At 45.1% G+C, this 231,569-nt stretch overlaps 8 protein-coding genes across 18 annotated transcripts in view; 2 read left to right on the forward strand and 6 right to left on the reverse strand.

The window, feature by feature from the left end:
• Window positions 1-20,811: 20,811 nt before the first annotated feature.
• PARVG (parvin gamma) lies at window positions 20,812-84,685 on the reverse strand. 2 transcript variants are annotated; one of them, XM_073567687.1, is made up of 13 exons: window positions 84,542-84,685; window positions 74,003-74,068; window positions 73,751-73,815; window positions 61,166-61,268; window positions 58,761-58,901; window positions 46,362-46,477; window positions 44,156-44,211; window positions 42,489-42,508; window positions 41,137-41,198; window positions 40,107-40,175; window positions 34,419-34,520; window positions 22,461-22,533; window positions 20,812-21,195 (listed from the first exon to the last, which is right to left on the reverse strand). In XM_073567687.1, the coding sequence occupies exons 2-13, from the start codon at window positions 74,061-74,063 to the stop codon at window positions 21,110-21,112; spliced, it is 954 nt and encodes a 317-aa protein (XP_073423788.1). In that variant the 5' UTR covers window positions 74,064-74,068; window positions 84,542-84,685; the 3' UTR covers window positions 20,812-21,109. The 2 variants fall into 2 exon arrangements, with proteins under 2 accessions (XP_073423788.1, XP_073423789.1); XM_073567688.1 differs by lacking the exon at window positions 74,003-74,068 and having other exon boundaries at window positions 84,542-84,684.
• A 2,007-nt stretch (window positions 84,686-86,692) lies between these two features.
• Window positions 86,693-109,293, reverse strand: PARVB (parvin beta). Of its 2 annotated transcripts, none has more exons than XM_073567689.1 (13): window positions 109,107-109,293; window positions 102,282-102,371; window positions 101,745-101,815; window positions 100,599-100,701; window positions 97,358-97,498; window positions 96,563-96,678; window positions 95,937-95,995; window positions 94,848-94,867; window positions 94,079-94,140; window positions 93,933-94,001; window positions 92,226-92,327; window positions 90,349-90,421; window positions 86,693-88,600 (listed from the first exon to the last, which is right to left on the reverse strand). In XM_073567689.1, the coding sequence occupies exons 1-13, from the start codon at window positions 109,216-109,218 to the stop codon at window positions 88,524-88,526; spliced, it is 1,095 nt and encodes a 364-aa protein (XP_073423790.1). In that variant the 5' UTR covers window positions 109,219-109,293; the 3' UTR covers window positions 86,693-88,523. The 2 variants fall into 2 exon arrangements, with proteins under 2 accessions (XP_073423790.1, XP_073423791.1); XM_073567690.1 differs by lacking the exon at window positions 109,107-109,293 and adding an exon at window positions 102,638-103,131.
• Window positions 109,294-113,432: 4,139 nt separating this feature from the next.
• Window positions 113,433-119,000, forward strand: YARS2 (tyrosyl-tRNA synthetase 2). Of its 2 annotated transcripts, XM_073567692.1 has the most exons (6): window positions 113,433-114,231; window positions 116,151-116,318; window positions 116,764-116,919; window positions 117,102-117,272; window positions 117,440-117,640; window positions 118,434-119,000. In XM_073567692.1, exons 1-5 carry the CDS (start codon window positions 113,501-113,503, stop codon window positions 117,597-117,599), a joined length of 1,386 nt encoding a protein of 461 aa, XP_073423793.1. In that variant the 5' UTR covers window positions 113,433-113,500; the 3' UTR covers window positions 117,600-117,640; window positions 118,434-119,000. The 2 variants fall into 2 exon arrangements, with proteins under 2 accessions (XP_073423793.1, XP_073423792.1); XM_073567691.1 differs by lacking the exon at window positions 118,434-119,000 and having other exon boundaries at window positions 113,434-114,231; window positions 117,440-117,712.
• Window positions 117,041-124,658, reverse strand: CDPF1 (cysteine rich DPF motif domain containing 1). Of its 3 annotated transcripts, none has more exons than XM_073567695.1 (4): window positions 124,535-124,658; window positions 122,805-122,917; window positions 122,260-122,371; window positions 117,041-118,520 (listed from the first exon to the last, which is right to left on the reverse strand). In XM_073567695.1, exons 1-4 carry the CDS (start codon window positions 124,553-124,555, stop codon window positions 118,404-118,406), a joined length of 363 nt encoding a protein of 120 aa, XP_073423796.1. In that variant the 5' UTR covers window positions 124,556-124,658; the 3' UTR covers window positions 117,041-118,403. The 3 variants fall into 3 exon arrangements, with proteins under 3 accessions (XP_073423796.1, XP_073423797.1, XP_073423798.1); XM_073567696.1 differs by lacking the exon at window positions 124,535-124,658 and adding an exon at window positions 124,349-124,486; XM_073567697.1 differs by lacking the exon at window positions 124,535-124,658 and adding an exon at window positions 124,239-124,376.
• On the forward strand, window positions 124,386-135,394 carry TTC38 (tetratricopeptide repeat domain 38). 2 transcript variants are annotated; one of them, XM_073567694.1, is made up of 15 exons: window positions 124,466-124,522; window positions 126,384-126,461; window positions 127,306-127,324; window positions 128,317-128,398; window positions 129,159-129,330; window positions 130,578-130,751; window positions 131,043-131,118; window positions 131,638-131,757; window positions 131,956-132,015; window positions 132,135-132,173; window positions 132,297-132,378; window positions 133,437-133,602; window positions 133,961-134,120; window positions 134,542-134,615; window positions 134,991-135,394. In XM_073567694.1, the coding sequence occupies exons 4-15, from the start codon at window positions 128,344-128,346 to the stop codon at window positions 135,082-135,084; spliced, it is 1,272 nt and encodes a 423-aa protein (XP_073423795.1). In that variant the 5' UTR covers window positions 124,466-124,522; window positions 126,384-126,461; window positions 127,306-127,324; window positions 128,317-128,343; the 3' UTR covers window positions 135,085-135,394. The 2 variants fall into 2 exon arrangements, with proteins under 2 accessions (XP_073423794.1, XP_073423795.1); XM_073567693.1 differs by lacking the exon at window positions 127,306-127,324 and having other exon boundaries at window positions 124,386-124,522.
• A 2,402-nt stretch (window positions 135,395-137,796) lies between these two features.
• Window positions 137,797-146,981, reverse strand: SAMM50 (SAMM50 sorting and assembly machinery component). Its single transcript, XM_073567698.1, has 15 exons — window positions 146,831-146,981; window positions 145,525-145,635; window positions 144,839-144,940; window positions 144,680-144,767; window positions 144,428-144,534; window positions 144,208-144,338; window positions 142,826-142,913; window positions 142,551-142,679; window positions 142,318-142,389; window positions 142,064-142,150; window positions 141,748-141,818; window positions 141,596-141,663; window positions 141,361-141,507; window positions 138,988-139,129; window positions 137,797-138,013 (listed from the first exon to the last, which is right to left on the reverse strand). The coding sequence occupies exons 1-15, from the start codon at window positions 146,849-146,851 to the stop codon at window positions 137,968-137,970; spliced, it is 1,410 nt and encodes a 469-aa protein (XP_073423799.1). The 5' UTR covers window positions 146,852-146,981; the 3' UTR covers window positions 137,797-137,967.
• A 6,769-nt stretch (window positions 146,982-153,750) lies between these two features.
• PACSIN2 (protein kinase C and casein kinase substrate in neurons 2) lies at window positions 153,751-214,014 on the reverse strand. Of its 4 annotated transcripts, none has more exons than XM_073567699.1 (11): window positions 213,861-214,014; window positions 175,046-175,183; window positions 164,660-164,816; window positions 164,129-164,364; window positions 163,833-163,988; window positions 161,952-162,127; window positions 161,576-161,696; window positions 160,353-160,474; window positions 158,692-158,799; window positions 156,738-156,928; window positions 153,751-156,639 (listed from the first exon to the last, which is right to left on the reverse strand). In XM_073567699.1, the coding sequence occupies exons 2-11, from the start codon at window positions 175,103-175,105 to the stop codon at window positions 156,527-156,529; spliced, it is 1,440 nt and encodes a 479-aa protein (XP_073423800.1). In that variant the 5' UTR covers window positions 175,106-175,183; window positions 213,861-214,014; the 3' UTR covers window positions 153,751-156,526. The 4 variants fall into 4 exon arrangements, with proteins under 4 accessions (XP_073423800.1, XP_073423802.1, XP_073423801.1 ...); XM_073567701.1 differs by having other exon boundaries at window positions 213,850-213,980; XM_073567700.1 differs by lacking the exon at window positions 213,861-214,014 and adding an exon at window positions 189,693-189,915.
• Window positions 214,015-224,204: 10,190 nt separating this feature from the next.
• TTLL1 (TTL family tubulin polyglutamylase complex subunit L1) overlaps window positions 224,205-231,569 on the reverse strand; it is a 23,078-nt gene continuing 15,713 nt past the window's right edge. For both annotated transcript variants that reach the window (XM_073567703.1, XM_073567704.1), the window contains exons 8-10: window positions 230,868-230,954; window positions 225,875-226,038; window positions 224,205-225,307 (exon numbers count right to left, since the gene is read on the reverse strand). In XM_073567703.1, coding sequence (XP_073423804.1) covers window positions 225,178-225,307; window positions 225,875-226,038; window positions 230,868-230,954 — 381 coding nt within the window. In that variant the 3' untranslated portion in view covers window positions 224,205-225,177. The remainder of the gene's footprint in view (window positions 225,308-225,874; window positions 226,039-230,867; window positions 230,955-231,569) is intronic.

Here is a 231,569-nt window from a genome sequence, read left to right on the forward strand (position 1 = left end):
TGGCTGTAGCCTGCTTCAGGGACTCCATACACTCGTGTCCCGGCTCACACACGTTGCTGCTGTGTCTTTGGTGGGAATAAAGCGGACACAACTTCTATTCCACCGGTTTCTACTGCAGGATCATTAGTATCACAAACAGCCTCGGATACCGGCGCCCGGCCTTGGGGCAATCAACTTAAGGAAGACGCTCTGCTCTAGTCTCCAGTCTCTCTCCTCCTCGCGTTCCGTCCTTATCTATCTTCCTTCAGAACAACTGATCTTTCTTTCTTCCTCTTTCCCTGCTAGCAGCTCCAGCTCACAGGAGGCTGCTGCATCTGCCTCCTCTCTCTCCCTCCCCTTAGGGGAACTGCCTCAACTTCCTGTCAGCTTTCCCCTCTAGTGTTATCTAAGCTCCACCCACCACCCAGCACCCTTCATGAACCAAAGCAGCTGCCATAAAGGGTTCTCTGCTGTTCTAAGGTGTCTGTGCTGGATGTAGGTGTTGGAGTCTGATCAGGTGTCCCCATCTTACCTGGGAAGTGGGATACTACACCTCAGGAGGAGGTGAAGTACCTCTGTGGTGACTGAACCCTCAGGGGCACCACATCTATGTCTGCCTCTAGCTCCTCACTAGAATGTCTGTGTCTGTCTCTAGCTTCTCCCCCTCTCCATAGAATCTCATAAGGACCAACTGTTATCTCCTATCTTAGTAATGGGAAAATCTGTCTTCACTAAATACAGATTTTACAAATTTTAAACATGAATTGAGAGTAAAAGATCAGTCCAGGAGGAGGAAAAAGCAGATTTCACTGATAAGATATATTAAAAAGTTGTTTATTTTCATGTGTACTATTGAGTTATGAAATAAAAATTAAAACAACGGTTACTCTTTAAGGATCTCCTGTCCATCTCTCATGGACTGAGTAAATATAAGTATCCTTCACAAAAAGGAACTTCACGTTCCAAGATGCCAGCTAATCCGATGATAATCCTTTGATCACCTACTTAGTATCACGTTCACCCTAGTGGTAAGCCATTTCCAGTGCACTCGAATAAAACTGAATGACACAGCAGGAGAAGTCAACAGATTTAGTGTCTGCCCGGTTCATCCTCTCAGTCCCAGCATCCCAACTTCTTCCTAAGTAGCTTCACATTCACAGCTAACAATGCATTGGCTTAACTCTCAGAACCTTTAAGTGATAACAAAGCAGCATAGTGGGCTTATTATTGAGATGGAAAGATTATTGGTGCTTTGGTTGGAAGACCAAAATCAACGCCGTATCCCTGTGAGCCTTATGGTTATTCAGGAGAAGGCTAGGCGACTGTTTGAGGCGTTGAAAAGAGAAAAGGGGGAAGGAAGTGAAAGTGAAGAATTTGTGGCGAGTATGGGTTTGTTTATGAGGTTTAAGGATCGTGCCAATTTCCATAATATTAAAGTGCAAGGTGAAGCTGCTAGTGCTGATGAGAAAGCAGCAACTGAGTTTCCTAAAGCATTGGCTGAGATAATTGAGGAGGGTGGTAACTGTGCTCAACAAGTGTTCAACGTGGATGAGACAGGCTTGTTTTGGAAACGTTTGCCTAACTGTTGTGAGTTCATTTTCCCCTTCACCATTGAGGTCTGATGTACTCCCTCTTCTGGTGAAGGAAGGTAGTGAGGCTGATTACCAAGCACCTGAGCAGGATGATGATGACTGGGTGACTGGAATTGCTAACTGGATGTAAGGCAGCCGACGCCCTTCTGCCTTGCTGGTGATTTCTCAGAGGGATTCTAGGAGAGCAGTCTGATTCCTGCTTCTCAAAAGCTAAGTTTTCTGCTCTGCTTTTTGCATTTGTGTTTGGGTTTTGTTTTGCCTTGTTTTTCTGGATTTCTGCCATCCCCTGCTGGGGTGAGCTGAATTCCTTTTTGCTCTGTCTTCAGAAAATACCTGAGTACTGATATAGCCTTTTTGAAGCCTAGCGTCTTCAGGGCTTTTTTCCCTATCAGTCTGTTGGCTCTTGTTTTGATAGGGTTTTGGCGGATTGCAGACAGCAGCTTTTCTTTCCTGTCCTATTTAGTTAGCTTGAGCCCCATCATTTGCTCAGCCTATCTTTCTATCTGTGTGTGTTTTTTCATCTTGCTTCACCGTCATTATATGTTGGGGGCTGCCTATTGCTTTGGGGTCTGCTCTGGGGCAGTTTAGATTTTCCTTTCTGTCTTTAGGCTATTTAGTTCTCCGGCTGTGATCGAGGGGTCTAGGGCACCGTAGGAACCCCCCACGGCTACTGCTAGTTGTTGTTGATAGGTTCAGGGGTCTGCAATCCGATAGCTGCCAACTTCTCTGGTTCTCTGGACTTAGCTAGTTTTTCTGTTTTTGCCTCCAATGGTTACTCATTCATAACAGAATCAAAAAGCTGCTGTCTGCAGTCACCCAGTCATCATCATCCTGCTCAGGTGCTTGGTAATCAGCCTCACTACCTTCCTTCACCAGACGAGGGAGTTCATCAGACCTCAATGGTGAAGGGGAAAATGAACTCACAACACCTAACCGTACGTACATCGCCAAGGAGGAGAAGTCAGCACCAGGTCATAAAGTCGGCAAGGAGAGACTGACTTTGCTTCTTGGGGGCAATGCTGTTGGCGACTACAAACTGAAGCCCATGCTAGTGTATCAGGCTGAGAATCCAAGGGCACTCAAGGCACTTCAAAGGGTCAACTACCAGTCATCTGGAAGTCTAATAGGAAGGCATGGGTGACACTTGCAGTGTTTGATGACTGGTTCACCAAGGTGTTGCTAATTCAATGCCCCTGGACACCCTGCCCATCTGGATGACTTTAACCCTAATGTCAAGGTGGTTTACCTTCCACCTAATACCACTGCCCTAATACAGCCTATGGACGAAGGAGTCAATGCTACATTCAAGGCCTACTACCTCCGAAGGCTCATTGGTAATGCTTTAGCAGCAACTGAAAAGAATAAGGACTTGACTCTAAAGGACTTTTGGAAAACATACAACATCCTTGATGCTGTGAATAACATTGCTGATTCCTGGGATGAGGTTAAGCAGACCAGTATGAATGGTGTGTGGAAAAAACTGTGTCCCCAGTTTGTGAATGATGTCACAGAGGTCCAAGAGTCAGTGACTAGTGTCATAAAGAACGTTGTTGATATGAGTAAGACAATGAATCTGGAGGTGGAGGAGGATGATGTCACAGAGCTAGTGGCATCTTATGGAGAGGAGTTATCTGCTGAGGACCTTATTCAACTGGAGAAGCAGATGATAGAGGAAGACATACCAACCCCAGAACCTAAGAGATTTACAAGGCAGGGCTTGGCAGGAGGTTTTGCCCTGATACAGGAAGAGTTGTCAAGGTTTGAGGCTGAGGATCCCAACATGGAAACGTACACTAGGGTTGCCAGGAGTCATGGATTTCCTTAGGTGTTACAAGGAGATCTTGGAGGAGAAGATGGTCTCCTTCAAAACTAACCTGCAGCAGTACTTCAAGAAGGTAGAGAGGCCTGCAACAGATCCTGCACCCTCTACCTCACCTGCCCCTCTTGACTCATCTGCCCCTCTTGACTCACCTGCCCCAGTATCTCCAGCACCTTCTGCAGCTTCCTCCCAATAAGCCTGTTCTCTCTTTGGAATTGTTATCTTTGTTTATTACAGTACACTGCTTATTACTGTTACAGCACTTACAGTACAGCATTTCATTATTAAACGTACTGTACTGCACAATATTTTACTGTACCTATGTTTATTGATAATTATGTAGGGTACTGTGTTAGGATAGGTGTTTGGATAGGCTAAGTGTTTGCAGCACTGTACTGTTATTATGGTACAGTACTGTATGAATGTATGGTCCGACTTACGTCGAAATTCGGTTTACGACGCCGCGTAAGAACGGATCAACGTCGTAAGTCGAGGACTACCTGTATTCACAAATAGGGACAGGCCTAACAATGTGAATGAGTAGAGGCGGGGAAAAGCCATCAAGGAACCACCACGTGGACACTTCTTCCTTAGCCCAGCTGATACCATAAGTCATGCCACCCCATAGTTGATTGGTTGTGTGCGCTGTAGACCAGAAGTATTGGCCATCAAAGTGTCTATGTAGTAACTATGGAGTCCATGTTCCATTTTTATCATTTTTCTTATAACATACTATATAACGCTCACATTTGTTTTGATTGTGAAGTCTTCTCTATCTTCCAGCTTTGAATATACTACTATAGAAAACGACGTTATTTACTTTTGTAGCTCTCTGTAATCCCAGAAATCCTCTTCAATTTCCCTCCAGGAAAAATGCAATTATTTTTAAAAGTTGATGTAACAACGGTACAAAGATTTGATTCTGTGTGGAATTATGACCTTGTCTCAGACTGAGTACTGTAAGTTGTTCTGAAATCGATCATGAAAACCAGATTAGCGCGTTTCTGAGCCTACAAAGAGATTCTAGTATGTGGGGTTGTAAACTGCTGGTTTATTGGAGGTTTCTTGCCCTCTGCCATATTCTAGGAGGTGAGAAGCTGCTAAACTAGAAAAAATACAGATTTTTCTTGCAGTCAAGAGAGGAAGAAGAATGTCAAGGTAAGTAACTTCAAGTTCTAGAACTTTCATAAGATAGGACCTTTTTACCTTTGGTCCAAATGTTTCACGGTCTAGATGTTGGGCCAATGGAAAGAAACATTGGACAAACAATTAGAATAACTTTAAGGTAATTGCAATACCAGACCAAATCCTTTCTAGCTCCAACCCATACTTTTTGACAAGTTGATGGAGCACTGGGAAGGTTCACCTACCACTAGTACTCCTGAAGGTGATCATTCATAATAATGTCCTGTATTTGACCATGGATAAATAAATTCATCTGTCACAATTGTGTTCCTAGGTCTAGCATACTTGTCAGTAGTCCCGATTTTGTTGGACAGTTCTGAAAACTTGACCACCAAAGGTGCCTTGTTTAACAAAACCATGTCCCAATGTGGCAATTCTGAGAGCATTTCAATGAGCAAGGGTAAAACGTCCGAAGTTTTGGCCTGGTAAATATTGGTTAGTAAGGCCTGGGCCTACTTTAGATTTGCTAATTCGGCACCAGATATGGTCACCATAGTTTTATGGTTTAGGAGTTGCTATAAGTAAAACTTTGGACAAAGGCTTCCCTGACTATATCAGAAAGTGCTGTCTAGCTGGAACCTCCAGTGATCAGCCGTAATCTTTAAGGAAGTCTTGCAGTAATTGTTCCCTTTCCATGCAGCGCCACCACAGTAGAGATGAAGAATTACTTGTCCATTCAAGTCTGTGGGTCTTCTGTGTAATTTAGGACAGAACAGTCCAGAGACATAGACTCTATGTAACTCTATGAAGCCCTTCTCCAGTTTGGCCAAGAGATGAAAATCCCGAAAACAGTATCCCCCTCTGTTAACTCCCTAATAAAGTATCTGAAAATGGTTTTTCTAAAATGGCCAACCCCAAATATATGAAATATTTGGCCTCTACATACTTGGCAAGATATGCTCCTATCTAGAAGACAAGACCCCCAAATAGTATTTCGAATGGATGATCTTCATGCAGGAGCTGCTACAGATAGTTTTTTTTTTTTGGTTCTGCAGAAGACATGATTACTTAAGACTTTTTCGAAGGCATAGACTACAGTTCTGGGAAGACGTTCATAGCCGAGTTTCATGACATGGGTTGACCCCCTCGTGAACACAGGGTGGTCTATTGACAAGAGGAAAAAATAATGCATTTTTATGGTAACCAAAGAGTATGAGAAAATGAAGAACAGGAGAACATTCTCCAGATCTTCTTAAAATTGAGGCTACAAAAATCTGTAAGCTATTAGTATAAAAAAAATAAGGGGAGAGCTCTGCAAAAAATACAACCATAAAAACGGAAAATCCCCCTTGTAAAATAACATATTTCTTGTATTTTGTGTACATTGGCTCATTGATATGTATCACATCCTTCCCACAATGCAGACACCATCCAGGGTGCGGTGTAGACTCCGGAGCAAGTGCCTCTTTGGCCTTCAATTGGATCCATTTAAAAGATACGTACCTGGGATTAGAGCATTAATTGCATTTGTGTTGGAGAAGCTGCACGGAGCTGGTTAGCCACAGGATCCTCTGAAGATTTCTGAGGAACATTTCTGGAGGTCCAAGCCAAAGGAAACATTCCCTCTTCTGACATATGAAACAACTTGTGTTATTATAAATTTTTCTACTTGTTGATCTGCTTCATATCTATGATCCTTTTTTTTTATTATCGTTCAGGTTTTATTCATCGTTGGACGGGAGTTCTGTCTGGAACAGTATCATGACATTATAAATAGGGCTTTGAAAAACTCATTCTAGAATTTCTGAAGTAGAATGAAGATGGAAAAACAATACATTACCGAGCCAAATAGTCTGCTCTAAGGGGAGACGACGTGTAAAAAAAAAAATAAATATCTGAGCCTGTAATTTGTGCTCCAGCTCTATGATAGTAGGATCTGTCAGTAATTGTCCTCTTCAGGCCGATCTTTTTGAAAGTTGTGATGGAACATATCAATACGTACCACCAGCCCTTGACAAGTACAAGTGTCCCTAATGGCTCACTAAAAGAACATAGAGATAAGACACATTTGTGTCTAAAGAGTGGTCAGGGTCAAACTGGACCATCGAAGAACCCACCATCAGGTCTAGGTTTTGACTTAATAATTCTACAGGTCCATCAAAGCTCACTTTGGAAGATTACTTTGCACCTGAAGGACTCCTGATGAAAGTAGGAAACCTGCAAAATGGTTATTCTAATAGAGTCTTCTCTAAATCCTAAAGCAAGTCTTCCAACACATCGGAAGTGATTTGCCCTATGTTGAATATTCTGAAATGCCAAAAATGTTATCAACAAGTGACCGGTCTGCAAATTGTTTTTTTTATAAATATATAGTTAATGGCAGCTCTAAAATTAACACGGGACAGCAAATGTTTTCGGTTGTGACTGTGGATGAGCGAACGTGTTCGGATAAGTTCTTTTCCAAGCATGCTCGGGTGCTAACCGAATGTCTTCGAGTCCCCACAGCTGCATGTCTCCCGGCTGTTAGGACGTGCGTCCCTTTGATACCCGATGTGTACATTAGTTACCAGCTCCCTGCATCAGCGCGCTGGTAACTAATGAACACAGCGACGCCGCGCGCTCGGCGTCACTGGTGCTGATCGCTGGTGAAGCTGTCTGTGTGACAGCTCACCAGCGATCACATAGCAACTCACCAGCGATCCTGACATGTTGATATCGTTGTCGGGATCGCTGGTGAGTCGCTATGTGTGACTCCAGCTTAACTCTTATCTGTTTTTTTTTTTGGTCTTATCAAGGGCTCATTCAGTCGACCAGTGCATATCAGTCTGATGGACTGGCCAAGGGTCTCCCAACCGGAGCGTGACAGCTTCACATATTTCTATGAGGCTGTGATGTTCAGATCTGTGGCCAGTCCTCGCCTTGCGGTCCGAGATCAGACCGATTTGCACCGACGTTTCCATGAGCCCTTATGATTACAGACCACATGAAAGTTGAGTTGAGTTTTGATGTGGTCATAAATAACATAGTAACATAGTTTTGAAGGCTGAAGGAAGACCTTATGTCCATCTAGTTCAGCCTATTTTTAGTGCAGCTGTTCTGCATTGTTTATCCTGGGGAAGGCAAAAAACCCACAGAGTAGCAGCCAATTTTCTCCATAGGGAAAAAAGTTCCTTCCCCCAAAGCTGGGTCAACCATCTACCTATAATATTATGTTATTCGTAACCTTCTATACTGTTACAAGAAAAGCCTCCATTCCTTTCTTACATTCATTCAGTGAGTTGGCCATCACCACTTCCTCAGGAAGAGAATTCCAGAGCCTCACTGCTCTTACCGTGAAGAACCCTCTTCTATGCCGGGGCAGAAATTGTCTTTCCTCCAAACGAAGAGAATGCCCCCTTGTTCTTGTCACAGTCCTTGGTACAAACAGTTCATTGGAGAGATCTCTGTATTGCCCTCTGATATACTTGTACATATATATTAGGTCTCCCCTAAGTCTTCTCTTTTCTAGAGTAAATAGACCTAATTTTGATAACCTTTCTGGGTATTGTAGTGAACCAACTCCATTTATCAGCCCGCCTTTGAACCCTTTCAAGTTCAGTAATGTCTTTGTTGAGCATCGGCGTCCAAAATTGCACACAATACTCCAAGTGTGGTCTGACGAGTGATTTGTACAGAGGGAGAATTATGGTTTCATCTCGTGTCCCCAGACCTCTTCTAATGCATCCCATGACCCTATTTGCTTTGGTGGCAGCTGCCTGACACTGGGCACTCCAATTTAGCTTCTTATTGACTAAGATGCCTAAGTCTTTTTCCATGCCTGATTTCCCCAGCAGTTTCCCATTTAGTAAGTAATTGTAGCCTCTGTTTCTCCTTCCCATGTGCATAACCTTACATTTATCTGTGTTAAACCTCATTTGCCATTTTTCAGCCCAATTCTCCAATTTACTCAAATCTGTCTGTAGTTGCAAACTGTCCTCCTTTGTGTTAACTACCTTACATAGTTTTGTATCATCTGCAAATACTGATATTTTACTGTGTAAGCCATCCACTAGATCATTAATAAATATATTAAATAGTAGGGGGCCCAATACAGGACCCTGTGGTCCCCCACTAGTAACCCTGGCCCAGTCTGAGTATGCACCATTAATAACCACTCTTTGTTTTCTATCACTAAGCCCGCTACCTACCCATCTACACACATTTTCCCCTAGCCCAAGCTTTCTCCTCTTACTTACCAATCTTTTATGTGGGACAGTGTCAAATGCTTTAGAGAAGTCGAGATAAATGACATCCAATGATTCTCCTTGGTCCATTTGAGATCTTACATCCTCATAGAAGCTGATCAGGTTAGTCTGACAGGAGCGCTCCTTCATGAATCCATGTTGATATGGAGTTAAACATTTATTAACATTGAGATATTCCATAATGGTATCCCTTAGAAACCCTTCAAAAATGTTACCCACAACAGATGTTAAGCTTACCGGCCTATAGTTTCCAGGTTCCCTTTTACACCCCTTTTTGAATATTGGTACCACATTTACTTGCCGCCAATCAAAAGGAACAGACCCTGTTTCTATAGAGTCTTTAAATATAAGGAATAGAGGCCTGTCTATCACATTACTTAACTCCCTTAATACCCGAGGGTGAATGCCATCAGGGCCTGGTGATTTGTCAATTTTAATCTTACTAAGGCGGTTCTGCACTTCTTTCTGGGTTAGGCAGGTAATACTTAATGGGGAGTTTACATTATCACTCTGCATTTCCCCTGGCAAATCCTTTTCCTGTGTGAACACTGTTGAGAAAAAAGTATTTAAAACATTTGCTTTTCCCACATCGCTCTCTATGATTTCACCCTCATTGTTCATTAAAGGGCCGACACCATCAATTTTAATCTTTTTACTGTTTATATAATAATAGTTTGGGGTTTGTTTTACTTTCCTTAGCAATGAGTCTCTCAGTTTCCACTTTTGCTAAATGTATTTGTTTTTTTACACATTTTATTTTTTTTCTCTATAGCTTTTTAATGCTTCTTCATTGCCTTCTTGTTTTAGCTTCCTAAATGCCTTGTTCTTGTTATTTATTGCCCTTTTTACATCCTTATTATGCCACATTGGTGTTCTCCTGTTCCTAGCCCTTTTATTTCTGTGCGGTATGGATAGCTCACAGTGGGAAACTGATTTAAATATTTCCCATTTATGTTCTGTGCTCCTATTTTTGAGGACATTGTCCCAATCTATTCGGCGAAGGTCCTCTCTAAGCTGATCAAACTTTGCTTTCCTGAAATTCAGCATTTTTGTAACCCCCTTCCAGGGCACCTTACTGAAGGACAAGTGGAATTGTATTATATTGTGGTCACTGTTCCCTAGGTGCCCATCGACTCGCACTTCTGTTATTCTATCTGGCCTGTTGCTTAAACTTAAGTCCAGAAGGGCTGTCCCTCTAGTTGGGCCCTGCACAAGTTGTGACAGATAATTATCCTTGGTCACTGTCAGGTTCCCACTCTATGTCGGGGTAGTTGAAGTCCCCCATAATAATCACCTCATTGGGATTTGCTGCTTTGTCTATTTGTTTCAATAATACATTTTCAGTGGTTTCTGTTATATTTGGTGGCTTATAACAAACCCCTATGAGGATTTTATTACTTTTCCCTCCTTGTATCTCCACCCATAGAGACTCCACCTCTTCATTTCCCTCTTGTATGTCTTCTCTTAGTGTGGGCTTTAAAGTGGACTTTATATATAGACAGACTCCACCCCCTTTCCTTTTTTTACGATCCCTCCTAAACAAATCATATCCTTGCAAGTTAGCCGCCCAGTCATAGCTGTAGTCTAACCATGTCTGTTATTCCTACTAGGTCGTATTTTTCCTCATACATTACCAACTCCAGATCTTCAGTCTTATTGGTCGGGCTCCTTGCGTTGGTCAGCATGCAGGAAAGAAGTTTTGCTTTGTTTTTCTTAGCTTCCTTCTGAGTACCCTGTCTTGGGTCCTCTGTAGCACATCTAGTATCCTTGATTAGTTTGTCCTTCTGCTGCATGTTCTTGTCTGCTGTTTTTCCTCCCATCCCCTCTTCTTCTAGTTTAAAGCCCTCCAGATCAGTGTGGCAAGTCTTCTGGCGAATGTGTGTTTCCCAGGTTTTGTGAGGTGTAAATCAGCTCAGAAAAGACAGATCAAAGAGTTGCAAGAACAAACTCAGTTGCAGCCAATGTGCAAGATAACAATGTGCCCGTAAAAGCCAAACTTTTAATGAAAACTCATTTTTAGCCCAAAAACCTTGCATTTATGTTAAAAAAGGTGTCCATATTCTTAAGAATTTGGAAGAAAGTAGCCATGTTTTTCTAATCCTTTATTGAGGCAAGAGTAGTTTCCAAGCACTTAATTAGAGACTTCTTGAATCCAAAGTGGCCATCAGGTAGGAGGAGCTCAAGGTGGCCATAAGCCTCTTTCTTATGGGCAGTGAAACCACAACTCCACATCATTTGTAGAAGCGTCCTACCCAGAGGAACGTTGTAGTGGACTCTACAATGTCTGGATGAAGAAGTATTAACATGGATCAAGGGCACATTTTTCAACTTTCTCCATTTGGTGTCCTTAGGGGACCATTCCAAACAATTACACAACTTTTATGTCAGAGGCTGCAAGAGTTACTAGGGTTAATGGTCTTCTACTGGACAGACTTTGTAGGATCCTTGGAGGATTTCCTCCAAAAACCAGACCTAACACTTGAGAAACCCTAATGGCACGAAGCACGAAAACATAATCACATTCAGAAACTCCCTTCACTTTTAATACATTCGGAGTAGAGAATTCCATCTGTTTTCCAGGAGACGTAACGTGATCGTTTTTAACAGGGCTGTAAAAGTCTCAAGTTTTCGACCTGATTTTTTTTTTTTTTTTCAAGTTCTGAAGTAATATTAGATTGATGTGCCAGAAGCTCTGGTGTCCATTACTGGTCTTGCCAAAGAAAAGACCTCGAAGCTCCTTTTTTTTTTCTTCTAAACTCTTCAGCCAAAACCCATCCATCGCATCCAAGTGGTAATACTGAATACACACTGTGCAGGAAAAAACTTGGAAACTGGATCTTTTAATGTACTTTGCAGACAGGAAGGAGATTGTATGGTATAGCTTCTGCTATAGAACCCGATACGACACATGGTCAATAAAAACAGGACCATCTGGCCGAGTGACATCTTGGAAGCATGCAAATACTTGGAAATTATTAAAAGATGTGTTTGTCTTTCAAATTAAGAAATATCACTACAATCTACGGGGAAATAAAAGCTACTGCCTACACAACTCCTACACCATAAAGTAATACATATGGTGGATATTGAGAAAAGTCAATTATTGGTGACCTATTGGACTCCTTTTGGGGCACTATATAGCATCCAGGGTACAGGTGAACAAAAAAAATGTACCATGCGTTGCTCGAAAAATACAGTCATAGGGGTCCAAATAGTACTTTCGACAGGCCCTCAGGACCATTGGTGCCTTATTCAGTAGTGTCAAGTCATAGACTTATAACCAGCTGGAGACATCTACTGCACATTTACAATGTACAGTACATGGCATAGTTGATTCCAGGGAATTAATCCTTTGGATGCTGCAGGTCCTGATGGGTGTCTATGGCAGTTGGAGGCTCAGTGAGGGTCCTCAGGTTCGCCATCTTTGCAACCTTAATAAAAAAAAGTTACCATGCAATCCACACATATGGGGCCCAAATAATACTTATAGACAGGCCATCAGGACCAGTGGTGCCTTCAGAAGTGGCAAATCGTAGACCTTTATGGTACAGGTGGACAGAAAAAAACTTACCATGTATTACACAAATAATATAGCCATAAGGGGCCCAAATAGTACTGTCGACAGGCCATCGGGACCAGTGGTGCCTTCAGAAGTGACAAGTCATAGACCTTTATGGTACAGGTGGACAGAAAAAACTTAGCATGCATTACACAAATAATATAGCCATCAGGGGACCAAATAGTACTGTCGACATGCCATCGAGACCAGTGGTGCCTTCTTCAGTTGTATCAAGTCATAGACCTTTATGGTACAGATGGACGAAAAAACTTACCATGTATTACGCAAATAGTACAGCCATAAGGGGCCCAAATAGTACTGTTGACAGGCCATCGGGACCAGTGGTGTCTTCTTCAGTAATGTTGTCATAGACCTTTAACCAGCTGGCAACATCCACCGTACATTTGTACATTGCGTAGATGATTCCAGAGAATTAATCCTTTGTATGCTACAGTCAACTTGAACTCAGCATCTACGCGGTTAGACTGGAGAAACTTACTTCTGTCTTCAACCTATCAGTGCCCAGCTGGTCCTGATGGGTGTCTATTACAGCCAAGGGATTAATGAGGATTCTCAGATCTGCCATCTTTGCAATCCCATGTGACCGAGCCTAATAGGATGACTGTCAGTTGTACATTGACGGGCATAATAAACTTTGATGTGTAGGCAATGTAATGTATTACATCAGTGATCGAGAACAAAAAAAAAAGTAAAAAAGTGAAATAAAATATCTAAAAAATGTAAAAACAAATGTAAATTACGAAATGTCAAAAACCGTAAAAGAATAAAAACGTACGTATAATTGATTTCTCTGCAACCCTATAACGTAGGTCAAGATATTGCCAGTGAAAACTATAAACGTTGTCCTGAAAAACACAACCTCAACATGACTCCATTGAGGTAATAATGAAAAAAAACTCTTCAGACTGGGGCTTTAAAGTGACTATACATGTGAATTCATCCTGTCTGGTGCTCTCCGCTCGTCTACCGATGGCTCCTCTGCTCACATCAGCAATCCTTTCATTATGTTTCTAAAAATGGCCAATGTAGTGGCACGGGGAGTGCACTGGTAAGCCTAAAACACACCTTCCTTGCCCTTCCCATGCAGGGAAGGTGTGGTTTACACTTACCGTTGTGCTTCCCATGCCACTGTTGCAAATATTTTGGAAGAAGGAGGAACTAGAGGAACAGATGTGAGGAGACATTGGGAGACAAACGAAGGGCACAAGGTAGGGTGATCATACATGAGAAATATATAATGGCTTTTTAGGCCTAGTTTAGAAAGCCACTTTAACATTCGGAAGTTAGGAGTTACCTCCAGAATCTGCCGAGACTGTGATGGAGCTACCTCCAGAATCTGCTGCGATTCTGATGGTCTCTGCAGAATCAGAAGAGAAGTGACCCCCACCACTCCTTTAATCAATGGCCTCTGCGATAGTTGATGGTCGTAACATCTCCTCCAGTCCAGCTTGAGTGAAGAGCAGATTCTGGTAATAAACATGACTTATTCTTTCTTTTTTAAGCTTAACCTCCCCTTCAAGGTCAACCACCTTGTGAAGACACCAAAGTATATCTTAATTACCCAGACAACTATGTTTTTGCAAACCAAGAAGAATTGACTTTTTATCTGTATATTGGCTTGTGGATTTAAGTGTTTATCTCTGGTGGGTCAAGAAGACAGACTTGCATACCATTTTACATACTGTGCAAGTCTGCAATAGTGACTTGTACATAGTCTGTGTTTATCTTTGTTTATTGTGTGCTCATATGCTAATTGTGTATTGTATTCTATAACCAGTTTGTTGACTTCGAAGGTAGATAGGGAAAGGCTGTGAGGGTGGACTGAAGGACATTTGGGTAAATCTAAAAATAGATCACATGCCTCGGGTATAAAAAAACCCTCAAGAGACAGAGAGAGCAGGTCTCATCACACAGAGCTACCAGTCCGATATTCTGCAAAATACTCAACAGACGAGAGGAGTGCAGCTAATTCATCATAGCACCGTCACGAGGGACACAGATCTATGATTCTATAGCAATCAACCTAGAGGTTGTCGGCTCCGGTTGGAAGGACACAGATCCTATCCAGTGACCATCTCTTAACCATGGATATGTTTGGAGAAAGTCAGGTTTTGGGACTCGCCGTTCGCCTGGTTCCATGGAGATGGTCGGATAAGCCAGGTGTTAACTCTTGTATCAATTGGCTTTGGACCTTGTACGAACTCTATGGACTCTTCTCTGTCATTTCTCTACCTCTTCTCTGTGTGTGTATCACAGGTGGAATAGGTGGAATAGCCTTGGGAGCTCTGACCTTTGTTTCAACCGGCTTTGGACCTTGTACGGAATCTATGGACTGTTCTCGATCATCTCCCTACGTTTGTCGATATCTCTTCTCTGTGTGTATATCCCAGGTGGAATAGCAACCCTGGGAGCTCTGACATCTACCATTATCTACCATTACCCCTGCGAGACATCGGAAGGGTGAGACCCTGTAATGTGCACTAACTTGGAGTAATTGCTGGGATTGTTCTGTTTGCTATTGAGTGTTGTGGTTCAATAAAGTATTTCCACACTGTTTTACCCTAACCCTGTGTTGTCTGTGGATCGCCCTCACCCAGGGCGGCAGGGTACTCGGAGCCGGGCCCGTTGGTTTCAATGAGAGTTGTCACAGTGGCAGTGACCCGGTCCGTGGCCCTGGGCGTCCATTGTAAAAGCGGGATGTCGAGCTTGTGGGTGATGATTAAAGTTTGTGGATAAATGAGTCGTGACGCCACCTGTGGTGTTCGGCAAGGGAGATGTTAAGCCGACGCTGCAAGCAGATCCTCTGGGACAGATGGTATAGTGCAGCAATGATGGTGTAGCCCTCCACAGGCAGGGCTGTAGTCCCAGGGCAGAGTAGGTGAAGAGTCAGTGAGGGGAGACGTGGATGGTGCAGTGTTAGGCACAAAGATATAGCAGTGCTGAGTGTGTTGGCGCCGGAATAAGCGGAGGACCCCAGGGCATGTAGTTCCAAAGCTTTACTCACAGTCTGTTGTGCGTACAGGTGCCCGCATCCGTGCCGTGTCCTCCAGGTCAGGAGCTCAGCCAACTTCCAGGCAAGATGAAGTACTCCTTTCCAACACTCCGCCAACATATGCCTTTTCTGAACGTCTCCCTTCTTGCGCCTATAGTGAAGTACTCACAGTACTGAATTACACTGGAGTTCCTCCTGTCAGATGTTCCTATGAACTCTACTTGTACGGCAGACAGCTGTAGCCTGCTTCGAGGATTCCTTACTACCTAGTCCCGGCTCACTCACGTTGCTGTTGTGCCCCCAAGTCTTGTTTGGGAATAAAGTGGTGACAACTTCTATTCCTCCGGTGTCTGCTGCAGGACCATTAGTATCCATACAACCTCGGGGACCGGACCCCGGCCTTGCGCTGTGAACTTGGGAAGGGTTCTGCTCTAACCCTAATCCTTAGTCCTCCTCTCCTTACGTTCCGTACTAATCCTTCTTTCTTATGGAGAGAGTCAGGCTTTCCATCAATGTCCCTTTCCTGTGCCAGCGGACCCAGGTCACTGAGGTCGGCTGCAGCACTTCCTTCATCTATCCCACTCAGGGGATCTTCTCTCTTCCACTGACTCTGTCAGACTCTCTTGTCAGACTGACTAAATCCTAAACTCTTCCCGCTCTTTTGGTGCCAACTAAGCTCCACCTGCCTCCCAGCACACCTTGTGTTCCAAGCAGGGAGCCACCAAAGGGTGCTTTGCTACACTACTGTTGTGTGGGATGTAGGTGTTGGAGTGTGGTCAGGTGTCTCCACCTTACCTGGATGGTGGGGTACCACACCTCAGGAGGAGGTGCAGTACCTCTGTTGCGACTGAACCCTCAGGGGCGCCACATCTGTGTAGTGTATTGCACACCGGGAGATAGAGCGGGCGTTCAGTGGTATGAGCCCTGGTCCATGCAGTCTTGCTAAAGGCAGCCGGGCCAGCGGACGAGAGCATCCACTGACCCCGTTTCTCCACACATCTTTATGCCAACAGCGATTTAACTCTAAGCTACTAAAGTAAGTCCAAACATAAATATGTACCAGGGCCTCCTAAAACTTACATGGCAGAGGAGCCCTTGAGGCCCCTAAGGCACTGAAGACCAGTTATCGAGTTTCACATCTTGGTTTAGGATTCCAATATTCCAAATCTTCTACAACTACCATAAAATCCTCGGAGAGGAGGGTCAGCCAAGAGGAAGTCTAACCTAGGGGTAGTTTGTACCTTGGTACAGAAGGATCTCCTGCTCTTCCATCCTAAAAAAAAGTTTGAAGGCCACTTCAAGCCAAAGTAGTCGTGCAATACAAAGGTGACCACGTAGAGCCCAGATGGCTTTACAACAACAGGAAACTTGATGCTTTTCATCGTCTTTACCTCCCAAATAAATAAAGACTTCTGTTTTGTCAGAGCGAATTTTAATATAATGGAGAACAGATGGGGATGTCTTCCTCTCTGGCATGTGTAGCGTTCCACATGTAAATGTCACTGGTCTATTTTTATTCCCTCAACACGTAAAAATACCCCGGAGCAGCGAGAGTCGCAGGACTGTCTTTTGTCTGCGTTTCATGAACCATGAATGTGAAGCTGATTGTTGTTAGCGGCCGCAGACCTCCTCTGGATTTTATGCTGCATTACCCAACAGAATTAAACATGATCCGTGCTGTCAAGAGCTGGCACACTCCTAATGTTTTCCGTTAGGGAAACTTAACCTTACTGGTCGGGTTATCAGAAGAACTTTCTGTCTTGTATGTAAAGTAGCGAAGGATTTGTGGCTCTTTGGGTTATATGGGTGATTTTGACTGGTAGGGATCTTTTACGGGAGCTTCCTTCCTCTTGGATGAGGTCATATGCAGGGGTTGTCCTATCCCGCTCTTTACTGCAAGCTGGAAAGAGACCCCATAACACTTCACATCTCCTACCACATTGTTTATTGAAAGGAATGTGTTATCAAAAGATTACCTATTTTTTTTAAATATCAGATCTTAGGGTAAATTAATTTTTTATATTTTTCACAGCTAGTCTTTCTGCCCTGCAGCAATCACTGGTCTCTGATGGTCCCTGCTAAGTTCGCGAAGCAATCACTTGTTCCCCCTTCATCTCTGCTTACCACTGGTCCCTGATTATTTCCTGCAGCAACCACTGCTTGCATAGTTAGTAAGGCAGCAAAGTGGCTCAGTGGTTAACACTGCTCTTTTGCAACTTTGGGGTCCTGGGTTCAAATCTCACCAAAAACAACATCTGCAATGAGTTTGTACGTTCTCCGGGTGTTTGCATGACTTTCCTCCCGCACTCCCACTTTCAGACATACTGAAAAGGATGACGATGTCTGTACAACACAGTGGAAATTAATGGCACCATATAAGTGAGTAAAATAAATAAACATTGATGTGTTGCTTGCACTTTAGGGACACTTTGGTCCTACACCAGTCCCAATCATGGAAACTGACCAAAACAACCACTCTTTTTTTCAGCCAGCAAATTTGCCATGACTGTTTCCAAAAAAATCAGGACAATCCAGGAAAATTCAGGACAGTAAACATACTGCTTTCTTGTGCATGTGAAGTACGTGTGCCGACTGGGGGTTGGTCCCTTTCGACTGTGCAACAGACTGAAGACAGACGCAGAAACACGGTCAATCAGGTCCACTTTATTGGGTGTCTTCTCTGACATCCACAGCAATACGACAGCTTCTGCACCTTGGCCAGGGTACCTATCACCTCCTCCTACTCCTGTTGGCGACGACCCTCTGGATTCTTTCACCATGGCTGCCGTTAGGCCCACGGCCACAGCGCTTCCCCCGGTCGAGTCCGCCCGCAGCGACTCTTACTACCCCTTCGGTGTCCAGCCGTCCGGTACCCCAGGCGCCCTTTAGTCTGCATCCTTTGGTCTGCAGCTGTCCTGTCAGGGCCACCCCCGACTATCCGTCTCTCCTCTGTCTTTTCCTGAGATCTTCCTTCCTCTGTCTTCTCCTGAGCTCTTCTCTCCTCTGTCTTCTCCCTAACCCTGGGACTCTCTTTCCTTTTATCCCCTTTCCTGGGAATTCCCCTCCTCAGTCCCGTAACTCTGCCCACCATGACTCTGCGTTTCCTAGCTTCAGCTGCTGTTATGTCCTTTACTGACTATCCTATGTCTCCATCTAGTGGCCAAAACCCAGTACTACACCGTCTCTAACTAATTCCTGGTGTTTTCCCCACATCTTCATATAAATTACAATAAAGCATTGTACACAGCACATTTTACATTTTCCTTCTTCATCAGACAGGTCCACATATCAGTCCACCCTCCTACACATGTATATTATTCTAGTGACCACCACAGCCAATCACTGGCCTTATTGATGAAATATTGGCTGCAGCCAGTAATTGGCTCCAGAGGTCACATGTATGACGTACATGGTCACCGCAGAAACCAGCAGGGACCACCAGAGCAGAGACCCTGCAGCAACGGGGAATTATTTGGTATATATCCATACTAGATTGTAAAGCAGAAACTTAATACCTTGAGAAGTGGAAGGAGCCACAGAAACGCAGTCACAAAGTGGAGCTGGGCCCGAGTGCTGAGAAGCATAGGACTGAAAAGTCACCAATGCACTGCTGACTCCATAACTGCAGAGTCCAGACCTCCTCTGGTATCAACACAAACACTGCGCCACCGCCGGGAACTTTGTGGAGCCATACATCACCAAGCACAATGCCGAGCGTCGGATGGAGTGGTGTAAAGCTGCCACCACTTGTCTCTGGAGGAGACATGTTCTTTGCAGTGACAGATAACACTTCTCTATCTGGCATTTGATGTACGTGTATGGGTTTGGTGAATACTAGGAGAGCGTTACCCCAGACTGCATTGTGCCCACTGTGTACAGTTTGGTGGAGGAGGATAATGCTATGGGATGTTATCAGGAATTGGCATCGGGTGCTTAGTTCCAGAGATGGGAAATCTTAATGCTTCAGCACAAGACATTGTGGACAACTGTAGCTTCTGGCTTTGTGGGAACAGTTTGGGGAAGACCCTTTCCTGTTCCCCATGACCAGTGCACAAGGTCCATGCAGACACGGTTGAGGAGAGTTTGGTGGGACGTATATGACCGGCTGCATAGACCCTGGACCTCAGACCCATCCAACACCTATAATGGATATTGTGATCCCGGCCTCTCCCTAACATCAGGGTCTGACCCCACAAATGCTGTTCTGGATGAAGGGGCAAAAATTCCCATGGACACCTCCAAAACCTTATAGAAACCTTTCCCAGAAGAGTGGGAGCCGTTATATCTCCAGAGGGGCTGACTTCATATTAATGTCTATGGATGTAGACTCAGAAGTCAAAAAAGCTCCTATAGGTTGGATGTGGAGGGAGGGCCAGCTCAAGGTTTTCACGGGCACCGGGGCGAAAAAGTCTCAGTTGGCACATTTAACACATACCACGATTCATGATGCACAGATACGGCAGAGAAATATAGATATATTATAGTGCAATGCCAAAGATTTCACTTCTTACATTCCATGAGTGATATCTATTGTAAATTCTATAATAGCTCAGAAACTGGACAGTTTAGTCCTCCATACAGTATAATGAGCCCCATATAGTGCTCCATACAGAATAATGAGCCCCATATATTGCTCTATACAGAATGCTGAGCCCCATATATTGCTCCATACAGAATAATGAGCCCCATATATTGCTCCATACAGAATAATGAGCCCCATATATTGCTCCATACAGTATAATGAGCCCCATATATTGCTCCATACAGTATAATGAGCCCCATATATTGCTCAATATAGTATAATGAGCCCCATATATTGCTCCACACAGTATAATGAGCCCCATATATTGCGCCACACAGTATAATGAGCCCCATATATTGCTCCATACAGTATAATGAGCCCCATATATTGCTCCACACAGTATAATGAGCACCATATATTGCTCCATACAGTATAATGGGTCTCATATTTTGCTCCACACAGTATAAAGTGCCCCATATATTGCTCCACACAGTATAAAGAGCCCCGTATATTGCTCCACACAGTATAATGAGCCCCATATATTTCTCCATACATAATGGGCCCCATATAATGCTCCATTTTTAAAAAAATAAAATACTCACCTCTCCTCTCTTGATGCTGCTTCTCGCCGGACTCCTCAGGTTCGCCGTCTTCCGGTTCTCTGCACTGACTGTTCAGGCAGAGGGCACACAGATGTGACGTCATCGTGCCCTCTGACCCAAAATGCCAGAGTCAGGAGACATGAAAGACGCCGCAGCAGTGGAGCGGGGAGAGGAAAGAATTGCAAGTACCAGGGCCCTGTGCAGGCAGGAGGGCCCCTGTAGCACAACGTGTCCCCGATGGCGCATAGGCCGCCGACACCTACCCGGGTGCTGACACCGGCCCTGTGTGGAGGGAGGCACAATATTTGTATATAAAGTCTATACATAGACAGCTAGTTATATTGAGGACACGGGGGTAGTAAAAATGGATTTATTTCTTGGTAATGGGGCATATTGAGATGTCTCGTGCCGCGCAGCTACTGTCCTACTTGGTTTAACAAGAAAATATATTCTGTTTAGGCCCCTGAGCTATAAACCAGCAGCTCATTTATCACCCAGATTACAACGTCTTTCCATTTCTTGAAGGAAATCATCACAATCTTCCACGTGTTTTATATAAAAAATAAAAAAATAAAAAAATTGAAATCAAAATGTAAAAAAACAGGACGATCTCATCCCCGGCATCAGTTGACGAGACTTTATCCAAATCCATCTTCAAGACGGTTTTGAGGCTTTTTTATGCTTGAGGAACAAGCTGTACAAGACTCGGAGGGTGGGTTTTAAATCTCCGTTTACAATCTCTGTGGAACGGGAAGAAAAGGAAAAAAGAATAGATTAAAAAAAGAGTTTTATAATTCAGGGTAAAATGTCAGCAGACGCCAGGATAATAATTTATCTTCTTAGGCCGGATTTTCATAACTTGGAGGATTGTGTACGCTGTTATAGGAGATCTTCAGAAAATTGTATTGCTCTTATCAACTTTTTGTGTATTTTTTTGTGATGGCTCTATTAATCCTTTACATAAAAATGATTTACGGTAATAAAAATGACTTCTCATCTGGAAACCATCAACAAGTTGCTGTTGACAGATGTTATTATGGTAGGAGAATTACAGTCAATCTGAATGTCCTCATTAAAAAAAGTGTTTTCTAATTGTCTTCTCATTGCAAGGGCCACCTCAGGACCCTCAACTCTGATGTGAACGCGGCTCACTGACCCCATCCTACATTTCACAGACGCCGTAGGATTCAAAAGAGAGATGGCTTCCTTCTCCTGGAGTCTACGGGAGTGAAGAAAAGAGTAGAGCGTTGAGAAGACCACAGGGGTATTAAAGTGTTTATAGCAAAGTTGACCTACAGAGTACTCACATCGGAGCATCCATGGGTCCTCAAAGTACTAAGAAGATAATAATAGAAATAACAGGTCCGTCAACAGCAGCTTTTGACAGTTTCCAGAAAGCCTTTTTTTATAGCAATATTAAAAATAATTATATGTATCTGCCATTATTAGAGATGAGTGTTCACATTCTTGTCAAAATTTTAGGAATTCACAAAACCCGGAAAATTTGAATAATTTCGATTCGTTTTGTGCAAATCATCTAAAAAGGGCCACCACGGAAGATCACATCAGCCAGAGAAGACTTACATGACCTCGGGCAGGCTTACAGCTATCACATCACATACAGTAATATTGCAGAGCCAAGTAAGGGGAGAATCTCACAGCCAGTATAAAACCAGAAGCAGAGAATGCAGCAGCCGTTTTGTGGTGAATCTGGATAGTGAAAGGACGTCACAGCTCAGCCAAAGAGATAGCGAGAGAAAGCCATAAAACACAGAAAAAACTGTACAGGTAGTGCTTGACAGCCCTGTCATGAAAAAGTTTAGTGCGTGACACAGCAGTGAAGAATGACCACCGTCTGTTTATCCATGGCCATATTTGTTGAGCTCATTTTGACAGTACGAATTGCCATGAATCGAATCTTTAAGAAATATTTATTGAAGCTGGTGAATTCGAATTCCAAAAAATGTTCTCACCTATTACATTTATTAGTAATGGAAATGCTAACCTGTTGGATCAACAGGGATTTGTAAGGTTCCTTCATCGACGAGGAGGTCCAGGGCAAGTGAAACATTGTGAAGCTGTGGAAACAAATGCATAAATATATTGTATTAACAAAAAAATTCCTCCGTAGACTGAAATCTAAAATTAATTTTTGAGCAAATCTGCAGTAGGTGTGTAAATCTGTAGACAGGGTGTACGTCCTCAAAGGGCCAGACGTACAGGTCTGTAAACTGGCCAGAAGATTCATCACTTGCTTAACGCTTATAGGGGCACCTCCAATCGTCAAAGACTAAATCCATAATGAGTTGACCCCTATGATCAGTGCAGTAAAGTAAGGAGAATCTGAACCTCTTCAGTCTAGTGCGTATCCCACTTGACACCTAGACATCCTAGACAGTTATAGCTAAAAGATCACAGGAACATGCCGACCACTTCCCTTTGGCCATCAAGTCGGCATCAAGACACCTGTCACCAAAAAGCCATTGTCCCTATAGCCCTTTACTACTTTAGGCCACCAGGGATAATATAATTTACACTTAGACAACTTCAGTCCTCCAGCACCCCCGGAAGGCCATACTTTCATGGATTGTACAGAAACCACTCCTCATTTTACAGGTTTCAACCCCCTCCATTGCCCATATACTGCACCATGAATGTCCTTCTGGATGCCAGGGCTCTGTCTGAAGATGAAGCACTCCACCATCGTGTGCAGAAAACTTGCATACCCTGCTTCTCATGATGTGTCAGGAGGACTTCCTAATTCTTTCAAGACTAGAAGTTCTCCCCTTTTTTGGGGGCGCCTCCTGGACATGGTAGTTGTAAATACCTTTGCCCAGTGTTGAAACTTGAGCTTCGTGGGCCCCAGTGAAAAGATTCCAACAGAGCCCCACCAGGTCTTTAATAGTAATGGTCTTCTCATATAGGCCAAAGTTACCTTATGGACCTCCTAAACTCCAGGGCCCCAAATATCACAGGTCTTTAATGCTAATGGTCTTCTTATATGGGCCAAAGTTCCCCTATGGACCTCCTAAACTCAAGGGCCCCAAATATCACAGGTCTTTAATGCTAATGGATTTCTTATATGGGCCAAAGTTACCTTATGGACCTCCTAAACTCTAGGGCCCAGGTGCGACTGCAACCCCTGCACCCATTATAGTTACATCCATGCCTTTGCCCCAAGTTATATAAGGGACTAGCTGAAGAGCCCGGCGCTGCCCGGGCATAGTAACTAACTGTGGTTAGTTATAGAAAATTATAATTATCCTCCATCCCATAGTCCCGTGCCCATATACCCATCATACATATCCACGATCCCATAGGTCCGTGCCCATATACCCATCATACATATCCTCCATCCCAAAGTCGAGTGCCCATATACCCATCACACATCCTCCATCCCATAGTCCCATGCCCATATAACATCATACATATTCTCCATCCCATAGTCCCATGCCCATATACCCATCATACATATTCTCCATCCCATAGTCCCATGCCCACATACCCATCATGCATATCCACCATCCCATAGTCCCGTGCCCATATACCCATCATACATATTCGCCATCCCAAAGTCGAGTGCCCATATACCCATCACACATCCTTCATCTCATAGTCCCGTGCCCATATACCCATCATACATATCCTCCATCCCATAGTCGAGTGCCCATATACCCATCATACATATCCTCCATCCCATAGTTCCGTGCCCATATACCCGTCAAACATATCCTCTATTCCATAGTCCAGTGCCCATATACCCATCACACATCTTCCATCCCAAAGTCCCGTACCCATATACATATATCCGCCATCCCATAGTCCCGTGCCCATATACCCGTCATACATATCCTCTATTCCATAGTCCAGTGCCCATATACCCATCACACATCTTCCATCCCATAGTCCCGTACCTATATACATATCCGCCATCCCATAGTCCCGTGCCCATATACCCGTCATACATATCCTCCATCCCATAGTCCCGTGCCCATATACCCATCACACGTCCTCCATCCCATAGTCCCGTGCCCATATACCCATCACACATCCTCCATCCCATAGTCCCGTTCCCATATACCCATCATACATATCCTCCATCCCATAGTCCCGTGCCGATATACATATCCTCCATCCCATAGTCCCGTGCCCATATACCCATCATACATATCCTCCACCCATAGTCCGGTGCCCATATACTCATCACACATCCTCCATCTCATAGTCAACCATTATGACATCATAATGAGCGGCGGCGGGGCTTGCAACCTTTGATGACATCAGCGTCGCCATGGCAACCATTGTGACATCATAATGAGGGGCGGGGCATGGCGCGCACACACTGCTTCCCCAGTATGCAAATAGGGGCATTGTGACATCACAATGAGGGGCGGGGCTTGACGCGCACACACTTTTTCCCCCAGTATGTAGATAGGGGCAAAATTGTTTGGTGAATTGGAACGCGCGGGGTTAAAATTTCGCCTCACAACATAGCTTAGGACGCTCTCGGGGTCCAGACGTGCGACTGTGCCAAATTTTGTGGCTGTAGCTGCGACAGTGCGGATGCCTATCCCGGACATACAAACAAACATACACACACACACACATACACACTTTGAGCTTTATATATTAGATTGACATTGAAGGTATCACACAGGGCCGTACCCAACCTAAATCTGGATGGGCAGGCACTCAAATGGCGGACCAAAGGCTCAATGATCTAGCGGTTCTATGTAATGGGAAACTGTGAAAGGTGGGAGATCCAGGACAGAGGCCATCTAAAAAATCTGGAACATCTCCGTCCAACCGATTGCCAGAAATTCAATTTCTGGTGCAAATTTTGTTCAATTTTTAAGGCCCTTAATCTAAACCCCATTGATTTTTTTGAGAAAATTCCAAGAGCGGTGGAAAAAGTTCACAAAAACATTGCAAATTTTTGTGCATTGAAGATAGCAACTTTTTTACACCACAGTCCTGGTGCACTACCCTTTTTAAAGCGTCCCTGATGTTTCCTATGTGGGGTAGCAAAGGGAGGTGCAGGGGTGACTATTAAAATGAGACCTTTGATGCCCAATGGTTTTGGAGGACAGCAGTGCTAGATGGTCCCGATGTCAATATATATGGCCAATGGCTGGGTGATCGGTACATGCGATACAGTAGTTCAAGAGGAAGCATATTTTGGCATTGGGTCCGAAAGAACGTGAAGGTCTGTGCATGATGTTTTTGCAAAATAGTTAAAAGGGTTATCCAGGACTTTATCATTTTTTCACTGTGGGCCTAATAAATAACAGGCAAATAGTTGCTAATTAGGCTAGTTTCACATTAGCGTTTTTTTGCGCAGCGCATCGTGCGCATAAAAAACGCAAAGAAAAACGCAAAACAAATGTGCGTTTTTTTTTCTTCATGCGCACGCTGATGCGTCAAAATAACGCAGTGTTACTTGCGTTTTACATGCGTTTTTGCATGCGGTTGCGTTTTTTATGCGCATGCATTTTTAGGTGTGACATTTCACAATAGAAAAATCCTTGACCACCAATGGGTCACCAGTGGGCGTGTGTCATTGGAATGTTTTATAGACCCTGTACTGCTGAATTCATCAGATTTTGCTGCTGTTTCCGGTGTCAAGATGGACCTGCGTCTGGATAATTTCTGCTTCAAGCTGGATCTTGACATTGCGCTGTCTCAGGCGTATGTCTTTTGTTGCCAGCAAGAAAGGGAGAGGGAGAGACAGCAGAGACGGCAGCGGCGTCGGTTTTGGAGGCATCCAATCATCGAACTCCGGCCAAGCCGTGGAGCATATCACACGCTGTACAGCGAGCTACAGGAAAACCCGGAGAAATTTGCTGACTATACACGGATGTCCCAGGAAAGCTTCCTTGACTTGCTGGGTATGGTTGAAGGAAACATCCGGAGAAGGGACACTCAGCTCCGGCGTGCCATTCCTCCCGAAGAAAGGCTCCTTGTCACCTTACGGTATGTATGTTGTTATGTTTGCATAATTTTTTTGGCTTTTTTCTTTTTTTTTTTTTTTTTTTTTTTGTCCAAAAAATTTGGTTTTTTTTGGCTATTGAATTTGAACATTATTTTTGGGAAATTGCTTTTTTGCATAATGGTTTTTCTTCTGTCATGTACTAATCCCAAGCCTTTATAAAATGTTTTTTTGCTATGTTGTATTAAAAAAACATGCAAAATAGTTAGGCCATGTACTTTTTTATTTTCAGTGTTTTTAGTAATACCCAAGACAGAAATACAATTATTTTTTCTTTTTATGTTTGGCAGGTTCCTGGCAACTGGAGAGAGTCTTTCATCCCTGCATTTCCAGTACCGGCTGGGAATCTCTACTTTATCCGGGATTGTTGCCGACACCTGCAGGGCTCTGTGGGATGTTCTGTGTCCGGAGTTTCTGCCATTGCCCACTGCCGAAAAGTGGCTTCAAATATCGGAGAAATTCTGGGCAGTCTGCAATTTCCCGAACTGTCTAGGAGCGGTGGACGGGAAGCACATCCGCATCACAAAACCCGCAAGAAGTGGCTCCGAGTACTACAACTACAAGAAGTACTTTTCCACAGTCCTAATGGCCATTGCGGATGCAGACTGCCGGTTTGTGGCGGTGGACATAGGGGCATTCGGACGGGGCAACGATTCCCAGACTTTTAAGAACTCTGATATGGGCTGGAGGTTGTACGGCAACCATTTCAATTTTCCACTGGCACGGCCTCTTCCCCAAACCCAAACTCCACCACTGCCATTTGTAGTGGTTGGGGATGAGGCATTTCAGATGTGCCCAAACCTGCTGAAGCCGTACTCCAGCCGTGACTTGGACCACCGCAAGAAAATTTTCAACTACAGGCTTACGAGGGCTCGCAGGACTGTAGAGTGCGCCTTTGGCATTCTAGTGTCCAGATGGCGAATTCTCAGCACCGCCATCAATCTCAAAATGGAAACAGTAGATGAGGTGGTGAAGGCATGCGTGGTTCTCCACAATTTTGTTATGGCAAAGGAGCGGCCGAACTTTGACATGGATGAGCCTGCTGCCAACCCTTTGCCAGATTTTACTCAGCACCCTCTTCGGTCCTCAGTCGAAGTTGCCCAAATGAGGGACCAATTTGCGGACTACTTTTTATCCGATGTTGGTCGTGTAGCATGGCAGGATCAAATGGCTTAATAGTTTTGTTGTTTGTTAAAAATAAAATACATGGTTTTTTCTACCTGTACCCAGTGTACTGTGTCTTAATAAACTCCACTACTCATCTGCCCAGGTTAAATTGAAGAAAGGGAAACCACCATAAAAAAAATAAATATATATATATATATATATATATATATATAAATATATATATATAAATATATATATATATATATATATAAATATATAAATATATATATATATAAATATATATATATATAAATATATATAAATATATATATATATAAATATATATATATAAATATATATAAATATATATATATATATATATATAAATATATATATATAAATATATAAATATATATATATATATATAAATATATATTATATATTTATATATATATATTTATATATTTATATATATATATATATATTTATATATTTATATATATATATATATATATTTATATATATATATATTTATATATATATAAATAAATATATATATATATATATATTTATATATATATATATATATATTTATATATATATATATATATATATATATATATATATTTATTTATATATATAATTTTTTTTTTTTTTTTGGTGGTTTCCCTTTCTTTACTTTATACCGGATGGTCAGCCATCCAACTCTGAAAGGGATACTATATTTCATTTTTTTTTTATTTATATATATATATATATATATATATATAAAAAAAAAAATGAAATATAGTATCCCTTTCAGAGTTGGATGGCTGACCATCCGGTATAAAGTAAAGATAAACAAACCATAGTGTAGGGCGCAGTGTGTGCAGGCGGCGAAAGACACAATAACAAAACATTATTTTGGAAAAAAAATATAACATTTATTTAACTTATTTTTTAGTTGCTGGAAACTGGGGGGTGTGGAGGGATGAGGAACGGCTTTGGGTGGAGTAAGGGGTTCTAGGGGAAGGAGGAACCAAAGAAGTGGGGGAAGGGAGCCGAGGCAAGGAAAGTTGTGAAGTGGGAGGTGAGGGAGGAGGGAGGGTAAGAGTCCTCCTCTTTGTTTTTTTAGGACGGTGGCCCGTCGTCTTCCTGCTGTCCTCGCTTGAGCCTGAGGACTGGCTAGACCCCGGGGACCGCCTTGAGCCTCTGGACCGCCTTGAGCCTCTGGACCGCCTTGAGCCTCTGGAACGCCTGGAGGCTGTGGACTGGCTGGAGCTGGGGGACCGCCTGGCGCTTGTGGACCGCCTGCCAGGATCTTGTTCCAGCTGTGGCATGCTGGTGGTGGTGGATGTCCTGGCAGGGGCCGTAAATATTGAATGCGGGTCCCCCAGCTGATGCTGCTCCGAGGTGGTGGTGGTGGTGGTGGCGGGCCATGCAGGCGTGGTGGCTGTGGCGGTCCATACCGGGGTGGTCCTCCCGCTGGTGGTGGTGGTGGCGGCGCTACAGGCAGGGGTGGTGACGACGGGCCATCCAGTGGTGGTGGCGGCAGCAGTGGTGGGCCAGGCAGGAGCAGCGCTTGGCATGGTGTTGGCGGGTAAGTGTCCAGCTGCACTCGGACTTGTGGCGGTATATTGGTGTCCGGCGAGGCTTGGAAGTGTGGTGGCTGTGCAGTGATATGCAGCAGAAGTAGGTAATGCTGTAAAACGAGTCAGTGGTGGCACCGGTGGAAATGCCACCACTGACTGCTGCATAATCCTACTCTGCTGCATAGCCTGCATAAAAGCATTGTTGCAGGCCTGCATGACAGTCAACTGGAGGTCAGGGGTAAGGTGTTCCGCCGTGTCCCGAGCTATTTGGGTATAAAAATGATGCGCTGGTCTGGCGAGGTCGACTTCCAGGCGCTCAAGGCGACCCTCGATAGACTTGTAGCGTTGGTCCAAAAGGAGGAAACCACTCTCAAGTCTATCGGAGAGTGCCTTGAGGCTACTCTGAAAGACCGAGCTCAATTCAACGAACTCGGGCATGAGAGGCCTGTCCAAGGTCCTCTGCCGCTGCTGGCGGGAAGTGCCCGCAAAACCAGTGGCAGAGACCTGGGACAGGGGAACACCTGAGCGACCAGCTTCCTGGTCTCCAGATGACTGTGGTGCAGACCTGCAAGGTGCTTCCTCGCTGATGGATGGCTGGGAGGGGTCCGGGGCAGCTTGATGAAGGACCGCTTCGGGACCAGGTTGCAGGGTGCTGCTCCAGGTGCTGTGAAAAGAAAAGAAAGAAATTACTACCATAAATTAACAATCGCCAACTCCTGTGGAATAGAAAAGCACAGAATAAAACACAATACAACTAGAAAATACTTACGTTCGGGAGGCAAGGACCGGTCTTAAAAATGCCAAGGCACGATGGTATCGGTACTTCGTGCCGGTCCTTGCCGCAGCACCACTGCGAACCTTATTCTCCTGACGGATATCCCTGTTGAAGCGGTCCTTCATCGAGCGCCAACGGGTTCTGACTTTGTTCACTGTGATGGAAAAAAAAAAAAAGAAAAAAAGTAAGACTATGCACTGGAGGCTGTGATCATCCAACTGTGTGTGATGATAGAAACTCCATGGAGTTAATAGCATCACACACAGTTGGGTGATCCCGGCCAAGATCACTGCTGCATCACACTGCATTTAAATACTTACGAAAATCCTTGCGGACCCGGGGAGAGGCGTTGTCCCAGCCATCCATCAGCGATGCGGCCACCTCGTTCCAGAGCCGCCGGATCACCACGTTGTCCGAGTGCAGTTGGTGACGGGTGTCCCACAACGGGACTCGCTCCTGGACTAGACGGATGAGCTCGTCGTTGTCCAGGGCGAGGTCCTCCTCCCGCTGTGGAGCCTAGAAAAGAAAGACAAACATTAATCTTTGAAAGATTTTAAAATAAAAAATATCGAAAACTAGCTGAAGAGCCCGGCGCTGCCCGGGCATAGTAACTACTGTGGTTAGTTATAGAAATTTAAAATTATCCTCCATCCCATAGTCCCGTGCCCATATTCCATCATACATATCCTCCATCCCATAGTCCTGTGCCCATATACCCATCATACATATTCGCCATCCCATATGCCTGTGCCCATATACCCATCATACATATCCTCCATCCCATAGTCCTGTGCCCATATACCCATCATACATATTCGCCATCCCATAGTCCCGTGCCCATATACCATCATACATATCCTCTATCCCATGCCCATATACCCATCATATATATCCTCCATCCCATAGTCCCGTGCCCATATACCCAAACAAACAAACATACACACACACACACACACAAACACACTTTGAGCTTTAGATATTGATAAACAAGCCATGAAAAAATTATTTGTTTTAAATGAAAATAAATGCAAAAAAAGCAACAAACATCGAAAAAAACAACCATGAAAATTTAAAAAAAAAAAAAAAAAAAATACCAAAAAAAAAATAAAATAAATAAACCAGACTAGAAAATAAGTAAAAAAAAAAAAAAAACAGTCCGTCTGTACTTACATCACGTCTACCCGCCCGCACTTGGCCTTGCTGCTCCTGCCGTTCCTCCGGTGGTGGTGGCGTGATGGAGGATGAGGTCTGAAAATTAAACAGAAAAAATTAATCACATGTGTTTATTTTTTCAAATCCATACGGAAGCATAGTACTCACTTCTTCTGCCTCTTGCCCTGTCCCGGGGACATATTCTTCACCAGATGAAGACATGCTGCAATAAAAAAAAAGACATAAGTACATAGAAATGTATTGAAATTTCAGCCAGACATTAGGTTTTTCATACTTACATTGGTGCAGCTTGTGCTGTGTGTCCACTAGTGAGCAATCCTTAAAGTATTGTGGAATCCCAGTGCCCACACCATTTTATCACCTTGGTTTTTTTTTTTTTTTTTACTGTCTAGACCAAATTTCAGTCATGTTTATTTAAAAAACGCATGCGCATAAAAACGCAAGCGTGCGCAAGACCATGCGCAAGTATTGCGCTCCCATAGGCTCCAATGTGGTGTTTTTGCGCATTCCGTGCGCATTCCGTGCGCATGCGTTGTTTTAACGAGACAGGGCGGAACCAAAAATGCAACATGTTGCGTCTGACGCGCCTGGCGCGAAAGACAAAAAAACGCATGCGCACGAAAGCGCAAATATGCGCAAGACCATGCGCACATCATGTAAAATATAGGTGCGCAGTGCGCATGCGCACTGGTGCGCCCGATGCGCTGCGCACAAAAGCGCTAATGTGAAACCAGCCTTACCTGTCTGTTGTGCCCGGTGCCAATCTCAGCCGGCACAGTGATCACTCCTACCAGTGATTCAGCAGTTTCAACAGAGCAACGGCTTCGCTTCTGCTTTGTTTTGTTGACTGGGCATGCGTGACTGCTGATGTGGTGCTGATTGTCAGCTGGCTCCCCGCGTCCTAACTGCAGGGAGTCAACTGTCAATCAGCATGACGTCGAAAGTCACGTCTCGTCAACAGAGCAGCCCGCAAAAAGAATAGCTGCTCTGTTGATGTGAAGCAGTTGAATCGCCGGCAGGAGTGGACCACCTCTGCCTAGGTTTTGAGCCAATAGCAAAAATAAAAAAAGTTCTGGACAACCCCTGAGAGCCCTCACCAGAAGAGATGTACATGAAAATAAAATTCAAAATGGGTCTCCAGGTTTTTCCACCCAGCATGGGCCTCCAGGTTTTTGCCAACCAGCATGGACCTCCAGGTTTTTGCCACCCAACGTGGGCCTCCAGGTTTTAACACCCAGCGCAGGCCTCCAGGTTTTTGACACCTAGGGCTTGTCACTCAGTCTTTGGCTCTTGGTTTTTGCCACCCAGCGCGGTACTCCAGGTTTTTTCTGCCCAGCGCGGGACTCCAGGTTTTTGCCACCCAGCACGGGCTTCCAGGTTTTTGACGCCCAGTGCGAGCCTCCAGGTTTTTGATTCCCAGCGCGGGCCTCCAGGTTTTTGATGCCCAGCGCGGGCCTCCAGCTTTTTGCCAACCAGGGCTGGGCCCCTCAGTCTTTGGCTCTGGGGAATCTATTAGTAAGGTCTAAGTTTTCTTTGTGTCTAGAAGATGAGAAGTTGCAATCAGCTATCACTTGAGTCGTCCTAATCATTGTAATTACTGGCAAGCATCAGTCACGTCGCTCAATCAGTACCAATCCTCACGACTTCTCCAGACAAAGAGCTTTCCCTCTACCTCCCGCCTGATTATATGATCTGCAGTCAGGCAATGAGCGGCTGACAGCTTGATTTGAGGTTTTGAGCTCTTCCATCGGTGCTGACAGACGGGAGGAAGCTGAAGAATATTTAGATCTGCACAAATGTTTTGATTTGAGCGACAGAATAAATAAAATGTTTGTTCGGGGAAGGCATCGAGTCAGGAGCATCACAGTTCCCCGCCAGAGGCTCATGAATAATTCATCAATCAGGTGGAAATATGTAATTTATGTAAATTCCCCTGAAGAAGTCATCGGTGGCGCATGGAGAGTTTGTCTCAGTCTGAAGTTGAAGTGCCGTTCCCATATGACAACCTATTGAGGGATTATTTGCACAGCGGTACATAGACATATGTTCATCAGTGAGATGGTCAGAAAAAAAAAAAAGACTATAATTGTCCCTTAAAGGGACCCATCTTTTATTTCCTTCACATTTTAATTTCATAAATTAATAGTAGATATGGAAATATGCAACTTTGTAATATATCTTATCAGAGAGATCTCCTTATTTCTCCTCCTGGACTAAAGTTTCACTATCAATTCACGGGAAAAATCTGCATTAAGTGAATATAATTTGCCCCTTACTGAGATAGGAGATGAGAGTTGGCGCTCATAAGATTACAGTGCCTTGAAAAAGTATTCACACCCTGTGAAATTTTCCACATTTTTTTTACATTGCACCTACAAACATAAATGTATTTTATTGAGATTTTATGTGATACTAACACATAGTAACATGTATTGGTGAAGTGTAAAGGAAAGGATACATACTGGTAGTTTACTAAATATTTGAAAAATATAAATCTGAAAATTGTGAAGTGCATTTGTATTCAGACCCCCCCTTTGTCTATACTTCATAGGAGCACTACACTTTCCCTAACCAAGGCTAGCTTCAGACTAGCGTTTTTGCCTGCAGCGCACGGCCGCCGCTAGCCCCGCCCCCTGCCATGCCCCCTCTGGTCATCTCCTCCTAGTGTCGCACATCGCTGCATGTGATCTGCACACCCTATCTTTAACATGGGGTGCGCAGACCATGCGCTAGAAGGATTTTGCGTGCGCTGCGCCCTTTTGACGGTGCTCTGAGCGCACCAAAATGCAACATGGTGCGTTCGGCGCACATCGGCGCACCGTCAAAAGGGCGCAGCGCACGCAAAATCCTACTAGCGCACCCTATGCTAAAGATAGGGTGTGCAGATCGCATGCAGCGATGTGCGACACTAGGAGGAGATGACCGGAGGGGGCGCTGCCGGCAAAAACGCTAGTGTGAAGCTAGCCTAAAACATAGCATATTACAATGAAACACAGCATATTTACAGCACATGGTAACACATATAACAGTGTGGCAATACCATTAATTCTGGGTGGTAATACATGACGATATGTAGCAGTACCACCAGATCATTATAAAAACATTAAGAACATTAAAAGAGAGTAAGCAAGGGAATAGTATTATTCCACCCCCTTACACGACCGTGCCATATTGCCTAAAATTATTCCTAACGGTTATATGGAAAAGGGACAATATTTATGGTGTAATGTAAACTCAAAAAAATGCAGAAATGCGAAACCTACTATTCAAACGTTACTCAACGTGACAGATATATTTACCTACATAAATATTCACAGACAGAGAAAAAGGAGACTATGTTCACGGTACCTTGTCTTCTTGTGTGGTGGGTGTCAGGAAAAATGTAGAGAGATTGATAAAATAGCCTTCAAGTTGTCCAATCAACAGGAGAAGAATGACCCCGTCAGCAAGCTACAGAAAAGACGAAGCAGAGTCTGCAGTGACTTAGGAGCTCCGGTCAGATATACTCAACCATTCCCCGACATTCATACTCTAATCCATAAGGAGCACTATTATAGTAGTTATATTCTTGTATATAGGAGCAGTATTATAGTAGTTATATTCTTGTACATAGGGGGCAGTATTATAGTAGTTATATTCTTGTACATAGGGGGCAGTATTATAGTAGTTATATTCTTGTACATAGGGAGCAGTATTATAGTAGTTATATTCTTGTACATAGGGAGCAGTATTATAGTAGTTATATTCTTGTACATAGGAGCAGTATTATAGTAGTTATATTCTTGTACATAGGGGCAGTATTATAGTAGTTATATTCTTGTACATAGGGGGCAGTATTATAGTAGTTATATTCTTGTACATAGGGGCAGTATTATAGTAGTTATATTCTTGTACATAGGGGGCAGTATTATAGTAGTTATATTCTTGTATATAGGGGCAGTATTATAGTAGTTATATTCTTGTACATAGGGGCAGTATTATAGTAGTTATATTCTTGTACATAGGGGCAGTATTATAGTAGTTATATTCTTGTACATAGGGGGCAGTATTATAGTAGTTATATTCTTGTACATAGGGGCAGTATTATAGTAGTTATATTCTTATACATAGGGGCAGTATTATAGTAGTTATATTCTTGTACATGGGGGCAGTATTATAGTAGTTATATTCTTGTACAGAGGGGCAGTATTATAGCAGTTATATTCTTGTACATAGGAGCAGTATTACAGTAGTTATATTCTTGTACATAGGGGGCAGTATTATAGTAGTTATATTCTTGTACAGAGGGGCAGTATTATAGTAGATATATTCTTGTACATAGGAGGCAGTATTATAGTAGTTATATTCTTGTACATAGGGGCAGTATTATAGTAGTTATATTCTTGTATATAGGAGCAGTATTATAGTAGTTATATTCTTGTACATGGGGGCAGTATTATAGTAGTTATATTCTTGTACATAGGGGCAGTATTATAGTAGTTATATTCTTGTATATAGGGGCAGTATTATAGTAGTTATATTCTTGTACATAGGGGCAGTACTATAGTAGTTATATTCTTGTACATAGGGGCAGTATTATAGTAGTTATATTCTTGTACATAGGGGCAGTATTATAGTAGTTATATTCTTGTACATAGGGAGCAGTATTGTAGTAGTTATATTCTTGTACATAGGGGGCAGTATTATAGTAGTTATATTCTTGTACATAGGGGCAGTATTATAGTAGTTATATTCTTGTACATGGGGGCAGTATTATAGTAGTTATATTCTTGTACATAGGAGCAGTATTATAGTAGATATATTCTTGTACATAGGAGGCAGTATTATAGTAGTTATATTCTTGTACATAGGGGGCAGTATTATAGTAGTTATATTCTTGTATATAGGAGCAGTATTATAGTAGTTATATTCTTGTACATGGGGGCAGTATTATAGTAGTTATATTCTTGTACATAGGGGCAGTATTATAGTAGTTATATTCTTGTACATAGGGGCAGTATTATAGTAGTTATATTCTTGTACATAGGGGCAGTACTATAGTAGTTATATTCTTGTACATAGGGGCAGTATTATAGTAGTTATATTCTTGTACATAGGAGCAGTATTATAGTAGTTATATTCTTGTACATAGGAGCAGTATTATAGTAGTTATATTCTTGTACATAGGGGGCAGTATTATAGTGGTTATATTCTTGTACATAGGGGGCAGTATTATAGTAGTTATATTCTTGTACATAGGAGCAGTATTATAGTAGTTATATTCTTGTACATAGGAGGCAGTATTATAGTAGTTATATTCTTGTACATAGGGGGCAGTATTATAGTAGTTATATTCTTGTACATAGGGGGCAGTATTATAGTAGTTATATTCTTGTACATTGGAGCAGTATTATAGTAGTTATATTCTTGTACATAGGAGCAGTATTATAGTAGTTATATTCTTGTACATAGGAGCAGTATTATATAAGTTATATTCTTGTACATAGGAGCAGTATTATAGTAGTTATATTCTTGTACATAGGGGGCAGTATTATAGTAGTTATATTCTTGTACATTGGAGCAGTATTATAGTAGTTATATTCTTGTACATAGGAGCAGTATTATAGTAGTTATATTCTTGTACATAGGAGCAGTATTATATAAGTTATATTCTTGTACATAGGAGCAGTATTATAGTAGTTATATTCTTGTACATAGAAGCAGTATTATAGTAGTTATATTCTTGTACATTGGAGCAGTATTATAGTAGTTATATTCTTGTACATAGGAGCAGTATTATAGTAGTTATATTCTTGTTCATAGGAACAGTATTGTAGTAGTTATATTCTTGTACATAGGGGCAGTATTATAGTAGTTATATTCTTGTACATAGGGGCAGTATTATAGTAGTTATATTCTTGTACATAGGGGGCAGTATTATAGTAGTTATATTCTTGTACATTGGAGCAGTATTATAGTAGTTATATTCTTGTACATAGGAGCAGTATTATAGTAGTTATATTCTTGTACATTGGAGCAGTATTATAGTAGTTATATTCCTGTACATAGGGGCAGTATTATAGTAGTTATATTCTTGTACATAGAAGCAGTATTATAGTAGTTATATTCTTGTACATTTGAGCAGTATTATAGTAGTTATATTCTTGTACATAGGGGGCAGTATTATAGTAGTTATATTCTTGTACATTGGAGCAGTATTATAGTAGTTATATTCTTGTACATAGGGGGCAGTATTATAGAAGTTATATTCTTGTACATTGGAGCAGTATTATAGTAGTTATATTCTTGTACATAGGAGCAGTATTATAGTAGTTACATTCCTGTACATAGGGGCAGTATTATAGTAGTTATATTCCTGTACATAGGAGCAGTATTATAGTAGTTATATTCTTGTACATAGGGGGCAGTATTATAGTAGTCATATTCCTGTACATGGGGGAAATATTATAGTAGTTATATTCCTGTACATAGGGGCAGTATTATAGTAGTTATATTCTTGTACATAGGGGGCAGTATTATAGTAGTTATATTCTTGTACATAGGGGCAGTATTATAGTAGTTATATTCTTGTACATAGGAGCAGTAATATAGTAGTTATATTCTTGTACATAGAAGCAGTATTATAGTAGTTATATTCTTGTACATAGGGGGCAGTATTATAGTAGTTATATTCTTGTACATAGGAGGCAGTATTATAGTAGTTATATTCTTGTACATAGGGGCAGTATTATAGTAGTTATATTCTTGTCCATAGAAGCAGTATTATAGTAGTTATATTCTTGTACATTTGAGCAGTATTATAGTAGTTATATTCTTGTACATAGGAGCAGTATTATAGTAGTTATATTCTTGTACATAGGAGCAGTATTATAGTAGTTATATTCTTGTACATAGGGAGCAGTATTATAGTAGTCATATTCCTGTACATGGGGGAAATATTATAGTAGTTATATTCCTGTACATAGGGAGCAGTATTATAGTAGTTATATTCTTGTACATAGGAGCAGTATTATAGTAGTTATATTCTTGTACATAGGGGCAGTATTATAGTAGTTATATTCTTGTACATAGGAGCAGTATTATAGTAGTTATATTCTTGTACATGCGAGCAGTATTATAGTAGTTATATTCTTGTACATAGGGGGCAGTATTATAGTAGTTATATTCTTGTACATAGGGGGCAGTATTATAGTAGTTATATTCTTGTACATAGGAGGCAGTATTATAGTAGTTATATTCTTGTACATAGGGGCAGTATTATAGTAGTTATATTCTTGTACATAGGGGGCAGTATTATAGTAGTTATATTCTTGTACATAGGGGGCAGTATTATAGTAGTTATATTCTTGTACATTGGAGCAGTATTATAGTAGTTATATTCTTGTACATAGGGGCAGTATTATAGTAGTTATATTCTTGTACATAGGAGCAGTATTATAGTAGTTATATTCTTGTACATAGGGGTAGTATTATAGTAGTTATATTCTTGTACATAGGGGCAGTATTATAGTAGTTATATTCTTGTACATAGGGGCAGTATAGTAGTTATATTCTTGTACATAGGAGCAGTATTATAGTAGTTATATTCTTGTACATAGGGGGCAGTATTATAGTAGTTATATTCTTGTACATAGGGGACAGTATTATAGTAGTTATATTTTTGGACATAGGAGCAGTATTATAGTAGTTATAGTCTTGTACATAGGGGCAGTATTATAGTTGTTATATTCTTGTACATAGGAGCAGTATTATAGTAGTTATATTCTTGTACATAGGGGCAGTATTATAGTAGTTATATTCTTGTACATAGTGGGCAGTATTATAGTTGTTATATTCTTGTACATAGGGAGCAGTATTATAGTAGTTCTATTCTTGTACATAGGGAGCAGTTTTATAGTAGTTATATTCTTGTACATAGGGGCCGTATTATAGCAGTTATATTCTTGTACATACAGGGCAGTATTATAGTAGTTATATTCTTGTACATAGGGGGCAGTATTATAGTAGTTATATTCTTGTACATACAGGGCAGTATTATAGTAGTTATATTCTTGTACATACAGGGCAGTATTATAGTACTTTTATGGTAGTTACAATTTATTCTATTTCTCAGGCATTATGATGTAACTTTACTATATTACATATGTTTGTCAGCACAATTATGAAATACATAAATTCTCCACATTATAAAACATGATAAACCGCACTCACTTTCCCCATGTGCTGTTTTTTTTTTTATATACAGTATATGTTGATCAATGAATTTCAAACATTTCCTGAAAGGTCCTTCAGGAAATCTTGCATAATTGATGATTTCTCACTTCTCTGAATTAATTAGTAATTTACTGAGATCTCGTCTGCCAGGGATTTGGACTCACTTTGAGTTGAAATTGTTGTCAATTTTAATGCAATACATATAATAAATAAATATTTATGGAGCCATAAAACGCTTTGATGTCAGCACAAATTTCCCTATAGATGCCTATGTATACTTAATGTAAAATGTGTCCTGGACTAGAAAGATTGAATAGAACAAAACAATATTGGGTATATACAAGGTTCTTTAAAGGACCTGCTTTTTTTCAACTTGGAACAGCGCCACTCTGGTTTTAGGTTGTATCTGGTATTGCAGCCTACTCAAATAAGTAATGGTGAGCTGCAATACCACACTCATCCTGTAGATAATAGGGTGGTGCTGTTTCTTGAAAACAAGAAGATCCCTTTTCCTAAAGCTAGACAACCCATCTAAAAAATGGACTTTCCCCATACAAGATGTATAAATAGCAATTAGTGAATACTTACTGCTGAAAGCAGGTAGATTTTAATAAATGAGCGTTAACCCCATGATTTTATTAGCTTATTCTGAACTTAAGCATATTTTGACTTAAAAACTGCTCTGCGTGGGCGGAACTAGGGCGGAGCTTAAACTATCCATTAGTCCAAATTTTGGTTTGATGGTTGTGTTATGGTCATGGGGTACCAGTTACACTGCTGTGAGTTTTATAAAAACTGATGTACCTGCAGGTGCATATTTACCTGGTTTTCAAGATCTGTCACTGTAAGACTTAAGTTAGTCAACTGCTTATTCACGAAATTCAGCATTGCCTGAAAGCGCAGGAAGTCACATTCATGTAATGATTACAATATAGAGTGCCTACATAATCTGCAAATGAAATGCCCCAACATGGAGTCTTATAGGACTTTCCTCTAAATTTGCCATTTTGAGGAGAACCCTTTCACTTGATATAAATATAACATATATATTTTTTGCTCTTTTTTTGTACGTGGTGTAAATGCCGCTGTTCTCCTGAATCCGGCAATGTCTTTCTTTTTTTCCTGGGCATCTCCATTCCTGAGATATAGCCTCCTCTTCCCTATATATAAATCTTCTTTGTTTTCCAAGTGGGTGTTGCCCTCCAAAACACACCCAAAGAAGAGCTAATGATCACACCCACTTGGCTAAAGAGACTTGATCTATATATAGATCATATACAAGGAAGAAGGGTCCATATCTCAGGAATGGAGAGGAGCAGGTATAAAAGAAAAACAACACCGGATTCAAGAGAACAGCGTCATTTATTACCTGGTGTTCTATATGGGGGTATCAAACACACTCCGACAAATAAAAGTGACGTTTCAGGACCTGATTAGAAATACATATGTTTATTGCAGTCAGAGCGCCGCTATTCTGAAACAGAGCACCAAAATCTATTTCATATCCATAAATCTAAATTATAAAATTCTGGATGCATGCTGCCACCACTAGAGGGAACTAAGGAGCTTGATGTATACGTATTCCGCAAGTTCCTAAGTTCCTCCTAGTGGTGATTGAAAAGATAAGTTTATCTCTATGGTTATGCATTGGATTTGCAGCTTTGTATGAGAAAAATGGATCTAGAACCCTGTAAGGATGTAGTAAGAAATTAATCCGGACTTATTTTGATTTACAAAAACAAAAATGTATATTCATGTTAAAAGCTGAAATGGTCACTATTGATGATTGCTATAATTTTAACTTGCAGTTCCATTTCCCCCAGTGAAGCGGAGTAGTATAAAACAATTCTACCTGCTTGACATCATTTATTTTTTCGGGATTAAGTTCAAAAAGTTGATCAAATCCGTCCTTCTCTAGAAAAGATGGGAAAAAAAGTCTATAAATTCAGTATAACAATGAGAAAAAGTATTGCCATGGATTGAAATTACAGACCCAGTGCCTAGACAATTCAACAAATTCAGATTGTCCCAGAACATAAAAGGGTGAGGTTCATCCACACTCCACCCACAAATGGGTGGTACCTATGAGATTATGGTAGCGCTGAGGCAGGACTAAGTTTATGGATATATTTCATGGATTCCCTGTACCCATGTCGGTTTACCATGATTAGAGGTGAAGTCTATTGCCTAATAATAATTTTTTGTTGACAGCTTCACTTTAAAGGTGACCTGTCATCAGATCTAAAGTGTCCAGTTTTTTGTTCTTATTTTATTCCCACTGTTCCCGTGAGTATCCCATTTTTTATTTTTTATAAATCCGCCATACGGTTCCAGAGATATGGGCCTTTTTATTTAATGCTGGTTTTTATGGCTGTGGCTCACAGGATCCTCTGGGGCGTGTGTCTGCATAATTACCCTGTGAGCCACTCCCCTTTTCCATAAAAGTCTATAAAAAAATGATAACTAAATAAAAAGGGCCATATCTCCGGAACCGTAAGGCGGATTTATAAAAAACAAAAAAGGGAATACTCAGGGGAGCTTCAAGAATAACATAAAAACACAAACTGTTTACTTTTGACTTGGTGACATGTGTTCTTTAAGCTTAAAATGGTTGTCTCACAAACATAAACTCTATTTAAAGTGAAGCCAGTTGATTTTCATGGCCTCACTTTTTTCTTATCAACATGCATCACTTATGATTGCCAGAGGAAGCCTCTTCTAAGTACTAGTTTTCCCTACAGTGGCCTCTACAGGATAAATGTTGCATTACATGACTGTCATTCACATAGGGGTCTCTCTCAGATTTTTTTTTAAAAATAGAGTTCCCCTTTAAATGTCACAATCAGCCAATAATACAAGTTCTATTTTTTTTTTTTCGAAATGACTCTCCTTATCTGTACCTGTTCTCTAAGTCCTTGTCATTGCTCAAAAAAGCACAGAGACATGGCAGTCTGACAGCTTAAATATGTTCTCCGCCACTTCTCACATCTGTGTCAATTATTGTCTATTTCACTCCGTCCCCAAACTGCATTTTTTTCTTTTTTAGCATTCTAAAATCGTTGTCAAGGCAACCAGGGTCCGGTCAGACGTCTCACAACGAGACGCCGCTCTTTCCTGCAGGGGCAACGCATTATAGTTCTACCCAATCCGACGGCTTGTAAGGAGAAGAAGCGGGGGCCATGAATTAAACATAATATCACTTACTGGGAGTCGCGTCTTCGTCGCTGAAATGAGCCGTGCGAAAGCGGTCAAATGCGAAATGCGATTTAATGAGAAGAAGAACAAACAAGTGGAAAAAGATCAATCAACAGGTGAAAAGCAGAAAACATCCCGCACATACAGGTATCATAAAAACAACGGCGGAAGACACCACTGATACAGGGAGACTGAATATTCTACAAGGGCAAATTCACTATCGAAAAACTTTGGACCCAATTCATAATTTGTAAAAATTTTGAGGGTTTTTTGATATGCATTGAATTTTTTGGGGGCACCAAGTTCTTCCAAATTTGCGCCCTTCGTGATTCCCAATTTTGGGCGCAAAATCAAAAATGCTAATTTTTTTTTACATTGTTTTTAAAGCTAAAAAAAGTTGCAGCTCTCATTAAAATGTTGCAGAGTTTCCCCCATATTTAAAGTTAAAAAACTAACAGGCAAATAAGTAAAAAAAGAGGTTAAAAAAAAAATTGCAAACTACGGTAAATTCTAAAAATTGGCGCAAATCAAAAACAGGTGAAAATAGCCAAAAATTGGACAAAAATTCAAAAATGAATGGGGTCTTTTGAACTTGGCACAAGTTTTGACCAAATGAAATTCTGGGTGCCGAGACACCCACTGATATCCAAAATTAACCTTTTCCCTTCATTTCAGTGATCAATGGCTACTACTAATAAGCCATGTGATAAGAGGAACAGATCCAACAACAGCAACTCCTTGATGGTTTCCAAAATGCTGCAGTCATAGGAGCCTTGTGTCCTGATCGGCAAGGATCACCTGTGGATAAGTGGTGAGAGGTAGACCATGAGGATCCTTTGGGACCCATGGAGAAAGGGGGATGGCACCTTTTTGGTCCCTCCTTTTATGCTACTCGGTGGTACTCCCTATGCAGGACTCTGCACTCTGCTGTGTAAATTAAGTTTTCGGTAGCACTCATATAAGCCGGTAAACCTGCTTGTTGATGGTTTCCAGAAAGAAAAAAACAGGGATTTGTTTTTACACTGCACAGATTAACTTGCTGAGAGCTGCTAAAAAGTACTGATGAGAGAAAGATAAAGATCGATAGAGAAAAAGAGATGATGCGCAGGATAGATAAAAGGTCACCAGACAAAGAGGGATAGTAAAAGAAAAAAGTGGAAAAAAAAAAAAGAAAGGGAAAAGGAAGGAAGAAAGGAAGGTAGGGTTGGGAAGGGAAGGTAGAAAAAAAGGAAGGAAAGGAAAGGGTAGGAAGGAAGGAAATAAAAAAAGAAGGATGGAAGGAAAATAAGAAACTTAAGGAAGGTAGGAAAGAAAGACAGAGTTAAGGAAGGAAAGAAAGAAAGAAAGAAAGAAAGAAAGAAAGAAAGAAAGAAAGAAAGAAAGAAAGAAAGGAAGGAAGGAGGGAAGGAAGGATGTAAAGAAAAAAGAAGGATGGAAGTAAGGAAGGCAAAAAGGAAAGAAAGACAGAAGGAAAGAAAGAAAAAAGGAAAGAGAATGAAAGAAGGAGAAAAAGAGGGAAAGAAGGAAAGAAATAACAAAACAAATAACAGGAAGGAAGGAATGAAAGAGAGGGAAAAAAGAAAAAATCAAAGGAAGGAAAAAAGGAAATAAATAATGAAAGAAAGAGGGAAGGAAAGAAGAAAGAATAGATGACAAGGTAGACAGATAATTCTCACCTGCTTCTTGTAACAAACTCAATAGCTTTTTCGGTCTTCATTCCGGTTTTTGTTGGCTATAATATTGGACACAGAACATCGGACCGCTCAGTGTCAGCCAAAGAAAATGTCAAATTTAATTGGCACAGGAAGAAAATGACACACTGGATCCTTACTAAAACATGACCTTTAAAGGATCGGCTAACTATCACCACATGGAAAAAGGAGTTTGGTATAATAAAAGTTCTGTATGTATTGTGAGTGAGCTGAGCACAAAGTCCTATTTTGGGAACGATGGGTGACTATCCTTGTACCCTCCATTACAACTTGTAAAGAGGGTGGTCCTCCAGGTTTCCCAGACACCTGAATGGCCAATAGGGGTAAAAAGTAGCTGTGAAAAGTCACGCAATTTTGGTTCGATTGAAATGTGACTTGATCCAAGCCAGGTCTAGATGCATTTGGCGCATGCACCGGTTGTAGATGCAGCCAGAGCCTGAACATTTCTTTTATCCGCACATGCGCTGGCGTCAGCTTGTAACGTCATATCCAGGCTCGCTAAACATCACACTTGGCTGCATAACTCTTCGGGAGACTGAGACCACCTACATGACTCCTCAGGAGACTGGGACCACCTACAATGCTCCTCAGGAAACTGTGACCACCTACATGACTCTTCAGGAGACTGGGACCACCTACATGACTCCTCAGGAGACTGGGACCACCTACATGACTTCAGGAGACTGGGACCACCTACATGACTCCTCAGGAGACTGGGACCACCTACAATGCTCCTCAGGAGACTGAGACCACCCACATGACTCCTCAGGAGACTGGGACAACCTACATGACTCTTCAGGAGACTGGAACCACCTACATGTCTCTGCAGGAGACTGGGACCATTTACATGACTCTACAGGAGACAGGGACCACCTGCAATGCTCCTCAGGAAACTGGGACCACCTACATGACTCCTCAGGAGACTGGGACCACCTGCATGACTCCTCAGGAGACTGGGACCACCTACATGACTCTTCAGGAGACTGGGACCACCTACATGACTCCTCAGGAGACTGGGACCACCTACATGACTTCAGGAGACTGGGACCACCTACATGACTCCTCAGGAGACTGGGACCACCTACAATGCTCATCAGGAGACTGAGACCACCCACATGACTCCTCAGGAGACTGGGACCACCTACATGACTCTTCAGGAGACTGGGACCACTTACATGACTCTACAGGAGACAGGGACCACCTACAATGCTCCTCAGGAAACTGGGACCACCTACATGACTCCTCAGGAGACTGGGACCACCTGCATGACTCCTCAGGAGACTGGGACCACCTACAATGCTCCTCAGGAGACTAGGACCACCTACATGACTCCTCAGGAGACTGGGACCACCTACATGACTTCTCAGGAGACTGGTACCACCTACATGACTCCTCAGGAGACTGGGACCACCTACATGACTCTTCAGGAGACTTGGACCACCTACATGACTCCTCAGGAGACTGGGACCACTTACATGACTCCTCAGGAGACTGGGACCACCTACAATGCTCCTCAGGAGACTAGGACCACCTACATGACTCCTCAGGAGACTGGGACCACCTACATGACTTCTCAGGAGACTGGTACCACCTACATGACTCCTCAGGAGACTGGGACCACCTACATGACTCCTCAGGAGACTGGGACCACCTACAATGCTCCTCTGGAGACTGTGACCACCTACATGACTCTTCAGGAGACTGGGACCACCTACATGACTCCTCAGGAGACTGGGACCACGTACATGACTCCTCAGGAGACTGGGACCACTTACATGACTCTTCAGAGACTGGGACCATCTACATGACTCCTCAGGAGACTGGGACCACTTACATGACTCCTCAGGAGACTGGGACCACCTACAATGCTCCTCAGGAGACTAGGACCACCTACATGACTCCTCAGGAGACTCGGACCACCTACAATGCTCCTCAGGAGACTGGGACCACCTACATGACTCCTCAGGAGACTGGGACCACCTACATGACTCCTCAGGAGACTGGGGCCACCTACATGGCTTCTTGGGAGACAAGGACCATCTACATGACTCTTAACAGATTAGTTTTCAGGTTACTTTGCGGTGTAGCCTCACTACCCCCTCTTTTCCCTGGTCCCATTTCTTTAGCAGATATCGTCCAGCATCTTGGAAAAGTAGTAATATTGACTTACCTCCACAACGATGACTTCTACAGATACATTGGGAGGAAGAGGCAGATCTGGCCGAAAATGACGGGCGAGGGCAACAAGCAGATGTAATGTAGCAAGGAGGTCTTTGCTGTGGATCGCTGGAAGAAAGAAATATATGTCGATCACCTGTACACCTGTTTGGGGTGGTAATAAGTGCACTAGTACGATCTAGAGGTATGGATGTAGAAAATTTTTCGGAATTCAGAATTCATCAAATGGCTTGTTTACAAGCACCTTAAAAGGGTTCTCCATTTTAGACAATCCCTACTCATTAGAAAGGTCTTTTTACCATAAGTGCTAACAGAACAGTCTCTGTTGAAAATCTCATCGATCAGGTGTGATCAGTAAGCAGAGCTGGCTGTAAGTGTATAATTTTCCTGCAGTGCCACCACTGGAGAAATTAGGTATTACATGATTCCAAAACAAATCAATTGCTCTGTGTGATGCCGGACGGTATGCGTCCTCCAGAGTGAAAAACGCTCTTTGTAACTGGTCTACACGTTGGCCAAAAGTTGAGGGTCCTGAATAGAAGATCCCTCTATATTCACTCAGTTGCAGTAGCAGATTGGGGTGAAAATGCATAAAGATTTCTGATGACCCCCTAAGATACCGCCGGATAGGTGGGAATGTTTGCCTCATAATCACACACTTTTAAGATCACACCCCCCACACTACTTCTGTGCCGCCTCTACAGAAGAAATTTTCCAAAAAGTTCCACTTTCCGGGAAAATTCCACGGCGCTGGTAGAGATGCCAACTATTCTGGAAGTCCTGAAGATGCCCCTTTTTTCTGGGAGTCTCCTGAATGTTTCAGGAGAGTTTGTAAGTGTGGTTAAAAGTTCAGGTAACTTTTGGATTTAGGATTTTTTGGATTCTTTGGAACTGCTCCTGCCAAAAACCACCGTCTAGTAATAAACACAAAGAGCTGAAGGCTCCAGTGAGACCAGGGATGAAATTTAGAAGACTTCTTGCACCTAAGGCTGCCCACTAGGTCCCTCTGCCCCATATGAATAGACCATTAAAGTCGGAAGGGTTTGGTCATAGATTTTGGACTGGGGACTATGGATGAGACGGTGGGAGGTGCGGTGCCTTAATATTTGTTTAGCTAGATGGGTGATATTTTTGTCTTTCCTTCACAATATTTTTGAGTTGAGAGTTGTTCGGGGCTGACGTCGAGGCTGCTCTGTTGTCAGGGAAACTATAATTATCCTCTTCTCTATTGTATAATATCTCATGCTCTTTTTTTTCTGCCCGTTGCGATGTGACGGCGCGGCGTTCACATTACTGGGTGAAGTGAGCCATCTGTTGATCTGGATTTTGATTCATCCTTCATATGTCTTTCCTCAGTTAAATGTTCATTTCTTCTAGTCTGGAGTTGGCTGACAACATTTCACAAAAATGTTTGACGTTCGACCGGTTGCACTCCCAGGAAAATAGGAAACTTGCAGAAGAGTCCTGCAGGACCAACTTTCCGCCAATTAGGGTAAGTTGCAAATGTAAGGGGGTGCTGAGGGGGAGTTGCCTTCCCAGCTTCGTGCCCGGAAACATTGAGCAGGGCGTTAGGTTCCCCAGGGGACACTTTAGGAGACTGGACTGAAGCCAAGAACAGGAAGAGGGGAGGACTGGGAGCGGGAAAACTGCGCACGCTTTCCTCAGAGCAGCGCAGGGACCTGAGAGGAGAGGATGCTGACGCAGGAGGGGAGAGTACACTGGTACAACCGCTGGAGTCAGAGAGACCGTGGACACAGGCGGTGGGCAGTGAGTACGTGAAGCCTGGTATTGCACTGTCAGGAAGGTTGCTGACTCCCCTCCTTGATAAGACGTTGCCCCACAGAGAGACTGTGCTCTGTGACCAGACGCTTCCCCACAGAGAGACCGGGTTATGTGCAGAGACCCTCCCCTGTGACCAAGGGGCGTTCAGTAACGGGACAGTGGCCTGTTCAGAGAGACTGTGCTACGTACATGATCGCGGTGACTTGTGTGCTAAGGCAGAGCCCCTGACCTGGGTGGGAGAACATGGCTGCCGAATCAGAGAGAAGGACTTGGAGCAAAGGAGAATACGGTCAGTCTCACACCCCTTTGGCTCCCGCATTAACCCCTCATACCCCAGCTGGACGACATTAAAGGCCCCGGAGACAGAGGACAGCAAGCACCGCTGGTGCCTCGGTGCCAACGTTGGACAAGAGTGATCCCTGCAATCAAGACCCCTGAGGACTGATAAGTTGTCTCATAGGAAAATAACTTTTATACTGTTTGAATTCTGTATATGCCACTCTGCTGTTGATATAACCTGTTTACATCATACTCACTTCTATAATGTTTGTTATACCAGTATTATTCCCTGTAAATACAGTGGGGAAAAAAAGTATTTAGTCAGTCAGCAATAGTGCAAGTTCCACCACTTAAAAAGATGAGAGGTGTCTGTAATTTACATCATAGGTAGACCTCAACTATGGGAGACAAACTGAGAAAAAAAAATCCAGAAAATCACATTGTCTGTTTTTTTTTCATTTTATTTGCATATTATGTTGGAAAATAAGTATTTGGTCAGAAACAAGCAATCAAGATTTCTGGCTCACACAGACCTGTAACTTCTTCTTTAAGAGTCTCCTCTTTCCTCCACTCATTACCTGTAGTAATGGCACCTGTTTAAACTTGTTATCAGTATAAAAAGACACCTGTGCACACCCTCAAACAGTCTGACTCCAAACTCCACTATGGTGAAGACCAAAGAGCTGTCAAAGGACACCAGAAACAAAATTGTAGCCCTGCACCAGGCTGGGAAGACTGAATCTGCAATAGCCAACCAGCTTGGAGTGAAGAAATCAACTGTGGGAGCAATAATTAGAAAATGGAAGACATACAAGACCACTGATAATCTCCCTCGATCTGGTGCACCACGTAAAATCCCACCCCGTGGGGTCAGAATGATCACAAGAACGGTGAGCAAAAATCCCAGAACCACGCGGGGGGACCTAGTGAATGAACTGCAGAGAGCTGGGACCAATGTAACAAGGCCTACCATAAGTAACACACTACGCCACCATGGACTCAGATCCTGCAGTGCCAGACGTGTCCCACTGCTTAAGCCTGTACATGTCAGGGCCCGTCTGAAGTTTGCTAGAGAGCATTTGGATGATCCAGAGGAGTTTTGGGAGAATGTCCTATGGTCTGATGAAACCAAACTGGAACTGTTTGGTAGAAACACAACTTGTCGTGTTTGGAGGAAAAAGAATACTGAGTTGCATCCATCAAACACCATACCTACTGTAAAGCATGGTGGTGGAAACATCATGCTTTGGGGCTGTTTCTCTGCAAAGGGGCCAGGATGACTGATCCGGGTACATAAAAGAATGAATGGGGCCATGTATCGTGAGATTTTGAGTGCAAACCTCCTTCCATCAGCAAGGGCATTGATGATGAAACGTGGCTGGGTCTTTCAACATGACAATGATCCAAAGCCCCCCGCCAGGGCAACGAAGGAGTGGCTTCGTAAGAAGCATTTCAAGGTCCTGGAGTGGCCTAGCCAGTCTCCAGATCTCAACCCTATAGAAAACCTTTGGAGGGAGTTGAAAGTCCGTGTTGCCAAGCGAAAAGCCAAAAACATCACTGCTCTAGAGGAGATCTGCATGGAGGAATGGGCCAACATACCAACAACAGTGTGTGGCAACCTTGTGAAGACTTACAGAAAACGTTTGACCTCTGTCATTGCCAACAAAGGATATATCACAAAGTATTGAGATGAAATTTTGTTTCTGACCAAATACTTATTTTCCACCATAATATGCAAATAAAATGAAAAAAAAAAACAGACAATGTGATTTTCTGGATTTTTTTTTCTCAGTTTGTCTCCCATAGTTGAGGTCTACCTATGATGTAAATTACAGACGCGCCTCATCTTTTTAAGTGGTGGAACTTGCACTATTGCTGACTGAATAAATACTTTTTTTCCCCACTGTAAACCTCCCCTTTAACTGGTGGTCTGTCTGCTCCGTGGTGGCATATTCAGTAATCATTCCTGCATGTTATTACACAGAGGGCACAAGGAGAAGATGGAGCTCTACTCCCCAACTTAGGCAACTTGGGTGGAGAAGTCTGTATGAGATATACACTCACTGGCCACTTTATTAGGTACACCTGTCCAACTGTGTGTTAAGACTTAATTTCTAATCAGCCAATCACATGGCGGCAACTCAGTGCATTTAGGCATGTAGACATGGTCAAGACAATCTCCTGCAGTTCAAACCGAGCATCAGTATGGGGAAGAAAGGTGATTTGAGTGCCTTTGAACGTGGCATGATTGTTGGTGCCAGAAGGGCTGGTCTGAGTATTTCAGAAACTGCTGATCTACTGGGATTTTCACGCACAACCATCTCTAGGGTTTACAGAGAATGGTCCGAAAAAGAAAAAAAATCCAGTGAGCGGCAGTTCTGTGGCCGGAAATGCCATGTTGATGCCAGAGGTCAGAGGAGAATGGGCAGACTGGTTCGAGCTGATAGAAAGGCAACAGTGACTCAAATTGCCACCCGTTACAACCAAGGTAGGCAGAAGAGCATCTCTGAACGCACAGTGCGTCGAACTTTGAGGCAGATGGGCTACAGCAGCAGAAGACCACACTGGGTACCACTCCTCTCAGCTAAGAACAGGCATCTGATGGCTACTTTCAGCAGGATAACGCGCCATGTCATAAAGCTCGATTCATCTCAGATTGGTTTCTTGAACATGACAATGAGTTCACTGTACTCAAATGGCCTCCTCAGTCACCAGATCTCAATCCAATAGAGCATCTTTGGGATGTGGTGGAACGGGAGATTCGCATCAGGGATGTGCAGCCGACAAATCTGCGCCAACTGTGTGATGCCATCATGTCAATATGGTCCAAAATCTCTGAGGAATGCTTCCAGCACCTTGTTGAATCTCTGCCACGAAGAATTGAGGCAGTTCTGAAGGCAAAAGGGGGTCCAACCCGTTACTAGCATGGTGTACCTAATAAAGTGGCCAGTGAGTGTATAGTGGGCATGCACTGTGGTCATGGCCCAGGTTACTCAAGGGACACCTTCCCGCCACTCAGACGCAGAGGGGCTCAACTAGCAGGTGGAGCACTACTCCTCCAACACAAGCCAGTTTGGTGCATGAGGAATAGAGTAATAGTGGAAAGGGATATATACGGATAAACTTGCTGCATTGCTGGTCAAGAAGATATGCAATGGTGATGATGGTGTTGAACAAAGAGCAGTTTTATTAATCTACGCGTTTCAGAGTTGAACAAACTCCTTCACCAGGAAAAAAAAAACAACTCACCACTGAGGGTCAATCGCAAAGGGCACATATAGCAGACTAGATGGTGGCCCGATTCTATCGCATCGGGTATTCTAGAGTCTCTGTTAAAATAAAAAATAGTGATATACTCACCTTCCAATGGCCCCTGGACTCTTTCTCTCCTCTCACCACGCTCCCGGCATCTTCCGGTCCCAGTAATGCTTTGTGCGAAACACCGTTGATGACGTCACGCTCTTGCGAGAGTGACGTCATCTTCAGCCCTTCTTGCTAAGCATTACTGGGACCGGAAGATGCCGGGCGCGTGGTGAGAGGAGGGAAAGAGTCCGGGGGCCGTCGGAAGGTGAGTATATCACTATTTTTTATTTTAGCAGAGACTCTAAAATACCCGATGCGATAGGATCGGGCCACCATCTAGTGTATTATACTCCTGTTACACCCGGAGCTGCTGTCACTGTTTTGCTGTTACCTAATGTATTGTACTCCAGTTACAGCCAGAGCTGCAGTCACTGTTCTGCTGTTACCTAATGTAGTGTACTCCAGTTACACCCAGATCTGCAGTCACTGTTCTGCTGTTACCTAATGTATTGTACTCCAGTTACACCCCACCCAGATCTGCAGCCACTGTTCTGCTTTTACCTAATGTATTGTAGTCCAGTTACACCCAGAGCTGCAGTCACCGTTTTGCTCTTACCTAATGTATTATACTACTGTAACAGCCAGAGCTGCAGTCACTGTTCAGATCTTACCTAATGTATTGTACTCCAGTTACACCCAGAGCTGCAGTCACTTTTCTGCTCTTACCTAATGTATTGTACGCAAGTTACACCCAGAGCTGCAGTCACTGTTCTGCTGTTACCTAATGTATTGTACTCCAGTTACACCCAGATCTGCAGTCACTGTTCTGCTGTTACCTAATGTATTGTACTCCAGTTACATCCAGAACTGCAGTCACTGTTCTGCTTTTACCTAATGTATTGAGAGCTGCAGTCACCATTCTGCTCTTACCTATTGTATTATACTACTGTTACAGCCAGAGCTGCAGTCACTGTTCTGCTGTTACCTAAAGTATTGTACTCCAGTTACACCCAGATCTGCAGTCACTGTTCTGCTTTTACATAATGTATTGTAGTCCAGTTACACCAAGAGCTGCAGTCATGTTTTGCTCTTACCTAATGTATTATACTCCTGTTACAGCCAGAGCTGCAGTCACTATTCAGATCTTACCTAATGTATTGTGCTCCAGTTACACGCAGAGCTGCAGTCACTGTTCTGCTGTTACCTAATGTACTCCTGTTACACCCAGAGCTGCAGTCACTGTTCTGCTCTTACCTAATGTATTGTACACAAGTTACACCCAGAGCTGCAGTCACTGTTCTACTGTTACCTAATGTATTGTACTCCAGTTACACCCAGAGCTGCAGTCACTGTTCTGCTCTTACCTAATGTATTATACTACTGTTACAGCCAGAGCTGCAGTCACTGTTCTGCTCTTACCTAATGTATTGTATATGTACAGGACTGTGCCTGTGTAATGAGCGACGCAGTAGTGATGCCTTTAACGGCTGTAATTTGCCTGTACAATAAGCGATGTGGCCGTGTTGCCGCGACGACTAAGCGACTGTCGCTGATTGGTCACGGCCTAACTGCCGCGACCAATCAGCGACTCAGCATTTCGGTTACAGACAGACATGATAAGACAATTATATATATAGATGGAGCTCTACTTCAAAACACAGGTGGCTAAGGCGGAGATGTCTGCATAAGGTATAGAGTAGGCAGGCACTGTAGTCATGGCCCAGGCTACTTAAGAGACAACTTTTCGCCACTCAGGGTCAGTCACAGAGGGCACAAAAAGCAGGTGTGGCTCTATTCCCCAACACAAGCTATTTGGGCAGAGATGTCTCCATGACGGGTAGAGTAGGCACACACTGTAGTTATGGTCTAGGTTACTTAAGGGCCAACTTCTCATCAATCAAGGTCAGTTGCAGAGGACACAAGAAGCAGGTGGAGTCGGAGATCTATGCGCAACACATTCCTACAACTTGTAGGTGAGGGACAGGCACGCCATGTTACATGCTCTGCAGCTTCAGACTATTTCAGACGGGAGGACACTGTCTCTGTGACATTCCCTGCTGAGAGGTTTTAGCTGTCCATAAGGAGGATGATGAGTAGCGTCCTAGGTAAGAGCTACCAATGTAGTGAGTCAGGAACTATGGAAGAGTACAAACCCATGGGTCAATTCCCAGTACAAGGCCCAACCCGAAAATATCTACAATAGGAATCAACATCCATCAAGTGGGTCCCTTACATGCCCTGACAGAGGCTCATACCTTTGTCAAGCTGTCTCGTTAACAAGTTAGAACCAACATTAACAGGCTGAAAGAAACAAAATAAAGGAAGACCCCCCTATCTTTTGTTTGCATTGAGCTAATTTAAAAGCCCAAATCAGAATTTTCTCCAACACCGGACGTAAGAGCTAGGAGAGTTGACTATCAATCATAACTATCCTCCAGCGGATAATTTTGGAAGTTCTTCCTACAACATTCCTGTACATGATAATGCAAGAAGGGGGTCCACACAAATTGGATAAAGTTGCGCGTGCCTCACCACCACCTCATTTTTTTAAAAATAGGTCACAAAGGGATGGACCTAAAGGGATGGACCTTAAGGAAATACAGTTGTGCTCAAAAGTTTTCGGCAGAATTTTTTCTTTTTTGGCCTTTTTTCAGAGAATATGAATGATAACACCAAAACTTTTTCTCCACTCATGGTTAGTGGTTGGGTGAAGCCATTTATTGCCGAACAACTGTGTTTTCTCTTTTTAAATCATAATGACAACCAAAAACATCCAAATGACCATGATCAAAAGTTTACAAACCCTAGCGATTTTGGCCTGATAACATGCACAGAAGTTGACACAAATGGGTTTGAATGGCTACCCAAGGAAACATCTTCACCTGTGACCTGTTTGCTTGTAATCAGTGTGTGTGTGCATAAAAGCTGAGTGAGTTTCTGGGATCCAGACAGACTCTTGCGTCTTTCATCCAGCCACTGATGTTTCTGTATTGTGAGTCATGGGGAAAGCAAAAGAATTGTCAACGGATCTATGGGAAAAGGTAGTTGAACTGTATAAAACAGGAAATGGATACAAACAGATATCCAAGGAATTGATAATGCCAGTCAGCAGCATTCAAACTGGGATTAACAAATGGAAAATCAGGGGCTCTGCAAAAACAAAACCACAGTCAGGTAGACCAACAAAAATGTCGTCCACAACTGCCAGTAAAATCGTTCGGTATGTAAAGAAAAATCCAGAAATAACATCAGTTGAAATACAGAACTCACTTAAAACTAGCTGTGTGGCTGTTTCAAGATGCACAATAAGGAGGCACTTGAAGAAAAATGGCTGCAGGGTCAAGTCGCCAGAAGAAAGAGTTAACTGCAAAAATGGCACAAAGTATCTTGCCTACAATATGCAAAACAGCACAGAGTCAAGACTCAAAACTTCTGGAACAAGGTAACTTGGAGTAATGAGACCAAATTTGAACTTTTTGGCCACAACCATAAACGTTACATTTGGAGAGAGGTCAACAAGGCCTATGATGAAAAGAACACCATTCCTACTGTAAAGCACGGAGGTGGATCGCTGATGTTTTGCGGTTGTGTCAGATACAAAGGCACAGGAAACTTGGTCAAAGTTGAAGGAAAGATGAATGCAGCAAGTTATCAGCAAATACTGGAGGCAAATTTGCACTCATCAGCCCAGAAGCTGTGCATGAGACGTACTTGCACATTCCAACATGAGAACGATCCAAAACATAAGGCCAAGTCGACCGGTCATTGGCTACAGCAGAACAAAGTCAAGGTTCTGGAGTGACCATCTCAGTCTCTTGACCTCAATATCATTGAGCCACTCTGGGGAGATCTCAAGCGCGCAGTTCATACTAGACAGCCCAGGAATTTACAAGAACTGGAGGATTTTTGCCAAGAAGAGTGGGCAGCTTTACCATCTGAGAAAATAAAGAACCTCATCCACAATTACCACAAAAGACTTCAAGCTGTCATTGATGTTAGAGGGGGTAATACACGGTATTAAGAAATGGGGTATGTGAATTTTTGATCAGGGTCATTTGGATGTTTTGGGTTGTCATTATGATTTAAAAAGAGAAAACACAGTAGTTTGACAATAAATGGCTTCACCCAACTACTAACCATGAGTGGAGAAAAACATTTGGTGTTTTTCATATTCTCTGAAAAAAGGACAAGAAAGCAAAACTTCTGCCAGGGTATGTAAACTTTTGAGCACAGCTGTAAGTGTTGTCTTCTGAGGTTCAGTGGCTCCTCATGGGTGTGGCTTACAATGTACAATAAATGGCTTTTAAGATGTTAAATTGGTGTGGTAGTATCATGGGACCAAATATCAACATTGACTATTAGACCCTCGTTCCTCTGTATTATACCCTCCGAGCACATTTTCTTCTTTAAATGATGCATTTACGTTGCTGACAAGTAGTACACATAGGCAATAATCTTTGGGGTTTCCCCATATAGGAGGCAGTACGGGCAAGCGTCTTCCGAATGCACATTGTCCGTATACTGCCCGACCCACTGTTCTCTTCTCTGGGACTGATTTATTTAAAAAAAAAAAAGTAAATTGCAAAAATATTTAAAGGTCTAAAATCACAGGGCCCCTTTAATTACAAATTATGTAAATGTTGGAAAGGATATAACAAGGGCCTGGTGGGAGTCAGAGTGTTTTTTTTTTATTTAAGTATCTGCCAATGTATGTTGTAAATTCCAAGAAATATATGGAATTTTACCTCCTGGTCTCTGTTTATTTCCGATTTCATTTTAATGTACCATTTTTTTCTGGCAGGGACTATCTTGCCATACATGCGCCAGCAATTAACGTGAGTTTATGTGAGCATCTGCTGGGATCCAATTTACTGGGAGTCACTATTAAATATTATTACTGCCATGAAGCTTTTTAGCCCCGTAAATGGAGGATTGTGAAGCTCTAAAGACGGTAAAATGTCCATTTGATGTTTCTCGGCCATTTACTGCTTTTACCGTTCGATATTCAAGGAAAGTACAAACAGTTCTACCTCCGTAATAACATATTACAGCCATTTGTCAGCTCTGCTTCTAAGGCAATTTACATAGAAATCAGCAGCGGTTTGGCAAGACACAGCACACACGTCTTCAAGTCTTCTTTCTTCCGAAATTCAGAAGGTATAAATAGAGGACCTATAGGCAAGGCCGGATTATCGATAAACCTTTGTCTATAGTCAGGCTGGGGTACAGGCTTGTGCTGTTGGGGGAAAGGCTCCTGCTGGTAAGGGGAGTGGCTCCTGCTCGAGAAGGAAAAGGCTCCTGCTGATGGGGGAGAGGCTCCTGCTGGTAAGGGGGTGGCTCCTGCTTGAGAAGGAAAAGGCTCCTGCTGATGGGTGAGAGGCTCCTGCTGGTAAGGGGGTGGCTCTTGCTTGAGACGGAAAAGGCTTATGCTGATGGAGGAGAGGCTCCTGCTGATGGAGGAGAGGCTCCTGCTGATGGACGAGAGGCTCCTGCTGGTAAGTGGAGTGGCCCCTGCTTGAGCAAGAAAAGCTCCTACTGATGGGGGAAAGACTCCTGCTGGTGAGGGGGGGAGGCTCCTGCTGTTAAGGGAAGAGGCTCCAGCTGGTAAGGGAAGAGGCTCCTGCTGTTAAGGGAAGAGGCTCCTGCTGTTAAGGGAAGAGGCTCCTGCTGGTAAGGGAAGAGGCTCCTGCTGTAAAGGGAAGAGGCTCCTACTGGTAAGGGAAGAGGCTCCTGCTGGTAAGGGAAGAGGCTCCTGCTGGTAAGGGAAGAGGCTGCTGCTGGTAAGGGAAGAGGCTCCTGCTGTTAAGGGTAGAGGTTCCTGCTGGTAAGGAAAGAGGCTCCTGCTGTTAAGGGAAGAGGCTCCTGCCGGCAAGGGAAGAGGCTCCTGCCGGTAAGGGAAGAGGCTCCTGCTGTCAAGGGTAGAGGTTCCTGCTGGTAAGGGAAGAGGTTCCTGCTGGTAAAGGAAGAGGCTTCTGCTGGTAAGGGAAGAGGCTCCTGTTTGAAAGGGTAGAGGCTCCTGCTGCCAAGTGAGAGGCTCCTGCTGGTGAGGGGAAATGTTCCTGCTGAAGGTCAAATTTGTATACAAATACAATTAACGCATGCATTTATATGCAAATTATGGGCGTTAATTCATATTTGCCAAACATGTACTGTACAACAAAGATCCGGAAGAGTTATCCATTTTTGGCTGGTGACAAATTTTAGCCAAAGACATGCCCACTTTTTTTAAGCCGCACTCATTACACGCCTCTCCATGTCCCATTCCTGGCTTCCCTTGGATATTTGCTGAGTTCTCTGAAAGTTTAGGAAGTCTCCCCTTATTTCTGGTGGCTTCCATTTGTTCCGGGAGTGTTGACAGATCTACGTTAGTAAGTACGGTGCTGTAAGAGTGGCAGGAGCATACTCCGACAGAAAAATAGATGTTCCAAGAGCAGAGAAATATTTTCAAGGAGTTTTCCAGGACTTCTGATATTGATAGCCTATCCAATACTTTCACCGATCGTTCAGAAGACAACCATCTCAACCACGTTTCCCTTATTTTCAGCCAAGCGCTCCTTTGTTCTCTACGAGAAAGCTGCTGACAGACATCGCTGTCCACGGCTTATCTTCAAAGAGAACAAAGAGATTGGCAGTCTGAAATCAGACATGCCTGATCGACATCTTCCCCCGACGATCAGTTTGCCGGTGGCTCTGTGCACATTAGAGTATTGGCCAAACCCGTTGAGATCTGCAAGTTTAGCCAGGAAGTCTGTGTCTACTGTCAGCCATATTTACTGCCGTGTGGCTGCTTTTTCTGTCACCTGGTCACCAAATCAATCCTCCATTCCTGGCAACAGGGACAAAAAAAATGTATCTGCCCATCAGGGATGTGTCAGACAAAACAGTGCCATCAACCTGGTTCTTTACCATACTGACTTGGAAGTGTTGGGCAAAACTTCTTTAAGTGGGAGGAAGTAGCTAACTTCTCCTCCAACTTGCATTTCAATGGAAATCAATATAGTGAAAGCCATTTTTGATTGGTACCTACAGCTCACATCCCACTTCGGCTGGTTTTCTTCCAGCTGCAGACACGAGGACACGGCTTCCAGTATCACGCCGAGCTTCCGTTTCTGGTTGACAGCAGTTAACGTGATTTCTTCCACTTCTATCTTGACGTTTGCCATTTTTTCTGCGAGAAGGAAATAAATAGTCAGATTTCCTATTTGCTGCTCCTCTTTATTATCATGAATTAGGCTGAGCCGCAATACCAGACACAGCCCATGGACCAGAGTGGCGCTGTCTGAGAAAAAAAATCATTACAGATCAAAAAGTTTTGGAATAACATATGCTATAAACGTATTCTGACGAAATATGGGGTCTTCCTGGTTAAAAAAAAAAAACAAAAAACAAAACATGGCTACTTTCCTTCAGAAACAGCGCCATACTGTCTGAGGGATATGTCCAGTATAGCAGGTCAGCTCAAGTAAAGTAAATGGGGTTGAGCTCCAATATCATATACAACCCTTAAACAAGGGTGGCGCTGTTTTTTTAAAGGAGGGTAGCCATTTTTTTTCTAACTTTGGACAATCCCTTTTACAAACGGGTAAGATTTTTAAACCTTGACTCTAACCCAAAAGGTACTGTGACATTCCTTTAATTTAGCATTAAAGGGACCCAGATGAAATAAAATCTGGATTTTCTGGATTATTGGGTTAACCTTGGCAATACGTTGCTAATGTTTTGCTTTCACCCAAAAATACGGAAACAGATCAATATATAAAAAAAAGGATAAATCAAAGCCCTGGCGGAGAAGGTTATGACTTGGTTTGTAGGGCGGCTAAAGGGTAAATAAAATATAGAGTTGGGTATTAAAGAGTTAAGAAGATGGGGTAGTGAATAACTAGGTGCAGACAATAAATTGTGTGATATTGGAGGTTGGGATGTTGCATACTGCTCAGTGGCACCATAAAAAAGTCTGATGGTCCCTCAAAAAGTGGCTTTCATCCCCTTCATGTAGAGGGGAGGCGAACATTTATTTAAGAATGTTATACAAAGGCGGGTAGTGTAAATGAATGAGGGCGTGACTAATGGGGATTTGGAGGGGTTTTGGAGTTGGTGGCAAAATTGGTGTGGCGGGGTCCGTCGTGAAGATGGTACCCACAAATTGTGACTTTCATTGGGTTTTGGGCTGGTGAGGTTTTGGGGCTCTTTAAGGGTGGGGTCAATGGTAGCTGCTGGGGGTAATAACGGAAAATTGGGAAATTGTGGTGGTGGATCACTAGGCAAGGCCGCCATGGCCAATTTAATCCAAAAAGAGTGTCTTGGTCTTATTTTATTGAGGGCAGGGTAAGGGGAACATCGGAAAAATGTAGGGAGCTTCTACAATACTAGACTCAGGTAAGATGTAGGAGAGTGGTCTGCTCCCTTATTACACCGAATTTCTGAGTTTCAACCCTACAGGAGAAGCTTCTTCATAGACTTTATATGTTCCTTTCATGATACCCAAACTGGTCCTCCCTCTAGTGCCCCCCTAGACCTCAATCAAAGGCCTCCTCTCCACCAAACTTTTCTCTGCTCTGCACTAATGAGGGGTAAAAAAACAGAAACAGCAACCTGAAGTTAAGTGTCTAGTGAGCCACACTGGGAACAAGGACGCCAGTGTATAGTGTTAAAGTTTGAAAGCCTGATTCATGATTGCATCTGTGCCCATTTTAGTTTCTAGATTTTTTTTTTTTTTTTTTTTGGGGGGGGGGTTGCCTTTTTTTAATTTGCACCCAAATAAATTTAATTTGTGCCTTTTCTAAGTATATTTTATATGTGTTCCCCTTTTTTTTTCTTTATGCTCACCACTGGGGGTTTTGTTTTCCAGATGTTTAAAAAAAAAAAATCATGAAAATTTTTTGCAAATGTACTCCAGTTTTGCCTTATACTTACCCCAGAGCCATTTTATGGAAGCCTGAAATTTTTGTACAAATTTTTTGCCGTTTGTGCAACTTTCTGCTCAAAAAAGGCGTAAAGCAAGATAACAGGCAAAAATAAAGAGCATTTTTCTTTTATTTTTCGCAAGTTTCTTCAAGCAAGTGTGCAATTTTGAAGAATCTGGAGTAAAAAAAAAGGCAAAAAATATAAAAAAAAAAAAATGCAACCTTAATGAATCGGGTCCTTAGTGCGTGAGGATTATATAAAGTGTAAGGGAGAGAGAGGAGTTAAAATCTCAGCAAAAAAAAAAATATCTTCCAAGGCGCCAGATAGACGGTAAAATTAAAAATGAAGCTTTCGCTCTAAGAAAAAGCTTCTCGTAGATTGTGTTTGACACATAGCGAGCGTACTTAGCATTCTACATGGTAAACAACTTGAAAATCGTAATCACGGCCAACTCCTTCATTTAATCTATATCAACAGCTTGGGCACTTGATCGCTGGCAGACAATAAGGCGGTATAAAAATATCTTACGCAATAGGTGATGAATAATTAAACCATCAAAGAGGTCCTCTTCCAGGCTCTTCACCACGATATGTTCCTGCTGTAACTCATTGTTGATCCAGTCGATCAGGAACTGACATGTAGAAGAAGAAAGTCAATATAGGTCAATGAGCAGAGTGATCTTCAGACCCGCCACACTGCATAACATCTACGTATATAACAGTTGTCTACTTTGCCAGAAAGTCTCCAAAATTATTGGCAGAATAGGACACATCTTCTGCAAAGTTTGGGGCTGGAGAATATATTTTTACTGCTTTCAGACTATACATTCTTATGAAGTGAAAGTTCCCTAATGGCGACTGCAGACATATATCATTTAAAGGGGTCTTTCGCTAACCATAAAAATCTAATTTTATTTTATTCAGTGCAAATGCTGCTGTTCTCCCGATTCCGACGCTGTTTTTCTTTTGATTCTGCGCCTTTCCGTTGCTGAGATATGGCCTCATTTTCCCTGTATGCAAATTTATTCATTTTTAGCCAACTAGACGTGCTCCTCAAGATGACGCCCACTAGCCTTAAAATACTAGATTTCTATACAGGAAAGAAGGGGCCATATCTCGGGAACGGAAAGGCACAGGAACAAAAGAAAAACATCACCGAATTCAGGAGAACAGCGGCATTTACACAGAGTAAAAAAAAATACATATTTATTTCAACTGATGGGTCATCTTCAATGAGTTTATCCAGTGAATAACATTTACCATTTAATCACAGGATAGGTGATAAGTGTATGAGCAGTGAGAGTACAACTACTGGGACCTTCAGTGACCTCCACAATTGGGACCACCATGTCTCTGTGGGTATACAGCATTAATGGGAATATGTGACCATCGCTTTATTCACTTTTATGAAACAGTTCCTCATGTCTCCACCACTTGCAGGTCGATAAAATTTTCCAAGACTGAAAATTTGTAAGGATGAAATTTGTCTCTGATGCACGGTAATGAAATGTTTGGCTGCGGAAGAAACATGACAACCCCAACTATTGAATGGGGCGGAAGGTCGCACTGAAGGGGCGGAAGGTCACACTGAAGAGGCGGAAGGCCACACTGAAGGGGCGGAAGGCCACACTGAAGGGGCGGAAGGCCACACTGAAGGGGCGGAAGGTCACATTGAAGGGGAGGAAGGTCACATTGAAGGGGCGGAAGGCCACATTGAAGGGGAGGAAGGCCACATTGAAGGGGCGGAAGGTCACATTAAAGGGGAGGAAGGCCATATTGAAGGGGAGGAAGGTCACATTGAAGGGGAGGAAGACGACACTGAAGGGGAGGAAGGCCACACTGAAGGGGCGGAAGGCCACACTGAAGGGGCGGAAGGCCGCATTGAAGGGGCGGAAGGCCACACTGAAGGGGCGGAAGGCCACATTGAAGGGGAGGAAGGTCACATTGAAGGGCAGGAAGGTAACATTGAAGGGGCGGAAGGCCACATTGAAGGGGTGGAATGCCACATTGAAGGGGCGGAAGGTCACATTGAAGGGGAGGAAGGCCACATTGAAGGGGCGGAAGGTCACAGTGAAGGGGCGGAAGGCCACATTGAAGGGCAGGAAGGTAACATTGAAGGGGCGGAAGGCCACATTGAAGGGGTGGAATGCCACATTGAAGGGGCGGAAGGTCACATTGAAGGGGAGGAAGGCCACATTGAAGGGGCGGAAGGTCACAGTGAAGGGGCGGAAGGCCACATTGAAGGGGCAGAAGGCCACATTAAAGGGGAGGAAGGTCATATTGAAGGGGCGGAAGGCCACATTGAAGGGGCGGAAGGTCACATTGAAGGGGCGGAAGGCCACATTGAAGGGGCGGAAGGCCACATTGAAGGGGCGGAAGATCACATTGAAGGGGCGGAAGGTCACATTGAAGGGGCAGAAGGCCACATTAAAGGGGAGGAAGGTCATATTGAAGGGGCGGAAGGCCACATTGAAGGGGCGGAAGGTCACATTGAAGGGGCGGAAGGCCACATTGAAGGGGCGGAAGGTCACATTGAAGGGGCGGAAGGTCACATTGAAGGGGAGGAAGGTCACATTAAAGGGGAGGAAGGCCACATTGAAGGGGAGGAAGGTCACATTGAAGGGGCGGAAGGCCACATTGAAGGGGGGGAGGTCACATTGAAGGGGAGGAAGGTCACATTGAAGGGGCCGAAAGCCACATTGAAGGAGAGGAAGGTCACATTGAAGGGGCGGAAGGCCACATTGAAGGGGCGGAAGGTCACATTAAAGGGGAGGAAGGCCACATTGAAGGGGAGGAAGGTCACATTGAAGGGGCGGAAGGCCACATTGAAGGGGGGGAAGGTCACATTGAAGGGGAGGAAGGTCACATTGAAGGGGCGGAGGTCACATTAAAGGGGAGGAAGGCCACATTGAAGGGGAGGAAGGTCACATTAAAGGGGCGGAAGGCCACATTGAAGGGGGGAAGGCCACATTGAAGGGGAGGAAGGTCACATTGAAGGGGAGGAAGGTCACATTGAAGGGGCGGAAGGCCACATTGAAGGGGCGGAGGTCACATTAAAGGGGAGGAAGGCCACATTGAAGGGGAGGAAGGTCACATTGAAGGGGCGGAAGGCCACATTGAAGGGGGGGAAGGTCATATTGAAGGGGAGGAAGGTCACATTGAAGGGGCGGAAGGCCACATTGAAGGGGTGGAAGGCCTCATTGAAGTGGCAGAAGGCCGCATTGAAGGGGCGGAAGGCCGCATTGAAGGGGCGGAAGGCCACACTGAAGGGGCGGAAGGCCACACTGAAGGGGGGAAGGTCAGATTGAAGGGGAGGAAGGTCACATTGAAGGGGCGGAAGGCCACATTGAAGGGGAGGAATGTAACCTTTGAAGGGGCGGAAGGTCACATTGAAGGGGAGGAAGGCCACATTGAAGGGGCGGAAGGCCACATTGAAGAGGCGGAAGGTCACATTGAAGGGGCGGAAGGCCACATTGAAGGGGCGGAAGGCCACACTGAAGGGGAGGAAGGTCACATTGAAGGGGCAGAAGGCCACATTGAAGGGGCAGAAGGCCACATTGAAGGGGATGAAGGTCACATTGAAGGGGCGGAAGGCCACATTGAAGGGGATGAAGGTCACATTGAAGGGGAGGAAGGCCACATTGATGTGGCGGAAGGCCACATTGAAGGGGCGGAAGGTCACATTGAAGGGGCGGAAGGTCGCATTGAAGGGGAGGAAGGCCACATTAAAAGGGCGGAAGGTCACATTGAATGGACGGAAGGTCACATTGAAGGAATCGCGTTTTCATTCCCCACCGTCATGAAGATGAAAGATCAATCACTTCTTAAAATTCCCAGATTTATTTACATTTTCATTTCTTATTATCCACGTTGTCCAAATTCTGATTAAACCACAGAACAGAAGTCTGGATAATGAGACGTAGATTATAACATGGTTTTTAAGCCTCGCAATTGTGCAGAAGTTGCAAACCGAAGGCGTTGTGCGGAATCACATCTTTATCACAGACCCTGAATGAATATACGGCGTACCTGTGGAATTATATGATGGACCTGCAGTCACATGGTTTGGTGCATCCATGTGGTAGACCACAATTTTAATAATAGAACAAAGAAGGGCACCACCAAATGAAATATTGGGATCCTCCTGCACTCAGCAAAGAACATATACTGTATAGAAGTAGAAAAGCTACTGACCAAAGAAAAGCAGGGATCACCAAAAAAGTGTAATAAATTTTATTAGACAACCATAGACAACACCAATATAAAAACAATTAAAAGTCATAACACATGACAAATTGTACACAAGGCTCCTAATAAAGCCAAAAAGCCATCCCCCATACACCTAAGAAAATGGCTAGGCAGTTAAATGTAATATAGAAATGGTACACAAGTTTGCCGTTCATGGATTGTGCCACAAGGATATAATGGGTACTATAGGTGTAACCCTGCCTGGTGACAACCTGGATTTGTCCCAACTACTTCTTCAGCCCAGTCCGCTATCAATTGTCCGACTGTCTATCCTGGGAAAAGCTATATGGGTAACAAAGGAGTAAACGTCGAACCTATGTGCAGAGGTTAAAGGGCTTCCTAAAAAAAAACAAGATGTCCCCCATCAATAGAACAGCTGATCACTTGATGATTGCTGAGGATCCAGAGATCCTGAGATTGAGGCTCAAGCTTAGATGCGAGTGCTCAACTTTCGCCCCATTCATTGTCAACGATACTGTCATGATCCATGCTGGATCAGGACTGATAAAAAGCACAGGTAACCTTTTTTTTTCCCTAAGCTGTGCTTAGGTTTGGTTTTTGCCCCCCGTGGCCATTAGGATGATTGCACTGTGGTGTCGTTTGTTCTAAGTTTGGTGGTGAGCGTCATTGCACTCTAGTTTCTTTAGTTAAGTGCACATGATTATAATGCAGGTGTGATAGCGGGCTCTGCTATAAAAGAGTCACAGGTGTGGCAATCACTGTTGGTGATAGTGTTCATTTCAACCATCCTTGCGGGCCGTGTCACACAGGATAGTATCACGTGCCGCGTCTTGTTGTTTTAGTTACCGGCCTGCGGGTCGCGTCACACAGGACGGGTCACGTGACATTATCACCAACCACAACTTTTTTTTCTGCTGAGCCATGGACCCAGTTCAGACCTTTGCCCAAATGCTGCAGACTCTTACTGATGAGATTAGGGGGCTGCGCGGTGAGTTGGTGCAGCAACTGCAGCAGTTGGTGGGTTTTGGGGGCTTGGTTCAGAGACAGGCTCAGCCAGAACCCAAGATATCCCTCCCTGACAGATTTTCTGGAGGGAGAGATCAATTCTTGGTGTTTCAACAAGCCTGTAAATTGTATTTAAGGCTGCGCCCTCGTTCATCAGGGAGTGAAGAGCAACGGGTGGTAATCATTATGTCCCTTCTTAAAGGTGATCCCCAATCCTGGGCCTTCTCCCTACCGGACGATTCTCCATCTTTAGAGTCCGTGGACAAGTTCTTTGCGGCTTTGGCGCTTGTGTATGGGGATCCTGATGGCGTCGCCCTGGCAGAATCCCGAATCCAAAGGTGTAAACAGGGAGCCCGGGTCGCTGAGGAGTACTGCTCAGAGTTTAGGAGATGGGCCACTGATACTCAGTGGAATGACCCTGCACTTAGGAGTCAATTTGTGCAAGGTTTGTCTCCAAAGTTGCAGGATACTCTGGTGCAGTACGCCGCCCCCAGGTCGCTGGAGGCAGCCATGTCCCTTGCCATCTGGGTGGATAGACGCCTTAGGGAAAGACATATACAAAAAGTGCCCCCTGATGTCCTCGCTAGGGAGGAGGACCCACCAGTGTGGACGGAGGAACCCAGACAGCCCGGTGTTGTTGATACAAAAAGGGGGGTATCTGCGGCTCGTCGTGGTGGGGGGTATGCTTTTCCTGTGGGAAGCCTGGCCATTTTATGAGAGCCTTCCCAGTTCATGCCAAGTCTCCTGTCGAACCTATGCAAGTAGGAGGAGCAAGTTTGTATTCGGAGCTGCCTACGGTTCGGGAGTGGTGTCGGCATGTTTGTACTGTGGGCAGACTGGTCATGTCCTGAAGGCTTGCCCATTGCGCGCCAAATTATCTGTGCCATCTGAGAAGCCGCATTCCTCTGGTCGCTTGGAGGGAGGCGACCAGGGAGTATACATTTCCTCCATTTTGCCCTCCCAAGGTACCATGTCAGCAGAGGTCTTGGCTGGCGGGGTACCGGAGGTGATACCGGTGCTTGTGGACAGAGGAGCAGGAGTCAGTCTGGTGGATGCTCGCTTTGTCCAGACTCATGGTCTGAGGTGTAGGATGCTAGCTCAGCCTATAAGCGTCCAGGCCATGAACTCTGTTCCACTGAGCCAGGGAGCTTGACCCAAGTCGTAGAGAATATCCATCTGCATATAGGACATCATGAGGAGTCCTTGTCATGCTACGTCTTGGAGGGAATGCCAGTACCTGTGATGTTGTCACATCTCCTGTTGTTTGTGGGCTGTTGCCCTTGTTTGCATTCTTTGCCTAGTAATAGTGATGTAGGGGAAAGGAGGAGTCGGGGGGAGGGGCGTAGAGAGGAAGGAGGAAGTAAGGAATAAAAAAAAGCACGGCCTGTGCAGCCAAGCACCAGCACATCAGCGTACGTCTCTGAATTCTTTATCGCCGACATCACGACACTACAACTGGCGACGAGGAAGCGTTCATTCATCAGCCACAGGTATTTCAGTCCCACGAACAGTCTACAAGGCTATCAGCACTCACTATGGCTTGTCTACCCGCATTTCCTGCTTTTGATGTGCATCAGTCCCAAGCAAACCTGGCAGTATCTTGGGATAAATGGCTAAAGCGATTCGAGATATTTCTGCAAGCCATGAATGTCTCTGATGATACCCGAAAAAAAGCCATGCTGTTACACTACGCAGGGGAGCAGGTTTACGATATATTCACTACTCTGCCGAATACAGGGGAGGACAAGGACTATGAGCTCAGCAAAGCTGCGTTAAGCAAGCACTTCTCCCCTCACAGAAATCCGGCATTTGAAATTTTTAAGTTCAGGCAGTCAAAGCAGTCGCCAACAGAAAGCATGGCTGAGTATCATGTCCGGCTACGACACCTTGCAGCGCACTGTGAATTTGCGGAAGTAGACAAAGAAATCCAGATGCAGATCGTACAAGGATATATTTCCTCCAAGTTAAGGAGACAAGCACTCAGAGACCCCACCATGACGTTAGCGAAGTTGCTAGATACAGCGCGTATAAATGATGCTGCAGACAAACAAGCTAAACTGATAGAGAACATCGAGCATGAGCCAGACGCGACATCTTCTATAGCAAAGCTTACACAGAAACCAAATGTGCCTCGCACGCAGGCAGCCACATGTTACAACTGCGGTGGATCGTATCCTCACCAGGATGTCTGCCCAGCAAAGGGAGGAACTTGTCATAATTGCGGAAAGCAAAATCATTTTGCAAAGGTGTGTAGATCCAAGCCACAATCTCCTCATGCCACCGCACAACCTAGGCCACCGAAGATCCAAACACTGCAGATTAATGACGAGTCCCACAGCACCTATTTATTCTCCGTGACGGAAGAGGGATCTAATACTGTGCACGCAGTTACTAATCCAAAACGAGTAATCCTAGTGAATGGCAATCCAATAGAAGCCCTGGTAGACACGGGGGCATCAGTCAACGTCATCAGTCATACTGTCTACAACCAGCTCCTAAACAAACCTACTCTACAAAGTACTAATATAAAGATTTTAACTTATGGCTCAGCAGCTGCACTGCCCCTGTGCGGAAAATTTCAGTCAGAAGTTGCAGCTGAAGGAAAGTCCATCACTGACACCTTTTATGTGGTAGAATGCTCTGCGGACACTCTTCTCAGCTGTACCAGTGCAATATCTCTGGGCCTTGTGAACCTTGTCAACAGCATTACAGGTCCTTCGGCCCACCACATTATGCAGAAGTACCCAAATCTCTTTAAAGGCCTAGGTAAGCTAAAGGATGTTCAAATAAAATTGCACATAGATCCGTCAGTACAGCCCTCTATTCAGCCCCACAGGCGCATTCCATTCCATGTCCGCAAGCTTGTGGAGCAAGAACTGCAAGACCTGGAGGCGTCCGATGTCGTCGAACGCATTGAAGGCCCGACCCCCTGGGTTTCACCAATCGTTGTTGCACCTAAACCGAAGCAGCCAGGTAAAATCCGACTATGTGTGGATATGCGCCACGCCAATCGGGCGATCCAAAGAGAAAGGCACATCACGCCCACTATTGATGACATTCTCGCAGACCTGAATGGTGCGAAGGTATTTTCAAAAATTGACCTAAACTCGGGCTATCATCAACTTGAATTGCATCCAGACTCCAGGTACATTACAACTTTTAGCACGCATGTGGGCCTGCGCAGATTTAAGAGTTTGAACTTTGGCATCTCATCGGCCGCAGAAATTTTTCAGAATATCGTCAGCCAGGTTCTGTCTGGCATCGCAGGAGTCCTCAACGTCAGTGATGATATTCTCATTTATGGCACAACCCAAGAGAAACATGACAATCGCCTAGAACAAGTGTTTCAAAGACTCCAAGCCTGCAATCTCACTGTCAATCCGTCAAAATGTGAATTTAACCAAAAATCATTAACTTTTTTTGGATACATCTTTTCTGAACAAGGAGTTTCAGCTGACCCACAGAAAGTGGCGGCCATAAAATCGGCTAGCCCACCGCAAAATGTGTCAGATGTTCGCAGCTTCCTAGGACTGGTCACATACTGTGGGCGATTTATACCTGACCTAGCCACTGTTTCTGAACCTCTGTGAAAGCTCACAAAGAAAGACTCTCCGTGGACATGGGGTACTGAGCAGCAAGCAGCTTTTGACGCATTGAAAACCAACCTAACCAGCGACACTGTCATGGCCTATTTTGACCCGTCAAAACCCACACAGCTACTGGTGGATGCTAGTCCAGTAGGCCTAGGGGCAATTCTCACACAAGTGTCTAGCGCAGGCGACATATCCACAATCTCATATGCCAGCAAGACACTAACGGACACAGAGCAGCGATATTCACAAACTGAGAGAGAAGCCCTGGCAGTTGTGTGGGGGTGCCTTCATTTCCATTTATACCTTTTTGGACATCAATTCACAGTGATAACTGACCACAAGCCACTCGTTCCAATTTTCAATAAGCCCTCGTCAAAGCCTCCCCCGCGTCTTGAACGCTGGTTGCTCCGCTTACAGAACTATCATCTCCAGTTGAGATATGAGGCGGGAGCTGGAAATCCCGCAGACTATTTCTCGAGAGACCCAGCACCACAGCCCACCACAGGCGACATCCCCGCAACGATTCTGGCGGAGGAGCATGTCAACTTTGTCGTCGCCCATTCGGTACCGAAAGCTATGACCATACAGGAAATTAAGCAAGCGCTGGATGCCGATCACCAACTTCAATTTGTGATAGAGACGGTTCGGTCCAAGAACTGGAGCAGTTTTCTCGCTGAGGCCCGCCTTCACCCTCCTGATCAGGCTGGGTACCTGGAGGTTTTCTTTAACGCGAGACATTCACTATCAGTATCAGACTCAAATATGCTCTTAAGAGATAATCGCCTGGTGATACCTCAGAAACTTCAGAGCAGGGTACTGGATCTGGCGCATGAAGCTCATCAAGGGGTCGTGAAAACGAAGCAGCTACTTCGGGAGAAAGTGTGGTTTCCCGGACTTGACAAAAAGGTAGAGGCACTCGTTGAAACATGCATACCGTGCCAAGCCACTACAGTTGCCCATAGACGTGCACCATTACAAATGACACCCCTGCCAGCCGGCCCATGGATAGCTGTTAGCATCGATTTCTGCAGTCTACCAGATAGCTCCTATCTGCTGGTGATCATGGATGACTTTTCAAGGTTTCCAGTCACCGAACATGTTTCTACAACCTCGGCCAAGGCTGTTTTACCAAAATTAGACAAGATCTTCTCGGCATATGGCATACCTGAGATTGTGAAATCTGACAATGGACCGCCTTTTAATAGCACAGACTTTCAGTCCTTCGCAACCTACCTGGGTTTCACACACCGCAAAATAACTCCTTGCTGGCCTCAGGCCAACGGAGAAGTCGAACGATTCATGCAATCGCTCAACAAGACCCTAAGGATTGCTACCATGGAGCACAAGGACTTACAGCAAGAGTTGAACGCATTCCTCAGACAGTACAGGGCTACACCCCACTCTACAACGGGAATACCACCTGCAATGGCACTGTTCAACAGGCCCTTACGGGTCAAACTTCCAAGCATTCCAGCAATCTCCGTCCAGACCCCGATTTCTATTAATGACTCCATATCAAAGGAAAAGATGAAACGGTACGCAGATAAGCGCAACCATCGAGGCAGACAGCCGGCAATACAGGTGGGCGATTGGGTCCTGGCACAAAGGTTAAAAGCGACTAGCAAGTTTGCGTCACCGTACTATCCGGAACCCTTTCAAGTTATAGACGTTAAGGGCACCATGGTTACTGCCCGGAATCAAAGTCGTCAGGTCACACGAAATGTGTCCCACTTTAAAAAACTCCGGGGCCACGTCCCAAAAACCACGCCTATTGAGGAAGCGGAGAGCGACGACTTCCTGCCAGAGACTGGAGATGCCGTAAGCCTAACAGGGGATGTCTCCGGGGATACTCAGGGCTCATCTGGTGATGGGCTGTCTCACCGCTATCCGACTAGGACCTATCGAAGACCACCTGCCCACCTTACAGACTATGTTCTGCAGTGAGACTTAATGTTTGAACGACAATATTCTTCAAATGTTTCAGTTTTTTTTTTGTTGTGAGAAAAGAAGAGGTGTGATGTTGTCACATCTCCTGTTGTTTGTGGGCTGTTGCCCTTGTTTGCATTCTTTGCCTAGTAACAGTGATGTAGGGGAGAGGAGGAGTCGGGGGGAGGGGAGTAGAGAGGAAGGAGGAAGTAAGGAATAAAGAAAAGCACGGCCTGTGCAGCCAAGCACCAGCACATCAGCGTACGTCTCTGAATTCTTTATCGCCGACATCACAACACTACAGTACCTATTGTTTTAGGCCTCCCTTTGCTGAAAAGACAGAACCCGGTAATAGATTGGCGGGCGAGAGAAGTGGTCAGCTGGGGGCACTCGTGTGAGGGCTGCTGCCTAGGAACTACTGTCTCTGCCGTCTCTCTTCAATGGACCCCTTCCTCTCCGGTGAGGGTATCAGATGTGCTGCAGGAGAGTAGGGGCAAGTCTCAACCCTCGCCATTGGCCAACCCTGGGAGGCGCAGACCTCGTGGTGGAAGGGGTTGGAGGGTGGTGTACTCCTTGGTGAGATGCGGGGTTGTGAGTGTGGTGACACAGGGGGACGCCTCTGTTGTCAATCCCAGAAAGAGTTCTCCAAGTGGTGACAAATGAACGAGTGGCAATAAACATTCAGGTCCGGACCTGTGTGTGAACGAGCGTGTATGGGTGGCCACCAAAAAACATCCACTGGAAGTGTGTTGTGGAGTGTTACCAGCGCATACCAAACATACACATACACAACCCGTTCCCCAGGTCAGCGCTTCAGAGATGTGTGTTGCCTCCAGAACATACATTGCCAATACCAGCGGGCTCGTTTCTCATCAACCTGACATGCAGGTAGTTGCTGGGGTGAACTCTGGGTCTGGGCGTCCCCGCTGTCGGTGGTTCCCTGATGGGGAGCGGTCTTGAGGGTCCAGAGGCCCCTCATTAAGGGGAGGGTACTGTCATGATCCATACTGGATCAGGACTGATAAAAAGCACAGGTAACCTTTTTTTCCCTAAGCTGTGCTTAGGTTTGGTTTTTGCCCCCCGTGGCCATTAGGATGATTATACTGTGGTGTCGTTTGTTCTAAGTTTGCCCCCGGTGCTGGTGAGCGTCATTGCACTCTAGTTTCTTTAGTTAAGTGCACATGATTATAATGCAGGTGTGATTGCTGGCTCTGCTATAAGAGAGTCACAGGTGTGGCAATCACTGTTGGTGATAGTGTTCATTTCAACCATCCTTGGTGGAGGAAGGAGCTGGAGAGCGTTCCTTGCAGCACTGTCTTAGCCCTAATGTGGAAGGAGTCATAGGGGATTTCCTTGTAGCTCTGACAGAGCTTGGTGGCAGCGATTCAGGAGGAGAGCTGCATTCTGGTGGTGGACTCTGTTGCCAGGAGCAAGTGCAACAGAGTAAAGCTAAGTGGTGTTTCCCTGTTTGTGTTTTTCCTTAGTGTGTATTAGTACAGCGGTGGGGTCAGTGCCTGCACCACCTAGCTCCCTAGCAAGGGATAGGTGTAGGGTGTGCTAGGGCGACAGGTTCCTGATCGGCGCCCGGTGCGGAACCGGCATAGGGAACGCTAGGAGCGTTAGGGACACTTACTCAGGGGAGTGCAGGAGGTCTCCACGTCCCCTTTCCCTATCGCAGGCCCCACCGTTGTAACTGTTTTCCCTTCCCCTTGTCTTGTTGTTTTAGTTACCGGCCTGCGGGCCGTGTCACACAGGACAGTATCACGTGCCGCGTCTTGTTGTTTTAGTTACCGGCCTGCGGGTCGCGTCACACAGGATGGGTCACGTGACAGGTACTTCCGAAAAAAGCTCAGTACAGCATTTGGCTTTCTCCGTTACGCCCGCAGACAATGAATGGAGCATAGATTGAGGATGCACTCCTATACTGCATTCAGGACTGGGCTGCAGAACCTCAATCTCAGGATCTCTGGAGCCTCAGTGATCGAATCTCAAGATTATGGCCAATTTTAGACTTTGTGGATCAAGCTGTACCAACTTAACTTCAGTCTCCTGGAAGTGGCCTCTGCCTTGCTTCTTCCAACACTCACTGTAATAGCATACATACACCCCCTGGTCCAACCAATAGGGTGGGGTAACAACTAAGTTCAATAATCCACTGCTCCTCTTTAGTGGTTCTCTGAAATAAACGTTATTTCAATAGGGGTGGAGCTTAAATAAATCCCACCCAAAAGTGGGCAGATCTATGTATTTTGTAGTTGATTTTACACAGTAGTGGGGAGGGGCTTAAATATCCCAAGTATGCAAAATATCGCATAAGCTGTGATGTAAATACTGAATATATAATATACATACGCAACACATAAATAAAATACACAACCTACCATCTTCAGCCCCTGAAGCTTTGCATCATTCTCGGAGGTGGGCTGCAAAATCTTTCGCACTTCACCTGCACGAAGATAACATTTTAATGACTGTATATACACGGTGATCAACATATCTTCCAAAGTAGATCTAGGCTCAGTTTACTAAAAGGTTCCATTACACAAACTAATAAGCACTTGCCAAAATTTTCCATCATAAATTAAAACCGACTGTGATTCATAAAACAGTGATGGGTGCCCTTTAAATATTACCTATGGGTGCTTCATCAAAAATAGTTTCCTGAGAGCTTCCATACTGATTTACTGAGTCCATTTGGTCTATAGAAAAAAGAATCTGTTAGAATCATCTCTACTGCAATCCTTTTTAAGCCACATTTGAAAGGGGTCATATATTAAAAATGTGTGCAACCTTTAGAATCAGTGGCCCAATTAGCCAAGTTTTCGGCTCAGAGAGTGTCAATAGGAAATCCAGACCTTTTACTCACCCATTCCGTTCCGGGCTGGACGGTTAAGAGGAAGCACAAATTTTGAGGGGTTCTGCGTGAGGGGAGAAATACGGTTATGGGGAGTCAGCAACATGGGATATAAAAGATGGATGAAGCTCTTTTGAGCAATGGGGCCCCAAAGTGGTAGAGTACAAAAATGTGGCTGTAGTGTACAGGGAATAGAAAGTGACAGAGCCCTGTGATGTACTGGTCAATTTATACTGTGCTTGGTGTTGTGAGCTCATTTTCTCGTTCACCTTTGATGTCCGATGAACTCCCTCTGCTGGTGAAGGGAGGTCGTGAAGCTGATTTGGATGGGAGAGACCTGTCACCTGAACAGGTGGATTGCAATTGGACATCCGGAATCTCTGAGTGGATATAAGGCAGCCGACGCCCTGTAGGGTTGCTGGTGATTTCTCTGCTCTGAGCTCTGGCCTCCAGTTCAGTTCCTGTCTTCTAAAGCTAAGTTTTGCTCTGTTATTGTTCCATGAGATTTTGTCTGATTTGCTTAGTTTTGTGTTCAGCCAGCCCCGGCTGGGGCTTTGCTGAATTTCCATTTTTGTCCCTGATCGGTTAAATCTCTTTTGCTCTGTCTTCAGAATATATCGGAGTGCTGATATAGGGATTTTGAAGTCTAGTGACTTCAGGGCCGTTTTTCCTATCAGACGTGTTGGGACATTTTTGGTAGGGTTTTTGCGGATTGCAGCCAGCATCTTTTCTGTCCTTTCCTATCTAGTTAGTTGGGCCCCATCATTTGCTCTGCCTGTCTTTCTGTCTGTGTTTGTGTTTTCATCTGTTTTCACCGACAATACATGTTGGGGGCTGTCTATTGCTTTGGGGTCTGCTCTGGGGCATTTTAGATTTCCCCTTTCTTTCTTTAGGCTTATTTAGCTCTCCGGCTGTGAAGAGGCGTCTAGGACCACCGTAGGCACGCTCCACGACTACTGTTAGTTGTTGTGAATAGGATCAGGGGTCTGCAATCCGCTAGCTACCAACCTCTCCGGTTTTCTGGACTTAGCTTGCATTTTTGTTTTTTCCTCCTCCGGTGACTCATTCATAACAGAATCACCAGCCATACCGCAGATTCTACGGTACTCAATTGCAGGAAAGAATTGAAAAAAAAAAAAAAGAGTGTCAGAATTTTTTTTTTTTATGTATATTTTTTCCTCTTTTTCTCTGGGGCAGTAGGAGGAATTTTTTCTTAATGGAGATTAAGCAATTGTCTGATCGTGTGGAGCAGCTCACTGCTGAAGTGCGGGGAATTTCCGCCTATCTTGCTCATTCACATTCTGCTGAACCAAAGATCCCTACTCCTGATGTGTTTTTTGGGGATCGGTCTAAATTTTTGAATTTTAAGAATAATTATAAATTATTTCTTGCCTTGAAGCCTAGCTCATCGGGGAGCTCTGCGCAGCAGGTTAAAATTGTCATCTCTTTTCTGTGCGGCGACCCCCAGGATTGGGCGTTTTCTTTGACACCTGATGATCCTATTCTAACTAATGTGGATGCATTTTTTTCAAGCCTTGGGGTTGTTGTATGATGAACCTAATGCTATTGATCAAGCTGAAAAAGCCCTGTTGGCATTGAGCCAGGGTCAGAATTCTGCAGAGTTGTACTGTCAAAAATTCCGAAAGTGGGCGGTCCTTACTACCTGGAATGATGGTGCCTTGGCAGCTCTTTTTCGGAAGGGTTTGTCAGAAACCGTAAAAGATACTATGGTGGGATTTCTGGTTCCCTCTGGTCTTGACAATTCTATGTCATTAGCCATTCAGGTTGATCGGCGTTTACATGAACGTAAAATTACACAAGAAATGTCGCCACCTGTTGAACAAATGTCTGAACCTATGCAATGTGATAAAGTTTTGTCTAGGGCGCAACGTCAGGAGTTTAGAAGGCGTAATAAGCTGTGTTTTTTCTGTGGAGATGCCTCTCATATTATTTCTGTCTGCCCGAAACGAGAGAAACGTTTTGCACACACATTTGCTGTGGGTGGTGTACAACCTAAGTTTCTTCTGGCAATTACTCTGATCTGCTCCCTGTCCACATTTTCCGCTAAGGCTTTTGTGGATTCAGTAGCGGCTCTGGACCTGATGGACTTGGATTTTGCTAAACGTTGTGGATTTCCTATGACACCTCTGTGGACGCCTATCCCTTTGAGGGGTATTGATGCTACTCCTTTGGCGAAGAATAAACCTCAGTTTTGGACCCAGGTGGTAATGCGGGTCGCCCCAGACCATCAAGAAAATTGCAGATTTTTGGTGTTGCATAATTTGCATGATACCATTGTTCTGGGGTTTCCCTGGTTGCAAATCCATAATCCAGTTTTGGATTGGAAATCTGTGTCTGTGGTGAGTTGGGGTTGTCGGTGTGCCCTTAGTGATGCTCCTGTTTTCTCCACCTCTCCCCAGTCGCATGATGTTCCTGACTATTTGGCTGATTTTTATGATGTATTTAGTGAGAATGAGTCTGCGTCTTTGCCTCCTCATAGGAGTTATGACTGTGCAATTGAGCTGAGCCCTGGGTGTAAATTTCCCAAGGGTCGGCTTTTCAATTTATCTGTACCCGAGCACAAGGCTATGCGATCCTATATTAAGGAGTCGTTGGAGAAGGGTCATATTAAACCATTCTCTTCATCCTTGGGTGCTGTTTTTTTTTTTCGTGGCCAAGAAAGATGGTTCATTAAGGCCTTGTATTGACTATCGTTCCCTCAACAAAATTACTGTTAAATATCAGTATCCGTTACCCCTGATTTCTGATCTATTTTCCAGAGTTAAAGGTGCTTGCTGGTTTACCAAGCTTCACCTCAGGGGGGCGTATAATCTTATTCGCATTAAGCATGGGGATGAATGGAAGATGGCGTTTAATACTCCGGAGGGACATTTTGAGTACCTGGTGATGCCTTTTGGGCTCACTAATGCCCCTTCTGTCTTCCAGTGCTTCATGAATTATATTTTCCGGGACTTTGTGGATAAATTTTTGATTATCTATCTGGATGATATTTTGATCTTCTCCAAGGATTGGGATTCTCATGTGGAACATGTTCAGACTGTGTTCCGGATTTTGAGGGAAAATTCCCTGTATGTTAAGGGATCGAAATGCATTTTTGGTGTACAGAAGATTTCATTTTTGGGATTTATTTTGTCTCAGTCAACTATTGAAATGGACCCGGCCAAGGTACAGGCCATTTATGATTGGGTTCAGCCCACTTCTTTGAAGCCCCCCAAGAAGGTTTTGGGTTTTGCTAATTTTTATCGTAAATTTATAGCTAATTTTTCTGGTATTGCCAAACCATTGACTGATTTGACTAAGAAGGGTGCTGATGTGCTGAATTGGTCTCCGGAGGCTGTTTCTTCCTTTCAGGAGCTGAAGCGGAGGTTCACTTCTGCTCCGGTTTTGCGGCAACCTGATGTCTCACTCCCGTTTCAGGTAGAGGTGGACGCTTCTGAGATTGGTGCAGGAGCTGTTTTGTCCCAAAAAGATCCGGTAACATCTAAAATGAATCCCTGTGCTTTCTTTTCCCGAAAGTTCTCCCCATCTGAACGCAACTATGATGTGGGGAATCGGGAACTGTTAGCCATGAAATGGGCATTTGAGGAGTGGAGACATTGGTTGGAGGGAGCTAGACATCAAGTCGTGGTCCTCACTGACCACAAGAATTTGATTTACCTTGAGTCGGCCAAACGCTTGAATCCTAGACAGGCTAGGTGGGCCTTGTTTTTCACACGTTTTGATTTTGTGGTCTCTTTTCTTCCGGGCACTAAGAATGTCAAGGCAGACTCCCTCTCTAGGAGTTTCTTTACTGATTCTCCTATTGTGACCAAGCCTGCTACCATCTTAGGTGAGGGGGTAGTTCTTTCTGCCATCTCACCCGATTTGAGACGTGCTCTGGAAGAATTTCAGGAGGACAAACCTGAGTGTTGTCCCATTGGAAAATTGTATGTTCCTGACCAGTGGAGGAAGAGAGTAATGTCTGAAGTTCATTGCTCCGCATTGGCTGGTCATCCAGGTATTTTTGGTACTAGAGATTTGGTGAGTCGGTCTTTTTGGTGGCCCGCCTTGTCTCGTGATGTCAGGAATTTTGTGTAGTCCTGTGGGACTTGCTCCCGGTCTAAACCTTGTTCTCGCTCTAGTGGGTTGTTGATGCCTTTGCCAGTGCCCAGGAGGCCATGGACCCTTATTTCAATGGATTTTATTTCTGATCTGCCTGTCTCTCAGAGAATGACTGTTATCTGGGTGATTTGTGATAGATTCTCTAAGATGGTCCATCTTGTACCACTCCCTAAGTTGCCATCTTCCTCAGAGTTGGTGCCCTTGTTTTTGCAACAGGTGGTTCGCTTGCATGGGATTCCTGAGAACATTGTATCTGACAGAGGAGTTCAGTTTGTCTCTAGATTTTGGAGGACTTTTTGTTCCAAGCTGGGAATTCAGTTGTCCTTCTCCTCTGCGTTTCACCCTCAGACCAATGGGCAGACGGAGAGAACAAACTAGACTTTGGAGTCTTATTTGAGATGTTTTATCTCTGCTGATCAGGATGATTGGGTCTCATTTTTGCCCTTGGCCTAATTTGCTTTAAATAATAGAGCTAGTTCTGCCACTTTGATGTCACCTTTCTTTTGTTACTTTGGGTTTCATCCTCGATTCTCTTCAGGGCAGGTGGAGTCTTCTGCCTGCCCAGGTGTTGACACTGTGGTGGAGAGAATGCACCAGATTTGGGACCAAGTGGTGGATAAGTTGTCTCTCTCCCAGGAAAAGGCCCAGCAGTTTTCCAACCGGCATAGGACCATTGGTCCCTGGTTTAAGGTGGGTGATATGGTTTGGTTGTCATCAAAGAATATCTCTATGAAGGTGGCTTCTCCAAAGTTTAAACCTAGATTTATTGGACCTTACAAGATTTTGGAGATTCTTAATCCGGTCTCTTTTCGATTGGCTCTTCCTGTTACATTTAAGATCCATAACATGTTTCATAAGTCTCTGTTGAAGAGATTTGTTGAGCCAGTAGTTCCTGTGGTGGCACCTCCTGACCCTGTATTGGTTGAAGGTAATGTGAAATATGAGGTTGAGAAGATACTGGATTCTCGTCTGGCTAGACGGAGACTCCAGTATTTGGTTAAGTGGAAAGGTTATGGCCAGGAGGATAATTCTTGGGTCTCTGCATCCGATATTCATGCCGAAAGATTGGTTCGTACTTTTCATCGGGCCCATCCTGATCGGCCTGGTGGCGTCGATGAGGGTTCGGTGACCCCTCCTCAAGGGGGAGGTACTGTTGTGAGCTCAGTTTCTCGTTCACCTTTGATGTCCAATGAACTCCCTCTGCTGGTGAAGGGAGGTCGTGAAGCTGATTTGGATGGGAGAGACCTGTCACCTGAACAGGTGGATTGCGATTGGACATCCGGAATCTCTGAGTGGATATAAGGCAGCCGACGCCCTGTAGGGTTGCTGGTGATTTCTCTGCTCTGAGCTCTGGCCTCCAGTTCGGTTCCTGTCTTCTAAAGCTAAGTTTTGCTCTGTTACTGTTCCATGAGATTTTATATGATTTGCTTAGTTTTGTGTTCAGCCAGCACCGGCTGGGGCTTTGCTGAATTTCCATTTTTGTCCCTGATCGGTTAAATCTCTTTTGATCTGTCTTCAGAATATATCGGAGTGCTGATATAGGGATTTTGAAATCTAGTGACTTCAGGGCCGTTTTTCCTATCAGACGTGTTGGGACATTTTTGGTAGGGTTTTTGCGGATTGCAGCCAACATCTTTTCTGCCCTTTCCTATCTAGATAGTTGGGCCCCATCGTTTGCTCTGCCTGTCTTTCTGTCTGTGTTTGTGTTTTCATCTGTTTTCACCGACAGTACATGTTGGGGGCTGTCTATTGCTTTGGGGTCTGCTCTGGGGCAGTTTAGATTTCCCCTTTCTTTCTTTAGGCTTATTTAGCTCTCCGGCTGTGAAGAGGTGTCTAGGACCACCGTAGGCACGCTTCATGGCTACTGTTAGTTGCTGTGAATAGGATCAGGGGTCTGCAATCCGCTAGCTACCAACCTCTCCGGTTTTCTGGACCTAGCTTGCATTTTTGCTTTTTCCTTCTCCGGTGACTCATTCATAACTGCTTGGGCCCTAAATTCATCATGTCTGCCATGGCCTTTTGACTATGAGTACTACTCGGATAGCTGTCCAGCAGACAACCCCTCTTGAATTAACACTATTAGATAACACACAAAGCTAAAAATACATGATAGAAAGTTCTTTAACTAGTAAGCCCCTTTCTCTTACCAAAAGGAGCACATTAAAAGGAGTTCTCAACTTTTCGAAATCACTTTTTGACAGAGAAAAAAAAAGTAGACTCATAGCGATCACCTATAATTCACAGAAGAACCTGGTAGCAAGTGTTTCATTCTTCTACAGCACTGCCACAGGTCAGAAGAGGTATTACACTGCACTATTGAAATCAAAGGACTGTGTGTGTGTAATACACAATCATGTAGGGTCTTCCATAGCAAGATACACTCTTTAAGAGCACTCTTCACTCTGGCTAACATATAAAAGGTCCTCAATGGAAGAAATGACCTCTCTTTAGGGCAGTGAGCAACCCTTTTTAGAAGGTGCATAACGATCGCGGTTGCAGAGGGTGGAGGACCCGCCGACACCAGCGCAAACTTCAACTATATGTGCGACCCGCCAGGTCTGTGCATTGCAATACATCATGCCAGCCAGAAGCCAGTAGCTGACATTGGCATGCACGTGACTAAGGGTGCATGGTAGTCACGTCATGCGATCCAGTTGCTGACGTCAGTCAGAAGATGCAGTGCGGCGGGGGAGTGGATGCGAGGGGATTATAATTGTTTATCTTTTTATGCATTAAAGAACCAGCATGTGGGATGTATATACAAAAGGATGGGGCCCAGAATAAGGGCAAATATACCAGGATGTTGTCACGTCCTCCTGAGAGATATGAGGTTAGAAAATCATTAAGTAGTGTGAATCGCAGGTCTTCCATTTAGCCTGTGTGTTTCCTGTCCCATATTACGTAGATTTTTTTCCTTTGGTGCTGAAGAGGTTAACGACCCTTTCTATGCTGATTGGAAACATGCAGATCCATCTCACAGCTGCTCCTGACCTGGTCATTTCTTCTTTCTATAAAAATCTGGCCAGACCTTCTCTTCCTCGACAGTGAAAGTTTACTTCCTGGTTCCCTGGAGTTACTGTGCTGAGTTGGAGAACGTTTTTTGCTGCTAGAGATTGTTGTATGTTGTTTTTGGGTGTATACTTTCCTCTTTGTACTATTCCCATTTGTTTTGCTCATTCCTACCCTTCCCTATATACCTCTCTACCTTTGGTGAATGTTTTGTATGTTAGCTGCTTTTGTTATCTGTTTTCTTACGTGTTTAGACACTAGCATTTCTGTCTCAGGCCTCCTGAGGGAGGGGACCGCTTAGGGGATAACAGTAAGGTACGTGGCCCAAACCTCCTCACCATCAGAGGTACCTTTCCCAAATCAAGTACAATCACAGAGTGACAGACAGATGTGCCCTGGATGAGGGACATATATAGAGTATACCAGGATGGGAAACATCAGGATGCACCCAGGATGGGGGACATACCAGAAAGGAGGACATATATATATTATATATATATATATATATACACACACACACAAAATATTATATTATATAATATCAGGATGGAGACAAAATGGGGGGCATTACTACATAATTGGGGAGGGGGTGCAACGTGTATGTCCTTATAGGATTTAGAACACTATAACGGTCCATATACAGTCATATGTTAACGTTTGGGCACCCCTATTAATGTTATCCTTTTTTCTTTATAACAATTTTGGTTTTTGCAACAGCTATTTCAGTTTCATATATCTAATAACTGATGGACTAAGTTATATTTCTGGATTCAAATGAGGTTTATTGTACTAACAGAAAATGTGCAATCTGCTTTTAAACAAAATTTGACCGGTGCAAAAGTATGGGCACCTCAACATAAAAGTGACATTAATATTTCGTAGATCCTCCTTTTGCAAAAATAACAGCCTCTAGTTGCTTCCTGTAGCTATTAATGAGTTCCTGGATCCTGGATGAAGGTATTTGTGACCATTCTTGTTTACAAAACAATTCCAGTTCAGTTAAGTTTGATGGTCGCCGAGCATGGACAGCCCGCTTCAAATCATCCCACAGATGTTCAATGATATTCAGGTCTGGGGACTGGGATGGCCATTCCAGAACATGGTAATTGTTCCTCTGTGTTATGATTGAGTCACCCTAGGAGGCAGACACAAAAATAGAAGCTACGTCCAGAAAACCAGAGAAGTTGGCAACTATCAGATTGCAGACCCCTGAACCTATCAACACAACTAGCAGTAGCTGTGGTGGGTTCCTACGGTGCCCTAGACCCCTTGATCACAGCCGGAGAGCTAAATAGCCTAAAGACAGAAAAGGAAATCTAAACTGCCCTAGAGCAGACCCCAAAGTAAAAGACAGCCCCCAACATATAATGACGGTGAAGCAAGATGAAAAAACACTCACACAGATAGAAAGATAGGCTGAGCAAACGATGGGGCCCAAGCTAACTAAACAGAACAGGAAAGGAAGGTTGCTGTCTGCAATCTGCCAAAACCCTATCAAAAACATAAGCCAACAAGCTGATATGGAAAAAGACCCTGAAGCAGCTAGGCTTCAAAAACTAAATCAGCACTCAGGTATTTTCAGAAGACAGAGCTAAAGGAATTCAGCTCACCCCAGCAGGGAATGGCAGAAATCCAGAAAAACAAAGCAAAACAAAGTCAAAGCACAAATGCAAAAAGCCGAGCAGAAAACTTAGCTTTAGAAGAGCAGGAATTCAGACTGGTCTCCAAGGATCCCACAGAGAAATCACCCGCAGGGCAGAAGGGCGTCGGCGGCCTTATATCCAGTCAGTAACTCCACTCAGCCAGTCATCATCATTAGGCTCAGGTGTTTGATAATCAGCTCACTACCTTTCTTTACCAGAAGAGGGAGTTCATCGGGCCTCAGTAGTGAAGGGGAAAATGAACTCACAACACCTCTGCATGAATGCCTGAGTAGATTTGGAGCGGTGTTTTAGATGATTGTCTTGCTGAAATATCCATCCCCTGCGTAACTTCAACTTCGTCACTGATTCTTGCACATTATTGTCAAGAATCTGCTGATACTGAGTTGAATCCATGCGACCCTCAACTTTAACAGGATTCCCAGTGCCGGCATTGGCCCCAAAGCATGATGGAACCTCCACCAAATTTTACTGTGGGTAGCAAGTGTTTTTCTTGGAATGCTGTTTTTTTTAGCCTCCATGCATAACGCCTTTTTGTATGACCAAACAACTCAATCTTTGTTTCATCAGTCCACAGGACCTTCTTCCAAAATGTAACTGGCTTGTCCTAATGTGCTTTTGCATACCTCAGGCGACTCTGTTTGTGGCGTGCTTGCAGAAACGGCTTCTTTCGCATCACTCTCCCATACAGCTTCTCCTTGTGCAAAGTGCGCTGTATTGTTGACCGATGCACAGTGACACCATCTGCAGTAAGATGAGGCTGCCGGTCTTTGGAGGTGGTCTGTGGATTGTCCTTGACTGTTCTCACCATTCTTCTTCTCTGCCTTTCTGATATTTTTCTTGGCCTGCCACTTCTGGGCTTAACAAGAATTGTACCTGTGTTCTTCCATTTCCTTACTATGTTCCTCACAGTGGAAACTGACAGGTTAAATCTCAGAGACAACTTTTTGTATCCTTCCCCTGAAAAGCTATGTTGAATAATCTTTGTTTTCAGATCATTTGAGAGTTGTTTTGAGGAGCCCATGATGCCACTCTTCATAGGAGAATCAAATAGGAGAACTACTTGCAAGTGGCCACCTTAAATACCTTTTCTCATGATTTGATACACCTGGCTATGAAGTTCAAAGCTCAATGAGGTTACAAAACCAATTTAGTGCTTCAGAAAGTCAATAAAAAGTAGTTAGGAGTGTTCAAATCAAGAAAATGATAAGGGTGCCCATAATTTTGCACCGGTCAAATTTTGTTTAAATGCAGATTGCACATTTTCTGTTAGTGCAATAAACCTCATTTGAATCCAGAAATATAACTGAGTCCATCAGTTATTAGATATATGAAACTGAAATAGCTGTTGCAAAAACCAAAATTGTTATAAAGAAAAAAGGTTAACATTAATAGGGGTGCCCAAACTTTTACATATGACTGTATCTGATCAGCATAGGTGGTGGGAGGCCCATGTCCAGATCTTGCCACTGCCTTTAAGTTATCATCAGTCTATTCTTGGATAAACCTTTGTCCGAATGTCTTACCTCACCAGCCCAAAACTTCTATATCAATCTCAGGTCGAAATCTTTAAGCAGCTGCCACGTCCACGCCGGAGACCAAACTGCTAATATACATCTGCAATGTCTAGGAAATACAAATGTGACCCGAATAAAAGCTGCAGGCCGTCACTTCCTCTTCCTGTGCGACAAGTGACAGTGAAGAAAATCGTGTTTGAGGCAAGAACACAAACTTCCCCATTCGGCTGTAAACGAGAAGTACAAATCTGACCGTGATGAAATATCAAAAGGAAACTGACCAAAAAAATAAAGTGAACATTCCTTTAATCTGGCATCAATAGAATTTAAAAAGAGTTGGATTATCAGATATTTTCTGGATTATCAAATTAGTCATTGAGACAGATGGAGAAAATCCAGAAGGACAAGCACGACATAATGTGCCATTCTAGAAAATGTTGCTGTCTTGGCCAAGACTTCTGCTTTTGGATTTGGGAAATTCCAGATTTTGCTGCAGATCTGAGCTGGTAACAAATGTTGGATTATCAATGTCAGAAGGGTGGGGATCTGACACCATCACCACGATCAGCCGGAGCAAGAACACAGCGCCGTACACCATGTAGTGGCCATCAATTTCTGGATGGTTGGCAACCGAGGTCCAGCCACAAGTAGCTGGCAGAGACAGGGAGAGAGATGATACAGATGATGTTTGGGAATAGCCCACTTTGGGAGGGGTTAATGCCAGGAAAGGGAGATTACTTCCTGAGTAGTCAGTGAGAAGTTGGTGAGCGAGGAGTGTGCAGCGCCGTCAAAGGGTGATCCACAGCTAGGAGACGGGAACTGACAGAAAAGACAGAGTGGCTTTCCACGTTAAAGGGATCCTTGGATAGGACGACGTGTAAAGAGAAACCCCGAGCTTGATAAACACTCAAGGTACAGACCTAAAGAAAACAGACTGTGGGACTAGTGAAGGTCCTGAAGGGCGGATCCAAGGCGTCCATAGTGATAGGATGTGGAGCCGCCGAGAGGTGAAGAGAAACTCGCTGCACTGTACTGTAGTGGCACTCTAGCCTCTGATGAAGTAGAGCGAAACATTGTGCTGTACCGGCCCTGGAGTAGACTACAGTGGAAGGAAACGATGTCTGTGAAAAAGCTTCTTGCTGTTAATCAAACATGCTGAAGACTGTGTACTCGCTTATTCCTTGTGCATAACCCTTATTTTGTTCAGTAAAGTTCCCATGTTTGCACAGAGGGGCATCAAAGAAAAGGGATCCTGTGGGGTCAGAAAAATCTAAAATTCATCCCTGGCTCCTGTACTCATGTGTTTCATCTCAAGTGATAGGTCTGAGGAATTAATATAGTAAGTAACCTGGAAACCAACTAGGCCCAAAGCCCGGCAATAAAGCGTAGTAAATCACTCACCCGGCCTGCTTAATAAATAGGATTAGAGTAATTCATTATTTCTCAAGCAGCAAACTGTCACGGATGGAATAAAGCCTAAAAAGGAGGCTCCCTTTATGATGTGCGACCATTTTGATAGGTCGTCCGTGTATTTACAGAGCACGGAAGACATATCTGGAAACATCACATTTTTTTCAGGCCCCATCCAAAAACAGTCTAGAAATCAGCAAATCTTGAACGTTTTTGGGGGCCTACGGTCTATTAAAAGGGACAGAACGGAGCCCAGAAGTTTCTGCGGGACTAACTTTCTTGGATTCCAAAATCAGCGTCGGAGCCCGCATCAAAAGCCTAAAGATACATCAAGGTTTATGAAGGGGTTAAACGCACAGTCCCTCATTAAGGTGCTTTCTGACGTCTCATTTTTTGGAAGACAAAAAACGTTTTAAAGAGGCGGTTTGGGGTTTTTAGTATGATTTTTTTTTTTTTTTTTAAGCCATTTTTGCCACATTAGCGTTTTGGGCGTTAGTGCTTTAAATTTCAAAATCACATGTTTTTGGTATAGTAGGGACTACGCGAAGTTTTTCTTTCGTATACCTTTTTTTTATTCTTTAATTTTTGTTCCAGTATGAACAAAAAAAATTTTTTTAAAAATAGCAGCCAATTTTTTTTTTTTTTTAGAGAAGATAGACAGATTCCGCTTATGAAAATTAATGGCAGGTGGAGCTTCACTGTCACAATGCCTTAAAAAATAAAATAAAAAAGTAATAACACACCTTACAGTCTGTATCCCACATCATATTTTATTATAGTCATATTTAACATATTTCCAGTGAATAAATACACGAACACGTAATACAAAAAAAAGGCGCGAAAACCCTCCCAACATAAATAGCTCTAGAAATAAAGATGGATCCACACAGGAGCGGAACTCTTCTCTATGTGGGCTTCCATCAGGCACACAGGGTAATGATTAGTAATACATTATAGGTATTCAGTATTACATGGCTCTTTGGTATAAATTAGAAAAAACACCAGTCCTGATATGATCATTCCAGTATTAACAAAGCAAAAACATTTGTAATGATTGCAGAAAAAAAAACCATTTAAAAGTATTTCAATTTTTTTGTATTTTCACAAAACAGCGCCACTCCAGTGTACGGGCTGTGTCAGGTATTGCAGGGGTCAAAAAAAAAAAAAAAAAAAAAATGGTTTCTCATAAAATAAATAAAAGTAAATACAAGTCATTTTCAAGTAATTTCTTAGCATAAGCCATGCCGGGGAGATTGGATGACCACAAATATGGCCGGCCCGGATGTCCTAGTTAAAGGGGTGGCACAGGTTTAGATAAAAATGGCTACTTTGGCTGTAGCATCGCTTGGAGAACTGATTGACATAGTGTTTGACGAGTGTGACCAACTTTTTACTATTGAGGCTGCCTGTGCGGCATCAGTAGTAAACGACAGAATGTTAAAAATAGTTAAAAAAAAATAATTAAAAAAATCGTGATATTCTCCCCTTCCGGCGTCCCCGATCCTCGCGATGCTCCCGTTCCCAGCGATGCCTTGCAACAATGACCCCAGATGACGTAGCATCACGCGAGACCGCTACGTCATCAAAGGTCATTGTCGCAAGGCATCGCTGGGAACGGGAGCATCGCGAGGATCGGGGACGCCAGAATGGGAGAATATCACGATTTTTTACTTTAATTCTAGTTTTTATAGGGATATGGTACCCAGGACCTGGAGGACAGTCTCCTCTCCTCCGGACCGTGGGTACCATCCGCACATTTTCCGCATACTTTGCGCATGGTGGGCACAGCCACATGCGGAAAGTAAGCGGATCAATGCATTCCTACGTGTGCGGAATCCCCGCCATTCCGCACAAAGAATGAGCATGCGGCGGAATCACATCGCGAAAAAATACGCAGCATTAGCACAGCATGTGCGGAATGCCATTGAAGTCAATGGTTTGCTTATTTTATGCGAAAAAACGAGGCAAAAACGCATAAAATCCGCGGGAATTCCGCACGTGTGCACATAGGCTCAATTTTATATTTAAAACTCTTTTCTTTTAAGGAATGGAAATTTATGTCGGGCCGAGAATCTCGCCATTACCTGCGGATGTTACTAAGTAATACAAAGAGCGTTGATGAATAATTCAGGGGCCGCGGACCTGAATTTCACTTTGACTGTGCAGCATTCAAGACGTTCGGAAAAAGGAGCAGACCGGGACCGAGACCTTCTACACAACCCGTCATTATGGAGCGGAGGCTCATTTACTATTGTACGTAGATAAAAAGGCGCACTCACCACCGGACATTAAAATAAGCGTTATCTGCAGTTCCAAACAGAGCTCGTGTAGACAATTTGGCTGACAGATGTTTCGCATGCAAGTTACGCTTCGTCGGAGCCTCAGAGGAAGCGCGACTCCCATGCGAAACGGCGATTAGTCCCTACCCATATAGTTTAGGTGAACTACATTTTCCAGACATAAGTGATAAAGTTATTATATGTGATAGCTGAAAACGTGGAGGAGTGACTCCTGAAACAACATTTATATTCAGTCTTTAAGAAAAAATAAAAACTATAGTCTTTTTGGGGGGGGCGGTGTCTCATTCAATGTTCTTGTACTTTGTAAACAGGTTGTATAACACTCTCATTGTGGACTTTAAGTCCAGATTTACGATGTCTGCAAAGAAGAAAGAAAAAGAAAAATTAGATTTTTTTTTATTATTATTTATACATTGGAGCTTAAAGGGGTTGTCTAGGACTTAAGGCATTAGTTTCTGATAGGTGTGGATCAGTCAGCCGACACCTTAATGATCAGCGTCCAGGAGCAATCTATAGTAAAAAAAAAAAAAAAAAAACGGTCAACAGATCGAGGACACAACAGCGCCGTGCACAGCGTAGTGGCCGTTCTAAGGTATCGCAACATAGATCCCATTCACTTCAATGGGAGCTGAACTGCAGTAGCTGAGAACGGCCACTACAGTGCATATGGCGCTGTGGTGCCCTCGCTCTGTACATTGTTTACTGCTGGTCCCTTGTGTACTGCAGGACAGGGTGGGTCCTCCAGAACAGGAGACGCTCTTTGTAACCACTCTACACTCTATAAAGCATTGAATTTTCTACAGCGGACCATAAAGTGCACTTATTCTATCAATACACTATAATTTTTTTTTATATTACTACACTAATATATATATATTTATTTATTTGTCGAGAATAGAGGGAAAATTTTTTTTATAAATACATACTGTATAGATATAGAATACATATATATATATATATATATATATATATATATATATATAAATAAAAATTTCCCCCCCTCTATTCTCTACAAATATATATATATATATTTATTATAAACACAATAAAACATAATATATTATATATAATTTTTATTTTATTTTTTGTATATTAACGTTATATTTTTTTCATTTTATTTTTCTCCTCTATTCAAAACTATTTTTTTTTTTTTTATTAGTTAAACATTGGTACTCCTCTACAGATTTCCCCTGACCACAAGCCCTACTAGAGCAAATAGGCATATCAGAAGGACTCTCCTGCGCTATCAGAACGATTCCCGTTCGGTCATCTGAATTTTCACCATGTAATACCACAATTCGCCAGAAGTGGCCGCTGTAGCGAAAAAAGCTCAGCCACACTAGGAGTCGATCAGCTGATCGCAGATTCTTTAAGGGATTTTCTTCATTGAGAAGACAGTTCTAATAGATTTGATTTTTATTCATTGATCCCTGTGACGGACAACTCCTGGCCCAGCGTCATCGCGACTTGGACAAGGTGAAGGTTATTCCGTTATGTAACCCTGACAACAGATTGAACCAATCGAATTGCTGTAAATTTAGTATCTCAAGGGGAATAAAAAAAAAGGAAATGGAATTGCCAAGCTTTTGCTGTGAAGAGCGAAGTCCATTATCACATTGATTTGTAATCCTCGCCACCTCAGGGCGACGTGCAAAAATTAGAATAATAACCCCAATTTACAGAGTCATTTTATTCCACGCCAGGAACAGAATACTGACAGATATCGACTTGCAGGGAGATTAAGCTCTGGCCTTGCAAATGATGAGAGATCAAAAAACTAACTGTCCTTGAGATTCTTAAAGGGTACAACAAAAAATAAATAAAATTATATATTTTTTATGAACAAAAGCGCCTCCTTTGTCAGCAGGTTGTGTCAAGTATTGCAGGTCAGCTCTTTCGATTTGAATTGAACCGAGCTGCAATACCACTCACAACCTGTCAATAGGGGTGGCGCCGTTTTGGAAAAAATAAAAAATAAATCAGCCAAGTATCCCCTTTAAAGTCACCATTCTGCATCCAATATACTAGAATATTTGATAATCTGGCATGTATACGGTCTTATTGATATTAGCTGTAAAGAATTTTTCCGCTTGTAATAATCCATACCTTCTGGTCTTGCTTTTGGCTTCTTGAGACCTCCATCTTCCATCAATTCAAAAGCAAAGATCACATTGTGGACCTGCAACAAGAGACCCTCATTGTAAATCACAAGATAAACAAGGATACATGTCCAATCCTGGAATCCATTTCAGAACATCTAGAGCCATAGATTGCATGCACTAACAAAGTCAGGCCTTAGAGGGGATGTCCTTTTTGCAACAATTATCACCTGACAGATGGCAAATGTGTCACTGATGATATTACCAGTCAGGGATTCCTGCTTTCCTGTCTCTAAGCATAATATAGTGGATATTATAAAGAAGTACTGAGCAGTTGTAGCTGTGAATCCAGCTCTGGAATGAGAAACACTTACTAGAAAGAAGAAAAAAAAAAATATTTCTCTAGCCGCACTTATTTTGTCCCAATCCTGGAATACATCTCAGACATCTAGAGCCATAGATTCCTTATATTAACTAAGTCTCGCCTTAAAGGGGATGTCCCTTTAGCAACAACTGTCATCCGACAGGTGGCAAATGTATCACTGATGGTATCACCACTATCACAAGTCAGGAATTTCTACTCTCTTGTCTCTATGTAGCACATAGTGGACATTATATACAAGTACAGAGCAGTTGTAGGTGTGAATCCAGCTCTGGAATGAGAAACACTTACTAGAAGGAAGAAAAAAAAACAACTTATTTCTCTAGGTGCACTTATTTTGATCCTCCTCTCCTCTCTAAATATAGACTTCTACAGACAGCTATAATCTGATCCCTCAGTGATTTTCAAAGTGAATGATGAACTCAAAAAGGCAGGAGGGAATGTGGAATGAAGTGGCTCATAAGTGGAGAAAGCAGCACATTTCTCTGATAAGATGATATATTAAAGTTTCGTATAGCTTAGTATTGAGCTACTATGTATAATCATCAAAAATAGAATATATATTACAAAAACAAAAAACAAACACACACTTGGAACATACTACCAAACACAACCTAGAATAAAAAGGAAACGCTAGTTTAAAAAAAAAAAAAATCAGATTAATTACAGATAAAGCTGTTATTTTCCTGCCAGCGCCGCATGGCACGAACCGTGAGGAGTCGACTAGGTGGCAAAGTCTGAATATCAAGGTAGACAAATTAAAATGTCACCTTTGGATTTATGCAAGTTTGATGCAGAATGTTAAGCAAAAAAAAAAAAAAAAAATTCAACAATTACGGGAAAATATTTCATTTACATGTATAATTTGTTTTACATATTTCTAAGAAGTGTTTGCAAAAGATGTGCACACAAGAAGTCAAGGAAATTGGCCTTTTGGTACAAAACGTTTGACGGGTAATTACGAGCAATTTTGCTAAAATCAACCCTAAATTGCCTTTAAATTGGAGCCGTCATCTCTCCTGTCACATCTGTTTTAGTTTAGAATTGTAAGCCAAAGTTCTGGAGCATGTTAGGACTCTACATCGTGCCGACCCTCTGCTGTTCCTCCTAGAAATGTATAAATAGACAACTGGGTGTTACCAGATGGGGGCGTGTCCTTTACATACTGTCCAATCAGTGTGTAAAGGACACAAAGGACACGCCCACGAGGAACAGCAGAACGTAAGTTATTTTAAAAAAAGCTCCGGAATTTACATTTCAAGGAGAATTCAACTATTCGTAGACCCGATACCCAGATTTAATCAGAAAAATAAAACTGTACTCCCCATAATGAATTGTGGGCCATACAATTAGATCAATAAAAGCACACACCTCTCGCCTTTATCTATTCTTTGTGTTGTAAGAACTTGCTGATGGTTTCCAAAAAATAAAATCCAGCAGAATTGTGAATGTGAACAATGCAAGATAAGTCAAAGTTACCGTACTCTCTATATCCGGCTTACCTTCTGATCAAAGTCCTCAGGGGTCAAGAAGAAGTTGTGCAGTGGGACGAAATAGTTTTCCAGGAGTCCCATGAGGAGGACAAGGTAGACGCCATCGGCAAACTAGGGACAAAAAAAATAAACCCAGTAATATATATATATATATATATATATATATATATATATATATATATATATAGATATATATATATATATATATATTTATTGTTAAAAATATATATTAAAGGGAATCTGTCACCCTTTTTTTGGCCTTTCACCTGCCGGCATAGACATCGGGGGCTTATCTACAGCATTCTGTAATGCTGTAGATAAGCCCCCGATGTAACCTGAAAGAGAAGAAAAACACGTTATATTATACTCACTGAGCTGGGCGGTCCAGTCCGATAGGTGTCGTGGTCCCGTCCGGTGCCTCTCTTCTTCATGCAATGACGTCCTCTTCTCCCGCCCTGTAATGGCTCCGGCGCAGGCGCACTGCTCTGCCCTGTTGAGGCCAGAGCTGAGTCCTGCAGTGCGCAGGCGTCGGGAGAGGTCTGGCGCCTGCGCACTGCAGAATTCTGCTCTGCCCTCAAGAGGGCAGAGCAATGCGCCTGCGCCGGAGCCATTTCAGGACGGGAGAAGAGGACGTCATCGCATGAAGAAGGGAGGCGCCGGACCGGACCGCAACACCCATCGGACCGCCCACCTCGGTGAGTATAATATAACGTGTTTTTCTTCTCTTTCAGTTTACATCGGAGGCTTATCTACAGCATTACAGAATGCATTACAGAATGCTGTAGATAAGCCCCTGATGTTCTTGCCGGCAGCTAATAGGGGAAAAAAGGGTGACAGATTCCCTTTAATAAAATTCCCTGCTCAAAAAAATAGAGAAAACACGTAAACAACATCATGTAACTCCAAGTCCATCACACTTCTGTGAAATCAACCCGTCCAGTTATGAAACAACACTGATTGCACTGTTGTGCAAATAGAAATGATCGGCAATTAGTGAGACACCCACTATAAAGGAACGGTTCTGCAAAGGGTGACCACAGACCATTTCTCTGTTCTCATCCTTTTTGGCTGTTGTTTTGGTCACTGTTGCATTTTGTCATTGCTCTCCCCCCTAGAGGTACTGTACAGTAGCATGAGGCGGTGCCTATAATCCACAGAAGTGGTTCAGGTAGCGCAGCTCATCCAGGATGGCACATCAATGCGAGCTGTGGCAAGAAGGGTAGCTGTGTCTGTCAGCACAGTGTCCAGAGAATGGGACAGATACCAGGAGACAGGTCAGTACACCAAGAGTCGTGGAGGTATGTGTGTGTTTTATATATGTGAACTCAGTCATTTGATTGCAATACTCAAATGCTGCAGTTGTAGATTGACAGCAGCATCTAATTGGTTAAAGTAGCAGTGATTGAAGCAGGTGGTCCAGTCCTAGCTAATGGAGGCAGATGCTAGTGACTCCCCCCCCCCCCCCCCCCGGTATACGGTCAACTCTGGAGCCCACGTCCTACTGCTGAACCCCACTTGTGATGTACATCTGCGAACGTGTCAGGATGGGTTAAAGAGCACGGAATGTAAGGGAAGTGTCAGAATCTTTAAAGGGGCCTGTCCAGCATGTGTGATCGGTCTCCGAGCCATGTTTTTTGTTTGTTTTTTTTTACTTAATCCTGGCCAATCCCTTTAAGTCCATGCTCAGGGCCTGGAGTGCAGGGACGGCGACGGTACCTGTGTCTCCAGTTCGGTGACCTCCAGGTTCAGCTTGTTTAGATGCTTATTGACAAACGTGATCAGCGACTGCAAATAAAGCGAAGACGTCACAAGAGCGTCCACGATCCCATCCGGACCGACGTCAGGAACCACAGAGCACTCACCTTCTTGACAACACTCAACTTATCAGGAGCGTGGTCGAAGAGGGTGTCGAACGCGTCACGCTCTGAGAGGAGAGATACGATGGCACACTATTATAAAAAAATAAATAGTAGGCTTGCTGCCTTTTTACAAACAGCGCCACCATTGTCTACAGGTTGTGTCTGGTATTGCACCTCAATCCCATTGATTTCTATGGAGGTGAACTACAATACCAGACACAACCTGTGGACAAGAAGAAAGCGGCCAGAGCTCTAGATCTCCAAATCCCCCACAAAGAATATAATTAACGTATGTATTTGTCTACCGGCAGCCATCACTAGGGGGAGCTGGAGCGCTCACTGTATACAGTGTTATGATAAATTCTGTCTGCTGGCGCCATCACTAGGGGGAGCTGGAGAGCTCACTGTATACAAGTCCTTCTAACACTGTCTAGATGGCCCCCTCACCCTAGTGCACCATTCACTACATAGCAGGGGTCACACATGCGCCCTATCGGACCCCCTAAACTCATAGCAGTGAATCCACTGTTATCACTTCATTAACTCAAGCGAATTCATAACCCCCCCGATCTCTGGATCAGCGGGGGGGGGGGTCCCAGCATTCATAATCGATCATACATTTGTCACTGTGGATGACCCCTTTAAATAAATACTCGGTGCTGCGGCGGACCCCTACTTTTTCCCACTGTCAGGCAGATACTGGGAGTTGTAGTCTCTCAAAATGAGATATGGATGAGACACCGAGAAGGGCTTTAAATATGACGATACTTACCGAATTTTCCCATCATCATCCTAAAAGAAAAAAAAAAAAGAAAAGTCAATTAGAAAAAAAAAAAAAGCCATATTGGCTGCCACATTCAGACTAGACGTGTCCGGCTTCGCACAATACACTTGCACTGAGCGAGGCTGCTCATGTCTAGTCGGCATGTGACTTCATGTCTGAAAAAAAAAAAAAAAAAAAATCACAAACTTGCCGTCACGAGCCCGCCACCTCCTCACAGTGCATGAAGATTCACTAGTCTGCAGTCACAAACTTTTCCCCAAAGGCCAGACAACCCCTTTAAAGGATACTTCACCTTTTTTTTTTAACTTACCTGAATGTATTTGGGGCTAAAGATACATTTCATAACAGTTTCTTATTAAAACTTTTGCGCCGTTTGCCTTCTATGTCCTCTGTACAGTACTACACCAAGATGGAGTTTGTAACTCTTATCTGTCATTTTCTGAGCTCCTCTTAGTTGATTTATGACCGCATCAAAGTTCAGCTCAACTTAGATGTGGTCTGAGGTCACAAATTAACACAGAGGAGCTCAGAAAAAAAAAGACAGATAAAGGAGATCAAGCCTTAGCAGAAAGAGCTCACTGACAGATTCTCAGTTAGCTCATTTTGCAGGCAAGTGTCCAGTTAAGTGTGGATACGGAGCCTCGGCTGGCTGGAGATGAGTTAAAAAGCAATTATATTTTAGTCACGTCTCATGTTATCAGGACGTAATTTTCAGGTCGTCAGTCACGGCGAGAGCCGTTATTATATATTTCTAATACTCTGTATAAGCAGAGCCAGCGGTGTACATTCCTGCTTTACAAAAAACAGCGCCATCCATGTCCACAGGTTGCATGTGGTATTGCAACTCAGCCCTATTCACTTCAATGGAACTCAGCTGCAATACCAGAGACAACCTGCATATATGTGGTGGCGCTGTTTCTAAAAGAAAGCAGGGTAATGAAAAAAAAATGGCATCCTGGTAAGCAAGCAAGTGGCCACTTTTTGAGTGTGGCTCAGGAGTAACGATTTTTGGCGGTTCAGACAACAGCCTGGCTTCTGGTACAGCGTGAAAGTGCGGCGTATTTAGGAAGCGCTCACTCTGTCGTGGTTGTCAGTTCCTCGGTCACGTGGGTCGTCTGCAGGAGGCCTTCTCGTTTCTGAAAGGCAAGGACAGGAGATTCGGAATAGAAAAAAAAAAAGTTTTGAGATTTCCTCTTTATAGAGGATGGCACGGCCGCTTTGTTTTCAGAAATAGCGCCACCCTTGTTCACAGGATGTTTCTGGTAATGCAGCTCAGACCCAAATGAGGCGAACAAAGCCGAGCTGTAATACCAGACGCAACCTGTGGAGAGGGGTGGCGCTGTGTGGGGAAAGAAGAAAACAATTCTGACCCAGAAACCACACGGAATGACCAATTGAAAAACAATTTAAAAAGTTTAAAAAAAAAAAAAAAAATCAGCTGTAGGAGCAGCGCTGGGATATCGGAACAGCGCTGGGATCGGACTGCGGACTTGCCGCCTGGGGTGAAGGTTTTCTAATGTGAAGCTCTGCTGCCATCTAGTGGCCATTTAGGAAAATTGTCTGCGCTCATTAAAATTATCAAACCGACTCGCCCCCGATAAAATTTCACAAAAAAGTTGTAAACTAGTGTGTAATGGTATATGAAACGCAGATGATGGGGGAGGTATGAGGAAAAAAAAATAATATTATATATAAAGTCTTACCTTTACCACCACCACCTGCACACACACATGTTCAGGTAGTCGTATAGGAGCTCGGAAATGCATGGCCAGCGCTACTAGAAGGTGCAAAATGGCAACCAGGTTTTTTCCATGTATCGCTGGAGGTAAGGAATGGAAAAAGTACGTTATAATAATATATTACAAGTTCTCATTCTGTAATAAGCTAAGAATGCAAGACTCCTCCATCAACGTACCCCCCCCCAAAATAAATATGTATATAATTTTTTTTAAATATTATATATATATATATATATATATATATAAAACTTGCAAGTTAGTAGAAAAAAAAAGGATCTCCCACAAAGCCTAGCCTTGAGCTGGGATTCATGGGTGTACAAAGATGGCGGCATTGGGGGCTTTTAATATGGCCCCAGCTGGAAGGGCAACACGTCGGTACCCTTACGATTCAGTGCACATGGATCGCAATTATTTAGACGCGCAGTGAAAGATTGGCAGTGGCATCTAAATGGTTAAATGGCAGCGATCATATTTAGCTCTGGTCACTGCTGCTAGAGGCTGGTGCTGGCTGTATAATACAGCCGCCGCCATCCACTGTGTATAGTGCGGGCTCAGCTGCTGAGCAGGCTCCATACACCTGCACCCAACCCAAGTGTAATGACCCTGACAACCCAATGGCTTGAGTGAGCAGGGTGCAATGCTTAATTTCTCCTGTAGGGGTGCTGCAGTTAAATTGAACACTTGCGCCAGTTTTCTCTCACAGCTGATCACTGGTGGTCCCAACAGGAGGACACTGATCAACTTAGCAGATCCACTTACAATCGACATTCCAGCGTATGGCCCACCCCTGCGGTCTCAGAAATTCCTGTATATCATCCAGGATGGTCTGAAGCTTCTGTTTTTGTCCGATCTCAGACTGCGTCACCTCAGCAACGCTCAGTTTTCGGTTTGCCAGCTTCTCTGAAAAAAATTAAAAAATAGGTACAGGTATCAGATTTTTTTTTTGCCTGCTGTAAACGCAGCTTTTCTCCTGAATCCGGTGATGTTTTTCTTTTCTTCCTGCTCCTCTCCGTTCCCGAGATATGACCCCTTCTTCCCTGTGTAGAAATCAAGTCTTGTTAGCCAAGTGGGAGTTACCAAGGAAACACCTGCATGAGAGTTTAAGACCACTCCCACTTGGCTGATAAGTCTAGTTTTAAATACAAGGAAGAAGGGGTCATATCTCAGGAACTGAGAGGTGTAGGAACAAAGCAAAAACATCACTGGATTCAGGAGAACAAGAACGATTATAAAAATTAATTTTTGGCATGTGACAGGTCCCCCCTTTTTTTTTTTTTTTTTTTTTAATACGGCTGAGCTGCAATACCAGCAATGGACAAGTGTGACAACTAGAGATGGGCGAACCCGAACAGTAAAGTCCGGCGTCCGTACCGAACACTGACTTTCACCAGGAAGTCTGTGCTTCTGTTCGGGTTCGGCTGCCCGAACACCGGGTGTTTATCACGCTGTCATGTGCATGGCAGCACGGCAAACACCGCCAGTCAGAGAACTGCAGTTCCCACGCTGTCAAAAGACAGCGTGCGCGCTCAGCTGTGATCGGAGGTATAAAGTTTACCTCCAGTCACTGCCGTAGGCTGATGGGACTACTGATCCCATCATCCGACACCTGCTGCCGCTTATAACAGCAAGAGCAGGAGCGGCTGATGGGTGTATTCATCAGCTGCTCCTGCACGGTAAATAATTTAAAAAAAAAAAAAAATATGACGTGGGTTCCCCTGTATTTTTGATAACCAGCAAGGCAAACTCACAGCTGGGGGCTGCAACCTTTAGCTATCAGCAAGGCTGGTTATCAAGAACAGAGGAGTGCCCACGCTGTGTTTTTAAAATTATTTAATGGCAACCAGCCAAGCTAAAGCAGACAGCTGGAGGCTGGTATGCTCAGGCTGGTAAGGGGCCATGGATATTGGACCCCCCACAGCCTAAAAATAGCAGCCCAGAAAAGGCTCATCTATTAGCTGCGCCAATTCTGGTGCTTTGCCTGGCTCTTCCCACTGTCCTGCAGTGGTGGCAAGTGGGGATCATATTTGTGGGTTTGATGTCAGGGGACATCAAACCCACGGCTTAGTAATGGAGAAGCGTCTATAAGACACCTATCCATTACTAATCCTATAGTTACATGGTAAATAAAGACACAGCCAGAATAAAGTCCTTTATTAGAAATAAAACAAAACACACTTTTACTTTTTTAATTAAAAATAACAAACACAGTTATACGCACCTAACGCCTAACTCCATTGAAGCCCTCATTCTCCTGTAATAAAACTAAAATAAAAACAATATACCATACCTGTCCGTCGTTGTGTCCCACGCGGTAATCCATGTCTGGGGATAAACAGTTTTCAACCTGGACAGTGCCAAGATTCGACCATCCAGGATGAAAACCAGTGAACTGCTGCGAGCGCAGCGTCAGTGACCGGCGGTGACATCATCAAGGTTACCTCCAGTCACTGAGGCTGCGTTCCCAGCCGGGCTGAACTGCTGTGACCATAGTGAGATCCCTGCTAGCACCGTGAGAAAAACTCTCACCGACATCACGGCAGTTAATTATTTATTTACAGCGCAGGAGTAATGAATACTCCTATCCGCCGCTCCTGCTCTCACTGTTATTAGCGGCAGCAGGTGTCGGATGATGGGATCAGTAGTCCCATCAGCTGACACCGGTGAACGGAGGTAAACTTTATACCTCCGATCACATCTGAGCATTCACAGAGTGGAAACCACGGCTCTCTGACCGGCCATAGATTTAAGTGGAAACTGTGCAATACTTCCATTTTTCCTGTGGGGGAGCTGTAGAAAAAATGGAACACTTACTGATGAGTTTCTCCGAAGATTGCAGCTCATTTCTTAGTTAAATAGCCATTGAAAATAAAGTGGGAAAAAAAAAAAAAAATCCCACATCGTTCCCACATTAATTAAATAAGTTGGTTAAGCTCCGCATGGATTTATAAAGAGCAGCGGCGACTTCCGCAGATTTAAAAGTAATTTAATTTGGACTTAACCTTTAAGGAGGGCAAAAAGGAAGGCGATGCATAATTAAAGACCATAATTCCATTCCATCCGGCTAGATTAAATCCCAGGTGTAGGTCATTGAAATTAATTAATGCTTCCGGAATGGAGAAACTGGAGAAACCATTTTCCATGATCTCTGTTTGGTCCCTGAAAGTTATTGACTACAATTAAAGGGATTCTCCATAAATAAAGTACTGATGAGCTTTCATCAGTCATCATATCAGATTTTTTGGGGTCCGACATCCCTAGTGATCTGCTGTTAGATACAGCAGCAGCCATATGTATAAAGAGTTCCATACACCATGTAGTGGCCGGCCCAGTTGCTATCAAAGGATCTGAACAGCAGTATCCAAAAATGACCACTAGTTTACAGTACTGTGCCATTCTGGTTCTGTATCTGTGTATTTCTAATGGGCAAGTACTGGAAAATAATAATAATTAAAAAAAAAAATTAAAAAAAATCGGTAGGTATGTTGGGTGGTACTAGGTCATGACTTCTGATGGTCTAGGAGGGGGGGTACTGTTATTCCAAAAAAGTTATGCAAATTACGGCAATTCTCCTTCAGAAGAAAGAAGGAGTTCTTTCTAGTGACGCCTACTGGAAGTAGGAACGCTATAAAAGTCAGTGTTCGACCCTTTAATGAGCCGTGCTTTCCAGAAGTGAACAGAAACCTGGCTCTATACATAAAGTAATGCAACTACAGTGTATATTGGTATTATTTGAGCCCCATATTGCGGTATTTATTTAGCCGCTGTTATACTATACCGTATGTGCAATGTTTGATGGTGGCGGCACTGTATAGCAGTATTATTTAAGCAATTGGAACAGAAATTTGTCAAAAGGAGCAGGAGCACAAGGCTCCAATAAGGTGAAAACCCAATACTTTCTAGGGACATTTTTCTGCCCGTTACCACCCATTCTTTGCAGCAGCCATAAAGCGTACACACCCCGCTGCACACATCCATACAGGCAGTTTATAGTTTTAGTCACCTAGGAGCTTCTGTAAGACCTGTCCGTCGTAAAAATCTTCCTCCAGGTTCTTCACTATTATCCGCTCCTCTACAAGGACTTCATTAATCCAGTCTATTAGGACCTGCGGAGGCAGGAGGAAGTTATGGAGGGTGCATAATCATTAAACAGAAAAGAAGTCAGTCCGCCATCACCCTTAAAGGGAAGCAAACCTGTCATTTCAGCTAACTGTTCAGCATGTACGTACATGAGGAATAACGCTGATATATGACTTGTCCCTTCCATTTTTCAGTTGTCTCTGAGCTAGTGGGTAGAGATTAACTGCTATGATGTATTGTATACACTGCACACAAAGACATGAGGGATTCCTCCTCTCCTGTCTCTATTTAGCACATGTCCAGAAGCAGCGTGGAAGACATTATACAGTAGTACTGAGCAGTGTAGCTGCGAATCCAGTAAGTAGCATCATAAAGGACATCATACAGTACTGCTGTACTGAGTAGTGTAGCTGCAAATTTAGATAGTAGCAGCATGGAGGACATCATACAGTAGTACTAATCAGTGTAGCTGCGAATCCACGAGAACATTATACAGCAATATTGGGCAGTGTAGCTGGGAATCCTTCTACGGAGTGAGCTAAAAAAAGAAAAATGTTACACTTGTCATTTCTGTTTTCTCTATGGATTTTAAATCCTTGAGCTCAAATGAAAACTTTATTTAAAGGGCAACCATTCTTTTAAGTAACTTTTCAGAATAAGCTGCCCTGTGTATGTACATTAGGAATAACTATTCCTAGACATTATATGACTTCTATCCTGCATTTTCACAATTTTCATTTCCCCTTAAAAGCACTGAGCTGGTGGTGTTGGGGGACAAGCTGCTATATTATCTCCATTCAGAGATAGATTCCTTATTTTCATTTTTACTTAGCACACAAATAGACGCAGCAACATGGAGGAAACTATACAGCAGTACTGAGCGGTGTAGATGGGAAACCAGCCTGGTCGCTTTCTTCAAGTAACAGCGCCACCTTGGTACACAGGTTGCATGTGGTATTACAGTTCAACTTCAATTATGTCAATGAGGCTCAACTACAATACCACAAACGACCTGTGAGGTGCTATAAAAAAAAAAAAAAAAACAGTATAAAAGATATATTGCTCTGACCTTTATAAGCTCCTTAAATTTTGCTTCTTCTTTGGAGTTTGGGTCGATCATGGTCCGCTCCTCATTCTCTTCTGTGCGTTCAGAAAGTGGAGAATCGGTCAGAGACATGACAGAAGCCTCAATGTTAATAATAAGATAGACGGATATAACAAGAGGAACACAAGATGCCCTTGGAAAATACTCATCAAGTGACTCTGAAGTCATTACGTTCCATCCTGGAATTTATCAGTAATAATAATAAAAAATGATACAAAAAAGGGAAGTAAAAAAATTTAAAGGGGATAGACTTTCAATAAATCGGGGGGAGGGGTCCTGGAATTGTGCTGACTGCAATTCAGTCCCATTCAAGCGAACGGGATTGAGCTGTAGTACCAGACACAGCCACTATCGAAAGGGTGGCGCTGTGTTTAGCAAACAATGGGATGCACAGTATTGCATATTTTAAAAAAATATATCCTCTGATGAAAATGGGAATATCCCTTTAAGAAAAGTAAATAAAAGCTGCCATTATAAAATGATATTGAGGCAATACTGTACCGAGCAGGGTGTCCTCCGGGTGGATATCAATGGTGCTGGGTGACATCGGGGCGTTGATGGCGTTTCTGCCTTCATCCTGGAGATCGCTCACTAGGCAAAAAGAAAAAGTATAGACTGTGTTCAGTTTGGGTACGCGGAGGTTTATACAGATTCCTATAGGAATCCCATTTATTGCGACGACCATTAGGGCCCATACAGTATGTAATACGGAGCCCATGCCCTTGCTGTATTGCGGAGGGAAGCCTCATGATTGCACCAAAAAAAGTCCATAATCCGGATCCTATTGATCTAGCGCCTTACTCCGGAGCGTGGCATTGGCAATAATCCATTCCCAATCATTACCCAATCCTACAAACCTGGCTTCTCCTCGGCGACCTCCTTTCTGCGTTTCCTACACAGGAGCCCGGACATGGTGCTCCCAGATTGGGGTCAGCAACGTAGAAGAAGAGGAAAGAGCAGGGGTCGCAGATTAGAGCCGGGTTATTTCTGACAGGGTGACGACGATGAGGTCTTGTCAGGAGCCGGGCAGATTGGAGGGGTCTGGACAGCTGGCAGGAAAAGAGGAGCCGTCTCCCGCGGTGGGTGGGGGGTGACTAATGAGCGGTACAGTATGGGAATTTAGGAGAAATAATGGTATAAAAGCTGCAGCGTCGCTGGAGGGGCGTGCTGTGCCAGGAGCGGTGCCAGCTGCTATGCAGTATAATTAGCTCACTACGGAGATGCTGCGGTCGGTCGCCCGACTGCCAACCACAAGCTCTGTCTATACAATCAGACTCATGTGTAAGCGTCTTGCAAAAATATTCAACCCCCTAAAAAGTGATTCTTCCGGCTTACAGACGTATTCTTACGCCCGTAGATTACACAAGGGCGGTACATTGTCCGTCACCGATAATTCCAAAAATACCCGTTTAACCCCCTTAGATGCCGCAGTTCACTGCAACTAAATGATCTAAAAACGGTACAAATCTGAACTGTGAAATACAGAAGAGAGGTAGAACTTTAGGGCAGAGACAGACTGCCGAATTTCTCGGGCGAGAACTGCAGGGTAAACCTCATCCTGGCTGTCGGCTCTCCTGACCTGAGCTTGACGGCTGCATAGTAATCCATCACGCCGTCTTTCTCAGGTCAGGAGAGGTGCCGGCCAGTCCGTGCAGTGCGATGCGATTCTCGCAGGAGTTACACGGCCGTCTGACCCTGCCCTTAGATAGAACCTTAAACTCGACCCAGTCCTTTTTGTGCGCCCGCACAGAAATAACGTCCTTTTGGAGTTCCCACACAGTAGCAAGGCTTAGAAGTCTCCTCACGTTGGCATGCCGGGCTTGACATGTCACTTTCTGCATGGCGAAAAGTTACCCCACACAGTACAATATACTTTTCATGGCCGCCGTACAAATAATAAAATGAAAAAGTAATCCAGTTTACATAAAGAGCGGAACACAATGTAGTAACATCATCCACCAGAAGGTGCAGAGAACGGTGGAGCAGGGAGCAGATGGGACGGATGTCTCCCTGCTCCACCATTGAATCACACTGCACCCAACGCCTGAGGACACAAACAGAAGTCAGGACATGCAGTCAGCCCCCCAGGACAGCTTCCTAAATCCGGGAGAGTTGGGAGGTATGAAGTACTTTAGCAGTCAGGGGGCAAACAATGGCCATCACCAAGATCCTATTGGCCATTTTTTGGGGAAAATTCCTAGAATGCTCAACGTCAAGATGTTTTCTGTAGAGGTGTCTGAGGAAATTACAGAACGGGGGTAAGGTGATTAGTTTGGTGTCTGGAATCAGGAGACATGTTATGGGGTGAGGTCTGCACTGACATGGGGACGGTATCATTTAAAACAATCTGCTGAGGTGGGTCACAGGACTGCTTAGCTTTAGAGGGACGGGGCGGAGAGGCTCAGATATAAAAATTGTCTAATCAACATTGTTATTTAATCCCATTTTTGGATTGTGATGTCCTGTGATAGCAGCATTAGGCCGGACAAACTCTGTAGTAACGCCCCCTAATGGGCACAATCTAACACAAAGAGTTCCGTAAAGTTTTACAGAGAAAAGGAGATTTAAAAGAAAAAAGGGAGAAAAAAAAGGGAGAGAACAAATAAAAAGGAGAAGAAAAAAAAAGAAAAAAAAAAAAGAAAGGAAGAAGAAAAATAAGAAGAAGAAAAAAAGAAAGGGAGAAGAAAAATAAGAAGAAAAAAAGAAATGGAGAAGAAAAAAAGAAAGGCAAAAGAAAGAAAAAGAAAGGGAGAAGAAAAAAAAGGAAGGAGAGAAAAAAGAAAGGGAGAAGAAAAAAAAAAGAAAGGGAGAAGAAAAAAAAAGAAAGGAAGAAGAAAAATAAGAAGAAGAAAAAAAGAAAGGGAAAAGAAAAAAAAAAGAAAGGGAAAAGAAAAAAAAAGAAAGGGAAAAGAAAAAAAAAAAAAGAAAGGGAAAAGAAAAAAAGGAAGGAGAAAAAAAGAAAGGGAGAAGAAAAAAAAGAAAGGAAGGAGAAAAAAAAGAAAGGAAGGAAGGAGAAAAAAAGAAGGATAAGAAAAAAAGAAAGGGAGAAGAAAAAGAAAGGGAGAAGAAAAAAAGAAAGGAAGAAAAAAAAAGAAAGAAAGGAGAAAAAAGGGAGATGAAAAAAAAGAAAGGGAGAAGAAAAAAAAGAAAGGAAGAAGAAAAAAAAAAAAGGAAGGAGAAAAAAGAAAGGGGGAAGAAAAAAAAAGAAAGGAAGAAGAAAAAAGGGAGAAGAAAAAAAAAGAAAGGAAGGGAAAAAAGGGTTCGTATTAAAAAAAAAAACTTTCTGTCCGATCTAAGACAGCAGCAGAAGAGTCGGTGGCAGTTTTGTGTTCTGGGAACGGTCACATAATAAATATCAGGGATAAAGCCTTATAGGCAGCCTAAACTGGCAGATAACAGAGAATAATAGCTTGCACTGCCGCTGAGTAATAAAGAGCGGAGAGTATTCATGCTTTTAGTGTGCCATGTCTGAGGAGAAGTAACCGACCACAAAACTGAGCCCCGGGGTTCACGAGACACAATGTGACTGACATGTGATGCTAATATGTGACCCAACCGGGGTGACTGCTGCTACCTGTAATGCATCTGAGGAACAGCAGGGGGCACACACATTATATACACACAGTACTTCAGAAGTATTGGCTTCTCCTGACATACTCTGTGCTGCTGTAAACCTCCACATACAGCCGCCCCTCATTATATGCAGCAATGCCCCACACACACACACACTAATCTCACGTGTAAGCAGGACACGCAGCCGCCAACACACTCCCCTCCTGAAATACTCTGTGCTGCTTTTCCATTTCATCTAATGAAAGGGAAGAAAACTTTCATCTTACTTTTCTTTTTTTTTTTTAGTTTTCTGGTGACGAGTCCGCCCGATGTGACCGTACGGGAACAATCTTGACTCCTCTGGTATTTATATAGCATAACCGTGACCAAAGTGACAAAGCAAGTGACGTAGCCCTGCTGCTTCCTGCAGATAGCGGCATTTCACCCAGGGAGGGGATAAAGCATAAAAATGGCCATTTAATTTAAAGGGGCACTGCGCCCATAAGAGTGGGACCGATGTATAAAAGAGAAGTCTCTAATATTGGTCACACAGGTAGAGAAATATCTACGGCTCATTTTTACAGGCTCTTCCCGGACACGTGCACCCTCGGCCAGAGTGAGCGTGCATATGTTCTGGATAGGAAAAGGGGAAGCAAAAGGATAGGTTGATGTTATTCAACTTTCCTCCCCATCCGTCAGGAAGCCCCCGGTACTCCTGCTGAAGTCAACGGGTTCGATTGACTCTGCTATAATGTCTCCTTACTCAGTCAGCCCATTCCTGAGTAGAATGGCTGATAACAGAGAACAATAGATTGTATTCAACCCATGTAGGCGACACGTGGCCGTATACACGGGATATCACGCTATATATTAGATAGAGCAGTGTCAGTCCTCTGGCAGGTGGGAGGTCCCTGTGGTTCTGTATGGAGCGCTCTATATACCGCCATATGGTGTCATTGCACTACAGGTTTGTTTGTTTTTTGTACTTGCTTTAAAGGCTTTTTTTATTAGAACAGATAAGATGTGGACATTACTTTATGGCACCGTCTAATATACAAGTATGACAGGTTCTCCTCCTGCAATTGTTAGCGCCGCCATCCTAACAAACCACCCGGTGCACAAAATGGCTGCTTGTGGCGAAGCAAGCGACCCAATATGTCCTTCAGACTCCTCCAACGAAAAAAAAACAAAAAAACAACCCTGCTATCCCGCGTGTAGAGCTACCACAGCGGAGGAGGCCGAAGCATCTCCATCAGGCGGCCATTTTGTAGACAGTAGAGCTGGTCAGTCTGTGAGGAAGAAGGAGACCCTGTAACACTTCTACATTAGTATTTGGCACCAAATCACGCTCGTTAAAATAAAAATGAAGTGGACACAACCCATTTTTTAAATTTGTGAGGTAAAGTGTGGCCCCCATAGCAGTCTACGGGCTCACGGTTACACAAGATGGCCGCCTACACGAGGCCTTTATGTTCAGGCCTGTGCAAATTTATAGGCTTTCTCCTCCCTGCCCTCAGGATGCACATTCCTCACACCCAAGTGTTGCCGTCCCTGTACAACTACAAACACCGAAGGTTAAAATGGCCGCCTTGTGTCACCACACAACAGGCTGTGCACACCCCATCACAGAGAGGGGCTACTAAAACCAGCCACTGGCAACCTCAGCCGATGCTACAGCGCCTCTAGAAAACACGTTAGGTCTCCTTCGTCAGCATTCAGAACCATTTTTATTTTATTTTTAATAATTATATTATTATTATTATTATATTTAACCCCTTAATGCAGATACATGGACACGTGCACCCTCGGCCAGAGGGAGCGTGCATATGTTCTGGATAGGAAAAGGGGAAGCAAAAGGATAGGTTGATGTTATTTTTTTTTTTTATGCTTTTTTTTATGTTTTTTATGTTTTGTTTTTTTTTTTTTTTTTAACCTCCTCTTTGAGGAGTTTTTTCCATTAAGTTTTTTTTTTTATGACACCATTAATTTTAGAAAAAAAAAAAAATTCCAAATGAGGCAAAATTGTGAGGAAAAAAAAAAGTTGTCATTGTTTTTACAGCAATCATTTTCTGGTTGAAAAAAAATAAATAAAAAAAATAACAGGGCAAAAAAAACTGTAGGTCAGTACGATGACGGCGATACCAAACTCCAGGGTTGTTGTTTTTTTTTTATGCTTTAGTGGTAGAAATAAAAAAAAATAAATAAAATAAAAAAACTAAAAAAAAAAAAAAAATGTGATCACTGTTTATTGTATTTTTTTTTTTTTTTTTTTTTGGATCTATCAAACTTTTCTGGGAAGTCAGGATGATACCAAATATGTTTATTCTTTATTTTTTATAAGGGTTGAATTGAAGTTTTTTATTTTTTAGTATGATTTTTATATTTATTTATTTATTTTTTTTTTTTTAACTCTGTTTATGTTTATTTTTTTTTAGTCCTTTTATGACTTGAACGTGTGATCGCTTATACTTTGTACGGCTATACCATTGCATTGCGGTATGTAGAGAAATCACGGTTCTCTTATGGTGAGGCGGATCAAGAAGCCAAATTGTAGGGGTTACAAGGCGAATAGTCACTCTGTGGTGGGAGCGGGTGATGAAAAACAATAAAAAAATAATAATAATGAGCCTGTAAAAGCCAAATGGTGCAAAATATTTATAAGAGACCCCCGTTTTTGTTTTTTGGGGTGGGTGTTACACGCTTTTTAGAAAGAAAAAACATAAAAGTCCCCAGAAATGGACAATCCCTTTAAATGACCCTATATTACTAACTGTATGCAGGGAGCGCCCTCTAGTGGTGGCTGCAGGTAGCCAGAATTGTGTAGATTTTTCCTATGGTTGTGTAAAGCAGGGCAGGGGATTTGAAGGCTCAGTGTCATGAAAGCTGAAGCTCAGATCCGTGAGGACCATAGGGGGACGGATTCCCCTTGGACACGGCACGGAGAGGCTGTGCTTCCCTTGCTCAGCAATATCATTAGGAGAGGTGGCGCAGGGTATATGAAGCTAATAAGACCACCGGTATGAGGCATCACAGTAAGAAAGTTGGGTCCCCCATAGTTGGCACCTTCAGTGCTGGGAGGACCAGGAGGATAAAGAACTTTCCGCCCCTTAATCCGCTGTCAGATCAGATCAGCCACGATCACCGGTCACCGAATTCAGCGATAAGCCGCGGCGCAGTTAACTCTATCCTGACTGCCTAAAATGGGTGACAGCACAGCGGACGCCTGAAACTTGACACTTTTCTCAATAACCCTGTGCTGGTCAGTCCCTTTAATTTAGGACCAGACAGGAATGAGTGCAAAGGGACTGATGAGTGTGGGACAGGAATGGGTTAAAGGGAATGATCAGTGCGGAACTGGATGGGATTAGCTGGTTTATTTAGAGTATGGCAAGACAGGAATGGGTTAAAGGGACTGACTATCCTGGGACCAGACATGAAGGAGTTACTCAGGCCCATTGACTCATTCATTGCTCACCTTACACTGATCAGTCCCTTTAACCCATTCCTCTCCAGTCCCCACACCCCTCCATCCCTTTAACCCATTCCTCTCCAAACCCCCCCCCCCTTTTCCTGGTACCTGGTCACAAGCCAGTCCCCTTTAACCCATTCCTGCCCTCTCCCACAACAATCATTCACCTTATCCTGTCCCACACTAGTCATTCTTTTTAACCCATTCCTGCACTAGTTGCCATTCCTGTAGCCCCCTCTATAAAACTCCCCAGACCAGACACAGCTGCCCCCTTTGGCTCTTCGCTGCCCTTCTCTCCCTCTCACCTTCTCTGGCTTTCTTCTTCCTGGCCAGTGTGCCCCCCAGTTTGCCCAGGAAGGACTCATCCTTCTTCATCCTTTGGCTCTGCAGGGTGGGAGACCTGGGGGTGGCTGACATGTTCCCCCTGGATGAGAGTGAGGAGGAGGGAGGATTGTCCTCATGTGATAAGAGGAGACAGGAAGAGGATGTGTCGGTGGCCGCACTTATCAGCCTCCAATGGCGGAGTGTGGAGGGCTGGGCAGGGAGGGTCCGCAGCCACCCACCAGGGCAACAATGGAACCAGAAGGATCCAACCTGGAAACTCCGAGCCAATCACAACCAGAGGGGACCCCCAGCCTTGTACACTGTGGGGTCCCTCACTTATCACCTCCTGTGCATCTCAGTGCACCTATCTGGCACAGCTCCTTAGGCTGCGTTCACACGTGACAGATTTCTGTTTTTCCATTCCATTGTACAAGGACATGACAGAAAGCTTTATTCTGGGGGGGGAAGAAGAGCGCTGGAGTCATAGTGGCACCGGCCCAGGGATATAATCGTGCACGGAGCAATGTATACTGTACATAGAGGGGTTATCATTGTACAGGAGGGGGAGGAGGGGAGCTGTGATATCACCTATTGTGAATGGTGGATTCTGTGTTATCTACTGTATATAGAGGTGTTATCAGTCATTATACAGGAGGAGGAGGTGAGCTGTGATATCACCTATTGTGAATGGTGGATCCTGTGTTATCTACTGTATATAGAGGTGTTATCAGTCATTGTACAGGAGGAGGAGGTGAGCTGTGATATCACCTATTGTGAATGGTGGGTCCTGTGATATCTACTGTATAGAGAGGCGTTATCAGTCATTGTACAGGAGGAGGAGGTGAGCTGTGATATCATCTATTGTGACTGGTGGGTCCTGTGTTATCTACTGTATATAGAGGTGCTGTCAGTCATTGTACAGGAGGAGGAGGTGAGCTGTGACATCACCTATTGTGAATGGTGGATCCTTTGCTATCTACTGTATATAGAGGTGGTATCAGTCATTGTACAGGAGGAGGTGAGCTGTGATATCACCTATTGTGAATGGTGGATCCTGTGCTATCTACAGTATATAGAGGTGTTATCAGTCATTGTACAGGAGGAGGTGAGCTGTGATATCACCTATTGTGAATGGTGGATTCTGTGTTATCTACTGTATATAGAGGTGTTATCAGTCATTATACAGGAGGAGGAGGTGACCTGTGATATCACCTATTGTGAATGGTGGATCCTGTGTTATCTACTGTATATAGAGGTGTTATCAGTCATTGTACAGGAGGAGGAGGTGAGCTGTGATATCACCTATTGTGAATGGTGGGTCCTGTGATATCTACTGTATAGAAAGGCGTTATCAGTCATTGTACAGGAGGAGGAGGTGAGCTGTGATATCATCTATTGTGACTGGTGGGTCCTGTGTTATCTACTGTATATAGAGGTGCTGTCAGTCATTGTACAGGAGGAGGAGGTGAGCTGTGACATCACCTATTGTGAATGGTGGATCCTTTGCTATCTACTGTATATAGAGGTGGTATCAGTCATTGTACAGGAGGAGGTGAGCTGTGACATCACCTATTGTGAATGGTGGATCCTGTGTTATCTATTGTATATAGAGGTGTTATCAGTCATTGTACAGGAGGAGCAGGATGTGAGCTGTGACATCACCTATTGTGAATGGTGGGTCCTGTGTTATCTACTGTATATAGAGGTGTTATCAGTCATTGTACAGGAGGAGGAGGTGAGCTGTGACATCACCTATTGTGAATGGTGGATCCTGTATTATCTACTGTATATAGAAGTGTTATCAGTCATTGTACAGGAGGAGGTGAGCTGTGACATCACCTATAGTGAATGGTGGATCCTGTGTTATCTACTGTATATAGAGGTGTTATCAGTCATTGTACAGGAGGAGCAGGATGTGAGCTGTGACATCACCTATTGTGAATGGTGGGTCCTGTGTTATCTACTGTATATAGAGGTGTTATCCGTCATTGTACAGGAGGAGGAGGAGGTGAGCTGTGACATCACCTATTGTGAATGGTGAATCCTGTCTTATCTACTGTATATAGAGGTGTTATCAGTCATTGTACAGGAGGAGGAGGAGGTGAGCTGTGACATCACCTATTGTGAATGGTGGATCCTGTGTTATCTACTGTATATAGAGGTGTTATCAGTCATTGTACAGGAGGAGCAGGATGTGAGCTGTGACATCACCTATTGTGAATGGTGGATCCTGTGTTTTCTACTGTATATAGAGGTGTTATCAGTCATTGTACAGGAGGAGCAGGATGTGAGCTGTGACATCACCTATTGTGAATGGTGGGTCCTGTGTTATCTACTGTATATAGAGGTGTTATCAGTCATTGTACAGGAGGAGGAGGTGAGCTGTGACATCACCTATTGTGAATGGTGGATCCTGTATTATCTACTGTATATAGAAGTGTTATCAGTCATTGTACAGGAGGAGGTGAGCTGTGACATCACCTATTGTGAATGGTGGATCCTGTGTTATCTACTGTATATAGAGGTGTTATCAGTCATTGTACAGGAGGAGGAGGAGGTGAGCTGTGACATCACCTATTGTGAATGGTGAATCCTGTCTTATCTACTGTATATAGAGGTGTTATCAGTCATTGTACAGGAGGAGGAGGAGGTGAGCTGTGACATCACCTATTGTGAATGGTGGATCCTGTGTTATCTACTGTATATAGAGGTGTTATCAGTCATTGTACAGGAGGAGGAGGAGGTGAGCTGTGACATCACCTATTGTGAATGGTGGATCCTGTGTCATCAGCTGTATATAGAGGTGTTATCAGTCATTGTACAGGAGGAGGAGGTGAGCTGTGACATCACCTATTGTGAATGGTGGATCCTGTGTCATCAGCTGTATATAGAGGTGTTATCAGTCATTGTACAGGAGGAGGAGGTGAGCTGTGACATCACCTATTGTGAATGGTGGATCCTGTGTTATCAGCTGTATATAGAGGTGATATCAGTCATTGTACAGGAGGAGGAGGTGAGCTGTGACATCACCTATTGTGAATGGTGGATCCTGTGTTATCAGCTGTATATCAGTCATTGTACTTTTTGATCAAAATAGTGATAACTAATTACCCTAGGTTATTTACATGCACTATTACTATTTAGCTGATATCGTTGTTGGGATCGCTGGGGAGTCGCTATGTGTGACGGGGCCCCTACTGCGGGGTACTTGTTCATCTTGTTTCTCTCAGGGTATGTGCACACGTTGCGGATCTGTAGCAGAATTAGCTGCGTTGTACAGTACCATTATTTTCAATGAAAAAGCAAAACCGCTGTGCACACGCTGGGGATTTTTCCGCGGATTACAATCCGCAGCATGTCACTTCTTTGTGCGGATTCCGCAGCGGTTTCACATCTTCAACATTGCAGAGGCAAAACCGCAGGCTATTCTTCAGATAAACCGCAGGCTATTCTTCAGATAAACCGCAGGCTATTCTTCAGATAAACCGCAGGCTATTCTTCAGATAAACCGCAGATCTTTGGACCTGCGGATTTTGCCAAATCCGCGCGGGAAAAATCCGCAGCCCAGTCCGCAACGTGTGCACACAGCCTTAGGTTCTCAGTGACTGCAGGGAGCCCATGGGAGGGAAGGGCAGGTTAGATCTTCAATATGGGACCCCATGATCTCCATGTACACCCCTGATCGGTGCCAATTCTTCATCGCCTCGAGTTTTGTGTCAGGGCTTTCTGCAGCAGCCAGTAGGGGGTATTGGGAGCTGCATAATTACATATGTGGTGAGCGCCCCATAGTGGCTGCAGAGTGCTATGCTGTTGTTTGTAAGGCTGTGTTCACATGTTCAGAATTTTTTGCGGCGTTTTTTTTGCGTTTTTGGTGCGTTTTTCCACTTTCGGGGAATATCAAAGTTAGATGACTTGAGGATGAGGAAGACAAGTTTTATTTTTGCTGCTTTTTTTATGTTACTGTTCCTTTAATTTACTCTGCAGAACTTGGTAGATTTAAGAACCCTTCTCCTTGTTTCACAGAGCAACCAATCACAGCCCAGCTTTTACAGTGTGCGAGTAACCAATCACAGCCCAGCTTTTACAGTGTGCGAGTAACCAATCCCAACCCAGCTTTTACAGTGTGCGAGTAACCAATCACAGCCCAGCTTTTACAGTGTGCGAGTAACCAATCACAGTACAGCTTTTATAGTATGAGTGAAAGCTGAACAGCCAATCACATCGCAGCTTTTATAGTGTGCTTGACTGAGGAAAGTTGAGCAACCAGTCACAGCGCAGCATGAAAAACTAAACCTGGGCTATGATCGGTTGCTACAGGCAACAAACACCATTAGTTAGCTGGCTCCATTCCCATCAGCCACCTCGCTCAAACAAGATGGCGGCGTCCATGAGACACGCTCTCCGGTCCCTCTCTCGCCTTTCCCGGCCCCGTGTGCGCTGTCTATCCAGTCTCTCTGACCCTTTAGTGTCCGGGACACGCCGGGGTCTTTTTAAGGATGTGTTCCCGGCTGAGACCGCCAGGCTGCATCTCCAGGAGCTCCTGTCCTCCGGCCCTCAGACCGTATACTGCGGCTTTGACCCCACGGCAGACTCGCTACACGTGGGGAATCTGCTGGCCGTGCTGGGTCTCCTCCACTTTCACCGGGCCGGGCACCATGTCATCGCTGTAGTCGGCGGGGCCACTGCTCAGATCGGGGACCCCAGCGGCCGTCACCGGGAGAGGGCGCCCCTGAGCCCGGAGCAGCTGGCGGAGAACGTGCGGGGGATCCGGGACTCGCTGCACCGCATCTTCTCCAACTACGAGGGGCCGGTGCGGGCCGGCGGGCGGGTGACGGTGCTGGATAACGCCGCCTGGTACCGGCAGCGCTCGGCCGTGGACTTCCTGGCCTCGGTGGGCAGACACTTCCGCATGGGCACCCTGCTGAGCAGACACAGTGTGCAGAGCCGCCTCAGCTCCGCGGAGGGCATGAGCCTGGCAGAGTTCACCTACCAGGTGTTCCAGGCCTATGACTTCTACTACCTGCACCAGAAGCATGACTGCAAGATCCAGCTGGGCGGCACCGACCAACTGGGCAACCTCATGTCCGGGCACGACTTCATACAGAGGTGCGGGCCCCCGAAAGGGCCATCTGATCCCTACCCCCCGCTGTAGGACTGGGGCATCTGAAAGGGGCTAATCTGATCTCCACCCCCTTCTACAGGAACGGGGCAGCCGAAAGGGGCATCTGGTCTCTACCCATATAGGAATGGAGAACAGAAAGGGGCATCTAGTCTTTACCCCCTGCTGCAGGAATGGGGCACCTGTAAGAGGCTCATCTGATCTCTACCCCCTTCTACAGGAACGGGGCACCTGATCTCTACCCCTATAGGAATGGGGCACCTGAAAGGGGCTCATCTGATTCCTACTCCCCTTACAGGAATGAGGCACCCGAAAGGGGCATCTGATCCCTACCCCCGCTGTAGGATCGGGGCACCTGAAAGGGGCTCATCTGATCTCTACCCCCCTCTACAGGAACAGGTCATCTGATCTCTACCCCCCTCTACAGCAACGGGGCATCTGATCTCTACCCCTATAGGAATGGGGCCCCTGAAAGGGGCTCATCTGACCCCTAAACACCCTCCTCCTTCCTCCCCCGCCCCGCTGCAGGAATGGGCCACATGCAAGGGGCTCATCTGACCCCTACCTCCCGCTGCAGGAATGGGCCACCAGAAAGGGGCTCATCTGATTTCTAGTCCACCCCGTCTACAGGAAAGGGGCATCTGAATGGGGCTAATTTTCTCTACGTCCCCCACAACCACCCTTTTAAATTCCCCTACAAATCTTGACAGCAGCATTTAGAGTGTGAGATTTGAGCATTGCACTGTTCATCATCCATTGACCCATCAACATGATCACTGGGTGCCGATGGATTCACGTGTCCTCTGGTAGTTTACTAATAGGTCTCCATGGATATCATGTAACAAGCGAGCCAACGATTAAGGGACTTAAGATTTAAAGTTTGGGGGAAAAAAAATCTGCCTTTCAATATATATAGGAATAGGTTTAGCGTGCACTCGGTCTTATTATGAATGAGGTGCTGGTGTAACGGACCTGGTGGTCCCAATATAGAGTAATTATATAATTCACCGCACACTCTTGTGGATTATCATGCCAAATAGTTTAAATTTTATTAACACACAATCTGGGAGCGTAACAGAATAATGCAATGGAAGCGATATATAGAACGTTTCGGCTCCACCGGAGCCTTTATCACACAATCGCTTAATCCAGTGCCATACAAGAGAAGGGTATAGAGAAGAGGGATGAAAATCCCTGTGGTGTCACAGAGACTAGTCATATGCTAAAATCCTTATAAAGGTGCCGGGTCACCATCAATGGCTAGTGGGGACCTGCAGGGGTTGCTGTCTAAAGCGGCGCTCCCGCACCTGGCTGAGTCATTCTATATATCACTTCCATTGCATTATTCTGTTACGCTCCCAGATTGTGTGTTAATAAAATTTAAACTATTTGGCATGATAATCCACAAGAGTGTGCGGTGAATTATATAATTACTCTTTCAATATATATACACTTTTTCAAACAGATTTTGTTTGCCCTGTTTTAAGCATTTGATCTGTCAAAATCAAATATTTAACCTATACTGTAAAGCAAATGCTACAACGCAATCAAGACTTCATACGTGTACCCTAAAATGGTGTATAAAAACTACAGCTCCACACACTAAAACCAAAACCTCACACAGCTCCATCCATGGAAAAATAAATTCTTGGGTCTCAGAAAATAACGATACATCCTGTATATTCACTATTTACTAAGCACAGGAAACGCATCCCTCATAAATGTAGTTATGTTTGTTCTCCTGCAGGAAATCCACCATATGAACATACCCATAAGGGCTGCGATAGTCTCCGTACTCATGCAGGAATTAGAAACCCCCTCCTACAGATATATAGATATGGGTCATTCTCAGGGGGGTGCGATCTATGTGGTCAGGATTTTATATTGACCCTCAGTCTTTACACAGGACCACAGGAGAAGACGTGTTCGGGATCCTGTTGCCGCTTATCACAAGCACCACCGGAGATAAGCTGGGCAAGTCTGCCGGAAACGCCGTATGGCTGAACAGAGAGCGGACGTCACCGTTTGAGTTTTACCAGTTCTTTGTACGGCAGCAAGATGGCAACGTGGAGAGGTGATGTGTGCAAGATTAGGATAGGGGGGCTGGAATATGCTTTATAATTAGCTGTCTTAAATGCGAACACAGAGGGAACGTTGCTCACTTCAGAAGGTGAGAGGCGCTAATGACACGTCTGCACATCCCTCCATGATACCTGCCGCTCGATGCAGGCGCCCTGTTGGTATGTGCAGACACATCGTCATCAGTGCTGCTCGCCTAGCGATGCAGGAGTAGGCAACGCTGCACAATTAAGCCAGTTTCACACATCCAACATTTATGGGCCACGTACAGACCACCATGTCCAGACCAGCCACGGGTCTCCCAATGAAACCTCAGATCACAGTTGTGAATGGAGCCTTAGTGTATTAATATACACTATAGACCTGGAAGGTCGGTCGCCGTTCTTGTTGGCGATGGATCCCCTGTGTATTTATAGTGTTTTTTGTTTTTTTTTCCTTAGGTTCCTAAAACTTTTCACTTTCCTTCCCCTCCCGGAGATTGCACACATTATGGAACAACACGCCAAGGAGCCGGAGAAACGGATACCCCAGAAGAGACTGGCAGCAGAGGTGACAAAGCTCGTCCATGGCAAAGAAGGACTGGAGTCAGCCAAGAGGTGAGGTGTCAGCCCATTATCATCATAGCAGGTGCCTCCGTCCATCCCTCCAGGTCCAGTTCTGATGCTCATGTGTCCATTGCTCTTATGGAGAATAGAAAGATGCCAAAAAAAAACCCCATTATATTTATAAAATGTATTTATTTTAATGCATGGCTGTAATATCCACCTTTCTCCACTAGGTGCACGCAGGCTCTCTATCACAGCAGCATTGACGCTCTGGCAACCATGTCTGATCAAGAACTACAGGAACTCTTCCAGGGAGCCCCTTTTGCCGAATTTTTGCTGGAACCTGGTACTAGGGTGCTGGACGCCTGTCTGAAAGTGTCAGCTATCCCAGAAGGTGTCCGTGGGTAGGTATTTTAATGTTTACGAGTCAAAAAGACCAGTTTATTTCCCGCCATGTGGTTTTTCAGGCAAAAGGGAGGACTTTGGCTGCTGGGGTGATGGGCATGGAGTAGGTCTATCGTGTGCAAATATGGGGGAGAGACCCTGTAACTGAATGTCCTTTACCCTTCAGCTTTGACATACTGAGCAGCGGGGGAGTAAGCTTCAACCACATGAGAGTGACAAACCCAGACGAGGTCCTGGTGGTCGGCCAGCACATCCTAAGCAACGGGCTGTCCCTCATCAAGGTCGGCAAGAAGAACATCTACGTGGTGAAGTGGCTGAGCCTGTGACGGCAGCCGCCTGGCGCTGAGGCGGATGATACTCTCACTAAGTGAGACAGCTTTGTACTATGGGACAATGATGGATTTTAATAAATAACTGTATCAGTTGGGTATTACACTAATTCTCGTGTCGGTTCTTTCTCCCCCTTACATCTAAGTGGTAGATATATAGACTGAGGTCTCCAGCCATAGACAGTTGAAATGCTTCTTTAATGTGTTGGAGCCCCTGTGGATCAGTGGGGTCTATCCGGGTCCTGAGACTCCTACTTATCACTCAAACCACTGTGCAGACGTACACATTGATGTACAGGCCCATAGACTCTCTTGAGTTCTGCTTCTCAGTTGTTTGAGTGATTGGTGGGGGTAGAGAGACCTTTTCAGGGACCTATTAGGACTATTTTACCACTGACACTTGGTATAGATATACAGGACCTGGTAAAAGATGAAAAGTGATACCTGTCTTGTAGTAATCCGATGTGCCAGCGCTGAGAAATTTAGCTTTGAACCTTATGCAAATGATCTTGAAAGTGCATTGGGGGCGTGTCAATATACACCATGCCCCTAACGCACTTCCAGGTTAATTTACATGTTATTTTAAAGCTCAGTTTCTCAGCGTTAACACATCGGATTACTACAAGACTGGTGTTTTTTATTGTTTCACTAGGTCCTATTCATCCGGACCACTAGTTTCAATGATAGAATCATTCCGGCAGGTTCCTTTAAGGATCTTCAAGTTTAGAATTTTCTAACATTGCAAGATTCTCCTTTATGCTTTCTGATGGTCCAAGGAATGGAACGGCGATGTTCCAGAGCTCATTTATTCTGGGTCTTCCTCTTATCCAGGTCCTGCTGAATCTCGGGAGGAAAAGCATCCTTGTTCTTGGTGACGCAGGGGAGGCAGAATCTCTTGGAGTAGAAGAGGCTGCAGTCCTAAAGTTGGGCAGAGGAGACGGTGTCGGGATCAATGAAGTCTTATATAGGGGGCGGCATAGTGACAATTGGTTTAAGGATAAGTTTGCAATAGAATTTACAGAAGGAATCTGCATCAGACACCAATTTCTGCTTCGGCTATGTAAATTTCTGGGCAGCGGTTCCACAAAAAAAAAATCAGCATTTTGTGCATGTGAATTTCCACATGTTCTTGCAGAATCTGTAATAATTCACATGCACAAAATGCTGATTTTTTTTTTTTTTTTTGTTTTTTTTAATGTAATGCAGATTTTGCTGTTGAATCAGCCCCCCCGAAACCCTTGTAAATCCTTACTGTGTGAACGGACCCCAAAGTGGCAGAACGTAGACGTGGATTAGATCTGATAAATCTCGGGAATGTCTTCACTATTTTCAGCATAAAATGGATCTAGATTTGGGTTTAGATTTGCAAATTCTTTGTGCAATAAAAAGTGAATCTTGTGGGGGAACTATTTCCTTAGCGATGTAAAAAAAAAAAACAAAAAAAAAAAAAACAAACTAAAATATACCGCTTGCAAACCATCAGCAAGCTGCTATGGGATCTGCTACCCTTCAGCTATGTGCACACAGCAGTTTTTAAACTCCGGTGAACCTGCTGGCTAGTGATGAGCGAGTATACTCGTTTCTCGGGTTTTTCCGAGCATGCTCGGGTGTCCTCCGAGTGTTTTGGCGTGCTCGGAGATTTAGTTTTCATCGTCTTATCTGCATGATTTGCGACTTGTAGACAGGCTGAATACATGTGGAGATTCCCTAACAAGCAGGCATTCCTCACATGTATTCAGGCTGTCCAGCAGATGAGACGGCGAAAACTAAATCTCCGAGCAACGAGTATCCTCGCTCATCACTACTGCTGACTGTTCCTTATCAAAAGACGCTTCAGGAAACACTTTTTTTTTCTTTTCTAAAGCATCTTGAGTTTCCATTTTGGTAATTCCTCCAGCGTGTTTTCTGATGGCTTTGGGCACTGTTGCTTTTTTTTTTTTTTTATAGATCCCTTCCCCTTTTTATTTTGTCCTCTTCCCCCCCCTTTTTTTTTTTTTGTTTTTGATTTCTCCCCCTTTTCCCTTTTTTTTCCCCCCAAAAAATTCTAGACAAAAGAACAGTTTCCCGAGGCATCTTCTGCTAGAAAAACTGACATTTTTGACCACTAGAAAAAGACAGTGATTCCTATTGTGCAGACAGGTTTTTTTTTTTTAAAGCCTTGTTTTCTAAGATCAAGAGGTGGGGGGAAAAATAAAACACTTTAAGGGTATGGTACGGGATCTTTTTAGGGTGTGTGCACATGTTGCGGATTCTGCTGCGGATTTTTCCGCACAGATTTGTCAAAATCCGCAGGTCCAATGACCTGCGGTTTATCTGCGGATTAGCTGGCCGTTTTCCCCCTGCGGTTTGACACCTGATCATGGAGAAGGTGCCAAACCGCTGCGGAATCCGCACAAAGAATTGACATGCTGCAGATTTAAATCCGCAACATCTGCACTGCGTTTTCCATTGACTAAAATGGTACTGTACAACTCAGCAGAATCCGCAACGTGTGCACACACCCTTACATGTGTTCTCCCTACAGTCATGGCCAAAAGTTTTGAGAATGACACAAATATTATATTTTCACATGATCTGCTGGCCTCTGGTTTTTATGTGTGTTTGTCAGATGTTTTTATCACATACAGAAATATAATTGCAATCATATTATGAGTAACAGAAGGTTATATTGACAGTTAGAATGAGTTAATGCAGCAAGTCAATATTTGCAGTGTTGACCCTTCTTCAGGACCTCAGCAATTCTCCCTGGCATGCTCTCAATCAACTTCTGGATCAAATCCTGACTGATAGCAGTCCATTCTTGCAAAATCAATGCTTTTATTTTGACTGAATTTGAAGGTTTTTGTTTGTCCACCCGTCTCTTGATGATTGACCACAAGTTCTCAATGGGATTAAGATCTGGGGAGTTTCCAGGCCATGGTCCCAAAATCTCTATGTTTTGTTCCCTGAGCCATTTAGTTATCACCTTTGCTTTATGGCAAGGTGCTCCATCATGTTGAAAAAGGCATTGTTGATCGCCAAACTGCTCTTGGACGGTTGGAGAAGTTGCTCTTGGAGGACATTCTGGTACCATTCTTTATTCATGGCTGTGTTTTTAGGCAAGACTGAGAGAGAGCCCAGTCCCTTGGCTGAGAAGCAACCCCACACATGAATGGTTTCAGGATGCTTGACAGTTGGCATGAGACAAGACTGGTGGTAGCGCTCACCTGGTCTTCTCCGAATAAGCTGTTTTCCAGATGTCCCAAACAATCGAAAAGGGGATTCATCAGAGAAAATGACTTTACCCCAGTCCTCAGCAGTCCACTCCCTGTACCTCTTGCAGAATATCAGTCTGTCCATGATGTTTTTCCTGGAGAGAAGTGGCTTCTTTGCTGCCCTCCTTGAGACCAGGCCTTGCTCCAAGAGTCTCCGCCTCACAGTGCGTGCAGATGCACTCACACCTGCCTGCTGCCATTCCTGAGCAAGCTCTGCACTGCTGGTAGCCCGATCCCGCAGCTGAAACACTTTTAAGAGACGGTCCTGGCGCTTGCTGGTCTTTCTTGGGCGCCCTGGAGCCTTTTTGGCAACAAGGGAACCTCTCTCCTTGAAGTTCTTGATGATGCGATAGATTGTTGACTGAGGTGCAATCTTTCTAGCTGCGATACTCTTCCCTGTTAGGCCATTTTTGTGCAGTGCAATGATGGCTGCACGTGCTTCTTTAGAGATAACCATGGTTAACAGAAGAGAAACTGATGCCAAGCACCAGCCTCCTTTTAAAGTGTCCAGTGGTGTCATTCTTACTTAATCATGACAGATTGATCTCCAGCCCTGTCCTCATCAACACCCACACCTGTGTTAATGGAGCAATCACTGAAACGATGTTAGCTGGTCCTTTTAAGGCAGGGCTGCAATGATATTGAAATGTGTTTTGGGGGATAAAGTTCATTTTCTAGGCAAATATTGACTTTGCAAGTAATTGCTGTTAAACTGATCACTCTTTATAACATTCTGGAGTATATGCAAATTGCCATTAGAAAAAATGAAGCAGTAGACTTTGTAAAAATTAATATTTGCGTCATTCTCTAAACTTTTGGCCATGACTGTACAGCACCTTTTGTGATGTTTTACCCTACAAAAAAAAATCCATCAAAAGCTAAATAAGGATATGCACGACATCTTATATTTTTTGGGTGGATTTTCACACAAAAGGGGAAAGATACTTAAAAAAAAAAAAAACAGCCGGCGTTTTCCTGGCTCTTCTTACGCTTGGGAATCTCGGCTTATGCACATACCCTAAAACCTTTTAGAAAGGAGCATTTCCTGCAGTGGTTTTTCCTTGAAAAAAAAACTTGTTTATATGTGGCAAGGATTACATTTTTTTTTATAATTTTTTTGAGGAAAAAAAAAAATTCTCATATATATATATATATATATATATACATATATATATAAAAATTTCATAGGCACATCTTCTTGACCACAACACGTTACACTGCCTGTGTTGCCCATAGCATCCAATCACTAAGCGTCTTTCATTTCACCAGAGCTGTTTAAAAGATGAAAGCTGAGCTGTGATTGGTTGCTATGTGCAACAGTTTTCCTTGTAGACAGTTGTGGTAACTGAGGCCTATTATTCTTATCGTCCTTCTGTAAAGCTGGAAATAACACAATTTATTACCGTGCTGACACAGACCACCCTCTGACACAGACTGCAGGGGGAGCCCAGAATCAGGAACTTCTCTTTGTCCGGCATGAAGGGATCCCTGGTAACATAGCATTCCTCCAGGAGGCTGTAACAAAGTGGGAAATCGCTGCTTAACGGTTGGATAAATAATATATAATGTAGGAATGTGTTGGCCTACTGTTCACTTAAAGGGGTTGATAACACTACTTTTTTTGTTGGACAGGTTTCATAAAAATAAACTGATTATAGGGTATTCCCCGCCCCAACAATCATCTGTGTGGGCATCAGGTTTTAACTGTGTGGTTTGCCTACAGCACTCCCGCAGGCGAAGAGAAGAATTACACCATTTCAATTTCACTCAATGTCAGGTCTTCCATAGCAAAAGAGAACACTCATAGCCACATCGGCTGATTATTGATGAGGTTCCTTCACTAGGCCAGTATCTGACAACCCCTAAAGCGCCAAAAAAATGAGTAAATTGTCATGTGGATTTCCAGGTAATATGAAGACGAAATGTTTGCTGATCACATTTTACTTACATGATGGATCGTGTATTTGGTGGTTTCTGGCCAAAGTATGAATATGGGACAGATAACCTGCAGAGCTGACATTCAAATATTCCTTGAGGATTTTGGGATTCATCAAGGTCCATCTGGAAACAGAAACACAAAGTTTATAACTAAGTGTGTAATGCTATGTTTAATGGTGTGTATGTGGTATAATGTACCGTTGTGACGCTATCGGCTGTACACGTCACTCGGCACTAGTCGGAAATTAGATAAACACTAATATTCTCATCTCCAAGATCCTATCCCAATATCTAGTAGGTGTAGTAATAATATTAGAAATGTAGTATAGTTCTTCTGATTAGCTATGTCGCTTACCCCATGTGCAGGGCATTGCAGTAGCTTAGGTATCCATGGTTATGAGCACTCATAGTGTTAGTAACCATAGGATACCGAAGATGCTGCAATGCCCTGCACATGGGGTAAGCGACAGTGAATCAGCAGAACTATACTACATTTATAACTGGAGGTATTTGCTAATATTATTATACCCACTACATATTGGGATAGGATATTGGAGATGGGAATACTCCTTTAAATAACATTTTTTAAAGATATAAAAAAAAAATTTTAAAAAAGTTGGAATCGCCCAAATTTCCCAATCTGAAAATAAAAAAAATATTTAAAATAATATATTTGGTATCAAGTCAGATAAAAATCTAAAATTAATTAACATGTAAAGTGCAATACCGTAAGGAAAAAAAAAAAGCGATCTTTTAGTTGCTGCATATTCCACGACTAAAAAAATACCATAAAAAGAAAACAAAATTGGTATTAAGTACCACACAAATAAAAACAAACCCTCACACAGCTCTGTCAATGTGGGGAAAAAAAAACATTGGGCTCAGAAAATGGGATCAAGACCTAATTTCGGATTTTATTTTTTTTTTTTTTAAACCAATAAAATATATAAAAATAACTAAAATCGCATGTTAAAAAAATACACAGGCGCAATAAAAAAAAAATAAAACAAAGACACAAAAACGCAATGAAAAACCATACACAAAAAAGAATAAAAAATACACAAAAACGCACAAAAAAGCATTCAAAAATTTTCAAAAATGCAATAAAAAGCGTTCAAAGCAACAGAAATCCGTACGCAAAGTATAAAAAAAAGCAACAAAAAAAAGCACACAACAAAACGTACACAAAAACGCAATAAAAAAAAAAAAAAGCAATAAAAATCATACACAAAATCGCAATAAAAAAAGTAACCTAATTTAAATAATAGGTGCAGAAATTCAGCAGTATCAAAACCTCGCCCAAAGCTAATTGTGTGAACATAGCCTTAAAAAAAATAGTGAACCCTAGAGGCGGGGGTTAAAACACATGAAACACAGATGTAGCAGGGCTTAATGAATTTGCCATTACATTGCTGGTGTCAGGGTTTGCTACCAAGGCTTTTACCTAGGACTGCAGCGCGAGTAATCCCTGACGCAAACAATGCAACCGATTCAGCTCTGCTACATGAAATCCCCCCCACTGTAGCACATGGCGCAGCAGCACCCATCACATACTGCACTATGGTGCTTCCTCCTCCAGCACAGGCCCCACTCCTGATCTTCCTGTGCAGGTCTCCTCCTACTGTGGGGAAGGCTTTAGTGCAGCACAGATGATCAGCAGCACTGAGTGCAGCACAATCCCAGTGACAGCAGATCAGCATGGCAGCGGTCTGCCTGAAGGACTGTAAGGTGAGTCCTCACCCGCCTGGTTGGCACCACCATGTCCCCCAAAATTCACCGTCTTATGCCAGATGTCTCAAGGCTGCAATCACGAGCTGCGATGTGTGACGCAATCCTTAAATCCTTCCCAAAACTGCAACTAACCCCACTGTTTGCCCTCTTTTATGGCTACAGAAAGTTGAGATATCGGGAGTTGTTCGCAGGGTCTTGACACTACATTAGGGCCATAAAGTTGCACCGTGGAGCCCATGAAAAGAAACAAAGTTTTGTTGACACCCCAAAACTTCATGGAAGGGAACAATGTGCGCCCGTCATCAGCGGAGGATTAGCACCGCTTCCGCTTGAGAAGCCTTTATTCAGTTAGGTGGTCTATTAACGCCTTAGAAGCAGCGGTGGCTATTGACTGCGGCGAGTAGGGGGTTACACAGCGAGGATTGGAGTCGTCTCTGATTCCGGCTATTGCAGCAGGCTCGGCTCATGTAGCGGTATGGGGGAGGGTTGCGGGACGTATTTTTGGGAGAGATCGTTCTTTTGTTTCCTGTCGCCCTCCTGGACGATTTTAGGAGAGTTGGGAAGTGTTTCTATAATGTAGTAGCTAAAGTGCTCCCTTCTCTTCCCTGTGACACCATAACTGGTTTAGGGATGGAACACGCCTATATTTCATTTCTGCCAGCATAGTAGAAGATGCACAATTTCGTATCTGCATACGCTCGTTCTGATAGTGCGCATGCACAAGTATGTACCGCCACACTGTCCACCCTTATGGATCACGATAACGTGACATTACCCCTTATGAACTATAACCAACACACTGGCCGCTCTTATGAACTATAATCTCCACACTGGCCGCCCTTATGAACTAGAACCTCCACACTGTCTGCTTTTATGAACTATAACTTCCACACTGGCCGCTCTTATGAATTAGAATGTCCACACTGTCCAACCTTATCAACTAGACCCTCCACATTGGCCGCTCTTATGAACTATAACCTCCACACTGGCCGCCCTTATGAACTAGAACCTCCACACTGTCTGCCCTTATGAACTAGAACCTCCACACTGTCTGCCCTTATGAACTAGAACCTCCACACTGTCTGCCCTTATGAACTAGAACCTCCACACTGGCCGCCCTTATGAACTAGAACCTCCACACTGGCCGCCCTTATGAACTAGAACCTCCACACTGGCCGCCCTTATGAACTAGAACCTCCACACTGGCCGCCCTTATGAACTAGAACCTCCACACTGTCTGCCCTTATGAACTATAGCCTCCACATTGGCAGCTCTTATGAACTAGAACCTCCACACTGGCCGCCCTTATGAACTAGAACCTCCACACTGGCCGCCCTTATGAACTAGAACCTCCACACTGTCTGCCCTTATGAACTAGAACCTCCACACTGTCTGCCCTTATGAACTAGAACCTCCACACTGTCTGCCCTTATGAACTAGAACCTCCACACTGTCTGCCCTTATGAACTAGAACCTCCACACTGGCCGCCCTTATGAACTAGAACCTCCACACTGGCCGCCCTTATGAACTAGAACCTCCACACTGGCCGCACTTATGAACTAGAACCTCCACACTATCTGCTTTTATGAACTATAACTTCCACACTGGCCGTTCTTATGAAATAGAATGTCCACACTGTCTGCCCTTATGAACTATAATATCCACACTGTAAACTCTCCACTATTTTCTCTCATGCTGTCCATATCTCCACATTGCCCATTCCAGTCTGTCACCACCTTTAGTGTCCCCCCCCCCTCTAGGCTGTACTTCCTATTTACCCTGTGCCCCTTCTATATACTACACCCCCTCTTTCTACCTTATGACTTTCTGACAGCAGTATTTGCTTATGACTTACAGGCCTGGCAGGATGCGGGGATGACCCTTTCCACGACTAGCAATGAAGCTTGTAAACTGTTTGACGCCACCTTATATCAGGTAACTCATGATCCCGCTGCATCGGGCCTCCGGCTCTGCGTATAGTATATTATTGCCACCTCTGACTCGAAGAACCTCGGCCCAAACGGGAGACCTCTGTCCTCTTGCCGGACGTCATTTTACTAAATAGTTTGATAACATCTGTGCTGACTCTGCAAATTGTCCTCATGAAGAAGCGACCTTGTAAAAATCTATTGCCCTGGTTGTATAGTCAATTGTTATTGCTTAGAGTGCAATTCCAGGCAGATATGGATATTTAACCGATCAGTTCTATATTTTTACACATAGGGGGCAGTATCAGCGCTATTAGTATTGCAGTAACTAAAATATTAATGTGACAACCCCTAAGCCGAAAATGTGCTCTGAACAGTTGTCATTTCCCTTCCCCCACTACTTTTAACAGATTCTACCAAGTGTGTTACCCAGCGGGGGGGGAGCGATTAAAGCAGCATTAAGAGGAATATGCATAGCTATAGTTTTTAAAAAAAACAAAACATTTTATATTCATTTTCTGAAAATATAGGTTTCCCATGAATTCACACTAAGACTGACTTAATATTTGGACATTAGTAAACTTCTGCTTGCCTGCAGCCACCACTAGGGGGAGCTTGCGGTTTATGCATGTATACAGCTTGTATGGAGTTCACTGACAGTTATAGAATTCCATAGACAGCTCCCACTAGTGGTGGCTGCAGGTAACTGAATTTTATCATTTAAAGGGGACCTGTCCCCAAGACAAAAGTGGGAGTAAATAATCACATTTAACAGTAAAAAAAAAAAAATAATAAAACACAGCTCGATCTCAGATGACACAATGATGGCATCCATTTTTTTTTCTTCACAGACCCGTTGATTTTGAATGAGTAAGTGATCCATACCTCGGATCAAAAATGGACGTCGCCAAGGTTTATGTTTTCGGGGGTGGGGGGGGGGGCTATGCGGACACTCGTTTCGCAAAGGAACTTGGAAATGTGAACAGCCCCATAGACTATCTGTGGAATACGGGCATCTTGATGAGGCCTCACACTGCAGCTGAGACAAGTCTCCATTTTGTGACAATGGACCTGGACCATTTGCACTTCAACTGAAGCGAGCTGAGCCCAGTTTTTGGGACGCACAGACCGGTTGCTATGGACCTTCTGCCTGACGACGGTTGATATCAGCCAGTGTTTATATGGCGTTGTCAGGCAGCAGGTCCCTAGCAACCGGCCTGTCTCAGGCTTCAGGGCCTTACACCGATAACTCAGTCCTTCACTCTGCCTTTTATACCACTGGTGGCCCTTGGGACACCTCCGGCACCGGGGCCCGGATGCCACATCTGTGCTCACTGCCATAATAACCAATTATTATATTTCTGGGTAGAGCACCCCATAATGGTGTCCGCTCCCCTCCTAAAGCCGGGGAGGGCTGACTGAGGACCCCCCTGTGATGCCGGCGATCCCCCTTGTAAATTATATTTATTTAGTCCTGTATTCAGATGTCCGGAGCTTACACAATCCTGTCAGCTGGTGACGGCCCGCTGCCAAAATTCCTCTCTGCAAACAATATCCCCGATGGCCATTTATTGTGACAATTAAAGGAGCAGTACACCTGGTCTTATCTCCCTAAGGATCGGGCATGTTGAATTCCAACATGTCCGCTCCTTCTTTCCTCCTACATCTGGCGTCTTCCCACAGTCAGCAATCGGTGAACGTTTCCGATATGCTTAATGTATAGGACGTACAGCAGGCAAGTGCTCCGTGCACATGGCTGATAACAGAGAATAATAGCTGCAAGGAACTAAGATCTTCAGGGTCTATTTTGTGATTGGTCGCTGTTGATAACAGCCATGTTTGTATATATTTTTTATACATAGTATGTTACATGGACGAATGACAAAACAATGGGAGGAATTGAAGGCTGCCTGCAGAAAATGAAAGCAGCGGATCCAAATTTTGGTACGTGCCCGATTTATACACCATCCGATATGCTGTCATTGCGCAGTAAAGATATATATGACTTTCTAATAACCTCCTCATTTCAAGATCTGATTGCTGGCAGTGATCCAGACCATTCATCTAGAGGCTGTAAACTTGCACAGACCTAATACATTTCACAGCTGAGGGTTTGCTACAATTGCATCAAGCCTAGGCAAAACCCATTAATGCAGGTCTATGCAGTCGTGATAGTTTGCTGCAATGTATCGGTGCAGATAACATGTGACCCAGAGATCCTGATACTTGTCATACATCACTTTTTGGGAAATCTGTCTGACAACCAATTTTTTTTTTTTTTGCTCTCGCAAGGTTGTCGATCAGCTTTTCCAGCTTTTCGCAACTTGTGCACTGCAAATAGGTCTTGTGGAGTTCAGGGATCTGGGAAAGCTGGGCGGCCACACTAACTTCTACTTGTATTTCAGCTATAGTAATTCTTCTCCTTCTTCTTCCTTTCTCCTGCTCTTCCTTTCTCCTTCTTTCTCCTCCTCCTTCCTTTCTCCTCCTCCTCCTCTTTCCTTTCTCCTCCTCCTCCTCTTTCCTTTCTCCTCCTCCTCCTCTTTCCTTTCTCCTCCTCCTCCTCTTTCCTTTCTCCTCCTCCTCCTCCCTTTCTCCTCCTCCTCCTCCTCCCTTTCTCCTCATCCTCCATCCTTTCTCCTCCTCCTCCTTCCTTTCTCCTTCTCCTCCACCTCCTTCTTATATATATTTTTTTCTTCTCTTTTAGTTATGGGACACGTGATTTCTAACGGTTTGGATCTGATCGGCACCGGTCGGTCACCACTGCTTGATAAGGAATTTGAGAGGGACCTGAAAGTAATGTCAGATTTGGCCAAGACTCAGCCCCTGACCGAAAGGGAAAAATTACATGTAGCTGCACTGGAGACTTTTGCTAAAGGGTATGATGACTTTATTCATTTCCATATTTTTATACTCCATTCACATCTAAAGCTGCAGTCCAAATTCTACTGGGTCTGATCATATATTTACCAGCAGCCTCTGCTGATTCAGTGTCTGTACAGAGAATATTCTTCTCTTGTGACCTGTGTAAGATGGAGTGTTAGAACGGCAGCAGCACTGAGTACACTTTGCATAGGGTGGGTGCATTAGGGTCTCATTGTGACTTAAAGGGGTATTCCCATCTCCAAGATCCTATCCCAATATGTAGTAAGAGTAATAATAATATTAGCAAATACCTCCAATTAGATATGTAGTATAGTTCTTTTGATTTGCTATGTTGCGAATTGCATTGCAGTAGCTTAGGTATCCATGGCTATGACCACTCATGTAGTGAGTTAGTTGTTAATGGTCGTATCCTAGGCTACTGCATTGCCCTGCACATGGGGTAAGCAGCATAAATTATCAGAAGAACTATACTGCATTTGTAATTGGAGGTATTTGCTAATATAATTATTACTTTCAAACATCTGTCAAAAGAGAAAAATGTGCATTTCTATGGAAAAATGACTTGCTGTTCAAATATTTAGGCTTTTAAAATGTCTTTAAGGCCTCGGAGACGCCAAGTGAGCGGCTCATTCTTCAGGCGGCTTCTGCTTGAAAGATGCTATATACTGTATAATAGAAGTCAATGGGAAGGCTGAAAAGACGCCTGGAAGACGCTAAAATCTTCATTCTTCAATGGAGGGAAAAGAAAAAAAACTCTAGTAAAAAAACACTGGATCCAGGCTGAAAAAAAAACATTGAAAATGTGCTAAAAAAAAAATTCCTAAAAACTGAAAAAGACACTTCAGGATAAAAAAAAGTTTGAGTTTCTTGAAACGTCTTCCATTCAAAATATCGAAAAGATGTGGTGTCCACATGTCCTTAGGGTGTCGTCACACTGAGTTCTTTTTTTTTGTTGAGTTTTTGGAGCAGAAACTCCTCAAAAGCCATAAGTCTTGACTAAAGGTTTGGAGAGTTTCTCCGTCGAACACTCAGTGTCAACGCACCCTTCTACGCTCTCGGTGCCGCCATCATGTGGGACGTGTCACACGTCATTAGCGTTCCCGCTGTCGTGTTCGTGTCATTGATGTGAACTGCGCTACACTTGATGGCATGGACAGTTGGGGAGGAAGGTGAGGACTGAGGAAAGGTGCGTACAAAATTTTTTCATTATTATTAATAAAATATATTGTTTTATATCTAGAAATCTTCCAAAGGCGGCGGACATGTGGGACCAGATCTTACAGGATAACCCTTTGGACTTGCTGGCTATAAAACTTGCCCATGATTCCTACTTCTACCTTGGACAGAAAACTCAGATGAGAGATTCAATCTCCCGAATTCTTCCATATTGGACCCCGAATACTCCTTTAAGTAGGTACGTCAGCATTTCATGTACTTACCTTCCTCTATGAATCATTTTTAGAGACGCTTCATACTATGTCGAAAGCCACCGCAATTTCTCTACGACTGACCCTCTGCTCCCATTCACACAGCATGTTATAAAATGCTATCTTCCTTCAGCCACCACTAGGGGGAGCTCACTGCAGACATAATTAGTGCAATGTTAAAACATATACCGTAAGCTCCCCCTAGTGGTGGCTAATCCTGCCGTTTCTGTATTGATGAGATGCTGGCTTAAAGGATTTTTTTTTTCCTCTTCTTTTAGTTACGTGAAAGGCATGTATTCATTTGGGCTGCTTGAAACAAACTTTTACGATCAAGCACTGAAAGTGGCCAAGGAGGTAAAGAAGTTTTAATATGGGTAGGGTGGAAAAAATATATATACGTACCATTTTTATGCCTAGTTAACTAAAGGGGTTTTCAGCAAATTTAAAGTGTATGGAAGAGAGCTGCAGTACCCTTTATGACCACTATGTATTGTATGGCGCTGTGCTATTTCCTGTGCACTACAGTCCCGTCAATCAGTTGATCCGTCAGAGCGCTGGGAGTCGGAGCCCTGCCGTCCTGATATTGATGACCTTGAATCCCCTTGTCAGTGATACAGGCCCCTCTAATGAGAGTTGATTCATTAATGACACACCCTATTGAAAGGGGAAGTGGTGACACCCAATTGGCAATTAATCCATATGTTTCCAATAGGAATCGCAAAATTTTTGAAAAATATACTTTGTTTTCTTGAAAAAAAAAAAAAAAAAATCTCATCTGCAGCCGCATCCCCCCTCTTCCCCAAAATCTGAATCTTACCCAGTAATGAAATGATAGAACGCTATATTATTCTTACCTCCTCCTATGATGTCTAGGCTCTGGCTACGGACCAGAAAGACTGTTGGTCGGTGCACACCATCGCTCACGTGTACGAGATGACGGCCGACGTAGAGGAAGGATTGTCCTTCATGAAACAAACCGAAAACAACTGGAAGGTAAAGCCTTGGTGTTACCGTCTGCGGCTTCCCTATGAAAGTTCTTACTGTCGGACTGTCAGGAGGTAGAAATCTTGAGGAAATGGGGTTAATCACTGCCTAATCGCTCTTCATGGGCGAGGCCTAATTCTGGGGGAGGTGCTTCTGCTGTAGTCAGTTGTGGCCGATCTTCAGCGTTTTGCTTGTGCTTTCTCGCAGGGAGGAGACATGCTCGCCTGCCACGTCTACTGGCACTGGGCCTTATATTTCATCGAGAAGGTTAGACCATTATAATTTTCTATATTACATATGGCGGCGTTATTTGTGAGCCACTGAACGGGCTGACAAGAGAGCAAAAGATACCGAACGGCGTACTGATCCCTGCTTCTTATTTCTAGGGGGAATATGAAGCCGCCATGACCCTGTATGACGAGTATGTGAGTACCCGGCAGATTACTTTAAGGGGTTTTCCATCTAGATGTCTCTGAGATACAGGCAATAAACTGAATGTTTTCCTTCCTTTAATCCGTAAATCTGATAATCCGTCTCCTCGGCCACAGATTGCGCCCATGTGCTTTACGAGCGGAAGCATGCTGGACGTCGTAGACAATTCATCTCTGCTCCTCCGGCTCCAGATGGAAGGTACCGCTCAACCAGCGGTAGACGGGAGAGTTTTCTCTGTGCTCGTTGTCGCCTCCTGCTGGATAATACTGCTTCTCTCATCTGCAGCGTGGACAACTGCTCGGAACGTTTTCCTAGTTTTCGAAAAATAAGTTGTCACGGTTCAATCCAAAGATTATTTTTTGTAATTGGGTTTCACTAGAAATTTGCCTTTTACTGGATCCATGTTTCCCCACATGTCGCCGGCGCGCAGAACGAAGCGACTGAGAAACCTTCAGTGAGCGCTCATTCTGATGGGAGAGTTTGTAACTCTTTAACTTTCTTTTTACGAGTGCTGATTTACGACCTCATCAAAGATCAGCTAAGCCTTCATGCGGTCAGAAAAATATATATAAGCATTAAACTCTTCCACAAGGGACGGGAGGAGCTTACTGTTGGATTCTTAGTTAACTCATTCTGTAACCAGCAATATTTAGGAGGAAACTCTAAGCCTGTAAAGCCAAGAATTTTCAAAATTTTTGATGAATCCCGACTGCAAAAATGTAAGTATTAAAAGAAAAAGGTCTCTGAAGGTCCACATTCTTTAAAGGGAATGTCGGCAAAATTTAACTCCCCTCCTCTACCAAACTATATTTACTGTATATGTAGCTCTCTCAAAGACAAGTCCAGCGATGCCTTTATATGACCAGTCCGTACCTGAGAAATTAGCGTGTGAATTTATATGCAAATGAGGCTTAAGGGCTACTGTAGATCTGAAGCTTCTGTCACTCCAGCTCTATTCCCCGCTTGGTGCCGCCGCCTCCTGCTGCTTGACTGACAGCCTCTATGCTGTGTGACTTCAGGCAAAGGAGAAGGCGAAGACGGCGCTGAGCGGGAGGTGAGAGGCTTCAGATCTACCTTAGCTCTTTAGCCTCATTTGCATATTAATTAAAACGCTGATTTCTCTGTAACGGAGGAACCGACTGGCCATGTAAAGGGATTGCTGGCTCAGCCACTGGAGTCATCAGCTTTATAAAACTACAACTCCCACCATCCACCATGTCCTAGATTAATAATTCCGCCTTTTCTGGACCTTTCAGGAGTAGATGTTGAAAAGCGATGGGACAAACTGGTCCAAGTTACCAAGAAACACCGCGACGATCACATCCTGATGTTCAACGACCTTCACTTCTTAATGTCTTCCTTGGGCTCCAAAGATCGGGAGATGACGACGCAGCTGCTCCAGGCTCTGAAGGAACTTTCTAAGTAAGTAGAGCTGAGCAAAAAGAATATGCAACGAACCTGGACCTGCGCGCCACGTCACCATTCCCGGTCTTGTAAATCTGCTCTTTATGGTGACGTCCCTTACTCCTATTCTGAGGAGTTCTGCACGTGTGACATGCCGGCAGGTAGAAGGTTTGCTGGGCTATGGACTGGGGACGTGACCTCAGGTCCAGGTTCATGTGAACCATTATGACTATCATTGTGTAATCCGCCGAGTGGCCACTTTTTATTTGAGACACCCATCTAGTAGCGCTTTGGACCTCCAGTCTATACGTTCTGTGCCTTAGACCGCGGCGTCTTCCTATGTGGATTTGATTTTGTATATTTTTTCCATCTTTAGATCTCCAGGGGAGAACCATCAGCACTCCCTGATCCGAGATCTCGGCCTCCCGCTCAGCCAGGCTCTTGTAGAGTTTGACAGTGCTAACTATGACAAGGTGGTGGAGCTGATGCAACCTGTTCGGTACCAAATTCTGCATATCGGAGGAAGCGATGCCCAGGTAATAGCATTAGAAAAGTAACGAGAAACACACACACTGCTCAAAAAAAATAAAGGGAACACTTAAACAACACAATGTAATTCAAAGTCACTCACTCTTCTGTGAAATCAAACCTTCCAGTTATGGAGCAACACTGACTGTCAATTTCTCCTGCTGTTGTGCAAATGGAACAGACAACAAGTAGAAATGATCAGCAATAAGCAAGAAAACCCCTATAAAGGAGAGGTTCTGCAGCGGGTGACCACAGACCATTTCTCTGTTCTCATCCTTTTTGGATCACTTTTGCATTTTGTCATTGCTGTCTACAGTATTCTTTTTTTTTTATTGCCATAATAATTTTATTTCTATAGCACCAACATATTCCGCAGCGCTTAATGGGTTTGTGAAATTTTACCCATAATTTCTATGTTCTGTTTTCCAGAGAGATCTCTTCAACCAGGTTCTTATTCACGCTGCAATTAACAGTAATAAAAAATCTCATCACAATTTAGCCAGGTACGAAGATCACACATCGGCTGTCCCTTCATGTAGGCGACGCTCTGCTGCTCCCAGTGTCTGGCATTGTCTGTGGTGCCGACAGCCAATGTAGATGGAGCGCCCTGCTCCAAGCTGCTGCGCTCACTGATTGGCTGCAGCAGAGATCTCAGCAGCCCCGAGGAGGACTTTCCATCTACATTGGATGTTAGCGCCGTGCCAATGCCAGACACCGGAAGAAGCAGTGTTTCGCCGATGGACCCCAGAAACATAGCACAATTTGTATTTGGCCACTAGATTGCTCCCAGGGACTGAAAGGGGATAATCCCTTTAAATTTAAAGGGCACCAGTCTAATTCTCTCTAAATCCATTTTTTTTTTCTGTTTAATTTTGCAGAAGTCTTTTAATCGAAAGAGACGTCTTGAGACCAAACTCCCCCCTGACTGAGAGGCTTATGAGGAAGGCTTCCGCCGTACACACCCTCGTGTAGGACGCGATCATCCGGGATCCATGCATCAATCAGGAATGTGTCACTTAGGGGTTGCAGACCCATCCTATTATGTCTGGGAATGAAACCCTACTAAATCAATAGGCCTTAGCATTATTAGTAAGTACACCGGCTCCCTGACCAAAGGAATGGAAAGTTTAATGAAAAGCTACCTGGAAAAATATACTTTCCAGCGCCATCTATTTGCTTCATAGTTTTATGAACCTCGATGTAAACTTCCTATTCTTGCTTTTATAGTAATTTTCTGCACAATAAAATTGTAAAAACTGATTTTATAGCTAAATAATAATAACCTCGGTGTGATCTTCCTATTTCTTTGACCGTTTTTAATTAAAAGGGGTATTCCTATATCCAAAATCCTATCCCAATAGGTAGTAGGTATGATAATTATATTAGCAAATACCTCCAATTAGAAATGTAGTATAGTTCTTCTGATTAGCTATGTCGCTTTCCCAATAGCTTAGATATCCATAGTTACTGTCACTATATGAGTGGTTGTAACCATGGATACTAAGCTACTGCAATGCCCTGCACATGGGGTAAGCGACATAGCTAATCAGAAGGACTATACTACATTTCTAACTGGAGGTATTTGCTAATATCATTATGATGACACCTACTACATATTAGGATAGGCTCTTGGAGATGAGAATATCCTTTCGAGGCAATTATCTAGAAGCAAAAAATCCATAGGTAACAGCGCCGCACCTGTTTGTGTGTGGTATTGCAGCTCACCGCTGACTTCAATGGAACTGTGCTATAATATTAGACAACCCAAGGCCAGGTGGGGGAGCTGTTGGAATAAAGCAGTCACCCCCCACACACACACACTTTATTTCTATTACTTTCACCATTCTTTTTATTGCTGTTTATAACTAAAAGTTACTTATATCACTTCCATGACTACATTATTCCTGGATCTCTTCTCCTATATACTCGTCATGTTCGTCCCCCTTACTTTACCCTTCTTCACTGATCCCTTAGAAGCTTCCACTGCTCAGATCTGTAGTTGGATATACAGTGGGGAAAAAAAGTATTTAGTCAGTCAGCAATAGTGCAAGTTCCACCACTTAAAAAGATGAGAGGCGTCTGTAATTTACATCATAGGTAGACCTCAACTATGGGAGACAAACTGAGAAAAAAAAATCCAGAAAATCACATTGTCTGTTTTTTTTTCATTTTATTTGCATATTATGGTGGAAAATAAGTATTTGGTCAGAAACAAGCAATCAAGATTTCTGGCTCTCACAGACCTGTAACTTCTTCTTTAAAGAGTCTCCTCTTTCCTCCACTCATTACCTGTAGTAATGGCACCTGTTTAAACTTGTTATCAGTATAAAAAGACACCTGTGCACACCCTCAAACAGTCTGACTCCAAACTCCACTATGGTGAAGACCAAAGAGCTGTCAAAGGACACCAGAAACAAAATTGTAGCCCTGCACCAGGCTGGGAAGACTGAATCTGCAATAGCCAACCAGCTTGGAGTGAAGAAATCAACTGTGGGAGCAATAATTAGAAAATGGAAGACATACAAGACCACTGATAATCTCCCTTGATCTGGTGCTCCACGCAAAATCCCACCCCGTGGGGTCAGAATGATCACAAGAACGGTGAGCAAAAATCCCAGAACCACGCGGGGGGACCTAGTGAATGAACTGCAGAGAGCTGGGACCAATGTAACAAGGCCTACCATAAGTAACACACTACGCCACCATGGACTCAGATCCTGCAGTGCCAGACGTGTCCCACTGCTTAAGCCTGTACATGTCCGGGCCCGTCTGAAGTTTGCTAGAGAGCATTTGGATGATCCAGAGGAGTTTTGGGAGAATGTCCTATGGTCTGATGAAACCAAACTGGAACTGTTTGGTAGAAACACAACTTGTCGTGTTTGGAGGAAAAAGAATACTGAGTTGCATCCATCAAACACCATACCTACTGTAAAGCATGGTGGTGGAAACATCATGCTTTGGGGCTGTTTCTCTGCAAAGGGGCCAGGACGACTGATCCGGGTACATGAAAGAATGAATGGGGCCATGTATCGTGAGATTTTGAGTGCAAACCTCCTTCCATCAGCAAGGGCATTGAAGATGAAACGTGGCTGGGTCTTTCAACATGACAATGATCCAAAGCACACCGCCAGGGCAACGAAGGAGTGGCTTCGTAAGAAGCATTTCAAGGTCCTGGAGTGGCCTAGCCAGTCTCCAGATCTCAACCCTATAGAAAACCTTTGGAGGGAGTTGAAAGTCCGTGTTGCCAAGCGAAAAGCCAAAAACATCACTGCTCTAGAGGAGATCTGCATGGAGGAATGGGCCAACATACCAACAACAGTGTGTGGCAACCTTGTGAAGACTTACAGAAAACGTTTGACCTCTGTCATTGCCAACAAAGGATATATCACAAAGCATTGAGATGAAATTTTGTTTCTGACCAAATACTTATTTTCCACCATAATATGCAAATAAAATGAAAAAAAAACAGACAATGTGATTTTCTGGATTTTTTTTTCTCAGTTTGTCTCCCATAGTTGAGGTCTACCTATGATGTAAATTACAGACGCCTCTCATCTTTTTAAGTGGTGGAACTTGCACTATTGCTGACTGACTAAATACTTTTTTTCCTCACTGTATGTTGTTTCCAGGCCGGATGCATCCTCCGTTTCGGACCTATATTATTAAGGCAGAGTAGACAACTCCTTTAAGTTCATCCAGGAATGATATTTTTCCTTTTTATTATTTTTAATAATGTGGCCACGTGAAACTTTACAAATATTTTTTTTTTTTTTTTTTTGGAGCGAGAACAAAACCAAAATGTTGGATTTAAATAGTAAAGAGATTTTGTTTTCTGTGGTGAAACTTGTCCGAGAATTACAGGAACCGAATCCCAGCGCCGAACTGCACTCCGTCACAGATCCTGGAGGGGAGAGGACACGGTGAAGCAGCAGGTATCCGCTACATCTATGTAAACTAAGCCCAGACATTTCTGGGGGTTTTATCATCCCCCCCCTCATAATGTCCAAATTAGTTTAAGAACATTTTAATTACTTTTTTTTTTTTATCAAAGTTTTATTGTTACGGACGATTCACATCAAGTTCCCAAAGGGGACTATTGAATACAGTAAATAGAAAAAAAAAAAAATCAAGTCACCCCTATTTTTACCCCATTAACCATTTAAAAAAAAAAAATACATATTTGGTATCGTCGCGTTCGGAAATGTCCAATTTATCAAAATATAAACAAATGAATCCGATCAGTAAACAGCGTAACGAGAAAAAAAATCTAAAAGCCAAAATTATTGGGTTTTTTTGGTTGCCATAAAATCAAAACATCAAAAAGATCAGGTCAGGGCACAAAAAATGAAAGCGTTATGGGTCTCAGAAAATGGTGGTGTTTTTTTCACCACTGCAGTAAGTAAAAAAAACTTATGTTTGTTATCTGCGAGCTCGTACTGAATCATAATGGCAGGTCAGTTATAACATATAATGAAAGTGATTAAAAAAATATTGCGGAATAGCACTTTTTTATGCAATGTCACCGCACTTGAAATTTTTTTTCCCTCATTTGCCAGCACATTATATGGTAAAATAAATGGTGGCATTCAAAAGTACAAGTCGTCCCGCAAAAAACAAGCCCTGATATGGCTATGGGGACAGAATAATAAAGAAGTCATAGCTCTTTGAAGAAGGGGAGGAAAAAACAGAAAATCGCTCGGGGGATGAAGTCCAGGTACAGAGTTAACTCTGATCGCGGCCAATGCTACACACGGTGCGTCAACAGCTCCCAAGATGGCGCTGCGCAGCACGATGCTGGAAGTGTTAAAGTAGCGGCCATGTGAGAAGTGATTAATGCAGTATTCTGCAGCGCCTTCATCATCTAACCTTACGTACCTGTCTCCGCTCTGGACGCCCATGGGGATGCAGTAATTTAGTTCCAGTCTAGCGATGTTTCCAAGGCGTAGCACGATACCCGCACCGTAAGACCAGCGGATGCACTCCGCCAGCCTGCGGAGGTGAGCTCTGGGGCCCTCACCTGGGAACAAAGAAACAATAATATTATGTTATCGCCCCTCAACGTTCCCTCCACCTCCCTCCCCTCCTCTGGACGTTCCCTCCCGTCTCTCCTCTCCTCTGGACGTTCCCTCTCGTCTCCTCTTCTCTGGACGTTCCCTCCCTTCCCCTCCTCTGGAAGTTCTCTCCCGTCTCTCCTCTTCTCTGGATGTTCCCTCCCTTCCCCTCCTCTGGACGTTCTCTCCCTCCATCCCCTCCCGTCTCTCCTCTGGACGTTCCCTCCCTCCATCCTCTCCCGTCTCTCCTCTCCTCTGGACGTTCCCTCCCTCCATCCTCTCCTCTGGACGTTCCCTCCCTCCATCCTCTCCCGTCTCTCCTCTCCTCTGGACGTTCCCTCCCTCCATCCTCTCCTCTGGACGTTCCCTCCCTCCATCCTCTCCCGTCTCTCCTCTCCTCTGGACGTTCCCTCCCTCCATCCTCTCCTCTGGATGTTCCCTCCCGTCTCTCCTCTTCTCTGGACGTTCCCTCCCGTCTCTCCTCTTCTCTGGACGTTCTCTCCCTCCATCCCCTCCCGTCTCTCCTCTCCTCTGGACGTTCCCTCCCTCCATCCTCTCCCATCTCTCCTCTCCTCTGGAAGTTCCCTCCCGTCTCTCCTCTTCTCTGGATGTTCCCTCCCTTCCCCTCCTCTGGACGTTCTCTCCCTCCATCCCCTCCCGTCTCTCCTCTCCTCTGGACGTTCTCTCCCTCCATCCCCTCCCGTCTCTCCTCTCCTCTGGACGTTCTCTCCCTCCATCCCCTCCCGTCTCTCCTCTCCTCTGGACGTTCCCTCCCTCCATCCTCTCCCATCTCTCCTCTGGACGTTCCCTCCCTCCATCCCCTCCCGTCTCTCCTCTCCCATCTCTCCTCTCCTCTGGACGTTCCCTCCCTCCATCCTCTCCCATCTCTCCTCTGGACGTTCCCTCCCTCCATCCCCTCCTCTGGACGTTCTCTCCCTCCATCCCCTCCCGTCTCTCCTCTCCTCTGGACGTTCCCTCCCTCCATCCCCTCCCGTCTCTCCTCTGGACGTTCCCTCCCTCCATCCCCTCCCGTCTCTCCTCTCCCATCTCTCCTCTCCTCTGGACGTTCCCTCCCTCCATCCTCTCCCGTCTCTCCTCTCCCATCTCTCCTCTCCTCTGGACGTTCCCTCCCTCCATCCCCTCCCGTCTCTCCTCTCCTCTGGACGTTCTCTCCCTCCATCCCCTCCCGTCTCTCCTCTCCTCTGGACGTTCCCTCCCTCCATCCTCTCCCATATCTCCTCTGGACGTTCCCTCCCTCCATCCCCTCCCGTCTCTCCTCTCCCGTCTCTCCTCTCCTCTGGACGTTCCCTCCCTCCATCCTCTCCCATCTCTCCTCTGGACGTTCCCTCCCTCCATCCCCTCCTCTGGACGTTCTCTCCCTCCATCCCCTCCCGTCTCTCCTCTCCTCTGGACGTTCCCTCCCTCCATCCCCTCCCGTCTCTCCTCTGGACGTTCCCTCCCTCCATCCCCTCCCATCTCTCCTCTCCTCTGGACGTTCCCTCCCTCCATCCTCTCCCGTCTCTCCTCTCCCATCTCTCCTCTCCTCTGGACGTTCCCTCCCTCCATCCTCTCCCGTCTCTCCTCTCCTCTGGACGTTCCCTCCCGTCTCTCCTCTTCTCTGGATGTTTCCTCCCTTCCCCTCCCTCCATCCATCCCCTCCCATCTCTCCTCTCCTCTGGACGTTCCCTCCCTCCATCCTCTCCTCTGGACGTTCCCTCCCTCCATCCTCTCCTCTGGACGTTCCCTCCCTCCATCCTCTCCCGTCTCTCCTCTCCTCTGGACGTTCCCTCCCTCCATCCTCTCCTCTGGACGTTCCCTCCCTCCATCCTCTCCCGTCTCTCCTCTCCTCTGGATGTTCCCTCCCTTCCCCTCCTCTGGACGTTCCCTCCCGTCTCTCCTCTTCTCTGGATGTTCCCTCCCTTCCCCTCCTCTGGACGTTCCCTCCCGTCTCTCCTCTTCTCTGGATGTTCCCTCCCTCCATCCCCTCCCGTCTCTCCTCTGGACGTTCCCTCCCTCCATCCTCTCCTCTGGACGTTCCCTCCCTCCATCCTCTCCCATCTCTCCTCTCCTCTGGAAGTTCCCTCCCTCCATCCTCTCCCGTCTCTCCTCCCCTCTGGACGTTCCCTCCCGTCTCTCCTCTCCTCTGAACGTTCCCTCCCGTCTCTCCTCTCCTCTGGAAGTTCTCTCCTCTCCTTACCATAGTTCAGGTTGCAGAGGTTTCCAGCATTAAGGAAGAAATGTGTCCTGAAAAGGTCGCCAAAACCACCTCGGCCAGGACGGAAAGGTAGTGGGGTGTAGAGATGTAGACCCCCGGCCCAGTAAGCCTCACCGCCCAGATAGTCACCTGCCCGGACAGCGGAGAAACCAAATATCATTATCTCCGTGCATCACTGACATTTGCATCCTCCTGTCATCTGATGGAAAGTACCGACCTTCGCTCTGGGGTCCGATGCTGTACATACTGAATCCCCGCACACTTGTCGGACCTCCCAAATAAAACCTTTACAGATGGTATAAATGGTGATTAACAACTACAACAATATAGACTCCGACCAAGAAACCGCTGGTTCCCTCTTCTACTCACCGATCTGCAATACTGGACGGCCTATCTCCAAGAGGAACCAGCATGCCGCCCCAGAGAGAAGTGGACAGCACCTATGGCAAGAGGTGAGTATTAGACATCATTCAGTAACTGGGCAACTAAAAAGTAAATACGAGAAAGTACATTTATTTAGATAAACATTAGTGATAGGGGCTAGGCTCTGGTCGCTGTCAGAGGCAGGTGCTGGCTGTATGACACGGGCTCAGCTCCTGGGCCCGCTCTATACATCCACATATATCACGACTTCCCGGACCATGAAGAAAAACAAAGGCAGCATTTATTATCTAGATCATCTCACCGAGTCCCACGCGAGACGCTTGTTTATTTGCAGTTCAAAGTCTTCCTTTAAGAAGCTGACGTCTCCCCCGGTGTACCCGGCCAGCTCCTGCAGAGAACAGACAGCCTTACACATCGGTCTGGGATTCCACACCCGTAGGGCCTGCACGGCACGCAGACCCCTTACATGCCCCCCAGAGATAACGCATTACTGGATATCCCCCTCTCTAGTACATCATATACCAGGTTAGGGCTATGGGTAGAAGATGGCGTCACCTGGTTGATTTTCAGTAAGGCGCCCCTCTTTGGCAGGATTGTAGAATTGCGGGAATCAATCATCATTGAATGCTGTGAGTGAAAACAGAAAAAAAATGGAGTCAATCTAGAGAAGCTGCGACGTCAGATAATGGGGGGGGGGGGGGGGGGGGGGATCACCCGTCTGTGGCTGCAGGGGTCTCGTGTGTCGCCATCACTGCAGCATCCAAGTCTCATGTGAACGGGAGACGTACCGAGAGAGAAGACTTCAGGGAGTGACCACTTTCCTCCCGGATGGCGAACGATGCGGTTCTTGCTAAACAGCCGAGTTCTCGCCAGACTCCCTCCCACTTCAAGGTGTGGCTGGTCTTCCATATTGGAAACTGTAACCAAAGGAGACGTACAGGATTGCTGAGTCCGAGTTGCAATACCGCCTGCGGTCAACGGTGGCGCTATTTTTTTTTTTCACAATAATCCTAGGCAATCTCTCTAATGTTACTAATAATGAACCCATATTAATTTTCCATACATTGACTTCAGTGGACAGGCCGCGGTCGGTCTCTCGCAGCGAGCTCCAGGGGAACTGTCCGGTCACTTTGTACAGATTGAAGCAGAAGCTACACGAAAAGAAGAACAGACAAGAAGGGGGGGGTTTAACAGATTGGAAACACTATTAAATTGTACAAAAACCCACTAATTTTAGCAGAGAATAACCACAAGGGGGCAGTGTGAGCACGTGCCAATTTATTTACCAGTTTTAAAGGGGCTGTCTTATTAATAGCCAGTTAGATGCCGCTGTCAGTCACTGACGGTAGGATTTAACAGGCGCAGTACGGAAGCACGTCAAGACTCGCTAATCAGCGCCCCTGTCACGTGATCACGGGCCGCCGATGGGTTTGTCGTGACAGCCGGACGTCTGCAGAAGACTCCCCCCGCGTGTGCCTGTCATTATCAATCACCTATGAACGCACAAGCGATCGAATGATCGCAGCTTCGAGACTATTAAAGTCAGAAAAATAAAAAAAACACAAAAGTTTAGATCACCCCTTTTGGCCCCATTGAAAATAAAAAAATATTAAAAAATACACATTTGGTATCGCCGCATTTCAGAGACAACAGACCTATCAATATATAAACTAAGTAAATGCGATCGGTGAACATCATAAAGAGAAAATAAATCAAAACACCAAAATTATGGGTTTAGGGCGGCAGCAACAACAGCGCAATAAAAGGCGAACAAAACATCGTATCTACCCCAAAATGGTATCAATAAAAACGTCAACTCAGGGCGCAAAAATAAGCCCCAGGTCCCAAAAAATGGAGACAATACAGGTCCCGGAAAATGGCAACATAAGCAGTTTTTTGTTTTACAAATTTTGGAATTTGTTTTTTCACTACTTAAGTTAAAAAAAAAACAAAAAACCTTGACATGTTTGGTGTCTGTGCACTTGTACTGACCTGGAGAATCGTAATGGCGGGTCAGTTTTACCATATAGCAAACACTTTAAATAAAAAAAAACCCAAATTGCATTTTTTTTCTTGCAATTTTTTTTTTTTACCTTTTTCCCGTACACTATATGGTAAAATGAATGGTGTCGTTCAAAAATACAACTCATCCTGCAAAAAAACAAGCCCTCATACGGCTATGTGGACGGAAAATTAGAAAAGTTATGGCTCTGGGAAGAAGGGGAAGGGGGAAAAAAAAAAACGTAAGCGAAAAAAATGGAAAAAAAATCGCAAGGTGGTGAAGGGTAAATAAGAACTGAACTGCAGTACCGAGAACGGCCGCTAGATGGTGTACAGGTGCTGGAAAGAGCTAGTTGATGGGGAGCGGATATTGATGACCTGCCCCTTAATCATAGTCGACCCCTTTAATAAAACCACCCTGAGGCGGATGAAGTCGCTTCTTACTTCCTTTCAAAGTTGCCGACTTGCGGTTTGAAGAAGGACAGACCGTACGACGTCTCCTTGGTTCCGTACGAGAACTGGAAAGTCATCTTTTCGGCCCGACCAAACAAGTTTGGCAATTTGAGTCCAAGAACCTTTATATAAAAAAAAAAAAAAAAAAGTTAACGAGTTGGATACAGGCTCTTTGTACCCCCCTCCCGGATAGGCACAGGACGTATCGTACCATGCTGCCTTCATTGTTGCCGACCATCGTGTTATAACTCCCGGTTAACCTTCGTAGCTCGGTGACTTCGAAGGTGACGTCCAGGCCGTTGGGAAGAGCGTCGTCGTCTGGAAAATCAGTAAGGGGTTAAATTACCCCTTTAAGGCCTCATCACAGATCTGTATAGCATTTAGCGTCCCCTGCTGGTTACAGTGTACACATACCGATGCTGACCAGCAGAGGGCGCCGTCTGCTATGCCCCCATGTTCTCACCTGGGCAGGTATCCACTAAGACTTCCACTTCTCGGAATATTCCCATACGGAGGAGCTTCTCTCGGGCCTCGTGGGATTTCCTCATCACCTGTAAAGGTCAAAATTGGTGAAGAGACCACCAAATGGCAGAAAGATCCCCCCATATCACCCTCCACTTACCTCAATGAGATTCTTCGCCTTGAAGACATCAGCGATCTCGGCCATGACCAGGTCGTCCTTTGTCCTTCCCAGACCTTCGAAGTGAACGCGCTGAACCACAACCTGGAAAAAAAAATTATTAGGGGGCAGCCCTTTCATATTTAACCCCTTACCACTCCGACTTTATCCTGATGGTCATGTGATGGTGATCAGGCAGAGCGATTACCAGCTGGAACATGGCTGATCATTTAACAGTCACCCTCCAGCACTAACGTACATAGAAAACTCTAATCCCGGCCTTTTAATTATCTATGTTGGGAGATGAATGATTAACCCTTTGGTGCATCTGGATGTACATATATGTGATGGTGATCAGGCAGAGCGATCAGTCGCAGGACGTTGGCTGTTATTGACGGACACTCTCCAAAACTACCGCACAGGATGGGAAAACTCTGATCCCGGCCTGTTACTATTGTAAAGTGTATGAACGTCCCTTTCAGCACATTTCGATGGATGGTGATCAGGCAGAGCAATCGATCGATCGCTGGAGGATGGATGCTATTGGCAGTCACTCTCCAGCACTACCACATGGAGAAAACTCTGCCCCCAATTAGAACATTTTTATAGCACTGGTCTCCTCCCTGTGGAGCTAAGGGGTCTATCTGGGGCCCCTCGGGCTTTAGGGGGTCGATTTTTCACATACTCACATCTTTATTTTCTAAGATCTCCTGCTTCTTCTGCGGCTCCACTTCCACCAGATCGCCGTCATCACTTCCGGGCCCAAAATCCGGCCCATCCATAGGAAGAGGATCCAAACTCTGCGGAGGAATGAACATTAGGGACGTGTCCTGATCTGACATGTCCAAGAAATCTCACATGAGGGTGTGCAGACTTCTGCAACTAGGGAAGACTGAACATTAGCAACGTTCCCTCATCAGTCACATCCGAGAAATCTCCCATAAGGGCGTGTACACTTCTGCAACTATGGAAGAATGAACATTAGAGATGTGCCTTGGTCAGTCACATCCGAGAAATCTCCCATAAGGGTATGTAAACTTCTGCAAATAGGGTGGAATAAGCATTAGCAACTTTTCCTGATCCTTCAAATCCAAGAAATCGCCCATAAGGGTGTAGACTTCTGCAACTATGGAGGAATGAACATTATTGACGCGCCCTGATCCTTCACATCGAAGAAATCTTCCAAAGGGGTGTGTAGACTTTTTCTACTATGGCGTAAAGAACATTAGAGATGTGCCCTGATTCGTTGTCACATCTGGCAAATTTCCCAAAAGGGTGTGTAGACTTCTGTCACTATATATTTTATTTATTGCCCCCCCTCCAAAAAAAACCCCAAAAAAACAACAACAAAACTTTCAATTGTTCTATGTATATAGCTCATCTGCTGACCTACAAGTTTCCACGGTAACAGACTATACACAAGCAAATCCCATAGTCGTCCTCGCTTCTGTCTCTCAAACCGCCACATGCCGTCATTTTATAGGATAAAGGTACCCGCTTAATCAGGAGACCGACAGATCAGACTACGCAGGGCTTGTCTGTAGTCGGTTACCGTGGAGATACCGTTTTGGGTACGCAGCTCCCATGCAGACTGATGTGTTCTCGCTTTTTGTAAAGGGCATTATTTTTTACGCATCCTTAAAGGGGTTTGCGGACAGACATTAACCCCCGACGATCCGACCTTCAGGACATATCGAGGCGGGAAATCCCAGTGATCGGACTGGTTGGTGCCGCTCCTTGCACCAGTCACATATCACTGTTACTATGGAAACACCATCCCCACGAGGAAAAAAAAAAAGATTATTTTCACTTTTCAGTCCAAATAAGAAGGAAAATAGGACATTAGCACTGAAATCCCCCCCCCCAATGGCGGCCATATTGCTCCACCCAACTTTCCCAGGAACTGCCCCATACTAATACCCTCTATCCACCCCACAGCCCTCAGTACACCGCTCGGCCACCTATCAGACACATATACGCTACTCCGGGCCTCACCCGAGCGTGCACCGTCCCCATCTCTCCAGTCTCTGTTCGTCTCCGGTAACAGCTGCCTCGATGACCGCCCCGGACTACCAACCACTCCTGGAGGCCGCCATGACACTTAGTGAAAGCTCCGCCTTCCTCGACGAATGATTGGCTAAAGAAGCGACACGTGACGGGGTGACCTTTCCTGCGGAACGAGTGTGAAGAATTTTGCCCCTTGTTGCTAACCGTAGATTTTTTTTTTTTTATTTTTTCCCCCTCTTAGTTGAAATGACAACAGACCTTCCTGCTGCTCCTTTCTGTGGTCAGCCATATTTGTTTACATCTTAAAAATGGGGAAAGGAGAAATGTTTATTTTTTCCAGCAAATCTTCATAACCCTTTTATGCCACGGTATTTTTTTTTCCATTTTCCGTCAATATGGCCACGTGAGGGCTTGTTTTTTTGTGGCACTTGTTGCGCTTTTGAACGGCACCGTTGATTTTACCATATAGTGCACTGGAAAATGAGATTAAAAAATTGGGCGCCGCTTCGGGGGCGCGCTGTGTTCTACAGCCGGCACCAGAATGGAGCCAGGTCCCATTACAGTTTAACCTCTTAGATGGTGACGTCAATCGTGACAGCGGCATTTAAGAGGTTGGAAATGGGGAAAGGCGCACCTTCCAACGCCTATCCGTCCCCCCCGCCACATCATTGCTGGATGTGATTTCCATGGTATGGCAACCCAGGGCCTGCGTGCCTTCATAGGAGAGCAGTCATTTTACAACACTTCACACTGCAGTATTAGAGTATATTGACAAGAGCTCGCCAATTCAGGTTCCCCCTGGGGGACCAATAAAAATGTAGAGGGCCCCGACTATGGCTGACGCATAGGCAGGGGCAGAACTACCGCGGTCACAGCAGTGTCCACCGGGCCCGCCTACGCCAGCAAATACTTCAGCTGGAGGTGTATGCTCGGAAGCACATTCAGATGAAGTGTATTGAGGTGCCAAGACGTGCTGGGTCCGTGCGCAACAATACACGCTGCCAAGCAGAGGCCTGCAGCTGACATCTGCGTGCGTGTGACATGACAGGGACGTCATGCGCTCCTGTCGCTTGCACTCTGAAGTCAGCTGCCAACTTCAGAAGAGGAAACCGCGTGGTGGGACAATGGAGGGAAGGTGTTTATTTTAAATCAGTGGTTACACGGTGGCCATACTACTACATGGACTATGACTATGGGCAGTGCATTATACTATATGGAGGACTATGGGGAGTGCATTATATTATATGGAGGACTATAGGCTGTGTATTATACTATTATGTGGTGCGTTATACTATAGTGAGAACTATGGAGTGCATTATCCTATATGGAGGACCATGGGGAGTGCATTTTACTGTATGGAGGACTATGGGCTGTGCATTATACTATATGGAGGGCTATGGTCTGTGCATTATATTATATGAATGATATAGGCTGTGTAGTATACCAATGTGGAGGACTATGGAGGGTGCATTATTCTATATGAAGGAATATGGGAGTGCATTATATATAGAGGGTGCATTATAATATATGGAGTACTATGGGCTGTACACTACATATGAAGGGTGCATTATACTATATGGAGGACTATGGGGTGCATTATAATATATGAAGGCCTATCAGGGTTGCATTATACTGAATGGAGGACTATGGGAGATTCAGTATACTATAGAGAGGACTATGTGCTGTGCATTATATCATATGGAGGACTATGGGGAGTGCATTATACTTCTGCTATGGGGCCCCATAACTTCTATGTACGCCAGTGGTGAATATAATGGTTCATTTTTTACCCATACATTAAAGAACAGTGGCAGAATGGTGGACATATATACTAGGATGGAGGATATAGTGTCTACAAGATCACGGATGATGGATAGGAGTGGAAAACGGCTAAGCCTTGGTGGGAGTTTAGTTAATAAAGGGGATGTCCAATGAAAATACGTTATCACCTAGTCAAATGATAGGGGATACCTTATTGATAGGTGGGGACCCGCATAGATTAATGTTACCTGAGCTGACAATCCCTGTAAGAATGGCGCAGAGGTCACAGATGCACACTGCCTCTCCATGCTAGCAGGGATAAATGTACCTCATTATGCCGATCGGTGTTGGTCCGACCCATCAAACCCCCACCGATCAATACCTGAAAACTTGACCCTCCAACATTTGTCCTTTCTGCTCACTGCCAGGTGCTCCATTTTCAGGGCCCTTAATGGCCACCCATGCGGAGCACTGATGAACGGCACCTGCTGTGTCTTTCCATTGGTATGGACAAGCAGCGCTGACAATGGTGCTGTGACCATCCCTGAGCCAAGAAAGGCAGGGAAAGTGCGGGTCCCTTGTGCTCCCCGAGCATCTGAAAAATACTGACGTCTGAATGAGGCCCAAAACCGTGGCATGCTACTGATAGTACAGACACTGCCAAAGTGCTCAGGAGTCCATGGGACGAAGTCTACAGTGCCTACAAATAGTATTCAACCCCCTGCAGATTTAGCAGGTTTACACATTCGGAATTAACTTGGCATTGTGACATTTGGACTGTAGATCAGCCTGGAAGTGTGAAATGCACTGCAGCAAAAAAGAATGTTATTTCTTTGTTTAATTTTTTTTTAAATTGTGAAAAGTTTATTCAGAGGGTCATTTATTATTCAACCCCTCAAACCACCAGAATTCTGTTTGGTTCCCCTAAAGTATTAAGAAGTATTTCAGGCACAAAGAACAATGAGCTTCACATGTTTGGATTAATTATCTCTTTTTCCAGCCTTTTCTGACTATTTAAGACCCTCCCCAAACTTGTGAACAGCACTCATACATGGTCAACATGGGAAAGACAAAGGAGCATTCCAAGGCCATCAGAGACAAGATCGTGGAGGGTCACAAGGCTGGCAAGGGGTACAAAACCCTTTCCAAGGAGTTGGGCCTTCCTGTCTCCACTGTTGGGAGCATCATCCGGAAGTGGAAGGCTTATGGAACTACTGTTAGCCTTCCACGGCCTGGACAGCCTTTGAAAGTTTCCTCCCGTGCCGAGTCCAGGCTTGTCCGAAGAGTCAAGGCTAACCCAAGGACAACAAGGAAGGAGCTCCGGGAAGATCTCATGGCAGTGGGGACATTGGTTTCAGTCAATACCATAAGTAACGTACTCCACCGCAATGGTCTCCGTTCCAGACGAGCCCGTAAGGTACCTTTACTTTCAAAGCGTCATGTCAAGGCTCGTCTACAGTTTGCTCATGATCACTTGGAGGACTCTGAGACAGACTGGTTCAAGGTTCTCTGGTCTGATGAGACCAAGATGGAGATCTTTGGTGCCAACCACACACGTGACATTTGGAGACTGGATGGCACTGCATACGACCCCAAGAATACCATCCCTACAGTCAAGCATGGTGGTGGCAGCATCATGCTGTGGGGCTGTTTCTCAGCCAAGGGGCCTAGCCATCTGGTCCGCATCCATGGGAAGATGGATAGCACGGCCTACCTGGAGATTTTGGCCAAGAACCTCCGCTCCTCCATCAAGGATCTTAAGATGGGTCGTCATTTCATCTTCCAACAAGACAACGACCCAAAGCACACAGCCAACAAAACCAAGGCCTGGTTCAAGAGGCAAAAAATCAAGGTGTTGGAGTGGCCTAGTCAGTCTCCTGACCTTAACCCAATTGAAAACTTGTGGAAGGAGCTCAAGATTAAAGTCCACATGAGACACCCAAAGAACCTAGATAACTTGGAGAAGATCTGCATGGAGGAGTGGGCCAAGATAACTCCAGAGACCTGTGCCGGCCTGATCAGATCTTATAAAAGACGATTATTAGCTGCAAACAAGGGTTATTCCACAAAATATTAAACCTAGGGGTTGAATAATAATTGACCCACACTTTTAGGTTTAAAATTTATTAAAATTTAACTGAGCAACATAACTTTTTGGTTTGTAAGATTTATGCATCTGTTAATAAATCCTGCTCTTGTGTGAAGTTTGAAGGCTCTAACTTATTTGCATCTTATCAAACCTGCTAAATCTGCAGGGGGTTGAATACTACTTGTAGGCACTGTAAATGCCAATGGCCCCCGATTATTGTGCCCATACATATTTGTCCCACAGCGCCGCCATCACACTTTCACCTGTATCGGCATCCTGAATGCCAATACAGTTGACAGCAATGATGGAAGAGGGAAGCCATACGCTCCCTCCCACACTCTCCTTCGGTGTCAGACATCTCAACGCAGCAGGGTGCGATGATATCACTATTTTTCGCCTGCTGTGCTGAGCAGTGAAGAGCTTCAGAGCACTCGCCGCTGAGCCCGGAGCAGCAGGGGAATAAGGTTAGGAGAGTATTTTTTTTTTTTATGCGGGGCACATTATATTGTATGGAGGTCAATGTTGGGCTCATTAAACTGTATGGAGGACTATGTGGGGCCCATTAGACTGTATGGAGCACTATATGGGGCCCATTATACTGTATGGAGGACTATATGGGGCCCATTATACTGTATGGAGGACTATATGGGGCCCATTATACTGTATGGAGGACTATATGGGGCCCATTTTACTGTATGGAGGACTATATGGGGCCCATTATACTGTATGGAGGACTATATGGGGCCATTATACTGTATGGAGAACTATATGGGGCCCATTGTACTGTGTGGAAGGGCTGTGAAGGGATCACAGTTGGAGCATCATACTTTGAAGTGGGGGTATAGTAGGGTCATCGTACTGTGCATGTTGCAGATACTGTGGAGGAATTCACTGTAGGGGTATCAAACTGTGTATTGAGGGCACTTGTTGGCATCATACTTCATGGGGTCAAGAAGAGGGCCATCTAGGGTTTCCATAGGAGGAAAGTTACTTTGCAAAGGCTGCAACGTTGTGACATATGCTCTTCTGTGACCCTTCCAAATATTAAGGCTTTTTTGGGGCCCCATTATTTCTATGTACGCCCCTGCTCTCGAGGAAATACCCAGTGCTCCGGTCATGTGATCTGACTCTTAAGATCTGTTCATTAAAATGTACTTTGTTCGTGGTGCAATCTGTGGTTCATCGTCGTCATATGATCATTTCCTCAATTGTGTTTTTTATAAATATTAAAAGATGACCCACAACGTTTCCCAAATTTTTAATTTTGGCCCTGTGCGAGTTTGACATCCCTGACCTAGAGAAAGGAAGGTTTAATCATATTCACTGGTGGAGATTATTTACTGTAAGAGCCGTGAGACACTATGGATTCTTTCCGGTACGGGCCGTGAGACACTATGGATTCTTTCCGGTACGGGCCATGAGACACTATGGATTCTTTCCGGTACGAGCCGTGAGACACTATGAATCCTGTACGAGCCGTGAGACACTATGGATTCTTTCCTGTACGAGCCGTGAGACACTATGGATTCTTTCCTGTAAGAGCCGTGAGACTATGGACCTCTTTGCCACATGATGCTATGATGGTTAATTCACTACCTATAATTCTTGCAGGGCCTGGCTGCCTTTCTTGAAAAATATATTCGTTTATGGACACTAGATTCTGCGATGGACGTTGATCCAGGGAACTAGTCTGATTGCCCAATATGGAGTCAGGAAGGATATGTTTTTTTCCCCCTAATAGCGCAGTCAGACGGCCGTATAAACCAGACCGAGAATAGAATGCAGTGCACAGATTGGCCGGAGGGTCTCCCAACCCGAGAGCGACACCATGTATTTCCATGCAGCCGTCACGCTCCGGTCGGGAGAGGTTCCGGCCAGTCCGAGCACGGTGTTCCCATCTCAATCCAGTTTATACGGCTATGTACTTGATGACTATGGCGCTATTAATGCCCGCCCCCGTGGGGTTTATGCCTTCTTCTGGATCAACATGTTAGGTTATAGGTTGGACTCGATGGCCTTAAGGCTACTGTCAACCTTGAAACTACTCCAAACTCCCCAGCAGTTGGGCTGATGGTACAATGCTTTAAAATCACTTCTTTTGGCCTTTGTGACAGTTTTTTTGTGGTGTAGAAAGAAGAGGGGGGGGGGGGGGGGGGTCATCGTCTGCGAACCGAGACCCTTCCCTTCATAATCCCCTGCATAGACAGAAGAGAACAATCTAACATTGTGCACCTGCAGTCACCACTAGAGGGAGCTCTCTACACACGGTTTATACACTGAATTTGGTAAGATCTGTGCACTCGAGACGTATTGACGGTGCGCTCTCTCGTCTTCTGGCCGCCATCATGTTTATTGACAGGAAGCTGCCAGGTCCAGTATGGACGCATTTGGCTATTTTCTTGGAACTTCTGTGCTTGGTCAGATTCACACATTTGTGTGTTGCAATCCAAGTGCGGACAGCGACGCACCAAACCGCTGCAGTGGCATAACCTGACAACCTCATAAGTGCCTGTGAAGAGGTCACGTTTAAGGCAGGTGATCCACCCCAACCGGTCCGTGAGTCACAGACAGTGGAATACAGGTGTGTTAATACGGCTGTACTTTAAGACTGCTTAAAAGGGGTAATCGGAGAGGAAATGAGCGGGGGTGATACCAGCACTGGCTATGAGGCCAGCACAAAGCTTCATGGGTTTGGTTTGGGAAAACGAACACGAAGCTGTTAAAACAGAAAGAGGAGCTAGTAAAAAAAAAAAAAAAAAAAAATCCAAAATGGCGGCACTGCAGTCAAAATCCAGAGGAAATGAGAGTAAAACACCAAAAAACAAGCAAAAATACATTGCGTGGGTCAATTTTATTACAATCTAGAACAGATTAGCTCATGAAACAAAAAAAGTTGGGAGGTCAGAAAACCCCCCTTTAAAAATAAAGGATCTAAACAGGCAGAAATCGATTTCCTTCTATTAGGGGGCTAAGACAAGCCACTGGAAAAGGAAAAGTAATCTCATTATGTATATAAATATATAATAAAAAAAATAAATAAACACACAAAAACACCGGGAGAATTCCAATAAAATATATTTGTATTCTTTTCATAGGATTACAGCCAAGATTCCTGGTGTGGCCCAACTTACCCCCGAAATCCCACAAAAATCAGCTTTGTGAACAGTTACTTGTGCTATAGTACGCGGTAAAGACTTTCCTCGACAAACCGTATTCGAAACGATCGACAACACGTCATTGTAAACCAGGAGGTCTCTCACACCTGCTCCCTACAGAGGCGGTAAGTGAGGGGGGGTATAGGACGGAGGACAAAAAACAAAAGGATCTACTCTGCACACCACCACATCAGTTAGCCCCCTGGTCATAAAGACTTGTGGCACCGAGGTAAAAGAAGCCACCGTCTTCTTCCGAGAAGACCAACTCCCATAGGTGCCACCGCCCGAGATTCTCCATCTCCGAGACGTTGTGGAAGACGGTTTTGTGTGTTTCTTTTTTGTTTTGTTTTTTTACAGTGTTTCGCTACGAGAAATCCACACAGGACTGAGAAGAAGCTTACGAAGAAGTCACCAATTTCCAAAGTTACGTATTCACGACACTTTTTTTTCCCCCTTAGTTTATTACCTAAAATTTTAGTTTTTTGTTTTTTTTTCTTGTATTTTTTTTTTTTTTTCCAACTTTTTTAAAAAAAAAAAATTTTTCCCTCCAGAATCACAGAATACTTTTTTTTTTTAAAGACTATGATAACAGCCAAAAAACTAGGAAAGGATCTAGAATCGATAACAGTCTTCAAGCATAGTCTGTCATGAAATCCACGAGACGACATGCGTTTTAAAAGGATTCTCTCCGGTATAGTCAATGGATCATATATCTATATATATATAGAGGCATAAATACGTAGATTTTTTTTATTAGGTTTTTTTTTTTTTTACCCATATAGACACAAACGCACATTACTCTAACACAGCGTTTGGCTACTTGTACAGTAGATGACGACATGAAGAAAGTCTCGACACGTGTGTAGCCGTTGGGATGTAACTGGTTAAACTAGATCAGCTCCGGTTCTGCCATCAAGTCTACGGAAAAGGTGGAGGAGGTCTTAAGATTGACCCGAAAAAAAAAAAAAAAAAAAAAAAAAAGCCCTTACCCACCATGACATGCTCGAAGTAAAACAGGTGCATGGCTCTCGGTTGGTCCTAGGAATAGAGGGTTTTCATGTAATACTTTGTGTCTGACCAACAGGGGAAGTGGCCTACAGCTAATATCAGAGATTTGCTTTGCCGTACAGGACAGGACAGAATAGGGAATGAAAAAAAAAAAAAAAAAAATTATAGATAGAGATATATATCAGATATATATAACAGATTTGCCGGACAGGACAGGACAGAATAGGGAATGAAAAAAATATAATCAGATTTGCCGGACAGGACAGAAAAGGGAAAAAAAAAAAAAAAATATATATATATTTATCAGATTTGCCGTACAGGACAGAATACGAAAAAAAAAAAAAATTACAATAATAAAAATAGACACTATCATCAGATCATTTGTACATCGTGAGGGAATGTGAAGCGAGAGGAAAGTGTTATAAATACCAGAAAATAGTCCCCCCGATTAATCCAGGTTATGATCTGTTAAATCGAAATAGATCATTTCTGAATATCGAGTGACACAGGAAGGAAGAATAAAATAAGATTTTTTTTATTTTTTTTTTAAATTATTTTTGACCCAGGCTTAGGTGTTTGAGCTCTGCCACAATTTACTGTAACAGCATTTTTAAATACAATACTATATTACTATCTGCTAAGGCCGGGCTATTTTTTTTTTTTTATACATCTTTAATTTTTTATTTATTTTTTTTTTTTAAATATATGGTGTCATTCGTTGGTGATAAAACCCGAGCTTATAATTCAGAATTTTTACTATAATTGAATAGAAGCAGCGAGGAAAAACGGCAAAAAAAAAAAAAAAAAAAAAGGGGGTGGGGAAAAAAGGGTGAGGGAAAAAAGGGTGAGGATAAAGGGGGAAAAAAGGGTGAGGATAAAGGGGGAAAAAAGGGTGAGGATAAAGGGGAAAAAAGGGTGAGGATAAAGGGGAAAAAAGGGTGAGGATAAAGGGGGGAAAAAAGGGTGAGGATAAAGGGGAAAAAAGGGTGGGGGAAAAAAGGGTGAGGATAAAGGGGAAAAAAGGGTGGGGATAAAGGGGAAAAAAGGGTGGGGATAAAGGGGAGGGGAAAAGTAAAGGGGAGGGGGGGAAAGAATTTATTATCTACCCCCGACATTAAATAAGACAAGAACCTCATTATAAAAAAAAAAAAAAAAAAAAATATACAGAACTGCAACGCTTAAAAAAATATATATTCCACATTACAGAAAAGGTCACTTCTAACAAGTCATATGGATACATGAATGCGCAGGATCAATGCAAGGCACCGTCCACAACAGTGACCAATAATAAAATATTAAATTGGAAAAAAAAAAAAATATTACAGTAAGAAAACAAGCAGGACCGTTTTCTTAAATGTGCTGATTTTGCACTAAACTGGGTCCCTTTCAAAGTAAGGACAGCTGCCGCTTTACAGGAAGACTCTGTCTTAACTTTGAAAAAGAGGGAGAAAAACAAAAAAAAAAAAAAAAAAAAAATAATAATAATAAAAACACATCAAGATTCCCAGCTCTACCGAATGTTTGCAAAGTCATTCCTAGTGTCAACCGCATCTTCCTTACATTGTAATATTTACAGGTTATGTCGCATTCAACTTATCCCAGTGACGAGATTACAAGTTATTACGAGAACTAGGCGCGCGCTAGAGGCGGGGGGAGGACGGCGCTCCGATGTCACTGCACAGGCTCCACGTAGTTTGCAGGGTACAGGCCCACTTGGCCGCCGTCTAGACGCCCTTTGCACCAGCCTTGTTCGTCTTCATCTTCTATTTTTGTCAGCTCTTCTCCTAATAAAAAAAAAAATAAAAGTGATGGGCTTTTTTTTTTTTTTACCATTAATGATTTGTCCTCATTAATGACTTGCGTCATCCCCTCTTTCCCTTACCGGCTTTGAAGCTGAGCTCGTCAGTCTCCTGCCCCTCGTAGTCATACAGTGCTCTGACCCGAACCTCGGATCCGGCAGCCGCCTCTTCATCAAAAGGGTTGCTGTCCCCGTTGGCGTCGTTGCTGGTGAAGGGGTTGTTGGACTCGTCATCGGACCACTCAGTGGGGTAGCTCTTTTCGTAGCTGCTGACGCTGGAATACAAGATGGTGCCGGGTAAGAGCCCATATATCTGGGCGAGGAAAATGAATATGGCGCGGCTACAACCTCCCCGCACCAAGAGAAGGCAGGTGGAGGCCATCTGCGGTCAGCACAGTGCCAGCTCCAGCTTTACAGGGCAAAACAAAGAGGTTTGTTAAGTGAATGCGGCTCGTGCAGGTACAGTAGTGGTTAGGCCCGGCAGCGGTAATGACCAACCTCCTCCTACAGGTGGAATTCTGTGCAGAATAAGGTCTATGTATATCCTTATATTGACCAGAGAGCCAAATATTCTGATACAGAGCACCAAATCCTCTGCACAGACATAAAGGAACAATGATACATTTCTACCTGCCTGCAACCTCCACTAGGGGGAGCTCATCATGCAGTGAGCTCCTCCCAGTGGTGGCCATAGGTAGATTCCCCCCCCCCCATTAACACCCCACTATAAGGTTGCAGAGAAGCAGACTGGCCGAGAGCGGTCGCACCCCCACCTCGTTCCATCTCACTGTTTAGACGCCAGTGTCACCATTGACTAGGTCACCTAAAGTGGTATAAACTGTCAAAACTGGAGTTTTCTACACATTACGAACAGGTGTCGATAGAAAGTTTTTGCGGTCTGCCTTTAGAGAGGTCTCTTGGCAGTATGCACTCATGTTAGAAATTGACTGGTGATCTGAAAGTCGGATGTGTGACAAGGGGTTACATTTTAACGAGTCTACAATGTCTGCCCTTATTAAGTAAAACGTACCGAGTTCCCGTCATCATACCCGGCTGATTGAAAGAGACCTTCAAAGTGATAACGAAAAAATATATTATACTTATTACATTCATAGTCAACTAACGGAACCAGTGGCGGACTGGTTTAGTAAAGTCTCTCTGATTCTTGTGGCCCAGTGGTCAGCTACAGGCAAAAAAATAGCCTGACCTTAGTACACAAATTTACTCTTGGTTCTATGTTATATTAATGAATGATTGCATTATAGTTATTTCTGCAAGTTAGGAATCAAGTATAATGGCGCTACTCATGAGCACTCCTTCACAGGGGCCCACCGGTGGATTCTCCCGCTTTCCAGTGGGCAAGTCCGAGCCTGAAATGAACACAAAACTCCAAAAAAAGTGATGCCTTCCCAAAGAAGAAGCCTCCAACGAGGAAAGGAAGTGCTCGGACCCCAATGATCCCCAGCGAGGGGCTACAGGTATTCTACCCAGATATATAAGGACACATGTAAGAGCAGTCTATACTACATATACCAGCAGGACAGGCTGACCCTACAGGGTCAGTCCAATGAACCGGACCCGAAGTGGGTGGATAATGCTTGAAGGGCTTAAACATCCCAAAATTTGGTCTTAAAGAAGAACCATGGACTATTTCTAAAGTGACTAGGGCATGAGCTGCAATACCGCATGCAACCTGTTGATCAGGCGTGGCGCCGTTTCTGAAAGTACGACGCTCTTGTGCCCACAGAAGGGGTAGAATACCTATACCTTCCCCAAAAGTGGAGACTTGAGTTGTCAGAGAGACCCCCGAGCGCCCACATGCCAGTTTCCAAGTTAATAAGCGGAGTTAATAGATAAATGGTAGGTTAGTGTCCGGTGCTGGAAGGGGGGAAAAAAAAAAGGGGGGAAACCAGGGTTAGAGAGAGAAACGAGTGGACGGAGTAAGGTTCCATGCCCCGCGCTCCGCGGCTCCTCGCCCCCTACGGACAAACAAGTGCAGACGAGAAGAAGAGACAACAGGGAGCAGCGAGTCACCAACTTTTTCATTTTACTGTCCTCCTTCTCAATGATATTGTTCGTCTCCTCCTCGTCCTCGAAGGGGTTGGGACTCGACTGCGTGGACTGTATTGACTGGACACTAAGATGGCTATGTGGGAAGAAGAGAGCAGGCGCATCAAACCACAGACAGGGGGGCACATACTTTATGGGGAAGAGACTGCCACCTCAGGACAACGCGGCAGCGCAAAAATCCTCGGCCGGCACCGTGGGTGCATCCTAGCAATTACTAGGCCTGGCCATACCGTCGTGTTGGTTGGAAGTAACCCCCAAACTGATCACGACCCAGTTAAGGGTAGTCCCATCTCCAAGTTCCAATCCCAGTATGTAGTAGGTGTCATGATCATTTTAGAAAAACACCTCCAATTAGAAATGTATAACAGTTCTTCTGATTAGCCATGTCGCTTACCTCTTATGCAGGGCATTGTGGTGACTTAGATATCCATGGTTATGACCACTACCTAGCTACCTGTCACTATACCTAAGCTACTGCAATGCCTGCACATGAGGAGACATAGCTAATCAGAAGAACTATACTACATTTCTAAATAGGAGGCATTTGCTGATATTATTACACCTACTACATGCTGGGATAGGATTTAGGAAATGGGAATACCCCTTTAAGTAACTTGACGTTACCAACGGGTGGTTCTTTCTCCTCGAACACGACTCCCCCCAAATGATGGTTTCCCACCTGCCTCCCTAATTAGATGAGTAACGCACCCACCAAATATTTTATTTGTTGCAAATTTGCTCCCATTACTTTAGGGACGCCAGTTGCATCTGGATAATGGAAAAGTACCCAAAGGGATATTCCCACCTCCAAGATCCTATCCCACTATGTAGTTGTTGTGGTAATAATATTAGCAAATACCTCCAAATTAGAAATGTAGTACAGTTCTTCCGATAAGCTAGGCCGCTTACCCCATATGCAGGGCGTTGCAGTTGCTTAGGTATCCATGGTTACAACTACTCACATAGTGACAGTTCTCGTAGCCATGGATATCTGCTACTGCAATGCCCTGAACATGGGGTAAGGGACAAAGCTAATCAGAAGAGCTATACTACATTTCTAATTGGAGATATTTGCTAAAAATTATTATTACACCAACTACATATCGGGATAGGATCGTGGAGCTGGGAATAACTAAGTATCAAATCATGGTAAAAAAAAATAAAATAATTTAAAGGGGTCCTCCTCCTAGAAGGGACCCTTCATAATGAGCTGAGACTCCCACTGATCAGCAGTAATTACTGGGAGTACTTCTATTCCCTGCAGCACCACCTTAGGATAACTGAGGCATTACTTGACACCCATTATAATCCAGGGACCAAGACGCCCTTTTCCAGCCCCTCTCACTGACCACATAGATTTACGTCACCTGTTCAGCGCCATAACAGCTCCCATTAATATCTGTTATCTGAACCAGACAACCCCGTTAAGAAAAAAAAAGAAATTCAGAAACAGCGCCACCCCTGATCGCGTGGTAGCGTGTGGTATTGCAGCCCGATCTGCAAAACTAGACAACCCATGGTCAGGAGTGGCGCTGTCTCTTAAAAAAATGAAGTGGCCACGTTTCCCTAATCCTGGACAGCCCCTTCAACCAAGTCCAAAGTAAAGGATATAAAGACGTGCGGGCCCACCTGCTGTGTTTATTCTGCAGAGACCCCTCGCCCGCCTGACTGATTCCCGTCAGGGTGACCCCCTCTCCGGGCTTCTTCTTCTCTCTCCGGCTCAGAGTACGGTTTAAGTCAGCAGACCATTCCTACAGGAAAGGGTTAACAAAAAAAAAAAAAAGGGGGAAGATGAAGGTGCAGTACTCCTCTCTCTCCATTAGGGGGCACTGGTGAACAAAGAACATAATGCAGCCACAAGCAGCCATTTTTTTTCCCCTTATTCGTCTCATGAGAAGCAAATGAAACGGAACAGATCATGCAGCATGCGAGGGGAGCGCTACCCCGCCGGATCGTGACGAACGCCGCGAGATGTAACTGGAGCGCAAGTATGAGCCGCCATCAGGTTGCCATGACACAAAATAAAAAAATATATAAATAAATCAGGAGAGAATTAGCCCTGAAGCCTCCCAGTCGCGTTTCATGCACCATTAACGTCATTACAAAAGCGAAACGCGAAGGCCATCTGCTATTACAGCTGCTCACCACAGGGTGGCAGCAGTCGGGTTGGCAGAACCCTGGGGGGCGCATATGCCCTTGAAAAGCAAAAAAAAAAGAAAAAAAAAAAGAACATTGACGTAATGAGAGCGATCACGTAGATGCACTGCAGTGTGATCTACCACCAGAAGGGGGCGCTACGCCCACATATTACATTCCCATTACATGGCCAATAGGAATGTAACAAAAAAAAAAAAAAAAAAAGTTTCCTTAGGATTTAACACATCCAGTTATGTGGCCGCTGGCGAACTACAAATACCAGTGCAAATAATCAGTTTGGACAATATACTGTAGAAATTGCACTGGGGTAAAAAATATATAGCGCCACCTGTCTTCACTGGCAGTTTCTGGTACTACACCTCAGCCTCATTTAAAGAGGGAGGATGAGTTGTAATTCCAGAACTGTGGACAGGAGGGGCGCTGTGACACAGCGGGACCCGAAAACAGCTGACCGGGGGGGGGGGGGGACACGCCCCCGACCAACAAATGGAGCGAGGAGCGGACGGGCCACCAGGGGGGACGTTACTTACTTCATCCTGGCGTCATGGAAGGCAGGAGAGACGGGAGGAGAAATATTAACATTGGATGAGAAAATGTAAAGGCGATGTCATACCGGCAGCGGCCACTCTCGGGGGGAGGGCGCCACTGCTCTATCCCCCCGCCCCTCCATACACAGGCGATAGCTGCCCACCCACCTCGAACTGCGGCCAGTTCATGGACATGCCGGGGCCGTGATTGTTCTTGAACCACTTGAGGTCCTCCAGGACGTCGGCGGACTTGATGGAGTAATCCAGGTCTCGGTATATACTGGAATAACTGGGGAGGAGGAAACAGTCAGTGACCAGGGCGGCCAAGATTTCACCAGCCGGATTAGTGCCGCCACATATCACCGGGAGAAAATCAACAGCACATTAACAGGTAGGAGGCGTCGGGGTCTTTATATCTCCCCACCAATCGAGTTGTTCTTATCCATCCCGCCATACCTATAATGACCCTTCCATCCCCCTCAGGTCTGGACGCTCCGCGCCTTGGACAACCCTGAACCAAATGATGATCCGGATGAGATCTCACCCATCCAGGTTGGACAGATCCAGATGCTTCTCCACGTCGAGCAGCAGGTCTCGGAAGAAGCGGAGTCTCTTGTCCTCGAACTGCTGGCACTGCTCGAACACCTGCTCCATGTTCTCCATGTACTGCGGGGTGGCGCTGTCCAGGTCCTTCAGGGTCTTCTCGTATTTCTCTTTGGTCTGTGAAGAGCACAGGACGGCGGATTATTCGCAGACATCGCTGCGCTGGGTCATTTCATTTACTTTTTTTTAAAAAAAGGAGACAGTCAGCAGGTATGAGCCAGCAAAAATGCAAGCAGTGTTATTTGATGGGGGGCTGGGAGAGAAGTATAGAAGTGTCCCCCTCTGCTCTTGATTGATGCATGTGGAGGTCTCCTGATCCTAACCCTTTCCCCACCAGAGCTCCTGAAATACTCTGTGCTGCTTCTTCCAGTATCAGCTCATATATTACCTTTCACATGCGCCCCCGCCGCCACCCCTTAGTAAATAATAATACCATGATTAGACCGTTCATTGACTCCCACAAGACATTCCCATGCCGCATCTCCTTAAATACTCTGTGCTGCTAATACTTTCATTTTGATTCCTATTTTTTGGAGGAAGAAAAAAAAAAAAGAAAAAAAAAAAAATCAGATGAAGGTAAAAGGTCACATATGGAAACCTTATAGCCCCCTATATAAGCGCACACACGTCATGGCGAGAAGGGAAGTCCCCCTACTCCGATGTCCTATGCATTATTCACCAGGGGAGCCATGAATTATTCAACGGCTTCTCACAGTTTGCGGAGATGTAGATCAGGATTTTCAAGCATGAAAACAAGAGGTTGTGACAAGTAATGGGACCGCAACGGCGGAGAGGGGAGCCGACAACCCTCCGCAACGGCGGAGAGGGGCGGCCGACAACCCTCCGCAACGGCGGAGAGGGGCGGCCGACAACCCTCCGCAACGGCGGAGAGGGGCGGCCGACAACCCTCCGCAACGGCGGAGAGGGGAGCCGACAACCCTCCGCAACGGCGGAGAGGGGAGCCGACAACCCTCCGCAACGGCGGAGAGGGGAGCCGACAACCCTCCGCAACGGCGGAGAGGGGAGCCGACAACCCTCCGCAACGGCGGAGAGGGGAGCCGACAACCCTCCGCAACGGCGGAGAGGGGAGCCGACAACCCTCCGCAACGGCGGAGAGGGGAGCCGACAACCCTCCGCAACGGCGGAGAGGGGAGCAGACAACCCTCCGCAACGGCGGAGAGGGGAGCCGACAACCCTCCGCAACGGCGGAGAGGGGAGCCGACAACCCTCCGCAACGGCGGAGAGGGGAGCGAGAACTTCAGCAAATGGGGGCATACAGCAGATGACCTTTTGACACCCCACAATCTCATCACAGGCGGATATTAGTGGTGTAGCTGATGTGTTCCTGAACGGACGCCATACTGGGATTGTGCAAATTACAGTCTCAGCATTTCAGTGGTTTAACAGCAGGTGTATGGAGCGACCTTCGCTCCCCCTCCATTGCCTAGCAGTACATCTTGGAGCAGCAGGCTATTAAACCTGGAGTTCCAAACACGGCCTATAGACAAGAGTGGCGCTGTTCCTGGAAGAATACAGCCAATGCTTTCTAATCTGATGCTATCCCTTTAAGCAGGGGGTGTTTCTATAAAGTATGTGGAGGTTTCTGATCCAGGTACCTATGGGGGGGGTTGTAAATACCACATAAGAGGACCCCAGGTTGTATAGGGCATGTGGTTTGTAGGCGGCCATATTACTGATTTTGCACTGGGGCTCTCGCAAGTGGCAATGCAGCGGCTGCCGATCACAGCGTATATTTGCTCATCGGGGCGTTACACCAGGGCAGGTATACAAACAAAGGCGAGGTTAGCCGCCACATCCGCACCTTCTGAGAGTCCTGCTTGCTCTTCTCCACCTTGTCCTGGAGTTTCTTCAGCTGCTCAGGATTGAGCGCAGGGTCGGCTTTGCTGTTTGTCTCCCTTGATATGGCGAGTTTCTCCTCCTTGCAGGCAGCGTGGTAAGCCTTCTTAGCTGCTTCCACCTGGAGAAAGCAGAAAAAAAAAAAATCCAACCATTGCACTTGTGGTGACCGCCTCAACCGTTCAGCAGCCACCGACTGGCTGCAGTGGTCACGTGCCCCTTGAGTGGAATGTGACCGATTGTGGCCGTCTTCCCTCTCACCTCCTTCAGTTTCTTTGCCCACGGCTTCTGTGCTTTCCTGAAGCCATCTTCAGCTTCCTTGGTCTCCTTGAAGCCCCCCATCATCTGCTTGTGGTACGCCTCCTTCTGCCAGTTCTTCACTTTCTCAAAGTCGTCATTCATCAGCGCGTTCTTCACCTCGAGGTGGAGCTCGCTGACTCTCTCCGCTTCGGTCATCACGGCATTCCAGGCCTTCTCCCCTGTGCCGTACTGAGGCCCTAGAAGAGGTAAAGTGGTATTAGACTGAGGAATGCTGGGAGATTTCAGCCCTGATTGTTAATGCAGCTCTGGACTAAAATACAGGCTGTAAAAGACGAATAGGTCACTGTATAAACGCAGACCACTGGACAGAAGCCATTTAAATAACACAGCACTTCCTACAGTCTGTATTATACTCCAGAGCTGAACTCACAATTCTGCTGGCTATAACAGCAAGAAAGGGAAGAGACAACCGCTCTATGCCCGATCCTAGGTAATACAGATGTGACCCTGCCAGATTTCCTCCCTCTTTACCTTTCTCCACGAGCTGCTTCCACCTCTTTGCCCATTCTGTCAGCTGCTGTGCGTACGCCTTCTCGATTTTCGCCCGCTCATGCAGACAGTTCATTAAATCGTTGCAGAGCCTGTGCCCGTCATCTATCCTCTTGACTGCACGCTTGTAATTGCCGATCTGTCAAAAATTAAAAAAAAAAATGCAATGAAAAATAAAATGCAGACAACAGAATGACGTTCGCTTAATAGCCTGGGTAAAAAAAAAAAAAATCACCGTTTTGTGTATACAGCTCCAATGCAGGCGCAAGAGTCTACAAAGGCTTAAGCGGTACATAACCTTACACAGTCCCTTGGTTACAAACACTTCTCCCAAATCCAGTCATTCCCTTATTCCAAGACTCAGCCAAGAAATGCAAGTTACAGGGGAAGGTGCATACTAATGCAGAGCAGAGCGTGTGTATATTCCTGCCTATCTAGGCTACAGCCGTATACAGTTGTGTGGAAGTGTTTGCCCCTTCCCAATTTCCTGTTCTTTTGCATGTTTGTCACACTTAAAATGTTTCCAATCACCAAACAAGTTTACAATATTAGACAAAGATAACACAAGTAATCACATAACGCATGTCTTTATTATTAAGGGAAAAAGAAATCCAAACCTACAGGGTCCTGTGTGAAAAAAAAAAAAAAAAAAAAAGTGATAATTTATGTTTTTAAGGGATAAGTAAACTGTGGTTTATCACATTTTTGGGAAGCGGAGTTCAAATTCCCTAGACACACCCAGGCCTGATTACTGCCACACCTGTCCTCAATCAAGAAATCACTTAAATAGGACCTGCCTGACAAAGTGAAGTAGACCAAAAGGTCCTCAAAGCTAATCATGATGTGCAATCTAAAGAAATTCTGGAACAAATGAGAAAAAGTAATGGAGATCTACCAGCACTGGAAAAGGTTATAAAGCCATTTCTAAAGCTTTGGGAGACCAGTGAACCACAGTGAGAGCCATTATCCGCAAATGGTGATAACATGATACAGTAGTGAACCTTCCCAGGAGTGGCCGCCTGATCAAAATTACCCCAAGAGTGCAGTGACGACTCATCAAGTGGTCACAAAAAATCCCACAACAACATCCAAATTGCAGGCCTCACTTGCCTCAGTTAAGGTCAGTGTTCATGACTCCAGCATAATAAAGAGACTGGGCAAAAATGGTCTGCACGGCAGAGTTCCAAGATGAAAACCACTGGTGCGTAATAAGAACATAAAGTCTCGTCTCAGTTTTGCCAGAAAACATCTTGATCCCCAAAACTTTTGGGAGAATACTCTGTGGAACGATGAGACAAAAGTTGAACTTTTTAGAAGGTGTATGTCCCATTACATCTGGCGTAGAAGGAACACAGCATTTCAGAAAAAGAACATCATACCATCAGTAAAATATGGTGGTGGCACTGTGATGGTCTGGGGCTGTTTTGCTGCTTCAGGACCTGAAAGACTTGCTGTGGTAAATGGTACCATGAATTCTACTGTCTACCAAAACATCCTGAAGAGGGAATGTCCGGCCATCTGTTCGTGACCTCAAGCTGAAGGGCACTTGGGTTTTGCAGCAGAACAATGATCCAAAACACACCAGTAAGTCCAGCTCTGAATGGCGTAACAAAAATCAAAATTAAGACTTGAGTGGCCTAGTCAAAGTCTTGACCTTAATCCGACAGATGCTGAGGTATGACCTTAAAAAGGCGGTTCATGCTCTGAAACCCTCCAATGTGGCTGAATTACAACAATTCTGCAAAGATGAATGGCCCAAAATTCCTCCAGAGCATTGTAAAACACTTATTGCAAGTTATCGCAAACGATTGCAGTTGTTGCTGCCAAGGGCGACCCAACCAGTTAGTAAGTTTAGGGGACAATCACTTTTTCACACAGGACCTTATAGGTTTGGATTTTTTTCCCTTAATAAAAAAGACCTTCATTTATAAATTGCATTTTGTGATTACTTGTGTTCTCTTTGTCTAATATTTACATTTGTTTGGTGATCTGAAACATTTGTGTGTGACAAATAGGCGAAAGAATAAGAAATTAGGAAGGGGGCAAACACTTTCACACCCATAAATAACCATACAGATTCCTTTAGAATCATGAGAAATATTTCTACCAAATCCATTTTCCTTCCCGCTTTCCATGACTCAGCTAGGAACTCAAAGTTAGAGGGGAAATGGTGTAGTAATCAGGGCTGTGGAGTTGGAGTCATGGAGTCGGAGTCATGGAAATTGAGTCGTCGGAGGTTTGGCTGACCAACGCCACAGCCCTAGCAGGGCTGTGGAGTCGGAGTCATGGAGTCGGTAAGCCAACTCCAACTCCTCAATTTCCATGACACAGACTCAACAAATCCAATATACCAGGGCTGTGGAGTTGGTAAGCCAAACCTCCGACTCTACGACTCCAACTCCACAGCCCAGGTCGGAGCCCATTTTGGTGGAGATGGAGGCTGTGTCATGGAAATTGAAGAGTCAGTTTTGGCTTACCGACTCCACAGCCCTGGTAGTAATACAGAGCAGAGTGTGTATATACCTGCCTAGCTAGGCTTCAGCAGTACATACCCTTACAAAGACCCATAGAGACATGAGAAATGGTTCTGCCAAATCCATATTCCTCCCCTCATTCCAGGGCTCAGCTATGAAAAGTGAATTGCAGGGGAAGGTGCACAGTGAAGCTCACTCAGTAGAGTATGTATATATTCCTGCCTATCTAGGCTCCAGCAGTACATACATTTACAAAGACCCAAATAGACTTACAAATAATTCTTAAAAAAAAAAAAAAATCCATATTCTCTTTCACCCCAATTCCAGGACTCAGCTAGGAAACAGAAGTTGCAGGGGAAGTGGTCTAGTAATGCAGAGCAGACAGTGTGCTCCTACCTATCTAGGATCCAGCAGTACATACACTTACACAGACCCATGAAAAATCATTCCACCAAATCCATATTTCTTCCCTCATTCCAGGACTCACTGAGGAAAAGTGAATTACAGGGGAAGGTGCATGGTAACGCACATCAGAGTATGTGCGTGTTCCTGCCTCTCTAGGCGCCAGCAATACATAGGTATTTTTTTGATTTCTAATAACTTCTTACCATATCAAGGCCTGAAATGCTCAGGGGCATAAGGAAGAGTGTTTTCGGGAAGCTGCCATGTCACATCATGATCAGCCACAGTAGTAGCCGAGTAAAGTAGCACTTGTGGGTTGGTGGTCAGGCTTTACGAGAAGTGAGCTTTACAGCGCTGCTCAGGTTACAGTCATCATAATAGTACCAATAATAATAAAATACGATGACTACTCCTGTATATTACAGCACCGGGAGCCATTTACTCCTATGACATCTATGTCAAACCTACATCCTAAGCAATAAAGCGTAAAGTGATTCTGCAGGCGCAACCGTATGTAATCCACTAACTCGTCTAGGTAATAACCGCTTCTTTTCATTGTCTCATGAGTCACAACAAAATCGTCCCATGAATACATTTTTTACATTGCCATTAGCAACACTTAGTCCATGTACTGCAAACAAGAAGCTAGGAAAAGTTGTTCCCAACGCAACAGAGCAAATGAGCAGCCTTTTCCCACACAAGAACTTCCCCTGATGATCACCATTTACAAGTTACAGAGGAAATCTCACAAGTAACAGGTAAAAGAAGATTTGCTCACAGATAAACACTCACCCCATTTTTTTCCCCTTCTCACCCTTCCTCCCTTTTCCTTCTCGGGTATTACTTCCTCGTTTTTTTCTTCCTCCCTCTGTTCTTACCCCCCCCCCCACACTTTCCTTCCACGCCATTTATTTCCGTTCACAGCTTTTTCATTCTTATTTCACTTCCTTGCCCAGTTTTGTCTTTCCCTTCACTTTTCCTCAATTTCTTTTTCTTTACTTTTCCCATTTTTCTTTCAGTTTCCTTCCCCTCCTACCTCTCTCCTGTAACCCAACTTTTCCTTATCCCTGCTTTTTGTTACTCTTACCTTTTCTTCCTGTTTCTTCTACACCCCTCAATATGCACAAGGAGTCTTTTTGCAGTTTTCAGAGAAGAAACTAAGCAGAATCCCCAGGATTTTAAGGATTTTTGAGCATTTGGAGAGTTTCTACTCAGTATATACTCTAAGACCCCTATAAAAAAAACAAAAAAACAAACAAACAGTACCCCGTTTTTTTTCCCCCCCTTCACTAGTTTTCCCTCCCTATACCCTCGACTTGTTTCCTTTCCTCAATTTCTTTCCATACTTTTGACGTCTTTTTTCCAGGGTTTACCGCCCCTTTTCTCCAGCTTTACCTCTTTAGTCTCCTTTTGCTTCCTCTTCCCACTTTCTTTTGTTCACTTTCCTTCAAGTCTCCTTTTCCACTTCTAACACTGTTTTCTACTTCCCTTTTCTTTTACCTTCATCCATTTTACTTCCCTTTACCCCTCTCCTTCTGTTTCCTTTCCCCACTTCCTTTCCTTTCATCTAGTCTCCTTTTCCATTACCTTTACCCTCCTTTTGTTTCCTTTCCCCACTTTTCTTCATGTTGCCTTTTCCCCAGTTTTTCCCTTTAGGACCCTTTGGTTTCTTTTCCCCACCTTCTTTCTTTTCCCTTCAGGTCTTTTCCTTTCCCCTCTCCCTACTTCCAGTGTTCCTTCGCGTCACCTCCCCCCACACTTTGTTTCCTTTCCCCACTTTCTTTCCTTTCTCTTCTTTCATCTAGTCTCCTTTTCCATTCGCTTTACCCTCCTTTTGTTTCCTTTCCCCACTTTTCTTCATGTTGCCTTTTCCATTCCCTTCACTCCTTTTCCTGGGTTTACTTCCCTTTAGCCCCCTTTTGTTTCCTTTTCCCCACCTTCTTTTCTTTCCCTTCAGGTATTTTCCATTCCTTCCTTTTACTCCCCACTTTTTACCTTTCATCTTTTTTCACTCCTTTCACCCTTCGCCTCCACTTTCTTGTTTTTCTCTCCTTCTGTTTCCATTCCTCACTTTACTTCATCTTTTCCATTCCGGTTTTCCCTTCTACTTTATCCCGTCTTGCCCTTTCTTCTTTTCTATTCCATTCATCCCTTTCCAATCTTGCTTTCCCTTTAAGTGACTGCTCCCTACTCGATAACCATCTCTCTAGCACATAGTGGCACATTCTTCACATATCTGTTTTGCCGAGTAGGGGAGAGAAAGTCGAATCATAAATGGCGCCGTCTCCTGGGGACCAGAACCCTGTAAATGGCTTCATACATCAGAAGAGAAATCAGGTTGGACAAGTCTCTCCCTCCCGCTCTCTGGTTATATAATGTCTTCTCCCTGTATAAACACTCTGCAGCGAGACGCTCCGCGGGGCGAGCAGAAAGCTCCACTTGTTATCTCTCCGCTCCTGGTTGCACAAGACAGAAGCGGCCCTGAATGAGGACTATGAATTACCAATGTATACAGGTTGCGAATAGTCCAAATTCCTGCAACGTAATCCTAAAGCAAAACAAGGCGGCATTAACCCCGTGGCCGCCGAGACTCCTCGCCTCGCTCCTTAAATAGCGAGCTTTACGGAACTTGCGAAATTACTCATCGTACGACGCGTCAGAGCGCATCTGGATCATGTCACTTTACCAAGCAGAAACGTTGTATCCCACCACCACCGCCCCTCGTTCTGTGCGCCGCACCAAGAGGAGTACGGTATCAAATCAGCAAAAGCTTATCCCGCGTATTCTAATCTCGCCGTCAATTATCACCATGACAACAGAAAAATTTGACGGAGGGGGATAGAAAATTAAAAAAAAAAAAAAAAAAAAAAATGTAATGGAATTAATTCCAAAAATTAAGACGCGCTCATCCCTACGCAAATCTTCCGAGGTTTCAGTTTTCCATCCTTAAGGTTGTGTTCACACTAATGTCAAGGCTTCAACAATCGATGCACTTTCATATGGGATCCTGACGAACCCTACTTCATTTTCTAGCGACCTTTTACATTTCTGATGCGTACATTTGATGTGACTTTGGGTCATAGAGTAGAGAATCAAAACTTACACGGCTTGTTAGTCTGTGGCTCTCTCATAGCACATGAACGCTCGGTTCAGCCGAGCATGCATACGTTTTTAATCGAAAAAGTGGCTGCCAGACATATCCGACGGCAGATAATTCCCTTGGGGAAGCAAAATAATCAGGACACAAATTCAACATGGCTCCCTCTACATAGGGTAAGTCAGGAGGCTCCCGTAAAAATTAGTCATCCGCTCCGGCAGAAAATCTACATTAATCTAATGTGAACAGGGGCTTTGAAGGCTTAATAGGTTGGTCAGTCCTTAAATGGATTTTCCAGTTTCTCCCGGGTGCAAACACACGGAAAAAAAAAAAAAAGTTGGCTTTCCTCACTCTCCCCGGGTCCGGAGCAGAGTTTCCGCCGATGCTTCCGAGGTCTGATATGGTCTGCAGCACTGATGTCAGAGACAGCACTGCAGCCAATCACTGAGCTCAGCAATATTTGACGGCCCAAGCCACTCCGATTGGCTGCACAGTTGTCGATGTCACAGCTGAAGAAAGCAACATAGCGAGTACAGCGACAGAGACTTAGGGCCGGACCCGGGGAGGGTGAATAAAACCGGTCTATTTTTATAAAACAAACTGCACCGAGGGAAAAGGGGGGTCTCCCGTAATAGGAAATGCCCCTTTAATGTAATAAAAAAATCTATTGTTTTCTACTTAGTCACAGCAGCCAATCGGAAAATGACGAGCTGTAGCGGGAAGGCAGTTTGAACCAATCAGTAGACAGGGGGCGTGTCTCAGACTACCAGTGATCCCCTGTAGGCACCGTAGCTGCACTGTAGCCACAGATTACAGCTCTGCCGAGCTAAAAAACGTAGCCAACAGCAGGGGGAATCAATTTTTTTTGCCTTAATTCTTTCAATTGCTACATGGGTTGTAGTTTTAATATTTTGCCATGGGATTACTATTAGCGGGGTGTGGGCGATTCACTATTTTGCTAACTTTTTTTTCCCCCCCGCCCCTCACAGCAGAGGTTAATGCTCCCCTTGTACATTTTTTCTGCGACGTGTTAAAGGGCCATTCAAAGGGAGGCTTTCCCTCCTGGGCTCAGATTAGTTTAGGAGCCCCTTGTCAGCAGCGCGTGCGAGGACACATTGGGGGGATTGATGTGTACAAACAGCTTCCACTGCGAAACGCGCCGGACTCACTGACATGTAGCGCTGACAGTGGAGCGAGTCAGTCACCCAGCGAGCGGCAACGAACAGCCAGGCCTCTGTTGGGTGGAATCCGATAGCAGCAAAGTGAATAAATTCTGTGTGACCTTGAGCCGTGGAAGGAAAGAAAAACACTCGTCCGATTGTGATGAAGTTTTCTCTTCCATCTTCATGCCCCGACAACAGTTTCCTAAAGGAGAGCCACAGGACGGACGACACTGCTGATCTGACAAATAGATGGAATGGTTAGAGCTGAAGTTTGTGCTGCAGAGCATCGGTTCCCAACATAAACACAACCATCTGTCCAGAAACTGAAGTTTTCGGCATGCCCTGACAGTTTCACAATAGCTGCTGTAAGGGAACCAGATTAATAGCAAAAACAGTAAGGAACTGAAGCTCTGGAGCACAAACTTCAGCTCTACCGTAACTAAATTCTCCAGCTCTTGGCAAACTGCAACTCCCAGCAAACCTAAACAGCTGACGTTTAAAGACCACACCTCTAAAAGTCATCCAAGTAGTCGCTGGAATGGTTAGAGCTGAAGTTTGTGCTCCAGAGCTTGAGTTCCTATACCATAAACATTTTCGTAGGCTCAAAATTGTATACACAGCCCATAATCCAATGCCTCTTATCCGGGTCTGTCAAAAGGACTCATGGGAAATAAGTCGAACTGCTCCTCTAAAAGGAAGTGCCCATCCACATGCACGCTCTCTGGAGCAGAGTGGGCATGTGTTTTCAATAGGGAGAGTGAAATAAGCTGCTGCCGGTTACTTATCTCCTGTGAGTGGACATGTACAAATCCAACATGTCCGATCCTTCTCTCTCACCCGCCCACTGGGGACTGGGAAAATAATTGGGACACCTAATTAGATCATCACCAGTTGACCGAAATCTCAAGTTTCAGCTGAAGTTCATGTAATGTTGTGAATGGCCATCTTTGGCTTAATCGACCATACAGCATGGGAAGCTAGAGGAGGTAAGATAAGCCTAAAGCACATTAGCTTAAATAGTCATAGTTGTACCAATCTGTATATTTAAGAAAGCTGCTTATTTCTCCACTTATGAGCCACTTTTCACCCCAGTCTCCTAAACTCATGAACTGCTGAAGTCTCTCTTAGGCTAAACAAAACTGACTGTTCAATCACTGAGAGATCAAGTTGCAGCTGCCTATTGAAGTCTAAGAGGAGGGGAGGAGTGAAAGAGTGTGAAAGACACTGACACAGTAAGCTCTGTATTCACAGTTACAATGTTCAGTACTACTGCATGAGGTCCTCCAGGCTGTTGCTTCAAATCATTTTCTACATAGAGACAGGAGAACAGGAATCCCTCCTTTTGTGTGCACATGGTAAATTAGCTTTTCTACACTCACTAGCTCAGAGACAACTGGTAACTAGAGATGGAGACTGCGGAGGGGAAAACCAGCAAAAATGCCCTAGGAGTTGTAGTTTTTCAACAGGTGGAGGGCGGCAGGTTGCGGACCCCTGCCGTGCATGATAGCATTACAGCCAAATTCCAGTACTGAGGAAAGCTAGTTTCCGTTCACTCGCTAATAATTTCCTTTCGGGGCGAAATCCTGGCCTTCCATGACTCACAGTAATTGTTACAAGTTTCCTACAGAACTTCCAGATGACTTCACATCATGGTTTCCCTGCTAGAACAATGAGAAGAGACAAGGGAACACAGCTCAGCAAATTTTAACTAACGCAAAGCAGATGCATCGAGAAGGCGAGAAAGACGATACCACGAGGAAAAACACCATCTAGAAGGGTTACAATCAAAACGGAAGACAACGTGGATCTGCTCAACCATCGGATATACACGAGCCGGCGGCAAGAGACTAGGAATTGTGGCCACCAGATTCTAGTCTCTGATCAGCTACTTTAGTCTAGCATGTTGATTGTCGGATCGATTCTACAAATAATCTTATCGACGATCATAGTCTTGTCGTAGTACGCATTTCAAAAGGACCTCCGCTTTCCCATGTGACATCTTAGAGAAGGTCCTAAATCAAAGCCTTTACGATCAGGAGCCCCTCTTGCTCTGGGAGGCACGACGATGGGTACTGATACTTTTGCTCAGCATTTTCATAGTTTTCCTTGGTTGCATCATGCAACTTTCATTCATTAAAAAACTTCTACACAAATCTTCCCGAAAGCTCACAGACCTGGTGATCGGCGACGTAAGAGTAGACCAGTGGTGGACGATGACTTTCTGGATGGTAGATGTGATCTCATACCAGCGGTGAATGGTAAAAGTAAGAAGACGACAGGGCCCGCCGCCCCCCCGTCTGAAGACGACAGGGCCCGCCGCCCCCCCGTCTGAAGACGACAGGGCCCGCCGCCCCCCCGTCTGAAGACGACAGGGCCCGCCGCCCCCCCGTCTGAAGACGACAGGGCCCGCCGCCCCCCCGTCTGAAGACGACAGGGCCCGCCGCCCCCCCGTCTGAAGACGACAGGGCCCGCCGCCCCCCCGTCTGAAGACGACAGGGCCCGCCGCCCCCCCGTCTGAAGACGACAGGGCCCGCCGCCCCCCCGTCTGAAGACGACAGGGCCCGCCGCCCCCCCGTCTGAAGACGACAGGGCCCGCCGCCCCCCCGTCTGAAGACGACAGGGCCCGCCGCCCCCCCGTCTGAAGACGACAGGGCCCGCCGCCCCCCCGTCTGAAGACGACAGGGCCCGCCGCCCCCCCGTCTGAAGACGACAGGGCCCGCCGCCCCCCCCGTCTGAAGACGACAGGGCCCGCCGCCCCCCCCGTCTGAAGACGACAGGGCCCGCCGCCCCCCCCCGTCTGAAGACGACAGGGCCCGCCGCCCCCCCCGTCTGAAGACGACAGGGCCCGCCGCCCCCCCGTCACAACCGATCAAGTGCACTGCCTGATCAATCTCAAACGCCTCATTAAAAGGTTAGATTCTTTTTCATTTCGGGGAGTCCCCATACACAATAGATGGTTGTTGAGTGCCGGCAGGTTCGGCTGACTTTAGTCTACTATATATGGGGGGGCATGAGAACTTACAGATATATAGGTATAAAATATACATATAGAGAAGTCTGAGTTTACAGTATACGGTCTAGTGGACAAATTGCCAAGGAAGTCCCTGACCACATCTCTGACAACACAATAACCTTTATCTTCTCATCTGGAGGGGTGCAGCTGACTGAAAACATAAAAATAGAAAAAAAAAACAAAAAAACAAAAAAAAAAAAAAAAAAACCACTTCATTACCTCCCAGAAGCTGTCGCTGGACACTTCAACCCCAACTGCGTCGTCGTAGTTTCCAGACATGATTACTGAAGAAGCAAAGCAGAGTTATTTCCAAAAGGCGAGTGCTCCGTGTTCTCCTCTTCAGAAGACAGTCAGTACCTGCGGAGAGAAGATGATGGGGGGTTATTATACAAATATCCAAAAATGGAACTTTTTTTTTTTTTTCTCTAGCGACTCATCCTATATGTCCAAAAGTACACACTCGCCGTGAGTCTTTAGGAAACGTCGACCACGACCACGCGCTCTGCAATCTCACGGATGTTTATCCAAGGACACAGAATCCAGGTCACCCCGCTCACCTGCAACCTGCACTGATGGAAAGTGACAGCGCAGAACACGCCGACTTCACTGTATGGAACAATTGTTCTCCCCGGGTAAAGAATAGACCGAGCGTCACAATGGCAGCCGACCTTATAATGACTGTTTACACTGTAAACGTGCGGAAAACCAAAGTACAACTCTCAAGGTGCACCCCCCCCCCCCCCCGCACTGCAGGGCCGAGGGGCCGAACACTGTCATACTGCAATGTGTTTATTCTACAAGACACCAAGGGTTAATTAATTCTGCACTCGCATCCAATATGCATTGATCTACAGGAACACAAAGCCCCATATGGCGGCATTTATACCCTACAATATACAATAGTTTCACGGTTTCTGCAACAAGAACATTGGGACAATTACCGCGCCTGCCGGAATTAAAGGGCAACCAAAGCCGAGCGGCGGCCCCGATAGACATTCGCTCAGGCCTACGTTATGTGAGAATTTACAGACAACGAACATTTTCTTAGTCCTAGGACTGAACATGTATCACGTACTCGGCTTATCTGAGCATTAATAAAATCCTTAAGCAAAAGCTTTTTTTCTCCCGTTAATGGCCTTTTAATACGAGAACCATTTGAGAGATTTTTAATCCCTGAGCTTCACATTAAAAATCTTCTTGGGTCAGAAGAAAATCCTCAATATGATCATGGAATCAAAAAATAAAAAAAAGGATTAAAAGAAAAAAAAAAAAAGGTTGTTTTAACTAAGACATCTTTGATACCAAAATATTAAAAGTAAGAAAGTTTTAATATTAAAAGAAAAAAAAAAAAAAAAAAATCAGTGCTGAGAAATATTCCACAGAGTGTGGGATCTGACCTCAGGGAACCTCACTGATCTTGTGTTAAGTGGGTAAACCCGGTCACAAGTTGCTAGTTTTTGCCTTTATAACCACCCCCCCCCCCCCCACCCCAAATCGATCACCCGTTTATTGCCGCTTATTTTTTAAAATTCCGAGATATATTTCCAGAGATATTGGCTATTTATCATGGTCTTTACCTTGGGGGTGTGGCTCAGAGGGTATTTATGCAGAACAGCCTAAAGACACGCCCCAGAGGATCCCGTGAGCCACACCCCCTCAGTAAAGACCATAAAAAAGTACCACTAAATAAAAAAAACAAAAAAGGCCCTTATCTCTGGAACCATGAGGTGGATTAGAATAAAAATCAGAATACTCCGGGGAACAGAACAATTAAAATGGTCGCTTCTGGACCTGATGACAGCTCATCTTTAAAGCACCTCCCTTATGCTGTACAGGAATTTCTAAAATTTCTTCCCTCAAATCCTATATAAAGGCTTCGTTTATCAATACTGGCCAATGGTGAGACTGTCAGCTTTCAATCGCTAGGGAAAATGAAAGCTGTCATTGGTTACGTTTGACCCCGGCAGCTTCCCATGATGGTCTCCTTGTCCCCGAGAGTCACTATTACTCCCCCCGGCTCCCCAAGGGTGTCACCCTGGTCATAAAAATCCCACAGCTCCCCACATCCTTCCACCCCCATTCACCAAGACATTCATCCCCTCCCAAACCCCTTACCAAACACCCCACATTCTCCCTCCTCCAAAACCGGATCCTGATGGCAGTAAGAAACCAGGACCACTAATTACTGCAAATGACTAAAATAACATTAATGAGGGGGAAAAAAAAAAAAAAAAAAGAGAAGTGTGAAGCCTGGCACATCTGCAAGCTCATGTTATACCGGAAAGGCCCCATATACACCCGCCCCCACCACCATTCATGTAGCCTCCCCACTAATTATATCCCATTGACTCTAGATCAAGTGCCGAGAGGGCTTAAGTCACCTGATCTGGGTTTTAGCACATTTAAGCCCTTCAGCCCTACAGATGCTCCTAGAGGAGAGATCACTGGGAAGGTCTGAACATCAAAACCTTAATAAAAATTAATAAATCTGTTCAGGATCCTCGTTTCTCAAAGTGTGTCCCACTCTGGAGGACCCGTCCTGTATTACACAAACATCCCACTGATTTGATGTAATACTTTAGTTAACCTGTGGTGGCGCTGCAGGAAAACTGAACACTTCCTGCGAGGTTTACAATCAGGTGTGATTTGCAAGGTCTTCACGTGTATTTATAGTCACAGATAAAGCAGTTCCCCGTTACGATCGCACTTTGTCAGAAGGTCCTCTTAAGGATAAGCTGATCACAAAGTGACCCAAGCCTAGACCTCTCGTGATCATCAGTGATCAGTATGGAAACCTGGTAATTTTACTGCAGTGCCTCCTCAGGGGAAGAGAGGCATTACACCTTGTGTATTCATTCAAAATCTATGGGATGTTTGTGTATTGCAGGAGAGGACAGGTCCTCCAAAACGAGACAGACGCTCTACTCTGGCCAAGTAATGGGCATCCAGGACAGAGATCCCCAAACCCAAAAAGGAGATGAAAATGAGTTTTATAGAAGGTAGAGAAGCTGAAAAAAGGACAAGACTGTCAAATCCAACCTATAATAAGACAGCGTTTTTTCCAGAAGAAGGCTAAAACCCCTATGAAGAAGAGGCGAGAGTCCAAGTGCCCCATTGGGGTTTTCGGTCTTGGCTGTGGAGGACACATCTGCACTGATTGTCTCCTCTCTTGCTATGGTAGAAGTACACCCTTCATAAGACTTTACACCGGAGGAGGCAGCAGAAGCAAACACTTTCTGGGTACACAGAGGTTATTGTAACGACCCGCCCGACTTGGAAACTACGGTATATGAACTCCACCTTTTTAGTAAACTTCCTCCGAGTAGTTACGTGGTATGTTCCTATGCAGAAGCTCAAGGAAAGAAGGTAACACCCAGTGAATTACTACAGTCATAACCAAGGGATCACAGTGCCAAATCAGTGCCGTCATTCCCTTCCATCCAGCTGCGGAGAAACTACGGCCGGTCCCATTCACATTGAATTGTGGCGTGCTGCGGACCCCCCCCTGCATAGCGGGTGAAAGCAGAGCCGATTGTGGGGGTTCAGAACCTGAAGCTCCCAGAGCAGTTTCATTGCTTTTCATGGACAATGGTAGCTCGGCTCCACAAATTAACAAGATGGTGAAGGGGTCCCAAAAGTCAGACCCTCCTAGGAATATGCCATCACTTTATGAAAAAGCAACACACCTTTAGGCTGCCAACTCAGAGAGTGACCACTCATCTGCGGCATGCAACGAAGGAACGAGCAAGCTCTCGGATCAAGGTCTTCCTCCCTGCCGCAGCGGCGGCACAGACAGGTAGCACCCCAGTCTCCTCTGTGCCTTTCCTTACTTTTCCAAAACACGTGCAGAACGCCCCAGGCCACCAGCGAGCAGCCATAGCAACAGCGGAGAGAAGAGACGAGGGGTCTTGTTGTACAGAGAGGGTTATAAATAGCCGACCACATGAAATGACAACTGCGAGCGGCACTGACTCACCCATCACGCTGGAATGCAATTAACAAGCCCAATAAATCTGAAGAAGGGCAAGGTCACCATGAAGACCCTTCTAAACGGGGTTACCTTTATTGGTTTACGGTGTAATGACCACTGGGACCCCATTCACCACAAAAATGAAAGTTGTGCACCACTTATCCAAGTTCTGTTGGATCGACGCCCATTGACTTTGTTTCATTCCAGGTTGGACCAACAACAAAGTATTCTAAAAACTCAATAGTGGGACCCCAAATAACCCTCTCGACTCTCAAAGACAGTCTCTCGCTTTGGAGGACCCGAACTGTCCAGCATTACATGGACGACTCATTGATTTAAAAGGACCGGGTATAATACCCAATCTCGCCTGCAGTTGTGCTGCAGAGAAACTGAATACTTACTGCCACTTTTCCTCACCGATCGCTGACGATCACAGCAGTGGGACCCTTTAGAATAGACTTATTGTCAAGAGACTCTTAAAATTACGTTGGTATCAGCTAGCATTAATCTAATGTGTATGGGAGCCCCGGCCACTTGACTGATGGGGTAGTTAAAGGTCCGGAAAGTCTGATTTCGGGATGCCGATCATTTTATTCTCACAGAAAATGGCGGCTTTCTAAGTGACAGCATAGGAGTACTCAGCCGAACGAGTGCTCCTGTGTATGGGAGAAAAGGTCCATGATGCCTGCCGACCGGTCATTCGACAAAAGGCCATCAAATGAGAAAGGTGGGATTAAAAAAAACCGGTGATTGTCCAAAGCAGAGAACCCTTTAAGTCACAGATTTCGGTGTATAAACCCTTAGTAAAGAGTAGGTATCTAGTCCATTGAGAGTAGATGAGACCTCGTCCAAAGGGGTGACCAAGAAGTGACTTACAGGCAAGGGCCTACCACCAACTGTGATGTCAAGTGCGAAGGTGTTCTGTGCCTCCTTGTGGAGAAGTGACCACACGAGGACAAGTCATTCTCCACTTGAATGAATGGGAATTACAGGAACCCTAGAATGGTAGCTGTCCTCCGTGAGTTACCCAGCACTGTGCATGAAGTGTGTGATCAGGGAGAAAGAAAAATTCTGCAGATCTTCCTTTTATGGAAGGAACGAGAGAGTCAGGAAAGGTCTGCCAAGAACAAGCAGATCATCTAATTATAATCCGTACGCGCAGGGAGATCATGGAAACCAGCGATACGGAAAAACCAGCACTAATCTGACGAGAAATCTCACAAGGAACCTACATCGCACGAGTCACACGAGAAAGAAAACCCTGTACCAGGTAAGGAAATCCAGTATATCCTACACTTCAGTAGAGAAGAAGGCTTAAAGGCTATGCAAGATACGGCATAATTTCTACCAAAATATCACCAGCTGTCAACCTGTCCCCTACTCCAGACCAAAAAGACAGAGCACCAACCTGTCCCCTACTCCAGACCAGAAGGAAAGCGAGCACCAACCTGTCCCCTACTCCAGACCAAAAGGACAGAGCACCAACCTGTCCCCTACTCCAGACCAGAAGGACAGAGCACCAACCTGTCCCCTACTCCAGACCAGAAGGACAGAGCACCAACCTGTCCCCTACTCCAGACCAGCAGGAAAGCGAGCACCAACCTGTCCCCTACTCCAGACCAAAAAGGACAGAGCACCAACCTGTCCCCTACTCCAGACCAAAAGGACAGAGCACCAACCTGTCCCCTACTCCAGACCAGCAGGAAAGCGAGCACCAACCTGTCCCCTACTCCAGACCAAAAAGGACAGAGCACCAACCTGTCTCCTACTCCAGACCAAAAGGACAGAGCACCAACCTGTCCCCTACTCCAGACCAGCAGGAAAGCGAGCACCAACCTGTCCCCTACTCCAGACCAAAAAGGACAGAGCACCAACCTGTCCCCTACTCCAGACCAAAAGGACAGAGCACCAACCTGTCCCCTACTCCAGACCAGCAGGAAAGCGAGCACCAACCTGTCCCCTACTCCAGACCAAAAAGGACAGAGCACCAACCTGTCCCCTACTCCAGACCAGAAGGACAGAGCACCAACCTGTCCCCTACTCCAGACCAGCAGGAAAGCGAGCACCAACCTGTCCCCTACTCCAGACCAAAAAGGACAGAGCACCAACCTGTCCCCTACTCCAGACCAAAAGGACAGAGCACCAACCTGTCCCCTACTCCAGACCAAAAAGGACAGAGCACCAACCTGTCCCCTACTCCAGACCAGCAGGAAAGCGAGCACCAACCTGTCCCCTACTCCAGACCAAAAAGGACAGAGCACCAACCTGTCCCCTACTCCAGACCAGCAGGAAAGCGAGCACCAACCTGTCCCCTACTCCAGACCAGCAGGAAAGCGAGCACCAACCTGTCCCCTACTCCAGACCAAAAAGGACAGAGCACCAACCTGTCCCCTACTCCAGACCAAAAGGACAGAGCACCAACCTGTCCCCTACTCCAGACCAGCAGGAAAGCGAGCACCAACCTGTCCCCTACTCCAGACCAAAAAGGACAGAGCACCAACCTGTCCCCTACTCCAGACCAAAAGGACAGAGCACCAACCTGTCCCCTACTCCAGACCAGCAGGAAAGCGAGCACCAACCTGTCCCCTACTCCAGACCAAAAAGGACAGAGCACCAACCTGTCTCCTACTCCAGACCAGCAGGAAGGCGAGCACCAGCCTGTCCCCTACTCCAGACCACCAGGACAGAGAGCACCAATCTGTCTCCTACTCCAGACCAGCAGGAAAGCAAGCACCAACCTGTCCCCTACTCCAGACCAAAAGAAAAGCCAGCAAAAACCTTTCCCCTACTCCAGACCTGCAGGACAGAGCACAAACCTTTCCCCTACTCCAGACCAAAAGGACAGAGCACCAACCTGTCCCCTACTCCAGACCAAAAGGACAGAGCACCAACCTGTCCCCTACTCCAGACCAAAAGGACAGAGCACCAACCTGTCCCCTACTCCAGACCAGCAGGAAAGCGAGCACCAACCTGTCCCCTACTCCAGACCAAAAAGGACAGAGCACCAACCTGTCTCCTACTCCAGACCAGCAGGAAAGCGAGCACCAGCCTGTCCCCTGCTCCAGACCACCAGGACAGAGAGCACCAATCTGTCCTACTCCAGACCAGCAGGAAAGCGAGCACCAACCTGTCCCCTACTCCAGACCAAAAGAAAAGCCAGCAAAAACCTTTCCCCTACTCCAGACCTGCAGGACAGAGCACAAACCTTTCCCCTACTCCAGACAGACCACCAGGAAAGCGAGCATCTACCTATCCACTGCTCCAAACCACCAGGGAAGCAAAACAACAATCTCCTCACTACTACAGACCGTGAGGAAAGCCAGCAACCTTTCCACTACTTCAGACGAGGAAAGCAAAACAGCCTCCTCACTACTGCAGAAAACCAGGAAAGCAGATCATCTAATTATAATCCGTACGCGCAGGGAGATCATGGAAACCAGCGATACGGAAAAACCAGCACTAATCTGACGAGAAATCTCACAAGGAACCTACATCGCACGAGTCACACGAGAAAGAAAACCCTGTACCAGGTAAGGAAATCCAGTATATCCTACACTTCAGTAGAGAAGAAGGCTTAAAGGCTATGCAAGATACGGCATAATTTCTACCAAAATATCACCAGCTGTCAACCTGTCCCCTACTCCAGACCAAAAAGACAGAGCACCAACCTGTCCCCTACTCCAGACCAGAAGGAAAGCGAGCACCAACCTGTCCCCTACTCCAGACCAAAAGGACAGAGCACCAACCTGTCCCCTACTCCAGACCAGAAGGACAGAGCACCAACCTGTCCCCTACTCCAGACCAGCAGGAAAGCGAGCACCAACCTGTCCCCTACTCCAGACCAAAAAGGACAGAGCACCAACCTGTCCCCTACTCCAGACCAAAAGGACAGAGCACCAACCTGTCCCCTACTCCAGACCAGAAGGACAGAGCACCAACCTGTCCCCTACTCCAGACCAGCAGGAAAGCGAGCACCAACCTGTCCCCTACTCCAGACCAAAAAGGACAGAGCACCAACCTGTCTCCTACTCCAGACCAGCAGGAAGGCGAGCACCAGCCTGTCCCCTACTCCAGACCACCAGGACAGAGAGCACCAATCTGTCTCCTACTCCAGACCAGCAGGAAAGCAAGCACCAACCTGTCCCCTACTCCAGACCAAAAGAAAAGCCAGCAAAAACCTTTCCCCTACTCCAGACCTGCAGGACAGAGCACAAACCTTTCCCCTACTCCAGACCAAAAGGACAGAGCACCAACCTGTCCCCTACTCCAGACCAAAAGGACAGAGCACCAACCTGTCCCCTACTCCAGACCAAAAGGACAGAGCACCAACCTGTCCCCTACTCCAGACCAGCAGGAAAGCGAGCACCAACCTGTCCCCTACTCCAGACCAAAAAGGACAGAGCACCAACCTGTCTCCTACTCCAGACCAGCAGGAAAGCGAGCACCAGCCTGTCCCCTGCTCCAGACCACCAGGACAGAGAGCACCAATCTGTCCTACTCCAGACCAGCAGGAAAGCGAGCACCAACCTGTCCCCCTACTCCAGACCAAAAGAAAAGCCAGCAAAAACCTTTCCCCTACTCCAGACCTGCAGGACAGAGCACAAACCTTTCCCCTACTCCAGACAGACCACCAGGAAAGCGAGCATCTACCTATCCACTGCTCCAAACCACCAGGGAAGCAAAACAACAATCTCCTCACTACTACAGACCGTGAGGAAAGCCAGCAACCTTTCCACTACTTCAGACGAGGAAAGCAAAACAGCCTCCTCACTACTGCAGAAAACCAGGAAAGCAGACCAGCATGAAAGCAAAGAAGCACCAACCTATCCACTTTTCCAAACCACCAGGAAAACAAGAATGAACCTCTCTAGTACTCTAGACAATCGGGCATTAACCTTCCCAGTACCTTAAAGGGAATCTGTCACCTCATTTTTGGCCTATAAGATGCAGCCACCGCCATCAGAGGCTTATCTACAGCATTCTGTAATGCTGTAGATAAGAAAAACGAGTTAGACTATACTGACCCCGGGGGTCCGGTCCGATGGGTGTCGCGGTCCGGCGTCTCCAGTCTTCTAGAGATGACGTCCTCCTTTTGTCACGGCTCCTGCGGGGGCGTACTTTATATGCACTGTTGCAGTACTTCTATAGGGCAGATAAAGTACGCCTGCGCAGGAGCCGCGGCAGGAGGACGTCGCCGAACCGGGACACCCACCGCGCCGGACCAGGCGCCCTCTCCCCCCCCCCCCCCGGTAAGTATAATCTAACTTTTTTTTTTTTTTTGATCTTTCTGGTTACATCAGGGGCTTATCTACAACATTGCAGAATGCCCCTGATGGCGGTGGCCATATCTCATAGGCCAAAAATGAGGTGACAGATTCCCTTTGAGTCACCACCGAAGCAATTATCTGCAGCCAGGTCGGTACTTTCACTGGAATGTTGGTGCGCTGCCAATTACCTGCACAGGAGGCGGCTTGAGCACCACTAGGCGGAATCATTAGTATGTGCCACCACTTTATGGAGTCCAACTACTAAGACCCTCACCAAGCTTGTGGCTGAAGGGGCCACTACGCCAATTCAGCACTGCAGCCCCTTCAGTGTCTCTCTGCTCTCTGACCACACGTCGCGCAGGGGAACTGCAGCAGGGCAGGCTCCAATAGAGTGAATGCACATCTGATCACAACTAGGAGGCCAAGAGCGAACAGTGAAATGGCTGCAGGCCAGAATCAAAACTACAATCAGCAGTTTAAAGTGCAACACGAGTTACAGTCACTACGCATTATACTGCCTCTCCACACTGCACAGACTTGTTCATGTTCTTCCCTCTAACGAAGCATTGCTAAAGAAATCATGTAGTATTAAGGATGTAAAAGAGAAAGAATGAATAGTGAAAGCGGAAGCTTGACAGCCAAGCGCCATAACCAGGGATGTCACATACATGGTCTACTTCAAGTCATCGGGAGATGGGGTTAAAGACGAAATGTCAGAAGTCATTAAAATTTACAGATAGGATGAAAGGATATTACCAGAAGAGGGAATTCACATCATTCTCAGCAAAATATCTAAAAATATCATAGAAGCAACTTGGCATCAGACAAAGGAGAAGACTGGCATAGCCGAAGGAAAAGTCCGAATGGGAGCAAACGCTTCTCCTACTATTTACTACATAGAAGCCAAGTAAAAATTGGAGGCACTGTGTACATACTGTATATTACTGATCCTGTATTATACCCCAGAGCGGCACTCACTTTTCTGCTGGTGCAGTCACTGTGTACATACATTACTGATCCTGGGTTACATCCTGTATTATACCCCAGAGCTGCACTCACTATTCTGCTGGTGCAGTCACTGTGTACTTACATTACATTACTGATCCTGAGTTACATCCTGTATTATACTCCAGAGCTGCACTCACTATTCTGCTGGTGCAGTCACTGTGTACATACATTACTGATCCTGAGTTACATCCTGTATTATACCCCAGAGCTGCACTCACTATTCTGCTGGTGCAGTCACTGTGTAGAATCATAGAATCGTAGAGTTGGAAGGGACCTCCTGGGCCATCTGGTCCAACCCCCTGCTGAAAGCAGGATTCGCTAAATCATCCCAGTCAGATGTCTGTCCAGCCTCTGTTTGAAGACTTCCATTGAAGGAGAACTCACCACTTCTCGTGGCAGCCTGTTCCACTCATTGATCACTCTGTCAAAAAGTTTTTTCTAATATCTAATCTGTGTACATACATTACATTAGTGATCTGGAGTTACGTCCTGTATTGTACCCCAGAGCTGCACTCACTATTCTGCTGGTGCAATCACTGTGTACAAACATTACATTAGTGATCTGGAGTTACGTCCTGTATTATACCCCAGAGCTGCACTCACTATTCTGCTGGTGCAGTCACTGTGTACATACATTACTGATCCTGAGTTACCTCCTGTATTATACCCCAGAGCTGCACTCACTATTCTGCTGGTGCAGTCACTGTGTACATCCATTACATTACTGATCCTGAGTTACATCCTGTATTATACTCCAGAGCTGCACTCACTATTCTGCTGGTGCAGTCACTGTATACATACATTACATTACTGATCCTGAGTTACCTCCTGTATTATACTCCAGAGCTGCACTCACTATTCTGCTGGTGCAGTCACTGTGTACATACATTACTGATCCTGAGTTACATCCTGTATTATACCCCAGAGCTGCACTCACTATTCTGCTGGTGCAGTCACTGTGTACATACATTACGTTACTGATCCTGAGTTACCTCCTGTATTATACCCCAGAGCTGCACTGACTATTCTGCTGGTGCAGTCACTGTATACATACATTACATTACTGATCCTGAGTTACATCCTGTATTATACTCCAGAGCTGCACTCACTATTCTGCTGGTGCAGTCACTGTGTACATACATTACTGATCCTGAGTTACATCCTGTATTATACCCCAGAGCTGCACTCACTATTCTGCTGGTGCAGTCACTGTGTACTTACATTACATTACTGATCCTGAGTTACATCCTGTATTATACTCCAGAGCTGCACTCACTATTCTGCTGGTGCAGTCACTGTGTACATACATTACTGATCCTGAGTTACATCCTGTATTATACCCCAGAGCTGCACTCACTATTCTGCTGGTGCAGTCACTGTGTAGAATCATAGAATCGTAGAGTTGGAAGGGACCTCCTGGGCCATCTGGTCCAACCCCCTGCTCAAAGCAGGATTCGCTAAATCATCCCAGTCAGATGTCTGTCCAGCCTCTGTTTGAAGACTTCCATTGAAGGAGAACTCACCACTTCTCGTGGCAGCCTGTTCCACTCATTGATCACTCTGTCAAAAAGTTTTTTCTAATATCTAATCTGTGTACATACATTACATTAGTGATCTGGAGTTACGTCCTGTATTGTACCCCAGAGCTGCACTCACTATTCTGCTGGTGCAATCACTGTGTACATACATTACATTAGTGATCTGGAGTTACATCCTGTATTATACCCCAGAGCTGCACTCACTATTCTGCTGGTGCAGTCACTGTGTACATACATTACTGATCCTGAGTTACCTCCTGTATTATACCCCAGAGCTGCACTCACTATTCTGCTGGTGCAGTCACTGTGTACATACATTACTGATCCTGAGTTACCTCCTGTATTATACCCCAGAGCTGCACTCACTATTCTGCTGGTGCAGTCACTGTGTACATACATTACATTACTGATCCTGAGTTACATCCTGTATTATACTCCAGAGCTGCACTCACTATTCTGCTGGTGCAGTCACTGTATACATACATTACTGATCCTGAGTTACCTCCTGTATTATACTCCAGAGCTGCACTCACTATTCTGCTGGTGCAGTCACTGTGTACATACATTACATTACTGATCCTGAGTTACATCCTGTATTATACCCCAGAGCTGCACTCAGGACCTTGCTTTTCACTTAATATTGCCAATGACAAAACACCAGAGTTCTAAATGCAGCTCTGGAGTATAATGAAGGGTGGAACTGGTTAATCCACACGAATGAAGAATCATTCACAATGACAGTCAGTCATAAATTTACTACACGACCGCCATATCCAGGCTTCTACGCCGCAGACCTAGTGAACAATAACTTTACTGTCAGAGCTTAATGTAATAGGGAAATATCTAAACTATGCAATTATGGATTTCACAGAAGATTTACATCATTGTCTACCAATTAAAATAGTGAAGGAAATGTACACAATGCAAGAGCAGGACCACACACAGAAGCCTAAAATACCCTACAGACATTTACTCTCATTGCTCTATAAGCTTTATAGTGGTCTCATCATAGGCCCAGCACCGGCAAACAGCTTCTATTTTACTAAACCCCCTCCTCACTGAGAGGGAGAAGCAGCGGCCACTGCTGGACAAATGTCTCTAGTCCACGAAACATTAAGCCCTTGTACACATAGGATTTTCTATGAACAAGGATGAAGGTACCGAGTGCAAGACCTCCTCTATATGTTGTAAAAAGGCAAATGCCATGATCCATAAACAGCTGACAGCACAGCAAAGGGATCTCATGGTTAAAACTTATCAGGTGAGGTGAAGGGTGCAAAAACATTTCCAGGCCATTCGACATTCCATGGTCATCAAGAAGAAGCTTAAAATTTGGCATAACATTACCTAGAACTGGATGTTCCTCAAAAATTCATGAAAGGCAAGAAAATTGGCCTGGGAGGTTGTCAAGAGGCCTACAACAAAATTAAGGGAGCTACAAGAAGCACTGGCTGTGGACTGCATGTGATAATCTCTCGTATTCTTCGAATGTCTGGCCTGTGATGTAGGTTGGCAAGACAGAATTCTTTTCTTACAAAGACAAACATCCAAGCCTGGTTATGTTTTGCCAAAACCTACATCAAGTTTGCCAAAAGCATGAGTGAAAACGTGTTTTGGTCTGATGAGACCACGATTGAACTTTGTGGCCATAATTCCAAAAGGTATGTTTGTCGCAAAGTCAACACTGCATATCACGAAAAGAACACCATACCCACACTGAAGCATGGTGGAGGCAGCATTATGCTTTGGGACCGTTTTTCAGCAGCTGGAGCTTTAGTCGGTCAAGGTGGAGGCAGTTATGTACAGTTCCAAATATTAGTCAGTTATGAAACAAAACTAACAGGCCTCTGCTAAAGAGATGAAAAGCAATTATACCTGAATGCTGTCATAAATGCAAAGGCTAGTATGAAGTTATGGAAATAAGCTTGGCAGACAGCCATGGCTACATTACGGATGCTTAAAAAGGTACGATAGAAAGGAGTCAGGACACGCAGAGCATCGCAGCTATGATAGAAAGGAGTCAGGACACGCAGAGCATCGCAGCTATGATAGAAAGGAGTCAGGACACGCTGAGCATCGCAGCTATGATAGAAAGGAGTGAGGACACGCAGATCTTCACAGCTATGGTAGAAAGTTGTCAGGACATGCAGAGCATCGCAGCTTACGGTGTAGTCACAGACTAGTTAGCGTGTCCATGGTGACCCGTCTACCACAAGAAATGCACGCACTGGACTATGTAGCAACTAAAGAAGGCGCCTAGTCTGATGAATGACGTTTACGATCATGTGAGAGGCCGGGTGGTTGATTGTCACATACCTGGTAAGAGATGGCAGCAGGATGCTCTATGGAAAGAACCTGGGCTAGAGCCGTGTTGGTGGCATCACAGGTGGCTGCACCATATTAGGTCTTAATGTTATGGCTGGTGGGTGATCATCCAGTATAGGCGTTAATGACAGAAGCACGTCCCTATACAGCAGAACATCTCGGGAACCAAATCCCAAAACCCCCACAAGATTTCCAGCATCAGTCCCCGGCCCCCGCACAGAATATTCCTCCATCGTCACAAACACACAACACATTTGCTCAATATATTCATTAACACTACCTACATGCTGCAGATGGGGGACTACGACTCCAATGAGTCATCATCTCCCACAGCTACAAAAGGGTGAAGCATGGTGGGGGGGTCCGACATCGCATCTCCAAGCACCGCTTTCCCCACCTACCCCATCAGACGCCGCTGTTTAAATTGCAAAAAGAAAAATTAAAAATTAAAATATAAAATAGATTTTGGACATCCAACACCCCCCCCCCCACCCCCTACAGCCAAAAAAACAGATATATGACAAAGGCTACGTCTACGGCATCTGGATGAGAGCGGGGGATTAAGCCATTGACTAGAGAAGCATTACTGACGGATTAGAGGGTGGGTAAATGGCCGGCTGGGGATGGGGCTGGCGAAGAAATAAAGCATCTCTCCTCGTTACACCTGACCTGCGCGGACGAGATAAATAACAGGGTAGCAGATGGCTGCGCTGCTCTTGGGAGAAGCGGCGTGTGACATTCAGGCTCCGGGTACTTACAGGCGGCTGCAGCTGGTGGCGCGGTGCTCTGGCTGCATGGTTGGCGTTCAGCCTGCCAGCACCTGCATTATTATTATTACTCCTGCGCGGCTGCTGCTGCGACCTTTTCCCATCCGCACGGATCCTTATTGTGCCCGTTTCATCATTTCCTGTGTGTGTAGCCGAAATCCTTGCAGCTCAGGGTAAGGTCATTCCTGCACACTGCAGCAGGAATCCCGCCACTCCTCCTCCTCGCTGCTGACAGCACAGTGACATGTTTACATATTGCAGCAGCGGCGCCCTCCGCAGGTACAGCGACACGTCAAACCTGCGCCGCACAGGGCTCTCATTCACAACGGGGAGCACGGCACAAGGGATGCACAACACTGGCATGGGTGGTTAACAAAAAGGTGACAATAGTTAACAAAAAGATAATAAGTGTATAATTATATACAATATATATATATATATATATATATATATATATATATATATATATATATATATATATATATACACACACACATATACACACACACATACACACCCCCCCATACTGTAAGTGTGTATGAATATATCATATACACACCTGTAAATACGTGTATTATATGTGTTTGTTATACACACGTAAATTCAGTAAGTTTGTGTATATATTACATACATGAACCTATAAATACTGTGTGTATGTTACACACACACACACCTGTAAATATATACATGTATATACACCGCTTAAAACGAACAAAAAAAAAAATAAGGAACACGTAAGCAACACACAATTTAACTCCAAGTCAATCACACTTCTGTGACATCACCCTGTCCAGTTATGAAGCAACACTGATCGGGAATCAATTTCTCCTGCTATTGTGCAAATGGAGCAGACTGGTAGAAATGATCGGCAATTAGCCAGACAACCCCTATAAAGGAGCGGTTCTGCAGGGGGGGGGGGGGTGACCACAGACCATTTCTCTGTTCATCATTTTTGGCCGTTTTGGTCAAGTTTACATTTTGTCATTGCTCTCACCCCTAGAGGTACAGTAACATGAGGCAGTGTCTACTATACAACCCACAGACAGGGCTGTGGAGTCGGTAAGTCAAACCTCCAACTCCTCAATTTCCATGACACAGACTCCACGACTCAGATATACCAGTGCTGTGGAGTCGATAAGCCAAACCTCCGACTCCAACGCCTCAATTTCCATGACACCGACTCCAACTCCACCAAAATGGGCTCTGACTCCACAGCCCTGCCCACAGAAGTGGTTCAGGTAGCGCAGCTCATCCAGGATGGCACATCAATGCAAGTTGTGGCACGAAGGGTAGCTGTGTGTCAGCACAGTGTCCAGAGAATTGGACAGATACCAGGATACAGGCCAGTACACCAAGTGACGTGGAGGGGGCTGTAGGAAGGCAACAACCCAGCAGCAGGACCACTACCTCCTCCTTTGTGCGAGGAACAGGAGGAGCAGTGCCAGAGCCCTGTAAAATGACCTTCAGCAGGCCACCAACATCCATGTGTCTGCACAAACTATCTGAAACAGACTCCATGAGGGTGGTATGAGGGCCTGACGTCCACGAGTGGGTGTTGAGCTTACAGCTCAACACTGTGCAGGGCGATAGGCATTTTCCAGAGAACACCAGGTGCTAGCCAGAGGTATTGGGATGAGATCCTCAGACCCATTGTGAGATCATATGCAGGTGCAATGGGCCCTGGGTTCCTTCTGATGCATGACAATGCTAGGCCTCATTTGGCTGAAGCGTGTCAGCAGTTCCTACATGACGAAGGCATTGATGCTATGGACTGGCCTACCCTCTCCCTAGACCTGAATCCAATCAAACACATCTGGGACATCATGTCTCATTCCATCCACCAACACCACAGACTCTCCAGCAATTGACTGATTCTTTGATCCAGGTCTGGTAGGAGATCCCTCAGGAGAACATATGGCGCCTCATAAGGAGAATACCCAGGCGTTGTAGGGCGTTCATACAGGCACGTGGAAGCCACACACACTACTGAGCATCATTTTCTTGTCTTGAGGCATTTCCGCTGAAGCTGGATCAGCCTTTAACTTCATTTTCCACTTTGATTTTGAGTGTTATTCAAAATCCAGACCTCCATGGAATATTAATTTTAGTTTACATTGATCATTTTTATGTATTATACTCAACGCATTCTACTAATCACATTTCCAGACTATGCAAAGCTAGGAGGGTTAACTAATACTAGAGAAGACAAAGGATTCAGAAGGATCTAGATAAACTTGAACAATGGGCAGCAACTAACAGAATGGTATTTTACAGGGAGAAATGCAAGATTCTACACCTGGGTAAAAAAAACAAGCAGAAATTACATCTACAGATTGGGAGGAATAGAACTAAGCAACAGCATGTGTGAAATGACTTTGCTATACTAATAAATCACAGACTGCACATGAGTCAACAGTGTGACGCAGCAGCAAAAAAGGCAAACAGTTCTAGGATGAGAAGAGAAGCATAGAGTCTAGATCACGTGAAGTCATTATCCCCCTCTACTCCTCCTTGGTCAGGCCTCATCTGGAATACTGTGTCCAGATCTGGGCACCACTTATCACAAAAAAAGAAAAAAAAAAAAAAAAAAAAAGGAGCAAATTCAGGGAACAGCTACCTGGATGGTGAGCGGACTGCAAAGTATGTCCGAAGAGGAACGGTTAAAGGATCTGGGAATGTTTAGCATGCAAAAAAGAAGACTGAGGAGACTTAATAGCTGTCTACAAATATCTGAAGGGCTGTCACAGTGTAGAGGGATCATCCCTATTCTCATTAGCGCATAGAAACATGAGACGCAATGGAATGAAACTGAAAGGGAGAAGATACAGATTAGATTGAAAAAAACTTTTTGACAGTGAGGGTGATCAATAAATGGAACAGGCTGCCACGAGAGGTGGCGAGTTCTCCTTCAATGGAAGTCTTGCGCCGGTCACGTGCCATCTAGACATGAAACCACTGAAGTCAATCACTTGCCTTAGATTTCTTGTGCACCAATCTTAACATAAGCCTGAGGCCAAAGATCAGCTGCTGCATTCACGCATGTGGGTAGCACGGCAAGTAACCAGAGACCACTGGGAAGCAAGTGTTAAGGGGCTGCCCAAGTTTAGGGGAAAAAAAAAAAATGGCCAATTTAGTGCAGAAACATTTCTACCCCTGTACCAAGGTTGTGGATGTTATCGCAGCTGAGAAGCAATGACATAAATGGGACTGAACTGTGAAACCACACAGAGGTTGCAATCTATTGTCCCCCCTTGCAGGCGCCAGTATTCCGAGAAGCAAGGAGGGGGTGATTAACCTTCAGGACAAGGTGCTCACATTGTGCCTTGATAGCAGAAGAGGTAAAATAGCCGCAGCTATAAATATGTCACCACAATAGGGACCTTTGTCCCGGACAGTGAAGACGAGGAAGCGCTGAACACAAGTCTACAAATCTGCTGACGATTTAATAAATAGGGGCTGTTTTTAGAAAAACAAGGAGAGATCCCAAATCAAAAACATGACGACCTCGGAGCAAGGATATCAGCCAAAAAAAAAAAAAAAAAGACGGCGAAAATATACACACCGCCCGCCGATGTCTTTCACCTCTACAGTAAGTATTACAGATTATCTCCCAGCCCCCCCACCATCAATGACATAAAACAGCTCATTGTTCCTGGCAACAAGTCACAACATGGGCGACATTTGGATCAAAAAGTCAATTATGTGATATTACAGGTCACAGGAAAACCAAGGAGGAGACGGCAGTGAGACATCAGAGGAAAATCATTAAATAAAAAAAAAAAAAAGCCCAAAACCTAAAAATCACTGACTTGTTTCAATATATTACCCAATTTCAGGATCTTCATGTATTTAGACACCTTCTTTAGATGCCACCTTGGAAAGACCTCCACCCAAGAGATCTCCTCGTCATCCATTCTTCTACTGGAGATCGACCCCCGAAAATAAGTTTGACAGCCCCTGTGCTGACACCTTTCATGTTCCCAAGATGTAGGACATATCTGTGCCAAATGACAAATAGAGGTGAAAGGTCCCTTGGGTGTGACCGAATCCTGTCAAGTATCCTGTAGAAGGGTCACTAAGTCGACATGGAGGACACCTCCAACTAGATCCATAACACGTTTCAAAGAAGGACCGGCGCATGGTGGGCAGAAGAACTGGTCATTCAGCTCATGTGCAGATCCCCATCTTCTGCGAAAATAAATCAACAGTTTGCACATGCACAAGACTCTTAGGGTCATCTTCTGTGTCTCTGTCAGAAAACCCTATGCATGTGCAGAAAATGTAGCATTTCCCCCGTCCACAAAGCGGAAAAACCAATTGTACATGCGCCATCTTTCCACCACAAGTGGTCCCATTTGGGATGTCCACGTAAAACATTGCAAAAGAACCTAGCATGGCAGGTCTCGAAACACCCAGAAGACAATTTCGGAAGTTGTGCAAGAGTCTTTTAAACTTCTGAAAATCTTTTAAATAAAAAAAAAAAAAAAAAAAAAAAAAAAAGGTGTCTTACATCCCGGGGGAAATGAAGAGGTCAAAATAGGAACAGCTCGTCAAACGTTGTAAATTCCACCTATGACTCAATCATCAAAGCCTGACAGGTAGGAGAATCAGGAGCTCCGATGAAGAACCTGTCTTTTGCAATGTCAGGTACTATTATTACAAGTATATGTTTACGCTGTCCCGGCCCTACTATAAGCATGGACGTTCCTAATAATATTGTAGGAGAGTTCAAAATGATAATTAGCAATTCCAAAATTAAATCCCATACACACCCTCTGGCCCGGCACTCCCAAGAAAGAAGAGAAGATGAACCTCATGATAGAATTCACGGAGGGACATGGGAAAACGTGACTGCCCATATCACGACCTGCCAAGACATGTGGAGGTGGAAGATGTTGTGACCACATTGAGCTTAAAAAGATTTCATCTGGAGACTTCTGTCTTGTCATGTCAAGGTCATTAGAAAAACAACCAAGTTCCTCACTACATGTAAACTAGACCCAATAGTGACGGTCAGTACTCTGGTGACTCCATAGCAAAACTGCTAATGTTGGTGGAAAGAAAAGATTGGTCATGTTGGATTTAAGTGTCCACCCAACAGTCCTATCTTTGGGACTAGTTTTCAAACACATTGCGAGTCTAGACATAGTTGTCCATGTCTACAGTTTTGACCTATGTCTAGACAGGTTGTGTCTGAGTACGACCATTTGGAGCTAAGAGAGTTGGGTGGACTTTAGTAGTCAACCATTTCTCAATACATCCAAGTTCTTAATGGGGAATAAGCTGTGACTAGACACATCTGGAAGTGGCTTGGTTCTCTTGGGAAAGAAAGGATTGGGCATGATGGAATCCAATAGGTCTCCTCTTTTTTTCCTAGTATGTGTCATTGGAGACCGCCAACCCCCCCCCCGTTTGCACATTAGTCTACTTGGCCATGTCTAGGTGGAGAAAGGGTCTCCCAATGGAAAATTTCAATGGGAAGAAAGAAGGGGCATGTGGAATTTCAACATACCCAATCCCTTGTTCCTATTAAAAATTAGGACGGAATTAGGGAAGCTCATTCCACTCATATCATGGTGGGATCTTCTTTGATCAATCCCAAGAGTGAAGGGAATGAGACGTTGGTTTAAATGATGGGTCCTCTTGTTCATTTTTCACAGCATATTGGCCACCAGATTGGGGCTGGCCGCAATCCCCTGCACATTCAAATGTATAAGATCGGCTACAATTTTTCAAAATTGCCCTGCCAATTGCGTCAAGGAGAGAAAAAAAAAAAAAAAAAAAAATACGGTAAGTGAAGGAGACATCACAAAACAATGATCAATTCCAGGAGGAACATATGAAGAGAAAAGGTGTTGTCCTTGAACTTCTCGAAAAACCTCAACTTCCAGACAAACTCTCCCAACACCAATCTTTGACACTGGAGATCATCCATTTATGTCAGTTTTGCCACGGTGAAGGTAATGGTAACCAACAAGTCTGTTCCCATAAAGCCATAGCTGTGTAGTCTACTTCTGCACTAACCGCAAAGACAGACATAGATGTGACACTCGCCACATCCTGACCAAACTATCACATTATACCTTCACGAGCCTAAATAGAGAAGTCCTTGAGTCGTCCAATTCTCTCAAGTTTCAGCCATGTCATAATGCAATAGTCAATATGCTCACCATTGTAGCAGATGGTTGCAGTTCAGCTTTTCAATCATGTTGGACCATATACAGGCATAACAGTCATTAAAGATCATGGGGAGGTAGAACGTCAACCACTTTAGTAATGGTGGCTATAATGCCGGTAGCCACCCACTACAGAAAGACCTTAGGAGGTCAATAGTAGTCACCTGGCATTTTTGCTCTCGAGCCATGGGGAGGCCGGACGTTAACCACTTTAGTAATGGTGGATATAACGCTGGTAGCCCGACACTTCAGAAAGACCTTAGGAGGTCAATAGTGGTCACCTGGCATTATTGCTCTTGAGCCCACCATACACATAGGTGCTCAGGCAAGTGAAAAAGTGTTCTCAATTGGGAGAGTGGAGTAAGCAGATATCAGGCACTTCAAGCAGTGGATTATCTCCTGTGATAAAAGGATTAGGCATGTTGAAATTCAATATTCTCAATCCTTGTTACTTTCCCTTGCGGAGGAGAGTCAGGAGACCCCCGAAACATACACGCAAAATAGATGGCTGCTCTGACCAATATCTGTTGGTTCACTCTACTTTGCTTCTGTATATAGTCGAGTCGATGGCACAGGCCGCTCAGAACCACTGCAATCGGTGACTGGGAGTTTTCCAAAACCCCTTTCAAGTCCAGAATCCACAATAAATCAGTTAGACCCAAAAAATATGGAGCGGCGGAGCTGCTCCTCGAGAACAGGGTAAAAATTTAACCTTACCACTCGGCAGCAGGAGAGGGAAACACTTTGGTGACCCTTGATGCAGATTTCACAATAGCAGAGAATTCAGGACAAGAAGCCAAGGCATGCACTTAATATTTTACTAACGGCGTGAATAATGTAGGAAGGCGGCAGGATAACTCTCCAGCGTGCACTTGAGGCTTCCTCAGAAGTAAAGGAGCTAAAAAAAGGTCAGAAAAGAGAGAAGCCGCATTTCACCTGCATCGCAACAAGTCGTCGGGACGGTCCTAGGCCACGTTTGGGAAATGTTGGACTTTAAATAATGCAACTACTATGGCTGGAATTTTTATTATTTTAAATATATAAAAAAAAAAAATTTTGAACACTCTCCATTAATATTCTGTCCTACAGACTGAGGTTTCCATCGAAGATGGGATCCATGGGAAATATATGACATCTGACAGCAATGGGCAAAAAAAAACCAGATTTGGAACCGAAACCATTAGCCCTCCCCATATCCCAATTCTGGAGCAACAGGTGGGCGGCCGGCCGAAGAAGCGTTGGCGGGTTCAAGAGGCGGCTGCTAAAGAAAAAAACGTTGGCCGGCCCAAGAGGCGGCAGCTAAGGGAAAAAAAACGGGGCCGGTGGAAGAGCCTACAATTGATGTCAGGGCTTTCCAACAAACATACTAGAAGTTTAGGAGAGCATTTCCCTCTACGCTGGCCGGCAATGTGCACAGCGTTATCATATAGTGGAGCGTAAAAACTGCATTTACATTTCTGCGTCTCCAAACAGTTTCATGAAAGGGTCTCTGCTCTTATCGAGCCTTGAAAAAGATCCAAGATAAATCCACGTGCCGCCTCTGGCAAACTCTGCTCCAGTTTTCAAAAGACACAGACATACATCAAACCAACCGAGGAGAAGAAAGGAAGGAAGCTCCGATCAAATCTGGAATACAAACCGGCGAGGAGCACGCTTTACATCATGTCTATCAACAGAGATTAGCGTCTCCTCTCCAGGTGACTGAGGTCCTCTCTCCAGGATGGTCACCCTTATAGCGGGACATCTTCAGGCAAGGCCGAATAAAGCAAAAATTACTGGGGTGGACCCTCATGACCAGGGCTGTGGAGTCGGAGCCATGGAAATTGAGGAATCAGGGGTTTAGCTTACCGACTCCACAGCCCTGGTATGAGGGAGTTGGAGGTTTGGCTTACCAACTCCCCACAGCCCTACTCTTGATTCCTCCTAACATCTTCATGGAGGAACATTCCACATTTTTTTTTTAGTTGTCATCCAGAGGCTTCTGGCCCTTAGTGTCCACTTATGATCAAAAACAAGACTGCTACTCAAGGAAGAGATTACAGCTCTTGAGGCTGTACGAAATCCAACAACCCTCGCTGTATCTTTGAGGGATGCCTAAAACTGGCTACAAAGATTAGATTTAAATTTTGCCAAAACCAACGAATATCGGCAGTAAGAGAAAACCATGCATGAACGCCACGATGAGACATGGGGGGAGAATATGATGGGGTAGTTGGCCTTCAACATGTACAATCCTTTTGCTCCACAGAAGATAAGCAGCTGCTAAAGATGTCACCACCAGCCCATTTCCCACGCTCCTTTAACAATACAGTGCCTACAAGTAGTATTCAACCCCCTGCAGATTTAGCAGGTTTACACATTCGGAATTAACTTGGCATTGTGACATTTGGACTGTAGATCAGCCTGGAAGTGTGAAATGCACTGCAGCAAAAAAGAATGTTATTTCTTTGTTTAATTTTTTTTTAAATTGTGAAAAGTGTATTCAGAGGGTCATTTATTATTCAACCCCTCAAACCACCAGAATTCTGTTTGGTTCCCCTAAAGTATTAAGAAGTATTTCAGGCACAAAGAACAATGAGCTTTACATGTTTGGATTAATTATCTCTTTTTCCAGCCTTTTATGACTATTTAAGACCCTCCCCAAACTTGTGAACAGCACTCATACATGGTCAACATGGGAAAGACAAAGGAGCATTCCAAGGCCATCAGAGACAAGATCGTGGAGGGTCACAAGGCTGGCAAGGGGTACAAAACCCTTTCCAAGGAGTTGGGCCTACCTGTCTCCACTGTTGGGAGCATCATCCGGAAGTGGAAGGCTTATGGAACTACTGTTAGCCTTCCACGGCCTGGACAGCCTTTGAAAGTTTCCTCCCGTGCCGAGGCCAGGCTTGTCCGAAGAGTCAAGGCTAACCCAAGGACAACAAGGAAGGAGCTCAGGGAAGATCTCATGGCAGTGGGGACATTGGTTTCAGTCAATACCATAAGTAACGTACTCCACCGCAATGGTCTCCGTTCCAGACGAGCCCGTAAGGTACCTTTACTTTCAAAGCATCATGTCAAGGCTCGTCTACAGTTTGCTCATGATCACTTGGAGGACTCTGAGACAGACTGGTTCAAGGTTCTCTGGTCTGATGAGACAAAGATCGAGATCTTTGGTGCCAACCACACACGTGACGTTTGGAGACTGGATGGCACTGCATACGACCCCAAGAATACCATCCCTACAGTCAAGCATGGTGGTGGCAGCATCATGCTGTGGGGCTGTTTCTCAGCCAAGGGGCCTGGCCATCTGGTCTGCATCCATGGGAAGATGGATAGCACGGCCTACCTGGAGATTTTGGCCAAGAACCTCCGCTCCTCCATCAAGGATCTTAAGATGGGTCATCATTTCATCTTCCAACAAGACAACGACCCAAAGCACACAGCCAAGAAAACCAAGGCCTGGTTCAAGAGGCAAAAAATCAAGGTGTTGGAGTGGCCTAGTCAGTCTCCTGACCTTAACCCAATTGAAAACTTGTGGAAGGAGCTCAAGATTAAAGTCCACATGAGACACCCAAAGAACCTAGATAACTTGGAGAAGATCTGCATGGAGGAGTGGGCCAAGATAACTCCAGAGACCTGTGCCGGCCTGATGAGGTCTTATAAAAGACGATTATTAGCTGTAATTGCAAACAAGGGTTATTCCACAAAATATTAAACCTAGGGGTTGAATAATAATTGACCCACACTTGTATGTTTAAAATTTATTAAAATTTAACTGAGCAACATAACTTTTTGGTTTGTAAGATTTATGCATCTGTTAATAAATCCTGCTCTTGTGTGAAGTTTGAAGGCTCTAACTTATTTGCATCTTATCAAACCTGCTAAATCTGCAGGGGGTTGAATACTACTTGTAGGCACTGTACATGCATTTGTATGAGCGAAGGGTCAGGAGACACAGCTATTTAATGTGCATGGCCAGTCTTAAAGGGGGACATGCCACCAAGTCAAAAGTAACCAGCATATTCTCTGGTTTTGTTCCTGCTGTTCCCCTGAATATTCCACTATTTTTTTTCTTCTAAATCCGCCATACAGTCCCAGAGATAGGGACCTTTTTATTTAGAGCCAAGTTTTATAGTCCTTACAAGGGGGCGTGGCTCACAGGATAAGAGTAGTCTACCGACACGCCCCCTTAGAATCCCGTGAGCCCCGCCCCCTTGGAAAGACCATAAAACTTAACACTAAATAAAAAAGGGCCATATCTCTAGAACCATATGGCAGATTTATGACCTTGTAAATGATCATCCTTAAACCCTATGACATTCAAAAGAACAGATCAAGATAACTTTTGTATTATGTCAGATGACCGCAGCTTTAAAAGGGGTTTTCCAATTTTGAAAATCCCCTGTTCCAAGGTGCGGTTTGCTCACGTCAGCACTGCTGCTGCCAATCAGTGAGCTCAGCGGCTTGCGACACTGGCTTGAACAGAGCTGCTGAGTAAGAGACAACTGAAGGGGCAGTGGAGTCTCAGTGCTGGACCTGGGGAGGATGATTAAACTACAATTTGTTTTTAAAACAGGCTTTAGAAAACCATGGCCCCTTCCTTCCAAAAAAGGCACCTGGTTACTGGTTTTGCAGCTCAATCCCATTGAAATTAATAGGGCCAAGCTGCAATACCACACCCAACCTGTAGACAGTGGTGGTGCTATATGGCGAAGGCGGCAGCCAAGTTCTTCTAATATTTTCATAAGGAAACATCAATTTTGGAATCCGATCAGGTCTGTCTGGTCATTTTTAACGATTACACACTTGACGATTCCAATATTTCTCATTAGTGGGTTCTTTGCCATCAGCCAAGCCGTGATTCAGATATTATTTGCACATCTAATGTTCACCAGTTCTGTTGATACATCAAGATTATCCCGTCTAGAAAACACATAGCTGCACATTTAGCAAAGAAAAAAATAAAAGAAAAATTGCAAAAATTTCTGTCCAGCCACACTACAGTTCATTACACAGACAGCATGTAAAATGGGATTTCCCAACTGGAGAGTCCATAGAACTGGTGTTTTCTGAAAACAACCAGCTCATCTCAGCCTAGTCAAAAAGTTCTGACCAAATTTTGGCCTACAAACTTGATAGCACAGGAAAGATCGCCCTCCGGACTCCAAAAGACTGCACAAGTGTTAGGAAAACAAGGCTTCAGTCTTCCAAAAACTGCACCAGCCCACAGGTTGGGTGGGATTTTGCAGCTCAGTCCTATTAAATTTCAAAAGGGTCAAGCTGCAAAAACAAAATCAGACAACCCATATCTCAGTGCTCGTTTGGAGGATATTCTGCTCATTGGCACCCACCATCCACTGTAATGTCCATGGTTTACAAAGAGCGGTGAGGTTACCTTATGGGATTGACCCTCTTGGAGGTATAGGTGGCCATTAGATTTCTCTCCCTAGTTGACACTTCAGGAGAAACAAACCTCAAAAGAGGCTCCTGGTGGACAGTGACGTGTCAGTCCAGGTGAAAGCCAGTCATGAGATGGGGTTTTCCATAAGCTTTGGTGATAAGAACCCTTCAATTCCTGACACTACTGATATAGTGGGGGGTGGGTAAGGCTGGTTGGAGTTACTTCTACTGCATTCATCACCATCGCTTGTGGTTTGGATGGCTGGGGGCATTTCTCAACCCTTCTGATTCGGAAGGGGTTAGGTGTGTGGGAGAATTTCTTCCAAATTGAACCCTGATCAATCTCCCATCTGTATTGGAACAGTTGTATGGTAGACACTTCATCCCCATGGATCCCTCACCCTACTAGTTTGGAGGATTGGTTATAGCTCTCCCCCCATTGATAAACTCTTCTATAGTTTGAGGTGGGGCTAGGAGAATTTCTTCCAAATCAATCCCCGACCTGTCCGTATTGGAACGGTTGGATGGTAGGCACTTGAAACCCATGGAACCCTAACCCTTCTAGTTTGCGTGGTTGGTGGCATGTCTCTTCCGTCAATCTCTGACCCTTCTAGTTTGGCAGGTTGGGAGGGCTTTTTCCCCTCCAGTGATAGCAAACCCTTCTGGTTTGGAGAGGAGCAGGAATAGTTGGATGGGAGAATTTCTTCCAAACAATCCCTGATCTGTCTGTATTGGAATAGCTGGATGGCAGGCACTTCATCCCCTTGGATCCCTGACCCATCTAGTTTGGGGCATGTGTTCCCCTTTGATCCCTAACCCTTCCGGTTTGGACGACAATTAATTGGGGACACTTCACCCCTGACTGATCACTAACCCTTCTTGTTCGGCAGGGTTTGGGGTGCACTTCTGCCCATCGATTCATAACAGTTTTGGTTTAGAGTGTTAGGAATGGTTGGTTGGGGGGGAATCACTTACGGTATCTATGGGTCCATGACCTTTGGTAGATATGAGGGCGATAGGTTATAGCACTTCTCGTTTTGGATCATATCTCATTTTTGCGCCTTTTTTTTAATATATATATTTGTTTAGCAGCCCAAGGGTGCAGTGAGGCTCTGTAGTTGAGAACATGCACTCTTCCAATGGAATAAGGGGCCAGGAGCGAGGTTCCCTTTCCAATTAGCGACTGCACCATTATGGGATCTTCTACTTCTGATTCCTCTCTATTAAATTCACGCCTCTTGTGTGGTTTAATGTAATTGATCGGCTTCCTACTACCCGCTGCATAGAATTACATTATTAAACAAGAGAGAGTAAGAAAGAAAAACAGATGACTCCTCGGTGCGTAAAATAAATTGAAAGCCTATGGGGGGGGGGGAAAGGAGGCGACTGCGTCACGCTGCAGACGACCGGCGCGCCATTAACCCCTGTTCTGAGCAGGGGGGGGGTTCTCCAGGCACAATGTCACATTACAAAGTACGTCTTCGTGCTCCTGTAGTGATAGACGGTGCCCGCGGGGACTGTAAGGTGATGCCCGCCTCGGTGGCGGATCCTAATGCTGCAGGGAAGGGCTGCAATGCTACGCGGGGGGGAAAATAAAAACGCCCGCTAACAGCTGACGTTCAGAGGGCTAAGCACTGCAAACGAGATTATGGCTTCTGAAAATAGTGCCGACATAATCTTAGCAGAGCAATGAGGGCACCCCGGGCTGTAGGGGAGACTGAGTGCTGCCATATAAAATATACTGTATATATTGGAAGGCCATATGATATATCATTAAAATCTAAATTTGCGGCACCAAGAGTCCTACACGCGTCCCATGTAGCCGCAGGGACACAGAAATCGCACAGGCCGGATTTATGGAACCAATATAAACACAAACCGCCTGTAGCAACCAATCACAGCGAAGCTTATATTCCATATTCTGCTCTTGAAAAATGAAAGCTGTGCCGTGATTGGTTGCTATGGACAACAGCCAGCTCTGTCTTTTAGGACACATCATGCTAGTATTGACATCTTCACCAGGTGTTTCCCCATCTGGGAACTCGCAGAGGGGGACAATTAGGGCGTCTTGTCGCCACTCACTGACTCCCAAATGTAATATGGCAGCCATAGGGGAAAATAGAAAGAATCTGTCTTTGTGGCCCAAAGCAACCAATCAGATCACAGCTTTCATTTGTCAAGAGCAGAATATGAAATGAAAGCAGGGCTGTGATTGGTTGCCATGGACAACTTCGCTTTTATGAATTGGCCCCATTGTTGTGATTTTGGTCAAAGGGGTGTGGCTTATGCATCGCTATAATGGCGGTAGTACTGACTGAATAAAGAACACTGTAAAAGGGATTTCTTCAGCAGAACGGGAGCGGAAGGGATTTTGCTGCTGCATTCACTGCGGTTATTAATGGTCGTCTGAGGAAGGTTCTGCTGCTGAAGGTACTTGAGCAAATCATCAAAATCCACTGCTGGCAGTTCCTATGTAATCACCGACCAATGATTTCCCAGATGGGATTGATGGGAGACAAGTCTGGAGACTCTGCAGGCTATGGTAGCATGTTTAGGCCCCACAGTCTCATTACTGAAGCACAAGCAATATGCGGCCTCAAGTTGTGGTTTTAAAAAAATGGCTCCTGGGACCCTTAGAAGAAATGGCGGCACCTATGGTTCTACCACATCAATGTAACACCAAGCAGTTAATGCACATGGCATGAAGACTAGAGAGGTCTGGACACCATACATTTTGTCACCCCAACACCTCATTGTAGGACAGATGTGACATTTCCTCGTGAAGACCTCTTCCCTAACCTCATGCCACCACTCTCACTACCATGGAACAGAGCAAGGTGGCAGTAGAGATCTATCCTATTTAGCGATGAGACCCGCGGAGACTCTCAGGATTGGTCTGGAGACCACACCATGATGAGATCTTCACGATGGAACATCACATCGCTCCTACTCCAAGGATTATATAATGGGGGACAATGTGCAGCAGCCAAACCCCTTTAGTTTTCGAGAGTCAAGATTGGTCTGTAGACCCAAGCCATGATGAGGCTTTCAAGTTGGAACATCACATCTGTCTTATTCCAAGGATTAAATTGTAGAGCGCAATGGCATTTGAGGGACACTAACAACTGGGTGTTACATTGATTTGGTAGATCCAGTGGTACGGTCATTTCTTCATAGGGTCCTAGGAGCCACTTTGCAACACGACAACACCAGGCTGCATGTTGCTGGTGCTTCAGAACGTGCCATCATAACCTGCAGCGTCTCCAGACTTTTCTCCCATCAAGCACATAAAGGGTTGGTGATTACAAAGGAGCTGCCAGCAGAGGATCTTGATGATTTGCCCAGATCCTTCCTCAGACCACCATTAAAAACCGCAGTGATAGCAGCCGAAGCAGTAAGTGTCAGGATTTTTCTTGTACTCCATACTTTTTTACTCTCATAATATGCCGTCATTTGCACATCGCTTTACACGTCTCCTGTGATTTCTAGCATTCCACGACTTCCTTCTTGGTGCTGAAATTTTCAATGTTGGGGGGGGTGTAGATATTAAATATATTTATACTGTGCCTTTAAAATGAACTAGACGCCCCCCCAGCAATAAAGAGGAGTGCCTGAGTACAATGGAGGATAGAAATCTTTGGGACAAGAGAGATTTGGCATTTAATTTTTTAAGTAATCCAATTAAAGGTACAGTCCCCTTAAATGCCCTCATGGGCTTCAATATTCGGAGACGGAAGGATCTTTGCCGATCCTAAGTAATAAAGACACTGTGGAAAGTTAATACTACAACAGCGTTCCAAGACCATCTTACTAGTATGTCCCGAAGGGGGGGGGGGGGGGGGAATCAAAGGCATGGTACAGATTCCAAAAACAGCGCCTCACCAGACTACAGGTTGCATTTCTGTCCGTGGAGCTGCAATACCAAGTTCAACCTATACACAAGGGTGGTGCTGTTTTAAGAAGGAAACAGCACCATCCCTTCCCACCCATAAACTATCCAGCCTAGGGGTTGTTTGACAGCCAAAACAGACTGACTTTTCGTCAAGCTGGACAGCATGGGGTCCGTACAACAGACTGCCTGCCCCTGCTGCACAGGCTTGTTTCGGTTGCTACCATACAGACCAGAGTTTAGACCAGGGTGCAGCTAAGGGTAACGGAGCTGGGGGAAGATAAAAGTGTTTCATCTTTCTGCACGGACAGACCGGATCGTACAATGCGCAAGCTGTGCCGAGCAATCATAATAGCAGGACTGCAGGGGGGTAGAAGTCTAAAAATCCGGCAGAGGAAATAATGGAGGAAGCTGTGAAGAGATTCATTTTTTCCCTTATTTCCCATTTTGTAAGACGACGAGAGCAGATGAGTGACAGTATCACCCCGTCCCTCCCTATAGAGACAAATCGATCCGTCCGCAGGCCAAGAGAAAGGGGAAGCGAGACGTCCATCATCAGTACCACCACACAGGCTCTGGAAAGGTCGGGTAACCTCAGGACCAAAAATGGATTTACCACAAAGCTCGAAATGTTCATTTTCTGCAGCTCAATAAACTCTTACTCAATGCTCAGCACACATCCCACCGCGCCACACGGCCCCCCCACCGCGCCACACGGCCCCCCCACCGCGCCACACGGCCCCCCCACCGCGCCACACGGCCCCACTCAGGTGACCACTGTCTTTACAGACTACTTCATCTGCCCCCCGACATAAGGCAGAAGGGGCTTCCTAGCGATAAGCTTTAAACTCACAAGGAAAAACATGAGCAGAGTACCCCCTCTACGATGTCAGTATGCCCAAATGTGGGCGGGGCTCAAAATCAGAAGACCGCCCCGTAAAAGAGTGATCTTCATACTGCCGCCTACTTATGCATCCAGTGACCCAATAGAAACCAGGTAGAAAACAAACATTGTGGCATCACTAATACAAACAATGCATGTCCAAACTCACTAATTACTAGACTTCCCCTATCAAGAGAGGAAAATGTGACAGGAAGAGAGGAGGATCAGTAATGTAATGTACGTACACAGTGACTGCACCAGCAGAATAGCGAGTGCAGCTCTGGGGTATAATACAGGCGGTAACTCAGGATCAGTAATGTAATGTATGTTCACAGTGACTGCACCAGCAGAATAGTGAGTGCAGCTCTGGAGTATAATACAGGATGTAACTCAGGATCAGTAATGTAATGTACACTCACTGGCCACTTTATTAGGTACACCATGCTAGTAAGGGGTTGGACCCCCTTTTGCCTTCAGAACTGCCTCAATTCTTCGTGGCAGAGATTCAACAAGGTGCTGGAAGCATTCCTCAGAGTTTTTGGACCATATTGACATGATGGCATCACACAGTTGGCGCAGATTTGTCGGCTGCACATCCCTGATGCGAATCTCCCGTTCCACCACATCCCAAAGATGCTCTATTGGATTGAGATCTGGTGACTGAGGAGGCCATTTGAGTACAGTGAACTCATTGTCATGTTCAAGAAACCAATCTGAGATGATTCGAGCTTTATGACATGGCGCATTATCCTGCTGAAAGTAGCCATCAGATGTTGGGTACATTGTGGTCATAAAGGGATGGACATGGTCAGCAACAATACTCAGGTAGGCTGTGGCGTTGCAACGATGCTCAATTGGTACCAAGGGGCCCAAAGAGTGCCCAGAAAAAATTCCCCACACCATGACACCACCACCACCAGCCTGAACCGTTGATACAAGGCAGGATGGATCCATGCTTTCATGTTGTTTACGCCAAATTCTGACCCTACCTTCCGAATGTCGCAGCAGAAATCGAGACTCATCAGACCAGGCAACGTTTTTCCAATCTTCTACTGTCCAATTTCGATGAGCTTGTGCAAATTGTAGCCTCAGTTTCCTGTTCTTAGCTGAGAGGAGTGGTACCCAGTGTGGTCTTCTGCTGCTGTAGCCCATCTGCCTCAAAGTTCGACGCACTGTGCGTTCAGAGATGCTCTTCTGCCTACCTTGGTTGTAACGGGTGGCAATTTGAGTCACTGTTGCCTTTCTATCAGCTCGAACCAGTCTGCCCATTCTCCTCTGACCTCTGGCATCAACATGGCATTTCCGGCCACAGAACTGCCGCTCACTGGTTTTTTTTTCTTTTTCGGACCATTCTCTGTAAACCCTAGAGATGGTTGTGCGTGAAAATCCCAGTAGATCAGCAGTTTCTGAAATACTCAGACCAGCCCTTCTGGCACCAACAATCATGCCACGTTCAAAGGCACTCAAATCACCTTTCTTCCCCATACTGATGCTCGGTTTGAACTGCAGGAGATTGTCTTGACCATGTCTACATGCCTAAATGCAGTGAGTTGCCGCCATGTGATTGGCTGATTAGAAATTAAGTCTTAACACACAGTTGGACAGGTGTACCTAATAAAGTGGCCAGTGAGTGTATGTACACAGTGACTGCACCAGCAGAATAGTGAGTGCAGCTCTGGGGTATAATACAGGAGGTAACTCAGGATCAGTAATGTAATGTATGTTCACAGTGACTGCACCAGCAGAATAGTGAGTGCAGCTCTGGAGTAAAATACAGGATGTAACTCAGGATCAGTAATGTAATGTATGTACACAGTAACGGCACCAGCAGAATAGTGAGTGCAGCTCTGGAGTATAATACAGGATGTAACTCAGGATCAGTAATGTATGTACACAGTGACTGCACCAGCAGAATAGTGAGTGCAGCTCTGGAGTATAATACAGGATGTAACTCAGGATCAGTAATGTAACGTATGTACACAGTGACTGCACCAGCAGAATAGTGAGTGCAGCTCTGGGGTATAATACAGGATATAACTCAGGATCAGTAATGTATGTACACAGTGACTGCACCAGCAGAATAGTGAGTGCAGCTCTGGGGTATAATACAGGAGGTAACTCAGGATCAGTAATGTAACGTATGTACACAGTGACTGCACCAGCAGAATAGTGAGTGCAGCTCTGGGGTATAATACAGGATATAACTCAGGATCAGTAATGTATGTACACAGTGACTGCACTAGAAGAATAGTGAGTGCAGCTCTGGGGTATAATACAAGAGGTAACTCAGGATCAGTAATGTAATGTATGTACACAGTGACTGCACCAGCAGAATAGCGAGTGCAGCTCTGGAGTATAATACAGGATGTAACTCAGGATCAGTAAAGCATCTAGATAACACTACCCTTCCAACCATCTTCATGAAATAAACATGTGACCCTTACATGGCCGCATCCTACGTTGGATCATCATCTGCACCTGTATAGGATTACAGAAAGACTCAGGGGATAGAAGGAGCGACTACTGCCAAGAATCCAAAGCTGAACCTTATACTGGGCAACATTAAAATGATATAACAGTGCAGAACACCTCCACATAACAGCACCTCTAATAAATAATAACACCGCCAGACAATGCACAGACATTAGTGCTCAGGTCACAACCTGTTGCTCTGGGGTGTGATTGTGCGGCTGCGCTGCAGTACACATTGTGCTGGAGGGTGACACGGGTGCAGGCAGCTGCACAGGACAAGGTCGGCACTGACTAGTAATCACACTGTGCCGTGGATGATAACAGAGGACAACAGCGTCACAGCTGTAAACTGTAGCTTTTTTTTTCCTTCCCTTTGACGTTTAATGACCCTTCACAAGGAATACAATGCGGATTAATGGCTTTAAATGCCAGGCGCACACACCAGCACATTCAGCTTACATAGCACAAGTAGGGAGCACAATGGCAGCCGCGGTGCAGGCATTGTTCTCTATTATCAGATGAGCTCTTTGCACACACAATGTGGGCGCTCCTGATGCCTGACACCAACAAGTGAAAAGAAGAAAAAAAAAAAAAAGACATCGGAATGGAAGGAGAAAAAAAAAAAAAAAAAAAAAAAAAACAGGTGTGAGATGAGGAGCGGGATCTCACGGCTACTGAGAAAGCGGCGTTTAAGAAAAGGAGGCTACGAGAAAAAAAAATCTGCCTGAAAGATGCACCAACTAAAAGGTAAATGTGTGGAAAAGCCACCGAATAAGGAGTAAGGCCCTGGAGGGGCCCCGGCTCAGCCGCCCAAGGAGGGGGCCACGGGCCGTCACAGATGGGGTACAAATTGCAGCCTATGCCAGCCAACGCCAAGAACAACTGCTCCGGATTATCTTACCAGTGCTCAGAAGATTTCAGGATGTAAGCGAGAGGCTCGGGAACATTTTTTAGGCAATTTTTTTCATTACCCGAGAACCTACAGGATACAGTAGAGATCATGGGGGGGGTGAATAGTTCCGCAAACACCACACGAGCGCACAATCACACGCTTCGTCACGCGCGTTATGTGCCCGCGAGTTAATTGCATTTTTCTTCGTAAATCAAATAACCATCCTGGGTGAAAAATAAAAAAACAAAGGCCGGCGGGCAGAGCTCTAGATTAACACCGCCGACGGTCTGACATCACGCGGTGATCTCTGCGGGGTTAATTCTCCGCATACATACAGCGGTAACCCCATATGAACCGGGGGGGGGGGGTTGACAACCCAGAGGGCATCAAGTACAGAGCAGATGGAGCATTTCGGAGACCCCCAAAAGTCGGACCCCCCCCAACAATCCGCAAGTCAATCGCCTATGATCCCATTTTTTTTTTATCAAGTTAAATTAAACCCTTTAAGGGATTGTCTGTAGGGAATCCTACTCGCTGACACCCATGTGAGAGGGGACGTACCCCTTTAAGAGCTCACGCGCATCGTGCAAATATATACAAGCTCCAGGAAAAAATAAAAACAAAAATAATGTCCATTTTGAGGATTTGTATCCATAGGATCCTCCTTCATGAGACCTGGTGGCCATAAATGCAAGGAAATACCCTATAAGCCAGGGAGCGCCGCCACCATGTGTGACCGAGCAGAGCGCAGGAACACTCCGCTGTCTCATACCAAGGTGATGACATCACTCCCAGCAAGGAAACATGGAGGGCGTGCGGCTCCTTCCCACAACCAGTGGCTAACCTACATGAATCACGATTTACCGAGTTACTGGGAGTGGAGACGATGGTTGTTGCTACATCGTCACCACAGCCCGAGCCAAGTATCACTGGAAGCACTCAGCCCTTCTCCATGCGCAGGAATCTCGCTCTTCACTTAAGTGCAGACATTTATAGCGACAATTCTCACTTCCTAAACAGTAAAAACGTACACTCCAGAGCTGCACTCACTGTACACATCTATTACTGATCCTGAGTTACATCCTGTATTATACTCCAGAGCTGCACTCACTATTCTGCTGGTGCAGTCACTGTGTACATACATTACATTACTGATCCTGAGTTATATCCTGTATTATCCTCCAGAGCTGCACTCACTATTCTGCTGGTGCAGTCACTGTGTACATACATTACATTACTGATCCTGAGTTATATCCTGTATTATCCTCCAGAGCTGCACTCACTATGCACATCTATTACTGATCCTGAATTATATCCTGTATTATACCCCAGAGCTGCACTCACTATTCTGCTGGTGCAGTCACTGTGTACATACATTACATTACTGATCCTGAGTTATATCCTGTATTATCCTCCAGAGCTGCACTCACTATGCACATCTATTACTGATCCTGAATTATATCCTGTATTATACCCCAGAGCTGCACTCACTATTCTGCTGGTGCAGTCACTGTGTACATACATTACTGATCCTGAGTTACATCCTGTATTATACCCCAGAGCTGCACTCACTATTCTCCTGGTGCAGTCACTGTGTACATACATTACATTACTGATCCTGAGTTATATCCTGTATTATCCTCCAGAGCTGCACTCGCTATTCTGCTGGTGCAGTCTCTGTGTACATACATTACTGATCCTCAGTTACAACCTGTATTATACCCCAGAGCTGCACTCACTATTCTGCTGGTGCAGTCACTGTGTACATACATTACATTACTGATCCTCAGTTACAACCTGTATTATACCCCAGAGCTGCACTCACTATTCTGCTGGTGCAGTCACTGTGTACATACATTACTGATCCTGAGTTACATCCTGTATTATACTCCAGAGCTGCACTCACTATTCTGCTGGTGCAGTCACTGTGTACATACATTACATTACTGATCCTGAGTTACATCCTGTATTATACCCCAGAGCTGCACTCACTACTTTGTGTATGGACAATGAATAAACGTGATAAGCGCTTCACCATCATCTGACCCGAGCTCATACTACTCAGTTGTATTTTTTACTTTGTACGAGAGCGAGCTGCCAACAACATGAGGTGGGAGAATATCAGCTCTGAAGCCTGAAGAATTGTTAATGCTGCGCTAAACACTAATGCATATGGAGTAAAAAAAAAAAAAAAAAAAAAAAAGAAACTATGGATACATATTGTGTTATGTGGTTGCAATGATCTTACAAGTAGTGAGAAAAAAAAAATGCTTGTGCTGCTTCGCACACGCCGGCTCTACTGACAGGTCACACTGGCTGTCAAATCATAAAGTAGGAAGGCGCAGAGCGGAGAATCCTCCCAGCAGGCAATGAACAGGCCGCAGTCATACCGACACGAGCCCGCAGATAAAGGTGCAGACTGCACACACAGCTCAGCTACACCGCCCCCCCTGCACACACACACACAGCTCAGCTACACCGCCCCCCCTGCACACACACACACACACACACACACACACAGCTCAGCTACACCGCCCCCCCTGCACACACACACACAGCTCAGCTACACCGCCCCCCCTGCACACACACACACAGCTCAGCTACACCGCCCCCCCTGCACACACACACACAGCTCAGCTACACCGCCCCCCCTGCACACACACACACAGCTCAGCTACACCGCCCCCCCTGCACACACACACACAGCTCAGCTACACCGCCCCCCCTGCACACACACACACAGCTCAGCTACACCGCCCCCCCTGCACACACACACACAGCTCAGCTACACCGCCCCCCCTGCACACACACACACAGCTCAGCTACACCGCCCCCCCTGCACACACACACACAGCTCAGCTACACCGCCCCCCCTGCACACACACACACAGCTCAGCTACACCGCCCCCCCTGCACACACACACACAGCTCAGCTACACCGCCCCCCCTGCACACACACACACAGCTCAGCTACACCGCCCCCCCTGCACACACACACACAGCTCAGCTACACCGCCCCCCCTGCACACACACACACAGCTCAGCTACACCGCCCCCCCTGCACACACACACACAGCTCAGCTACACCGCCCCCCCTGCACACACACACACAGCTCAGCTACACCGCCCCCCCTGCACACACACACACAGCTCAGCTACACCGCCCCCCCTGCACACACACACACAGCTCAGCTACACCGCCCCCCCTACGCACACACAGCTCAGCTACACCGCCCCCCTGCGCACACACAGCTCAGCTACACCGCCCCCCTGCGCACACACAGCTCAGCTACACCGCCCCCCTGCGCACACACAGCTCAGCTACACCGCCCCCCTGCACACACACACACACACACAGCTCAGCTACACCGCCCCCTGCACACACACACACACACACACACAGCTCAGCTACACCGCCCCCCCTGCACACACACACACAGCTCAGCTACACCGCCCCCCCGCACACACACACAGCTCAGCTACACCGCCCCCCCGCACACACACACAGCTCAGCTACACCGCCCCCCCGCACACACACACAGCTCAGCTACACCGCCCCCCCGCACACACACACAGCTCAGCTACACCGCCCCCCCGCACACACACACAGCTCAGCTACACCGCCCCCCCGCACACACACACAGCTCAGCTACACCGCCCCCCCGCACACACACACAGCTCAGCTACACCGCCCCCCCGCACACACACACAGCTCAGCTACACCGCCCCCCCGCACACACACACAGCTCAGCTACACCGCCCCCCCGCACACACACACAGCTCAGCTACACCGCCCCCCCGCACACACACACAGCTCAGCTACACCGCCCCCCCGCACACACACACAGCTCAGCTACACCGCCCCCCCGCACACACACACAGCTCAGCTACACCGCCCCCCCGCACACACACACAGCTCAGCTACACCGCCCCCCCGCACACACACACAGCTCAGCTACACCGCCCCCCCGCACACACACACACAGCTCAGCTACACCGCCCCCCTGCACACACACACAGCTCAGCTACACCGCCCCCCTGCACACACACAGCTCAGCTACACCGCCCCCCTGCACACACACAGCTCAGCTACACCGCCCCCCTGCACACACACAGCTCAGCTACACCGCCCCCCCTGCACACACACACAGCTCAGCTCTGCCTGATCAATAATCTCACAAGCTCCAGAGGTCAGTGAAACAGTGCAGGTAGATGCTGCATTACAGGCCTGAGCCCAATCACAGGGGGTCCCGGCCACAACACGAACATTCCCTTGAAACCATCAATAATATCTAACCTGTGGCTTTCCATCTGTAGCAAAACTACAACTCCCAGCATGCCCTGACAGCTACACGGAATAACCTCCCCGCGAGGGAGAATAACGGGTGAGCACGCGTGGGGACACGTACAGGGAGCTGCACTGACACAGGGTAACGGAAGCCCCGCGCACTCACAGCCGCATTACCTCCCGCTGCCTCCGGGCTCCCGGCTCCGCCGCTCCCCTCTCGGTTCCCTGTCAGGCGGGAGCTTCTGCAATCTGCAGCCTTCCCCAGCCACACCCAGATACCACGACTACCGACAGGCGATTGGCTCACGCTAAGGCCCGCCCCTAAACGTCACACGGGAAGGCGGAGATAGGAAATGAATCCAAGCCTCGTTTCGATGTGAAGTGTGGAACGCGGTCACGTGATGATGGGCATTGGGCCGGTGACGTAGGAGGAGGGGAGAAGAGAAGATCCTGAGCCATTTCTGCACCTCCACTGTGCCCCCATAAGAGGAACCTGAGTGCCCCCACAGCGATAGGACTGCCCCCATAAGAGAAACCTGAGTGCCCCCCCCAGTCATAGGAGTGCCCCCACAGCGATAGGAGTGCCCCCATAAGAGAAACCTGAGTGCCCCCCAGTCATAGGAGTGCCCCCATAAGAGGAACCTGAGTGCCCCCCACAGTGATAGGTGAGCCCCCATAAGAGGAACCTGAGTGCCCCCCACAGTGATAGGTGAGCCCCCATAAGAGGAACCTGAGTGCCCCCCACAGTGATAGGAGTGCCCCCATAAGAGGAACCTGAGTGCCCCCCACAGTGATAGGAGTGCCCCATAAGAGAAACCTGAGTGCCCCCCCCAGTCATAGGAGTGCCCCCATAAGAGGAACCTGAGTGCCCCCCACAGTGATAGGTGAGCCCCCATAAGAGGAACCTGAGTGCCCCCCACAGTGATAGGAGTGCCCCCATAAGAGGAACCTGAGTGCCCCCCAGTCATAGGAGTGCCCCCATAAGAGAAACCTGAGTGCCCCCCAGTCATAGGAGTGCCCCCATAAGAGAAACCTGAGTGCCCCCCAGTCATAGGAGTGCCCCCATAAGAGGAACCTGAGTGCCCCCCACAGTGATAGGTGAGCCCCCATAAGAGGAACCTGAGTGCCCCCCACAGTGATAGGTGAGCCCCCATAAGAGGAACCTGAGTGCCCCCCACAGTGATAGGAGTGCCCCCATAAGAGGAACCTGAGTGCCCCCCACAGTGATAGGAGTGCCCCATAAGAGAAACCTGAGTGCCCCCCCCAGTCATAGGAGTGCCCCCATAAGAGGAACCTGAGTGCCCCCCACAGTGATAGGTGAGCCCCCATAAGAGGAACCTGAGTGCCCCCCACAGTGATAGGAGTGCCCCCATAAGAGGAACCTGAGTGCCCCCCAGTCATAGGAGTGCCCCCATAAGAGGAACCTGAGTGCCCCCCACAGTGATAGGTGAGCCCCCATAAGAGGAACCTGAGTGCCCCCCACAGTGATAGGAGTGCCCCCATAAGAGGAACCTGAGTGCCCCCCCAGTCATAGGAGTGCCCCCATAAGAGGAACCTGAGTGCCCCCCACAGTGATAGGAGAGCCCCCATAAGAGGAACCTGAGTGCCCCCCCAGTCATAGGAGTGCCCCCATAAGAGGAACCTGAGTGCCCCCCACAGTGATAGGTGAGCCCCCATAAGAGGAACCTGAGTGCCCCCCCCAGTCATAGGAGTGCCCCCATAAGAGGAACCTGAGTGCCCCCCACAGTGATAGGTGAGCCCCCATAAGAGGAACCTGAGTGCCCCCCACAGTGATTGGAGTGCCCCCATAAGAGGAACCTGAGTGCCCCCCCAGTCATAGGAGTGCCCCCATAAGAGGAACCTGAGTGCCCCCCCACAGTGATAGGTGAGCCCCCATAAGAGGAACCTGAGTGCCCCCCACAGTGATAGGAGTGCCCCCATAAGAGGAACCTGAGTGCCCCCCAGTCATAGGAGTGCCCCCATAAGAGGAACCTGAGTGCCCCCCACAGTGATAGAGCCCCCATAAGAGGAACCTGAGTGCCCCCCAGTCATAGGAGTGCCCCCATAAGAGGAACCTGAGTGCCCCCCACAGTGATAGGAGAGCCCCCATAAGAGGAACCTGAGTGCCCCCCCAGTCATAGGAGTGCCCCCATAAGAGGAACCTGAGTGCCCCCCACAGTGATAGGTGAGCCCCCATAAGAGGAACCTGAGTGCCCCCCCCAGTCATAGGAGTGCCCCCATAAGAGGAACCTGAGTGCCCCCCACAGTGATAGGTGAGCCCCCATAAGAGGAACCTGAGTGCCCCCCACAGTGATAGGAGTGCCCCCATAAGAGGAACCTGAGTGCCCCCCAGTCATAGGAGTGCCCCCATAAGAGGAACCTGAGTGCCCCCCACAGTGATAGGTGAGCCCCCATAAGAGGAACCTGAGTGCCCCCCACAGTGATAGGAGTGCCCCCATAAGAGGAACCTGCGTGCCCCCACAGTGATAGGAGAGCCCCCATAACGATAACCTGAGTGGTTCCACCGTCTATAAGGGCTGGGGTTACCCCATAACACCGTCTGTAATCTCCGGAGATGGAGAACGGAGTTAGCGCACATTCACACATCCTTGGAAAGAACATAGCTTTGGCACAGCTGCACCACCACTACCTCAGCATAGTGCATAGAGGTCAAATCACGCACGTACAATAAACGCCATAAACCCTTAAAGAACGGGTGCTCTATCCCAGAGGCAAACAGATCCAATATGGGAGTAAGAAGAAGTAAAGGATGGCACTCACCGTTCAAATGTGGAAAACTTTAATGATAAAAATCATCGGCGCAGGATCAGGACCCGTAGAAGCGCAAAACGGCCGTAGTCCGCACTCAGCACATTGCTCCCGCGCCGATGATTTTTATCATTAAATAAAAGTTTTCTACATTTGAATGGTGACTGCCATCCTTTACTTCTTACTCGCACACTCACACATGCACAGTCTCTGATAGTTGCAGAGCGAGCTTTTCGGTACACAGACACTCGCCTTAGGGGTATGTTCTGATGTTCCTACAAGGAGCACGAGGAGCTGATTTTCCATCAGTATTTTCTATCCAGAAATTCCACCGCATCTCACAGCGTCCTGTATGAGATCTCAGAAAACTTGAGTGAATTGCTCGGCCGTGCTGATATGGAAGGTGCAGTCTGCCAGCGAGTCCTGCGGAGGATGCAACGGATTTCACAAATTTTGCTTAACTGCAGAGTAGTCAATGGGGTCTGGTGTCCACCCTGGGACTCTCTGGGGTTCATTGTAAACTCTGGGGTCCGGTGTCCTCGCTGGGACTCACTGGGGTCCGGTGTCCTCGCTGGGGCTCACTGGGGTCCGGTGTCCTCGCTGGGACTCACTGGGGTCCGGTGTCCTCGCTGGGACTCACTGGTGGCCGGTGTCCACGCTGGGACTCCCTGGTGGCCGGTGTCCACGCTGGGACTCCCTGGTGGCCGGTGTCCACGCTGGGACTCCCTGGTGGCCGGTGTCCACGCTGGGACTCCCTGGTGGCCGGTGTCCACGCTGGGACTTCCTGAGGTCCGGTGTCGACGCTGGGACTCCTTGGGGTCCGGTGTCCTCGCTGGGGTCCAATGTCCACCCTGGGACTTCCCTGGGGTCCATGTCCACCATGGGGCTCCCTGGGGTCTGGTGTCTACCCTGAGACTTCCCTGGGGTCCAGCGTCCTCGCTGGGACTTCCCTGGGGTCCATGTCCACCATGGGGCTCCCTGGGGTCTGGTGTCTACCCTGAGACTTCCCTGGGGTCCGGCGTCCTCGCTGGGACTTCCCTGGGGTCCATGTCCACCATGGGGCTCCCTGGGGTCTGGTGTCTACCCTGGGACTCCCTGGGGTACGGTGTCCACCCTGGGACTCCCTGGGGTACGGTGTCCACCCTGGGACTCCCTGATAACCGGACCACGACAGTGCAAACTTCCTCAGCCGTCACTTGATTGCAAATATGTATCATGTGCAGTGGAAATTTTCAACATGCATTTGTCCCTTTGCATAATTTTGGATGAAATATGTAACAGAAACCAAGCTGCAATACCACACACAACCTGTAGGCAGAAGTTGCGCTGTTTCTAGAAGAAAGCAACCATGTTTTTCTAATCTGATACAGCAGTAGGAGTTTTCCCGTCTCTAATCTGGCTGTCATTTCCAGAGTGCTCATCTTCTGGCAGGGAACTGAGGATTTTCATCTGCTCAGCTATTTTTATTCTTTTTTTATTGACAGATCTCACTTAACTCGCATCCTGTGATCTCACGGCTCAAGCAGGTTTTTTTTTATCTAGAATCCAGCCCAATCTTTCATGTGATCAAGAGACGTTTTGTTCTGCCGCCTGGCAGCGGCGGTGACGGGTGACGAGAGGAGATTCACGTGCGCCAGCCGGGATGATGGAATAAATGAAATGAGCAGCTGAAAGGGACAGATGGTTCGGGAGGAAGGACGGTTACCACTAGCTGCTCCTGCAGATAACAGAAGGCTTGGAAAAGGGGGACAAGCACTGGGCCAAAAAAAACTTTAGAAATTGTATTATGGGGTGTGGATGGATGGATTAGGGTGTGAATTGTGACTTCAGTGTCTCTGCACCACAAATATAAGAACCGATTAACCAGGAAGCTCTGGTGAAGAGATCCTGTTGACGTGCATTTATATTCAGCCCCCTGGCGTCTGATACCCCTAAATAAAATCCCGAGTGACCAATTGCCTCCATAAATTACATAATTAGTAAATGGAGTCCACCTGGGTGTGATTTATTCTCAGTAGAACTACAGCTGTTCTGTGAAGGCCTCAGAGGTTTGTTTGAGAACATTAGGGACTAAATGGTATCATGAAAACCTAGGAGCCCACCAGACAGGTCAAGGATAAAGTTGTGTTAAAGTATAAAGCAGGGTTAGGTTGAATAAAAAAAAAAGTAGCCTAAGATCTGGACATCTCACGGGTTTAATCCATCATCTAAAAATGAAAGGAGTATGGCACAAGTGCAAACCAAACAAGACATGGCCATCCACCTAAACGGACATCCCAAGCAATGAGAGGGCAAATTAGAGTTGCAGCCAAGAAGCCCATGGTCACTCTTGAGGAGCTGCGGAGGTCCACAGCTGAGGAGGGAGAATCTGGTCCGAGTGCCGGGTATTGAGACGCGGGACTCGTGCAAGTTTCTCACAATTGTGACCCCGGCCTTAGTTATATACTCCACAAATCTGGCCTTTATAGAAGAGTGACAAGAAGAAAGCCATTTTTGAAAACAAACCAAAATTTGGAAAAAGCCACGTAGGGAACACAGTGAGCATGCGGAAGAAGGTGCTCAGGTCAGATGTGACCAAGGTAGAACTTTTTGGGCTAAATGCAAAACGCTATGTGTGGAGGAAAACCAAGACTGTATATCACTCTCAAACCACCATCCCCACTGTCACACATGGTGGTGGCAGCATCATGCTGTGTAGAGGCTTTTCTCAAGCAGGGGCAGGGATGCTGCTCAGAGTTGATGGGAAGTTGGATGAAACTAAATACAGGGCAATCCTGGAGTAAAACATGTTAGAAGCAGATTACAACCATCCCAGGGCGATACCCAATTTTCAGGAACAAATTCTGGAGTGTTTTATCCCAAAAAGGGGTTTCCACTGCCCCTCTTTGGGAGGGATTTAAATACCCACATCAGAATATATCCAGAACTATTCAGCAAAGGGCATAAAGAGCAAGATATATGGTCACCAGATTTATCTGGCTCCGCATATCTCAGGAATCGGAAAGTGAGATTGTGGCGAGCTATTGTTCTCTTTTATCTGAACCACTGTTGGTGAAGGCAGTAAAAAAAAAAAAAAGTCTGGGTGAAAATTAATTATTAACCCCCTCCGGGTCTCGCAGACGGCCTCGCTGTGTACACACAGGAGATCAAGGTAAGAAGCATTCGTGTCACATTCCTTGCATGTTTCTGCGGTGGATTGTGCCGCCAGCACTTGTCATATCCACAAGGGAAGAAAGGAGCGGGAGGTAAATGTTATCCTATGGATGTTCACTGCTTGCTGGAAATAAAAAAAAAAACACTAATTATATAGTAAATGGTAGAGTGTTTAGTACTCGCCCGTGCCTTTAAGATGCAATTAAAGAGACCTATAAACATATGGTAGACAGCAAGGCCTGACCGAAAAACCACCAAATCCTCAAGACGCCACCAAACAGGCAGCAGACGTAGATTTAGGCAGAGTTCACACGATGCAGAGTTGGTGAAACTAAAAAAAAAAAATCGGAGTTACTTACCGATAACGGTATTTCTCTGACCCCATGACGGCACCACGGAGAGAGGGATCCGCCCTCAGGGACAGGAAACCTACAGATGAAAAAGGCGGTACCTCTCTCCCACATCGGTTGGTGTACAGAGCATTACACAGAACTTTCAGCTGCAACTCAAATGGTTATAAAAATCCAAAATTAATCAAATTACTCAACTTAAGCTTAATAGAGGCACCGTGTGGCTAAATACTAAAGCTAACTAACTCACTCTAATGTGCACACCTGTGTGTGAAGGGGAGGGGATGTACGGGTGCCGTCATGGGATCAGAGAAATACCGTTATCGGTAAGTAACTTGGATTTTCTCTTTCCCCCCATGACGGCACCACGGAGAGAATTACAAAGATTGTACATCTAGGGAGGGACCACCGCCTCCAGAACCCTTTTCCCAAAGGTGAGATCTGAAGAGGAGGTCAAGTCTAGACGGTAATGTTTGAAAAATGTAGAGGGGGAAGACCAAGTGGCCGCTCTACATATCTGGTCTATTGAAGCGCCGGATTTCTCCGCGCAGGATGACGCCACTGCCCTGGTTGAATGGGCCCTTACGTCCTCTGGGATGGCCGCCCCGCAAGAGGACTAGGATAGGGTGATGGCCTCTCTTATCCCTCTCGCCAGCGTGGCCTTCGATGCTTTTTAACCCTTTCGCGGACCCTGAAAGCAGACAAACAGAGCCCTATCCTTCCTGAACCCCCTCATGGTTGTCAAGTATTGGACCAGGGACCTTTTTACATCTAAAGTGTGTAACACCTCTTCTGTTTTATTCTTGGGATTGGGACAGAAGGAGGGTAGGGAGATTTCCTGGGTCCTATGAAACTGTGACGATACCTTGGGGAGATATGCTGGGTCGGTTCTAAGAATTACCCTATCATCCAGTACCTGTGTGAAGGGTGAGTGGGCAGACAAAGCTTGTATATCACTAATGCGGCGTGCAGAAGTTAAGGCTACGAGGAGGGAGGTCTTAAGGGACAATATTTTTAAGGGGACCTCCGCTAGGGGTTCGAAGGGAGATTTGGTTAGTGCGTTTAGCACTAGGTTTAGATCCCAGGGTGGGGTGGTGCGTAGGGGGGGATCGGCCTGGATCTACTTGAGGCTCTAATGAATCTCATAACCCATCTATTTTTGGCTAGGTCATGGTTATACAAAGCTCCCAAGGCCGCATCCTGTACTATTAAGGTGCTGGTGACTAACCCCTTTTCCAACCCCCTCTGTAGGAATTCCAGAATCTTGTCTACAGGGATTTCGCCCGTTGGGTCGGACACTGACATGAATTTTTTCCACACTTTGCCATACGCTTTATTGGTTACTGGCTTTCAGCTCTGTAGTAGCGTGGTTACCAAGTTGGGCGAGAAGCCCCTGTTGCTTAGGAGTTCCCTCTCAAAAGCCAAGCTGTCATGTGTAAGTTTTTTATGTGTGGGTGATACACTGGTCCCTGGGATAGCAGGTCTGGAGTTTCTGGTAGAACCCAGGGATCTGTTACGGATATTTTCCTCAGCCAAGGAAACCATATCCTCCGTGGCCAGAAGGGTGCTATTACCACTACCGTCGCCTTGTCCCCCCGTATTTTCCTCAGTACTAAGGGGATGAGAGATATTGGAGGGAAAGCGTAGGCCAGATGGTAATCCCAGGGTATCGTGAAAGCGTCTAGAGCTACTGGGCCCCCCCCGGGGATCGACTGAGCAGAAGGTTTCCAATTTCCGGTTCTGACTGTTCGCAAATAAGGCTATCTCTGGCCGGCCCCAGAGTTTCACAATCTGGTTGAAGACTAACTGGCTTAGTTCCCACTCCCCCTGTTTTAGGCGTGTCCTGCTTAAGAAGTCCGCCGTTCGATTTTCGGAACCTTTTATGTGAAGGGCTGTCAGGGATTCTAGATTGTGTTCATCCAGGTGGAAGATGGACTTTGCTACCTCCATCAGTGCTCGAGATATGGTGCCCCCCTGGTGGTTTAGATATGCTACCACTACCTGGTTGAGAAGAACCTTGTGTGATGGGAGCAAAGTGAATCTAGAAAATGAATGAGAGCTAGTTTTACTGCCAGCAGCTCCTTCATATTTGAGGAAGCAGACTCTCTTCCCTGGGTCCAGGGCCCTTGCGCCACCTGGTTGCCTAGATGTGCACCCCACCCCCAGGGGCTTGCGTCTGTAGTTAGGATCTTTGTCGCAGGCAACGCCCAAGGAACCCCCTTGGTTAAGTTGGCTGGATCTGTCCACCACGTTAAGGAGTGTATTGTCTCTGGTGAGATGTTTAATTGCGTGTCTAAATTTCTGTGTGGGGAAATGTCTGCACCTCCCTGGATTGTCACCGCCACCCTGAGGTATTCTTACTTATTCACTACCTCTCCCCACTCACCCTCAAGGCCCACCGACCCCGGTGGTGGTGCTTCGGGGGAAGCCTGTCCAAGGCCTCGACCCAGCCGAGGCAGGGAGCCCCACTGCCTATCACCGGACTGGGTCGGTTCCCGGAATCCCGCATCGACCTGTCAGGTACGTGCTGTTGGTTCCCCGTCAGGGACAGGAAACCAACTGATGTGGGAGAGAGGTACCGCCTTTTTCATCTGTAGGTTTCCTGTCCCTGAGGGCGGATCCCTCTCTCCGTGGTGCCGTCATGGGGGAAAGAGAAAGCAAATTTAAATAAAATATTCCTTACTCCCCCTCCCCGGGTCCAGCAACGAATCACCACTGTTCCCGGTGTCTATTGTCTGCAGTGCTGATGCCATGTCAACAGAACTACAGCCAATCGATGTGCTCAGCAGCCCATGTAGTCAACTCCAGACAGGATGAACAGTGACGGAGACTCAGCGTTGGACCAGGGGAGGGGAATTTAAGGCCTTTTTTTTCTTTAAAAAAAAACAGCTGGGGGAAAGGGGTTTTATGAAAACAGAAAACCAGTTTTATGAGCCTATGTACACTTTTAGGGCATATGGATGTCATATAGTACAGGACTGAGACTGCTGTATATACAAATCACATAGGAGACAGAGTGCTGTAAATACTTCACATGGGAGACAGGCTGCAGTATATATATATATCACATAGGAGACACTGGGACTGCTGTATATACACATCACATAGGAGACACGGGTTGCTGTATATACATCACATAGAAGACACTGGAACTGCTGTATATACAACACATAGGAGACACGGGTTGCTGTATATACATCACATACTGTAGGAGACACTGGGACTGGTGTATATACATCACATAGCAGACACAGAGTCCTGTGAATACTTCACACGGGCGACACTGAGACTGCAGTATATACATCACATACGAGACACCGGGACTTTTGTATATATGGTATATCACATACGAGACACCGGGACTGCTGCATATACATCACATACGAGACACCAGGACTGCTGTATGTACATCACATATGAGACACCGGGACTGCTGTATAAACATCACATACGAGACACTGGGACCGCTGTATATACATCACATACGAGACAGGCTACAGTATATACATCACATAGGAGACACAGACTGCTGTATATACATCACATAGGAGACACACAGAATGCTGAATATAAATCAGATAGGAGACACTGGGACTGCTGTATATACATCACATACGAGACACCGGGACTGCTGTTATACATCACATAGGAGACACAGACTTCTGTATAAACATTACATAGGAGACAGGCTGCAGTTTATACATCACATAGGAGTCACTGGGACTACTGTATATACACATCATATAGGACACACAGGCTGCTGTGTATACATCACATAGGAGACACAGACTGCTGTATATACATCACATAGGAGACAGACTGCTGTATATACATCACATAGGAGACACAGACTGCTGTATATACATCACATAGGAGACACACAGAATGCTGAATATAAATCAGATAGGAGACACTGGGACTGCTGTATATACATCACATACGAGACACCGGGACTGCTGTTATACATCACATAGGAGACACAGACTTCTGTATATACATCACATAGGAGACAGGCTGCAGTTTATACATCACATAGGAGACACTGGGACTGCTGTATATACACATCATATAGGAGACACAGGCTGCTGTGTATACATTTACGTGAGTGTAGAGAGCAATAGCTCTGCCTACAAAGAACGTCCTAACGATGGCACTAGCCGGCATAATCCAACATGAAATACTACAAAGCTGTGCCGCCATCATTAGTGTAATATGCAGCGCTGTTATGCATAAACCAAAGCCAGACGTGTCCTGCTGAGCTGTTTATTTACATGCTGAACATCACAGTACTCCAGCCAGAACAATGGTGTCCGTCATCCTATAAATAACATTCGCCTCCTGTAGATGTCAGCGACGAATCTCGGCAGGTTATAAGTGTTGGAAATATTCAGCTATTAATCTTGAAATAAGAGGGGGCATCAGGATGGGTAAGACCCTGTAGGGTTGTCTACAACTATGGGGAGGCTGATGTAGCGGAGCTCTGCGAGTCCATGCAGCTGAATCTCAGTTTTACAAAGTATAAAGTAACATATTTAGTTTTTTACAGCTTTAATGCATTTACGAGCCCATGCACTTGTGAGCACTTCTCCATTCACTTTTATGGAGTGGTGGTAAAACATGCATTTTCTTGTTCCCCCACATATAAAAAAGGCCCTGTACTGCACATTAAAAATGTGAAAACCGTTTTTTAAAATCTTACTTCTAGTTCAAGATATGATCACTTCAAATTTACAGGCCCAAGGCCTGAGGCTGCACTACTTCGAATGCGAGATAACATGACTTTACGTGGATCCAATTGACCATTTACATCTACATCACTGGTAAATATTGATCTATTTGTTGATTTGCGGTTTCTATGACAACGCTGCACCTGACACAACAGGGCGGGAAGTCATGAGAACGTCTCAGTAGTGCAGCCTCAGGCTTTGGGGCTCTAACTTTAAGCGATCATATCTCTACTTAGGAGCAAGATATTGGAAAACGGTTTTCACGTTTTTGCTATAAAGTAAAATGACTTTTTCTTCCTTATAGTAAATCCCTTATGAATAAATAAGTTAGATTTCTATAGGGTCTCTGGACTGGAGAGGTTAGGATATTAGGGGAAGGCGTTTCCGTACACCCAGTGCTCTTCTTGCAGGTGTCCATTGACATTTCCTCTTCCACAATCAATAACTTCATCTTCAAACTATAGAACTTCTCACCCCGATTTCCCTATAAACCAACTACTTCCACGTTGTCGGGGCCGATCTCCCGGGCTCCTTGCTTCGGCTGCCTTTGACACCAAACGTCTGTCCTGGTCGGTTCCTCGGGTCCCGTTCTGACCCGTCTGCCTGAGCCGCCTCCTCGTCATATCTACAACAGGACACAAGTGAGTAGCGTCACGTACACACAAAATGGGGGGCGGATTAAAGGGGTCCTACATGACTAGCAAAGCCCTCCAATATCTGTATCAGCCACAGCTTCCTCAATAACAGTATCGGTCACAGCTCCCCCAATAACAGTATTGGCAACAACGCCCCCAAAACAATGTTAGCACAGTGCCTGCCATAACAGTTTCAGCTACTATGCTACTTACCAGATCTAGCCACAGTGCACCCATACCAGTGACAATCTGGAGGGGCAGGCTGGCACTGGTGGATCAGTGGTGGCAGCAGGGACTGGACAGACAGCAGGCACAAACACTGTAGCCATCACTGAAGCAGCAACGACTGGCAAGAAAGGCAAAACTGAGATCTATAAAGAAATCTTCTGTGTCTCAGGAGCACAGCCATGTCCCCATCCTCCTCTCCTCAACTGCCTGCAGCAGGAGCCTCCCCCCTATCTGCTTAGATGCGATTAGCCGATGCATGCCATTTGCTCGCTCCTCAGCGGATTGCTGACATTTTTACATGGGTCAATCCTACAGTGGCCAAGTCTTACAAGATTTCGTAGCTTCCCAGGGCTTCTTTGGGGGGGACTTTATTCCACTTGCAGTCCGGGATCTCCCCGTTTGGAACAACGATGTTCAGAGTGTCATTGATGAGGTTGTACTTCAGTATACGGTCGTTGGCCGTGCTTGACGTGAGAGACGGAGATGCGTTAACCTGTCAGATAGAGAAAGGAATTTAGCAATCTGTCCTCGTATGCAATGTACACCCTTTTGTCTTTGCATTTAAAGGGATTGTCCAGGACGTACAAACAAATTACCTTATCCTTAGGGTAAGTCATCAACGTCATATAAATGTTGGTCCAACAACCGGTACCCCACCAAAAAGCTGTTTATATATTGTTTGTTGGCAGAAGGTTCCAAGCCCCTCGACTTTGGGCAGAGGGGGGTGGTATGTAAGATGCCCGCCGGACAAGTCCTTGAGGGGAGATATGTGTCATCGCGGCTGTTAGCTGCGATGATGTGAGTTCGGAAGCATGCTCCAGCACATATAGTGAGTTATTTGGCTATTCCAGGGCCGAGTTTTACGAGCGTTCATAAGAGATGGGTGGGAATCACCGCTCACATATCCCAACCCCAGGGGGGGGTTTGGCAGATAAAATGGAGGCCGAGTCTCTCGTTCAGGGTCTGTGGTTGGAGGTGTGGAGACCTCCAGGGTGTGTTGTTGAAGACACTGACCTAAGCAGGTGGAGCCGCAGGGCTATATGGACTATTTGTTTTCAGTTTGTTTTCACTTTGTGCCAGAAAAGGCTCTGTTTTGTTTTGCCACCCGGAGCAGTTTATGAACTTAAATAAACTTGCCTGAACTCTGCATGAAAACCGCCTCCTACGCCTACCTCAAGAGCAGCCGAGTACAAAACTCTAATACACAGTGGGTATGGAAAGTATTCAGACCCCTTTACATTTTTCACTCTTTGTTTCATTGCAGCCATTTGGTAAATTCAAAAAAGTTCATTTTTTTTCTCATTAATGTCCACTCTGCACCCCATCTTGACAGGAAAAAAACAGAAATGTAGAAATGTTTGCAAATTTATTAAAAAAGAAAAACTGAAATCTCACATGGTCATAAGTATTGAGACCCTTTGCTCAGTAATGAGTAGACACACCTTTTGAGCTAGTACAGCTATGAGTCTTCTTGGGAATGATGCAACAAGTTTTTCACACCTGGATTTGGGGATCCTCTGCCATTCTTCCTTGCAGATCCTCTCCAGTTCCGTCAGGTTGGCTGGTGAACATTGGTGGACAGCCATTTTCAGGTCTCTCCAGAGATGCTCAATTGGGTTTAGGTCAGGGCTCTGGCTGGGCCAGTCAAGAATGGTCACAGAGTTGTTCTGAAGCCACTCCTTTGTTATTTTAGCTGTGTGCTTAGGGTCATTGTCTTGTTGGAAGGTGAACCTTCGGCCAAGTCTGGAAGAGGTTATCATCCAGGATATCTCTGTACTTGGCCACATTCATGTTTCCTTCAATTACAACCAGCCGTCCTGTCCCTGCAGCTGAAAAACACCTCCAATAGCATGATGCTGCCACCACCATGTTTCACTGTTGGGATTGTATTGGGCAGGTGATGAGCAGTGCCTGGTTTTCTCCACACATACCGCTTAGAATTATCACCAAAAAGTTCTCTCATCGTCTCATCACACCAGAGAATCTTATTTCTCATAGTCTGGGAGTCCTTCCTGTGTTTTTTAGCAAACTCTATGCGGGCTTTCATATGTCTGGCACTGAGGAGAGGCTTCCGTCGGGCCTCTCTGCCATAAAGGCCCGACTGATGGAGGGCTGCAGTGATAGTTGACTTTGTGGAACTTTCTCCCATCTCCTACTGCATCTGTGGAGCTCAGCCACAGTGATCTTGGAGTTCTTCTTTACCTCTCTCACTAAGGCTCTTCTGCCACGATTGCTCAGTCTGGCAGGACGGCCAGGTCTAGGAAGACTTCTGGTGGTCCCAAACTTCTTCCATGTAAGGCTTATGGAGGCCACTGTGCTCTTTGGAACCTTGAGTACTGCAGATATTCTTTTGTAACCTTGGCCCGATCTGTGTCTTGCCACAATTCTGTCTCTGAGCTCCTTGGCCAGTTCCTTTGACCTCATGATTCTCATTTGGTCTGACATGCACTGTGAGCTGTGAGGTCTTATATAGACAGGTGTGCGCCTTTACAAATCAAATCCTATCAGTTGAATTACACACAGCTGCACTCCAATGAAGGAGTAGAACCATCTCAAGGAGGATCACAAGGAAATGGACAGCGTGTGACTTAAATAGGGTGTCTGAACAAAGAGTCTGAATACTTATGACCATGTGAGATTTCGTTTTTTCTTTTTTAATAAATTTGCAACAATTTCTGTTTTTTTTTCAGTCAAGATGGGGTGCAGCGTGTACATTAATGAGAAAAAAATGAATTTACCAAATGGCTGCAATGAAAGAGTGAAAGATTTAAAAGGGGTCTGAATACTTTCCGTACCCACTGTATATATACATATTCCTATTGAAGCAAAGGAAACTGAGCTGCAGTACCCAAGAATGGCCACTACACGGTTTACGGGGGGGCTGTGCTGTTCTTACTCAGTACTCAGTGTATATTTCGGGACCTCATAGTCGCTGATCGGTGGAGGTGTCATTTTCGAATCTGACATCTTAAAGTAACATTCGTTTTAGTATTTTACTTCATAAATCAATAGACCACGTAAAACTAAGTAACTTTGTAATATATCTTATGAGAGAAATCTGACGCTTTCTCCTTCTGGACTGATCTCTCTGAAACTTCTTATTTTATAGGTAAAATATGTGTATCAGTGAAGACAGACTTTCCCAGTCATCAGATAAGAGCATCAATTGTCATCTAACATTCTATGTACAGGGGTGGAAGTGGGAGGAGCTAGAGTCAAAGCTCCTCCCTCTTCCATAGAATGCTCAAGAGTAGCAACTGTCATCTCTTAACCTTATATATAACATGAAGAGGGAGGAGCTAGCATCAGAGCTCCTCCCATCTAGATAAAATGTTAAGAGTAGCAACTGTCATCTCTTAACATACTATCTAGAGAAGGAGGAGCCATCGCCTGAGCTCCACCCCCTCCAGTCTACATAGAATGTCAAGAGTAGAAACTGTCATCTCCTATCTCAGTAATGTCAAAATCTGTCTTCACTGAAGACAGATTTCACCTGTGAATGGAATATTGTAACTGAACGATCAGTCCAGGAGGAGAAAAATGCAGATTTCTCTGATAAGACATATTACAAAATTACTTATTTTCACCTGTACTATTGATTTATTACATACAAATTAAAACAAAATTTACTAAGTCCTGGACATACCCCTTTGTAAAACATTTTTTTTTTTTACACACAGCTCCCACGCTGAGCAATGTGTCTCTATGGTCACAGACGACAAATAAGCTCTTAGTTCAGTATAGTGAGATACTTTCCTGTGTTTTTTTTTTTTTTTTTTTTTAAGAAACCTGGACACTGGAAATCTGTGATCACATCGGAGCCGGTGACACATGTAATAACATCAGTCGTGTGATCTACGAATGTGGAATATTACAAAAGACGTCTAAAAGAAGAAAGACTGGAATGAAAATAGTAAGTCAATCACAAGTCGCTACTTGAGTGCACGCGGGACTTTGAAGAGGAGCAGGAAGGACGTTCACTCAGAGACATAACATTTAGGACATCATTGTTAAAGCCTCCAGGAAGGCCGACAGAAACCAGGACCCGTTAAGTGACACGAGTCATGGCGGAGTCCTTGACTCCAGTGATCAGCTGTGATCGGTGGGGAAACCTGGCAATAAGTGTTTACTTTCCCTGCAGCACTCCCACAGGCGGAATTAAGTATTACAGCGTCCGTTCATATTAATGGGCTGTCTGCGAAATACAGAACAGGAGAGGTCCTGCACAGCAAGAGACGCGCTTTATAACTGCTCTCCATTCTGGCCAAGAAAGGAATTCTGAACAGGAGACCCCTCCCACCCCCATTTAAAGGGGATGTCCATTACTTTTAATTGTTTTAAAAAATAGGCCCATGGTGACCTCTAAAATAAAAAAAATTAAAAAAAAAAAAAAAAAAAAAAGGCATACTCATCTACCAGACACCCACTGCCCATCGTTACTGCTTCTGGGGTCCCACGTCTTTCTCCTGTTGACTGCTACAGCCAATCTGCAGGGGTTACATTCCATTTGAGCTGGAAAAATCAGGGGGAGATTGACAACAGTACCGAGGGGCAGTGAGGGTCCGGTGAGTGAGTATGTGTATTAGGATGAAAGGTCGTAGAAAGTGGAATAAAATCAGAGGCGTGGCTAAGCATTAAAGCAAGCTTTAGAGGCGGACTCTTGGGAACAACTCTGTCCCGCCCAGAGATCTTAACAGCTCATTTACATATTAAGAAAAACGTGGATTTCTCTGGAATAATACATCGGATCGCAGATATCAAGGTATCATTTTATTCAGCTTCCTAGGACCTGTGTACCTACAGTTAGGTCCATATATATTTGGACAGAGACGACATTTTTCTAATTTCGGTTCTAGACATTACCACAATGAATTTTAAACTAGAAATGAACATTTTATTTTTTGTCCAATTACTTTTGGTCCCTTTAAAAACAGGGTGGCACATGTTAAGGAGCTGAAACTCCTAAACCCTTCATCCATTTTTAATGTGGATACGCTCAAATAAAAGCTGAAAGTCTGAACTTCAACTGCATCTGAATTGCTTTGTTTAAAATTCCTTGGGGTAATGTCTAGAACCAAAATTAGAAAAATGTTGTCTCTGTCCAAATATATATGGACCCAACTGCATATAGACGGCTTAGGTGGGTTGATCCCACTGACAGATTCTCTTTAAGGCCAACAAGTGCCGTTTTTATCATAAACAGTAGTGAACAATCCCTTAATGAATTCCTTAATGGAATATGAAAAGAAGTTTGAGAACCCCTTAAAGTAACAAAAGAAGTGAAAGTGTTCCCTAAAATATAGGGGGGGGGGGAGCACTCACCTCAATCAGCCACGGCTTCAGCCTATCGTCTATGATGATATCGTAACCGTAACACTCGAAGCAATGCTTGTCGTTATTCATCACTGGCTGATTAACAAAAAATAATAATAATAATAATTCAAATCTAAATAAAAATAATAAAGTAATAAAAGATCTTAAACAATTAAACTTATAAGAGTTATTCGGGGGCCACAATTTTTAGTGGGACCCACTGATATGTATGAGATATGGACACGGCAGAGGTGTATGGCAGCGGCTCTTTCCCCTCTGCCCCATTTGAACACATGAATGCTCATCCAAGCCGAGTGTACATGTGTATGGGGGGTGGGAGAGTTGGGAAATATGGTTTGGTCCATATTGCAATGCTTGTGATGTGGGGAATCCTTTCACCGAATGAAACATGTTTTATTAAAGGGATTGTCCGGTGAAAAAAAAAATTACCTACCCGCCACGATAGGTGATAAGTTACTGATCAGTGGGGGTCCGACCGCTGGGACCAGAACCAATTGGCTTCTGAAGAACTAGAGCTTTCATTATACTTCGCTCTGGAGGTAAATTTTCAAAAAGCAGCGGTTACGGGAGGAGGTTTCTCCTGTAACAGCTGCAATGGGATTACTGCAATGGCAGGTTCCCCTATGATTCCCCCCATTGTACGTCCCCTACCCAGTAATTTGGGGTTTGCTTCTTTGATAGGATCCAGAA

Source organism: Dendrobates tinctorius, unplaced genomic scaffold, assembly GCF_039654945.1.
Source record: "Dendrobates tinctorius isolate UK_male_01 unplaced genomic scaffold, ASM3965494v1 ptg000020l, whole genome shotgun sequence".
NCBI lineage: Eukaryota > Metazoa > Chordata > Amphibia > Anura > Dendrobatidae > Dendrobates > Dendrobates tinctorius.

Excerpts from the sequence above, each read along its gene's own strand:
- PARVG (XM_073567687.1), bottom strand. The coding sequence starts at position 74,063 with ATGGACTCAGTAAATCAGTATGGAAGCTCTCAGGAAACTATTTTTGAT. Across the intron at positions 58,902-61,165 it reads AATTATTCATCACCTATTGC|AAAAAATGGCAAACGTCAAG; the intron begins GTAAGATATTTT and ends TCCTTCTCGCAG. Across the intron at positions 41,199-42,488 it reads CGACGAAGACGCGACTCCCA|AGAAGGACGGATTTGATCAA; the intron begins GTAAGTGATATT and ends CATCTTTTCTAG.
- PARVB (XM_073567689.1), bottom strand. The coding sequence starts at position 109,218 with ATGTCAGCCACCCCCAGGTCTCCCACCCTGCAGAGCCAAAGGATGAAG. Across the intron at positions 90,422-92,225 it reads CTGAGGACTTTGATCAGAAG|GTCCACAATGTGATCTTTGC; the intron begins GTAAGCCGGATA and ends CTCTTGTTGCAG. Across the intron at positions 88,601-90,348 it reads GCCAAAAGCAAGACCAGAAG|ACATCGTAAATCTGGACTTA; the intron begins GTATGGATTATT and ends TCTTCTTTGCAG.
- YARS2 (XM_073567692.1), top strand. The coding sequence starts at position 113,501 with ATGGCGGCGTCCATGAGACACGCTCTCCGGTCCCTCTCTCGCCTTTCC. Across the intron at positions 114,232-116,150 it reads GGGCACGACTTCATACAGAG|GACCACAGGAGAAGACGTGT; the intron begins GTGCGGGCCCCC and ends GTCTTTACACAG. Across the intron at positions 117,273-117,439 it reads ATCCCAGAAGGTGTCCGTGG|CTTTGACATACTGAGCAGCG; the intron begins GTAGGTATTTTA and ends TTTACCCTTCAG.
- TTC38 (XM_073567693.1), top strand. The coding sequence starts at position 124,493 with ATGGCAGCGGTCTGCCTGAAGGACTGTAAG. Across the intron at positions 130,752-131,042 it reads CCGAATACTCCTTTAAGTAG|TTACGTGAAAGGCATGTATT; the intron begins GTACGTCAGCAT and ends CTCTTCTTTTAG. Across the intron at positions 132,379-133,436 it reads CCTCCGGCTCCAGATGGAAG|GAGTAGATGTTGAAAAGCGA; the intron begins GTACCGCTCAAC and ends TGGACCTTTCAG.
- CDPF1 (XM_073567695.1), bottom strand. The coding sequence starts at position 124,555 with ATGGTGGTGCCAACCAGGCGG. Across the intron at positions 122,372-122,804 it reads CCAAATACACGATCCATCAT|CCTCCTGGAGGAATGCTATG; the intron begins GTAAGTAAAATG and ends ACTTTGTTACAG. Across the intron at positions 118,521-122,259 it reads GGGTGGTCTGTGTCAGCACG|GACTGCAGCCTCTTCTACTC; the intron begins GTAATAAATTGT and ends GCCCAACTTTAG.
- SAMM50 (XM_073567698.1), bottom strand. The coding sequence starts at position 146,851 with ATGGGGACGGTGCACGCTCGG. Across the intron at positions 144,941-145,524 it reads AGATCTTAGAAAATAAAGAT|GTTGTGGTTCAGCGCGTTCA; the intron begins GTGAGTATGTGA and ends TTTTTTTTCCAG. Across the intron at positions 139,130-141,360 it reads CCTCTGCAACCTGAACTATG|GTGAGGGCCCCAGAGCTCAC; the intron begins GTAAGGAGAGGA and ends CTTTGTTCCCAG.
- PACSIN2 (XM_073567699.1), bottom strand. The coding sequence starts at position 175,105 with ATGTCTGGAAACTACGACGACGCAGTTGGGGTTGAAGTGTCCAGCGAC. Across the intron at positions 164,365-164,659 it reads GAAGCAGCTCGTGGAGAAAG|GGCCTCAGTACGGCACAGGG; the intron begins GTAAAGAGGGAG and ends TACCTCTTCTAG. Across the intron at positions 162,128-163,832 it reads GCAAGCAGGACTCTCAGAAG|ACCAAAGAGAAATACGAGAA; the intron begins GTGCGGATGTGG and ends TGCTCTTCACAG.